This window comes from Amblyomma mixtum, chromosome 2 (assembly GCF_055824585.1).
Source record: "Amblyomma mixtum isolate Tamu chromosome 2, ASM5582458v1, whole genome shotgun sequence".
Lineage (NCBI taxonomy): Eukaryota > Metazoa > Arthropoda > Arachnida > Ixodida > Ixodidae > Amblyomma > Amblyomma mixtum.
The window spans coordinates 103,826,451-104,114,808 of record NC_143013.1 but is presented as its reverse complement, the minus strand read 5'-3'; the positions used below and the strand labels follow the sequence as shown (position 1 = coordinate 104,114,808).

The 288,358-nt window shown below is 46.0% G+C and overlaps 6 protein-coding genes across 7 annotated transcripts; 1 reads left to right on the top strand and 5 right to left on the bottom strand.

The window, feature by feature from the left end:
- Positions 1–6,389: 6,389 nt before the first annotated feature.
- Positions 6,390–18,672, bottom strand: LOC149360365 (acetylgalactosaminyl-O-glycosyl-glycoprotein beta-1,3-N-acetylglucosaminyltransferase-like). The gene is made up of 3 exons (XM_089569261.1): positions 18,150–18,672; positions 14,120–14,503; positions 6,390–6,880 (listed from the first exon to the last, which is right to left on the bottom strand). The coding sequence occupies exons 1-3, from the start codon at positions 18,494–18,496 to the stop codon at positions 6,394–6,396; spliced, it is 1,218 nt and encodes a 405-aa protein (XP_089425387.1). The 5' UTR covers positions 18,497–18,672; the 3' UTR covers positions 6,390–6,393.
- Positions 18,673–24,137: 5,465 nt separating this feature from the next.
- Positions 24,138–45,409, bottom strand: LOC149360364 (fatty-acid amide hydrolase 2-A-like). The gene is made up of 7 exons (XM_089572297.1): positions 45,062–45,409; positions 36,236–36,455; positions 32,334–32,543; positions 30,656–30,775; positions 29,685–29,836; positions 26,919–27,014; positions 24,138–25,129 (listed from the first exon to the last, which is right to left on the bottom strand). Exons 1-7 carry the CDS (start codon positions 45,248–45,250, stop codon positions 24,521–24,523), a joined length of 1,596 nt encoding a protein of 531 aa, XP_089428423.1. The 5' UTR covers positions 45,251–45,409; the 3' UTR covers positions 24,138–24,520.
- A 15,555-nt stretch (positions 45,410–60,964) lies between these two features.
- Positions 60,965–62,667, bottom strand: LOC149360363 (uncharacterized). The gene is made up of 3 exons (XM_089569260.1): positions 62,599–62,667; positions 61,758–62,181; positions 60,965–61,457 (listed from the first exon to the last, which is right to left on the bottom strand). The coding sequence occupies exons 1-3, from the start codon at positions 62,645–62,647 to the stop codon at positions 61,052–61,054; spliced, it is 879 nt and encodes a 292-aa protein (XP_089425386.1). The 5' UTR covers positions 62,648–62,667; the 3' UTR covers positions 60,965–61,051.
- A 10,488-nt stretch (positions 62,668–73,155) lies between these two features.
- On the top strand, positions 73,156–80,002 carry LOC149360362 (uncharacterized). The gene is made up of 3 exons (XM_089567844.1): positions 73,156–73,172; positions 74,012–74,347; positions 79,786–80,002. Exons 1-3 carry the CDS (start codon positions 73,156–73,158, stop codon positions 80,000–80,002), a joined length of 570 nt encoding a protein of 189 aa, XP_089423970.1.
- A 5,427-nt stretch (positions 80,003–85,429) lies between these two features.
- LOC149360361 (uncharacterized) lies at positions 85,430–206,970 on the bottom strand. Of its 2 annotated transcripts, XM_089572298.1 has the most exons (36): positions 205,966–206,970; positions 201,877–201,927; positions 200,117–200,368; positions 197,151–197,330; positions 193,468–193,671; positions 190,512–190,700; positions 189,819–189,854; positions 188,446–188,634; positions 184,513–184,695; positions 177,056–177,247; positions 176,425–176,633; positions 174,309–174,441; positions 168,513–168,629; positions 158,973–159,185; positions 157,649–157,852; positions 155,949–156,137; positions 150,327–150,517; positions 148,341–148,473; positions 147,055–147,165; positions 144,025–144,228; positions 140,784–140,926; positions 137,327–137,441; positions 134,631–134,822; positions 128,034–128,234; positions 127,056–127,129; positions 125,501–125,708; positions 120,800–121,032; positions 118,763–118,895; positions 111,210–111,320; positions 108,529–108,750; positions 107,566–107,717; positions 99,259–99,373; positions 97,224–97,406; positions 94,235–94,426; positions 91,853–91,926; positions 85,430–86,824 (listed from the first exon to the last, which is right to left on the bottom strand). In XM_089572298.1, exons 1-36 carry the CDS (start codon positions 206,000–206,002, stop codon positions 86,681–86,683), a joined length of 5,709 nt encoding a protein of 1,902 aa, XP_089428424.1. In that variant the 5' UTR covers positions 206,003–206,970; the 3' UTR covers positions 85,430–86,680. The 2 variants fall into 2 exon arrangements, with proteins under 2 accessions (XP_089428424.1, XP_089428425.1); XM_089572299.1 differs by lacking the exon at positions 97,224–97,406.
- Positions 206,971–220,030: 13,060 nt separating this feature from the next.
- On the bottom strand, positions 220,031–230,866 carry LOC149360360 (thiol S-methyltransferase TMT1A-like). The gene is made up of 3 exons (XM_089572296.1): positions 230,471–230,866; positions 221,695–221,844; positions 220,031–220,264 (listed from the first exon to the last, which is right to left on the bottom strand). The coding sequence occupies exons 1-3, from the start codon at positions 230,864–230,866 to the stop codon at positions 220,031–220,033; spliced, it is 780 nt and encodes a 259-aa protein (XP_089428422.1).
- Between the last annotated feature and the right edge of the window lie 57,492 nt (positions 230,867–288,358).

Genomic DNA, 288,358 nt, shown 5'->3' with positions numbered 1-288,358 from the left:
GCATGCTCGTTAATGCCATACGGCTACTAAATGAGAAAATAGATAAAATTTCCGAGGCAATTCATGAACTTGCGCAGCAGTTTAAGTAGTTGAAAAAGCCGCAACCGCTACTCAGACAAGCCACCCCGATGGCAATCCGCAAAGCAGGTGAACTCAGCGACTCTGCTGAAAATATCTCTGAAGAGATGAGCGTAGACCAAGTCAGGCATGCCAAACGAAAGCAGGATGAAACGATAACAATTGAGAGCCAAATTAAAAGGATAGTAGCAAAGGAAAATGAAAAAATGAAGAAGTCATTCGAAGAGCTCAAACAGCACGGGGCCATCCTCGGCGCTAGACTAGAGAACCTCGAGTCGGTAGTGTGCAGACAACTCGAACAGCTGACGAGGCACATCCAAGTCATAGGCCAGGCCTGTAACGTTACCATCCAAATTCATGGCCAATAGCACGTCGAAAATATGGCAATGGAACTGCCGCCATCTTGCCAGGAAACGATCGCTATTGCAACAGTACATCCTCAGCCAGGACTACCCGCCTTTAGCAATTGCAATGCAGGAGACGGGAGGGAACTGGAATATATCGGGATATAAGGGGTACGCTGCTAAGGATGGCAACGACACCAAGGTAGTAACGTATGTTAAAAGCAACATCGCGGTAATCCAACACGACATTGGAAACCAGGAGATGGAGACAGTATGCGTAGAAATTTTAACTGGAAAAAAGAATAGGGGTAGCATATTCCTTCTAAATATTTACAGCCCACCAAAAAAGATGAAAGTAAAATTTGGCCCCATATTCAGAAGGGCAGTTAAACTCGCAGGAAAAATCCCCTGATCATAATGGGCGATTTCAACGCCAGGCACCAGGAATGGGGTTACGTAAGCAACAACGCCAAGGGTCAAGCCCTACTGGATGATATAGTAGCAGCCAATTTCTACATGGCCAATGACATCTCCTGTCCCACGAGGACTGGTAACAGCGTCACAGCGGACACATCTCCCGACCTTACGCTATGTAGGAACGCTGGTATTGTGAAATGGCGGAACCGACTGGAAGATTTGGGTAGCGATCACTTTCTGCTGGAGCTCGAGCTCAGCAGAAAAGTCAGCGTGAAACCTACAACCTACAGGCAGGAGAATATTACGGATTGGTATAAATTCAGAGCAATCAGAGAACAACAGGAGCATAGCGACATAAGCTGTATCCAGAACTGGACGGCAACGCTGCTTGAGCATGTAGAAAGAGCAATTGAGGAGGTTCAGGTAGATGACTCCCAAGATAGAATGGACAGCAGGCTCTTCAGCATGTACAAAAGGAAGGAACAGCTAAATAACCAGCTGAAGCGCCAAAGGTGGAACAGAAACCTAAGGAGGGAAATAGCTAGACACAATACAGAATTAGTAAAGTATGCTCGACAGTTGGAATCTCAGAGATGGGATAATAGATGCGAGGAAATGGAGAAAAGTATGAGAAAATCCAGTACATGGCAGTTGCTCAAATTTCTTATAGACGCAACTAAATCTAAGACGGCTATGAGAACTGAGCAAATAAAAGCTAGGTATAAGTTTAATGGCACAGATGAGAAACTTATTGACACGCTCAAGTCACTGTATATTGCTCCCCATGGGGCCGCTCAATATGACGACTATAAGGGACGACCAAATGAGGAGTTGTATGCCCCCATATTAAGAGCCGAGGTCAGGATGCAACTGCTGAAGCTAAAACGAATGTCAGCCCCGGGGCTCGACAGAGTAGCTAACAGAATGTTGAGAAATCTGGATGAAGAATCAACAAATAGCCTCACTAGGTATCTCAACCAAGTGTGGAAAGCAGGCGCTGTCCCCGTAGAGTGGAAGAAGGCCAAGATCACGCTTATACACAAGCAGGGCAAACCTCCTAGTTTGGACAACCTCAGGCCGATCTCACTAACATCATGTGTAGGGAAACTGCTTGAGAAGGTCATCCTAATCAGACTGACCAAATACATGGAGGATAACGGCCTTTGGCCAGATGAAATGGTCGGATTTAGGCCTGGGCTCACCACCCAAGATACAATGCTAAGACTCTATGGATATATAGTAGATCAGCTGGACCTCGGCAAACTGAAGGCGATCTTAGGTATAGATGTTAAGAAAGCCTTTGACAATGTCAGCCATGACGCCATCCTTGATGGGCTAAATGAGATAGCTGTAGGAAAAAACACCTACAACTACATCCGATCGTTCCTAAGGGACAGGACTGCTATCATTACCTTTCAGGGCATCACATCCGATGAGTTCACCATGGGATGTAGAGGAACCCCACAAGGGGCTGTCCTCTCCCGATTTCTCTTTAATCTGGTAATGAGGGACCTTCCCCGCAAGCTTAGAGAGATAGAAGGCTTAAACATCAGCCTCTACGCAGATGATGTAAATGTCTGGCTAAAGAAAGGAGGCGAATCAGAAATGAAAGAAAAGCTACAGAAGGCAGCAGGAGGAGGAGGTGCAAAAAACGTTTGCCTAGTGATGGGAATCCCAGTTCGTACCAGCACATAGGTGTCGCCTGCTGGTGACAAGCGATAACGTCGGTAGAAGACCGCCGTTAAGTGATGCCATGCAAAAACTGCAGTATGGTTCAGGCGAGGGCGACGAGCAAATAAACAGCCGCCAGCCACGTCAGCAGCACGTCAGCTCAACTTCAACGAGAGTGAAAAACTCTCTCAACTAGTGGTGATTCTTTTCTTGAAGCTGGCACCAGAATAAATGACGAAGATATACGAAAAGCACAAACGACCATCATTAAGCGTTACTTCTCTCTGAATATCAGAGCAACAACAAGTAGAGCAACATGAGGTACGCATAAATAAATCAACTGAGGGGACGGTAACGTAAAAGGCAGTATGAGATTGTGCCGCATCACCACACAACGTTCCTTCCCGTATCGATCTCTGCACCGATTCTGTGCCAAGTGGACTGATAACGGATAGGCGGCAGCCCTAAGTGATTATCAAAATCCGTGGGCATAGAATAATGAGAAGCCCCAGCCGACCAAGCCTGTGCTACCAAATGTGCACTGTAACAGCACCATGAACCGCCTAAGCCAAATGCACTCCACGTCTATTTCAATCTCTTGGAGAAGACCTCGGAACTCCAGGTTGAAGTCAACACCGACCACGTCACAGAAGGTGAGTTGGGCAGCTTAATATTTTGCGTATCCCAGCACACTTCATCTCACAACCCTTTCGCGCACTCACGTCCAAACCGTCCTCACCATCTCACGCCGCTCAAACCCTTAGTAAAGTTCAGGTTCTTTTTCTTCATCGCACCAGGGGTGCCCCGCCAGAGACGGTTGGTTTATCTCGAAGACTGAAGCTTGATCTTCGCACCAGGGGTGCCCCGTCAGAGACGGTCACGCGATGAGTTGACACTCAGGGATAAAGGGAAACTTAGATTTATATACAGATATTTACAGCATATACAAGTTAAGGCCCTAGAGACATTAAACGGCACAAAGACACAAAACAACAAAAAGGTGGAACTGGCTAACACTAGGGGAGGCCCCTACTCGGCGTAGCCGAAGATGCATAGCATCTCACCTTAGCCCAGAAACCCGCTTCCAGCTCCGGGGCCCGGTTTTAAAGCCCTAAAGGCCCGGCCCACATTTGGTAGCTTCCAATCATGTTGCACTCTTAACATGATTGGCTCTTCAAGGGCATGTCCAGCCCTCCGGCTTCTACAAGGTAGACCACCCTCTCTACCACAAAATAAAATAAAAACAAACACATATATACATTCGTGCCAGCACGTTCGCGAATCAGTACCGCGGGGCGGGGGACACCCGTACTTCCCGGCGCATTCGCGAGCGGGCGCGTTCCGAGAAAGGAGACGCTTCGCTTTGAGCGCCCCCAGCCGCGTTCCGATGACGCCGCGTACACTAACGATCCCTTACATCCTTCATACACAGATTCACTGAAGCTAGTCTAAAGACCAACTAATGCAAGAGCTTACACGCCTTGATGAGCGTGTGAGATCGATAGAGGAGTTGAACAACGCGAGCCACCACCCATACAAAAAACAATCCGCAAAAAATTCCTCTTCCATCGTCTATTACTCGCATTCCAAAGCTTAGCCACATCCCATAAGGATGAGATTATGGAAGCCATGAGCAGATTTCACTAACAGCTGACTGAAAATGAGACAGTTAGCCACACGGAATTTCAGCAAATGGCTCTACAATCCACTTAGCTTCGCGTTGACATCCACAGCCACCGGGAAAACTAGAGTTCGACAAGTGTCACCTGGAGTAACTCTAGGCACATACAAGGTGTTTCAGACAAGACCAAGTATTTTTGCAAGGATCAGTCTTTTGAGGTTAAATTATGGCCTTTTCGGCATAGTATTATGGGTGTTGACGGACACCAGAAATCCGCTGAATCGTCTTAAGTATTCAGCTGGTTAGCTAAGTTTATTAATTAACTTTTCAACTATTAGAGCTAGGCGTCAAGTTGCAATTAGAGGTTTCCAGCTGGTCGTTATAATAGCTATATCAGTTTTTAGATTTTCGCAAAAGTGACTGTCCTCTGCGCTATGGCTCCACAAAATTTGGCTACATCATGCCAAAATACATGCACTCTCGAAAAGCATGCAGGCAAAGCAACCTTTTTCAATGCACGTAACTGGCAAAAATGTGAAATTCTGTCGAGCCACAGCGCCAAAGCTTACCAGAACGTGTCCCACTCCCTCGCTTCTTAGTTCCAAGCTTGGCCACAGCGGCTACGTGCGGACGCCAGAGGAAACGAGCTGTCAGCTGAAGTTTTTATTGAGCATTCGTCTTTCTCTGGAGGCGAAATTCTAGAGGCCCGTGTAATGTGCAATATCAGTGCACGTTAAAGAACCCCAGGTGGTTTAAATTTCCGGAGCCCTTCACTACAGCGTCCTTCATAGCCTGAGCTGCTTTGGGAGGTTAAACCCCATAAACCAAACCATTAGTCTATGTTTTTCTTTGTTTTTCGCCCCTCTATGCAAAAATGCAAAGCCGTTGAAAGAAAATGAAGGGAAAAAGGCGTGTCGCGTGGCAGCTAAGACAACGGCTGATTGGAACAGGAACCCCGCGCATGTCTGCTGCGCCGTTTGTGCCTTCACACTTGGCTATGGAGAACAGCCTAGCTCGATCCACCAGTCACGTCCGAACTCGGGCTTCGAAGTTAAGATGACAGCGAATGCGCCACAAACTCCGCGGCCATGCCACAACACCTCCACGACAGAAAGGCAACGCTCAGAAACGAGAAACACTGCCCCGAAAGCCAGCGGAGCTACAGTGGGATCGCGTTCACTAAAAGAGGCGGCAACCGCAAAGCTGGGAACATTTTATGCAGTACCGTCTCAATCTTGGAGTGCAGCCAAGCTTTCGCGACGCCCTTGGACAGTTGGCCGCCGAGGAAGCGTAAAAGAATGAAAAGGTTTTGCTTGGAATCAACGTTGCCCATTTTATCACCGTCCTGCGTGACAGTGCGAAAGAGAAGCGCCACGACACTACTGCATAAAAGTTTGTTGACTGATAATGCTCGGTGCCTATGTATGGCACCGAACATGGCGCAGTAAGCATGCATTGATACAGTGCGGTAAACGAGGTATACCACCGACTAGTACGCCAAATTTTAATGTGCGTTTCATCACTGCATATGGGCCATTTAATTTATCATTTTTTTCCTCTACCTCGAACAATACTCCAGCCTAGAAAGCATTGAGCGTTCTGCGCAATGTTTAGGAAGCCGCAGTCATAGCTGAGGCGGTGCCTGCTGTTTTCAGGTAGAGCGGCGCTACACACGTGAACACCATCACAGAAGGACGAAGCGGCTGTTTATTCTTCCCCAGGAGACCTAAAAAAATATATATGTCAGCGGCATGGGATAAGCTGCGCGTGCTAAATTCGTAGCGATTATCATGATGTCATGATGACTAAAGTACTCTTATGACCATTGGCATTTCTCAAAAGGAAAACAAATTATCACAGCACCGATGAGAAACGATTGGAAATGCGAGACAAAAAGAAAAAGTAGCCTGATTTCATCATTACAGCTCATGCCAACAATCAGAACGTAGTGAAATAAATATAGAGGCCTGAAATATTTTGCTACTATGACATCAATTTTCGCACACGTAAAATTTTGAAATTTGACCCATAGTACCGAGTCATGTTAGTTTCGATCTATGCATATTTTCTTTAATAAAACCAAATTTATTCCAGACAGTGGCAACGCACTGTCTGACTTTTGCACGTGATGTGACATGCGCGAAGTAAGTAAGTCGAGAGGTAGCAAATAAATATTCTTTTTATGCCTCCCTGGTGAACAAGATGTAACATTTTCGCTCTTGTTAACGCCAAGAGAGTCGTTAATTGGCAAGATACGCAAATTTAGTCATTGTCTTGGGACACCTCGTCACCGGGGGACGACGCGTTGCTGAATACACCTGGTGTCGTTTCCAAAACTGTTGGTGAAGCGTCTTCCGCTAAGCGTGTTTGCAGCAAATCCCAAATGGCTGACTGTCCCCGAAGTATTCTCGCCGAGAGACGCGCACCGCGGAGGAGCGCCGCATTGGAGCCATTGGAGCTGTGCGTCTCGTTCCAGATCGCAGTGTGCCAGGCCGCTCGGCGTGCGCTGGTTTGGCCGAAAGCGCCTTCCATGTGCGCGAGCATGTCGTCCCCTTGAATGGCCACTTCCATGCCTTCGGGTTCCCGAGGACCGGTGAAGCCCAGTGACTCGTGCGTCAGTTTCGCCGCCACCGCCAATTGTCCCGTTACGTAGAGGTCGTCGGTCGAATGAGCCGTGACTACTCGAGATGCCCGGATTATGTCCTCGGCTGTGGGAGTGTTCATGATCACAGTCCGGCCCGAACAGTACCTGTGTAAGAGTCATATGCAGGGAATTAATGATTGAACCGATTATTGAATAGATGAAAAGGTCGCGGCCTCAGTTCGTTGACTTTAAACAATCATACTAGACCACAGGCTAGGAAGACACAGAAACTTTGAGGATAAATAGCGTTGGACGCACTACGAGGAATTCGGGACCATACCCAGCAGTGCTGCTAAGCCTAGCGGACTTTCGTGAATTTTCTCAGATGATGCATCCTTTTGGGCGATCTTCGAGATCATTCAATGTTTTTACAATGGGAGTCGAGGGCAACAGTCAATATTGTAAGGAAGTTTAGAGATTGAAATTTGATTTCTCAAGAACGGAATGATCTGATCTCTCGTTTCCAGCGGAAGCGGATGGATGAGGTATTCAGAATTCGATTCCTCAAACTATTGTTCGCAGAACAAGGAAACACGTGTCCCAAACTGACATTTTCAGAACACATTCTTCCAATCTCATGCAGTAGGGTTAAAAGCCAACTTGTCCGCCGTTTGGCATGCGTTGCTTTGTGGCCACGTGGTGGGAACATGTACCGCCTTTCCCAAAAGTAACCGAGCAATAGGTTTTTGCTTCTCGACCGCATAACGGAGCCTTCAAGTCACCCCTAAAAGCCGAAAGGTATCAGAACATGAGGGCAAGGGCTCATCATACTTTACACAGAATCAGGGCTTAAGGGCTGCCATGAGTGCTTCGCTGCGCGGCTGAGAAACGAACCACCTTTGCCGGGTTACTTTTCGCAATGACTGCACATCCGAACTGCGAGGGCATGTCATTGAATCTCAACTGTTGCCGCACCTCCTTTTTTTTGGATCATGTCAGCGCGCTGTTATTGAATGTTGCAGTATGAGCCACCAGGCAGCAGCGAAGGGAACTAGAAGCGGTTGTTTTTGCATTTTTCGAAACGCAACGCGAACAAACGAGGACACATAATAAGGCAGAGGCAAGACACGAGTATCTGCCTTCTTCTGTGTCCTTGTTTTTTTGCGCTACGTTTCGAAAAATGCAAATGCTCCAACTCGCCCAGTTTAGCCTACTTGTGCAGAAGTGCATGGCCTGAACGCCTCGTAATGTATGACAGACCGTGCTGAAGTTAAACAAAAGTACCCACAAAAAACGAATTGACTAAATTACATGATGTCTAGGCTCCCAGCCGGCAGTCTTCCCTCAACGAGGGCAAAAACTGTCTCATTGCCGTCCTGGAGCTGCGCATCACTGGACCTAGAAATCCTGCATGCTCTGGTGGAACAGTTTTGTTGCGATAAGCGCATGCGCAATGGTTTTTCCAGTCTAAAACTTAGAGAGGCGCGAGTTTTGAAATTAATGTTTAATTTTATGAATGTAGTGTTTGTTTCTTCTTCTCAAAAATATAGCTTGTTTTATTATATCTCAATTAGTTCCCATATTATGGAAAATAACAGAAACACAATTAGCTGAATTCTTACGGGTCAAGACACCTTCCGCACTAAATGGTTTCGATTGAAATGGAGCCGTAGCCAAAGACGTGCCATGAAACTATGCTGATTTTACCGTTCTTGAAACATATCTTCATTTAAAAATTTTCAATTATATACTAGCAACCAAAATATGAAATATAGTTAGGTAATATTATGGCTCACAAAATTTTAAATGATTTACACAGACAAAAAAACAACATAGTTTCACACCTTAGTTATTTCTGCATCCAACGGTATAAGATGAATTGTAATTGAACGATAAAAACACAAAAGCTTCTGTAAGGAGAGTAATGATGGCAACAAACAAGAAGCTGAGAAAACCGCTTTTGAAGTGCGCGCGCCTGCCATTCGGCGGTCGTTGTGAGGCCCCCCACCGAAAAAAAAAACGGCAGTATGCGGACGTTCGAAAAACATTTCACAGCTGTGAGTTATACCAGGGGGTGGGGAAGAGACCAAGTTTTGCAACAAAACCAAGATGGTGGGCATCGGGGACGCGGTAATGGAAAGCGACGGGCGTAGAGTTCTTCCGCATCTCGGTTCGGAATCGCTGTTCCCGCTCTTCACAGGCGCAAAATATATACATTTTTTAGTAGTTAGAGTTCCAATTAGGCCTTGAAACTTATTAGGCAGGTACATTAGGCTGCATTGATCTCGAATATGTCATTTTTAGGAAATCAAAATTTTCGCACTTTTTTAATATTTCAAGACCCCCGTCTCCCCTTAAGAGAAAGCCTTGGAAGTCGCGTTCATTTCTCTGGAATGCACATCTGTTTGTGTGTAGCCGATACTATGGTCTGGAGGCCCTGATTTATTGTCAAATGCATTTGAAGACAAAGGTTGCGTGCGCACGTCATTTTGGAGTTATTTAAATCTTCTGGGTTTTCACAGAACTGAAATTTTCTACTGGGCTGAGCTAGTGCACTTGTTTATGCTGAATAAAATTGCATTGTATTGTTCTGTCAAAGTTTCAGGTTTCAAAATTATACACTCAGGTGAACTCCTCACGTAATCGAGTTCAGATTGTTTAAGCTACCCCGTGCATTGCTTCAAAGAAGACAATGAGCTGAATGCAAACTCGACTTACGAAGTGTTCTAGATGTCGTCTCGGTCATGTCAACGCATCTTTAAGTGCTCCACGTTTATTACATAGCACACACAATTAACTCAGTTCTAGCCCTTATATTTAGACAAAATTTTCGAAGAACTGTCCTGCGTTTGGTATGAGTGTTGGGCCTGCACGACAGGCTGTTACTTTGCCGAAGCCTTTTCGCCTTCGGCTTTTTCTTATCTGTCCCATTTCTCCTTCACCATTATATCCCCTCATCTGTTTCCCCCAGTGCAGGGTAGCAAACTGGGTTCATCTACCGGTTAACCTCCCCGACTTTCATCCTCATCCTCCTCAAATAACTTGCTTAAGAGCATTTAAGAAATGTTTACTTCAGTAGATTTAATTTAAAATAAAAATAATCTAAGGGCGCACTTAAGCTCCGCCACAACGGCATGATGCGATACCTTTAATGGTTTAGGTTTATTGGGGTTTAACGTCCCGAAGCAACTCAGGCTATGAGGGACGCCGTAGTGAAGGGCTCCGGAAATTTCGACCACCTGGGGTTCTTTAACGTGCACTGACATCGCACAGCACACGGGCCTCTGGAATTTCGCCTTCATCGAAATTCAGCCGCCGCGGCCGGGATCGAACCCGCGTCTTTCGGGTCAGCAGCCGAGCGCCGTAACCACTGAGACACCGCGGCTTTTTTTTTCTTTATTGCATTTTCACAACGGGTACAAAGAAGTAAAACTTGTCAGCAACACTTGCACTGACACGGCAGGTTAAAATTTTTAGAGTTCAACCAAGTCCTCCAACACATTTAACCAAGTTGGCTGATCAGGCAGTGCCTGATACACTTATGACACTTATGAGACGTATGACACCTTCAATGAAATGCTCGCGTGGAGATCTCGCAACTACTTCGGCATTGTTGAATTGTGTCCTTGTTTTCCATAAACTATGGAAGCCAAGGAGCATAATAGTGTCATAAGGGATGTCCTGTTTTCCTACCGGTAAGAACCTGATGCCATGCGGGTGCAGCGGTAAATCTTTCTTTAATGTGCTTTGAAGCACATCCCAGACACCGCGGCGGAGCGATACCTTTAATGGCTTAATTCGGTAATGCGTATATATGCGGTATCGGCAATTCTCCTTTTAATACTGGTAGATCGCTGGAGGTCCTCCTACTAGCCCTGTCACAGTGGTGCAGGGGTTAAGCGGTGTTCAACTGCCCTGCGATGGCAGGTGCTCCCAGAGGTGGGCCCTGTGCGGCCCTGGTTGCTCTTTCTGATGATTATTTTTGATAACTGGGAAATCAGGCCCATTTCGCATATCTGCAAACATGGTCAAGACATCAAAACGACTGCCTGGAATGCCTCACTAGCCAAATCCCTGAAGAGTACGTTAATAATTATTGAATCTTGGTGAACATTATTTCAAGCACCTTGTATGTCAGGAAAGTGGAAAATGAATGAAGCACCAGGCCGACGTGCAGAACTAAGTAGAGGCTCCTACCTCATTACAGACCCACCAATATTCGCAGGCGTCATACCGAGTGGATGAGGCATGTCTACTTACAAAAAAAAAAGCAGGATTAGCTAACATTGTATTGGTGAACGAAATCTGTCACTACATTTCCCGTAATGTCTGGTTTGCGTCGTGCCTACGATGACTCCTTTTTGAGTTTTGCATTTAATGTAACTTCCGTCACAGTTTGCATTTAAGGCGAAATTGCTTCTGCAATGAAATTCAATCTATTTCAGCAGGGTCTGTTGCAAGGGTAACTTGTTGGGTCGTTTCATTGTGGAATGTGCAGCACTGGCAGAGCACTGACATAGACGAAGAGAACACGCAGCAGCGCTGAACTTCATTTCGAGGAGGAGAATGGAGCTATTTTTGGGCACCCCGAAAGACTTGGGTTCAATCCCGGCAGCGGCAGTAGCATTTTGATGGGCGAAGAATTCCAGATGACCATGTACTTTAAGTGCACGTTAAAGACCCCAGGTGGTCGAATATACACAGCACTCCAATACGGCCTCCCTCATTGCCTAAGTCGCTTTGATGCTAAAATCTCATAGCCTTAAACTTCATAAACCATAAGGCAAAAAAAAACATTTTCCTAACATCATCATCATCATCACCATCAGCCTGACTACGCCCACTGCAGGGCAAAGGCCTCTCCCATGTCTCTCCAATTAACCCTGCTCCTCGCCAGCAGCGGCCACCATATTCCTGCAAGTTTCTTAATCTCATCCGCCCACCTAATTTTCTGCCGCCCCATGCTACACTTGCCTTCTCTTGGAATCCACTCCGTTACGCTTAAGGACCAGCGGTTATCTTCCCTTCGCATTACATGACCTGCCCAAGCCCACTTCTTCCTCTTGATTTCGACTAGGATATCATTAACGCGCGTTTGTTCTCTCACCCACTCCGCCCACTTCCGATCTCTTAACGTTACACCTATCATTTTTCTTTCCATAGCCCGCTGCGTTGTCCTTAACTTAAGCTTAACCCTCTTTGTTAGCCTCCACGTTTCTGCCGCATAGGTGAGTACCGGTAAGATACACCTGTTGTAAGACTTTTTCGTTGAGGGATATTGGTAAACTGCCATTCATGATCTGAGAGTGCCTGCTATATGCAGTCCACCCAATTCTTATTCTTCTAGTTATTTCCCTCTCATGATCCGGATAAGCTGTCACTATCTGCCCTAAATAGACATTATCTTACTACTTCCAGCACCTGGCACCTCGTGTGTTAAGACCAGGGGAGATAAGAATTCAGTAAATAGGGCTAACATGTTTTGAACGTCGAAAAGAAATGCATTGTCATTACAATTTAAATAGCAATATTTTAATGCAACGTCAGGTATTGCTCTCCTCGTGAGCGGCCTGTGCGTGGATGTGAATAAAAGAGCATAAAGTTGGAAACTTACGAGTTCCTAAAATATTTAGGTATCTGGAGGACCATGTAATCCTCTCAGACGGTCATGACAGTGCATATGTGCAGGAGGATCACTATGTGCTGGCCCTATTGACTGGATCTTTGTATGCGCTTGGTTTAAAGCATGAGGTAGCGAACAATAGCTCCACCAACTTCAACGGGCCTGAAGTTCAGCTCAATTGTGGGTCCCTCTCGTCGATGTTAATCGTGTGCCAACGCTGCACACTTAACAATGACTGATTAAATGTATCTATAACATGAGGAGGTGAAGTACGTCAGAATATTTATTGAATTCGTGCACCACCAGATAAATTCCGCCGGTGATGCATATAACTAATTTTTACTACGGCTACGCAAAGGTCACTTTTCACCGGTCATTCATTGCGTGCCCTGGCGTTTATCAAACAGAAGAGGTCTAAACGCAAGCGGTGTATGCAGAAGTGTGTGCAACACTAATCATGAGTTCGAAAGTGGAGGTGTTCATTATAGTCTATTTAATGGGGGTTTCTTTTTGCCAATTGAAACTTCTACCTGAAACCTAGCCCCCTAGCAAAGGTCTACCTTCAGCAACACTGAAAACCGCCGCTTATTTTCACTACTATCGAATGATTCGCACAATGACCAACTGTTTCACTCACACCAGGACACAAAAAGCAAGTGCCTTTAGAGGCAGGAAAATGTATTCAGGCTAGTTATGTTAGCACGCACGGCAACAATACGAGCTTTTGCTGCGTATTTCGTTTTAAACAAGGCACTGGAAAAAAAATTCAAACCGTTGAATGTTAGCGCGCTTACTTTAAGAATACAAAAGAAAATGTGCCGCCGCGGTGGCTCAGTGGTTATGGCGCTCGTCTGCTGATCCGAAAGACGCGGGTTCGATCCCGGCCGCGGCGGTTGAATTTCTTTGGAGGAGAAATTCTAGAGGCCCGTGTACTGTGCGATGTCAGTGCAGGTAAAAGAACCCCAGATGGTCGAAATTTCCGGAGCCCTCCACTACGGCGTCTCTCATAGCCTTAGTCGCTTTGGGACGTGAAGCCCCATAAACCAAACCAAAAGAAAAAGTATATCAATGGCTTTTCTTTTTTTGAAAATCTTTGTGATGCGATCGCATTTAGGCTGTCATCATGCAGTTTCCGCTTTCTTCGTAACGAAATTCCAGGATAGGTCGAGAGAAGCCAGGGGACCTTGTGACGTCATCACAACCTGTCCTAACGGGCCATACTAATTGGTCAAGAGAGGCAACGTGACTTTTATGACGTCATCACAACCTGCAAACTGTGGCAGGCGATAGGAGGATCCCAAAAATCCAAACAAAATCAAAAGAGCCCCGAAATATTAATTTTGGAAGGAGGTCCACCCCAGGAAATACATTAAGGGGAATTAGTTGGGATTATTGGGTGTATATGACAATTCAGTGGTAGGCACTCGAACACTCTAGAGATTGATGACTCATGCATTCCATATAAGAGCAATGGAACCGGTTCCAACCGGAATTTTGGCGGGAAAATCGCAAAATGACATTATACACTCATCGAACACATCATAGCAGGCAGTCTAAAGGCTATCGCACTTAGAGAATTCGCCTAAGAAGACCGTAAGTTTCATTTAATGATTTCGCTAGTACTTTATCTCTAAGCTCCAGCAGGTCAAGCCAGATGCCGAGCTGAGAAAGCGCTATACTTTAACTGCGCTCTGCAGCCAAGCTCGCCGTGAGCAGACAACAGAAAGCCTCCACTTAATCCCTAGTAGCCATGAGCGTTAAAAGTTAAAAGGTACGCGTACCCGTAGTCCGGTTTCCCCTCTAAGTCCAAGCTGTGTCCCGATTGAAGGCTGCGCCGAAGCAGTCGACTGTGTTCCTGGTGGGTGCAGTAGATCACTCTAACGGTCGGGTGCACGTTGTTCAGGTAACGGCGGAACAGGAACGGCTCCACCGCCACGTCGTCATCCAGCTTCACGACGTAGCGAATGCGTGGACAGTGCAGTGTCGCCCAGTTTAGTCCTGCTAAGAACTTTGCGTTCACGGCGGCGTACTCGTCGCTCATGTTAAGCCGAACCATGTCACCAATGGTAGTCGCCTCGAATTCCGTCCAGGCGTCGGTGGAGATGTCAGAGCCTACTGTCTCTTCAAGGCCCACGAGGAAGATGCCAGTCCAGTTGAAAAAGTGCCTGCCCAGAAAATACAGATAAAAGTGTGGCACCTTATATTGCTTGGATGCCGAATAAAACACTTCAAGATATAAGTGTGACAGCTTATATTGCGTGGGTGGTGACTAGAACACATGGTTCAAAATGTCTTCGTAACATACGGAAAGGTTAGGCACGTAGGACTGAAGAAATTCAAGGAATATTGCATTCGCCCTATTTACACAAGCAGGAAACTAAAAAGCAAGAATTTTTTTTTCCCAAGCGCTGTGCGACCGGCCACTGTACAACGACTTTATAAAACACCGTAATCAGCCTAAAAAACAAGGTATGTGTCTTCTGCGAAAATTTATTTTCCCAACAAATCGCTACATTGAGACAGCGTGAGCTCGACTATTACACAATCTGGTTAGCGGCTAGCTTTTGCCGCATGCGTCCAGGATACTTTTGATGATGGAATACAGCATACACCCCTATAGCCGCTCAATACTTACGCATCGGAGAGATTTCAAAATTTCTAGAATTTGTAAAAGCATTCAAGTTTGTCGAGAAGCTCGCACTACCCAGGATAATTATTTAATATTTGTGAGTCCTGATGTGAACACACAGTGCCTCTAAACTGCTTTTCAGACCTCAGTTGCATTCGTTTTTACCAGTTCCTCTCAAATGTAGTGATGTAAAAAAATCATCTCAAGCTAGCCTTTGCAGGCCAGATTCTTGTCAAACAAGCTAGCGAAAATGCTCACCAGTTACATACCAAACATCCTTTAAATTGCGGAGGTGTCCCCATTAACGATTTTCAGTGCGGATCTGCCAAGTCGAGATTCAGATACCTCTGTAGAGAATTTTTCGCATTGCATACATTTTAATTGACGCCACATTTGTGAAGATGCATTGGGCTGCAGAACTATGAACTGAGCGCCGGAATTATACGAACGCCTTTGAATCGCTCGAAGTGAATTATTACTCAACGTTCAGCGCTCGTGCTTGACTAGTCTATTAGCTTGTGATGGTTTTTTGTACTCTTGCTCTCCATTCGCTTTAACATTCCTGAAACTTGAACATCTTCACAAGCGTAATAAGTAACATTGCATCTAGTTGTAAAGGACTGTGAGCTGCTATGGTACGATCTTTAGGGTATCTGCGGGTCAATGATACAATGCAAAGTAACCATAACTACCCCCCGTGGAGAAGAAAGGGGTTGGCTGGCTAAAAGGAAATAAAAGGCGTCGTTATGGTCTCACTGCCGCGAATTCTGGTTGCTGCAAGGCATGAACGCAACTGCACCGAGGAAGGCTGGAAATTACCGCTGACGAAAATGGCGACAGCCACAGAACATGATTGAGAAATCAGCTTGACATGTCTGGCAGTACGCGCACTACGAAGTTATTCCGAGAGTAGAAAGGTTCGTAACATGATAGTCCCATGTGCCCAGCTTTCGATTTTTGCTTTCTTTTGAACTGCATCAAAATGAAGCTCCCAAGTTCTCAAGAAACCCAATCCGCTGTGTGAACTGCTATGAGTTTGCAGAACGTTTCAAATGGCGCATATCTGAAAATACTGACTCCGGTTACACTGACCACTAGAATGGCCCATCAGTGATCAACCACTCATTCCCCTCACTGGTGTTCTTTGGTTGCTACAATCCACCTTTAACTCGCCTGATACGATGAGTCTTAAGATCGGCTACTCTAGTGAACCGGTCGTGCTGTCATTAACTCCTGTAACACGAAAAGGTTCATTAACCGTTTCTTATGCAGATTTGGGAAAGCTACGTAAGTACACACTCGTTGCGTTGGGAAGTATATGCATTACTTGTGTACCCTCGTGGCTATGATAGAATATATAGCATGGTTGAGTTAATAAACATTGACTTTTTATTGTAAATTAACAGGCTTGATTCCACTCGTGGCCCCCGCAATTTGATAGTGGCTAAATGCAAACCCTCCGTTTCTGCAACTTTATAGATCGCGTTATATAACCCAATGTAGCTAAAACTCAAACTGTTCTGCAGACCTAAACCACGAAGTTCTTCGTAGCCTCCATTGTTGTTCTGAAGTCGTATAAAGCAATGCTTGATGAGCGGCAAGATGTCGCCAGTAATCAACAAAACCACGAAGACCATTCGGTGGTTTAGATATTTATCTTTGCTCCTGCGTCCCTAATACCAAGCCGAATCTTCTCAATAGCAGCCTCAAAAGTGGCGAGAAAGACCAAGTTCTTCATGGCTCGTTCGCACCAATTTCTTTTCCAGCTTTCCTAAACTTGAATTCAACTAGCGTAGCTGTCGCTGAATGCAGAACTAACGTCAATTCGTTTACAGCGTACTTTTGTAAACGAGACTGTCTTCGTGATTTTTACAGCCACGTGGTGCTTCTAATAATCGCCAATTACTATTGCAGCAATTCAAATGGCGTTTAGAACGTGACTAAATCATTGCACGTCTTGGTAGAGGACCCTGCTTGTTCAGTTTTGTGAATTAAAGCTATGCGTGGGTGTATAAAGCTTCTCCAGTACAAATAGGAGGTTACGAAAATATTTTTAAGGAAAGCGTAAAGATGCATGAATTGAAACGAGACAATGAGTCACTAACAACTGCCATTTTTGGACGTTGGCTGCGACACCATGGCCGGAAAATTCAAAAGGTGGATCTTGCTTTCCCTAAAAATAATTAATAAACATTTTGTGTAGTGCAGTTAGCGTGCTTATTTCTATTGTGTTAGAGGCTGTGGTATTCATGCCGTATTTTATTTAGCAATGTTCTCGTAGCCTGCCCCTCTTCCGAGATATTCGCGTCCTTTGAACTCAGACGTGGTATTTTCATGCGGAAAACAGTGAGAATCGCCGTGAAACTCCTCCCTGCTTGAAGCAGGGGTTGCAGGTAGTGCTTCTTTGATTTTAAGACCCAATAGTGGACAGGAAGCAGTTTCAAGCTTTACCCGTTCCTCTATACTATTGTTCGACGAATCACAACCATGCAGGAGCTTCATCACATGGGTTAAGAGATTCGCGCCCATCATCACCACCATGCAAACGTAGTTATGCCAGTTAAGCTGATGACAGTGTACATTTATTGTATACAGTGAATTAGAAGCTTGGCGGTAACAACTATATTATCGCTTCCTCTCGGTCCTTGCGTAAAACTTAGGTACAGAAAGCATTATTTGTATACTAGTATTTATTTCAGCCTATTTGAACACACTGTGTGTTTTAAAGCTCACTGACTGCCACATTTACAAGCATAATAAAGAGCCATATGTATGATGCAGGTGCACCACTGATTGGCATTTTATTAGTTAAGTTGATTACGAATCGCCAGACCTGATCATTATTTTCCATATTTCCTTCTTACGTAGGAGTCTCTGGTGGTACAATACTTTGTACAGAAATTTGCCCCCTTTCCACCTGCAAATAAATGTGATCTCATCCAGTCTTTTCTGCGCATCAACAACAGGGAACGAATGCAACCTCAGAAAAACAGTGAACTAGCACTGCACCGCCGAGGACAACTTTTCTTAGCCAACTTCGGCGCAACTTTTACTCGCAAGACGTAGACATCAACATGCCGTATTACTACGTGCATCCCAGCAGTATTGCAGGGGCTTTTCCTGAAATCTCAACGAATTCTTGGTGAACCTGCGCGGCAGTTATTGTTCCGAATTTCGCTCACCTGGCCCACTTGGACAGAAGCGTGTCCCGGAGAGCCGCCCGACTCTGCCATCCTTCGGGCATTGAGTGGAAGAGAAAGATGGTGTCCACGTCAGGTCGGCGCCGGCACTCAGAGCGAACTGCCCAGGCGGATCCCGTCTCCTCACCCAGGCCGCCGGTACCGCGTCTCACAAGCTCTAACGGCTCGATGTGCCTTCCCACGGTGGCCACTTCCGGTAGCAGAGCCTGTCTCCAGTACTCAGCAGGCCAGAACATCACGCCCCAGCCACCTATTACGAGAAGGGTGGCGCAGGCCAAGGCGAAGATAACCAGCAGGAGGCTGAAGAGCTTCCCGGTGCAAGTACGCATCCTTCTTTTGCTTCTGCTTCTTTCACTGTCATTCCGAAACACGCGGGAGGTGGTGCCCACGTCAGGTAGGCGCCTGCACTCGGAGCGGACTGCCCAGGCGGGTTGAGGAAGTGTCACACATTGAACCGTTGCAAGTAACTAGTACTTTACGCATAACCGAAAAAAGAAAACATAAAAGGCACGTACGGAGCGTAATTTTTCGTTCAAACCGAGCGCGAAACCTAGGAAGTCCGTAATGATATCAGCAAAACGAGATAAACAAAGGACGAAGAAGATTGTAGACCCCGTGGAGCTGGACCGGTTTGTTACAGGACCACCTAAGGTCCTTTCCTTTTCATATTCTCATTGCTACCGATGCCTCGCAGTATCGTGAAAAGGCAGGTGTGGGAATTTTTTCGCCTGCATTGGGATGGTCCTTTTCTCTCCGTCTCCCTGACTTCACTCCAATTTATCTGGCCGAATTATTAGCTGTCATTCTAGCCTTACGTAAATTAGATCCTGTCGTTTCCCAAGTCATGGTTATGACGGACTCTCTATCTATTTGCTTTTCGTTATCATCACCCTCTGAGTCTCGGGCATTACGCCTCTTTAAGCAGCTGATCCCGCTCCATCTAAATTCGGTGAGGTTGCTTTGGGTACCGGGTCATGTGGGCATTCAGTTAAATGAGGTTGCTGATTCATTAGCAAGGGCCTCTCTCTGTGGCCCAATAATTGCTGTCCTGCCAACCTGCGCATATACAGTTGCGGTGAGGTTTCGCAGTTACACAATATTTCACGAATTTTCAGCCTCGGCGCTTACTTCATCTCCTGAATATAAGCACCTTCTGCACCCTTGGAGCAGCAAAGACTGGAGTTCGCGCAGACTGGAGGTCTCTTTCACGCGTTTGCGATGCCGAGTTCCTCTGCTAAATTTCTACCTTCACAGATCTGGTCTGGCGGTTTCTCCACTGTGCCCATTTTTTGCCGAGCCTGAGAAAGTGGATCACTACCTGCTGTTCTGCCGCCGATTCTCTTCTTTGAGGAGGCGCCTATTAGAAATTCCGTTTCACCAGCTGGGTCTGCCTGTGACCACTGAGGTTGTTCTTTCCTTTGGCGCTACTTCGCTTGGACGAAGCAACAGGAGTGCGCGTTGTGCAGTTCCAAAATTTCTTCTAGAAACACAGCGACTCCCATGCTAATGTAAATTTTATTTATTTTTCTGTTTGTTTTCATTTTTCTGATTATAAAACAGTTCATTTATTATTATTAATATTATATTTTTTTATTTTATTTTATTTTATTTCATTTTTTTCTGTCTCTCTTTCAGTCAATACAAAATTGAACCATTCCATATGATGCATTCAAATTTGCACATAAAGCCGTCGTCCCATCTTCGATCTCCCAGCTAACAGGACCCCTTTCGTTGCGTCGTCCAATCTGTCAGCCTATACCCTATTAATACTCCTTTTCCTCTAAGGCTCCTAATCATTCCAACAGTTCACCGCCTGTGTCTTGGCCACTCCCCCGTAGTGGGTATGTGCCATTCTACTTGAGGCCAACCAACCAACCAGCTGAGCACCATTAAAGTTGCTTAGGAAATACAGCAACGCCCTCGGTGGGCTTGGTAGACGATGAGAACGACGACTAAGCTCTGCCGCAAAGTGAAGCTGACAAATGGAACTCCTGTTTATGTATGTCCTAGAACGTGTACAGCATATACAGACGCGTCGATAATAGACAAGAGCGGCAGACAAAGTAGCTACTAGCCCCACGCACGTAGAGCTAAACATACATAGTGAATACGTATCAGTCCACCCGGACCCTTTTGTCAGGGAGCCCTACGAAACCTGCGACGCGTAGAAGACATAATGACTTAGCGTCAAAAACAGATGCCCATGTTTGCGCAAACTCCTTACCGAGTACAAAAACTAAAAACAGTGACAATGACACTAAGTGTAAGGGAAGGGATACATGCAGTCAGTGAGCAATTAAAGGAACGTATACAGATACATTTGTCTCATAAATATGCTCAGATAGTGCACCAGAGGTCACACACCAGGTCCCGAACGCTAATTCATCCAGAGCAGCCTGCCTTTTGATGCCCGCTCCACTCTTCTCACCTTAACATCTTCTTGAAGGAAAAGTACACGTTCCCTGATTCTTCCGTGCACTTTCCCCCTAGCTCATAAATTAATGAGGCTGGAGGAAGTGTCAGAAGTATAAGGGCTTGCACGGCCCTTCCGCCGTCGGCGACGTGGCTATCGGGCTCTTAAGAAAACGCAAGGCCCACCACATGCCCGAAGTGTTCCCCGCTGGTTGCAATGGTGGATCTTCGCCTGCTTCCGTGGAGTTGTGCAGGGTCAAAGGCTTCAAGGTCATGAACATCACAGGAAGTGCTACTCACGGCCACAAGGGAAGAAGTTGTTGGTGAAAAATGATGACAGGAGGGCGCCACTTAGGTTCCTGCTTGTAAATATCTTACACGACTTTCTGTAGTACAAAGCTAGCCTCAATTTTGCCTTAGCTCAAGTGCTAAAGTTAAAAAAAAAGAAATCTTCAAAGATCTTTTCAAATTTACAGTATGCAACAAGTTATGAAAAGTGATGTATCAGCTGCACTACAGATGCACAAGGTAGAGACTAGTGGTTGCTAAGTTTTATTTCCGTTTGTTAATTTATGAAACACAGACAACGAGCCTCAAGCAGGCAGTCAGGTTTGCGCTTTTTCTTCGAGCGCTCGGTTTCAGCCTGGTAAAGTAGCCTGGTCCTATTTATGGCTGGAATAGAGCCGCGACATTTTCTTTGGCTGTTAATTTTATGCGAAAAGAGGTGATACAGCCTCTTGTTATTAAATATTGCTAAACAGAGAAGTTCCGGTATTATGTTGCATCCGCATTGCCCTAAGCTCACCACTGGCTTGCGGTGCTCGCTGGGGGACAACACTGTAAAATCGTACCTTACCGCTTACTGCTATTGCTACAGGGGGTTAAGAACACAACGGAACTGGTACGAAACTGACGTGCGCTCTTTCTAATGACTAAATTTCTTCACGGTGCCTTTGGTAAGCAAGAGTTATAGTTGCTGTCAAACAGCGGAGATGAATCAGTTCTATGTGATGATGGGTAGCCAGCAGTGTACTGGCAGACTCCAAGCGGTTGTCCCGGCTCGCGGATTCTCGGCTAGGCGTCAGCACAGTGTCTCATAGCGCCTTAAGTTCTTGCTGTTAATATGTGTTTAATTTCTCGCGGATGTGACGGCTATGCTTTTAGATCGCGCGTAAGCTCGAGTTTCAAGAAAAAGGCTGTTCCTCACGACTAATTTTTTCCAACACAAATTTTTCAGATATCATCATCATCCATAACTACATTCACTGCAAGAAAAAGGCCGCTTCCATATACATATAGTTCACCTTGTCTTGATTCAGCTGCAATTGCCTTGTCCCCGACATCTTCCTAATCCTAGCCGGACAGCCTGACTTTATGGCACCCCACTGCTAAGCTTTCCTTCCTTAGGAATCCTTCCGTAACCGTACGGATGTGTCGCTTTTCTTTCCTTCGCATTTTATACCCTAATAATTTCATCTCTTCTTCTCCATCTCAAAGAGGTACTATAATTCAAGTTCGTTCCTTGTCGCATTCTGCTTTCTTCTAGATGTCTAACGCTTCATCTGTTATCTTTCGTGCCACAGCTCATTGGGCTGTGACGAACTGAATTCCTAGCTTTATTGTTGGCCTCAAAATGTCCGTCCCATAAATGGGCGCTGGCAATATGAAACAGTTGTATACCCCATTCTTGAGAGAGACTGCTGAGCTGCTATACATTACTGAGGCGCAACTGCTAAGTTATTCTACTACCGTTGTGCGGATCAGGTCTTGATATCTGACCTGACTGGTTGTATTACCGTACCACTTCTAATGCTCCTGTTCATATAGTAAACTCCTGTGCCCGTCCGAGGCTATAGATCATTATTTCATATTTTTACGTAAAATATTTTAGAGCAACGCTTCTGCTTTGCCTCTCTAGGTCTTCCATCGTTCTTTGCAGTTAGTGATCTCAGTTCTCTAGCAACGCAATGCAATAGTGAAGCTCTGATCAAATAGAAATTTACCGTTAACTTTTATCCCCTACTTTTCCTCATCAAGATCTTTGAATACGTCCTGCAAACACACGGAGTGCAGTAGACGAGAGATCGTGTCTCCCTGCGTGGCTACCTACACAATTTGCGATTTTATCGCTTTTCCTATTGAGTAATATGGCGGCTCTTGCACACACTAGTCCCGCAGTGCCCGCATAACGTTTGAAGTCCTGACTGAGTCGAATGCTGTCTCGTAACTTGTGACTGTTATGCAGCACATGTAGCGGTAGGTTATATTATGCGCAATTATTTACCGTACTATTAATTGTGTGAATATGGTTCCTTATCCAGCAGCCCTTCCGAAAGCCAGCCTTGTCCTTATGTTTGACCGGGCAGTAAGCATTCTTAATGTTTGTGGCTGATAACCTTAGAAAATACATTACAAGCTCCGGACAATAGATCTGACTGATCTATTGTTTTGAAATCTTTGAAGTATTCGTTATAACCGATCAAGAGAATGTTAGAATTCTTTCAAGATTCCGGCACGGCTAAGGTTGAAAATCATTGCGTATACCGGCTGGCAAGCTTTCTAGCTAAATCTACGCACCCTTCTACACCAGTTCAAGACTTACCTGATCCTCATCAGCCGCTTTCCCGCTTCGCAACACATGTAAGGCTTTATTCACTTCCTTTTTTACTTGAAGGTGAGATCTCTAATTTCTCTACACTACTGCCTCCATTAGCTTCTTCACAATTTCGGCTATTGGATACATCTCTGTAGAATTCTTCGGCAACTTCAGCTATCTTGCTGACTGGCCACCCATGTAACGAAGATGTAATTTTTTCCCGTGAATTCGCATTCCGCAAAATTTCTTTCATGACTGTACGCACAAGTTTTCATAGATCACAATTGTTACCAGTTCTAAGTAGCGTGCTTCCTGTTCCATATCCAAAACAAAGCGCCGTATGTGCTATCTACATCAGGGCCACTAAATCGTGTGACGATGTAGCATCAGCCCAAGCCGCTCGGTGCCATGTCTACGCAGGAAAGACAAAAGTTCTACGTGACGAAATAAAACCGGTGGATCACCACTGGAATAATTTTGATTGCAGATTTTGAATGACCATTCAAATTACACAATATGTTTGCATAAAATCAATAATCTGAAAAATTACTCTTTGCGAGCCTAATTAACTAGTATTCCCAGTCCAAAACGCTAACGGGAGAGCAAAAAATACTAACGAAATATCAGTTCAATTGAGGAACAACAACATCACAACGATATATATGTTAAATAAAAGTGACCGCTAGAAGTGAATTACAATATGTAAATCTCCCGGAACTGTTCCGGACAAAATGCGTGTTCGCACTAGACGTATTCACGCAAACGGCAACCTATAATCTCAATAGCACGCTGCAAGTCTTGTGGAATGATCCAATTAAGGACCAGACCTGTGCGTATCTCTTCAATCATAGCATGGATAACCTGCGCTGTTTTTTTTTTATGCTGGCAAGGCTACTATAAAAACCGTCCCATAGCACTGACCAGACATGGCGCGCTTATTGTCATATAAACACAAAGGAGAAAACATTGGTGTTTTTTTTTATTGCAAACATCACTAACAGTCATAATAAAGCACTCACGATTGCTTTAATCTCAGGTTTTGGGATACTGCGCTGACGAGTTTCACTTGCCAGTTTTCAGTCAACCCTAACGCACCCTGTAAAAATCCCAACTCTACTTTTCCTTAGCAGTATACCAGTTGGCTTCCATTTATCTTGGAAACTTACATGAACAAAAAAAGATCGCCACTAAACACATACACATCTGGTAGTAGGATACAAAGCACATTCTGATGTGGGTAATGGAGGCCCATCGGATATGAGCAACGTTACTACGGCTGTCGTCGAGCATTCTTCCTTGAGCCCACTGCGGACGCTAATCGAAGCTTCACATAAAGACGACTCGCCTATACGCGCAATCGCTGTGTCGCTCTGGCGGGCTCCACCCAACCCCCGAACTTTCTCTCTATCTCCTTGGCGACCGCCAAGCAGAGTCGGTCATTTCCTCGGCTGGCCACCACCTGAACTCCTACAGGCAGCCCGTCGCTTGTGCGCAGGACTGGGCACGCACTGACCGGCACCTGCAGCACGTTGAAAACGCACGTGAAGTTGAAGCCGTCTGGAAAGAACAGGTCCTGGTGGTGGTACGCGGCAGGAGCAGTGGTCGCCGGCAGGATGAAGACGCCATCGTCTCCCAGCAGGGTTTCCAGGTAGTCTCGCAGGTGGTCCAGCGTGCCACGGAAGGCGGCGAGCACGCGCTCTGAGCTGAGACACGAAAGCGTAGACGCCCAGCAGAGTAAGATGGCGGCGGCGGTGTTGGGACACGTCCCGGTCAAGATTCGCAAGAGCTCGGTGGCGTGGTTCATTCCTTTGGAGCCCGGCCTGAACAAGTCGTACAGTGGCCGCGACTTGGACTCTTGGTAGGCAAGAATCCACTTGGGAATTCCGTAACGCAGTTCTGGAACTTCCAGCCGGCTGACTTCGACACCGTGGTCGTTGCGGATGAAGTCGACAACCTGAAGAGACATGATCCGTATCCAAGTACTGTAAATTTGTAGCAATGAGTTGCAGGCTCTATCTCTGAAAAATGCAACTGCTATTTTACGTCGATCATTTAGTGACTGCGAAAATGACAACCAAGCTAAAAGATGATCACGTGATGCTAAAAGTCTGTCTCAATGTGATACAAAGTCTCTTGTTTGAGTTAACGTTTGCAGAAAGGCAGAGAACAAATATCACAAAAGAAAGCTTTCTAAAATACGTAAGGCACCATCATTAATATGCACTACAACACAAGCTGAAGAATACAGTACTGCTACGAACAATTTACATGATTTGGGCTGGAACATGGTAGGAAGACTTTGCAAAACAAAATCTATTACAGGCCTTCGACTTATCTGAAGTTTAGAGTTTACGCTGCTACGTGCAAGTCATGGATATTACTAATCCGTGGCTCGAACCAGCACGAGTTACTTGCATCTGAATTCTGAGGTGGTAAATTTGATTTACAGAAGGTCTGTAATATTAATTTCGAGCCTGTGAGCCAGGGAACACAAAGTGGGTTAAAAGCGAAACACGCGATTTCCTACAACCTTCACTGCCAGCCAGATCGCGCAAAAAGGGAAGACGGCGAGAAAATAACACAACGTTCCATTGGCTAATTTCTTCTCGCAATAGACTCATTGAGTGGCGGATATTTGTTGAGTGCAGATCCCAAGAGAATAATGCTATGATGATGCGGGGCTCAATTTTTACTGATATATTATAGCCAACAGATTAGGGTAGCAATGGCCAAAGCCTACAAAATATCAAGAATTATTCCCAGAGTGAAGACATCAAGGGGAATTTTCCTCCCCTCCTTATTTCCTAGCTTGCCTTTCTTGCAGATGTAGCACCTAAAGCGTCGCTCAGTGTGGGCAAAGAAAAAAAAACCATGCGTAAATTCCTGTTAGGAGTTCGCTGTCTACTTGCAACAAAGTTTCCGCAGAGCCAAAAAGATTTCACTTTGCCTTTTAGTGCGTAGCCCCGCTTTCATGAGCAGAAAGCACGTTATGAACATTTTCAGGGACCTCTTCAAGACACGAGTTTAAAGCTCCTGTTCTATGAGGGTATATTTTTAAAGCGACTTTTGAAAAATAAGGGATAAGGCAAGGGTAATAGTGAAACTCTTTTCTTTTGTGACAAAATGATAAGTTATGAGAAAATTTCGCGAACGTTCTTGTTTCCTTTTTGATCAGGCTGTTTTCCAAATCTTAAATACATACGACCACCCCAAAATCATAGTGAAATATAATGGCCTCTGAGCCGGTTGGTGAGAGAAGATACTGTATACGCAGCATCACCTGTGCGATGCAGGTGACGCGGATTGTTTCGCTAGGCAAGGTATCCCTCAACCGACAAGCATCATTGCTTTTCAGATCACTTCGTCCACGTTAGGACTTCAAGCAGTGTTGCCGTTCGCCGAGCAGTCTGCCGACATATTTTGAAAAATTCACAAGGCTCTCTTATGGTACGCCTGCAAACAAAATCAGATCAACTATTTTAAACTAATTCCAATTTTCCTGCAATAGCTTGGGCTGCGAAATGCTCTTCAGAGTCTGCTAACAGGCACTCTTCCATGTGGTGTAAAAAAACTGCTAGGACCAAACGAGAGTTGCCGGTGTCCTGCGTCCCTTGCGCGATGCGCCCGCCCTCCAAGAAACGAGGCAATGCCGCAAGTAAATCCACATCGCCTCTATGCAGAAGGGCTTGTTTTATTCTTCTCATCTTAATGCAAATTCACACTGTTTTCAGGCACGTACTCACCTCCCTAACTGCTTTCCTGCACTCCCATTTGACGCGGCTCAACAAGAAACTTCCTTCGTCCTCCATGTAGAAAACTTTCAGGTTACGCAGTAGAACCTGAAAAAAAAAATGACACTAGCATCAAACAGCATTCGGTCCGTACAAAGATACCAAAATATTCCCGAGTAGGCACATTTAATTTTCCCCAGCACTCTGCTGAAAAACGCAACCGTTCCCCCTTGTTTAAGTAAGCCTGTCCAAAGAAAGCAGACCTCTGGAGGACACTCGACTAGAGCCGCCCTTTTCCTGTGATAGAGCAGAGTGCTTGTGTGCAGTATTGCCCATATTCCTTTAAACATCCACGCGCTTCTTCTGTAATGTTGATTTCCATAAATTTAGGTGTCCATTTACATTCGCTGAACGCTAGAGGACGGACTAAAGGTGAGAAAGTTTGATTACATGATCATATTCTTAGCTGTTCTGAAATGGACACTGTCCTGAAGCAAATAACTATTTGAGGTACTTGACCGATTCTACACCACATCCGGTTTCAGACATGCGCGTTGTAGTCTTTCCCAAAATAGGAATTATGCTAATACGAGCTACAGTCGACGCGTGAAGAGGTCAGTATCTTTTCCAGTGCGCGAAAACTAACCTCCCTTCAAGCGATACAAAGCTGGTGGTGATAATTAGTGGCAAGGCAGGTAGTCTGACTAAAGACGTAACGAATGATTGCTTTCAGGCACTCTACGGCTCATGTCTGATTATTCGTTGGCACGTGTTCGCAACGAAAGAGGTGTCAACATTTGCGCGTTGGATGCGGCGACATTTTAGGCCGAAACTTAGCACAATATCCCTTTAGTGATCGTTCAGCCAGCTTTCAAGAAACTTGGCAGTTCAAATTTTATAGTCGGCATGGAAGAGGACATAATGCTGTGTTCAGGTAGAGTAAACTTCTTGACTGTCAGAAACACTACCGAGGAGGCTGCAGTAAACGTCCCTTCATATTTCAGGACAAGTTTAGCATTTTATCATTCCCTCCACATGCAAACCTTCTGTCTGCTAGAATAAGGCAGTTGCGGAGTTCTTTTACGTTTAATTGAAGACACGCCTCATTTCTGAAATTCATTTACTCATTTTGTGGGAAAGGCACCGAAAATTTTAATCTCGTTTTTAAAAGTATAATTGTTTTGCTCCATGGTAAAAGTCCTTCGCGTGGTTAACAAGGAACGCGTTTTCATAACAGAACACTTGTGCGCTCGATACTTATTTCATGTTGTTTGTAATTACGGAGTTAGCACCGAAAAACTACAATAGTTCCACGTTAACCCTGCTGCAATTTCATAATAAAAAATTTCTTTTTGCCCCTTGTCACAGATTATTAACACTTATCATACTTATAAATTACCAGGATTGTGTACATGATCGTTTGCGCACCGTACTTTGCATTATTTACCTCTCCTGATCAGATTGGCTGGGTTAATATTTTCGACCATTTTGCACATTTTGCAGGGAAACAAAAAGCGCCAAACATTTTTAATGTTCAGGCATTTCCTAAAAAGCAAATATTCTTCAAAAGTAACGAATAATTTACATTACGGAATGAAGTTTAGGTTTGCAGTCTCGCAATGTGCTTGAGTGTTTAAACCGAAGAATAAATTTTGAGCCTTTTGACGAATGGTCATTCTCTCTACCATGTCTACATCTAGCAAGCGTGAAAGAAACTCTTGTGAGCACCCCATTAAAGCACGACACAACAGTGAAAACGTGCAGTTACTCAAAAGACAAAGGAAAGCTTAGTGTCAGCGTCGATAATGCATGCATACTAGAGGCTGAAACTTATGATTACTAGAATCTATTCGGGAAAAAAATATTGAGCTGAGCGCAAAACTCGTCCTGTGACTGAGATTCTGGAAACAGGCGGGCACAATGTAAGAGTGCAACTAAGGCTTCATTTACAGCTTTCATTGTACACAAGCATACATAGATATTCGCATCCAAGTTTTCATCTCAACCCGGGCTTCTAAGAAGGGGATGACAGTCAGGAACCTCCGCAATGGCGCTAAGTAGCTGTTGCATGTAGAGTGTTTCCCGCCTTCCTGGCTGAAAGTGAAAGCGGAACTGCCACATGCTTCCCTCGATGGTACAAGTCAATGACCGACGAAACACCACACGCACCAGTTCCGTAACAGCAAAGAGGCGCTTTGCACCTGTCCTATGTTTTGCCCGGCGATCTGTGGAAATCAGGCGGTGCATTTAAAAGCCCATATCTCGACGACCGGCGTGTTACATTTTAGCAAGTACAACACTCTAGGATAACAGAGCACAGTTGCTTGGGACAGTTGCTAGTCAGCGCCTTTCCCGTCGTGTTCTTTTCTTGTGTCCCTTTTCCTGCGCTGTTTTTTTTTTCTCAAGATGTACCAACTCGCTCAACTCGCCGTTTTACTCTAGGATAACGCGCGCCGTTAGGATTCAAATATCAGCACGAACACTTACAGCTATGTACGCCAAGTTATGCAATTGATTTTATTGCTTTTAGAAGAACAACAGCAAGCGTAGTGCTTTTTGTGCATCAGTGATATGCAGCCAGGCATACCTAGCTAGAAACATCGACATAATCCGCTACTAAGCGTTTGTTTTTAAAGCATGGCGAAAGCTGAATTTCGCACAGCCGTGAAATGGTGGGGTCGGGCCACACTTTGCTGATGCGTATGAGTTAAAGGACTCAGGGCGCGAAGAAATTGTGCAAGACCAGATTTTGCATCCATTGCGGAATTTAAGGCTCACCTGACTGTCCAAACGAAGTTCCGGGGCTTTCGGTCCAGCCATGACCCTAAGCATTAGCTCCATGTCCTCTGCATACCTACACATAGGTCCGGCTGTGTTGTACTTCACCATGGTGCCAACATCGGGAAGCAGACCATCGAGGGAAAGAGCACCTGAGAAAAATATCGGAAAGTTGTGAGCTTCGTGCATGCTCGCTCCTTCACGCACACACGCGCGCGCATTTTGGAAATTGTGCGAGGGCGGAAAGAGCAATAATCCGCAGCCACGGTCAAGTAGCCATTCTAGGGAGCATACGAAACTGCAGAGGCTTACGCAACACTTCGACGTGTCATACCCAGAACTGCTCTTCTGTCCTATCGGAACCGTCTCGCGTGTAGTGTATGACTGAGGTTATGAGAGCACGTATAATTACGATGGTTCACGCAAGCTCTGTCTCACGCTAAGATTTTCATTTTTACGAAGATTCTCAGCTAAACGCTGCCGTTCACTTTTCAAGGGATGCATTCTACGCTCTTCCATTCAGCTTGCAGTTTTAAACTGCGTGTGTTCAGTAAACACCTGCCATTATGTAGCGAGTAGGAACGTTTTGTGAAGTGTTTTATTTGTTTTCCGTTTCACACAAAAATTAAGCACTACCGTATCCACTGCGTGAAAACAATATTGCTTCTTGTGGTATATTCAAATGGCTGGTAGCTCAAGCGGCACAAGAATTTTTTCAGTGTATCACTACTGTATAAAACTGCGTGCAAGAACGCTACCAAAAAAAAACATAGTAACACCATGATTATGTTTTGTTCGCCTAAATTATGTTGCCGATAGCTTTGCCCGCATGCCTGGCAGCAAGCTTCCAGCCCATGAAGCTAAGATGTCCTGCGGTGCACATGAATAGGAAAGGTAAGCTATACCGATCGTTTTTATTGCATACTGTTGTTTCTAAGTTACTACAATTGGTAAACCTGCATCATTCTTACCAGCAGTCGGCTTGTGGCCAAAGATACCGCAGTAAGCACAGGGCAGCCTTATGCTTCCCGCGATGTCTGTGCCGATTCCGAGCACGGATCCACCCGCCGCTATGAGGCAACCTTCACCGCCTATCGAAAACAGTTGGATCCGAAATGAAGGAGCAAAATTCTACATGAAACATTCATGCACACAGCGCGATTCATAAAAAAAGCGCCATTGTCACCAATCTACGCACGCAAATCCGCTATAGTTTGTTAATGATGAATTGGCACTTAAGAACAACGAACACTGCATTGTTTTTTTTTATTGCTCTATTGGGGTGGCCACGCTGAAGTAATTTTTTTTTCAGAACTAGCTCACAGTTGTTAATGCAAGCTGCGGCCTTTCGCTCGTGGTCATATGATGGTGTTATTATTTACTACCTCAAAACATCGTTTTGGAACATATACACAACAATTGCCGCTGCTGCCAGAGATAGTTGTATCGCCAAGGACCTGTTAGGAAAATATCCGAGACTTTTTACAGCATGCCTTCGAAACCATGGTCGGACAGGTGTCATGAAGAGAGAAAAGTTCGCGCAGACAAAGAACACAAGCGCAGTACTATAGTAAACATGTAAACGGAACCCCTTGGTCACAAATGCTAATTAAGCTCCCCCCAAAAGCTCTAGCCTGCAAAAGTAGCTCCGACGAGTGACATTAAAAATTCGTGAATGCTAGACTGCACTGAAAAAAAAAAACGAAATTTCTGTCCCCGATGTAACGGAGGGCACCCTCTTGTTCCACCCTCCAGGTCCACCGAGTAGAAAAAGCTAACACGCAAAAAAAGAGGAAGCGTTTCATACCAGGGGAAAGCCCTGCTTGTGCGCGACATTTTTCAAACAAGTCTGACAGAGAGCGAGTTATACGAATAAAACCAGACCAAAGTCAGCAATTCTAAAGGCCAGCGTCACAAGTTTTGTGCACTTTGCGCACCAAGATCAGGTGCCGATATCTTATACCGTCATTCAAAAGGCCTTATGTATGGCCCTATTAATACGCACAACTTCCTGAGCTTTAATTGTGTTAGAAAATAGACGATTCTTCTAGCCTACGAGCCCTTCTGCCTTCGAACGACCATTTCTCCAGACAGCCAGAAGTTAATGTCGCAGGCAGGTGGCACTTGAAGTTTTAGAAGTTTTTTGTCACACGCCCCTAAAATGATAGAGTGTTGCAAGGTAAGGCCTGCCTTGAGAAATAACTTGTTTTCTAGGGCAGCAAAATGCTTCAGCGGCGCTAGTATCTGAACTCACAATGGCAATATCGAAGCGTTAGCATTGGAACTCCCATGTCTAAAGCGCTAGGTCGGAAGGTGGCATAGTTGAGAAAGGAAACATGAAGAGAGGTTGGTAAGCGACATGTGGCTTGATGGGGAGAAAGTGGAGACATGGTATGCACATTTTCTTCACTGGATTGGATCGGGAGAGTTAGGCGCTTAACACGGTGATTGACGGACTGGATCACGCCACCCGTGTGTATCGTGCGATCCCGTCAACGTGAGTCATTTCTCCCTTTTTTTTTTTTTTGGGGGGGGGGGGGGGGGTACACATACTCTAACGTGTTCTCGGCCGTATCAATCGCATTGATCGTTCGATATTTCTTTGCAGTTCCGCTAACACAAGCGTCCTAGTGAAACTTCTCCACGCACCGCTGCTGCCTCCAGGCACCCTGCAGGTGTCGTAGGGGTTCTTGGTGGCGCCGTCCAGCTTGTTCTCAGAGTCGAACCAGAGCAGCTGCTCGGGTACGTTGGTCATCGCCACTATGATGGCTCCGGCAGTGCGGAGCTTGGCCACCACCACGGCGTCCTGGTTGGCGCGGCGTCCTTTGCTGAAGGGAGACCCGACGTCGTAACGCATTCCTGCGCGTAGAAAATGCAGGCGACCACTCCTTAACAGACGTTTGCCTCCAATAAGTGGGCACCACCCTCATCATAATCTTCAATCGAGAGAGCATACTGTTGTGACGTTACTGCGGTACTGGCGGCACCCAACATGATACATATCTTTTCAGGGCGAGCTGAATTCTATCGCCACCAGAATGCTAAAAGTGTCGCACTATAGTGTTCAGAAGCGAACACTGCATCCTACCATCTTCTAACACTTCTAGCCGGCTGAAATAGTAACAAGAACACAGGAGCCGTGAAAAAAAATAGATTGTGGCTTGGCATGTAGCTCTCAAACAAGAGTCAAAATCTGTAGAAAATGATACACAGTCTTTTTTTCAGGCAAACTATGACTTATTGTCCCCATTTTACTGCTTCTCAAGGCTGTTCCCAGCTGAGCAAATTGGTGAGAGCCATGTGCAGTAAGCAGCCGTGAGAAACGAAACAGGAAAGGAGTGTTGGTGTTTCGCCAAGAACTCCCCAACTCCTGTGTGCGTATTGCTAGGTGTTGAGCGGACAAGAGAAGGGAAAAGAGGGGCTCATTGTGACGCATGAAGGAAGCCAACCAGAGGAGCTTGCGGGATGTAATATTTTAATTTGTGATGTTAATTATTGAGAGCCTAATAATGTAGTTATTGTATTGCTTAGAGATGGTTGATTAGAGAAGCAGAAGAAAAAACAACCACTTGCTGCAGGTGGGGTCCGAAACTACCACCTCCGAATTTCGCATCAGGTGCTCTATCAACTCAGCTACGGCGACGCGTGAAATGTTCTGCTTTCGGGTATATTTATGTGAAGTGCAAGTGAACCTTTAGAGTGGTCACTAGCACCACCCTTGTCCGTAGCGGTGGACCCAGCATGTCCAAAATTACCGCGAGTGCCACGTGAAACGATATTGAACAGTGAGGCGGATGATGTGCGATATTGCTCTTATTAGAGCAGAACGTTGGGCCAGTTGTTGTAGCGACATATTCAGGGAACCTTTGCGCAGAATAACACAAGACTGAAGGGAGAAACGCGTACACGCACACGAGCGCTCGTGTGTGTGTATGTGTTTCTCCCTTCAGTCTTGTGTTATTCTGCGCAAAGGTTTCCTGAATATATATTGCTCTTATGGTGGCTATGTCATCAAGATTGCCAGAACCAAGGCCGTCGTTAAGCTGTTGAGCGGAGAGGGAATTGAAAATAGGGACTTTTTTAAGGAAATATTTCCCTGTGAGGTCAATGTCCATATATTATTTCCTTCACAGGTGTGTGAGGAAACCAAGGTTTAATGGAATGTGTAAGACTGAACAAAGTCTCAGCTCGCTCGCGTGTAAAGCCGAGATCAGAAACATAAGAGCGACGCGTTAAGACTAAAGGCAACTATTACTCAAAATATACGAAAACGTCCACGATAAGTCCACGCACGTCCACGCACACAGTAGAAAACATAAGCACGATATACAGATATCACAAAAGTTGAAGTGCACGCATTTGACGCTTGCAAAACATCTTCCATGTTATGGTGAAGTAACAATAATTAAACGAATTCAGAAGCCGACCATACACATTAAGCATTAAAATTGAACAGAGGAAAAAAGAAGAAAATTAATTCGCGACCTTCAAATTCCATTGCATGAACTCAGTATGACCACACTTAGACGCCAGTATTATGAAGTCTTGCCATGCAACTAGACATTTCGCTTCAGCAATACTCCCTGTCTGTTTGAACGGTTTGAGCGGAAATTGCAGTGGACAACTTTAACTTTACTGAGGCTTGTTACTCGATGGTCACAAAGTGAACAAGTGAACAGGACTTGTCTTCGCCTAGGACGAAGAGAAGTCCACTTGTCGAAATGTTGGTAAGCACCCCGAGGTTTTCCCTGCCTTGTTCACTTTATAATTATCGAGAACCATCTGACCAACCTCTGTCTCCCATGGACCCTTGTTACTGAATGTTCGACTAATGACTGTTTTTCATACAAAATTCTGGATTTAGGGGTATCTCGTGGGGTATGTCTAAAACAATACCCGCGATCATTCCTATCATCCTGATGGACGTTTGTTTTTTGTTTATATTTACCCCCACAAACTGCTACAACCTCTATGACAGTCTGCGTCTAACAACTAGTACCAGAGTTGGAGCTATGAAAATTTCCTTCGGTAAAATAACCATGTCTCGGAGTTCAAAGTTGAAAGTGCTCTAGTCCTCGACCTTCTGACACATAGCAGTTGTGCCACGACCAAACGCAGACACTTCAGTGCATCTGTTGCGTGCAGTGAAGCTAGGCCGCAAAATTTCAGGAACTACCAACGCGAGCAACTAAAAAAACGCACTTCATTCGTGCTGTTCTATGCTTTGATACCAGATATTAATGAGAATGAATACAAGGAACGTAGTCACTTAAGAAACCTCCATGCACTCTTTTAGTTAGGTACTTTGTGAGCACCCACATGGCAGCAACCGTGACGTAGTGTGTATGGCATATCTACTTACAATCCTCGCCTATTATCGGGATCTCGGCAGAAGCATTTGTTTTTAGTTTCATTTACTTTGCAATAGCATTACGTGTATCAGGAGGCAGGTCCGGTGGATACACGCTACAAGGAAGGTAGCGTTGACACCAGCATGTTTATAGTCATTTTTTGCAAACCACGAGTAAAGCACACAAAAAATTACCACATACGAAGAGGATGAACGCAAGCATTAAAAGAAAGTGCGAGTGCGGGCAAGAGCAAGTGCGAGGTAGGCTAAGAACGCGCTCGAACGCAACAAAACACTCATTGCAATGAAAGACACTGTGCCCTTTCCAAAACAAACAGCAAAGTTTTCAATGTTTCTTTGTTTGGTCATGTCGCTCGGATATTGTGCACAGATAAGCAAATAAAGTCTATCCTGGAAAAGCGCCTTTTATGTAAATATTTACCTTGCTTCTCCTTCTTCGCAGAGTGGGAAATTAGCTCCAGTTTTTAGCAACTGAACTTTGCATAAGCTTCTATGACGTGCGTGCCAGTTGACAAGGTGGTATTGAGGGGCATCACTTTCTTCAGCGACCTATTAAGTGGATGTGGTCGCTACGAGGACCCTATTCCTTCAACCTTTTCTTTAGCATATATTTCTATCCACTCTCTTCTGCGTGCACCCGACAGTGATAGTGGCCCAGACGGGGCCAGTCAACAGGCCCTTGCACTTCCCTCCTCTTCCTTAAATCTCACCACTAGCAACCAGGTGACAAGAGTAGCAGTACGGTTGTCTCCCGTCGACGCAAGCGTCCTCAAGGCCGCGCTGCCACTACCCGTACTGGCACCTAAAAGTCGTGTGTTTGAATGCAAGAAACATGTATCTTACTGCGCGCCTTTATTTGCTACATTTTTTCTCCTGGTGTGGATAGAAGAATGGGCGAAAAAAAAACTGTGTAGAAGAAGAGGCGGAAACGTAGCCATTGAATGCATTACTGCGTTAACAACCAACTCTGATTAAGTTTACTGCTGGCGCGAATGCCGCAGGTCTCCGAAGCTACGGGCTAGTTACATCTGATGTATAATCGCATCAATAACCCAATTATTTTATCGCGGAAACTTCAAGGTCTTGAAGGCTCTTCTTGACTCCAGCGCCCTTTACGTAATCCGGTAGAGGGAAAAGTTTTCTGTTTACGCTCACAGTTCTCGCGCTGCACGGTGCCTACCTTTGACTGCGACCGAGTTCTTGGTGGTGATGGGCACACCCAGCAGCGGCTGCTCCTGCTCCAACTGCTGCGCCGTGCGGCTTCCGGAGGCCACGAGCCGGTCCGCCTCCTCGGCCTTGCGCAGGGCCTCTTCGAAGACGTCATCCACGACGGCGTTGAGCAAGGGCTGCAACTCCCGAATGCGGCCGATGTACGCTGTTACCAGGTCCACGCTCTTCAGCTGCGATGTTTGTGTGAATGCGAAGGATATTTATTAGTTTTTTTTTACACAGGCTCTCCCACATCACCATAAGATACTATTTCACAGTTGCACTTCGTAGAGTATGACATACTGCAGCATGAAGTTAAAGTTTCAAGACAAAGCGATGGAACAAAGCAGATTGGCACATTGTGAAGGAACATGTAAAGCAATCGAACTGGATTACATGTACAGCATAATTTGCCAACCTTTTCTTGGATGTACTCGCCAACTCTTCAATAACTCCCACCTTCATGAGTGCTGTTTGTAACGAGAAAAATATTTCGGTAAGTTTTCTTTACATGCGTTTCTATGCGTCGCGCTCATTCCCTGTATCCACACCGGGGTGTGACTCCCACGTAAACATATCGCGGTATTTTAAAAATACAACGACTTAGAAGTGGCATTTCATGCTTTCGGGTTCAGTTCTAGGATGTACTCGGCTCTTCCTCACGGGAGGGCGATATCACAGCTGCATTTTGAGTTAAAAAAACTGCTTTAACAGTTTTTGTTTATATCTATGCTCTGGGCATATTATAATAGCCCAAGCTTTTACCCCCAGCCGACTCCGGTTTCCACGAGTGCCCGCTATGTTTAGAAAAACGACGTTGGTCACTAAGATATCGGCCAGCAGCTCCTAGTAACCGTTCCAAAATGTTTTCACATCTGTTGTCAATCGTATTTCATGCTGACACATACTCTCGGCGTCGCAGCAGACGGCCAATTTTTACGACGTACTATGCAGGTGGTATTTGCGCAGTCGCTCAATGCCCGACGCCATGTCAGAGTGCTATAGCCTTCTGGTGCTGACTGACAGCCGCGGGATCGGATGGCGGCCGCGGTGACCCCACATCGATGAAAGAAAAACACGCAAGACGTCCTTGTCTGTGCAACCTCAGTGCCCGTTAAAGAACACAAGATTGCAGGAATTAATCGAGAGCCCTTCCCTACGGCGTCCCGCATTAGCTACGTACCACTTTGAGGCGCTAAACCCCACATACGATACCACTTCCTTACCGCCCATCCGCTTTCCTGCCGTAACCTAATAATGCCGCAGTAAAGTGAACTCACGAGCTTTTGGCAGAACGCCATACAACCTGCGTGTATCGCACTCATAGCCACTAAGCAACAGATGGTCGAGTGGCAACTGGTGCGGGAGATAAAATGGTGGGATTGGCTCTTTTGCAGCTGAGCTCTCTACTCAGCTGCATGTTACTTAAATGCTTAAAAAAAGTACCTGGTGGTTTAGCATTGCTAAGCGTCAAATATTGTGCGAAAGGGCACGTTTTGCAGGTGTCGTGCATGACTAACACGTACCTAAAAGCGCAATTGAGTTGTTCACAGTTCTAGGGAGCCAGTTCTTCTTCAACTTTTTCATCGTCAGTGCCAATTCACGCAATGTACGCCGGCGTTATATGCTTCAGTGCCACTTATCCGCAGTAGTGCTGTCAACACCAACACGTATCGCCCTAATTCTCTGTGTCTGCCGCAACTTTGTCGACGCCAACGAAAGCGGCACGCATCTGTCACTACCGCTACTTAGGTTAAAATAAAAATATTAGTCTTATAGTATTATTAGTTGATGAAGGAGACGATGTTCAGTGCACAGCGCGAGAGTGTGTTGAAGTTTAACACGAGTAGCGCTGGGCTGTGGCAATCCCCTAGTGCTCTCGCACAGTGTCCAGAGAAGGTGATCTGTTCACGCCGCCGCGGGTTAGAATTCCTGTAGGTGATATTTTTTATTTATTAATATTTGTTATCTGACACAAACAGAGAAAAATCCCAAGACCTTGCTCGGTGTTTACTGATCGGAAATTGTTTTCGTTTTTTAGCTCGAAAGCTCCACTTCCCGAGGTCAAACAGGATCACCGGTTTGTGCGATGCTTGACCTTGAGGGTGACCGTGGTCAAACAATATCTATATATAAATAAATAAAATAAATATTGCCGCGGTCGGGTTTTGAACCCCGGCGGTACGAACAGATAATCTTCGCTTGGCCACTGCACGAGAGCAGCCAATCGCGCCTCGTGTTAAGCTACAACACACACTCGCGCTGTGCGTTGCACATTGCCCTCTTCGTAGTAATATTATCAAACTAATGCTCGCGTTCTGAGCTATGTGGTGGTAGGGACAGAAATATGTGCGCTTGGCTTTAAAAATAGCTGTAAAAATGCGGCACTGGAGTACAGGCCACCAGCGTACAATGGGTAAATTGGCATTGACGATGAAAACGTTCAGGACGCCCATAAGTGCCTCCCTGGGGAACTGGACACCTCAATCGCGCTCTCGGGTACGTGTTGATGGTGTCCACCTGCAGAAAACTGCTTTCTCACAATATTTTCAGCTTAGCAATGTTGAACCACCAGTAATTTTTTTTTCTTTTTGCATATTACTTGCTGTGTCCAGTCAGATCCTGAAACATAATGTTTGGAGATTCTTCTCGTGCGTTTGTTGGTGTATGTTTCGCAGCTTGGAAGAGACACGAGCAGTCTTAGTCTAGCACTCTTTTGATTATCTTTATTTTGCATAGGAGCACGTGAATTGTGTCACCTTCAAGCGGAAGCAAAAGGAGACTAATTATTTACAACTTAAAATCTGATGCCCTTCTCTGATCAAGTTGGCGTAGGTATCGCAAATAAATTTGTACTTTATATTGCGTCGATTTTTTGGCTCCTATTAAAACTCGTCACTTTGATAATGCCGTCGAGTACTTCGCGACTACGTGATTCCTTATGGAATATAATCTCACCATAGGGATCCGCGCGTGACCAGTCGCCTCTGCAGCGGTTTGCTTGCTATAAAGGCCTGCGGTGGCGACATAATTTTTTATCGTGCCCGCCGACTGCATTGCAGTGCGTCAGGGTAGGAACTCCTGGCTATCTTACTCTCTGGTCTTGTCCCTTCGTCGTTTAGCGCTACGGAACCTCATGTGAATTACCCACTCTCCCGAACCACCACCGTTGCATCTAGGAGCTTTTCCACAGAATCCTATCGGTGCGTTCTGCAATTTTTTTTAATAAAACAAGGAATATGATGAGGAAAACTGACGACAGAGAGGGCAATTAGCAGCATGTTGACCGAGAACTGGAAGCTCTACAAGTGGGCATTAACAGTTTTCTTCATGCAACGTAATGTTTCCTGATGTCATATATTTTATTTGCATTTCGAACTAATGCAATATTTTCACACGAGTTACAACCGCACCCAAGCAGCGAGGAATGTTGTTATAAAGGGGACTAGTTTCGACCGCTTGAAGTTTTGTAACCTGCGCAAAAATGCCAGTGTGGAGGCGTTCTTCGCAGGGAACTGCAGCCGCTTGGGTACTGCTCTGTAGCAAAATCCTTCCGCAACAGCATACCATCTGCATTTCTTTGTACTTGCGGATCGACTGCCGTTGCAAAAAAAAAAAACGTTATGGCCGGGATTGCTTGTGCTGGCGCAGTAACTCACCTTGCATAGATTTATTCAAGTGTCTATGCATAAACCCAAGGCAGAAGCTTCGAATTCAAAGTTTCTTCCCATTTCGGCGCTGGAGAGTAATGCTTTCGACTGTGTGAGCACTTTTAAATAAGAGGGGCAGAGAACTTTCTGCTATTTCCTGAATTAAGGAAGAGCTCCTTAGCCGCAATAGCCTGTATTTTAACCTCGCGAGACTTCCCTCAAATGAAAGAAAATGTTAGCATCAAATAATCGGGAGAAATTTGAAAAACACTGATTCTCAACGCGAGTGACTTCTCATAGTTCCTTTTCTTTCTCGATATTCATTACGTGTGCCACAACTTTTGTGACCTCTTCTTTGCCGCAGCGAGCTGCAGTTTACTAGTTTGGTTTCGGTCATAGTGCTTAACGTCCCAGAGCGACACAGGCTATGAAGGACAGCGCAGTGGAGGGCTCCAGATAATCTCGAACCCCCCGGGTTTTTTCATGTGCACTGGCAACGCACAGTACACGGGCGTCTAGCATTTCGCCTCCATCGGAATGCGACTCCCGCGGGCAGGATTGAACTCGCGCCTTTCGGATCAGCAACCGAGCACCATACTGACTAAGCCAGCTCGGCGGCCGCAGCAGTTGGATAAGCCTCAAAAATTACAGCACAGACAATGGTCACAATGAGCAGGCGTAACAACACATGATCATCAAAACAGTAAGTTCCGACTCTCTTTGCTACGATCACTGCTAACACACTGGGTGTGCTCCTTAGTCATAAGTGAGCATAAACGTGTTCTGTTTGAAACAGGAAAACAAGTCTCTGGTTTCCTTTCAAGACTCGCTTCGAAAAGCCTGCCGAGAGATGGCCGCTCTTTGCCATCCGTGGCTGTGCGAAGGCCTTGTGTACGAAGAGCCAGATAAGCGAGAAGAGCAGCATCATTTCTGGCCATTTATTTTATTGTAGGGACTGGCGTTGGGGCTGCTTCACGAACAGAACAAACCGAAGGCCTTCCTCGCAGTGTTATCATATCGCAGTAGCTGAGCAAGTGGCGGCTCACAGTTTTCGTCTTGTTTACTTTGGAAAGCTGCGAGCAGACCAAAAGCAGGGTAGGCAACGAGGCATTTTAACGCGATAGTGTAGAAGGCCTCGTCAATCCGAAAGTCCGGTGTCGGTGTTGTCGGTCTCGGCGTTGTGAGCGAAAAATCGCGACCATGGATCTGGCAGGTGGTCCACCTAGGTCACGTGACCTTGCGGTGTCATTACAACCTGCCCACCGGATAGCGAGGAAATTGCTCACCATGGCAGACTGCAATGAAACTAATGATTTTTGACTTGGAAAGAGAAACCTGCCCAGCAAACCAAAAACCTCTCACAGACGTCTAGCTAGATGTCTCTGAGAGGTTTTTGGTTTGCTGGGTGGGTCGCACTAGGCCCACCGCTGGGAGCTCCTGCCATCGCAAGGCAGTGGCGGATCGCTTAACCGCTGCACCACAGCGCCGGGAGGGGTAGGTATGAAGACTACCATGGATCTATGAATGTAAAGTAGAGAATGACCTTCTCCTTATATGGGAATTAGCCAACAACGCGGCCGCGTTGCGTCCTAAGGGCGGGCCGATACAGTTGCGCAGTTGATATGGTGCTCGGCTGCTGACCCGAAAGACGTGGGTTCGATCCCGGCCGCGGGAGTCGCATTTCAATGCAGGCGGTCGAAATTATACCGGAAACGTCCAATACGGCACCTCTTTCTCCCTTTTCTTCTTTCACTCCCACCTTCCTTCCTTACCTTAAGCCGTAGTTCAGGTGTCCAGCGAGATGTATGAGACAGATATTGCGCCATTTCTTTTCCTCGAAAACCAATTTGCCAATTTGTTGAAGTGCTATATGGTGTACGTTGCGATGTCAGCGCTCGTTAAAGAACCCCCGCTGGTCGAAATTTCGGGAGCCCTCCACTACGGCATCCGTCATAGCTTTAGTTGCTTTGGGACTTTAAACCCCATAAACCAAACCAAGCCTTAAGGTGGAGCTGAAATGTCCTTTTCATTTTTTTTTTCACGCGCAATATTTAGTATCTTAGTATGCAGAAGTGCTCACACCTAGAGTGCGAAGCGTGTTCGAAGACACCGAAGCTTTGGCGACAGATACGGTAATGTGCTGAGTTGTAATACAATCGCAGCCGTGAACGGAATGAAGGAATGAGCAGATATCGGCAGCAAAAGCTGTAGGGGTCCGCCTTAAAGATAGACCACTGGGAGTCCTCATACCCCTCCTGACGCAGTGATGCAGCGGAGAAGCGATGTGCCCCTGCCGTGCGATGGCACGCGCCCCCAGCGGTGGGCCTTTTGGAGTCCAGGTTGCTCTTCCCGAGCGACCAATCGCTTACTGCCACCTGCCACGGTGGGCAGTTTCCTAACTATTCGGTGGGTAGAGTGTCATGACGCCACAAGGTCACGTGACCAAGGTGGCCTACCTTCCTCCTAGGTTGCTCTCCGGGTACCATTTGCCTGAGCCATGAGCGCCATTTTTCGCTTAGAGCGACGACACCGGAATTTCTGGTGAAGGCTACTGGGCTAAAGGATAGGAAGACCAACTAGAAACAGAGATATGCTAAAATCCTTTGACGAAATGATGCTACACCACCCTGATAACTATAATATATTCTTTACTTAAGGCGAATTCTGGCGAAAACTATTTCGGCGATAAAACAAAACATTTTTCATTTTTTTCATCAAGAAGCAAGCAGTTTATGTTTACGAATCAATGCTCGTCTCTGCAGCGCATACTGTGGGAACCTAAAGTGGTTCTCGTTAGTAGCTGTAATGCGAGCACGCAACATGAAAGCGTAGGATTTTAGTGGTACCGCGGGCTACCTATGCATGATTAGAAACCGAAGACTGAATTCCTGGGCCAAAGTACACGCGTGTGTAACGAGCCTTGTACTTTCCTCCAGGAAGCACGCTATGACAAATCTCCCAACCACGAGTTTCATTTCACGTTCAACAAGCTCAACAGATGAAACGAAGTTTAAGACACGAGTTTCTTCATCTCATAGGCTCGGCGTATGTTATCATAAACAAAATATTTCGCTCATTAGGCGCCTCATTTTCATGACATATGCCTGATCTAGATAAACCGAGTAACGTCTCTTTTTCCCGTATGCACGACGCGTTCGAGTAAGTGCTTGCAATAACTCAACGCCATCTGCAGAGTTGCTAGAGGCGGCCTGGCTAACCTGGCTGGGTAATTACACCAACCGAACAATGATCATATTTCTTGTCACTGCCTTCTGTTGTGTGGAGAGGCAATTTCTCTGCACCACTCAAGGTTGTTTGGCAGAGCTGCCATTGTCTAGGGAGAATAACCGGGAGCAAAGACCTGGCCGATTATGCGGAGAGAACGAGACAAAAACGCTCCTTCGCTGCCTGACGTAAAAAGGTCCCTGTAGACTTGTTTACAACTACCATGGTATTTTTTTTTGGCAAACACCGCCACTTACTACTGCTTTTCACTCCCTTTCCATATGAAAATGGATAGGAGTGCCAAATGTTTGCTTTAGTGGAGTGTATTTTCCCAACTTTCTTATCTTATCTATCCAAAAGCAGACAATAGAGAGCTAAGAGCGTTGAATCACAGTCTAGCAGAAATAACCAAAAACAACTTTCTTCATTTTTGCGTACAAATCATCCCTCCCAAGCCTTCTTGGTGCTAGGATGACTATCAGCTCTTCTTCGCGCGCCAAACGTTATTCCTGTTCTTAGAATATAAAAGAAAAAAAAAGCAAACGTCGCCAGCTCGGTTCGGTAATTATCTATTCCTCAAGATGCTGCTTGTTTGCGAAATACTTTTTGTAATACAGGAGTACTCCCTTATTACAAATCCACTCCACCTTGGGGGATTCCCATAAACATTTGACCGAAATACTTTCTGAAAAGCCTGGTATCCTCAGTTCTACTTTCGCTTTGTTTGCGTGGAGTGAGTGAAGACCGCACTATCGACCGCATTTTTCAGAATACTATCTGCGATCCATGCATGCTTAAATATCAAAACTTTGCATTTTCCTGATTGTCCTTCAGGCAAACTACACAAATTTTCGTTTTCAGAATAGCCAATTTAAATAATCTGGGCCCAATCGTTAATTCGAAATTGTGCAGTTCAGGCTCCATCGCGCGCCTCGGCCGATATGGGCTTTCTTACTGTGGCTAGCTACTATTTTCATCTGCAAGGATATCGCTAGGACGTTCAGCCTCATGAAAAAAAAAAGCACGCGACTGGTAACCAGTGCTCTGTGTACATAACGTTACACCCGCAGCCTTAGTGATAGCACACGCGATTAAAGCAGTGTGCTTCAGGTTGTCTCACGCACTAAGATAGTGAATTCTACGCTTCGAACGTCTGCCGATAGGGATCCTTGCAGCAAAGGAAAAACAAACGCTAGCCTTTTATCGGTTTAGGAATGGGCGAGTTTCTTCCTCAGTCCGCGAAAGTGATACTGATCATGACGGGCTTAAATAATGTAACACAATGGTGAGTACTCTTATTGCGAATGAAAAACGATAACCAGCGCATGTAATACGTATTTTTCTGTGAAAACACTGACAGCAAATGCAACTTCTTATTTTTTCGTTACCTGACGGCATACTCCGTCCTTTACACCTTATTTTCCAAGTGGACACAATGTAATAAAAATATTCTTTCTTAGTCATAACTAAGCCCGGTTCTCTATATATCAGGTGTCGAATATACTGGTGGGAAGATTTCGGTGCACCTTTTTTGCAGTTTTAGTAAAAGTCGAGAATTTTCGCAAATGGCGCGGTAAATCATCAGCTGAATTAAAATGTCAACTGAATTTACCTAAAGCTGGCTATGTATAGAAAGAACGGACTCCGGCCGAAACGTCGGTGGCTGCATGTATAATTAAGAATTGCTTCGCTTCTTAATTATATGTTATTGAGCTGCGTAACTCCTATTAGTCACTCCTGCTCACAAAATATAAATTAATTTTTTATCTGAATTTTTCCACCTTAGCGCAAAACTTAATGCTATAGTTTCAGGTCAAGCCGTCGGAGAATATACAGCAATTAAAGATAACCTCGAACGTGGCCAGGACTGCCTGCAGAGCACATTCACCCTAACCGCATAATATGAAAACTAGTCAACCCACCTTCCCTTCGCGGATGTCAGCTGCAAGTCGTGTGGCCGAACGCAGAAGCAGCTCGTTCTTGATGGGCGGTGCGCGCCGTGACTTGACCAGCCAGTATCGCAGCCAAAACAACAAGCGGACCGTGTTGCACCAGAAGAACACAAACGCCTCGAGGAAGAGGGCTTTCAGCCCTTCGCAGAAGCTGGCCATCTTTTCCCCGTCAACCCTGCGGCCGAGGCGTCTTGGATTTCTGCAGAAAAGACGCAAAAGCTAGAACAGAGCCTGCGGAACGGACGCAGCGCAAACCGGAATGCTTTCACTCCACAGCGGGCGTATACCGCGACTCTGGCGGTGGCGACACGCTGCTACTCGAAGGTTGCGGCGAGCGTGCCGCGTTTATCTCGCGGCAAAAATAGACAAGTGTTGTGGGAAGATAGCGCGCGGCGACTTCCTGCACAGTCCACGCGCTGTCGCTACGCGCGCATATCTGTCCGGCTCGCTGTTTTGCTTAACATTGTCGACCTTTTTGGCGGAAAGGACGATGCGGGCTCCTGGATATTTGAGACTGCGAATTTTGTATTGTCACGCTGTAGTGACGGTAGTCCAGCAGTCAGGAAGACAGTAACAAGGCTTGCAAACGAAGCTATTTATCTGGGCTGACTTGCGCCCGCAAAAGAACTGAATCACTCAGCGGCGGCGTAAGCAACAAACATGCTCGTCAGTCGTCGAACTACGAATGCCCGCCGCTCGCAGCATCGCTCAATTTAAAGCCGGCAAGGAAACTTCGAGATACTAAGTTAAGATCATCTACAGTAATCTGGAAACACCTAGATGCAGCTCTTCATGGCTGTAATCAATCGAGATTAGTGCGGTCGCTTCTCGCGTCACGAATAAAAATGATAACACCCCTTTCTTGCGGCCTTGCGCGAACGAACGGACACTACAGTGATACGTGGCAATATGTTATGTAGTGGGGTGTTCAACGTCCCGAATATGGATATCGGCTATGAAAAACAGCGTAGATGTCGGCTGCATAATAATTTCAACTACCTCGGGTTTGCTTAAGTGCACTGGTATCGGAACGGCATGCTACTCATTCAAGTGAGAGAAACCAGTGAAAATGGACGCAGGACCAGGAGAATACACACACAGACTGTCACTGCTATGCTGCCAATGAGAACGGCATCCGGCCCAGACGGTGTCGATGGGCGCGACCACAGGGCTGTGCCCCTGGCGATCCTCCGAGTTGTGCTAAACACTCATGCTACTGAGACACCTGCCAGTGTGTTTGAGGAATGCCCGAACCATCTTTGTGCCAAAAGTTGCCCGTGCGAAAGCGGCAACTGATCTTCGTCCGATCACAATAGCTTCGGTTATTGTGCGGATGTTTCACAAAATCCTAACATCAAGGATCTTTGGCACAGGTAGCCTTAGACCATAGCAAAGGGCGTCCCTTTCAGTAGATGGGTGTTGTGAAGAAACCCTCCTGCTTGTCACAAAGCTACATGAAGCAAAAAGGAAACATCAGCCGCTATACCAGGCTTCGAAGGACATTGCCAAGGCCTTCGGTAGCGTATGGTTTGGCGCAATACTAAGAGGCTTGGCTCGAAACGGCAGCATCAACGCACTAGTGGAGTACAGCAAGGAATTTTACGCAGCCTGTTTTGCAGTTTGAGGGGAAAGTGAGGTTGGTTCAGCCGACAAGGGGGGTACGCTAGGGGGATCCCCTGTAGCCGGGCCTATACAATCTGGTGTTGGATGAATGGCTGGCAGCAGACAACAGAGGAGTCCAATTTGAGTGTGGGCCGTGGAGTCTGGATGTCACGGCCTTCACTGATGAGATTGCCATCATGGCGTCAACGCCTGAGGGATTTCAAGAAAGGTTGGATAACCTCAGCCAATTCCACCAGGAAAGAGGATTGGAAGATTAATCCAGCGAAGAGCCTGGAAGTCAACTTACATCTATCCGGACACGACAAGAAGATTAAGATCAGGGATGACGTGCAATTTATCGTGGAGGTAGCTGTGATTCCAAACGAAAAGGCTATGAGTACATGGAAATACCTGGGCATTCATTATGCCCCGTTTGGACAAGAGCCCCTCAGTTACGAACGAAGTGACCGAGATTCTGGCAAGAGTAGCGGCTGCTCCACTGCGGCCGCAACAAAGATTGATAATTCTGAAATTCTATCTGTTACCAAGGCTTTTTATCGGTTAGTGCTGAGCCCGGTGACGGTAAGGTCTTTCGAGAAAATAGATAGACAAGTAATAAAAGCGCTCAGAGCATGGCTACACTTGCCACATGACATTCCACTGGGAATATTCTATGCCCCTATAAAGGAAGGAGGGCTAGGGCTTCAATGTCTCAGGACGTCAATACCGTCAATGCAACTTAGGAGGATGAAAAGGCTGGGCAAGCCTCATCACCCTGCATGCCGAACAGCGATCAACCTACCCCTGCTAGATGGAAGTATATATAACGTGCAGCAAATGTCAGCTTAACGGACAGCTGACACATCGTCAAAGTCGAAGGCAAAGAGTTATTGGAAATCAGTGCTCCATAACAGTGGGGATAGAAACGCACTGAAGGAAGCAAGCCCAGCCAAGCCTCCTCTCAGTAGATAGGGGAAGGCAGTAGATTGCTCAAAGGAAAGGAATTTACCAAGCTGCTGAAGATGAGAGTCAACGCAATGCCAAACCTTACAAGGATAAAATGGGAAGAGACCTGCCAAAGACCTGCAGGGCAAACTGCAGGAGCCAAGAGACATTAGGACATATTCTCCAATGATGCCCAAGAGCCCACAATGCCAGAACTAGATGCCATGATGATATAGTCAGATAGATGGCAAAATGACTAAAGTAGTTGAAATGGGAAGTTCAGGTAGAGCCTCATTACAGGACAAAAAGAGGCAAAAAGACCCCCAATCTGGTTTTCAGAAAGGAGGACCAGACAGTATTAGTGGATGCCCAGGTGGTGGGGCCCGAATCAGTCCGAATGATACCCGAAGGAAAAGGTCGACAAGTATTCCGATCAAGACCACTTCGACCAAATCTCTTCTGGTGAAGTCATAGTGACATCAGCAACCCAAACACTCCTAGGATGTTGGGCAAAGCCCAACGTTCACAGCCTGACGGCTCTGGGGCTCCCCGAAATGGATTTCAAGATAATGACTCTACGCTGCCTGCAAAGGAGCTGCAGAGCCTTCAGCATCCATCAAAAGATGACTGACGCAGCATGATGTAGTGACTGGGCGCCCAACTTGTCTCTGCTAATACTCTGAAAGCAGGAGACTAGGGGTGAAATTGCCCCATGAAAACAGTGTACATATCTTCGCGCCTATAGTGTCTTGTTGTATAGGTAGACACAAGAAAAACAAGAAAAACAAATTACTAAGCAAACTCGAGATTTGAGGGACAGATTCCTAAGTAGAATTAACTTCGAATTGCTGGGGCTAATCAGTTTTAACTTAACGAGATGCGCAAGATCAATATGTTGTGCTGAACTCATACGTATCTAGAGTTTTTGTTGAAGTTATATGATGTTACATAAACTTTGATACTCATTGACATTCAGCGCCTTGAAGTATTGATTTACCGATTTGTTTATTTATACAAATACTTCTAAAGGCGCTCTAGAAGAGGGTATTGCATAGCGCGGGGAGGGGGGGGGGGATGAAATATGCTGTTGTAAAAATTTTCAGGTATTTTACATAGAGAACCAATTGAAAAGCGCATAGCAAATATGCGAAAACGCAAATATTCAAAGTGTGGTCAAAATTCAGAGTTAAAAAAAATTTAACCAGGCAGAAACTGCAATTCCGAAAATTCAAACTCCAGAGTTTTCAAATACTATTTAGGGACAATCAATTGGATTGATGCGGTGCCAATGCGAGAGCTTTTTGCTTTCTCTAGCAAATGTATTCGATTACAATTTTTATTCCACTGTCTTTCTTTTACCTATCAATAGACGATATGCGAAATGCGCAGCGCCATCTCTCGGCGCTCCGAGAACTAAGTCCTCCATGTTGGTACGGTAGAGAAAACGAAACCGCTGCCCAGCGTTGGGTTAAAACTGCTGCGCTTCGTTTGAAAAGTAAAATGCCGATGCAGTGTTGCGCTACCCTCTCCACTGTGAAAAGACACTACGATGCGTGCCAGAACTAGGTGCGTTCCAGCTTTTCGCTTTTCTATTTTTTTACTCCGTCCCAACGTTTTAGTAACACAAAACGCCATGCGAGGTATCATGTGTCAGTACGCAGATCAGAGCGCAGCTTTCGCTTTCTGCGCTGATTTTTGACAAATCTCTCGAGGTGATTTGCGTTTTAATTAAGATAAGGACCACAGCCTTTGTTGTCTCTGATCAAAATTAGAAGCCGATTTCGTGCATTTATCAACTCTCCGGTCGGGTGTGAATATATATAGACGCATACTTGAACAACGTAATAGAGAAGGTAATTATTTTGAGTGGGCAAATCGCTCGTGCCGTGGCGAAATAAGTTCAATCGAAGAAGCATATGCCGATTACTGCTTAGTTTGCTACATGTTCAGTTAAGTTTTTCCCGTGTTCAATCAGTTTTAGAAGGGCGAGCAAACTCTCTGGACCATACGCATATGTTATGCGCGTTAAGGAGTTTTTGTGAAGCAGTACACCCTACGTATAAAAACTGAGGTGCGAATGTTTATTTCTTGAGGATTCCTATACCTTCGATATCTGCGGCGACGAAAATATAAAAAAAAAGAATCGAATAATATAGCTACTTTATTATGAAGGCGGGACGCATTTCTAAGCTAGAAAGTACTTGCAACAGTGTTCTGAAAACGCTTCAGGCCATCAGATTTTATTATCGTTGTGGCAAGCTCCAACAACTTGCTTCGCAACAAAGCCATTTGTCCAAGTTTAGGAGTAAGCTAATTAAGTTTCGGAAGCAACCGAACATGCTAATTTCGTCCCTGCACACACAGCTTGACCAGCGTATCGAGTCCGTGCATGCACCTACTGCTGTAGCATCTTTCTCTAATCAAGCCGCCGCGGTGGCTCAGTGCTTATGCGAAAAAAAAAGCTGCGTCTTTGCTTACAATATTTTGAATTATATGTGCATGCCTAGTTTCCTTTTGTTAATGTCGACTGACTGCGTCTTAAGCAGGACACGGTTTCAACGAATTGTGGCGAAAATCAACCGACGCTGGGCTCTGAAACGGTGATGTTGAAAACCGCGGATGCGCATTGCACATTACAGTAAAGGAATCGAATTACGCCGCTGGTCGAGGGTCTTGTGTGATTATACTGCAATGCACGAAGCTCCTGGCGTCGGCGCGAATGAAAGTTCGCACTGTCACAGAAGTTTGTCAAAACACGTGCGCACTCACCGCAAAATAACCGCTCGCTACCCTACCAGATGAATTCGCTTCCACCTGTGAATAAAATAGCCATGATAATGCGTGATGCTTGAACTGGTGCTTTAATGCGAGCATTAAAACGACAACAGCACATGGTCACGGTTCGACTTTCCAACCCACTTTCGAGTGCCGATTATTGCGATCATCAGCGCCAGACTTCAAGCGAAGCTGAGGACGCGGTAGGAGTAAGCTGGCGCTCACTGAAAGCACCTACATTTGGTCAAAGATCAGCTGTGAAAACAACGCAGCAGCTGAAGCTTGCCTGTTGAAATTCCACTCGCAAGAAGAAAGTACGCATAGCAAACGATGCACCAGCTCGACGAGCTCGACCGAGCCAAGATGGAAACCGGAAGTTGTGGGCGCGGTGTTGCCAGACCGCCAAGCAATTTCGCATATCGTCTATTGCAGCTCTGATTGTAATCCGGTTACGATTCAGTTTTTACTGTTATTTTGTTCTGTTTGCATCTGTGTACTGTTTTCGTCGTAGCGATAAGAGAACCAAATCGGCACAATTTTCAACTCTTGCTTTCTTATTGGAGGGCATAGAGAAGTCCGAATTAATGAAACGAGCAGCAGCCACACACATCACAGACGCTGCCAAACTGGTTATCAATAATAAACTGTTGGTCTCATAGCGGTGGCACTTTCACTAATACGAATCGCGTGAATCGTACTTCTGTCCGCAACGATCTCCATTGGCGACTCAGAGTCGACAGCAGATATAGTTGAGATCGTTGTGTAAGGTCAAAAATTAAGGTCAAAGGTCAAGGGCAAAGTATAAGGTCACAGCTCGAGGTCAAATGTGGTTAAGTGAACCACACATGGTTAGGTATATGGGCATAGCAAAACTAGCCATGACTTATCTAAATGTCCTTTCGAGGTCATTCCGAGGCTCATTGCGATATGCGCCCCAGCTACAGTAGTGTAGCTTTCGCTCCAAAGGCTAGATTTAGTGATAGCGGACGATGTATTGCTGCAACTGTCACTAATAGGCGCTCCGCTCAAACGTAAGACGCCTAGGAGTTACTCAAGGCAATAGTAAAAGCCTACTCCTTAGTGGAAAATTAATCCCGTGAGCAGCGCTTCCAGCTCAGCGGCTCTTCAATTCATTCTAGTGTAGGCTACCACGAGCTCCGGGTCGCTAAGTGGCGCGGCTGTAACGCTGCACTCCTTCTCTCAGCTATCGCATGAGAGAGGCAGACCGACCATCATGTATTCGACTACCATGGGAGACATGATGGTGAAATAAAGGTTATTCTGGTGTCATTAGATGTGAACACGAGGCAAGCGGCGAGGGATTGTAAAAGGCAGAGTTCTAGCGACAGATGAAAGAATCTTAGGCAAAGGTGAGAGACACAGAGAGAGCGCGCAATAGACTGCCATTGTTGCGCTCATGTGATGGCAAATGGTGCAGGATATGGCGCTAGTGCGAGTTGCGGCCATTCTACTGATATACAGGAAAATTGTGCTGCTTGCCCGCTCACACTATTTCTATTGAGGTTCAGTTCACTACATGTGTGTTCAGTACTATGGTACGCTCGCGGAAACTCAACAGTAGCAAAGCATTACCAGTCTGCACGCAAGTTTTGCACGTCGTCGCTGCCAGCTTGGCACACTCTGCCAATTAGCCAATTGAGATTGCCATCTTCGGTCGTCTTTCGCGCTGTTATAGTATGGCAAATTCGCGCTGCCCTCTTGCGTGCGATCGCTTAATCTGGACAGGCTAAAGAAAGTTTATCGGACGAAGCGCACAGCGGGCGACCTTCAGCTGTGCACTTTCGTAGGCATATACCGAAGAACGCATCATGTTGGGAAGGACGGTGGCTTGCTGTCGCGCGTTCTGTTCATATGCAAGAAAATTCTGGGCCCAGAAATACACGGGAGAAGTTAATTTGTAGGTTTGAAAGGCAGGAAGCACTCTGCAAGAAAAGTCAGCACTGCCAAACAAAGAAAGCCTTTGCAAACAATCGCTTTTAAGTTGCGATGTCATCTAATAACTGTACGACTACACGCTTCCCATTCTAAATAGTCGAACATTCCGTTCTCAGACAGCTCTGAACTACTAGAAACGAATAAGCTTTCCCGCAGCTTCCGTCTATATGAAAGATATCATCGTCCTCTACACGACTAATATGGCTAGGCACACCGCCCGACGTAACCCGCCTTTTACTTAAGGAGCCTGTTGGCCAGCAATTTTATGCCCAGTGGAATATTTCTGGGGTCACTTGTGGCTGACGCGGGTGATTACGAAATGCATGAATTATCCGTCTTGGTTTTCCTACCGCTTGATTCTGTTTCGTTCGAACGCATCACTGCACACAGTTATAAAACACCCAAACTCCCGCGCTGTTCTTTTTTGTGCACAGGAGCACATTTCTGCATCCCGGCCAGGCCACGACAGTAACTACCGTGGGGATAGCAGTACGGTCTGCTTATGTAGAGCGAACCCAATGGTCTAACGTATGGGCAGCTTTCGTCGACTTTTGTCTCAAATATCTGTCATATTAAGAAAATTTGCAAGCAAGAATAAAATCACGGTGCCAGCAAGTTCACCATGAATTTTTCTAAATAGGGATGTGGTCCTGACAAAAGCTGGTTTCGGGACTAGATTAGTATTTTCCAAATTGGACACGCATGATATGATGGTAACAATTCCTTCCTTTTTCCATAAACAACACAAGAGGGGCATCTGCTGGTCTGATCTCAGGGAGAAAAAAAAAAACCTTTGCCGATGCGTTATTGGCTTCTCCGCGACCACTTAAAGGTACCGGATAACCGGAAGTATCAGATGGCGAAAGTAACCTTTCGCCTGCGAGTATTCTTTGTGTCGTGTTTTACATTGTTCTGTGAGAGCACGTACGCCCTCTCGCACTCTGTCCAGACGCCGATGTTGAGAGCGATGCGATGTGATAAGAGGTATTGTGTCTGGCTACCAGTGAAAAAGAATGCAGCGGAAGACAGACACACCGATATCCACTGAGAGAGTGTGCACACTCACTCAAACTACTTTCGGTACTTCGTGTTGAATTGATTCGTGCAGCAGTGAGAACAAAACACCTTACTGTGTATTTCGCGAGCAGGAGCGTTTTGAAATGAGGAGGGTGGTTAAACTTTTATCGAGATGCACTTGTTATGCAGTGTGAGCACTTTATTGCATGTTATGCAGACTTCTGTTTTTTTTTTAAAGCGACAAGAGGGAGAATGCCATACCTTTTTTGGCGCTGCTGTTCTTTAAAAGCGGCAACGACTCAGAGAACTGATGAGCTGCTTAGCGCAGCCAGTAGGGGTAGACGAGATATTTCATTCCAAACGTGGCCCACAAAGGAGCCTTCAGAACATACGTAGAAAACGTTCGCCTATGCGGCAGTATATTTGGTTTCATGGAGTTTATCCTCCCAAAGCGACTCAACTATTCGGGAAGCCGTAGTGGAGGACTCTTGATAATTTCGACCACCTGGGACTCGTGAGTGAGGTCTGACATCGCACAGTGCACGGGCCTCTAGCATTTCGCCTCCATCGAATTGCGAACGCCGCGACCGGGATCGAACCCGCGTCTTCGGGTCAGCAGCTGAGCACCATAACCACACTGAGCCACCGCGGCGGCTTAATAAATTTATTTATTTGTTCAAAATACCTTAGAGCGCCCGAGGGCAATAGATAGGGAAGGCAGAATGGTATAGCAGAAATGTATTAAGCACTACGAGAGAACGCAAAATTCAAGGCAAGAATATGAAAATTACTGGTTATTATAGGCCGAAATTCACAAGAAAAATGTAAGAGTGCTGCAAGGGACATAGTAGATGGACAGGAGTAGTAAGATCACGATATTGCTCTGCTCATCCCTCAGTAGGAATGACCCCTTTAAAGGTCGTTTTCGCTAACGGCCACTTTTAAGTAAACCTCGAATAGCTTAAAAAACTGTTTTGCTGCAACATTTCTGAAGGTTTCTTTTTATTGTCGTTTTTCCAACATTTTTACATTTCAATCAGGTAAACAATGTCTGTTCCAGCGCACCATGTGCTCTGGAGAACACTATGTGGGCGGGCTTCCCTGAGAATTCAGGGAAGTATACGCGACTGCTTTTCAACGCAGAAGTGGCGCATCGGGGGGCGGACTGTCGCATGCGCATGCATCTGTGTAAGAGACTAGATCACTTGCTTCTGTGTGTCCGCACCAAGCCTTCATTTGCCATCCTTTTGCTGTCTGTGATGCTCTATCGTAACGACGTCCGGACTTCCTAAACGCTGCTTGTCTTCCCTAAATCAATCTCCAAGATTTGCCTCCTGTTTGGGAAATCAACATAAATGTATTCCTATAGCTCCACTGAATAGTTATTTTTTCCCTTTTCCTAGCGAGCGAATTTCAAACTTGATGCAATATATTACTTCCACCTGACGAGCTCACTATGCTCAAAAACTGGCGGCATGAATCCACTGATATGCACTCACCATGGCAGTGCAAAGATGAACTCGGACCGACGAGCGGCTTCGATTAGCGTCTGCGTGCGCCTTGCCACTGAAAGGATTACTGTACCAAATGTTCCAAGCGGAATTCATTTTTCCCGTGTCATGCTATTTGTTACTGTGAGAAAAGGGCTATAGGCCCTGTTTGACTTATTTCCTATAAATCCCCTCTTTCAATGGCATAGCTCGGCGCATGCAGCGCTAAACCACTCCTCCTTGAGTCCTGCCCATTTCGCATTCCCACCCCTTACATCGTTTCCGCGTGTATACATATAGACAGCACGGCGCACGGTTGCAGGGCCATTGACCGCGGCAGCTTCCGTTCTCTTTCGCTACGCATGCCAGCAGAAGAAGAGGCTTCAGAATATCGGCCCTTCTGTCAAAAAGTCAGGACTCGAAGGCTCGCTCTTTACAAACCACCGCGAGCATAGTACTCTAACCACAGTGTCGACGTGCTTTAAATGACATTGAGTGCGACGCCTTGGGCAAGCCACTGTGTTCTTGGCACTCGTAAATCTCGTGTTCGCCTAATGATAAGGTTGTGGACAGATGCACCATAAGGATAAGATGACGTGCGCCTTCTGACTGCATTTTCGGTCGCCTTCTTTTGGGGCCGTGAAAGGCAGTACCGCACATCAGGCAGCCACTGACTGTGTAACTGTTCCTTGCAGCGACTTGCGGTACGAAGTGATCTAAGCAAAGGAGCCCTCCCTTTGTAGTTACTACCGCTGTTCGCGTTAATTGGTCTGCAGGTTGGAAGTCACGGGATTGTTTTTTACGTCCTATGCTCCGTAATGAGTTTCGCCTAGCGTGCGCTAGCAAAACAGAAACGTCTACTCTACGTGAATCGGCCGTGTTTTTGGTATTGGCAGCCACAACAGTAGATTGCAATTACCAAAAAAGCGCTAAGTGCCTTCCATTTGCTTGTTAGTGCAACACTTCATCGCCTTTTCAAAACTGCCTTCCAGGTAGTTGAAAGGAGGGAGGAAAGTAGCCAGGGGTAATTTCTCGTATGCTAACCCACGCTTCATTATGTTCACTCCTGCCATCTTGTAAGCGCGAATTGAAAACCTTTCTTGATCTCCTGCACAGATTTCAGAGGAAGAACAAGCTGCATCGGCCGCTCTACGAGCGTCCCTAGTGAATTGGCTAAAGCAGTTACATGCTCCTCTGCTCCTTTGATGTATGGAGCCTTTTAGTTTTGTTGACGCAATGCCGTATTCCCGAAACTCGCCTCGTAGACTGAGACTCATTCTCATATGCTGAACTCCCGTAGAGCGAGCTCATTTAAACTTCACCGAACTCTCGAATCTCCGTTGAAACTCTCAACTGAATCTGGAACCACCTTTGCAGGCTGATCGTGTTCGAAACTGTTTTTGCCGACTAAACACAAGCAGCAGGGTATACAAGGCCGGAGGACGTGTGTGCCCATTTTTACCGGTGGAAGGCCGGCAGTGGGTTTCGAACCGACCATTTTCAGCACCCGAGGCGGGTGCCCAAGCCTCTAGGCCACGACTGCGCGGCCTGTATCAGGGCACCTGTATCAGGGTACCTCTATATTGACCAAGATTCAACGCTCGAAGAATCAATCCCACTCGTGTAGACTTCTGAGAGCCAAACATTTTTCTTCCGGGCAATACGAGGTGATAAAGGTCGACGTTGCGTCATCATGTTTGTGTTCCGTCCTTTCAAAGTCGTGCTGCCTTGTCACGATAGATAGCTTTAATTTTATCTGCTTTATTATGATTTAATTTGCATAGCTTTAATGACATGCTGGCAACCTGATTACGTGGTCGTGGGAGCATTATCATGCAATTGGTGAGAGGTGAGCGCAGACGGCAGGTTTCCGCCGGTAAATGTGATAAAAGATTAGGGGGCCACTTAAGCTCAGCATTTAAGGGTATGAAAGGATAGCGTTAATGGCGACCTTCAGTAGTTGTCCTTCACACACATTCACTGCTGTCTGTTAACATTGATGCACTTATCAACACATTTTTCACGTTCTTGCCTACCATACTGTTCAGGCACATAATTTTGATTTTCTATACACACACACATTGTCTAGTACTCAATGCACTGTAAACACAGCCACATGTGCACAGTGCAGCGCTCCATACGGACTGAGGCTCCACGTTGAGAAAACTTTACACTGCTCGCGCCATCTCTTGGGGAAGCGGCACATATCCCATCGCGGAGACATTATGATTGGCGCCACAAGCCGGCGCCACTACGCTACTTGAAACAAAGAGAATAAAAAACCGCCAATATGCACTTTGCTACTTGCCTAATTAACATTCACATAATTGGAACTACTCTAATTACACACCTACTTATTCGATTACACTCGTAATATATCTCCTTACGTGACAGATCACATAGCATATATATAAAACTCCACTTTTACCTGAACCCTAAATGCGCCCCTATTTTGCTTTGGGAAAAATGTCAATTACGAAAAAGATTCTAAGGAAGATTGCGATACACCTTTATGCGAAATTTGAGCGCAGCTCTGTAGTTGTCTCGGGTTCTGTAGGCTCATTGTTTTGCTTTGCTGCGTCGGCGGCACGTCTGTCGTCGATATTAGTTCAATAGTTGTGTGTTGACGGAGACGACGATGGGCAATGCACAGCGCACGAGAATGTGCATATTAGTCCGATAGCAGGATCAGTTGAAAAAGATGACGAGGTGCAATGCGCACTGTGAGTGTGTTTCAGTTTAACACGAGGCGTGCTCGGCTGCGGCGATAGCCTACGGCGTGCGAGACCGGAAGGCTAGTAGGTGGGCTCGTATTACACAGCCTGGTGTATTAGACAGTTTTAGCTGAGCGTTTTTACGGTCAGCGGAGAGGAGCGGGCGAGCGTAGACGCCACTGCGCATGCGCACGTCACTGGGCCGGACAGCGTTTTTGCGGAGCGAATCTTACGCCCGCTGGGAAGCCCTCTCCAGCGGAGCGATAGGCAGCACGCGAGCGTGCGTAAGAGCGCGGGGGCGTGTTTGGGTATCCAAGATGGCAGCCTCTTTTGTGCATATACAACGCAACATTTACCCAATCAATAACTAAAAACACAGAATCCACTTTTACTAAATAGTTTCAGCGCATTATTAGCTGGCTTAATTGATACTCTTTTCACTCTTTTCTATTTTTCACTCTAACTCGATTTTTGACCTATAGGTGGAGCAGCAGAGCAATTCGACTCTACTCCGCTCGAGAAGACGGGCGATCCGCACGGCTAAAACTCTTTTCTCTCGCGCGTCTCCGCTGGCGTATCCGCTCGCCCGCTCCGCCCCGCTGGCCGTAAAAACGCTCAGCTAAAACTGCCTGATATCATGGCATAAGTATACTCAGATTGTCAAAAAAAAAAACCGCGGCGATAGCCTAGTGCTCTCGTGCATTGGCCAGCGCCGACCCGTTCGGGGCGTCACAGGTTTGAATCCTAGTCGCGGCAACGTTTAGTTTTATTTATTTCTTAATCGTTTTGCTCGGGTGCACCGACGGCAGCCACACGGCACTATCCACGAACGGGCGCTTAAGAGCTGCTCTCTAAAACATGCCAAAGTTGCCTACCTGGCGACCCAAAAGTTATGGGTCTTAATTGGGACTAATATTTATATTAAGTTTTCTTACATAAAACCCATTAGTTTATCAAGTTAAGTCGTGTGGGACTGCTTCTTCTTCACCCCGATGCAGAATAGAGCCTGCAGTGCCGTAACGAAAATTGTTGAGAATGGGCGCTGTCCTACCGCGCTTCAGTGAACTATTATACGCACAGACCCGATTTTGTTCTGCGCGCTTGAGTGGTGATTTGTTACTTGCCTTTTTCTTGCACGAAAATGAATGGCGGCCATACTGGCAGATGCTTTAACGTAAGGTTCAGTGACTTCATTATGAGCCTTGGGAAGCACAGAAACGTTGTTCTTGTTAGCGGCTATTTATTTATAAAAATAAAAACGGCAAGAAAAGATGTTGCTAGCTGCTGCATCTGCCATCGAAACCTGAAGGACATGAGCTGCAGCTAGTGGGAATAAAAAGACAGCGAGAGGACAGGAAGAGGGAAAGAAAGGAGGAGACACTATTAAGCAAGGATAGGGGTAGGACGGCAATATACACTATGTACAAATACAGGATATACAAACAGAAATACGCGGTAAGGCGCGGAAACAAAATTATGCGAATTCGCAGGTACCAGCTATAGTATTTTCGCACGTGTACCTGTAGCGCGCAGATGTTTCGCCGTCGTTACTGAGGCGTTCGTCAGATTATGATAGGCTTTTTGTTGCTCAAGGAAAAGATTCCATGCGTCAGGCAGCCTTCAAGTTCCCTGCACGATAACGAAAGGGGCTTCTAGGAGCAAATTTGGGTCTGTTTATCTTGGCTGTTCGTCTGCCCACGCGATGCTTAGTGCCCCTTTTCTGTTCCTTCAATAAGAATTATCCCGGAAGTAAAAAGTAGTGGTTGGCAGTTAATGCTTTTTGGTTGCTTCAGCTGTTGCTCGTGTTCATTTTTCTAGTGCGCTGTCTTTCATCATACGTCCTGCTTCATTCCAAAAAGAATAATTATCGGTAATGTTTGGTTCTCTAAGGCCAGGCGCTGCGATACGCCTGTTGGACAGAATTTCACTTGCGACGGCACATTCGCAGCAGCATTTTTCCCGCATTTGAACACAACTGGGCTTCCGTGTTAGGGCACTGACCATTTTTGATGAAGGCTATCAAAAGTGACTTTTTAATGCCAAAGCATTTCTTGCCGCATCAGTGGCGTGTACAGGGTGTGTCAGCAGAGCGTGTGATCCGAGCGTGTCCGGACGAAAATGGCCATTGGAAAAAACAAATTCTGCGGAATTGCGGTTGGAACCCAGGCCCTCTGTGTGCCAGGCGGGCACTCAACGCATACGCCACAAAATGTTTTGTTTTTCCTTACTGCATGGAAATCAAACCTGCTCAGCTACCGAATGAAGGCAAGCATACGCCACGAAAAGTAATTGGTTCTAGCATGCTTAGACGGACACGAAGTGAACGCGTTTTGGTGTGTACGACAGTAAAGTGTGTTGGGGATGTGTACTGATGTTAGACAAGGGTGTCTTGCAAAAATAGTCACTGAAGGCTTCGAAGGGTCATGTGAGAAGTTTCACGGGACTAAAATTTCTTTCAAAAAGTTACTGGCGTTCAAACGCAAATGTTTTCGCAGTTCGCCGATACATCAAACTTCAGCGCTCTACGATTTTCCTCATCGCACTGCGGAATGATCAGACAATTTTTTTTTTATTTGTATCGTGGTACATGTAAAGCCGCTTCAATACTCAGCCGCAAATCATTGCTGTGTCGCTACTTGGCATTTAAGAGGAATTGCGACACATGTGACCGAAGATTGGAATAGCTTGCTTAGCAGAACGCGCGTAACATATTTCGTTAGCACTGCTTCAAGCACCAGCAAGACAAGCACGGTGAACAAGTTGCAATCGCTGAAAGGGCGTGGCATAAACGATTTCCAACGCCAGTGGACGCTTGCCGCTAAAAAGATTAGCGACTTTCTAATGGCAGCTATCAGTGTTTATAGTAACGCAGCAATGCGCAGTATCAAATATTTTAGACAAACCACACGTTTCCACCCCTGGGAGGATACACTGACACCGAGGAAACCACAATGCAAAATTTTGCGTTAATGACGACGGGGGCTTTGAATGGGGCGATGCAGACAATACAAAATAGTAACGACCCTTCTTGTAAGGTCTCACACGGATACTTTTTTTTTTCCAAATATGACCACCGGAGAAACAGGTCGTAAAAAAAAAAATGTCACTATCGCAGACAAAAAAATTGCCTAGAAAAAGCAGTAGTAAAACGGCGATCAACACCTCGAGTCCGCGGATACAAGAAACGCAATGGTGGCTTACTGTCGGCGTTAAATACATGTATACATCGCCTTAGCGTGCTTGCCTAGAATGCGCTCTCGATGGTATTTGACATGCATGTGAATTGCTGGAGCAACATAGCTCCGGCATAGCTGGCGCGGAATGAAGATGCGGAAAAAATAGGCAATGGTCATTAAAATATACTTTATTGCGGCGTGATAGTGTAAAAATGCGAATGAATCTGCACGGGTCACCGGGTGTTAAAACTTTGCGTGCAGAATTTCAAGCTAAAGACAACTAGGTCACTGGGACGTCTCTTTTGCGGCTGGGGTGGGCGTCGTAGGCGAAGATACTAGCGTCTTGAAGTCTTGAGCTGCGGCGAGGGTGACGAGATGCTGAACAATGGTCGTCAATGGAGGGAGAACCGTGGCGGATGAAAAAGGCGGCGGCGTAGATGTGCGAAGGTTATGCAGTGACGTAGTTATCCACGACGCAGTGGTCCTCTCGGAGGACTCGGTTACCGTCCTATTGGTGAAGCCGCTCAGAAGAGAGCCGATGTATCCATCAGGGCCACCCAAGATACCAACGATTGTAGAAAGGCTGTCGACCGAGGTGCGGTCGCACTCTCTGTAAAAGCGGGCGCAGTCACGATGGAGCCAACCGCTTGCCCATGCGCCGGCGTAGGTATCGGCGTCACTGGTGAGGTTTCTGGGGGAGAAAGTGGAAATGTTGCTAGGAAAGGGGTCATTCAGTAAATAGGGGATGAAAACATACCAGTAAATACCAGTACCAGCATGCGAAAGAAAATCATGATCCTATTATTGGTTCCGGTGTAACACGAGACGCTTGAATGTTCAGTGCCGGTTCTCAAAGCTTGTACAAGCGTAGCACTTACGTAGTAGTGTGTGGCTACAAAACCACAGTACCGGAAAGTGAAGAGGTAAATGTGCTGGCTGTATGCGATGAGCGCACCGAAGTTCGCTAGCTCTACCAGAATAAACGGCTCACCTGAAGTAGTTGTCGAACATTTCGACCTTAGGGACACCGTCGGACACGGATTTCGAGAGTTCGCAGACGAGGCGCCTGCGACACTGCTCCGTACCGCCAGTAACCGACTCCTCGGTCGAAGAGATGGCCTGGCGGACGACGCGGGCTACGCGGTCGATGCTGTTCTCGCTCGGGTCGGCTTCGTCGAATGAACGCATGCCCATCGGTCCCAGGCCGATGAGGCCGCCCAGTGGAGGGAAGAAGAAAGAGCCGACGAAGAGAACCAGGTAGGTGAAACCTGAGAGCAGGACCATGAAGACGCTCTTGCTGATGACAGGCGCCAGAAGCGGCATCAGTCCCAGGGTAAGGGGAAGCAGGCTGCCGAATGTGCGGCCGCTGTCCGAGTTCCGCGCTTCGGTGATGTCTGTTTTCGCTGATGCTCCATCTGCAAGGTGTCGCGAAATTGAGCAGTGTGCTAATGAGAGAACAGAATCGGCGTGCAAAGTGCACGTGAGAGTAATGCTGACAGAAAGGTTTAGAATTCGATAAAAGCAGATAGCACTACGAGCGGCACAGAACTGTTATAAATAGCATTATAGCCTTCCGCCGTCCGACGATCAACATGAACACAGCCACGGAAATTCGCAGGCAGTTCCAAAGCCACAACCCCAGTCCGTTTAAAAAGCAACTTAAGCGACCTACTAGAAAATGAAAATAACAGATGCGTAACGGACTCATGCATGGGTTTAAAAGACGCAGTAAGGTCTTTTGAAAGCAGTAGTTTCGTGCTGACACAGGGACCCACAACCTTACGAGGAGCCTGCAGTGTGCGGGACGCATAAGAAGCAGAACAAGATCGTACCTGCAGTAGCGGCTGCGCACAGAAGCAGAGTGTAGAAGAATGCTGCCATCGTGATTTCAGCGTACAAGACTCGCCCCGCGTCCAACGAAGTATGCGAACTACTCGAAGACAACGCTGGTTTTGTAGTGTCTTGGACGACAGTGGCGCACCATGCGTGAGTCACGGCGTAACTCAAAGATAAGAGGCGGGAACCGGTTGCCCGCAGTTGCTATCGAAAGGATGAATGTCACCCAAGTGAAAATGACGGCGGAAAAAAAAAAAGATCAGCCCAAAGTGAATGGTGAAGCGCTATCGGCACTACATTTTTGTATTTTGCTGCGACCGCATGTGGTTGTTAAATATTTTACGCCGCAGAGCTTGCTGTTAAGAACGATTCATTTATCTTTGTCTTTTTTCCTGTATCATTAGGTGACCAAGGATTACGAACGCCTTTATAGCGACTCCCTTGTTTACAGCAGGAAACAATATTCAGTGTGTAGTTAACGGACTGCTTTTCTATGCATGCACGCCAAGAAACTCGAGCAGCACATTTGCTAGACTTATCACCGACAACCCGTCTAGTCTACAGCGTTTACGTGAAGCCGGTGAAGTCATTGCCATACTCGACAAGCTTGAAATCCGTGTAAGTTGGTTTTGAGTATAATAAAATTCTACGCTCGATCAATTACGTTGTAGACAACAAAATGCGTCTCCTCTTTACGAAAAAGGCACTAGTGCAAGACAGATGAGCGCCGAACAATGAAATTTGATTTTTTGGCTTGTTTTACTTTTTTTGAGTATGTAAATTGCAACATAGAATTGCTCTAAGGAGCCCACGGCAATCATCAGGCCATAGTAGCGCAGAGTTCTATCCGCTTCAAGCACACTGCGCATCACACGCCGCCTCAAGGACTTTGAGCTTCGGAGTGGGTATAGAGGACACGGCAAGGACTCCTGATAGAGTGTTTAAGCATAAATACTGGCTTATTAAACAAGATAAGCCAACTTTATCATTCTGAACTATGCTAGATTATGCTACTGCGCATTTCTGCCTGCATATCGAAACGAACAGGGATGGTACTCGTGCCCGTAATGGCTGCTTCGAAGGACCACAAGTAAAAATTTTGCAACTTGGCAGAATAAGCTAATGGTCAAAGCCGAAAGACGCCGCAAAAAAAACTATTATCTGCTCACAGAGACACGACCTGTTTAAGCACATGTCCGGCGCATTCTAAAATCGCAAATTTGATGTATTTGAGTGGTATGCTTCAACAGCTGTTGATACCCTGCAAAGACTACGTAGAATCAACTGGCAGTGTTAACCAGCTCGTTATATGGTATCGCTGTACTTGCGCGCACACACACACACACACACGCACGCGCACGCACACACGCACGCACGCACGCATACGCACACACGCACGCGCGCGCAAACGCACACACACGCACGCACGCGCGCGCAAACGCACACACACGCACGCACGGACGCATACACACACGTGCGTGCGATAGGGGTCTTGTACTTGCTGCAATCGGAAGCAGAGTATAAATTTAATACGGATTCATTATCATCAGCCTGACACGACCACTGCAGGGCAAAGGCCTCTCCTATGTCCCTGCAATCAACCCTCTCCTTTGCAGACAGCGGCCGCCGTATTCCCGGAAACACCGTGATCTTATCTGCCCACCTTACTTGCTTCCGTCCCTTGCTACGCTTGCCTTCTCTTGGAATCCATTCTGTTGCCCTTAAGAACCAACCGTTATCTTGTCTTCCCATTGAATGCCCTGCCCAAGCCCATTCCTTCCGCTTTATTTCGACGGATGCCAATAACCCGTGTTTGTTCCCTCGCCCACTCTTCCACTTACGATCTCTTAACGTTACACCTTTCATTTTTCTTTCCATAGCTAGCTGCGTTGTTCTTAACATAACCTCAACCGTTTCTTCCCTTTATTTTTTTAGTTGTGTTATTGGTTTTCAGGGGAGTACCGGTAAGATACAGCTGTTTTATACTTTTCTCGTGAGAGATATTGGTAAGCTGCCATTCATGATCTGATATGCGCTCCACTCCGTTGTTATTCTAGTTATTTCCCTCTGATGATCGGGATCAGCTGTCACTATCTGCCATAAGTAGACGTATTCCCTTATCCTCTTTCTGCCCCTCGCTACCAATTGTGACCTTCTGTTCCCTTGCGAGACTGTTGAACATTACTGCCGTTTTATTCATTTTAATTTTAAGTCCTTATGTTCTGCTTTGCTTAACTGATTGGTCATGTTTTCCAGCTTATCACTTGAGTGCTTTAAGAAGGCGATGTGATTAGCGAATCGCTGATTGTTTAGGTATTCTCTATTAACTCGTATCCCCAACTGTTCCCAATTCAGGCCTCGGAGCACCTCCTGAAAAAAGGCGGTGAAAAGCATTGGCGAGATCGCGTCTCCCTCCGTTACACCCTTATTGGAATTCTATTCGTTTTTTTTAAAGATGCTAAAAACTTGCTCACATACAAATAACAAAATTGGATTGAGCAGCTGCAAATACACATGGAGGCAAGTATAGAACGAGATAGGAACTGTTAACTAATGAAGAAGGGACAGTTTACTCCCTACCGAGGCTTACTTAGTGTGTCGGTCTACGCACGTCCACTGACAGCTCAGTGAAAAAATCTCGCAAAGAGAAAGAATTTCCTTTGCTCCATTTCTGATAGAATAGTTCCGCACCCGCAGTAGTCGCGTAGACTTGAGCGAAAAAAAACAACTGCATGACCGCTGACAAAGTACCAGCTGGATTTGCTTTCACGGATTTGCTTTCACTCAGCTTCACGGCAGTCGCCCAGGAAATCGATAGCTGTCAAAGGTAAACAACATAGGTCTGCCCATGAGAGTATATATATTCTTAGTGCCAAAAAGATACCAATTTTCAATCATGTAGGCATGCCCAAGTCACTGATGGCATTCTCTGGCAGCCTCTTTCCTTGCAGGCGTGGGCGCAGTTCATAGACAGACGTCCGATAACCGAAGTGTCTTCTCTTTGTTCTGTTCAGCTCGGGTTTTGCAGACTGAACGCAACATTTAATCACACATTCCATGCTTCTAGGCTACATTCAATAATTCGTTCTGTGCACTTAGGCTTACTTTCGTGTACTTTCATTGCCTCATTTTCCTTAATGTACATGCCTCCAGTGCACTGTGCTTGCGGTGTGGGCAGATATAGTTTTTTGAAGCTTCCCTCACAGTCCTGCGAGCGACGCACGAAGGTGTGAAAGACATCTAAGTACGAAGAGGATATGAAATTTGTGGCGCAGTACAACCGTGGTTATCTATCCAGCATCAGACATGTGCACTTATTCCCGCTGGTGGTGGTCCTTTCTGCGTGGCCTTTCGATAGGCACCAGGAAAACGGAAACCTAACACAATGCGTCTGAGAGACGATTAGCGATGCGGAAGCAGCTACCTGTCCTAGCGAATTAATAAAAGGATTAGTGACACTTCTAAACCTCGTATCCCAGACCTTAAGTTAATCCGTGATGTTTTTTCCATAGAAAATTTCGTATTTGCCTGGCAGCACATACTGTAAGAAAATTCGAGAGCCGTTCTGCCAGTCGTTAAAACCGACCCGACCCCTAAAAATACCGTGCAATTATGTCTTCGAGCAGACTTTCTGCTTGCCCTGCTACTCTCGATAGCTCCTCATTAGAAGTTGTAAAGGTTGTTTAACTGAGAACACCTGTGTATGGATTAGCGCTTGTTGCTGAGAATATTTGAAAGGAAGTTTTTCAGAGCCTACTTGCTCATTGTATCCTCGTGATAGGCACTGCTTTCCAGTCCGCGGGCTCAGAGCGTATTCTTCTATTCACAAATACTGCTGCATAAGCTATGAACGTGTAGCGCCCGGCGACGCTATAAAGCGCAGGCGCTGAGATCTGCGTTCCCGCGACAAAAGAAAATAAAAGAACGACAGCGCGTGCTCGGAGCGCACGCCCGGCACGCGCAGTTCGGAACTAGAAGCCTGCCACGCTGGTCGTCTCTCTCTGGTGCTCCGCTGCGACCCCGCAAACCTCAACAGTGGTGACCTGGCGAACCGTGCCTTCTATCGCAGCGGCGTTCCAGCATGGCGTACTGGCAGCACCCAAGTTTCGACCCGCCGCTCCCGGCGTTCCGGCCTGCAGGCGTCGGCGGGTGGTTCGCCCAACTGGAGGCTGCGATGTACCTGAACGGCATCACCATCCAGCCGTTCAAACACGAAGTCCTTTGTGACTTCACTTCACTTCACTTTAATACCTTAAAGACCCTCGTTAGAGGGTATTACATAAGGGGTGGGGCACACAGAAATGAAAAACAGAATGACTAACAAATAAGTTGAAAGTTATACAAATATAAGATTATCACTGAGCAAGTACACGCGTGATTTCTTCGATGAACAATGATTGGCATGTGATAGCAGCAAGTTCTCGGGGAAGGCCGTTCCAGTCGTTCGCGGTCCGGGGGAAGAATGATGAAGAAAATGTAGTGGTGCGGGCGCGAGGTCGTGACACTTGCTGCTGATGGCCGGTGCGGAGGGAGATGCGTGGTGGTGGTGCGCAGATGTAAGGTTCCTGTCGTAGCTCAGAGTAAAAAAACTTGTGAAACAAACATAACGTTTGGCCGACCTCCTGCGTCGGCTCACCTACTCTGCTTTCGGCGGCCGGCCATACGATGAGCTGCGTGCGGCCGTCTTGGCGTACTTCGGCGCCTACTACGTTCCGCCGCCGCTCTACGACGCAGCGGACCCGTTTTCGCCGCCGCCAGCCTCTGGCCCTGCACCGGCCTCGCTCGCGCCCACGCAGCCTTCATCAGAACCCGGCCCGCCTCAGCAGCCCCTCGCCGCCTCGCCGCCACTCCCGTCCAGCGTCTCCAGCCCGGCTGTCTCTCTCGACGCCACACCAGGTGGGATCCGCACGAGCTCCGCCTCGCGTCCTGCTCCCACTACTATCCGACCCGCGTCTCTGGCTCTGCCTCCTTGCGCTTCAGTGGCGTTGTCGCCAGAGCCTCCTGCAGCCAAGGACGACTCTGCGGCAGCAGCCGTGCCGAGGCTTCCGGCATCCCCATCTACCTCGTCACTACCGCCAACAGCTCTGCAGACCTCTGCTGTGAGGGTGCCGCCGCCACCGCAGCATATGCCACATACCAGCCCCACTACCCTGGCGACCACACCGCCTGCCCAAGAGGCCCCACCCCAAGCCCTCAGTACGATCAACTGCTTCTCGGATTCTGACCCTGGCAGCTCGACACCGCTGCAGCAAGCGTCTGCTTTGGTGCCTGACTTGAGCCACCCTCGGCACCGAATGGTCGAGCTACCCACACCGAGTAGTGCAGCAACTGTCCAACCACCAGCTGTGCCTGTTGCTGTCAGCCAGCCGTCTGATGTAGCAGTCTCAGCTCCACGGCATGTCACTGCCACAACCTCCTGGCAGCCACCTACAGCCAACCGTGCCCACACGCGCATCAGCACTGGCCAGTCGCTCCGGACTGTCACTCCCGCTTCGCCCAAGCACCTGGCATTGAGCCCAGCAAGTTGCTCCGGCATCGTCACAGCTGTCGCCGCTATGTCGATGGTCGAAACACAGCTGCTGTCAGGCCACGGAGCCGTTTCGCCCACTCCAGCGCTTGTGCCGACGTCCTCGGCGCGCCGGATTCCCACCGACACCAGCTCCAACGTCCCCACACCGACGACACTTGTGTCCGCGGGCAGCACTACAGTCGGTGACGGCCCGACCATGGCCTCCCCTGCTCCCATGTCCGTTGTCAGCTCGGCACCCTGCATCATTCGCCCCTTGCGCAGCAGCCAGGCTCGTCCACCTGAGCCGGCGCACTCCACCCGACTGCTCTTCCCGGCCTCTTACCTGAACTTACCGGACCTTGTAGCGACCCCGTGGGGACACTGTTACTCTAGCTGCCTGCTTGCCTGCCGTGGCTACTCCATCTCTGCCCCGTCGGCCCGTACATTCCGACGTTCCGTCTAGGCGGGGGGCCCTGTAGCGCCCGGCGACGCTATAAAGCGCAGGCGCTGAGATCGGCGTTCCCGCGACAAAAGAAAATAAAGAACGACAGCGCGTGCTCGGAGCGCACGCCCGGCACGCGCAGTTCGGAACTAGAAGCCTGCCACGCTGGTCGTCTCTCTCTGGTGCTCCGCTGCGACCCCGCTAATACCTCAACAAACGCACACATCAGGCAATAATAGGGACCAGTGTAGGGTCAAGGGCGAAACCATGTTCAGGCCGAGGTCGAAAACGCACGCGCCCGGCGTTCTACGTATCTTGCAGCCACGAGTGCCTGTTGTCATTTTGCGCAGGTTGCATTCCGAGTAGGTCACGGACGTGGGTGGCGTGGCCGACAAGTGGAGCGACGTGGATGCCGCTTATCGCATAGGACAACTCAACAGCACAGACTACGTGCATTCGAGCTTAGCGAGGAAAATAAAGGCAGGCGTGAAGAGCAGAGCAGGTGGCGGCTGACGATAAGCGTGCACCGGTTTCATTTGGCCCCTTTGGAAGTCGGTCGTTGCAGTAGCAGCCGCTTAGGAACGATGCATGATTCGGGATAATTGATTCACTTTCGCTAGTCACGAAAGAACATGGGGCTGATGACAAATCGGTTTATTTTGGTTTATGGGGTTTAACGCCCCAAAGCGACTCGGGCTATTGGAGACACCGTAGTGAAGGGCTCCAGAAATTTGGACCCCAGGTGGTCGAAATTTCTGGAGCCCTTCGCTAATGCGTCTCTCATATCCTTAGTCGCTTTGGGACGTTAAACCCCATAAACCAGACCAAACCGATTTGTCATCAGCCCCATGTTCTTTCGTGACTACCTAAAGTGAATATTTTCACTTCGTGAATTCCTCTCGAGATTTTCTAGTGTTGGTGGCAAAGGCCGCCCACCGCTGACATGCGCTTGGTGTTTTTGCTAGCAAAACTGCGCCTTCGTCAAGTACCTTGAGGGCCTTTGGTCATACTTAATGAAGTTATCTGAACTAGCCTTACCTGTATTGGCGCATGAGCAGCAAAATATGGCACAGCAAGTGAGCTCAGGAAGCAGCTATATTCCAATCAGTGGCAGAGCACTCGAACTGCGGTAAGATAGAAACAGTGTTCGTGGCTGTAGGCATAATTTGTGCTGTAAGCTACACGCTTGGTTAGGACGCGGGAAAGCTACAGTTCGTTGTTTGCCAGCGTCAGTAACTAGTGGGCTAAAGCTGGCAAGAATATTTTATCGTGCATGCGCTTTCGTATGATCCGGCCATTACTTGTGTCTCAAAAAATGATACCGAATTCAGCAGCCGGCATCAAGCGTCACCAACAGATTGTGTTGCACATAGAAGCCCAAGTGTGTCGAAGCTCACATAAACTACATGGTGCGGCCCCCTGTAACAAGCCCGAAAGCGTTATTACCAACCTTACAGATGTAGCGAAATTAAGAGCGCATAGAGCACGCGAGAATCAGCGTATATCAAGACAGTTGAAAGTAGAGTACTAGAGAGGTTTTACCATGGCTGTGAAAGTTCCTATACCTTCCGTTGACCGCGCATTGTCGACTCCAGCACCAGCGCCTCCTTTATTTACTTTTATAGCGGTAAATTAACGCACGAAGGGGTATTAACCTCCGTGATAACAGAGGAGCGAAACACACGGGGGCGATGCGTGTCCGCATGACATATACTTCACGCGCATATTGGTCCAAAATCGGGCCCGCTAAGTGTGGTAGGAGGATGTGTTGTTTTCCTCCTGCTCTGCTGCTGACACGCTTTACTTTGCTTTTCGCGGCCTTTTCATTGTTGTTGTAGCATGCTAAAATTGGTCGTGCGGCTGGTCAAGAATGGTAATCGAAGCGCTGGGCTAATTTCGGTAGAGCAGAGATCATATTTTGATATTATCCTTCTCGTTAATTTCAGTAGGAAAGAGATTATAATTTCTTGTATCTTTAATTAACCCTGTCCTTTGCTAGCTGCGGCCAGCGTATACACGTAAACTTCTTAATCTCATCCGCCCACCTAAATTTCTGCCGGCCCCTGCAACGCTGGCCTTCTCTTGGAGTCTACTCCTTTATTCTTGCGCTGCCCAAACCAATTTCTTCCTCTTGATTTGGACTAGGGTGTCATTAACCCGTGTTTCTTCCTTCACCGACTCTTGTTTTGCTTTCGGTCCTGAATACGAAGTTTCAAAAGGGGAAAACGGAGGAAGTTGAAGCCTGTGGTCAATCTTTCATATTTATGGCTGTAGACGGCCATGCTAGCTGTGAAACCGCGGCTTCAACCCAACAGAACTCTTCCACCAGAGTTTATTAACTGACTAATCTGCTTTAAGCTTGTCTTAATGGAACATATTTTCCTTGATTGCGCTGATGCAGCGTTCTTGCGGAGCATTCCTTAGCGCACTGTCGACAATGACCTGCCATTAACACCGTTTAGCATACGCTCTTGCCAAGAAATGAAATGAAAAGCGTGCCACATGATTATTGGTGGCGACAGGCTTGAAGAGTATCTTTCAAATGAGGATGGCTGCCTGTTATGCTGACATTAATGCACGGTACATTTAACAGTATTGCACGTAGCGTATCATTCTCGTGCGTGGTGTGGTTACAAGTCAAAACGACCTTCTTCACTGGCGTATGGCATTGCATCAGTAAGCTTCTTTTAAGCTAGTTTAGCCTGACAAACAGGACTCGGAAGCTTAGTTTTTCCAGTGTGTGTAGTGTGCTACAATTGTGATTTTGTTTATTCTTGTCAAACTAGAGTAAAGAATCGCGGGCGCGTGAGTAGACTAGAGCGACTCTCCACGCTTCGAATACCACTGTAGCTCCAGCATGGATTGGCTCCGTATTACAGTTTTCACTCTAAAAAAAAAGGATACGAAGGTGCAGCGACCTCAGTCCAAAACGTACCTAATTTGCCTTGGCTTTGGATGATATGCCGTTAGCAGGGCGAAGAACCTATATGATTGTGAATGCAATGAAGGCGGAAGTTTTTTCATTGAGGACGTTGGTTTTGGAATCGTTTTTGCCGCAGATTCAGGATGATATTGAACTCAATTTGTCAAAAATTAGTGCTGTAACCAATTTAGGCCTAAAACTTCTTTTTTACTAGAACACAAGCCAAAAAAGTTATTCTCAACTATTGCATGTTTCATAGAAAATAGAAACCTAGTTAAAAATGTACACTCGAACATTGTGTACATAAGGTGTGCTGTTGTTGTCCCTCCTTTGCACCAGGAGCTGTTGCAAAGCGCAGGTTTTGAGCTTAAAACGCTTCAGATCCCCCTTAGATGTGTTTCATTATGAGAGCGAAAACACTTTTTAGTTTAATCCAAAATATTATGTTCACAATTTAAGGTTAAGCTCATCTTTATTCATCATAAAACATACAACTACATTGGTAAACAACACGTGTTACACTAGGAGGCCCCAGAATGATAACTGCCGGAGGGGCAGGGGTGGGGGGGGGGGGAATGTCCTAACAATAAGCACATTAGGAGGCAATACAAGGTGCAGAAAGCAGCGACAACATTATAACATTGATTAACTTTTTAAACTGCCAATAGCAAATGATCAGCGAAATGCAGTGATGATTAAGCTCTTATTAGTTCATTAGGCGTCAGTCAATGTGCTCACGAAATACTGCTTCATGAGAGACTGAAAGGAATGTAACGCACAAACACTTCCAAAGAGAAATCAAACCTAACTTCAATGTGATTGCCATCGCTTCCAAGGATTGGCGTAAAAAATATTTTTCGCAATACAGTTTCAGGTTGAAAAAATATTGCGCTGTACCGGCACTCATTCACAGGACTGCCGCTTGAGTGGAGTAGTAGCTTTAGAAAGTAAGCTTACCAAGCATCTTAACGGGTTGCAGGGCTAGCTGTACTCAATCAAAAACTCGTTGTTTTGGAACACTGAAACAGTCGTCCATCACTACTTCGTGCTTTTATACTGTACACCACCCGTGCAGAAATTGATTATTGTTTCCAAAATCAGCAACTTACTAAAGGTGCCAGAGAGATTTGTGTGATGTATTGTATTTCGGTCGACTTGTACCACTGATACTTTTATTATTGCGATCGTCATAAATTCAAGCTGCTCGTGGTATTCCTAGGTTCACTATTTACGTGAAAACGCAATTTGATATTATACTCAACTTTTCGTACCATACAAGCAATGCTTTTCAAGCTTCATGAAAAATTTTAATTTTATGATTTGCAACAAAGTTTATAGCGGCCCAAATTTTTTGCATGTGCTGGCTCGCACTGGAGGCTTGAAATCGAGTTCAGTGGCACGCAGCTTTCAACGAGGAACCAAGGCTGGATGAGAAACACCTGTCCCCTTTTCTATGTGCTGGGAAAAGCTCCAGAGAGATGAATGTACGCTTGTGCAACTAAGCATACTCCACGCTTTGCGTCGTCATTTTATTGATGTCGCAGACTTCCAAAGCGTAGTTAAGCACTGCCACGTTCGATTCATGACTTCCTTTTACCTGCGAAGTGACGACAGTTCGTAAATGCAGTCAATTTCGGTAAATGTGCTTGCTGTCTTCCTGTTGTCAGCGTCTTGTGCAAATGGACAATCAGGTAAGGTTTGTGATACTTGTTTTGAGAAAAAGCTTTATTACCTTGCTCTGTTCAATGGCTAGGCGCCCTCAAGTGTCCCGAGATTAGAACTTTGGCACTAGTAAACATCGCGCCAAATTTTTTGGTGCGTATTGAAAAGCTGAATCCTAAGTACCGCAGTTGCACAAAGCTTATTACGCGCAGCAGGGCTACAGTGCTGCTCTCTGCTCCATGCTAAGATGTCTGTTTAGAGATGTGGAGATTATTCCACACAATGAAAGTAATTTAGGGATTTGGAGAGTATGTCAAGCAAAAAAAGTAATGACGGCTCAGCAAAGCCTCTTCAAGCTCACCCCGCGCAGATCTGCGGCATGTAGGCACACCTCTATACCTTCATTACCTTGACTACAATGCGCATAATCTCATTAACAGCTCGATTGTTAAACTCAGTCTATTTTGCGTTCTCCAACGAGCGTTTGCGGTTTGAGCAAAGTTTGGACGGGTGCCGCACGGGTGAACAGGTGAATGAGTGGCGCGTATAAAAGCGAGAAATGTGCACTTAGGCCTTTTATCCGCGGTGAACAACGGGAAAATGGTGAACAATGTCTGGCACCTCCCATTGGTAGAAGCACAAAGCCTAAACACATGGTTTTACTTGTGTTGTAAAGAAGAAGGATGGACAGCTGGGCAAGTTTGTAATAATTCATCACGGGGGGTACAGCACGAAGAAGACGAAGGATATAAGCAAGAAGCGCTCGTGTAGTCTTCTTGCTTCGTCCTTCGTCTTCTTCGCGCTGCACTCCCCCATGATGAATTGTTACGTAACTTTTTTTTCATGGTGTCTTTCAGCTCGTAAATGCTGCAGTTCGGCCGACACGACCTCCGCAGTCGTGAAGCTGCTCCGACTCGCCATTCGGCTTTTAAAATTAGACCCGCTAACCCTGCCTGGCCAGTCGATAGAGATTCCCATCCTGGGCAGCATCGAACTACACAATGGGAGCATCACAGGTCTGGGAACCATACGGAGGACTGGAACCAACTCCTTCACTGTTGAGGACAAAGGCCTCAACGTAAACCTCGATATGGGAACGGGGCTCCTTGCTATCAACTTCACCACGACGCTCTCCTCGCCTTTAACCTCGCAGGATGTGTATATCTTAGTGGAGGTTCAGTGTACGAGGATCACAGTACAGATCACGGAGTGAGTTTTTGATAACAATTTTGTTGCTTGCTATGTTTGGTAGATTTTGTGACATGTGTGCGAAATGGGGTATCATGCACCGAAAGCAGGGTTGGAAATGTCATTTGTGATAACCTTCGGAACGTTTTAAACACGCTACCATTTTCCTTCAGGATTTTGCAGCAACGAAAGAAATGGTCGCCGATAAAGTATGTGTGCCAGTCAAACTGAAAAAAAAAAAGCGTTTACAGGTCTAATCTTACTCTGATATATGCAAAAAAATGGATTCCGAAAAACCTGCACGTAAAGCGATCTTTTGTGCAATGCATAGTGCAACCTATGTGCCGAAATGTCGCTGTTTGAGCAAAGAAAAAACGTAAAAGCTACCCCAGTCAAGGCCCGAAGCACGCTATGAGGGAGGAGATGTAGCATGCGCCATGAGAGGGACAAACAAAGAATGGCGCTGAACTCTTGCGGAGGGGGTTTCAATAGTGTGGGTCACAATGTAGCATGAGCCATGTACCTGGCTTGGCAGCGCGTTAGAAATTTGGCAGACTGCGGGAAAGCGAGCAAAATTATAACGCGCTTGAACTATTCGCTTCTTGAAATATTCTCTAAATGCGCTTTGGACGAATTCGCCAAGTTTTGAGCTCTCAGTGAAGAGACATGCTGAGAGTCTGCCACAAAAAAAAAAAACAAGCTTTGTTGATTGATTATTAAAGATTCAAGTGTTTGAAATGGGAGAATTGAGAGTATAAAATCTCACGCCTGAAAATTTGCGTTTCGAACGAAAGTAATAATATGTGAGCCGAGCACGTATTTTGCACTTTCTCAATTCTGGTGATGCTTGTCTGTTATTGACTCTAACGACTACCAGTATGAAAGCAGTGAACACGCCCTTGTTGGAATATTTTAACTGCGACATGTTTTTTCTTCATTGCACACGCTATTGAAAAAAATGTAGCTTTCTTAGCAACGTAAAATGAAGTTTTTTTGTTTCCTCTGGCCTGTGGGCAGATTATCATACCTTTAAAAAATGCCCAATTTTATTCGCTTCGGGTGTTTTAAATTTGAAACAAAAAGAATGCGTTAGAAGCTGGGAGCAAAACTCAAAACATCAGGCGACCTAATTCTCTAAATTACAGTCTTGGTCAAAAGTAACCAAGCCGCATGTTTTTCTTCTCAGTCGTATATTAAAGCTATTATGCGAGCTCTCACGCTATAAATCTCTGTATGATAAGAAGAATCCCTGTTCTCACCTTCAGAAAACTTGTTTATCTTTAAGGAAGCCGTGAGGGCTCTGTTATACGAATGAGAAGCAAACCATGCAGCCTGGTTACTTTTGACAAAGGCTGTACATAAGGCAAGAGCAGCCAGCTCTCAGCATTAATTGTTTAAAAGCCGTGTGGTTATAAAGATCTACACGACATTAAAAAATTGCAGCCAATATCCAAAGCTGGTAACTTGAGTTTATTTCCGGAAACGTTGGGCCCAATTTCTCGTGCTCCTAGCACTTGCGTCCTGAATGCTAGGAGGGACAGCAGTGTTGCAGTGCAGCGGCTTTCTGCTCGTGAGCATAGCTGCCTGGCCTCTGATGTCAGCTATTGCACGCGGAGGTCGAAATAGGCGATTGTGATTGAAAAAAAAATGCAATTGTTTACGCAGCTTTACTAGTTCTTTCCATCTTTCTCAGTTTATGAAACTGGTAAATCCAGGCTATGATAATGGAGCCGGGGAGTGACATGGGCTGCCAATTATCAAAGCTGAGGTTTCAGAAATCGCATGCAGCTCACGAAAAATAGGTCTGCTGAAAGTGAATAAAGGGCAATAAAATGAGCCTCCTTCATTTTAGGATTTATTTTGTTTTTAAATTCTGGGGTGAAAATCGGTAGGCATTTTCTGGGCTAAAATCTGAATACAAAGGGCGTCATTCAGAAAATTTCTCCATAATTCGTGGTTTCTGGGTTGTTTCTTTAGGAGAAGTCGATTACCTCGAAGGGGCATTTTTTGTGGGAGGCGTAAAATACCGTATTTATTTTTCATTATTTTCTTAAACAATAAGGGAACAGCATGTTTGCAGTAAAAAATTGTATCAGCGAAAGTGTTCTTTTTTTATCAATTATTGCAATATTTATTGACAAACACTGCCACCTCATGCGCAGCCCGTCCGCGTACGTGTAAGGCCTACCAGCTTTACTGTACCCTGTCGAACCTCTTTAACGTCACCGCGACCATTTAGGGGCAGAGCAGACTTGGAGCAAGACGTCGTTAACGCGCGTTGCGCGCGATAGAGTGTTTCCAATATTCTTTTCGCTTATCGCTTGTAAACCGTATTTTTCGAACTTATTCTACAATTAAGTGGCGTCCCGACAACAAGCAGATTTATAATCATAGGCTGAATGAAAACACTTCTCCGGAATAAACGCAACATATCCGCTATTTTGGTGCGCCTTCACCTTCAGATCGTGCACTCAATAATCAAGCCCAATAGAAGGCGCTTTTTCGAGTAGTAATCGGAGTTTCAAGAAATCTTTTCCGAGAGGAACAATACAGTAAAACCTGGTTTTACTCAGAAAGGAAGACTCTAAACATAATAGAGGGTTTCAGAAAGCGATTAAGGGGGGAAAATAAAAAGAAATCAGCATATTGTGCGGTACCTAAGGAACAAAACCTGCCCAGTAGGTTTCAGAAACAAAGAAGAGCAACCACTATAGCAAAGCGAAAGCGAGGGTATCGTGCTATCACCCTGATCTAACAACTAGACATCGCAGTTCTTCACACGAGCTGCAAGCATAGAGGAGGTTTGCACGTTGTTCTAGTCAATCATTGATTCCAACTTCTACTAATGCATCAAGGTGTACAGGAGGAAAAGGATAACGCCATTCTAAGACGGATGGAAGAGTTCCTAGGCCCATAACGCAGTGACAGTGGAAGCACGAGGGCACATTGAAATACTTACAGCCTTATGTAATGGAAGAAATCAACTTTAGCAACCTACTGGCAAGTGATCATACCTAAAGAAAATTCATTCAAGTCTTCTAAACTGCATAATACTCATCGTGTAAGAGGGTAGTATATTAGATTTACATTCAGGTAGTATTATGTTAGACAGATCAATTCCAAACGCGCTGGAATAGTTTTCAAGGCGTACCAAAATATTTATGAGAATATGACTCCGGCAGTTAGCACGGCAAGTTGAAATTTTCCAATATGCGGTCTCTGTTGCGGGGTTTGGCCGATCTGCGCAGAATAAGGCTGAGATCCACGAAAGGAGAGAGGATGCGTTTTATATACTAAAATTGTACTGGCTAGACAATATGTGGCGGTATGAATAGTGTTATCCGTTCAGCCTGAAATTTTTAAGAGGGGAGGCAGAATTTGAGTTATGTAAACTTGCAATTACTCTCAAGACTTTTCTGTGCATCTTCAACTTCCTGGTGAAAAATGTTTCAGTAGCTGTGGCTCACATTAACTAGCATTAATGCAAGGATTACGCCTATAAACCATTTTAAACCATGAGTTTCCTTCATTGAGGAATCAAATAACGGTGGTGTTTGAGCCTTCCACTTATACAGCTCTACTTCTACAATAAGATATTTACGTAATGATCCCGGAGGAGTCGGTGGCGGCTCCGCGCTGCTCTGACGTCACACGCTCCTCGCGCAGTTGGGGCTCTCCGGGGCTGCGCGAAATCGCTCACACCTAGGGTAGTGTTGCTTCCGCAACAAAACAGTTCTGTGGCTAACAGATAAATATCGTTCCTTCTCCATAAACTGACCGGATAGTGCAGAATGGACTATTTCGCGCCAACGTTGAATTCGAACTATTTGGAGAGTCGCGTTAAGGTAAGACAAGAGTATTCCGTCAATAATATGACTGAAACGCCACTCTCTTGGCTTCTTTTATGCTCATTTTTGAGCGGTTGGTATTTGTCTAAGCACCAAATATTTATAACACACTGTAAGCTTCCCTTTTAAATGAGTTTCTCGGTGGCTCAAATGGCATCACCTTGAAATGGAAGAGGACATCCGGAGTGATGAATGCGGTCTTCTTGTGATCTCTTCCATCGACCGCTGTTTGTCAGTAGTGTGTCGCGGGCGATCTGATGGGCCAGCTCATTGCCAGCAATCCCTGAATGCCCAGGGACCCAGCGGAGGAAAATGATGGAAGGCTGCAGTGCGGAGACCGCTCGTTCGACCTCCCGTTGGATAGAAGGGGTCAGGGTGCGCTTCTGTATGTGGTGTATAGCGGCTTGTGAGTCTGAATAGACTGTGTACACTTGGAGAGCGGGAAGGAGAGCAAATGACTGGAGGGCATGCGCAATGGCGAGGACCTCGAGGGACAATGCGTCTGGAGGGTGTAGATACGGCCCGCTGGTGTGGGTTTCAGGAGCGGGGAGGTGGGGATGGTACAGGGCGTAGCCGCAGGAACCTCCAGGAGCCACGAAGGAGGCATCCGTTTAGTCTACACCCTGGGTATCAAAGAGAGGGGAATGCTGCTGCGCGGCCGCATGACGACGGCCGGCGTGCAGGACGGGGGACATGTTGGTCGGGAGGGGAAGGATACGAAGATAGGGAGCGGGGGTGGGAATAGGAGAGGTAAACGGGGAGATTGGAATGGGCGAGATACCCGCTTGAGTCAATAACCCGTTAGTTATTACTCAAGCACACCCTTTAGGCAAAGCTTGCCAAAACGCTTATTCTCATCGCTAGAGTAAGCGCAAACGCGCTCTCACACGCGCGGTTGTTTCCTATTGTGCACAATGTCTTGACCGGCGTCTCTCATAGCCTCAGTCGCTTTGGGACGTTAAACCCCATAAACCAACCAACCATTTTTGCTTGGCAGTGTAGCGCGTCGCATAATGGCGTACACTGTAGCGTAATTACCCAAAAATATTTCGCAAAAAATGATAGTTTTTCAGCGCTCAGAAAAATTACAGCTCATAAATTTTATGCGTACAATTTCACATAAAATTATTCCATTCGGTCGGCTATACGAGCACCATTTTAGTACCATTGATTAGTGCAATTTGCTAGTGACAACAATTTTTTTTTTTACATGGCCTCTAACTGCGTTATTGGCTTATTCACTTCTGCCATCGGCAACAAACGAAATGCGATCAAGGCGATTGAGACAGGAACAGCAACATAACAAGCTCTTATGCGTTGGAGGCATATTACTAGCGCAGCGTAATTTCCTTTCGAAGCAGCGACGACCGTCTTTTGCAAGGATTAATCAAGCTTGATTTTATTTTCTATCTAGGAGGCAACAAGTCTGTGTTTTCGTGTCGACTCTCCAGTCCTCTTGTTCGCGTTTCGTACTTTGCTCATAAGACAAAATCTGTAAAATCAAGCTTATACCCTCAACTTGCTGCACATTGCAAAGGAGGTGTGAAACACGATCGCACTTGGGTGGTACCGCATCTTCGCTGACCAGCTTTGTTCGTTTGAATTTTTCAGAAACGACAACGGCAAGCTGGCTCTCAAATCATTCAAGATAAACACTATGCAAGACCTAGATGTCCGCTTGCAAGCCGTAAAATTGGCTGACCCCATCTTCAATGCATTTCTAAAGACAGCGACAACGATATTAAAAGGTTTTATCAAGAAAGCGCTAGAGGGTATTTTGCGCCAGGCCCTCGACTTCCTTGTCAATGCAATAAACGGTGTGCTGTGACCGGGTAGTGCTTCAAATGTCCCCTGCTTTGTCTTAATTCCGTTTGCTTATAAACACTGCATCACCACGCATCGTCCACATTCCAGCAGCCTTGAATATCACGATTATTGACTAACTCGGATATTCTTCATGCTACACAGCGCTGCGACAAACGCAAGCTCAAAACACAGCAGAGAGAAGTTACTTTGCAGACTTTCTGATAACAATAGAATCAAAGTAAAAGAATACCGCACGTGTGAAAAACTATAAGAAACTGAACTTTCCCCAATTACAGATGTGAAACCGCTAAGGCGGGGTTCTTAAAGATTTATCCTAAATCTGTTTTCTTTTCGAGCGCCTCTGCTATTTTTGCCTTCGTCTTGTCGGTACGTATATGTGAAATTTGTGCGTCTTCAAAAACTGTCGGCACTAGTTTAAATATGTATGGTAACAGCAAAAGAGGACGAAGACGCCGCGCCGCAAGAAAGGCACGAGAGCCAAGCCTGGCGCGAGCGCGGGAATGCGAGAACATGAAATAGGACAGTCATTCGGCAGTTTGCCGGAGAATCCTGTGCTCGTTTCTTCCTGTGCCATCCCACAGCGTAACATTTTTGATGGCAACGATGGGATCATGGCGCTCACCCGCTTCCACATTCAAGCCCCCGACGTGGAGGACAAGCGGAGTCCGCCACGAGCCGATGGTGCCGACGGCGAACGGCCGGTACGCTAGGCCTAGGCGCTCGGAGAAGCTCAGTCTTTCCCAGTAGCTGGACGGCGGTGCTGAGCGCCTCCTGGATCTACTCTCCCAGCGGCTGGATGCATGGGAGGCGCGGCTGGCTGCCCAAGCTGGGGAGGTGAGGCGCGACGTCCGTCGCCTACTGCCAGGCGACCTGAACACAGTAAGGCCTTTGGGCATCACCGCTGCCGCTTTCTCCGACTCTGCTATTTTGGGCCTGCGGTCTGGTGTGCTCGGCGCGGGTACTTCCTCGCCACAATATTCGTTGGAAGTTGTGAATTTACCCACGTTTGACGGCACTGTCCCGTGGGATTATTACCACATCCAGCTGGACGACAATGCGGCGGCGAGAGGTGGGAATGAGCAAACGAAGGCCAGGACGCTCGTCTCCAAACTGAGAGGCCGCGCGACAAACTGCCGCAAAACGTGCCGCACGACCATCTAGGCTTTTACACGGTTCTGACGGGCCTCCTAGCCGTGACTACGGTGCCTCAGGTCACCACCGAGTGCAGTACCACCGCCGGCGGGCCCGCTGAGCCCGGGGAGACATACCAGGACCTCGCCGCTGCTGTTAAGCGGCTGGCTCTGCAGTCGCGGCCGGGGGCGCCTCAGAACATAGTGTCCCTTATAGGCACCAAGGCGTTTGTGGATGTCATTCGGGATTCCGAGGTGCAACGCTTAGTCCGTTTTTGGGCGCCCTGATTCCATCCGGGCCGCCATGGCATTCCCGATCGAAACGGAAATGATTCTGCTGGCCACGCGGGGTTCGCCACCATCTGCAGGACGCAGCGCCCCGGTGCGGGCTCTTTGAACCGCAGCACCTACTGCGACCTCTACCCTACGGGTTCGCAGCGACCTCAGCGTAACCTGCTTCCTTTGCGGCCAGCGGGGACATTACGTGCGGGACTGTACCGGCCCTCCCAAGTCGGGAAACGATTTGGCGAAACTGTTTTTACTGTTTATTCACGTTCAAAACCACCGGCGCGTGGCTCTATAATTTGCTTGTGACGAGGGATGCGACCAGAATTTTTTTTTAATTATCGCAGCTAGGCGCGACTGTTTCCACTTTTTTTTTCAGGTTTTTGTACGTAATTTTGCGCCTTATATCGATGGTTCCTTGCCAGCTTTACATTCACCGCGGTCTAGAGCTCAATGGATTCCGTTTGACGACCGCCAAGCATGCTTGTTGCTATTACGGTCGCCGACCAATTAATTTCTTTGTAGGCAGGGTCCAGCCCAATGAAGAGTTTCTTTGGGGACCCTCTTCGCTGTCTTACTGACTATACGTCTGCCGTCACCATTATGTGCCCTCTGGTGTTGGTGTGGGTATACGCCATACGCTTCCTGCAAAAGCCGCATTAGAAGGCATACTTCATAAGACACCGAGACGTGAAGACTAACTACGAAACTCTAAGCAACCGCCGTCTACACAGGCTGTCGCCTGAGTTCGGAATCCTATCGGCGAGCACCCAACAATGGAAAGACGCATCGAGGCCCACCATGAGCCGTCCAATAGTGTGGACCCCAGTTATCCTGCGGCCGACCCGGGTATATTCAAGCATCAACAGCTCCTTTGTGAAGACCCTGAAGAGTGGCTCGATCATTTCAAGCGCCTGGTAACATTCAGCAGGTGGAAGGATGGTATGAAGCTCCGTTATGTTTTTTTTTTGTCCTAGACGAATGTCTTAAAACGTGTTACGATAAACCACGAAATATTCTTGGCAGCGTGGGATCTATTCAAGGGGACCTATAGTGAAGACGTCCGCGCGTGTCGCACGCAAGGAGGTGGCAGAGCTGCGCCTCGAACCACGCATCTAAAAGCTCAATGAGTCTGTCACAATGTATGATGAGGGACTAAAACCCTTCTTCCGGCGTGCGGACCCTGTGATCACGGAGGAAAAGTAAGTCTACAGGCGCGAGGCATCAAGCAGGTACTCTCTGTTGGCCCTGTTCGCAATCCTTAGAAATCTATCAATGAATTCATTCAAGAAGCATCCACTATAGAAAAGTCACTTGACACCGGAGCCCGACTACAACCACCCTGTCCAAGTCTCTGTGATCTACACAGAAACGACGCTTGCAAGCAGCGGGAACTTGCGGGAGGTTAAACATGAACTCGTTAGTGAAGGACTGCGCCGACTCTTGCCATCGCCAAAGCAGCCTCAGGAGGCGTCGCTCACAGCCGCCATCCATGAAGAAGTTCATCAGGCATTGGGCGTCCCTTAGGCGACTACTGTGACTTAAGAACCTCAAGACATGACGTGCGCCACCGCACACATAGCCAAATGCGTCCTGTCAGCCCCCGCTTAGAGCCCTTTGTGTCACCCAAACTATTGCAATGGCTTTCCGACCTTCCCATTTACAGCAAGCTGTGCTGAGGAAACCGTACCTCTGCGGGACCCTATATCAACGCCACCCACTATGATTCCAATGCGGAGAGCCCGCCAGCAATCTCCGATATTGGCCATAGAGTAGAACGGGCCTCCGGAGCTTCGCCTATGACGCACCACGACCACAATGCAACCAGTAACCGCGGGAGACGGAGGAAAACTTGTGTGATGGTGACGACACGCAGAACAATTCATCGAGGGCCCCTTCGTAGTCATGTTCGCTGTTTTCATCCACATGTCGCCGCAAAGCTGCGCAGTGACTACTCGAGGGTGGTCTCCTAGCCCCCGCAGGGCAAACTAAAACGGAAACCTTTGGAGATGAGGTTACTCAAGAGCGAAATGCCAAAGAACCTCCACCGATGCCGAGGCATTAAGACGCCACCCCCAATACGCCGAAGTCGCACATAACGACACGACCCGCCGAGCTTCAACTGGCTGCCGGCGATCTCACGGCAACGGCGTTAGTGGACACAGGGGTGGGTTATTCTCTCATCAGGGGACCGTTTTCAGCTCAGCTCTAGAAAGTGACGGCCGCGTGCGACGACCCACAAATCCGCACCGCTGTAGGCCACTTAGTTTCATCGTCCGGACAATACACCGCACCAGTGACGGTCAGTGGACATGCCAACCCTATGACCTGATAGTCCTGCAGTAAGGGTCCAGAGACGTGACCCTATGCATGGAGTTTGTGATCATCAAGAGATCACCGACCTTCAATACGCACCTTTCAGATTTTCGACGGAAGAAGCCTCACCTTCAAATACAACACCGGAGCATCCCGCCGCCTTTACTCTACGAAGTAGTCAGCGTTCCATCCCGGCCATGCATCATCGTGCCGGTGTGTGCCAGGATGGCCGAAAACACCGAGGGTATCAAGGGAAACACGCAGTTACTCTTAGACCGAGGACTCTCCGTCGCTCGAGATATCGCCCATTTCCGATGTGGTTTGGTTTAGGTTGGTTTATGGCGTTTAACGTCCCAAAGCGACTGAGGCTGTGAGAGACGCCGTAGTGAAGGGCTCCGGAAATTTCGACCACCTGGGGTTCTTCAACGTGCACTGACATCGCACAGTACACGGGCCTCGAATTTCTCCTCCAAAGAAATTCTAGCCGCCGCGGCCGGGATCGAACCCGCGTCTTTTGGGCCAGCAGCCGAGCCCCATAACCACTGAGCCACCGCGGCGGCGTTTCCGATGTGCATGATCTGAGGTGCTTGTGAGAAACTTCAGCGAACAATACCTACACCTGAACAGTGGCGCGACGATTGCTTTCCTAGACGAACTATCCGACAGTTGAGACGCCTTCGTTCTATCCGACCGATCTGCAGAAGGCTCGCCTAACCAAGACAACTCGCCCATCTTCGACAACAACCCAGCACTAACGCGGAAAAGACAAGGGCAGGTCCGCACTCTTCGTCCAAGGTACAGCGCGTGTTTTTGGTCGTTGATGAAAATCCGACAAACGCCCACTGCCAAACAACGCATTGTAACCGACGAATGCACCCCACCACTCCGACAAAACGCCAACAGTGTGCCGCGACGAGTATGCTAAGTCATCCAATACCAAGTGGAATACACCCATGTTTTCATTTTTTTACCTTCTGCCCTCGTCCTTTGACGCAATTTCTTGCCTTCCTCGAAAATGAACCAACTAGCCCGCAAGAACCTCCTACTAAACCATGTTTCTTTTAACCTGGACTCTATTATCTCTAGGCAACACAAGCTTGTGCCCGTGAGGTCGTATTCGTTTCTTTACTTCCTGTCCTCGTCTTTTGTTGCAATTTGTAGCCTTGCTTGAAAGACATGCATCGGGACGACGTCATCCAGCGGTCGAACAGCCCCTGGGCGACGCTGTTGGAAGATGGCACACTTCGGTTCTGCGTATACTACCTCCGCTTGAACATAAAGAATAACAAAGCCAAAGCGGCACTGATAATAAGCCCAATAATGGTTATGGATGGTTTTACTCTCATCCTTTCTAGGACTGGCTTGTGCCAATATATTTCCAATACTGGGCCAATAACCTGCGCTGCTTGGGAGTCTATCCCTCCCGCATCGGTGTCACACTGCACCGGCTCTGCAACACCAAATACTTTCCCATGGACCTAAATAGCGGATACTGGCAAATCAAGGTGTATGAAAGGAACCGTGACGAGACCACATTAATCACTCCCGACGGCCTCCGCGATGACGCTATTTTTACTTCCCTTGCAGGCGCAGTGCTTCTGCGTGGCACTTAAATACTTTATTCTCGGCATAAAAGATATAAATATGGATTGATTGTCTTCTATCAGCATATTAAAGTTAATCAGAGTCTCATCGAGCAAAGGGGCAAAATGGCAGTTTATTTATTGCCTCAAGGCTCCATTTTCGGACCGGACAGTATTGGAGAAATTCAGTACAATGCAGCTGTTGCTGAAAATGAAATAATATTGAGGGTTGTAGTTTGTAACCTCTCAGTTCATGTTAATTTCAAATTGTCATCTGTCATTTCTCGCTGCTTCCGCTGATGTAGGCCATGGAAAACGACGAAGTGCTGTTCTCAACAGGAGCACGCCCATAATGTCATCCGCTTGCATTCGTACAACCAAGATCATGCCGCTCTTGTGGACTGGCGCCAGCGTCGACGAATGAAGAAGCGCGGCGACGCATTACACACCCCTGGCGGGCTTACTGTGTGATGATTGTGCGACGAATCGCCGGGAAATGGTCCCTGTACATGGCCGGTTTTGTACGCGGCAACAACGCGGTGGCTTGTGCTGGACCCTCTCTACATCGGCCATGCTTGTACTTTGTGCCTTGCTTACCACCTCCTTTTTGTTCCATCTCGACGGACGTCTAGATCAAATTTAGCGTTACAGAATGCGCTCACGAGGAATATTTTACTATTGCTAGTATTGCCTTAAACTGAAAAAATTATGGAAGATGATTTCAGTGCTGCTGGTGCTACATATACAAACCGAGGTTGCAACATTTGAGTTTGTGCTTCTTCACTTTTTCTCACTGAAAAATGAAGGAGGATTCCGTTGTTGTTAAGCCTCCCGCTAGAAGAGAAAAGTAAAGCGCATGCCTAGTGTATAGCAGTAGCACGCATTACCGAAGGCGAAAAAGATATATGATCGGTATGAAACGTTGGTGTTCCGCTTTAAAAAGGCCATAATTCGAGAATGATGTTCTTGTGTTAAACAAAAAGTAAATCTATATCAAAAGCATTTAGATGTCCTTCAATTTGTCTTATATATAATGTGTTAGGAATTAGTGCCTATTCACACTAACAAAGAGGGTATGAAGAGCTGGCAGTGGGTTTTTATGAGCAGATTAATCAAAGAATGGCACTGCAACTGTATCTGGGTTGATTAGCGTATGAACGTTGTTAACTTCGTTTTGTACGTTGGCAATTAAAAATAGAAACACCCGCAGCTAAGCCCGAACATGTGCATTTTCTTGCCTTAGCACAATACGAAAATGACACATAGAAATAGAGATGAACTCTATAGACAAAGGGCATCCGCCTGATGTGCACCCGCGAATCGATCTCGAGGAGTCATTTCACGGCCCTGCGCAGACCGCGGCCGTCAGACGGTGCTGCCCACAGGTGAGGCTGCATTTATGGCTGCATTTTCCAGATGACTTCGTATCCAGGGCACATGAAGCGCTACGTCAGTGTAGAAGCTGAATGAGTTTTTCCTTGAGATGAAGCCCCGGGTGAGAACACCAATCTGTAAAGAGAAATTTAGCCTGATGATAAGTATCCTCGAATAAATAGATACATTGGGAGTCCTATTTAAGTGCCGCATATATAATACAGCTCAAGCACACAAAAGCGCATTAGGATTGCACGCTGCTGTTAGCACGAAGAGCCTAAGCTGAGTGGATCGTTTGCTTCCCGGAAGAGAGGCAGATCTGAATTACTTTGGATAAAACATGAAAAACAGCTATCGTGAGCACATTAGATTCATAGTTACATTTGACAGACTCATTTCAGCGCGGCAGGAACCGCTACCGTTAGGAAATGTGCAGTAATGTGTTAATTGTATTGTATCGCAGTGCTATAGGAGTACTAATCCAGGTAGCACAATGAAAACTGCGTATGTATACGCAGGTTATACAAAACGGCCGATATATACTGTGATCGCAGGCAACGTAAAGCGTGCCTAAAATAATCCAGACGTCGCGCGGATGAAGTTGTTTCCTCCTTTAGACTGCAGGTTTTTTATCGACTCACCATACTATACTTTCGTAATTTGTAATGTTGGTTTGTCAGCCTCACAAGTTAATGTACAAATATTAATTTCACTTTCAGGAAAAGAAATTCTCTACTCTTTTAATGCACTAATGTAGCTATACGCATCAACTTTATGGGAGAAGGCTTTTTGAGCTGGCGAACACATTTTTTGAGGGTTAAGTTTTTCCTGTGGCAGTACTAGCAAAACCCGCATAGTTTAACAATAGTACGACGTCACTGACCGTCTGCTGTGAAAGAGCCTGTGCCGGCGTTTGGGAATTGAAACATGTGTGTACGTACTGCTTCATAGGTGTGTATAAATTGATCTGGTGCAAAAATCACTTACTGGTTGCATTTGCATGTAAGCTTTTCTAAAGAAATTATTCAGTGTCACCAAGATTTCTGCATTATACAAAGCTCTGAATGCATAAGGCCGTACGGTGACGTCAATTAAGTGAAATACATGACTCAGCAGATCAGTAAACTTTTTTTCGCATCTATAGTTTGCAAGAAAATAACTGATGGAATTCAATGAAAACTATCACAATTCTGTCAGCCTCTCTAAATCTATTTACCGCAATTTCATCTCAGCGCATCACTTTTTATTATCCTGGCTGTACCACTGTGGAAATATTGGACGCGCAATTTGATTGCCGCAAGCTGCACATTACCATGGCCCGTCGCCCCCAAGGATACAACCTCAATTGCGCTAATTGGTACCCCACTTTGAGTACAATAGCCCATGAGCGAGTGTGTGCCGTCGGCGCGATTGGGCACGTGCTCTTAATGGTGATATTGTTTATGTAAAACAAACCCCAATGTCAGCTTACATAGGCTGTGGATGTTCCTGCGATCTTCGAATGTCTTTTTAGTGCGAAGTTTTGATTGCATCTGCCTCTAATTCGGACCAGATCATCAGTCCAACCTCAGTGCTCAAACTAAACATCTGAAGCTCAGCTTAACAATCGCAACAGGATCACAAAAGATCCACCCTGAGAATGAATAAACTAGAGCTGCTAGCGCACCCGAATAAGCGCGGCATTAGTAGAGTACTACGCCCCACACCGCCGTTTACAGAGCTTTCCAGATGATGTTTTATTACTTGCTTGCAGTAAGATAATTAAAAGGGTCAAAACGCATGAACCACAGGAACCTTCAAAAAAGAAATAAATAAATTCGTTGCTCTACCGTACATTCACCAGATGTGGTTTGGTTTACGTTGTGGTTTATGGGGTTTAACGTCCCAAAGCGACAAAGGGTATGAGAGACGCCGTAGTGGCCGTTTGAAGCAAGTAGGCAGCAGATATGGCATTGATGTTCTTTTTTCGGCACCAAGCAAGCTCGGCAAATTGTGCGCCATTGTATATAGAAGGGCCAGAGAAGAGGAAATGAAACGAAGAAAAACAAAAAAAGGTTGCCAGATTAGGCATGATCTGAGGTTTTTCCCTTGTGCTGAAGGGGTTGTGTATCAAATGCCGTTCACATGCGGGAAGACCTATATAGGTCAAACAGGAACGTGCTTGAAGACCCGCTTAATCGATGTCAAAATAAACTTCACTTCACTTCACAACACTTCTTTAAAAGGGGCTCCGTCGTCAAACCTGGCCTTGCATTACAGGAACTGTTTCCAGAGTAACCGACCTGATTCTTTTGAAAAATCATGCACCCCCATTTTTAATGAAACTAAGATCCTGTACAAGCACAAATATAAACTAACACGGGAAATCAGTGAAGCCTTTCATATCCAAAAAAACAGTGACTCGTGCGTGAGTATCCCCTCTGTAACAGTTCATGACTGTGAACTAAAGTATCTTGATCCAGGTGATTGATGTATCCTTGCAGCTTTTCGTGTTGCCATGAGCATGCGCTCTTGGTTGTCAATGGAGTATATACTGCGTGTTGTTACTAATAAAGCTTTCCGTTGATAGTCAGCGCTGGTCCTGTTGTCCTCTTTTCTTTGTCCTTCGTCTTAGCGCTGTTTTTCCAAGATCCAAGATACAGTTTATGCGGCTCAATAACACCTTCCCGTAATAGTACACAAATTCTCTTAATGACTGCATTATGTTGTCAAGAACCCTCTCTCATGCGCGAAAGCGGGGGAGCCGTTTCCAGAGAATTTGTGGTCGCGCCCTCTTTTGTTTCACGCTCCCGTGCATGCCGGTTAAGAGATGGCTATTAGATTATTTCAAACGCCACGCAGATTCAGTCGCGTCTCTCCGGCGGTTCGCAAAAATCTCCCTTACCCGCCCCCCCCTTAAATGGCAACTGACTACCCTCTGGCCAAAAATATTTTCTACCTCTCTGGTAGCGAGGCGTCGTCCCTGGAAGGTGCGGCCGCATATATTTTTTGAAAAGACTCATTAATAGCGTAGTAACAGCCATCGTAATCAAGCTACGTCGTTATGCTCCTCTCCTTCCGTTCCCTCTTCGAGATTTTTCTCGCTCGCGCCTCGTCGAGAAGGCTCCGCAAGAGAAAATCGCCCTTCCTCCTCCGATCTTAGCCGGAGGAGTGGTGTCTGGTGGAGTACGTCACATGTCTACGTCATGGCCCAGCCTTGAAAAGAATTCTTTTCTTGGTTTTTGCTACCCGGTGTAGTTGAGGGGGGGGGGGGGGGGGGGGGGGGAAGCGACGGGTATCCCAAAACCTTCTGTATTTTGCTCCTTGGGTCACCTCACGGTGTTTCGTCGCGTTTTTTTTCTTTGCCCTTCCTCTCCCCAGTTGCTTTGGTCGTGTACGTAGTCGTACGGAGCGAAGTCCACAATCCACCACAATCCACCACGAAACAGCGTCGTTGCATTTTCTCCGCACACTGAACAATCGAGAGGCGCGATCGGGTCGACCACCTAAACTTGCTAGCGAGCGCATCCTTTCATTTTCGTACAGCTGTTTGTCAACCCCAGTCAGCGAGCCACCTTTTCATTTCTTTTCTTTTTAGGCCTTTCCATGGTTTCACGACTGGAGGGTGGGAGTCGGTTTTGTTCGAAACACACGGTGAAGAGTGGACCCGGCAACCGCCCGTTTGACTTTTTCATGTGCGTTTATGTGTTATTTGTGTTTGAAGCTTTTCTCCGTTCCTAAGCTCATGTCGTTCAACGGAACCAAGTCGTAGGCAAGATGCACGAACTCTAAGCGGTGTGTGTGCGGAGCGGCCGAGTGTGCTAGCGAGGGAAAGGGTCTACTGCACACGGCTGGGCATACGCACAGAACAGGCCGAAGTACACATGAACAGGCACAAGTAACTAAAACCTTGTTTTGGGGGCTTACATAGAGGGGGGAAAACTGAGGAGGGAGCGCGCACGCAGAGGGCTCTCTCGTGGCGTGATCACGGCAGGGCGGGGGTGTTGTATTTTACTCAGAAGAGCGCAGTGTTCATTTCCTTGTTTTTATTTAGATAACTGATGTATACCGGAAATATCTAGCATATATTTTTTTTCGTGAAGCATTTGTTAAGCTTGGAATGCTTCTAGCTCCTATTCCCGGAACTTTCAGGTGAAGATTGGTTTGGTTTGGTTTATGGGGTTTAACGTCCCAAAGCGACTCCGGCTATGAGAGACGCCGTAGTGAAGGGCTCCGGAAATTTCGACTACCTGGGATTCTTTAACGTGCACTGACATCGCACAGTACACAGGCCTCTAGAATTTCTCCTCCAAAGAAATTCTAGCCGCCGCGGCCGGGATTGAACCCGCCTCTTTTGGGTCAGCAGCCGAGCACCGTAACCACCGAGCTACCGCGTCGGCTCAGGTGAAGATCGTCCTATAACTAAAACCTAAAGAGCAACTTCAAGCCGTACATACCACTGAATGTTCTGAACCTTTTCCTTCAGGATAGTTGCTTGCAGAAGAAAATTTACCACACTATAACCCTAATCGGAATTTTAGCCAGCTCCGACTGAAACGGAGCAGCTTCATGAAGGCATGTAAGGTTTGACTCTGTAGCCAAAGGTATACGTATATAAGTAGCTGCAGACTAAGCTCAGAAGGAATCTAGACACTTCGGTAGGGCAGATGAAAAGCGGGCCAACGCTATGGCGCATTGAGCAGCGAAAGCAACGAGAAGGCTGAGCGTGCTGCCGAGGAAATATAATAAAATTGAAAGAATGCGGCGGCTCCCAAAGCCTCAAAATCGGCAAAGGAAGGCGACCGCGCTATCCGGCTAATAAAACCTCCTGATCGCAGAATCTCCGCAAGCCGCTAAAGCTGCAAGGGCGACCATGCGCACTGCCCACCTCGAAGACCAGACGAGGGCGATAGGGTGTACATCCGGAGCATCTAGTTAGTCTGGACCAAACCCAATTGTGTTAACGACCTTCAGTTTTGCCTTCCAGAATACACTACGACTTTTCAGCAATGCATTTCTTGCTTACCACTGCTCTAGACAATAAGAAAAACAGCAAGTTTCTGGGCTGAATTTTAGTCAATCAACTGAAGAGCAGTCCGAATCCCGGCAGATTTAACTGTTGTTTAAAGGCCCTTGATTTGTATGTGTAAAAACAAAATGTTTTAACAAAAGCAATCACCACACCTGTCTCCAAGCAGTGTTTGTGCCGGGTTCTGCCTGCATCAGTGGACTGCCGCTGTCCGCTCTGGAGATTTTCTCTATAAAAAAAAGAATACATATGAAACATCACTACCTTCGGCTCGCAACGATCATAGCATACATGAGAATTCGAGGTTCCACGGGTTCGACACCACGGAGCTGGATGAGATAAAACTGCTGATTAACAGTCTTAAGCAGAGAGCTTCGATGGCAACGATATGAATATCGCGAAGTCTGTCAGGGCTATCACAAAGCCTGAAGATACAACCAAACATTCTAGCATACTGCCGCAAATGTGTAAAAACGCGCTGAGTCAGGTGCTCCGATTTCAAATAACATTTAAGCGTGTCAAAGGATGTTTCATTTCCTTGTGCGCTTCTTATTATGCACACTCCTTTTCAACAGTCCAGAAGAAAATGAAACAGATGGCGATATACCGTCTTTCCAATATCGCTTGCTGTCAGGGCGTAGTTTTTGCATACTATTTCGTTCTTTCTGTGTCCAGTAAAGAGCTTAGAGCAATGCTGCACATGAAAGCCGCACTGCACTCGTGTCCTTCTGAAGGCACCGCTCTGCACGAGGTGGTTGCGTTTTGTCGAGGAGTTTTTTATAAATTAATATTTGTTTATATCTATAAATATAGACGCTTAGACCTGGAATAGAACACATGACCTACAGTCAAACATATAAAGCAAATTTATAACTCATACTAAAAGCTTCTTGTTGTCACTTCTCTGTACTAAGCGCCAGTTCAGACAATTACTGTTGAAGATATCTGATGAGTCATGTGACACTTCTTCAACGTCGTAAGCATACCGACTGCATTCTTAGATCCAGTCAGTAACACCACAGCTAGCAAAACAGCCGAACACGGAAGAAAAAACGCAGATTCACGATCAAAAGTTGAATTTCTTTAGTTCCACTTCATCAAAACTAACTTAAAGACACCACATCGATTTTTACAAATACGATGAAGAAATCTTCCAAAACGCTGCACGTAAAATCTGAAATGTAGAGTTATTTTTTATTTTTGTAATATTCACAAATAGACTGAAGGCTAAATATCTTTCTCTAGAGCTCTTTGGGCTCTTAAAAACTGCCCGTCTGGGCAATCTGAAAAATAAACAATATACCTGGTGGTCTCGAACTCGTTGACGCCATTGATAGATAACACTTATTTAGATTCGAACTTATGATTACGTGCTGCACAGATGAACATGTATTTTATTTATATAGTAAGCATTTTACGGTGAGCTTATGGACTTTTCGTTAAAACAGAAAACACTCTTTTGAGGCCCTTCCACAGATGGTCTAGATAAATTAGTTAAAAGTTCTTTCTTCTTTCCAGACCAAAAAGCGAAAAACCACTACTCTAGTACGTTTGCTTTTTTTTCATTACAGTCTTTTACTTGAAGCAGTAGGAACTGTAAATTACTAGCCGCTAGTGTTTTTTTTTTCGTAATAGCAATGCGGACCACTTAATGGACAAATGAAGTGCAGAAGAAATTCCCCAGTGCACTGCGCATACGCTGTAGCACCGCCGATTATCGGAAAGAGTTTTGGTTTCCATTTATATGGTCTGTCACGTGAAAAAACGTCAGCGCACAAAAACCATCATCACTTTCACTCACATAACAAAGACTGCGCTGCTGTGTCGTGTAAGGCAAACCAACAACCGCAAGAAGCCGCGTGTGATCCAAGAGTAGACGGTTGAGCCGGTGCGTAACTATTCTGTGAGCGCACGTGATTGTGCAGGATGCGTGAACTTTCGTTGCAGGCCGTAGCCCGCGTAAACTCGCACTGATAAATTTGGCGGAAGAATCATGCGCTTATAAAATATTCGCAGAACACACGGGCCTATTTCCTTGTTACAGCATGATTGAATGGCTGACGGCTTGGCCCGAGCACTCCTTCCCGCGCCACTACACAGTACGTTGTCTTCTAGTCCGTCGCAATGTGGTACCAAAACTGAAGAATGAGGAACGGAACATCGCGTGCATTCAAGAGCACAATTTACAAACTACCTTTTCGAAAGGTACACGTTTTTCTCTACTCTCAGGAGGCTTGCGCTTCTTTCTATTCTTCGCCCATAAGCCATTCTTTCTTTCCCACCAACCCGTTTTGGCTATCGAGCCGTTTAGCTTTTTTTTTACAGAACATGCTTAATGTAAGGTTCCAAATCTCATTTCAGTCGCTCAACCAAATAAAATTCAAAGGCCAAACGCATTTGCACTCCAGACATTTACTTCCGCTCAGCGCAATCTACAGAAACTTAGGCATGGAATCTTTGCTTGAGAGAATAAAAGGTTGAAATAAAATTGCAAACCAAAATACTTCTTGATAAAGGCATATGTTTATCTTACTTACCATGCAGAGCCTTTGCACACATAATTCCTTTTGGGGACCACCATCGTCGATACTTGGCGTAGCAAAGAGATTCGGAGCCGACCATCACCGTGATTTGGGCGAGGTCAGAAGACTTCTCACCCTTGGTGTTGGTCAGACTCGAAGCAACAAGGAAGGCAGTCTTTCTCGGCTTGTAAAGTGACGACGGGACTCCTAGTAAAGTAAGCAGGCGTGAAATGTTGTTAGCTTCAATACATAAGCTCCGTGGTATGTTGCCAGGATGAACTGGTGAAGTGCCCTCACCAAACTCACCAAACTTTAAAGCAGTTTAAAGCGCGTTACCAAGATGCTTACTCACTGAAAACCTGATTTGACGTGTGAACTTTGTATATGCGTATATGCCTTGGAGTGGTTCTTCATATATATGGCTCCGTCAACATGAAGGCGACCTCATTTATACACATTTGCTACACAACCTTAAAAGTACGTTCTGATAAAAATGTGGTGTTAAGAACTGATGAAAACGAGAAATATAACTCAAAAAGACCCCAAAAGGCATATGGGACAGTATTCAAAAAATATTGACGGTAAATCTGGCAGCTATTTTAACACGCAGATGCAATAGCTATCCTTGTTCATACAGTGGTTTCTCGTGATGCTGCTGTTAAGAAACTGAAGCTCAAGCCTGCATAAAGGTTCAGTGTTTTATTAGCCCCGTCTACAACAGTGTGACCTGACGGGTGAGTTGGTTTGCATGACAGTGAAAACAACGCGAGATAAAGAAAACAAACCACGTTCTTGTGCGGTCGCGCTGTTTCTTCATAGGGCCGAAGTGACTACTTGCTGCATTAACATCAAAAACAAATTACCACTACTGGTGAACTTAAAAAGACTATATATCGTCTAAAAAGGAAACAGGCTCATGGAAACACAATGTCCGGATATCGTTGCATGGCGGAAATTCTCATCTCGAGATACGAAGGACGTGGAGCAAATGGAGTTGTCAGACAAGCCCGTGCCCTCGAATAAAAAAACAGCGTAAATCTTTGACGTCTGGGGCGACGAAATAAAAATGCTTATAGAAAACGACATCGTCCGACTCCAAAAGTGAACCGAATCTTAAACGCCTCTGAGCCACATGGCTTCATATTGCGCACTCTCTAGGGCACCTGCTTTTATCCCCCAGGCCTCTCGCAGTTGCTCTGGCCTAATTGGAGAACCCGTTTTTTCGCCCGCTCGCTAGTAAACGAGTGATGTTTGGGAAGACGGTTGTCCCTTGGTACACGGATTCCATCGACAGATGAAATTCGAAGCCACGTAACTGCCGCGCGCGTTTGACTTCAGAGAGATGATACTAGACCCTTTCAGACTAAGGGAAGAAACCACTTCAGAGTCCCCAATTAAATAGTCGGTATTAACGCTGCCGGCACGCGCACCAATGGCGGTTATAGTAGCGGTTCTCCTACTCAGCGGGGTCAGGTATGCGTCATTGATTGTGGTGCCATTAAGGCTAAGAAGAGAAAATAAAACTAAATTAATTATGGGGACGCATGTAACCTGAACTGTGATATGGGAGAGCATTCTATTTCACATTTGTCGCAGCTTCAGCTGCAACTTCTTTGTGTGTTTGCGTCAGTTTCTATGCAGCTACCGGTCCATCAACCATCATGTTCTCACTGCTAGGTGTAGCAGCAAATAAGCGCTATTGTTTGCGGCACCGACATTTGCAACCATGCAGAATCAGCTACCTCACTACCTGGTGGGCTGGTTGTTAGACGTCACAAGGCTGCCCAAACTCTCTCGACCAATCATTAATATAATTGCCACCTGCCACGTTGAGAAGGTTGCTCACAGTCCTAAGGCGAGGTTGTCACTGGTCACGATGGGCAGGTTATGATGACTTCACAAGGTCACGTCTCACTTCTCGACCAATCAGTGTGGCACATCAGGGCAGAATATGATTACCTCACGCGATCACATGCCTACCCTGAAAAATAAAAGTTCGTCATATCCAAAGGCGGATATTGCTCCAGACGTGAACTCTCATGATATCACATTAATATTTCGCATGCATGCAGTTCTTCAGCGCAGAGGAATATCGCTTCTCAAGACGTAGGCTGGCGGGAGCTATTTCTTCTCGAATTGCTCGGAAAGAGCAGCCTGGGTCCGACAAGCACCGTCGGTGGGTGTGTTTGAAAGAGCCACATGCCGATGTAGTGGCGCATCGCTTAACCGCCTCGCCACTCCGCCGGTAGTGGTTTGAAACCCGCCGTGATCGATCACTCTAACATATTTCGCGTAGCTGCGCCGGAATTCGAACGGATTGGCGAATCATATCGCACGTAATTTTTTTTTACCACTAATGACGACTAGTACTACTACTACGGCAACGACCACAATGGCTACGCGCTTTGCTCGGGAACTTTCACAATAGTTTCCAGCACTGTAATGAAACGCCTCCTGTTCCGTTCATTTGCTGCGGACGTGATGTTGGGAATAGCGCTAAAGTGAAAATGGTGGTAACGCTAGCAGCCCCCCCCCCCCCTCCACATCGAAGGATGCCGCCATGTTGCGCCAAAGGCAAAGGGGCTTTGCGGCACAAGCTATTCCTGAAAAATAGCTTTTACCCCTGCTGCAAACGCAAGGCACGCCTTAGGTTCTGCGCATATGTGTTAAGATCCGTCAATTGTTTCTCGTGGGCCCCACGTTCTGGGGCCCTTATTTCAGTAGTCTGCATGAAGGGCTGTCTATATGCAATGTGCTAGTCAGAGCGAATGCACTCAGCAATTAGCAAATATAAAATAAGTATGCATATACCCAGACTGACGAGGAACAGTTTTAAAATTCGAATGTAGTTGTTACTAATTTGTCCCACTCAAGTAAACAGCACGTATTTGAATTCATAGAATAAGTTCCACTGCAATATAGTCATATAAATGTTGTAATATTTATATTCATTTGCTTAAGTCTGTTACACGAGCAAAGACAGAAGACCTAAGCTTTACGTCACCTTGAGCAGGCGGTAGGCAAGCGGGAACAACCTCAGCCGTTTGTGTGAAATCCTCGTCGAGTTCCAAGAGGGCGATGTCGTGCACTTGGTCCCGATTGAGAATATAGCTCTCATGCAGCACCATACGCTTGACGGATGACTCCACTAGTCTGCTTCCATTATGGGCCTTTGCAGCTGCCGACTCTGGGAGCCAATAGTAGAGGACGCTCACGGTCATACATATATACTTAGGAAATTATTCGGCGTGTCGCAGATCGTTATGGCGCACTTGAAAAACACTTCGCAGAAAAGTGCTCTTTTAGTCCAACGGAAATGCTAGAGCCCATAGTCTTGATAGCTTGTGCATTCTGGGGTGTTTTTAAAAGCAGCCGCATGCCGCAGCCACAGCCAACTGTGCATGAAAGCATTGCGTATTTTCAGAAAAACGATTACTCAAGTGGACGAAAAAATGTCTGTTGTACGGTTTACACAGCGGTGCTCTCGTACGCGTTTTCCCGGAACACACTGCTGAACAAGGAAAAATGGCGTTCATAAACTTTTTGCGGTGATAACGAACTTAGTCGAAGTAATAAGTAGTGCAGTAGAAGTACTTTTAATTTCTTATCACCAGTTTCAGCATACTAATGAGTCTCGTTCCAGAATGGCAAAGCAAGCACCGAAAATGTTTTGATGTTCGCAAATGTTGAGTTTCTGAGACGTCTACTAAAGCAAATGCATCACATTTTTTTCGACAAGTTTTCTCTGGATAATGTATAAAATATTTTTCCAACCCCTCGAGAGAGTACATCGCGACATTTATAACGTCCGAAAGAGTAAAACAAGCCCTACATTAGAATCAATGGTCTATTAAAATGCCTTAAAATCACGCCACCTGGAAGCAGTTACAAGTAAAAAATGAGAGCGAAAAAAATCTGATAGGCCGCCCATTATATTCGTGTCATTTAATTAGAAATGTAAAACCGCAGTATACATTGTTTGGCAGTTTTAAAACAAAATTATTACGACCGAAGTTTCTAGTCGTTTCTTTCAAAAGAGACCTCATTTCTGCAACTGTTAAGGTCTTCTAATTTTTATATTATGTGTTAGGTTGAAGGGTAAAAATTACCTACTGGTGCAATAAAATGCTCCCTTGACGGATTTCAAGGAAAAATTGAATTAAAGCTATAATCAATCACATAGATTACCTTCTGAGGGCACCTGCCTGTGCTTGCCCATATTAATTATGGCAGCGCTTAGTTCTCTATTTTCAGGCTATCTCGAAGACAGTAAACGCAAATCGGAGTGCACTTGTAAATACTATATCCAACTGCTAAATACTAAAGAACTCTAAGGTGTTTCAATACAAAATAATAGCGCGCACAATGGTTAGTGTCATTACTGCGTCTAGCAACTACTTCAGGGCACCTGGCGACTAGGGCTGAATTGATGCTTAAACCTGAATCATTGCTGCCAAGGCACGTAGCGTGATAAGGCTGCGGCCGTCGCCGAATAGTCTGAGTGATCGGGATTCGAAGCTGCTCATTTTTCGATGGTGGTGGCTAGAATACCGCTCATGGATGAAGCTTTTTCTTCTAGATAACGTTACCATGATGGCGATACGACGCTCCAGTTGGCACCCCTCTGGCCGCTATTGAAGGAAGTGGCGCTCCCGTCTGTATTTACTGGACAAGGCTGCAGTGGTAAGTTTTCTAGCTGAGGCACAGTGCTGTACTATGCAGATCCACGACGAATTGAAACAGGTATTTTAGGCAATTGCAACTGCTGATTAACAACAGCACACGGTGAGAGGAAGCCTCAGAGTTTAATTTTCACAACCATGTGAATAAAGAATCGAGCAGCCAGATACGATGGAAAATGTACAGCAGTAGTAACGCCCGAATGAGGCGCTTGAAATTTATTCCTCGCGAACATTCGAGAAGTGCCACATTGAAAACGTACCTAATAGTAATTATCGGGGAGGTCACTCGCGCAGTTAGCGGCGCTTAATCAACGGTATGCATGCAAGGTTAGGAGTAGGAAATTAGTACTTCCTCACCTGCCCGTATCTCGAGGTCACCTGGTGTCACTGCTGTGCTGTTCAATAATGAGACTAAACAGCTGGCAGACGTCAGGACCCACCTATTCGCTACGAGACTTCCACCACAAGTTGCCTGAAAGAAGGAAGCAGAATTAATCGGCCATAATCTTTATTATTGTCCTACACTAGTTTTCATGAGCGCTTTGGCATTTTCCGCATTGATTCAGCAGTTTCAGGTGTAGTGACGTTGCATAGAGCTTAAGATCTATGAAGGAAGCTATTGTCGACACTTCCGCTTTTCTGAGTTTTACAGCGGAGGCTATCGATCTATATGTGACGTACGCTCGCAGTTTCGTGTCCGGTGTTGCAATAGAAAACTGCAGTTCATCCTAGCAGTCACGCCGAGAAGCACTCAACGAGAAGGAGCGCAGGTCTGTCTGATAAAGCCAGCTTGCGCACAAACGCTGCCGCACGTGCTTAGGAGTGGAAAGAAATAAAAAAAGCAATAAACACCCGGACCGCAATCCCAGGGGTGTAAACTATAACAACGGCTTTGGGGACCGCATGCCCCAGACCTCTCAACTAGCAGAAACATTACTGTTTCATTGGGTATGTCACGCATTATGCATGAGCTGATTCTTGCAAAAAGTCCGCAAGTTTTTTAGGTTTTTCTTTCTAAAATCTAATGCACCATATAAATGAGGTTTACTTTTGACACTATGCCAGTTAAGAGGTACAGAAAGGAATAAGAACAAGGCGAACGCAGACTCAACACACTGAACGTGGCTATTGAGTAAAACAAAGTGGGAAGGGTTTCATGCAGTTGAGCCAAGTAGTCGAGCGAAAAAGAGTTCATTCTCCATCTGGAGGGCACAATTCAGCTACGCCTAAACGGTGTGACGAGATGACTTTGGTGGGTGAAAGCCTAACGTTGGTGGGTGAAGAATTAACAAAAATCTTAACATTCATACCTAGCGGCGAGTTATTGTCGCAGTCGTGCATCGGTTAAGTAATGCGCCATTGCACTGGCAGGTGGCTGTTTATTATCAGAGCTACCGGAAGCGATTGGGCGATCCATGTTGCTATTCCTGAGCAAACTCTGGCGTCCAGTCATTAATTTAACTTCCACCTGCCACCTACCGCACATGGCTACCGCTGGCGCGAAGTTCCTCCGAACTAACTCGAACTTACTCGAGTAAATCGGGAGAGCTCGGGTTAATGCGGAGCACAAGACAATACAAAAGAATCTCGCCAGGGGTTGCACGTTTGGATTAGTGCTTTCGCACTAATTATAGAACGTAGCTGGGGGTAGCCACATCCCATGCCAACCCAATAGTGCGGCAGGTGAGGCTGTGTCGTGCGTGACGCCGTCCCTCCGCGACGAGTAAACGAGGCGAAGACTAAGGGGGCCGGGAGAGGGTGCGTTGCAGGAGGGACGGCGAACTTTTAGCCACAGTTATTGCGCCTTTTTATGCCTCAAAGGAATTATCACGCAAATTATCAAAGCGATTCCCACAGCTATTGCTGCGCAGTATAATACGTGCACCGTATTCCGTACGTATTCCGTGTTTATTCCGTACGTAGACTTCTTTATTTAAAGATGTATTCTGGGCGGACTAGGGAAAACGGAGCTGGCAGCCAAGTGAACGTCCTTCGCACGTTTTCAGCGTCGTCCACTTCTACTGCGGTTCCTCTTCTACAGCGGCGACGGCGGTTGGTGTGTGGAGCATGACAATATCCCCGGTGGCAAAGGAAGCTTGCCCTCGAGCCAGTCAGGTTTGCCGACGGTGGCAGCTTTTGAGACGAGCCCCATGGACTAATTGGGTAGTATTGTGAGAGCGGTGTCTGTCTGCGGTAACTTTGGCAAGGAGGTAGTCGACATACCTCAATCTACTCAGAATGACTAAGGAGCCAGAACACTTGAACAAAAACTTCTGGTACAGACCGAACTTGCGCAATGGCGTCCAAAGCCACACGAAATCTCCCGGAGCTTATGTGGTCCCAACGTGACGCTCGTCCTAGTGGTCTTTCGAGCGGAGTTGAGAAGAAAATTGCGCAAGCGAACCAGTCGTCGAGCTTCTTCAGCGTGACATAACAACTGATTGGTGGAAAGGCCTTCTTGCAGCGAGAAGGGGAAGCTATTGTCCAGAAAAAAGCGCCGCATCTGGACGTAAAGCAGGTTGAAAGGGGAATGAATACCCTATGACCTCATGCTTTGCCGTGTATGCGCAGGTCACGAATGGTAACACGGCATCACAGTTCCGGTGATCCGAAGCAACATACATAGCATGTTGGTGAGGGTGCGGTTTGTGCGCTGTAAGACCGTTCGTCTGGGAGCGGTAAGGCCTGGAGCGGCGGTAGCTTGAGCAGCACAGCCGAAGTAGCTCTTCGACGACGGCAATAAACTTCCTGCCACGGTCACTGATGATAACAAGGGGCGCACCATGGCAGCGAATAATAGAGTGCAGCATAAAACACGACACTTCACTTGCCTTTTTTCATACAAGCTCTGCAGTTTCCACGTATCGCGTGAAAAAAATCTGCATAGACTTATAACCCAGTGGCGCCGTTCTGAAGACTTGAGAAAGGGGCCGAGAAGTTCGACACCGACGTTTTCAAAGGGCGTGGATGGTGGCTTGACCGGCTGTAGAAGGCCTGCAGGACGAGCTGTGCGAGGTTCTAGACGTTGACAGAGGCCGCAGCCTGCGGCGTATTGTTGACTTGTCATAGGTTTGGCCTATAGAAGCGCTTAAGAAGTCTGTGCAGTGTACGGGAGTAACCAAGGTGACCCGAAGTGATGTCGTCGTCTGTGGCATGAAGCACTTCTTTTGAGGATATTTTCTGGGACAACGAGAAGCATGGAGGCCACACCGACCGAGTAGTTCTTCTTGTACAGGATTCCGTTTTGAACGATAATGGCGTACACGATGCTCCCGTATGAACAGCAGTAAGAAAATATCACAAAGCGAAGTGATTTTGTTTCTCGCGCCGAAAGGCCTGTTTATCTGGGAATGGTGGGGAGAGCGAAGCTCAACACCCATCGAAGTCCTCCTCCCTGCTAGATGTAGGTGGCAACGAATGGCGCGGCAATCAGTCGGCATCGCTGTAGCGGCGGCCACTTTTGTAGGCGACAGAAAAGTCGTGTTGCTGCAGGCGCAGAGGCCAACGCGACACATAACCAGACGGATGGGGCAGGCCTATCAGCCATCATAGAGAACGATCATCGGTCACGATTGTAAACGAACGCCCATACTTGTACGGGCGGAACTTGTGGACAGAAAAGACCACCGCCAGACGTTCCCAGACATACGCACTGACATAGGCAATAATGTGTTCGTTGCCAGTGTGAATCTGGACTAGCGCCAACACAAGGCCGACGTCACTGGCATCAGTGTGGACCTCTGTGGCAGCGGTAGGATGAAAGTGGCGCAAAAGGAATGCTGAGGTCAGAGCAAATTTCAACTGGTTGAAAGAAGAATCGCATTCGGGGGTCCACGCGAACTGCGAGTTCTTGTGCATAAGAGACGTGAGGGGCTGTGCAAGGTGCACAGAACCGGGAATAAAGTGGCGGAATTAAGACGACAGTCTGATGAAACTCCAAAGGTACTCAAGTAAAACTCAAGTACTCAAGGTACTCAAGTAAGCTGAACAAAAAGAGAAAATGAAACTCCGAAGGCCATTTAGGGTTTATGGTTTTTCAAAATCCGCAACTGTGGCGAGGCTTTACGCATCGGGGCTGATTCCGTCCTTATCCACGAGGAATAACGAGAGTTTGCCGGTCCCTGAAGAGGCAGTTATCACAATTTCAGATGAGTCCAGCCTTGCTGTTGCAGTTGATAACGATACCGAAGTGTTCATTGTCCTCTTGAAAGGTCTCGCCAAAGATTACTGCGTCATCCAAATGGCACATGCCCATGTCCATTTTAATCCACGGAGAATTGTATTCATGAAAAGCTCGAACGTCGGAGGTGCACTACAGAGCCTGAACGGCATGACGTTGAATTCAAAGAGGCCGTCGGGATTCAGGAACGTGGTTTTCTCTAGGTTGATGGGTGCATATATGTATTTGCCAATACCCAGGTCGTAGATCAACGCACGAAAAGTATGATGCCGAATGCAGACAACAAACAGCGTCATCAAAGTGTGGTAATAGGTACACGTCCTTATTTGTGACCGCATTCAAGCGACGATAATCGACAGAAAATCGCCAAGACTCCCGAATGACTCCTTTCTGCAGCATCTATTGAACCTTATCGTGAATGATTTTGCGCTCAGCCACCGAAACTCAGTACGTTTTCTGGCGAATGTGACTGGCATTCCCAGTATTAATTTTGTGTTCCATGCCAGAGAATTGGAGAGAGGAAGTAAATGCGGTCCGGATAAAGTCGAACACGTGGGCATGAAGCGCGCGAATGGCTTGCAATGCAAGCCGCTCGGTAGGGGGGAGTGACTTGTACATCTGTTGCCACTGAGCAGAATAGCCCCGGCGGCTCGGATACGGCTCGGGGGCAATCGGAAATGGCCGAGACAGTGTCGGTTACACAGTTATTAACACCCATGGTAAATTTTGTGGTAATAAAATTTATTTATCCAGAATTGCTTGGTATGCCGCTACGTTATGCTAGATACTATGAGTCCCAAAAGTAGTCATCTACGAATGCCAATCTGTTATCAGGAATTTAAGACTCTGCTAGTTAGCGGCCTAAGCCTTGCGGTCTATGCCGCAGCAATGGGAGATTATTTTTTTGGAACAAAAGGCGTATGTTTAACTAACTGAGGCTTATTAATGAATTTCAGTTGTAGATGACCTCCCGCACACGTGAAAAGAATCGGCGTCTCAATGCCTCACCTCACGGGTGGTCTAAAACTTTTCCAGGGCTAAACATTTGGCCTTTATGGGAACGAAAAAAATATAGAGCTCTTTTGAGGGACCAAAACACCATTATTCAAGAATTTGCTCCTCAAATTACTTGCTTCAGGGGCTTTAAATAGTACAGGGGTTGGGCCTGCCATTAGCAATGCCCTGGTTGTCGAATAAAGAGAAAGGTTATCGAGTAATAAAATTTTCACAACACGGTGCCCTATTTTACGCCTGCACTACTATAAGACAATGCATTTACAGGCACATGGTCGCTCCGCTCTAGCCGATTGTTTTAAAATTATACCATTGACATGAAAAACCTCTAAACTCAAACCTTCCCTAATGCTGTGTATTTCTATTACACAAAAATACAGCCGTAAGTTTATTTTACTAAAACAAGTGAACTGAACACCTCGCCTGAATTCAGAGTAACGTATCAAAGAACTAAGGAGACAGCCTTCCTCATGCTGGTCAGTCTCTTCAAGGGTGATACGATTCGGACGGTGCTCAACATCGAGACTGTTTCAGCGCGGTATTAAAACAGTTTTGGGAGGCCTCAAGTGGTAAATTTGTTTCGCCTACATAGTAAGCTTGGTCGTCTTTGCGTTAAAGTTCACATTTCCATTCAAACGCCGATTGTTCTCCGGCTTACACAATCGGCAACTCTTGAACTTCTTAACGAAGAATACTGGCTGTCCTCAAGAAATCCTTACGAACATTTGAGTATAAAATTTTTTCATGCTTTCCGCATGGTTACGCGCCAGAAAATCAATGGATGCATGCCCGCCTTTATAGTGTGCAGCGGCGCAACAAACAAAACAGGTTCGGTTATGGTGTGTGAGCTTAGGCAGCAATTCCTCGTTGAAAGCTTAGAAAAAAACTATTACGGTGTTAATTACACTTGTCAATATCCTTCGACGAAAAAAAGAAACGGGTCACGAACTCGTTTCTGGCGTACCAACGTGATCCCTGCGGCATACGCGCAAAACCAAAAGTTGCATACTGCACGCATTCGAAACAGTTCGCTCTTGTTCAGGTGCCGTTTACGTCACGGATAAAATTAGCAGTCTCTGGCATGCTGTTCAGACAAGTGCTGAAAGGAACGCCACCCATAATTTTTAGCCGCTCTCATAAGCGGACTTCGCGTAATAAGCGGTCGGCAATGCCCGAAATTCCTCATATGAATTTCCTTTGAATCCGCGCACATGAATTCCATCCCGCGCCGCAATTTATTTATTAATTTGTGCATTTATAAAGAGTTTTATTAAACACACCCTCAGGAACACTAGAAAAAAAATTGGAGGGTTAAGCTCCGCCTTAACGGTACGACGCGATAGCGTATTTCGTTAATTCCTATATATGCAGAAGGTCATTCTCTACTTTACGTTCACAGTTCCCTGGGAGTCCACATACCCCTCCTGGTGCAGTGGTGCAGCGGTTAAGTGATGCGACACTGCCATGCGTTGGCAGGTGCTCCCAGCGGTGGTCCTTGTGGGGCGCAGGTTGCTTTCCCCGAGCGAGCAATGATCAATATAACTGCCACCTGCCACGGTGGGCAGTTTTTTCACTATCCTGTGAGCAGGTTGGGACGATGCCGCAAGGTCACATGACCTAGGTGGCCCACCTTCCACCTAGGCCACTTTCTGAGGACCACCTGCTATAGCCATGATCGTGATTTATCGATTACAACATCAACCCCGGATTTTCTGGTGAACGGGGTCTCTAAAGCTATCATATAGAAAGGGGGAGGGGCGTGATAATTGATACACTAACAGTGAATACATGACATGAGACAACTGGTCTATTCAGAATGTATAGCTGCATATAATGTGTCAAAATCATTATTGAACGTAACCATACCAGGAAGGTATTTCCGGTGTTTAATATCTAAAAACAGAAATCATAAAATGAACTAGTTAGGCCTGCAAAACACTAAGTAGTTCTTTAATGAATGAGCAGTGCTCAGAGAAGCATGGCGAGTCTGTCCAAATAGGAAAGTAGAAGGGCTATTATACAGTTTGAAGACGTACTCAAGTAAAGAAACGCCTGTTTGGTGCTGAAGTGCTTGAAAGTTCAGAGCGTTCCGGAGAAGTGCAATATTGTCTCCCGTATAGTTTCATCGTACGAAACTCGTCGCATAATTCTGTAGTGCTTACAGTACTCGCGGTAAATAAACCTGACGGGGATTTCTAATGATGGAGACATGTTGTAACTGCCGTTGTACTAGAGTTTTGTACGCCACCTATCGAAGCACTGCCGACTTCAGTGCTTTGTACTTTGTACAGCATAAAAGCCTCGCTGGCGCGAACACCCGGCAATCGTCCTCCACCAGCCGCCTCTCTTCCCCTCCACTTGTGCAAGAGAGGAGAAAAGGCAGGACTATCAGTAACTTAGCATATGAAAATGAGTAACACTCACGCAGCAAAAAGAAATAAAAAATAACAATAGGTTCAAAAGCGCAATATAATTGAGAATAGAAACAGAAATATAACGGATTAGCCAGTCAAAGCAAAACACTATCCGGTTTCCTCGGCATCAAAACAATCAATCGCAGCTAAATAATTTGTCCTCAGCGATATAGCTACGAGAGCGGTAATGGATACTTTAGCTCCCCGGCTTCTCATTAAGGGGGTGTCTTTGTGGTTGGTTCGCTTCATCAAATGTTTTTCTTTCCGGCGATGGAGAACTGACACATGTATCGTACTCTGCGAATGCGGTCTGCGGGAACAGTTGTCATGATGATGACAATGAATTTTTATGGCGCAAGGGCGTGCGCGGCCGCCAATGAGCGCCTTGGCACAAAGTATTTTCGTTTTTGCTCAAGGTGGAGTCAAAGATCCATTCCCAAAACATTTCCCCCTGATTAAGCAGAGCACAAGGCCAGGGGAAGCTTGTACCCATTCTATCACCGGTGGATACGAGGCGTCACTGGGGATCGAACCCCACACCTGCCGCATGAGGACATGCCGCAAGTGCTAACCCTATCAGATCTCATGAAACCCATAGGACGAGATCGCTCGGGTAAGATCACATTAAAAGCAACACAAATAGTGGCTGCACCCCACGAGAAAGTGGTCTTACAGTTGGAGGCAGTCTTTGCTTGAACTTGTTTCCCACTTAGGTGAGCGTGAGATTGGTTGAATGACCGTTGAGAGAAATATTGTGAGACGTGAAAGGGAGTTACAAAACGCGAAGCTGCAGTGTCAACGAAGCAACGCGGACAGCGTGTTCAGCACGCCGAACTCGCCTTGTCTGCAGAAATGCATTTACTGAAACGCGGCAGTGGTAATAAAAACAGGTAAAGAAATTTAAATGCAATAACATACGCAAGTGGGAAGAAGCCGGTGGATGAACGTTGTCAGAAAAAAAAAAACAGGGAAAGCAAGCATGCAAAGTCGCCGGGACATTACATCGTGACGTCGAGAAGCGAAACTCTATTCCAATGAAGAATTTGAAATACGTACGCCCTCAGGTTCTTGGTTGCGGCTTATCTTGACCGTCCACGGCCACGGGGAAGCTCCAGAAGCGCCACCATTGAGGCTAGTGGGCGTCCGGTTGTCCGTATTTAATCCGGTAGGTGCACCATGATATGCACTGATGCCGCACGCCTCGTGGTCTGAGCAGAGAAGGTGTAACGGCGTGCACCGCTCGTATGAAGATACTATGGCGCACTAGACAGCACGGCTGCGCGAAACTGTAATAAACAACGTTCGGCTGAAGTCACCCATGGAGAGCTTCCCCTGCCTTCAGACATAGAGGGCATTCTCTGGGCATCGGTTTATGTAATCAATAAATTCTAGTACATCGTACACAATAAGTTTTGTAACTTCAGCGCGTAAGAAAAACTTTACAAAGAGCTTTCATATAGGGTCTCACGCCGCAGATCTATTTTTAAATGGTGTTTTTAATTAAAAAGTTGTAAGTCCTCTGTATTGAAATCTTGTTTGCTTTCATTAACCTGAATTCTATTGTAACCTGAATTCTATTCTATTGTCTCCACTGTATTCAACCACTTAAGAAAACAGGACCCGTGTCTGCACATGAACGGGGGAACAAATCACCTTCCTACTGAAGCCGATAAAATATCTATCCAACTGGTTCAACCTGCTGTTATTCTCGCATCGCAGTACGTCTCTGCGACGTTACATCGATGACTAAAGGCTTTAAAGCCAGGGAAGCTTTTCAGGTTGATAACCTTGAATACTAGGCAAAGCTCAATGCACCCGCATAAACTGAGAACAGTTACGTTGCAGAGCCTCAAGTTGTGCGGAAACCAGCATGCTCTGAAAATTCCGCCCATAGGATTTTGTCCCTAGTTCTAGACCAAGGAAACATGGTCCCTACATGCAGAGGTTTGTATTCAGTCCAATGACCAACGCATTTGAATAAAAAGGTAAGTGAACAAAAACTAATAAAATATTGCAAACCTTTCTCTCCATCGATGTTGCTTCTTGCAATGCCTAGAAGCTCTTGTAGCCCTTCACGGTCACGCAGATCAAACACATGTGCTTGGTACGGTGCCGAAACAACCTTCCGCAAATGCTTTGTCCTCGAGTGATTCGTGGCCTTAATAGCGAATATTTCGGCCCCGTGGCGGTACCGCATTTGGTCCGTCAGCCACGTAGCGCCATCAAGAATGTTGGCCTTGCCTGCACGATGGGGAAAACTCTGAAGTGTACATGGCGACCAAGTTTTTCTTTTCGGCATGATCAATACTACGTTCGCAGCGGCACCAGCTCCCAGCTCCGTTGCTGGTGTGAATTGGTTGATCCTACTTTTGATCGGATCAGGCGTCACGGAACTCACTCACTCACCCATTCAAAGGATGAATTACCGAGTGAATCGGTCGATCGGTAAATCACCGTACTGATGCTTGCGATTGACGTCGCAATTGTATTACGGCCAAATCACGTGGCAGCAATGGCTGAAGTAGTTGCCGTCGAGACGCATACAGATGCATTAAGGCCGCGACTGAGCTAGTCACGTCTTTCCGCGATTTGTTACGGTAAACGCAGCCGTACTGTGCGGCAGATGCGTTGTATATTGCTTTGGTCATATGCCCATTGTTTCAATTTCTGATATGGAAACGGATAAAAAGAAAGACTGTATGAATTTCCATTTTCAGTTCGCCTGTGCTAGGTTCACTTCCAATGTGAATGGCATATAACTCTTTCTTGGAGGCAAGCATTTTTTAAGGTAACAAATCGTGCACACTACGAAGCTAACCTTATTTTATTTTCTCTGAAGTCTTTATTTGGGGCGTTCCTAAGGCTAAGCTCACTTTTCAGGAGAAAAGAAATTGACCAAGAAAAAGAATGCTACTTATGCAGGTCAAAAACTTGTTTCAGTTGAGAGAAATACTTCAAATTATCCCGAGCCACAACAGCAAAGTTATGTCGTCTCGTGAAAGGCTGGCACTAAATGAGGACGTTTCAACGGACACTTTGTGGTTTCGAATAATGTTTTTTTTTTCTTTGGCAACTGTTACATTGCAGGACCGAAAAGCCACTAAGAAGGCTTATGAAAGCCATCATGTCAAGTGGAAGAAGTCTCAAGCTCATCCAGCGTGCGGGCCTTATAGGCGAACTATTGTCTTCCGAAGGCAACGACCAACTGTGGGCCACCCTGATGGCCCGCGTGACGATGGCGAAACAATATCTCGAAGTCCCCACGTGTGGAGACCTAGGTCCGGTCTCGTAAAAAACTGCCGGAAACTCAATAAAATTATAACTCACTCACTCCCTCACTCACTCGCGCACTCACTCACTCACTCACTCACTCACTCACTCACTCACTAAAAGAAAAATAATAAAGCATTAGGTACCAAGACACAAAATGCGTATAAATTAAAACACAGGTCTTACGGAATACGGCAGAAGCTCCTCTAAAGAATTGTATTGGTCAGAGAAACTCTCACGTCTTCCGTTTATTTTTTCTTGCGTCGTGAAAAGCTACAGAGGGCACGTCAGGTCCTTAGGTGTCGTGAATGCGAAAGCATGCACTGACCTAAAGGCCTGTGCCCCAAAACTCTTTACCCTAAAGCCTCTGACTTAAATGCTTTTGCACGTTGCCTTCAGGCATTTACCATTTGACATAAGGCGTTTACCATAAAGGTCTTTATCATTGAAAATGTCTTTAAAGACAATTATCATTATTTAGCTGCGTCAATTGCCATTCCAAAACTACCACTGTTGCTATCACTATAACTATCTCTAACTATTCCTGTCATACTACTGCCTCGTCCAGTGCATTTCCTTCATTCCTTATGGTCATCGATTGCAATCTTATAGTCTACTGCTGACGTCCAGCAATACCATGGTGACGTCATGAGCTCTTGGTAACACGTTTCTTGCTCAACACCGCTAGGTATTAGCGTTCCTGATGAGCCCTATAATACTTTACCATTAATAAATGCTCCTGGGGCCTGGTCAAACAAACTTACGTAGGCCGGGAACGCCAGGTTTGATAACTGTGGAGAACGTCCCACAAGCGACACGTGGGTGATCACGGGATCCAGATTAATTTAAACCATGTATGGTTCCTTACGTGCCCTGGCATCGCAGAGCACATGGGTGTTTATTTCACTTGCCTCGAAATACAGTCTCCCGGGCCAGGATCTAACCAGGGACTTGGAATCCGCAGCCAAGAGCCAAAGGCATTGAGCTATCGCGGTGCTTTAGGAAAGACCTGAGCTCTAGAATCTATTAAGGCTACAGATTACAAGGAAGGATCAAGTGAGGTTCACTTAGAAGTAGCCGAAATCCTTTGGGCGAGCGGGCCAAATGCGGCCTGAGGGCTGCAGGTGTTCGTGAACCCTGCTCCATAGCTACCATACTGAGGCTTTTTCCGTGAAAACGGAACAAAAAGTTTTTAGTATTTCTTCAAGACATACTTCGTTCATGTTTTGCGGGGTAAGGCTCAATTCCAGTTAGGAGTCGAGGAACGCCATCAGCAACGATTCAACGGCACGATTTCTCTGAACTTGCACCTGCCTCAGGAGGAAGATCAGAAAGAAATTTCCTGTTGCATCATATCGTTGTAGAAAACCTAATAAATCTGAAACATACTTTCTGTGACTGCCCTCAAACGAAATCAGGAATTCACTTACCGTCTATAAAAAGGAAGACAAGGAATCTTGGCTTCTTCCCAAGGCGCACTTCAGCCACGGAGATACTGCAATGCATCTTTAACAGAGCAGCGTTGACAAACGTCTTTCGCGCTGAAACAGCAATTTGAGCACGTTTTTAACTTCAGAGCGATACTGCTGCTTGTGCTGTGCACTGTACGGGACTGCAAAACGGATACTGCCCAGTTTTTAAGGCGAAAGCCTTTAATGCCTGATACTGTCGTGACCAAGGAATGCTAGCAAAATGTGACCGCGTTTCGGGGTCACTACTTAAAAAACAAGACTGTGTCGAAGCTGGGAATCGAACCAGGGCCTTTTGCATTTGAAGTGTAGACGCTACCACTCCGCCACGAAGGCTCAGGGTTGAAGCATGAATAAAGGCGCATCTAGCGAATGCATGAGTTTCATAAATAAAATGTAATATAAAAATAAAAATAAGAAAAAACGAAAACCTAAAAAAATAAGAGGAAACGAAAATATAAATAAATTATGAAAAAGTAAAAAAAAACAGTGCGCCAGGAAGCGCCTTCGCCTTGCAGCACTGTAGAGAGCCAAAGTGCCCCCTCATTTTTTTTGTTGCTCCCAGCATATTAGGTGCGCTGTTCCATCGATAGCGAGACGCACTCATCGGCTGGCCAGTCACCACGCACTTGCATGGCCGCTATATAGGTGCTTTTGATGGAAGAATTACGAACAGTACAGAGGTATGCGGATGACAAATTCTCAACAGCAAAGAATCCTGACAGGTAAGCTTAATATTACTTCTCCTTCAATCCATAAGTACTTTACAACGAGAAAGACAAATTATGACAGGGAACTCTCTTAAGAGCCTCTTTTCGCTAGGGCAAGCGCATTTGAGCACAGTTTCCTCGCTGAAATAAAATCCGATTAGAAGTCGCTTGCTGATTTTTTTTTTTCGCTCTCCTGATTTTAACAGGCTCAACAATATACTTGCTTCATTAGACATGCAATTACTTTTCTACGCTCGGAGGTTCAGTTTTCATAGATATTTTTCTTTGCTCTACGATATTTTCTATTTCACGCTGCTATATGTCGCATGCAGTGCGATGCATCATTTCACCTGATGTTGTGATTTGTGTTTTATGCATCTCCTGCTCGTGCCAACCGGGCCCGCAGTATTGTGAAAAAATATTAAAAGGTAAAAGAGGAATGCACGGACAAAGTTTAGACTGACAAAAAAAAACAACCTTCAGAGCTGTTTTTCGCTTCCGAACTACTTAAGTATTACCTATTTATGCTGCATTATCTCTTTCTACATTTAGTCAAGGACCACGTGTGCTAGAGGCCAGTCAAGACATCTCAACAGCAGTCCATGTAATGTGATTGTGATGATTAAAACGAAGAGAAACAAACATATATGCCAAGACGGCTCAGAAGTGGGTGTCCTGAGGAGGTCCTGCGCTCAACAAACGAAACGTAATGCTTAGAAGTGCAGAATATAAATTTCATTCAAAGCGGTTGCTAGGTTAAATGTCTGTGGGCCGTTCTTATGAGGCTTGTTAAGAAGACTATAAAGGTTTTGCAAACACCTTATACCACAATGGGCACAACCCGGAAAAAGGCGCAACAAGTTTTTTTCCCGTTCGGTCCTGCATTTATAGATTGAACGACAACTATAGGAAGCTGGCGGCATGAATCGGAGTGATGGCAGTGTTCTTTGCATGAGAGCTGACTAGTATATCTGCCTCAAGGTAAATGAAGAAAAGTGATACAAAACCAGCTGTGCAAAGTGCCACAGAAATCATAGTCTGCGCAATATCGGGATGTTGTCTTCTACGGTGCAGCATTGACATGTATCGAAAGGATACCAAGCAAACGAGACGACCTTCAAATGATTCTTCGAGTAAGTATGCATCATAAATGAGATAAGAGAACTCAGGTAACCCGCACTTGCAATTGCCGAAGGTGTGTCTGGAGTTTTCAACGACACTATAGAAATACCTGCACGAAGTGAAGGCGCTTGCAGTAGAAAATAACAGGAGCATGGGTGTCAGCTCTTCGCCCATAGCACTCATTGGCAAAGAGATGCCCCATCCCAAACACGTAGCCGAGTAGCACGCTTCGAAGGCTCTAAAGGAGCTCTACTGATAAAAAAGAAATATACTGGTAATTTTACCGATAAATATACTGAGTGCTTTCTAAATATACTCGTGCTAAATATAAATATACTGAATATAAATATATAAATATATATATATATATATATATATATATATATATATATATATATATATATATATATATATATATATATATATGTATACTTGTGCTTTCGACAAATAACACATAGGTGTCGATCACTCCAAAGAAAACCTTCAGCCGTTCGCTTAGCCTTGCGATGTGTGATTTCTGTGTTTCTGTGTGCACGTTCCTGCGTTCAGTATGTCCATTTGATGTCGATGCAGCCAGATTTCACCAGTAAAACCCGCAATTTCGTGGCAGTCTTAGCAAGGTTCCAGAGCAAGGAGCCTTGAACAACAGTTGAACAACCATCGCCATTTATTCGTCTTGGCTATAGGGATTAACGTGGGAGCGCTTTTCCTAACAGCGCTAAGCGTTATAGGCGACTTTCTTGACCAAAAGAGGTGTGACCGTCGCAGTCTAAACATGTCATGTCCGAAAAGCCTAGCTTGACATGCTGTCCAAAGTTTCCATTGTCATAATGAGAAGCAGAGTGGACCCTTAAAAGAACGTGACCTGGAAGGTAATGAGGTAATAAGGCAGCTACACACGAAAACATACCCACACGTCAGGCGACACCCCACATTGTACCAATCTCATGCTCGGCATGCGGGGAACACCCCACGCCGCATCACAATACATGGGCTTACAAAGCATGCAGGCCGCACCGAAAATCCCAAGCCCAAAACCTGAGCAGCGGGAAGGCGTGCTGCCCAGCTCAAGCCTAGACGTCCAACCACAGCTGCTTCAGCGGACGTTGCTAACAGCTAAGGCAATAAGAGCAGTTGGTTCGGGGAGCGCAAGGCTCTTAATCTAATGAAGTGGTTAGCACCGCCATCAACTTTGGTCTTTGTGAGCATTGCAGAAGCTCCTCTGATGGTAATGGTAGATTTTTATGGCGCAAGCGCGTCCAGAAGCTCCTCTCTTAGGTTCGTGGCTACCTGATTCATCAAATCATCAGCGCTCGTCCTGTTTGCTCTACATCCTCGTCTTTAGCGCTGTTTATTCTTTATGTCATAAAGTAATATTTCTGCAAAACCTGCCCTTTATTCTCTTCCCGTAAGCATAGAACCTATACATAACTTTCTATTGCCTTCTCTACTGTCTGTTTCTTTACATTCGCAATAAAATCACCCACAAGAGAAGGGCACTATGATTTACTTTATGCATTAACGATTCTAAATCATCATACCTGGTAGCTCTTGATAATTTCATCATCGGGACGGGATGTCGAAACATAAGGCTCCATTTCTCTGTATTTACGCATATTGCCACTCGCTAGACATCCCAAGGGGTTGTCCCAAAGGTCACGAGATAGGATTCTAACCTCCACAGCAGTCTTTCGATGGGGATAGACGAAAGTACCCCAGTCTGCTCAGTGACATCACTGGACAGCAGACAGCTCCTGCTGGTCACAAATTCCTGCTGTTTATAGAACCCTTGTATGGCCAGACGTCCCATTTACGGGGAGTGATGGTAGCGCTGCCACCACAGCAAAAGTATTCAAACTGTAGATGACACAGAAACACCGAGCGCTCCAGAGCATCTGCAATCACCATATAACCAACCACCCCAAACTCTGCCGCTCATGGAATTCGCTCTTGTAATTTAAACGCAGTGTCACGCCGCAGCTAGCGTGCGTCGTGGTAAAGTGTGAGGAGTGTCGCCGAAGGGGAGCAGGGGAATGCGCAGACAAAAGGAGAAGGACTTAAAACGGCGTAGCGTGCGAGGGTCGCGCTTCTCAGCCCAAGCGAGTGGGGAATGGTGGCTTCTAGGAAGTCGGTCCGAAACCCGAGACGACGACAGGACGGCTGGGGGGGGGGGGGACTGGCGTTGTTCTTGTTTTCGTTCTTGCTAGCTGGCCAGAGCGGCTAACAGTGGAGCGTGTGTTTTGAATGGTGTTTGTTTCCTTCTGTTGTAATAGCTTTTAGTTAGCCATGGCTGCTTACAGCGAGGTGTGTGTTTTATATTGTTTACTTGTCATTTGCCTTGTGACCTTTTACTTCTAAACGACGGCGGGAAAGTCGTCTATTGGCTAAAAAGTAAGTTTTGGCGGGAGGATTGTTTATTGGCGGAGGATGGAGTTTTGGCGCGAATGTGACGAGATGGGTGCGCGCGAAGGAGAGCGCCGAGGTTGGGTGTGTGGCAGCCGGACAGATCGGTCGTGTGTGGCCGGTGGTGGTCCAGGGGCCGAAAGCGTAGAGTTGGAGACGCGAGTTGAGCGGCGGCCGGACGGGTTGGCCGTGTGGTGGCCAGCGGTGGTCCGGAGTCGTGGAAGTTTTGAAGTTTTTATTTTTAGTTAAAGTGGAGAGGCCTAAATCACTCGGCATATGTAAATAAGTTGTATATACATTTGTAATAAATAATTTCTTGAAGAAAGCCTTCCAAGTGCCTCACCATCCGAAGACCAGCACACCTGTCTAAACTCACCAGTAGCGAAGCACGTCCCCAGGGTCACTCACGAGACCCGCCCTCTACGACTCCGCATCAACATCAAGGAGAACAACATCAACAACGACAGAGCAGAGAGGGAGAAAAGTCGTGACTGGCGCAGCCGACAGGATTCGCAAGGGACCGCTGCTTTGCGACGGGAACGAGGAAGAAAGAGGCAACTCAGGTTGAGAAGATGTCGATTTGGTGAGCTCACAAGGAACGTTTGCCCTTGGGTGGCGAAGAGAAGTCGAAAACCGGACGTCAAGAAAGAAGAAAGAAGGCACAAGAGACAGCAGACGGATCTTCGACGATCATCGCAGCTTCGACACCAGTGTAGGTGGGAAGAGGAATCGTGGACACCAACAGAGGAGAAAGCAGGACGGACTTAAATTGAAGGGGATTGAGAGTGCGGCGGCGTTTCGTAACGAGACTTGTGGCGTATCAGCGTGAAGTTCATTGTGAGAGAACTTTCGAACTTGGTTTGATTGACGATCTTTGAAGAGAAGGCAGCGAAAGAAAAAAGGTGAGCGAACAGCGCTGCTCTCAAACTTTGTGCTTTATGCTTACGGGGGGAAAGAGTAAACTACTGTCGCCAGAGATGGATAGTAGCACGACTGGGGGAATGAGCGTGCCAAGCACGGAAAGAGGCCAACCTGGAGCTATTATGCTAATGAGATTGGAAATTGAAAAGATGAGGTTAGAGAGGGCCAAAATTGAATACGAGATAGAGAAATTACGCAGACGAGGCACAGCTGATCTGTCAGAAGGGAAATCATTGGGGGCTGGCGTTCTGCGCATGAATACGGGCAGTGGTGAAGGATGTAGAAGAGAGGAGGTGGCTGGGGCGTTGCCACTTCACAGGGAAGAACACAGGGAGGTGAAGTATGCGTCATTTAAAGCACATACGACGGCACGCCAGTGTTACCGTTGTGGCCGACCAGGTCACCTGGCTAGAGAGTGTCGTGAAGCAGAAGTAACGAGCGGAAACAGAGATACAGGTGTTCGTAACGTTGCTACGGAGGGGCATTCTGCCGGCAGGGAAAGGGAGCAGGATAGGGGAAAGAACACCGCGTCGCCTTTCTGTTACCGCTGTAGCCGTTTAGGGCATATGGACGTGGAGTGCCAAGAGACAGAGGCAAGGAGAATTACCGCCACAGTGATAGAGGTGAACACTCATGACGCTGAGATTCTGAGGCAGGATCAGGAGCCAACAGCGAGCACTCAGCGGGCTGAGACACATCAGGTGGGCGATATTTCCCTCTGTTCGGGCGAATCGGTCATTTTGGCGCTACTGGATTCGGGCGCGGACGTCTCAGTCGTCAGGAGGTCACTGCTGCCGCAGGAAACGGCAGATACACAAGGCAAAGTGGCATTGAAGGGAGCCGTCGGGCACCAGAGTGAGGCTGAGCTCGCGTATGTGCCGCTGAGAGTCGATCGGGGGGGCTCACGCGTTGCCATATTGAGCACAGTGACAGAGGAGTTGGCGAGTGAGATTGACTGCTTGGTGACAGTGAATGACCATAATGAACTGGTCAAGCAGAAGCAACCCCTGAGCACGGAACATGAGAGCAGCGATGTTCGAGGCTCGCCTTGGTGGACTGTTGTTGTGGTTGCTTTCCTTTTTATTTGCATGCATGCTTTTTGTATCATTAACCTTCGCTTGAAACATGTAATCTTGTGGCGTATGGTGGGGTGTGTAGAAGTGTACCTTGCTTTCATGTACTTGGATGCCTGTATTCTTTTTTGGAGTGTATCTCAGGGTGTGTCTCGACGGGAAGATTTAGTGCTTTCTCGCACTAGAGAGAGAGGCGGCGGCTTGAGGCAGCCTAAAGGAGAAGCATGCTTTGTTCGGAACTGGCGAAAAAAAAAAAGGGTCGGGGAAAGAATTGAGAACAAGGGGGGAGGTGTCACGCCGCAGCTAGCGTGCGTCGTGGTAAAGTGTGAGGAGTGTCGCCGAAGGGGAGCAGGGGAATGCGCAGACAAAAGGAGAAGGACTTAAAACGGCGTAGCGTGCGAGGGTCGCGCTTCTCAGCCCAAGCGAGTGGGGAATGGTGGCTTCTAGGAAGTCGGTCCGAAACCCGAGACGACGACAGGACGGCTGGGGGGGGGGGGGGGGGGGGGACTGGCGTTGTTCTTGTTTTCGTTCTTGCTAGCTGGCCAGAGCGGCTAACAGTGGAGCGTGTGTTTTGAATGGTGTTTGTTTCCTTCTGTTGTAATAGCTTTTAGTTAGCCATGGCTGCTTACAGCGAGGTGTGTGTTTTATATTGTTTACTTGTCTTTTGCCTTGTGACCTTTTACTTCTAAACGACGGCGGGAAAGTCGTCTATTGGCTAAAAAGTAAGTTTTGGCGGGAGGATTGTTTATTGGCGGAGGATGGAGTTTTGGCGCGAATGTGACGAGATGGGTGCGCGCGAAGGAGAGCGCCGAGGTTGGGTGTGTGGCAGCCGGACAGATCGGTCGTGTGTGGCCGGTGGTGGTCCAGGGGCCGAAAGCGTAGAGTTGGAGACGCGAGTTGAGCGGCGGCCGGACGGGTTGGCCGTGTGGTGGCCAGCGGTGGTCCGGAGTCGTGGAAGTTTTGAAGTTTTTATTTTTAGTTAAAGTGGAGAGGCCTAAATCACTCGGCATATGTAAATAAGTTGTATATACATTTGTAATAAATAATTTCTTGAAGAAAGCCTTCCAAGTGCCTCACCATCCGAAGACCAGCACACCTGTCTAAACTCACCAGTAGCGAAGCACGTCCCCAGGGTCACTCACGAGACCCGCCCTCTACGACTCCGCATCAACATCAAGGAGAACAACATCAACAACGACAGAGCAGAGAGGGAGAAAAGTCGTGACTCGCAGCTTCATATTTTATGCAGCCACACTGAAAGTTGGTATATATCAAGCAAACTCACGCCTGTACTGAATTCCAGCAAGTTTGTCCAAGACCTCAGCAGTACTCGTTGATACCATGGGATCCACGACGAGCTTGGCGTTCCTATTGAAGACGATGGCTCCGACGCGGTTTCCATCCGTAGTCACGTTCACCTGATAGCGCGACAGAAATATCCGCTTTAGGGCTTTCTAACAGTGAAATAGCCGTGAAAGCTTCAGAGAACGTCAAAGATTTGTTACAGCCATTGCTCTAAAACGACTTTAAAGGGATATTAAAGCGTAATTCCAAGTCAAGCTAAACTGAGAGGTTAGCATCACTCGATAGTAAACATGTCATTTTTGCCAAAGACAACACTTTTCAAAGCCAGAGCTTCTATTTACCTCAAAGGTCCTAGTTTTAAAAGTTATTGGCGGGCTTCCTTGATACAGCTGGTATTTCCTGCTATAAAATTAATGCCGCATTTCAGTGTCACTCGCTACCAGGTTTGAAAAAAGCACCCAGCCAGCGATACTAATCTTAGCTACCTATCTCGTTCAGTTGTGCAGCCTCTCGGCCATTCTTTTTTATTTTTTTCGTACGTACGGGTGATGAAAAGTTGAAAAAGTTTGAATTGCAAAGGAAATGGCGCAGTAATTGTCTCACATCTCGGCGGACACCTGAAGCGCGCCGTAAGAAAAGGGAGGGAGGTGGGAGTGATAGAAGTCCGAAAGAGTTGCGGCAGTGGATTGCTCAGAATTAATTTCGACCACCTGGGGATCTTTAACGTGCACTGACATTGCACAGCACACGGGCGCTTTTGCGGTGCGATATCAGTGAAATTTAAACATCCCCATATCAAAGCGCTATTTTTTAATGTTCAAAGCCATTTGCCAAGTGGCGGCAGCCGAGAAACTAGAAGCGCTTGTCCTGAATTCCTGGTAATGGTAAGCGCACGTTTATGAAATAGAAAATGCAAGACATCAAACAAGTACCTCCATCGTCGCCTGTTTTCTTAACTAAACGATGAAGACGTGAATCCCTCCTTTTCCTACGCTAGCTGTCAAAACGATTCTACGCCGCCTCCGTGCTGAGCGGCGGCTGTTAGTGCCGAATATCCGCGATCTCTTGACCACCCGAGAAAGTAACCCGTTTCTCGTGTTGTATTCGTAGGCATCGGGTGCCGCGCGGACTTCAAAAAAGAAAAAGAAACTCTGCAAAAAGCGCTCAAATGTGCCTCATATGAAAACATCCTGCAGTTAATGACGCAGCGTCCTACGCGCGAGTGCAATAGTAACCGCCGCAGTTACATGTAGCCCCCAGCAGCGATGTGCTCCTCAGACGCGTTGCAGGAGGGACATCCATGCTTCCCAGGCGCGGTATCGGGATCAGCACACTCTGCGTATACGTGAGGCCGCAGGCAAAAGCTTGCAGCTTGTCTAACACAGAACAAAGGCTCAAGGGATGCTGACCACACAGGTGGCACACAAGATGCTGAAGCAGTGGGCAATACATGTGTAGCACCACAAAGCACTTCGGTTGTCCTCACTAGACAAAAAAAAAACAGTATCGTAAAGTCACGTTTGGCAGCAATATCGTAAGTAAATGCAACAACTGCAAATGCACAATATTGACTAGCTAGCGACGATAGCTCGCATTGTAAGTTGTGTAATCGTTATTTTTTATAAGGTAATCTCTGATTCTAGGCTTCATGCCCACCGCTACAAGGCATTTTTAAGCCCACAATTGCATCGACGTCATCTTTCACTTCACAAGTTTGAAAATCATTTCTCGCCTCTTCGAAATTTCTGAGCACCAAGTATCTACGCCAACTGCTGCAGAGGCAGCGTCAGCACAGCCTCATGAAGCTGAAAGGTAGAACTTTGCGGACAACAATATCTAGCTGCTGTTGTCGTAACGTTCCTTTCAGCGAACACAGCCTGCATTTCGTCTACATCTGTGAATATTACTGATTTTAAGGCTTATTGTCTGAAGTGTTATGTTCGTGTTTCCTTTGACGCTGACGGTGCACCTAGTCACACTCTGCTGGGTGAAATAGGTAATTTACTGCATCACTTACCTTTTCTGTTATGGCCTTAGCTAGGTTTACTCCCTTTCGGAAGTTTGAAGATCCTATCCTGGCCGACTGGTCAAATACGAAGTATACGATGGTCCTCGTGGTAGGGATGACCAGGTTGAGGCGTCTGGCCTTTTGAGCGCCTGGGGCCCCGTCCGGCTGTGTACGTATGACCTTGTTAAGCTTGCTAGCGTTCCTAGAGCGCTCGGCGTTAGGTGTAGAGTCGAGGCGAGTCTCTAGACACAAAAGGAGTGTCAAAAGGTAAAACGTTACATGGACGGTGAGTCATTGGATGCGACATTTCTGCGAATGGAGTTGGTTTTACTTTCGACGACTACTTTGATAGTTTTAATCTTATTAGTTTTTTGCTGTAATCTGAGCCTTCACACACGCGACAGATTTAATCTCGAAGGTGAAGGTGAGCGAAGACGGATAGATGAGACGTGTCGTTTTAGAACATGCTGGAGGACGGGAGGACGGGAGGAAAGGGGCTGGGGGTGGTGCTTCTGGAGGGCAGCTGGCTGTCCTCCTGCTGTTCGAATTCGATTCCGCAGTCAGTATTTCGTTCCTCTGCTTCATAGACTTTTAGGGCATGGAGGCCTTCTGGAGGTAGAAGGTGGCGGGGTTGAGGTGGGGAAGTGGATCGAGAGTCAGGGTGGGTGGGCAGCCCTTTAGCTAGAGAGCTGGTGAAGGGAAATGTCTAGTGCTTCTGGAAGAGGGTGGAGGTCTCACTTTCCGAGGCTACAGATCGACTCTGCCAGTTTCGTATGGTGACACTAAACTCAGCGACAGCTTTTCTTGGGAATGAAGCGAAGGCTACGAGGGCGGATTGTTCGTAAATTTTCATTACGCAAACTATTTCGGCGCCTCCACAGAAGGTTTGGCCGCCTGACGCGTTGCTCTATCCGCGGCAGCTCCACTGCGTTGCTGGAGTAGCTGTCGCCATCTATGGAAGGTTATTGTAACTAGCCATGCCTAGAAAACTTGTTGCAATAAAGAAAACTGGTTTTACCCTGGCTTTCAGCTTTAAAGTTGAAAATTTTGTTAGAAATCTGTTAAAATAATGAATCTTGAAAATCTTCTGAGTTTTAAGTGAAAACTCCAATATCTGCCAGTGGGGTTATATTGAGCTGCATGGAAAGAAAGAGCGTTTTGGCTCTGTAGCCTCCCCTCAACTGCCAAGAAATGTTGCCATGGAGTATGGTAATGCATATGCAGTAAGGAATGAAGAGCTACGTGGTCGACGAAAATATCACAAGTAGCACTGCAGTTTTGCAAAGTGCAATTATCGTCTGAATCCTCCCAATGCAAGGACTACAGTCGAGTTCACTTATAACGACCCTGACGGCCAGGAGCATTGTGGTCGTTGTACGCTGAGTTTGTATTAGATCAGCACAAGTGATATTTACTATTTTCTAAAAAAATTGTTATCCACGTAGTCTTCTCTACGAAAGTGATTTCCAAGCTCTCCATTGCAGGCATGTGCTCCTGGAAGAGGCCATTGCAGCCGACAACGTGCTTTAGGAACTATAGTGCATTACTAACTGCGAGTGAAGCATTCACGGCAAATAGCAGCAGGCGTTTTCTTAATTTCTCATTCTCGACCAAGTAGGAATGTGGCGCAAAGAAGCTAGGGCAGCGCAGGTGAGCACAGAGCAAGGCATACCACGTGACTGCTATTCTCAGCCCCTCATATCTCTGTAATTGCTTGATCCTGAAGATAACTCAATTTTCGCTAAGCAGCCTACGCAGGTATGAAAACCTGTACCACCAAAGTAAGAATCAACCATTCAGCTCTACATTGAATGACAGCAAATATTCAAATGTGCTTCATAAACCACTAAAACGCGCAAAAAGGAACTTCATTGAAAATTGTATCTTCGAAGCAGGTAACAACATCGAAAGACAGTGCTAATTTTAAATTCATTTCTTAATAAAGCATCTAGCAATGCAGGAATACCTTATGGCGGTATAGCATTCACCGGCATGCATTCACACTTTCTTTGCCGATTCACCTCAGATAGCAGCATCGACACATGTTCATAGTCGTCTCCACGTTCCACATTCGTTTTTCCTTCCGCATGCCTTATCATAAGAAGTGCGCGCATATATTCTTAATCTAAAACCTACTACTTGCGGCATCGATAACGCCCATATGCATCATATTACTGAAGTTATTGAACTGATCACCGATATCTTTACTCGGATAGTAATTTTAATTTTCAAGCTGGTTACCTTTCCAAGGAATTAAAACAGCAAAATTATCCCGCTATCTAAAAAGAACGAACAATACCCTTAAAACTAACTAAACGGCCATATTCATTCTTCTCTCCAACTGCTTCCACAAATTTAATCTATTTTCACCTAGGTAGTTTGGTTTTCGCCCAGGGTATTCTACTCACATGGCCTTAATAGCGCTTACTGTTAAATTCAAAGTGAAAATTGATCAAGGAAAACTAGTTGAATCCGTGTTTATAGACTTCACTATAGCATTCTACACCATTGATCTTGACATTCTTTTCAGCAAACTTCCTTCAAATGGCTTAACCAGCGCCGCCCTAGAAATACTCCGACGTTACCAACTGAACCGAGCAAGTAATGGCCATAGGATATGTTCATTTCGAATCAAAGATCGTTAATATAGGTGTTCCTCAAGTTCCCATACTCGGTCCTCTTCTATTTTTAATATTCACTGAAGATTTACCTTCATGCCTTTCTTCGTCACCAAAGTGTCTTTTGTACTCAGATGACACAACTGTGTTTACGTCTCACGATAGCATCAACGCATTAACTGACGCACTAAAGGAAGAATTACCTAATTTAAATATATAGTGCCAAAATATTAAGCTGGTAAATACACCTTCCAAGACTAAGTACACGGTTTTAGTTCGCGAAAAAAGAATCGAGACAACGTAACTAATTTTCATCAACTTTCAAGAAATTTGTCCCAGTGATCACTGTACGTTCCTTCGTGTAGAACTTGACACATTTTGGAAGTTGACTGTTCCTATTACACAAATTAAACGAAAGACTGCATATGGCTTACGTATTCTACAAACGCTCATAATTACTTCAGCACCTCTACGCCAGTAACGCTTTTTTATTATGCCTACATCCACAGTGATCTCAATTACTGTATTAGTTCTGAGGGCTTACGTATCAGATTCATCTATCTCCTCTTGAACACACACAAAATCAAGCTGTCCGATTCACGAAAATATTCATCATATTATTCATGTCACTCCACTTTTGAATGAACCACATATTCTTCCGATTAATTTGCTAATAAAATATAACTTGGGAATCACTGTAATTCGTTTCGTCTTTAATACAATTTGCTTTATATTATCGGTAAACCAGCCTGAAAAATTCTAATATCACGCTTTTTTCTCTACACAACAACTTTCTGCGACCAAAAGTACGCGCTAACTTCTCTTAATAGACTTAGATTTGCAGCAATTAAATACTGCAATGGCCAACCCTCCACCATTAATTGCTCACCGTTCATTACTTGATACAAACAGTCGTCTTTTTTTCTCTAACAAAGAACATCATTGTGTATCTTCTTGCGGGGATGCTATTCCTGTGTTTTTAAATGTTTTTATTGCTTTTTTATTCATTTCTTGTGGCAATACTGGTACCGCAGTTGTTTCGCTAATTTATGCGGGAGGTTTTCTCCTTTCTCAAAGAATAACCACATACTATGTGTTTGTTGCACCGCGAAATGTTATCAACTGATTAGAGTGAAGCATACCCGTGTCGGCTCAAAGGTCATCGAGGTATTGTTAAGAAACCTAACTTTTACTAGGGCATCTTCAGAACTACGGCTTTTTTTAATCTTTATCCTATAGATGAAAGGAATGCGTCAGTTGCTGCATTTGATGCTGCTAGCGCTAATGACCTAAATGATCCGCATGTAGAAGGGCGCGTGCTCTTCATCATGCTCATAGAGTAAACAACAAATACTTTCTAAGCCCCTAAGCATAAAGGCGAGAGTCTTACATTTTTTTGCCAACCCATGTAATAATAACTAACCGTCAAGAAGCGCATATCTAGTTGCCTGGGTCAGTGAACACGTAAATTACGCTTTCGGGTACGCGGCGGTGGTATATATCTGCAAAACCTGTACTTTCGCACAATATTTCGAGCTTAGCAACGCTAAACCAGTGAGCCATTTTTTCAGTTAGCTGCCGGCTGACCGAGCGCCGCCGGCACAAAGTATCACTCGCAGCAACCTGAAAATCTGTGGCGCACTTCATTTTTGTGTATCGAGTATCATTAAAATAGACGATATACCGATAATGCATTTTCGATGCCGATGCTGCGAAACTTTAATTTCTGGCAAGCGGTACCGAGTACCGATACACAAATTGAGTTGAAAAATACTATCGAAGGTATGTGTATCTTCGATAATGCCCATGACTGTTTTTTATCAAGGCACCCTGGCAATGGCATGAACTACTGCCATTTATGTCGCCTCTCTCCTAATTAATCCGAAATACCCAGCGCCTGCGAGATAATAAAACACGCATCATATCGGTCGACAGTATTAGTACTGGCTCAATTATTTCAACACAGAACTCCAAACGTTTCGTCCTATTGTCCTTCAAAGGTTTTCTTAGCGCTGAAATTTACCCTATTCGTTATGATGTGATGTATCATTCTCTCTTTTTATATGAAATAAAGAGTGCATTAGCACGATACCTGTGTGCAATATTCGTCCTGTGGCACTTCCTTCGAATTGCTTGTTGCTTAGAACTTCATCTTGTATTGGGTCAGTTTTGTCGGCTAGCACTGTACTGCCAGCACCAATGTGTTGCATGATCCAGGGCACATAGTATGACACCTTGGTGTAGTAGGTGTAGGAATTGTTTTCGCATCTGCCATGTGGTGCCCAGCTCACGATGCCAATCTGTAAACAGGTAGAGCCAACGTAATTAAGTCGCATTGTCACGCACCGTTTCTCCATGAAACCATAATAGCGTAATTCAATATTTAGCAACATTTGTCAAATGTTTAGGGGAACCCCCCAAGGTGGAATAGATTTGTAATATGGGAGTAGCAGCATTAAGAGCAGCAAAGGGAATAGCAAATTAGCAACATTGTTTACATTTTAAATGTCAGGCGTTATAAGAACCTGGAATACTGCGCATTGCTGACAGTTGTGTTGCGACTGGGAAAGACTTGGGAAAGTCTTTGCACTGCGCACGTCTGCCAGCTGCCTCTCTAGAAAAAGGCGATGATGGAGTGAGTTTTAATGTCGCTAGGAAAACAATGCCACACCCAAATTCATCAGTTCGCGAAGATTTTCAGAGTATGGGACACTTCACGTTCTCATGCCAAAAGTCCCCAGGTCACAAAGTTTCATTTTGTTTATGAATATTTTCGGCCCTGGGTGGCTCTAACATAAGCAGTAGCAAACTCATAAGTTAGGACTATAATAAATTGAACTAATGCGAAGAAGGGCAAGTTTTACGGCACAAGTACGTACACCATATAAACAACCAGAACTACTGCCTGAAATGCAATAAGTTTGGTCTCAAAGGTAGGTAGCAACCTGCACCGAAAAGAGAATGAAATTGTCCTGAAATGCAGCTTTGACATGGCAGGATAATGGGTTTAGGAATATCCTCGGGGGTTGCATAGGTAACTCACGCTTTCTAAACGGTAACATCTCATTAGCATCTACAAGATGGCAACCACTGACCACGAAGGACACCGTACATGTTTCATGAATAGTTTTGGAGCTGAAAATTTTGCCCACGTCCGAGGTCAAGGCGAATCCCAAGCCGAAACCACCCTTGTTCTAATCAAATATTTGGGGTCTCACATATATAACGTCGATGACTACAGGCGGCGGAGGGCTCACTAGTAGCTTCTAAAGTCGCACCGACGGATCATCACAGGAAGGCGCGTTAGGCGCGGCGGTGTTTCCCATACGCAAGCGTTTACAATAGACGTCTTCTGGCTGTCGAGCTTGATGTTAACAAAAATGCACTGCTATGCTGGATGAAAATGTGCGTCGGGCGTATTTGCAAGCGCTCTCCTCTTTTTTTCTGACCAGGCGCTTTTGGCAAACTGCTGGCGCCTTAGAGGTCTTAGAAGGAAACACCCAGCGTAGTACCATATGACTGGCTCATTGTCCGAAGTGCCTGTGGCTCTCAGCACGCTTGGGGCACTGATAAGTAAGTCTCAACAGAAGGCAAAAGTGCACGTTTGCTCAAGAGACCTTTTAAATCGCACATTGAAGGCGACCCACCTGCGTCCATACGGTCTCCTCACCGGGCACGCCTTTCATGAGCGGCCCGCCGCTGTCTCCTGCGCACGCTTCACCTAAGCAAAACAGAAAACACTCACAGACTCAGATGGTCAGACGACACGAACTGCGTAAGCGGAATGTACATTAAGGATGATCTTTTCCACTTGATGGTTTACCTTTATGCCGCACCCCATTGCCTGAAAGTTGCGCCAGCTTATTTAGCTTTACTTTGGCTAGCTTTGTCCACCTTAATAACTCTTTGATGCCAACGCACTGCTTAAAAGGGAGAAACTCTGCCATAATTTTGTGCGAAGCCTCGGAGTAACACGGGTAAGCTCGGATTAGTTAAGAGAAGAGCTGTGCAAGCTGCAACCAATGGGCGGAAGTACGGGTAAGTTCAGAGGAGCACCGCACCAGCTGTAACCAATGGGTTGGTTTATTCGGGTTTAACGTCCCAAAGCAACTCAGGCTATGAGGGATGCCGTAGTGAAGGGCTCCGGAAATTTCGACCACCTGAGGTCCTTTAACGTACACTGAGATCGCACAGTACTCAGGCCTCTAGAATTTCTCCTCCAAAGAAATTCAACCGCCGCGGCCGGGATCGAACCCGCGTCCTTCGGGTCAGCAGCCGAGCGCCATAACCACTGAGCCACTGCGGCGGCCATATATATATTCTTGTTTTCCTGTCTTCCCTACATGCTTTTTTTTTCAACGCTTCAAAAGTTTTCGGAGACCAAGACAGCTTATGGGGGAAAAATGACGAGAAAATGTCTAAGTTTTGTTCAAGAAAGTTTTGTAAAGTTAAGTTTATTTTAGTCCCTAGAACGCGCGGTGCACTTTTTTGAGCAGACTATACAGTGCCCTCGAAAAGAGCAGCCCAAATCTTTGTGCCAACTCTGTTCAAAGGAGAAGGGCGCAAACAAAACCACAAAGAAACGCTGTAAAACCGAGACAGAATGCAATGGCGCAGTCGCTTACCTTTTTCCGATTTGGCGCACATCATATACCGGGCGTAGTAGTGAGTGCCTTTTTTCGAACAGTCGGCTTTGAAGCCGATTTGCGTTTCAAGCTGTTTCAGATCATCAGATGGTGTCTTCGCACTTTTGTCTATAGCCCCCCAGCCAGCGACAATGGCTGTTTCGTTTGGCTTGTAGAAAGTCAAATCAGCTCTAAGATGTCCTGCAGTGAGAATTAACAGAAGGGGATGGTTATATGTCATACTTTCTCCAAATGTTTGCAGTCCACATGCGAGGCGTTTAAAGCAACTTATGCAGGGATGCAATCCAGGTGATTCTCCTTAGATGCAAAGTATTCTAAAGACGATTTACAGGGCGATAGTTAGGACGCCATCACATTTGGCAATGTGATTACGGCGCCATTTCTTGCCTTGAGGACCACTGCATTAGAAATGTTGTGGCGAAGGCGCACGCCTTATTGAATAGAAGCGAACTATATAGCTTCATCAATATCTGAAAAGTAAAATCCAAAAAAGGGTTGCCTTCATAATTTTACTGCTTGCAACAAGAGAAGGCAGTCTTGGAAAACGCGCAAAAAAGGAAATATCTCCAGGATGAGAATTTATGCAAAACGTTTCTTAAGTTTTAAGAGGAAATTGAACATATTTTTTAAAGCTGCAGTGCCAACCCAGACATCAACGTTGGCAAGATAAGAATCTCGAGGGTACTAGGGTTGAGGGAGGTCCTAGTTGATATGAAACAAGTATGTTTCGTATCGACGACGGGAAAGGCATACGGCGACGCCGATGGCCATGGTTTCGAATTTCTCCTACGTGCTCTGTGAGTGTACGCAGAGACATCGGCATCAGCTGTTCTCTTCACAACCGCTTCTCAAGTTTTGTTCCCCAATGAACAAGGCAGCACCCAAGGGATGCAGTCGCGGGTGGACCTGTTTGTCTTTGTGACTCCGGTTAGCAGCGCGACAGTTGTCGCGATTTCAGTCTTTTTACAGCGAGACCTGCTATATTTACGCTTCTGACGCCCAATCCAGGGACTTCAGGGTGTTTAATGATCTTTTCTTTAGGATTTCTCATGACCTGAGTTCTACAGGCAGTGCCGCAGGCGGCAGCGCGCAGATGCTGGTTTTACCTTTACGTTGCTTGCTCATTAAAATGCGGAGAAATGACTTCAATGTACTGTATAGTAATCTCACAAGAATCTCCTGTGCTGTTTTTAACATGATAGCGTAGGTGTCCAGTGTCTAAGAGAAGCCACCGTTGCGGTCGGCTGTGATCGAACAATCCGTGAAAAGATCCCCAGAGAAGCAACGTAGGTGGGCCACCTACGTTACCCTGTGACGTCTTAGCAACATGCCCGCCAGATTGTGACCGAACCGGCCATCATGGCAGGTGCAAGTTAATGATTGGTCACGAGAAGTTGTTCGGAAAAAGCAACCTTGGCATCACAAGCCCACACGTCACACGCCCGCCATTTAATGGCAGTGGCGCATCATTTAACCACAGCACAACTGCGTCAGGAGTGGTATAAGAAATCCCAGAGATAAAGCAGTATGAAGTAGATAATGACGAATGCCGCATGAACATTACTAACGAAGCCAATCGCACTCTTGGTTGCCTCCGTCGAAACTTGCGCCTAGTCTCTACATCCGTGAAAACACTTACTTATCTTACATTTATCAGACCTAAAATTGAATACGAATGCTCAATCTGGGATCCCCATCAGGCTAATCTTTATAACACCCTCGAAGCTGTCCAAAATCGCGCTGCCAGGTTTATTTTTCTCAAACTACTCCTATCATTCCAGTGTCACTGCACTCAAATCACGGGCTAATCTTACTAATCTTGAAAAGCGACGCTGCATCTTAAGGCTGTGCCTTTTTCACAAGTTCTACCATACGCCACTCAGTGTTTCAACAATCTTACCAGTTCACCGACAATTTAGCTGCACCAGCCATCCTAAAGCCGTCTATCTGCCCCCAGCACAGACCACAGCCCATCTTCGTTCCTTTATTGTTCCGACAGCTCGGGACTGGAACAAACTGCCTGTCGACGCTGTGCACCAATCCGACCCACATTCCTTCAAGACTGCCATTGAACCACTCTTCACTTGAACATTACGCCCATCCCTCATGTAATACCCCACACCAAGGGGCATTTGACGTACTAATAATAAATAAAAAAAATAAATAAAAATATATATGGGCATTAACCCACTAAGACTGTCGCGTCATACCCTAAGGCGGGGCTTTAGAGTCTGCTCCAGTTAGCTACCGCAATATGGGGTAACTGCGCCGCGTCTCACAGCAACCGGGCAATCGCCTGTGAGACAATCCGCCGATTGACTGGGCAATCGGCTGGCTAGCTCGCTCTGAGCCAAGCTAAGCCATCAGCTTTGCTTATCAGATCTTTTACTGTTTTCTGCTGTAACGAGAGCTGACGGAGCGTGTGGGCTTCGTTCCTTGAGGCTGGAGCTCACACTTTCAGCGCGGAACACGGGAGAGTTCTGCTACCGTCGCCTCAGGTTATTGGATCCTGGACTGCACCTCCGTCTTGCATGTGATGCAGCGCGTCGTGAAGCAACATTACTGTGTCGTGTATGGCTCGGCGTTGCCTTCACAAATAAGTACGCTTTCCGGATCGCGATGCCCGACAGCCCTTCTTGTGTAAACTATGCCTGTGAAGAGACAACCACTCATGCCTTATGCGAGGGCCCTGTCTTTGTGACCAAAAGAAATAAGCTGAGTTTTCCTCTAGACTGCCTTGATACTCGCCCTTTCACAGAGGCCAATATCCTCGGTCCGTGGCCACAACAGTCGACTGCCATCAAGGCTTAAAAGGCACTGTTTTGTTTTTTGAGAGAGACTGCCTTGATTGACAGATTGTGACTGTTTCCGGCTCCTCCTCTCTTCCCTCTTTAACCCCCTCATTTTCTTCCCCTGTGCAGGGTAGCCAACCGGAATCCTTTCTGGTTAACATCCCTGCCTTTCTCCTCTCTCTGTATCTATCTTCCTGTTGTTTTCTGCTTGTATTGCGGTTTTTCTCAAGCGTCTTGTGTGAGTGCGCTGGACTGTCGTTTTTCCCTCCATGCGCTTGTTCCCAGCTTATAAGCTAACCACAACTCGCATATTTATGTGTGGGATATATAAGAGGTCTTCCTAATTTCAAGGCAAACAAATTGAAGTGATCTCACAGAGCCTCACCTTGCCAAATTTAACGGACAGAATTTCTGGGCAGTTTCAAACGTCATTCAGTGTGCGGCTAGACGAACGGTGCGGTTTCTATGTAGCTTTTGTGTGAATGAGAATATTAAATATTAAATTCTTTTTGCCTAGAAATATTATTTCCATGCATAAAAATTATTCCGGTCACTGCTGGCTCAGACATATTTGTGTACTAATAACTCGAAATATATATTGCCAGCAGATGCCTAACACTTTGAGTGGTTTTACGATTGCTTTAGAGATTGTATAGCTATTTTTGAATAGCTATTTGCTAAATTTGAAATGTTATTCTTTTTTCCCTTTGTTTTTGTAAGGCAAACTTTTCGTGCTAACAGAGGAGGTATTTATATGAATCAAATAAAAGCTATAGCAGCAAACTTTCAAGCTCGGATTCTTCACGAGTCGGCGCTTGCGTACGTCTTTTTTTGCCGCGGCAGAAAGCAAGGTGGGCGGCTGAGATTAAGAAGTTTGAGAGGATAGGGTGGCCGCAGCTGGCACAGGACAAAGGAATATGAAAAACGCGTTTGTCCTGCAGTGGGCTTAGTAAGATTGATGATCATGACTATTTATGATAATGATGATGATATACTGTTCATCTCGTCACCAAGAGCAGATATAAGCCCGAAACTTTGGGCAGGAAACAAGCAGCAGATTTCCGGGATGCCAGATCCATGCTAGCCGTTTTCGTCTATTGGCCAAGTCCTCTGGATGCTCAGTGGTCCGCCACCTTCGTGAGAATTTATTCTTAGACCCGTCCAGAGCGCATGACTTCCCTCGCTGCTCTCGAGAAATTAGGAGCCGCCTCCAACAACCGCTTCTCTTCAAGTTGAACAGTGCAAAGACAGATCAAAAATGACAAAGACAGCAAATTGCACACGAAAGACAAGTTTCAGCAAAGGGCGTCAGTTTGCGTGAAATGGCTGAGTGATCTAAGACATCGAGAATCTAATTCAGGAGTGCATTTAAATGCTGCATTTCCTCCTTTCTTTGTCCGCATATGCTTGTTCCACTGTACGTCGACAGCATGCCAAAACTTGAGCAAATAAAACACAAGCGGAAAGGTATAGTTACGAGCAGAATTCAAGCCCACGCCTTTAGGTTGCCAGTATGCGTAGGTAATGGAAGCTCACCGGACATAAGCGCAAGAGCAAGGTATCGAGATAGTTGATACTGCATTCGGAAAGAAAACAGCACATAGAACGATCACCCGTTCATACTTGTCAATTTCGGGCATCTTTATTTTATTCTCCTTCGTGCCTTCGCGGTTGTAACGCTTTCACTTACCCTGTTGGCCACGTGCTTTATCGTTTTCACCTGTCTTTACCTCTTTTTACCCGACTTTTATACCTGTTACGACGTGCAAACTGTCAGATCTTATCGCTTTTATCTTCAGTTTTACGCCCCCTTCCGTATCCTATTTTCTTTCTAAGTTGACTAAACTGATTCTGGACGATTGCTCAGCATTCCACATTGTTTCATTCCTTCCTACGGCCTATTTATACGCGTTGTTCCGAAATAAAATTTCAATTGTAAGTCAGCGCTTGCGTGCGTCTTTTTGTTCCGTAACCTCATTCTAAGATCTGTTTTCTTTTGGTGCGTAGAGGCTGTTGCTGAGATCATAGGAGGAAGGAGGAGGAGAGTGCTGGAGCCTGTCGACTGGCTCCAACTGGGTCACTAACACTGCCACGTGCAGACAGATGGGAGTTGATGGAAATAAATGCACAGGAAAGGATTGATAGAATAGGCGCGCATCGAAACAACCACGTACACTTACGCGATCACGTCGGCTGAGCACCAAATACACCCTTCACAGGATTTCGAAGACCAAGAACTACATATGCAAATGCATACGTAGTTCTCGGTCTTCGAAGAAACAAAATATTCTCTCCATTGGAGAAACCCACTCATTATGAACAGTTAGATGAGATCACGTGTTAGCACATAACACTTTAATGTTCCACAGTGCTTGTAACTATCAGAACATGTGCAAATTTCGCGTAACTTGCCATTTATGCGAGTTCGTACACATAATCTATCAAAACATGAAATACAGCGGAGTACTTGCCCTATCGGATACTTTCTAAAACGAGTCCATTTCCACGCTTTAACTTACACACCTATGGGCCAAGATTTACCATTTGTATGCCCTGCAAAAGCTTTTAAAGCTGAAAATAAACTTCAGTTCTCTAATATAGGCTGTGTTGAGTACAACCAACCAAAATTTTGATAAGCAGAGTTTTGTTTAGTCGGCTCAACATACATTGGGTTCATGTTGGTTTCCAGTTCATTCAACAAAAGCTCAACAAGGCGTCAACTCAAGCTCAAAAGTCATTTCTGTAAGAATATGTTCCCGTGGACTCATTGTTTGAGGACCTGCAGGCCCGTCTGAGGCTCGTTACCACAAAGGCCCACTTAGGCCATAACTTTTTCATAAGACACAATAAGGTCTTCCATCCTATTCATTGGTCGGAGGTGGGCAATAAAGGGACTCCGGTTATAAAACACTACGCTGATAACCATAGGCTGCTGGAGTAATTTCGGAGTAAGCTCTTTATACATCTGTCTGTGCGCCATGATGCAATAACTGCAGCCTTTGATCAAATTTCTATACGACTAGCCTCTAAAGCGGAACTTCACATGTACTGTTGAGTTTGGGATGCCCCCCCCCCCCCCCCCCTCTGCCTGTGTGGATTAAGGCAGCTCGCGCTCCCCTCCTGCCTAAGTGGATTAAGGCAGCGACCTTCCAGGACCGTGGGACCACGGTGGCAGCGGCGAAAGTCAAAGACCGCCGAAGGCCGAAGATGCGGCGACGATGGCGGCGTTCCGTGGCCGAGTCGACCCTCGGGTCAACGAACAGAGTGGTGGTGTGCTGAGTGAAAGACAGCAGTGTTTACTTACGGAGCCTCTACCCTCTCCCATCAACCGAGCTGCGAAGGAGCGGGACAGCCAGCACCGCCCAGCCGTGGGTGGTACCCCCGGAGTCCACGTCTGCCCATGCGATTGGACGTCATTCTCCGAACTATATTCCCCAGACAGGGATCTGGGGAATCCGTGCGTTATTTAACGGGTGTTGTTTTGAGACTCCCGAGCACTCCTGTTGACTCCTAAAGAAGTTCCCTCACACTGAGAGTCCCTCTCAGTTGCTCTCTTATGTAAATAACGTAAATATTCCTGCATAAAGTTCTCTCCTTCTTTGTCTATCTCTTCATAACCCCGTCTCCCGCCTACCTCGTCCCTTCTCCGGCCCGACCACGTTCACCCGATCCTAATAGTACCACAACACGAATCTCAAGATGATAGCGTGGGCGCCGAACTGACAAAAAGAGCAGGTGGGGAATAATAAGTGCACCTCAGCAAACTGCTTCCTTTGAACCTCACCTCTGGCAGGCGGAAGGCAGATGGGGCGGATATACTTTTCATATGCAATATCTTCTTCGAGCTCTAGAAGAGCGATGTCATGTAGAAATCTCTTGGGGTTGTAGTGCTCGTGCACGACGATGCGCTTAACAGCAATTTTTTTTGACTGGATTTCGGTTCCTAAGCTTTCGTTTTCCTTCGTTGTCAGCAAACCTGGAAACACAGACCATATAGACGCATTCAAAAGATTACCTCGAGAGATTAACACAGCGACGCACTGCTACGCGACCTTAGCTGACCTCTGTTATTGTGCGCAAAATACCTCCGCACGTATTCCATACAAGACTACCGCTGTTTCTCTTTAAACTATTTTGCAATCAAGTGTGCTTTTCGTTAAAAATGTTGGCTTCCAAGGCTGTTATCGATATTTTTGAAGTAACCTTATAGCTCCTAGACATGCAAAGCCAACGCATGCTTAATGCACTGCGAATCGTCTTCTTTTTAGGTCTCTTTGGAATTACGTGGGTTAGAAGAATTCAGACATTTTCTATTCGCTCTGACCTACAATCATGCGCAAGACCGCGTGTCCACGCAGTCTGCGTGGCCGTCAAGAAAAGCTACTTGAGAACGCATGCTGAAAATGGAGCATTTTCTGTTCGCTCCGACCTACAATCATGCTCAAGACCGCGTTTTCACGCAGTCTGCGTGGCCGTTAAGAACAGCTACTTGAGAACGCATGCTGAAAATGGAGCATTTTCTGTTCGTTCCGACCTACAATCATACTCAAGACCGCGTGTTCACGCAGTCTGTGTGGCTGTCAAGAGCAGCTATTTGAGAAGGCATGCTGAAAATGGAGCATTTTCTGTTCGCTCCGACCTACAATCATACTCAAGACCGCGTGTTCACGCAGTCTGTGTGGCAGTCAAGAGCAGCTACTTGAGAAGGCATGCTGAAAATGGAGCATTTTCTGTTCACTCCGACCTACAATCATACTCAAGACCGCGTGTTCACGCAGTCTGTGTGGCCGTCAAGAACAGCTACTTGAGAACGCATGCTGAAAATGGAGCATTTTCTGTTCCCTCCGACTTACAATCATACTCAAGACCGTGCGTTCACGCAGTCTGTGAGGCCGTCAAGAACAGCTACTTGAGAACGCGTGCTGAAAATGGAGCATTTTCTGTTCGCTCCGATCTACAATCACACTCAGACCTCGTGTGCAGGGGAACCAAATCGCACCAAATGTAATGTTGATTTAACAGGGATGACTGAAAAAAGAAGAGCCGTGACACTGAAACAGAATGAAAGTTGCGATTGAGTGAAAAAATTTAAAAATATCACATAGATATATAGTCTACGCGTAGATAATTCAACAAAACTTCTGTTTGGGCTAGATAGCGCCTGTCCTGTGTGTATCCTCCTCTTGTGTGCGTTTTTCGTGCGCGCTTAAATTTCATTTCATTTCTACGCGTAGAGCCCGGCTTAAAATTACTTCTGGGCTGTAGTGAGCAATGCAGCAAAACTGCGCCAGCTTTGATATACGCGCATTGTCTGTCGTTCGAATAGGCCCGCAAGTATTGTCTAGGCGCCCATGGAGCCAACTTCGTGCTTATTCATTGTAAGGATGTATACTATCATGATTTTGGAAGCGCGTCTGTTTTTTCCCCGCAGCATAGGGCAAAATACAGCATTATGGGTTTTCAAAAGATTCGCTGTGCTTTCTTTCAGCTGGACGTTATCTGTTTTTTGAGCTTTTTGGCATGACGGCAGGAAATATTTCAGCAGTTTTATTTAGACCTGTCTTTAATAAAAGGTAGAAGACGATTTGAGTATTTGTGTCGCGTTTTACCCACTCTTCCCTATGTGCGTGTAAGGGCAGGTCATGTAGTTCTTGTGGTCATTTATTTGATTCACAGCGCTCACATGAACAGGCTCACAAATTGACATTCGGGCAGTCGTGCCGTTGGCAACTTCCCTAATGCACATTACTGGGAAAGGATAAAGTAAATTATTTAAAAACGAGTAAAAAATACAAAAAATATTCTACAGCTTTCCTAGATTTCAGAACCCCATAATCTTAGGATGTAAAAAATATTAGGCAGTTAATTTCCCGCTTTTAGTTCAAAGTGAATTTTTGCCAGACACTTAATCTTCTGAAAAGAATAACAGAAGAATTGCAATTCCACGACGCAGAAACTTCTGAGGTAGCTTTTCTCGGGTCGAGTGGCTAGATTGTTAAAGGATAGATTGAGAATAAACGTCGCAGCATCTCGTAATATTGCTTAATTTACTTTAATTATGCGACAACTTTTAAGGCCCTATGAGCTTTGTAGTACAGCGCTGTGCAAGAGCTATATTCTCGAAATTTCTCTACAAGCCTTGGCCACCGAGTGGGCCGCTCAGGTCGCCGCCAGCCATGGTTTGGTGGCCATCTAGCGCGGACCGTCTGCATCTGCATTTTTGGCGGAATAAATGTTTTCCAATCCAATCTAGCTCAATGTCCTCATTTTCGCCTCGTTTACGTTTTTTTAATGAGCTGGAATTTACTATTTGGTGTCCTTGAGCTTTTTTTTTTTTGCCGTGGGTCATAATGAAGCTAAAGACGGCTTTCTTGAGAAAGGTTCGCAAGATTAACAACGCGCAGGATGATTGCTGCCGTGGCGTAAAGAGAGATAGTACTTAACGCGGTGAAGTAATGAATGGCTTAATATTGAGCTTACCTGCTAAGAGGTGAACTTCCTCGGGAGCCAAATACGTTACCTCCGATTTAAGGTGCATGCAGTGCGCAGCTGTCAGCACCCAGTTCCTTGCTATTATGCTTCCGCCGCAGAGGCCCTATAATATAGACAAACCAACTAACCACACACTTCGATATAGGAGGTGAGGTCACGTGGAATTTTTTCCACTCTTTGTTGGCAGCCTAGTTGCTTCTAATAGAGAAGTGATATGCGCGGCAAGCGATAACCCACTGCTAACTTATGTTTTTTCAGGTTTGTTATTTGTTCTTAAATACAGGTTTGTGTGTACGAAGGGGGCGGAAACAGCAATGAAAACACGAGAACATAACTGAATCGAAAAAACTGCGACGAACTAAATAGAGGAAAATGCGAGACACAGAGCAAACATACAACTACATGAATTTAATTTATAGAAGTTTGCTTTGCATCATATACTCTCATTTTGGAGGAAAATAAGCATAAAAAGACAGCAACGCAAATGCTCCTCAAGGAAAACTTCGGTGCTATAACGCTCCAAACGGCGACCTGAAGACTTCATTTATATGAAGAAGTCCAATAGCCTTATAATTTTTACCATTGACCCAAACAGCTGTGTTCTCATATTAAAGAGTTCAAAGTGTGTTGTACCGGTGCTCGCAAAACTTTCATATGTAGCAGCATTAAAATACATAACACAGTACTGCAGTTTTTTTTTATTTGTGTCAGTTAGATTGCAATGATGTACAGTCGCCTTTAATGGTCGGGTTATTTCTAAGGGTTGGCCGTCCAGCTCGAACCGAAAAACAACGATAAAAGTGTGCCGAATTCATTTCTTGAAACACGGTTGTATGCGAAAAAATTACGAGGAACTTTAGCAGCTAAAGTGGTGAAAGGCGAAAGCCTGAGTACTGCATTCTGCTACGCGATTGTTTACTGCACATTTTGTTGGTGCATTAATTAACTGCCAATTAATGTCGCTTAAGCTTCGCCCTTAGGAGTGGAACGCGAAAGCGTGTTGTAGCACTGCCTCGGAGTCCAAGGAACGCCACCACCCGTTCGGCGCGATGCGTTGCCCTTTGAACGCAACGCTTTTTGAGGAAAAGAAATGGGGCTGTAATTCTCTGTCATCTCGGTGGACACCTGAGCCGCACCGTACAGGAAGGGATGAAGTGTAAGTGAAAGAAGAGGGGCCGTAATGAAGAAAATGAAAATTGTATTCGAGGAAAGGAAATTACGCAGTGACTGTCCCACATATCTCAGTAGACACTAGTCGAAAATTGTATTTGAGGAAAGGAAGTTGCGCAGTAACTGGCTCACATATTTCTGTGGACACCGGTCAAAATTCGTGCGCAGTGACGTCACGACAATTTGGACCAATCTGAAACGCGCACAAATGCGCCTTGCTCATCGGTAAATTGGTTTTTGAGGAAAGGAAATGTATCTGTCTCTCATATCTCGGTGGACACCTAAACCTCGCCGTAACGGGAAGGAAGAAAGATGGGAGTGAACGAAGACACCGTATTCACTAGACGCATCTTTGTTCATTCCAAACCATCCAGCTGGCATGGCGGAGTGGTAGCGTGCTCGACTCGCACTCCGGATACCGGGGTTCGATTCCCAAGCTCGGCCAATTTCCTACTCCGTTTTATTTATCTGGTCTGACTTGAAAAATTAATAAGGCTAATTGGTTAAGTAAGCAATTAACTACACTCAGTCCCACTTACTTGGAGCATCACTATACGATCCCTTTAATTGGTTGCATGGTTACTAGCCAAAGTACAATTGGCCCCGTTTGAAATTCGCGCACTGTGACGTCACGACCATTTCGACCAATTGAAAAGCGTGACATTTCTGTCGACAGCTCCTGCTTACAACGATGAGGCATTAAAGGCTTCCGCCTTAAAAGTAAGTTTTTCAGGGATGCATGCCACCGCTACATACCCAGATATCCACTACCAGTTAGAGTAGGTTCCAGGAAAAAAATGATAATAGTTCTGTCACTAGGAATCTGGTAAGACAACGATTTTGAAATTTATTGCCGTAAATCAGTATTTGTCAGTGTTAAACCGTTGATCCGCGAACCCACTATATTTTTTCGTCTCAGCTAAACGCTGTCGGTCAGCTTATAGTCCGCCTACTAAGGCTTATCACCGGCTCAGGACCGTCGCTTCATCAAGTATGTTTTCTTACTGCGTGCAATTACGCTGACAACAATGGAGCCGCAACCAGTACCAAAATGAAACTATGCATAAACGGAGCAGAAGTTTCGTATACTAGCTTCCTCGACGGTTAAGTGGCACTTACGTCGTTGCCGTAAGCACGCTGGCCATACGATGCTGGCCCATTTACGTTTTTGTCTCACGACCCCATAATTTTACATCGACGTTCTTACTTTTTACTGATACCGCGCAACTTCCTTTAGCAAGAATATAACTCTTAATACGACTATTTGTCTCTTAATAATAAATCCTGCGGCAATAATAAATAAAGTAAATTCTACGGAAGTTTTAACTACTCCACATGGACATCATACATTTATTCGAAAAGAAACGAAAATTCCTACACAGAAAATGGTGCTCGCCGAGAAAAACCGAAAGCTACATTCCGAAATAAACACGGCAAAATTTACGCCGAATTCCCCAAAAACAAAAACGGGAAAGTCCGTCCTTTAGTTGTGTCACTTCTCAGCAAAGGTTAGGGGTGCAATTAGCTATCATTATCTGTCACAATGCGATAGCACAGCGCCACTATATTACAGTTGCTTTACTTCCAATGTACCACGCGCTACATAAATTTAGTGGGCACATACGGCCCTCTTATCCGTACGCGAAGATTTTCGGAAGCGCGCAAGGACCCTGCGTATGGCTCCATGCAAACGGAGATCTTGGCACGACCGCACGTGGCCCAGTGCAGCTGCCGACAGCCGCCTCGTCTCCCATGAGCCCCGGATGATAACATGGTGCGGGACGGAAGATCCCTCTCAACCAATGAAAATTACGTTGCACAGGACAGGCTCTCTTTGCTATGAGGCTTATATTGCTACCGCAATAAAACAGTAGTCTCATGCTGAGTATGTTTTTCACTGACACATTAGCGTCACTTGGTAAAGCAGTTACTACTGGCTGGGTGAATGTTGCTGACTAATGAAAAATGCCGCAGTTTTTCCTCCAGCTTGCCGTTTTGATCAGTGTATTTCTGGTACAAGAGCACCGTACTGCTTGACGAGGTTTCCCTATTATGGATCGTAGTGTGAGTAACGATTGCATAGTAGATACACCGAGTGATACATCTGGTACAACGGAACCGAAACATAATCTGCACACACGAAATGAGGGAAGGCATAAGAAAAGAACAACGTTTGAAACGAGGACCGTAGCAGCGTTGAGTATAAGGGTGAACGCGTCTCCAGAGGACACAGTTCTTCCGCAAGGCATGGCCTGAAAAGCGAGAAAATTATTACCTTTTCGGGCAGATTTATCTTCACCATCCACGCCCATGAGGTAACCGCGCCTACTCCGCCATACACGAGACCCCGAGGAGCGTCGTCTTCATGTAGACCACTGCGCCAGTGGTGAAGGTTGCTGACGCCACACGTGCTGTAGTCTGCGGAAGAGACCGGTAAACACATCTCTAAAAAGGAGGATAGTGTAGATAGCGAATTAATCAACGAGTGATTCTACCTCCGGAACGAAATCGACGGTAGGATAAGAAGATTTCTTACCGCCTGCTTGTAGTGCAAGCAGGCGACGCTCAGCCCGTTGACTGCACCAACCATTTCTACCTACTTGTGCCCTTCTTTATAAAGAGTACAACGCGATCTCCGAAGGATGAAGTGGTCCAGGTCTATAAGCAGACGTAATGTCTACATCAGCATTCTTTACAATACGTCTCATATGCTAACAAACAATGAGAAATAAGATAAAATTCTATGCTTAAATTTGGAGCATAATGTTGAATTTAAAAGCTTCAGGTCAAGGCAGAAAGTGCTCGTAAGCACTTTTCGTAAAGTAAATTTCGCGTGGCCCTTTTTTCCAGCCTAAGATAAAGACCACAGAATCTAAAACTTATCGCCTAACTATTCGCGTCAGCAAATGTTCCGGGATGATCGCGGATGCTTTGTTTTATTAAAATCATAATGGTGCAGAAGCAGTACACTCCCGCCGCCGTGCAGTAATTTCGTGCAGTCCAACCTGGTTGTAACTGTGCTGCACCATCGACATTCATGCAAAACTAAGCGCTCGCACTCATCGTAGATCCTTCGTTCTCTCCTCGAACCTCTTACGGTGTCTGTGCGTAAGCAATTTTGTGCACTTGGGGCATATTTGCGAGTGATCATGCAGTATGAGCGCATAGTGGAGTCAAAATTTTTCTCTCTTGTGGGCTCTAAGCTTACAAAAAAAAGTTGACAGCCCGTCCGGCTACCCCCTATATAACACGAATTTCATGGACAGCTGTCAATTTGTCTGCACAGAACACCCCTGCCAAACCTATACCGGGAGCAGGAATTCAGGTTACAGAGCGGTAACAAGGCTATAACTTTTTTTCTTATCTTCAACATCGAAAGACAAAGACAGATGGCTGGCATTGCCTTCATAGATCTTTGCCGCTGGTACAGTGTTTACCAATACATAGTAACAGACCGCCTGTCTCCCTGCCTTCACAACTGACCAATTAACACTAATGCCGATCGTCAATTCGCATGCACACACCGCGTCAGCCTATTTTTTAACAGGATAGCTAAGCGGGCGAGTTGGTCATACATTATGCAAAAAACAGCGCGAACAAACGGGGACGAAGGGAAGAATACATAGAAAAAAGCGCTGACTCTCTACTAAAGTTTAATAAGCGTGTTTCCTGTGATTAAACTTTAGTTGAGAGTCAGCGCTTGTTCTTGTGTATTCTTCCTTTCGTCCCCGTTTGTTCGCGCTGTTTTTTTTCATAAAGTATTTTTTATTTATTAAGATAAAAAGTTGGCTATATTTAAAAGAAACTACCATGCACAAGAAAGATCGTGCTGAGATTAACTAGCGCTACTTCCGTCAAATGTCCCTCAGCAGTCAAGAAAATACGGCCTGACCCGATAAAAAACAATCAGACTTTGTGCCCAGGTTTCAGATTCCAATGGAGTGGAGGTTTTCGAGTTGGTCATTTGCTTTTATGTACGTATGGCCTTACTGGAAGTGGCGTTTATAGAAATCAAGCTCTTTATTTACTAGATGCGAACACCAACTTGATGTGACTGGAGGAGGGCATCGTGCAGGTGAACAATAAACGGCTAGAGCCTCTGCTTTCTTGTGCGCCAGTTGCCATTTCTGCAGCGATATTATATACGTATGGAAATATACTACCTCTTGGAGGAGGGCATCGTGCAGGTGAACAATAAACGGCTAGAGCCTCTGCTTTCTTGCGCGCCAGTTGCCATTTCTGCAGCGATTATATACGTATGGAAATATACTACTTCTTGTTTGGACCTGAGTATTTAAAAACAGTCTACGGTACTTTACGTTTCCTGGTGTATCGAAAATCTCCCGTATATTACGTGCCTTCAAGTCTGGTGCAAAAAGTGACGTCGGTGACTGCAGGACTCTCCCTCCATTTCGTTACGTTTTCTGAAAAATCTTAGCTCATCATGAGATTGTGTATTCCTCTGTACAAAAGGACCTCGTTCCTTGTCAACACACCTTAAAACGTGGTCCCTCTACTAGGGCATGAATGGCTGACGTATAGACAGTATTGAATGAGAACGATATGCTGCTTTATGTCAGCCAGAATACAATCGCGCGAGGCACCAATGCGAGGCGGGGCACAACTGGGATGCTCCTAATTGCCTTCGTCATCGGCGACAGGGACCGGCTGTGCTGCGTGAGACCGGACCTCTCGCGTGGCATAGAGCAAGGCGCCCCAGCAGTCTTCTGGAAGATTCAGCTTGTTGCTCTCTATTGTTGCATATGTAAGATCTTGAATGTATAAACAACTCGTTGCTGCTTGTCCCCTCGTTCTCTCAGATATTGTGCTTCCACTGTTGCTCGCCTGCGTACGTATATCGACGACTAATACTATTATGGAAGTCTTAATGGACAGACATCCTTAGGGTACAGAGTAACTAACGGCGGGCCCCAAGACTCTCTGGTCGTCCCCTTCATTTTTTTTACTAATGATGTTGCTGAGTTCATACAAAACTACTCTTTCCCCGTAGTCGCACGGCGTAATGTATATCTTGTAGAAATCAATCGGAAGGGAATTGGAAACTGCATGGAATACGTAAGTCAAGCCTCCGGAAGTGCTCCTACTTTGCGCCCTACACATACTGCAAAAGCAATAGAAAATTGTTGTATTTACCACCTCGAACCGAAACATGCGATATTAGAGGCGCCACAGTGGAGGGTTCCGAATTTATTTAGACTACCTAGGATTGTTTAACATGCACTGACTTCGTTCGAACAGCACGCGGTTTTTTTTATTTGTATTTCGCCTCCATGATAGTATGGACGCTGCTGGCGGGATCGAATCTGCGAAATTATTATCACCAGTCGAATGCCAGTCACTAAGCCACCACCACGGGCTAGTACATATATTTCATATTACAGTAATTCCGTATGTACAAATTACCTTGCCACGAGAATCCACCAAATTATAAAGGCCCATATAAAATCATGTCATAGGCATTCCAAGAAAGAAATCAGCTTGAAAGTATTACTTACCGATAGTGCTGTTGGCGACTTCGTCAGCAATCCAATGGAAGGCGTCGTAATCTTTAAGCACAAATAGGTGAGCAAGGGATGTGACGAGTTTATCGAGGCCTTTTTTTCGGGAGTTACCCATTATAGTGATGCAATAAATAGTGACTCCCTGGTTTTTCAACTCAGTGGCCAGGTTTTCTGTTCTACGTTGAATGGGTTCGTTACCTGCACAAAAGAAAAAAAGTGAAATGTTAGCCATTAACACAAACAATCAATATATTTCTTCTCGGGCCACTATGAACATTGTTCTACACAGACCTAGTCAACGGGCACTTATGGCTCAAGTGTATATTTAAGTTGTACTGGAGTGCCTAACAACTGAGTAGAATATCGGGCATCGCAGTTGGTAGAAAATGCTGAAAAAAAAACGATTTGGGGTAATGAAAGCCTCACGCAAAATGTGCAAGAAAACTTCACGGTGCTCTGTTCTTATCAAGAAATTTATTTTCTAGTTGAGGAGCCATCTTCATTAAAACATTTTTTTATTGCGTTCTACGACAATGACTTCAATTCTACACGTCGTACTTCGCGCAAGTATGTGTGGAAATTTTAGGCAATCAAAATGGACTAGTTTCCCAATACTTCGGCAGTAGAAGGTGGCTCGGGCAACAAGGTCCGTGAAAATCTTTATAGTTCATGCATTTAAAGCGTCACTAGCACCCATCCTGAGCGGGTGCGATTCGTTCGAACGCACTTAACATACCAGCGAGACCTGCCCAGTACATTTGCAGAACTAAAAGGGGCACAGGAACAGCGAAGTATCAATAACAACGAAACGAATTTGCATTTATACACGTCGTGATGTGAGTGTTAAGATAGAAAGGGTCGCACTTTCAGTAACGGCTTAAACTCCACGGCCAGGCATATAAAGACTAGGCAATACACGGATCATGTTCAAATAGTACAGTGCTCCTTGTGAGTAAGTGAACATTATGGGAGCATATTAATTTCTTGCTCTTGGATGGCAGGTTGAGGTGAAAGGACTAGAGCGCTGCAAAACACGGCCGACACAACGTCTGCATTGAAAGATGAACGGACGGACGAACGCACATGTGGAAAGACAGATATAAAGCGGCAATTCGAAATACAAAAATTGGAGGACACTAAAGCTCCTTTTTTTTTCAGGGTATGACGCGATAGCAGTTCCTCGTGTCCACACAGACACGGACACCGTTCTTTTTCACCAACACAATCATTATGTGAAGGACCACACGACATACATATAAAGCCCAGCTTTAACCAACCCGTATGAACGTGTCTTCGTGGGCTAGCGGCAGCGTCTCTAACTGGCAACCAAACGGTCAGGGGTGGCTGACGCCATCTATGGGTGTCTCTTGTAATCGACTAGTCCTAACTTTTTCGCCATGCAGATCTCAACGACGACATCGGCTTTTCTGCGACACGAAGCCTTTACACTGTGGCGTGAAAGTTTTGTAAAATTTATATTAATACAAAAATAGCACGCTACGGAGCAGTGTAAAAGGCTTCCTGTAAAAAGATACAAATGCTGAAAACTTACAAATCAAATTCCACTGTGAAGTGACTTCAGTAGCTACTGTAATCTAACTTCGTATCGGTATCTCATATATAGCTTGTATTTTTGGAATGTAGCATGTTTCATAATTCCCTGTATGATAAAGGTTAGGATTTCTTCGGAGGATAGATATCTCTTTCTTCAGTGACATAATGTGAGCTTAGATAAGTGTGAGCCATCTAAAAGTGTTAAAGTAGCCTGGATCCGCCCGATTGTGCGCATGCGTGTGAAGACTATAAATGTATACCTTGCATATATCAATAAATCAGTTGTTAATAGCGCTCCGTGTGTGTCGTTTCCTTCTTTGTGTTGGTCTGTTGCGCTGAACCAAGTTTCAACCACCTTCGCCAACGGGGTCTAATTATTAAGGTTTAGCGCCAACTTCATGTACGAAAACATGAACCTGAAATGCACGCTGCTCACACGACAGAGGCCAATCGCGTTTGAGCCCATTTTCATCATAACTCAGTATCATTGCCACAGCGTGCCGTCTTTCGAATCGACTTCGGATCTTGCACAGCTTGTTTTGTACTTCTAGCCCAGAAGCGCTGATAAACCGCAGTGGTAGAAGAGTAAATAACGCACCGCTGTTGCCGCGACGACATACGATATACGACATACGATTATGACATACGTTGAAGCTCACCAAAAATAAAAAAAACTGAAACGTGACCTATGCTCCTGAAAGAACGCCAACTATGTCGAGCACCGAATGTTGCCGCACTAACTCAAGTTACGTGTTCCCATCCGCTGCACTACTGACGCTCGCGCCGTTGGCTCCAGTGGTGGAGGCGCTTGATAGGAAAGCACCGCAGGAGGCGAATTCATTGCTAGTCTTCGTTTACAAACAACCAATTTCGCGCTTCAGTCAAGTGCTGAAAAGGCCCTGAAAGAATTGGAAAGTCAGGTAAATGTCATTAACATGAATTTCTTGCACGGCTTGTCCGTGAAATTCGTCTGAGCTCACCTTGCTATTTTTCCTCACACTGCTTAGAACTTGCAACACCTTGCCGTAAGCCTAGGAGCGCATATTTTAAGGATGAGGAGGAGGAGGATCACGGAATTTGAGGAATTAAAGTTCTCTGCACCTAATCGCTGCCGCACTGAAACCGCAATAGAGCTTGCTTCTATATTTCAAGAATTGATTTCATACCAAATATTTTTATATCACTATAAGCTCCTTTTAGGGGTTCAATAAATTTCCTAATAGGTCTCCAGTTTTGTTCCGCTTCTGTTGTACACGTTGGTACGCGAAGTGAACAACTGCTAGCAGGATTTTTAAACTTTGTATTACTGACTGACATTCGTAAGTCAAGCTATGTTTCTCTCATGCAGTGGAGTCAAGAGTCCCGTTTCGGCGTATAAGGCTCGAAACACTCCTTGGTAAAGGAGTGTATAAAATAGGAAATCAAATAGAGAAAGTGAAAACGTGTGCGGCGTGGGCTCAACAGACTTACCGTGGATCATAATGAAGGCAAAGAATTTAGCATCACCACTTGTGACATTTCGTACAGCTTGAACGCTTTCCTTAAGCTTCTGAAGGCCAGCATAAAGAGACGCGTAGCCACCTGAAAGAGAGACAACGCATCAATTTAAAAAGAGCCAATCCCATCAAACATGACATTCAAGTGGCATAGTGTCCTAGTAATAGGGGCGACATTTCCGGGCGAAGTTTTTTCCTCTGGCTGTCGCTTCATTTATCTAGGGTATTCATGACGGAGATGATTGCCTCAGTGGCACGTTTGGTACACTACATTGCCTCAAAAACGCTTTCAGAAATAAAAGAGCAGAAACACTACCCGCCTTTGGTGCAAGACGCTGCAAATTTTAGCCCGAGTGGCTCGCTCAACCTATATTAACCACGATGCTCTGAAGTATGAGGCAGTCAAGCGAACAGCTACTATTCAAGTTTCTTAGCACCTTGCACAGTGCGTCCTAGAGGTGACACATAAGAACGTTCGGCACGGCATTGTGATTTAGTGTTAAAAAGGCCGAGTGGCACCACCGAAGTGCATTTTCTGTCTTCCAGTGGCGAGCGCGCGAGAGTGAAAGGGCCACGGATCACCAACGGGCCTTCGCATATCGCCTGCTAGCGTATCTTCCTGGAATTCCCGAGAGGGTGCGTGTGTGGTTACCTTTGCCGTTGTGTAAGCTTCTCTCTCCTTAGAGTACGCTGAATGTTAAAACGTAACCTTTTGCACACTGCTTAGTAGATGACGGTGTATGTCCGCTCACACTAGAGTTACTGCGCAACACCCCGTTGCAGGAGGTCGTAACCCACTTCTTCGCGACTTTAATGAAGACATGCATTTTACGCCTCTATTTCTAATTCTCATGTCAGCGTCTGCTTGCGTACGGCTCAAAGCAGAGAGGCAGCGCGATCACTATGAAGCATCTTATGTCCGCAGGCAATTTGCAGTAAAACTCTTGCTAGCCCTACTTCACCTTCCATCTATTTACAAGCCCTACGTATGCATGCGTGCAGAAGGTCAGCTTTAGCACGGGTTATACTGAACAGTTTTCTCCTCACCGATGCCTGGCAACGTTGACAAATATACATGATTAACAGATACGCCTGAAGCTTAGTGAGAATGTCTACCACTCAACTCAGCAAGGAAGCCTGTGGCTTACCAAAATCATCGACCATGCACATTCAGATTCGTTAACTTGAGACTATTACGACACCATGATCTCTGACCCTAACTTTAGTTTGAAAGTGAGCTAATAACTACCGTGTGCTTACCAGTGTGACTGATACGCCCGAGCTGCTCCAGGGCAGTCTGAGCGTTGTTTCTTGCCAGGGGGTCCACAACAAGCTCTGCTTGTCTCGTGCAGAGAATGGCACCAACACGATGGGTGCCAGGCTGCGTTTTCAGCTGCCCGCGGAAAGGAAATACAGGAGTACATAATGGTTTCATATAACACGGGCTAGACGCTCAGATTAGTTCACTCACTGTTTGTACTGAAAAACTTTAACGCCAACCATGCAGCCGCCATACAAAGTAATTAGCAGTGCGAAAACAAAAACGCAAATTGTTTCTTTCCTAAGCGTACAAATTTGGCGTGAACAGTTTCTAAAGCTTAAAGGAGGCACTGATAATCGTTTCTTTTATATTTAAAGCAGAAAAATGAAGCCCTTGCAAGCACGTGTGATGTTCATTTTAGCCTTCTTTGCGCTGCAGTCCAAAGTGGCGTGTGCGGTAGCCCTAACAAAAGCTGAATGTTTCAGACGAGCGACAGCGTAGAAGCGTGGCAACATGGTACAGCATCTTAACATTTTATCTTACGCTACTGGTTCACCTTGAAACCAGCATTACTTGCAGTTGCGCTAATTAGTCTTATGACGAGGTAATTGCAATGGCTTCGTCAAATGAATACATGATTAACTCGTTCCGCGGTGGGGCTGGCCACCCACGACGTCTGTTGTATGTCCACTTAAGCTGATAATTAATTCGTTTCCGAGAAGAGTCCAACAGCTTCGTCAATTTTCATAGCAGCATTGATTGGTTTCGTTAATTATGGTTTAACAACCCAAAGAGACTCAGGCTATGAGGGACGCATTGGGAAATTACTCCGGAAATTTCGACCACCTGGGGTTCTCTAACGTGCACTGACATGGCAGCTGAGTACACGGGCCTCTAGAATTTTGCCTCCTTCGAAATTCGGCCACCGCAGCCGGGATCGAACCCGCGTCTTTCCGGAAAGCAGCCGGGCGCCGTAGCCACTGTGCCATCGTGGGAGGGCGCAACAGCATTGAAAAATACAATACAGCGAGCTGCACAAGCGAGCGCTGCTTTCCGGAAGCACACTTTGTATAGTCACCCCAAGCTGAAAAGTCAATTACAGAGATGAAGATAGCCGCTAGTGTGGAAAAGGCACTTGGGGATTAGTTGTTATTTAGTGCGATTGAAACGGTGTGCAACTAGCTAGCCCCAACATGGTTTTGATACCCTTGCGTATGCGTGTAGAAGTCTGCTGGTGCATGTTTACTGGACTCAAAATTTTCAAGCTGAATTGGAGAGCATTTCTAGTACAGAAAAGAGAGCCACACTATGTCAGTGCACCCAGGGATCTAAAAACAATATACCGTGGGCTTTAGAGTATAAAGGTTCTATGTTATAATTCCGTAGAAAAGTTCCAAATAGCTGAAAAAAAATGGCTGAGGCTTAACTTGGTTAAGCCTGGAGAATGCGAAGCATCATCGTGTCGCGTAATTTGGAGGCGCACAACCACAGCGACGGCGCGAGGTGGGCCCCCGTTTCTCCACTGCCGTGACGTCATCGTGTCACGTGGTGTGGCATCATCGTGTCACGTGATTTGGAGACGCACAACCACAGCGACGGCGCGAGGTGGGCCCCGTTTCTCCACTGTCGTGACGTCATCGTGTCACGTGGTGTGACGTCATGTATCACGTGATTTGGAGGCGCACAATCACAGCGACGGCGCGAGGTGGGCCCCCGTTTCTCCACTGTCGTGACGTCATCGTGTCACGTGGTGTGACGTCATGTATCACGTGATTTGGAGGCGCACAACCACAGCGACGGCGCGAGGTGGGCCCCCGTTTCTCTACTGTCGTGACGTCATCGTGTCACGTCGTGTGACGTCATGTATCACGTGATTTGGAGGCGCACAACCACGCTGAAGGGCTGAAGCGGTAGCTAAAGTAGTATGCTTCACATAAAACAACATCACAACGAGATGGAAAGATCACACATAGGGATCAGCATACCTTGCGGGTGATGACCTTTGACAACCTCAAGCTTTTGCGGAAACCTTCCTGGTTAACATTCTTGGACGAATCGAGAAGGAAGTACATGTAATAGCCGTCGTCAGCTGTGTCTGTGGCTTCGATCTCCGCTTCAAGGCAGCTTGGTTCCGACACCATGGCTGCCTCTTCGCTTCTGGAGCTGTTCTGTTCACCTGCCGAAAAAGTCCATTATTAACGTCCTTCATAATGAGGATGCCCTGCTTCAGCCACTGTCTCGGAGGCCAGGAAAAGGTCCCAGATATACCCCAGCTATGCTCTGTGTCTTATGTTTTTAATCCAGCCTTCTATGCTTGAAAGCGTCTGGCATTTAAATGCTTAAAAAAGTGATCCCTACACTCTTCAAACTGCGTGGAAATGTCGCTGGAAGATTCCTTCGCACCTGTAGCAAGAACGATTGTTTTAATGTTCGCGAGTTCTCTTTGTTTTACTGAAGCAGCACGCTCTCTATTACTGTAAGTATACGGTTAACGAGGCGGTCGTGCGACTAACTACAATTTTTTTATTTTCCTCGTTGTTGCCTCAACATCGATGTAGGTAAAATAACTATAAATTCATTACCGCGCAGAAGCGCCGATTTTTATGACTATTAAGCGTTGAAGGTGGTGACTGTGGACAGAATTCCTTAGCGCATAAACTAGTTTTTGCTTGAACTTTCATCAATTCAAGGGTGAAATTTTACAAGGGAAAACGCTTATTATGTTTCTATTAACAGAACGACACTGATATATGGAGGTACATGCGACACGTTATATATGATGTTGGAGACTGATGTAAACAACGCACATTTTCCTTTTCTTTTTATTCCGCCGAGCGGAGCTTGTATGGTTGGATATATATCTTATTCTTATGATCACCGTTCGTGAACTATTGCACCTTTTACGCAATTGGACATCATTTGAGTGCTTTGGTTTTCTGGGATTTAACATCCCAAATCGAATCTATGGCGGTAGCCTTTGTGGAGAGCTCCGGATAATTTCGACTACCTGGAGCTCTTCACTCTTCAACGCACACTAACATTGCACAGCACACGGGCCTCTAGCATATTGCCTCCATCTAAATACGAGCGCCGCGGCCGCGATCGAACCCGTGTCTTTGAGATCAGCACAACCGTTATCAATTGTCAAGATATTTCGAGAGTAGGTAGGCTGTACCAACTCCAGGCAAAGAAACAAAGCGCCCAATGAAGACAGGAAATGTGTGCATGCTGCTAAAGCTTGCCTTCGCCGGTCGTCATAGGAATCAGTAACGAACAAGAATGTTCAGCTAGCCTACAATTTTGAATCTATTCGCCTGAAGCTATCGGATACAGCATTCCTTAAGAATAGTTTTATGAGTTTGATATGCATGTGGCCCGCATTCATGAACGGGAACTTACGAACAGGAATGCTATAGGGAGCAAATGTCACTTGCTCCACTGCGTATAAGAGAGATTCCGGGGTTGATGAATTTCGTTCACGAAAATGGCTTCCGGTGACTATGTAGGCTATTTTTAGGCGAATGAAGGAAAATATGTTTCTTCAAGTCGCAGCTTTTCCCACGTTTGTTCCTGATGATAACAGGCGTATATTTGCACTTCCGTTGGCTATAACTTATCGATTGGCCAGTTGTTCGAGCGCAACAGAAAAAAAAAACATCGTTGCAGAACCGCAATACAACGCAGACACAATAATGGAATAACAACGAAATAAAGCTTCCTTTCCCGCGGTAGTAATATTCTAAATCGAACAGCAGCACAAAATAAATAAATAAAAACAATTAAAAATCCCCTGTATCCCATGGTTTCTGTGGCTGTTGGCTTCTCTTATATTTATAACGAGCCCCTCAATCCCTTTCCCTTGTTTGCTTAATTGCTTAGCGAGGGCCTCGGTTCTGGCAGCCTTGACGCCATAGGAAGCATGAGAGGGTTCTCACAGAGCTTCCACCCTCGCCGTTCAATGACGCGCTCTACGTCACATCAGCGGTAACTCAGGGCGTGCTACGTCCGCCGCAAAGAACGTGGGTGGCGCTGATGAACACTCTAAAGGTTATGTTATTTGTAAAAATAAATACCCCCGAAAGCAGAAGATTTGACAGCCGTCGCCGTAGCTCAGCGGTAGAGCACCAGACGCGTAATTCGGAGGTCGTGGGTTCGGATCCCACCGGCGGCATGTGGTTTTTTTTCTTCTGCTTTTCTAATCAATTAGCTTTAAGCGATAACATATTCAGTAATATTCTAAATCGAACAGCAGCACAAAATAAATAAATAAAAGCGACTAAAAATCCCCTTTGTCCCATGGTTTCTGTGGCTTCTCTCATATTTATAACAAAGGGGAAAAAAGGAAAAAGAGCGGCAAGGAAATTAGTCTTCTAAGTGTAGGGTAGCCAACTGGGCATCGCCTGGTTAACCTCCCTGCCTTTCCGTCCTTTTCTCTCTCTCTCTCTCTCTCTCATATTTATAACGAGCCCCTTAATCCCTTTCCCACATATATATATATATATATATATATATATATATATATATATATATATATATATATATATATATATATATATATATAGCACAATAAGATAAACGTACTTGGTTGCTAGTTTGAATAAGATGCGACATTGAGAAACGCTTCTTTTAAGTAAACGTTTATTGGGAGTCGACGTTTCGGACAGAGCCTGTCCTTTTTCAAGACTGAAGTTACATGGTTCTTGCTTCTCTTCTTAAAGGGTCTTCATCTGTACAGGTTTTCGACACATGAGCCAAAACAAGCCGACGATGCAGAAGGAAGAACGGCTCAGGGAAGAGAAAAAAAAAGAAAAAATTAACAAACGGGACAGGGAGCGGGGAGGGTAAATGTCGTCGCCCGCCACCCACGTATGCGGTCGCGGGGAGAAAAGAAAAAAAAGGAGAAAAGGGGAGAAAACAAAAGAAGAGCGGGAGGGGAGAATGGACGGAGAACTGAGTCCTAACACAGCGGACAGCTAGCACAGTGTATGGAGACAAACAGTGGCCGACGCACAGCATAGATTTGAGATCCACTCAGATGTTGTCCACTTAAACGAGTAAACAAGATACAATGGAGCAAAAGGGCGGGGAAAAAACTTCCGCCATGTGCAACTTCTTTAAGAGCGTACGTTGTTGGGCTAGTCGGTCAATCATAGTGAATACAAGGGGGGGTACTGCGCACAAAAAGACAAGGACAAGAAGATAACACAACAAGCGCAGACTCGCGACTAACTTTATTTGAAAACACGATACTCCTTTTATAGTTTCAAACTGTCACATCACACACATGTGGAAACCAAAAACCTTTCTTCATTCTGATACAGTTTGATAGACGGGTCACTTACGCAATCTTTATCCTTCTGTTTGATACAGAACGCCTCCGCCAACTCACGCGCCACCTGGTCACGGCTCCTCCTCAAAACTTTTGTATCTGTCAGCAAAGGCAGGCAAGGGTTATTGCGCGTAGCATCCCGGATCCCGTAGCATCCCGTAGCATCCCGGCGCATGCCCGGATGCTACGCGCAATAACCCTTGCCTGCCTTTGCTGACAGATACAAAAGTCTTGAGGAGGAGCCGTGACCAGGTGGCGCGTGAGTTGGCGGAGGCGTTCTGTATCAAACAGAAGGATAAAGATTGCGTAAGTGACCCGTCTATCAAACTGTATCAGAATGAAGAAAGGTTTTTGGTTTCCACATGTGTGTGATGTGACAGTTTGAAACTATAAAAGGAGTATCGTGTTTTCAAATAAAGTTAGTCGCGAGTCTGCGCTTGTTGTGTTATCTTCTTGTCCTTGTCTTTTTGTGCGCAGTACCCCCCCTTGTATTCACTGCAACTTCTTTGGCAGGATGAGTCACGGTGGGCAGAGTGGAATTTAACGAGACACACGTGGAGTGTAGATGAGCTCACCTGCACACACCCACAGAAGCAACAAAAAAAAGGAAAAGAAAAGGCCGGAAACGGAGGCGACTTTGGGGAAGAATCGTCGCGTGGGGCCACTATGAATGGCGGGAGTGCTAAGCACTCCCGCCATTCATAAACCAAACCCCATAAACCAAACCAAACCTATATATATTGCCTCGAGTAGCCTCTTCGAAAGGGGGCTTGGTGCTTCGGTTGGCTGAAGTTTAAGGTTCATTCGATTCGATAAGTGGCTATCTCAGTAACTACTTTACAAAAAACGCGCAGTGAGGTGATTGGTGTGTAATTTTTGAAACCGTTCATGACCCATTGCTTTCGAACCCAGATGATGTTAGTGTTGTAGTCCGGTAGAGTGGCTGCCAGGAGACACTGCATATACACAGCGGCAAGTCTATCTCGCGCAATGTTCCCACCGTCCTTCAACAAAACTGCAGTAGCCTGATCCTAACCAGCCACTGTTTTCTCTTTGCACTCCATGTAAGGCTTTCTTTCGTTCTAGCGACGCTCTGTAGGCACTTACAAGCGCTGTGACACGGTTCTCTAGACGCAAGCAAGAAAGGTTCCTGATCTATCTGAAAAACTTTATTACTCTTACATAATAGGGAGGAAGTTTGGGGAGTCCCGGAAAGCGCCACCTCTCGCAACCACTAGGTGCGCTCCTCAGTACAGCAGCCCATTGGCGACCGCCACGGCTCGGGCGCGCTCGACCACGGCCTTCTGGCTCACCAGGTAGGAGCAGCCAAGCAGGGCTGCCTTCTAGTCCTCCCGGGTGGGGTTGGGGTTTGCGGCGAGGTTGGAGGTTAACTTACATGCCCATATCATGCGGAAGATGTCCGAAGACTTTTCCGCACAGTACGCGCACTTTCCTGTATATGCAGGATCAAAGTGCTTTAAAACTGCCGGGCACAGCAGTGTTTTCGTGTAAAGACGGAGGAGTGTGCGTTCCTCCGTCTCTGTAAAGCCCTTACAGGGCCTAGGATAAATTGCATGGCCGGATTGGTATAACGGAGTAATTTGACGAAAAGTGAGGGCAGGATTGGGTTCAGGATCCCTTTCGCAAGGGTCTGAAGGCGTTGCCCGGAAAGTGATCGCGCAGGTGGCGGCATCTGCCGTTTCAATGCCTTTGAAGCCCATGTGAGTAGGAGCCCCGAGGTAGTCGCTATTTTGAAGGATGCGATGAGCAAAGAAAGGAATGTATCCCTGTTGAATATTTATACAGGCCCCTCTCTAGTTGGTAATGATGACTCGCGAGTCCTGGTCTGCGGCGGCTAGCGCAATGGCGACCTCCTCCGCATTTGTTATGTCTTGAGCTCGGAACGTTAGGCCGTTCACCACGACGTTTCGGTGGACGGCTGCGGCCGTATACCACCCCCCGTGGTGAGGGCCGGAGGCGTCCACATAGAAGATTCCGCGTTTGTTTCCATAGTGGCGGGTCAGTGCCTCCGCCCGCGCAAGGCGCCGGCCACTGTGGTCGTCACGTGTCATGTTGGCCGGAAGAGGATGCACGAACAGGGCGTATCTCCAGACTTCGAGGATGCGTATAACATAGCAGAATGCAAGACCCATGAGAGGTAGTCGAATTGAAAGAGCTGCGATCAAACGTCAAAAGGCTCATTAGGTAGAAGTAGCTATTCAGCAGCAGCCACAAAAACAAGTCCGATTCAAGTATGAATGATTGGGGAGGTACTCACTGATACAGGAAGGTGGCTGGTCGTCCCACTGTCCATCTTCATCGCAAAATAAGTGATCCGGGCCGTTTATACGGAATCCAGGATCGCAAGTGACTTCAGCAATATCGCCAGGCGAGAAAAAATTTCCGCTAGAGCGGTTCCCGAACACTTGGCCGTGTGGCACTTGGAAATAGCTGCAGGCTCCTTTTCCTACACATTGGTTTAAGCATATGAATACAAAATACAATTTAAGGTAAAAACAAACAAGAAAGGTATCCTATGGGTTCGTATTTCAACAGCGTCGAATGAATGAAATGAGACGCAATTTCCCCTGTCATTTAAAAGGTTATTCATACGAGACGGAAGCGTTGTACCTAAAGATCTCACTCAATCTTTCCCTCTCTCTTCTTTCACTCCCACCTTCCTCCCTTCCCTTACGGCGCGGTTCCGGTGTCCGCCGAGATATGTGAGACAGATACTGCGCCATTTCCTTCCCTGAAAAACCAACCAAACCAAACCAATGCATATTTATGGAAAGAAATATATTTGGAATTTTATATTACCACATGAATAGTGTGAGTTCTTGCTCTATAATCAAATAAGTAAATATCCTTCATCCCTCCCCCCCACCAGTAATCAATTCTGCCCATTCGCATTTCTTTTTTGTTTGTCTTGCTCTCTCTCCAAAGCATGCATTGAGTATTCGCTATTAAGTTAGGATGCCCCACGGGTTTCAGGAACATGGTAATATTGTTTTTTTGCCAACACTTGATAAAAAATCGGCGTACGAAACAGATGAAACGCCGCTCACAGTCTGCCTTATTTTGTGGAGGCAACTTCGGCCTTAGACGGCGCTTTTTCTGACTTGTCCTTGTTTTGTTTCATGACCATTTAAAATAGTCGCTAGAAAGGCGGAGATGTTCTCTCGCAATTTTCTAGCGAAAAAGACCATCGGATATTCGTAAGGATCACAAATTATATGTGCATGTGAATACTTATGCAAACCTCATTAGAGGCCGTTAGCATGACGCACCAGTTCGTTTTCGAGATATCTTATGAGAGATATATTCGTTACAGATTATACATATGAATTATTTTGAGACCACAGTTTTTTACATTTAGCGGCACTGGTGAAAAGCAATATGCACATCTCCACCCGTAAATTCCCCAATATCTCCCAGCACGTCTGACAGAGTGTTCGTACGTCCCAAACATTTTAAATGTGGTGTTTAAATTCTACGTTACTCAACGCCTTAACTGTTAATACAGCTGTCCCACTGAATTATAGAGAGCACTGCCTGCAGTTCCTTTGTAATTTTAGTTATTTCACATGTTTCGTTATGCCAAACGTTCATTTTCCATGTCTAATTTTATTCCGCAGTTCTTCTCTATACCTGCTCCACTACCGGTTCTAATTGTGGAATACATGTCCGCCACCAGTAACGATGGACAGAAAGTAATGCATACTTCTAAGTCCGAAATTTTGTCATTCATACATTTCAGTTTATACAGTTTGGGAGCAGAGGTCTAGCCAAAATAATCGCCACGTACCGTTGGCCTGTGAAATTTTCTCCATCTTTGCTGTAGATTACGCAAAATGTTTTGCTCACATCTTGAAAGTATAAGAGCCTTTTCTGTGAACATCTTTCCCACGCAAATCGCATCTGCGGCGAGCAGACTTTACCTAAAACATTGCTGGCCCGTGGAAGCCGCGGACTTACGCTTGCACTGAGGCTTGGGATGTGTCCATGTTCCGTCAGAAAGGCAGTGGGATAACGGGTAGCCCACCAGTTCGAAGTCCTCGTTGCAGCCGTAGACAACCTCTGTCTCTGGTAGGCAGCACTCGTACTCTTGGTACGGCTGGTTTCTTCGTGTAATAAGACGTCTGCCATTTATGACATGGCCGGGATCTTGGCAGTGTTTTTCTACGGTGAGGAAAATCCAACAGTGTTCAAAAGGAAAAGGCCACCCAGGTACTTTCATCAACTCCCTTCAGAGAAAGCGCCGTTTAGATGAAGATATAGGCTTCCAGATGGTGCACCCTAGATGCTGTTGTTACCACTCATATCCTGACCAAGATGTATCTCAGTTCGATATGCGAAAAAGTTAGCTCTGGATTGGGCGGTCTGAACAAAGAAAAATCTTTAATACCCAACAATTCAAGACAAGGAAATTTTTAACGAGAAGGAGTTTTTAAACACACCTTTTTATATATAAGAAGGTTTAACTACAACAATTAATATATCTACAAATCTCCCGTAAGCAGGCTTGCATTATTTTGCTATTAAAGTTTTTGCTATCAACAAAAACATGCCCGACAGATTTCCACTAGCAGTCATAACTGCTCGATGCTAGCACTGGAAAATGTTTAAACGAAAGATCTTGCTAGGCGTCGGAAAAATGGACCACCACCTTCAATATTTCCATAACAGTAGTTTGCAATATTCCAACATACAAAAAATTGCTCCAGAATGCTAGACATGTTCGCTGCAAGTACCAGAGAAATCAAGTAGAGTACGGGTAAATATGGCTTTTACTCTTATTTCCTTATTTTTCGATATACTGAGGTTGGTCTTGTCTGCAGAACAAGAAATCTGCCAGTCGGAAAGTAAAACATCTACTTTAGCACAATATCCTACCCATGTAGCAGCCAACTTGCGTTCATGTAGTTCCCACCTAAGCAGTCGGGGCTGAAGCACTGTATAGAATACCTCATCGGTCCATTTTCGGAAGCGTTTGGGAAACCGAAAATTTTTCTCATCCTGTCCAACCCGTCTCTCATACTGGTTGCGTGCCGTGATCGAATGACTACGTCGATCCAAAACTAAATCTATGAAGGAGCTTGGAGTGTCCTGCTTCGTGTCTATTAAATCGCTGTTTTTGTAAAGAACTGCCTTCCTCCGCGGTTTTTGTTTATTATTCGGATGATTCACTGCGATTCTTTATATGTGAGCTTATAAACAGCAATGAACACAACCAAACCTCCACAACTTGCCAAGCCTCCTCACAGATGTCTGAGCTGTCAGATAACCGCGGGTGACTTACCAACAGTGTCCTTAGTAACAGAATCGGTTAGCCACTGGAGCCCGTCGTAGTCTTTCAGCATGAAGAGGTGGTTCTGCACATACGGAGAAACCAGCTTCCCGAGTTTCATGCTCTCTGAGCCACCCCTGATTCCAATACAATAAATATCTACTCCGTTGAGAATGTGAATTGCTTCGGCCAGCTGAACAGTATTGTCGCTGATATGCGTGCTTGCTGCAAAACAAGAAAATATCCACAATTAATTTCGTCCACAAGTCCAGCAATCACAGCTACGGTACTAAAAATGTGTGCTATTGGCGGCAAAAGTCCCAAGGACGCACGAATTAAGACATGCTGGGGCTGCAGCAATGTTCGAAACGATCACCTGATCTCACTAGCATATATTAGAGAAGCCAAGCACAATTTCAACCTCCACAAGTGGGATTTGAAAGCCCCAGCCGATCCCCAAACTCTGCTCTTTGCGTGCTGCTCGTTTGTCCTCGTGACATTTAGGCTGGATAGTTTGCCGGAAGGGACTTACATTGTTTGTAACTTTAGCTCATTCCTTCTATCCTAACTGTTTAAAATGTGGTTGGGTTAAACACCGTCTTGCTGCTCATAGCAGTGTACCCGAGAGCGACACTAATATGCATGGCTGGCGGCTTTTCGCGGAGACGCGAGAATGCGCTTGACCGCGGCGGCAGTAGCTGATAAGATGTTTGATATATACACCCCTGCGCAAAAAGGCTGATCATGCGAGCCAGCACTGCCAGCGCTTTCTTACGATGCAGCGACTGTTTTTGATATGCATAGGGTGAGTGATAAAATATGTTACGCAGCTAGTTCACACACTTCTCTTAGACAAACCTTTATGCACAGAAAACTCGCAATCATCCACACTCGCGTGGTCTCTGCACTTTTGCGTACGCCTGTACGTACTAATTAGGGTACAAGAGACCGATGAACTGAGCAGCGCACACGACAATGCGCTTGTAATGTGCGTCCTTCTGTGCACGCCATGCAGCAAACAAACAATAAAGTCCCTGTAGATCCTGGTCCAAGCACCCCTACGGACCCAAAAAGACAACAAAGCCATATAGGGTGTTTCACCTAAGACTTTCTGCAAATTTTAAAAATAAGCTATTTGAATTATATGCGCGCTTTTTCTGGCATAGCATTGTCAGTGGTGTAGTACATCATAATGCAGCTAAGACGTGCTAACTAGCAGGCTTGTTAACCAATATTTAATAGTTAACAGCACTATGTGACATTGACTCCATTGAAGAAATAGAAGATTGACGCCATCTAACTTATTTGCTTTGTGTTTCGAATTTTCTTTCAGTGTTTTATTTTGTATATTCATTTTGCACTGTATTGCCCATCCTGCTAGGGCCCAGAAGGGCCTGCAGTATTCTGTAAATAAATAAATAAATAAATAAACTATTACTGTTGGGCTCCTTAATTATTGAGGGGCATGTAGCCCACCGTAAATAATATCCATATCCGTTTTTAGAATTTCGAGAACGCGATTATCCTCGGCGCTGTGACCCAACAAATTTTGGCTATTTCGACGAGTAAGGTTCACTGGAGATGTTGCTTTGCCTGCAAGCTTCTCAAACCGCATGTATTTTGGCGCCATGTCGGCGAAATTTGTTGGGCCATTGCGCCGAGGATAATCGCGTTCTCGAAATTCTAAAAACGTATACGGACATTACTTACGGTGGGCTGCATGCCTCTCAATAATTAAGGAGCCCAACGGTAATAGTTTAAAAGTTAACTATTAAATATTGGTTAACAAGCCTGCTAGTTAGCACGTCTTAGCTGCATTATGATGTGCTACACCATTGACAATGCTATGCCAGAAAAAGCGTGCATCTAATTCAAATAGCTTATTTTTAAAAATTGCAGAAAGTCTTAGGTGAAACACCCGGTATATATACACATGCGATACGCCCTCGTCGCGCCGCACAACGCCAGAAATAGCTTTTATAAACCCAAATACCCGGAGCAGCGTCATCAAGATTCTCTGGAATCACTGCTTCTCGGTCTGGAACCAGATTTTGTGGGAATAACTGAAATATGACTAACAGGCGATATATCTGACGCTTAAATAACCCCACTAGATTACATAATCATTCGAAAAGACAGACCAACACGAGGTGGAGGCTGGCCATTCTTAAAAGAAAGGGTATTCATTTCGTGAATATGCCAGGAGTTGAAGGTGTCGAGGCAGTGTTATGCAAACGAATTCTCGGGTCACTCACTTTCATTGCGGGGTGCATTTATCGTAGTCCCGCATGAGACGGCGATCCCTTGCACAACCTCTTTAGCTACATGCAGCGCCATGTAAACGGGTCGCGATTGATGTTACTAGGAGACCTAAATCTGCCTGAAATTGACCTGCTCGGCCAGGATATGGCCTTCTGCATGCGTCGAAGTACTTTACGATGTAATGCTCTATTTTAACCTTAGTCAGGTTGTTTCAGAGGCTACACGTGTTAAGAAAACTTCATCGAACATCCTAGACCTGATACTTTTTAAAGACCACTTTTCTTCGGCGGAAACAAAACTGTAATCATGAACGCCATAACAGATCACAGACTAAGACTTTGTACATTGCCAGCTCATATGACCGCAATATCTATCCTTTCAAAAACTACATGATTTCAATAACGCCGATGATACTAGCATACTAAAGGATCTTTTAGAATTTTTTTCTGTTCAGCAGCTAACAAATGATGCAGCTGCAGACTATGAAACACTGCAGTATAAATTCAAGAGCATGGTATTTTACTGCATCCGTCACTATGTACCAACCAACACACACAAAAAAATAATCTCAGGAACCCTTGCATAACGCGCGATATAATTCATGCAGTACGAAGAGTAAAGCGCTAACGGAAAAGAGTGAAACATGAACCAAATAGCAAAATCATTCTTTCTACTGCCATAAAGGAAATCAAAGCGAAAATATCTGTAGCTAAGAATGATTACCTCGCTAATACTCTTCCTAGCTTCTTAAAACATTCTCCCAGAAAGTTCTGAGATTGCATAAACCCTAATCCGCGCGAAAATAACCAAGCTTCCCAAGAACTAACCTTGAATTTGCGACCACCTAAATGAATACTTCCAATCAGTTTTCACAGTCGATGACGACGACCTCCCTGCCGTAGACCAATATGACGAAAACTTGGAAAACTTCACAATTACGGAGACCAGAATCTTGAACTTCTTGCTAACTTTGGATATTAAGAAAGGCTTAAGCCCTGACGACATACCAGATATCTTTCTTAAGAGGTATGCAGAACTTAAGAGGTATTTGTATCAAGAGGTATTTGTATTTGTATTAAGAGGTATTTTCTTAAGAGGTATTTGCACGTTATATTTAACAAATCACTACAAACTGGAACTTTACCTAATAAATGGAAAATAGTAAAGGAATTTCCTTACACAAATCAAGCAGTAAAATGAACGTTTCCAACTTTTGTCCCATCTCTCTAACCTGTGTACCCTGTAAACTTCTTGAACATATAAATACATTCAAGAAGCATGTACAGCTGGGCGAATGGGTAATAATTCATTGTGGGTGGTACAGCGCCAGCTAGACGAAGGAAAAAAGCAAGAAGACAACACAGACGAGCGCTGACTCGCAACAAACTTTTTTGAGAGGATCAAACATTTAGTAGTAGTAGTAGTAGTAGTAGTAGTAAAAGACTTTTATTCGACCAAAATTTATAGGCCGAGCATTTCGACCGCCTGGGCGACCAGAAGCCGCTGTTCTTCTTCCCCTTCAGCGCCAAGCCAGTCGAGCCAGGTGGTGATGGATAGAGAGGGTGGGGGGAAGGAACCCGACTGCTGAGCAGCCGGGCAATAGAAGAGGCAATGGGCCAGGTCCGCATAGATACAGGGGCAGTTGGGACAGGAAGGGTCCGATCGATAGCGATAGAGGAAGAGGCGGGACGGGGTGATAACTGCATTCATCTGAATGTGCCGAAGAAGGCGAGACTCCGGCACCGTGAGTGATGGATGAGGGGGAGGGTAAAGGCGTTTGTCGAGGCGGAGCTCAAGGTAGACCTCTTTTATGGTGCGGCGAAGGGTGAGTCTCCCACCGTCCTCCGAGGGCTTGGGCCAGGGGATCAACGGTGCCCGGAAAAGTGTGTCGCGGGCGAGCTGATGGGCCAGCTCATTGCCGTCAATCCCTGAATGCCCAGGGACCCAGCGGAGGAAAACGATGGAAGGCTGCAGTGCGGAGACCGCTCGTTCGACCTCCTGTTGGAGAGAAGGGGTCAGGGTGCGTTTCTGTATGTGGTGTATAGCGGCTTGTGAGTCTGAATAGACTGTACTGTTGGAGAGAGGGAAGGAGGGCAAATGACTGGAGGGCATGCGCAATGGCGAGAACCTCGAGGGACAATGCGTCTGGAGGGTGTAGATACGGCCCACTGGTGTGGGTTTCAGGAGCAGGGAGGTGTGGATGGTACAGGGCGTAGCCGCAGGAACCTCGAGGGGCCACGAAAGAGGCATCCGTGTAAGCTACACCCTGGGTATCAAAGAGAGGGGAATGGTGCTGCGCGGCCGCATGATGACGTCCGGCGTGCAGGACGGGGGACATGTTGGTCGGGAGGGGAAGGATACGAAGATTGGGGGCGGGGGTGGGAATAGGAGAGGTAAACGGGGAGATTGGAATGGGCGAGATACCCGCTTGAGTCAATAACCACTGACCCTGACGGGTAAGGGAAAGCCGGGCAAGCTGCGAGTCACGATGGAGACTGAGAAGAGAACGAAGAGGATGGAAGAGGCCTGTGGCAAAGAGCTTAGTGGTAGAGGTAGTGATAGGGAGGTTGAGAGCTGCCTTGTAGAGGCCCACAAGGGCAGTCTCGAGAGCGTTAAGTTGAGTCTGAGTGAAGGAAGCGTAGGGTGCAAAGTACAAGACCTTGTTGAGGGCCAGCGCGTGGGCAACTCGGCACGCGTGAGCCTCGTGGAGACCTGAGCGTCGAGTGACCACGCGCCGCAGGAGGTGAGCTACAGAGTGGCAGGTGGTGACAGCGCGGTGGAGGGCTTGCACATTCTTAGTCGCATGCAAAGGGAAGCCAAGAACTTTGCACTGTGTGACGACAGGAATGGGAGAGCCAGAAAGGTGGAGAGAGACGAAGGTGCTGTTCTCTCTCCTACCCTTTTCAATCTCGCTATGGCCCCTCTCGCCTCCCAGCTAGCTGAAATTCCCGACCTGCATCATATATTTTACGCCGATGACATCACACTCTGGTGTTCATCTGGCTCTCCCGGTCACGTACAGGACACCCTGCAAAGTGGCCTAGATCTCATCGACTCCTTTCTCACCACCGCTGGCCTCTCTCCTGCTCCTGAGAAATCCGAGCTTCTCCTTCTCAACCATTCCTCCTACCAGCGCTCACACATTTATACTTGAATATCACGTGGTACAACAGAGCATCGAGCACTCTGACAACCAAATTACGAAAGTAGAACTATCGCCACTAATCTGACGTGTCGCTAAGTCCAATCAAAAGCCTACTCCTTCCCACCCCAGCTGACTCATCATCATCAGCCTTACTACGCCCACTGCAGAGCAAAGGCCTCTCCCATGTCTCTCCAATTAACCCTTAACCAACAACCGACAACCTGGAAGGCTAACTGACACACTCTGACAGATTCTTTCTGGTGAAATGTGCTGCCATTATTTGCCTGGTCGTCTTATCCCGGGGCGGAGCAAACTCTTCGTTTTTGTAACCAAGGGGCGGCACTTCTTCTTTTATTCTTTCCAGCAATAGCGACAGTGATCTCTTAGGTGAGAATATCTGGAATCTAAAAGTGAACTGAGGTGTTCACTCAAGCGAATGTTAATGCATTGACTGGTTGGATTTATGTGGACCTTATTGCATGATAGTGGAAGTTCATAAACTACTGAGCAAGCGCAGTGCACCAACCTTGACCTGTTTAAAATCTGGAGTTTAAATAGACTAGCTTCTATCACCTTTCCATGGTGGTTTCTAATGCCACGGCAGAGCCCACTCAACTTATTTGGCCCCAAAAAAAATGACATCAACATCAAACCTTCGCGCCACATTTTTTAGATTATGTGCTACTTTAGGTATGTATAGAATAACCGCCATTTTATTGCGAGTTAGCGCTCGTCTGTGTTGCCTTCTGGCTTCTTATCCGTCGTCTAGTTCACGCTGTGCCACTATGTGGATGCCTCCGGCCCCCACCATGGGGGATGGTACACGGCCGGAGTCGTCCACGAATCCAAAACAGTGAACAGCCTTACTTTCCGAGCCCGTGACATAACACACGCGGACACATTGCGTTCGCTGCATCTGATTCCAATTCAAAAACAATTATTTCCGACTCGCGAGGGACCTTTCGGAACGTCGAGCAGGGCTGGGTACCGCACCTAGCCTACCACATTCTCCAAAACAGCGTCTACACCGGGGACCACGCTCACCTGCGTATCGTTTCGGCTCCTGCTCACATGGGCCTTGAGGGAAATGAGGCAGCTGACGCCGCCGCCCGCGCGCTCTCTCACCGGACATTCCCCTCCGACTCCGACGATCAGGAACTAGAATTCACTCCCGCTTACTCCTTCAAAGGCATTGCTTTATTTTATCAATCCGGCCATGATCTTTATCCCCGCCCGTGTAAAGGTCTCTCAAAGGCGAAGGAGCGGCTTCTGCTTCGCCTGTATACAAATACTTTGCTGTGCCCGGCAGCTCTCAAACACTTCAACCCTTCTTTCTCTGGCAGCTGTCCGCACTGTGCGGAGAAGTCTTCGGACATCTACCACATGGTGTGGGCCTGCCCCTCCAACCCTGCTATCCTCCTCACCCCAACCCAACGCGGGAGGACTGGGAGGCGACCCTGTTCGGCTGCTCTGACCTGCAGGCCCAACGGGCCTTGGTCGCGCGAGCCCGAGCAGCGGCCGACGCCACTAGGGTCGCGAACTAGGGACCTCCACCTAGTACTTGTGAGGTCTGGCCCCCTCTGGGTCAGCTCATACCTCACCTCCTGAAGTGTATCTGTAAATAAATGTTTTCCAGAACCACCACCCACACTGAACATATAATCCTCGGGCAGATAACAACGGTGCTTCAACGCAAGCACATTTTTTCGCCCTTCCAGCATGGATTTCAAAAAGGAATCTCAACAGTCACTCAGCTACTTGAACTAATACATGACATATCCTTCTGCATAGATTACCAGAAAGAAGTCGACCTCATATTTATAGATATTTCAAAAGCTTTCGACCGGGTATCGCACAAAAAAAATTTCCACAAGCTATTGTCAACCGGATAAAATGTATTGTCAACCGGATAAAAACTCCCTGACTAACCGATCACAGTTCGTAGTTAATAACACTGAGGTTTCTCCAAAAGTACCGGTCACGTCCTGCGTTCCCCAGAGGTCTCTTCTGGCTCCTATCCTATTTGTAATTTTCATGAATTATCTGGAGTCCTGCATGGATGTACACCTTGGACTTTTTGCCACTGACTGTGTATTATATCGTCAAACAAACTTTTTTGAAGACAATTTAACACTGAATAACTCCTTGGAGACCATGTGAAAATGGTGCACTGACTGGCAAATGTTACTTAACGTAAAAAAAAAATTTGCTGCATTAAGAATAAGGAAAAAAAGAAAACGTTCAAGATTTCCAATATAGTATCAGTAACATCCTACTGGCTGCAGTCCATGAATATAAATATCTTCGAGCGGCGCTAACAGAAGACTCAAGGTTGGACTCCCATTTAAACTGCATCACATCTAGCGCCCTAAAATGACTACTATTCTTTAAATGACACCTTCGACAAACACCATCTGATTCAGAATTACTGGCCTACAACACGTTCATCAGATTCACCCTAGAGTACGCTAACATAACTTTGTTTCAGTTTACTAAAGAACAAAGAACACATACACCAACTTGAGCAGGTGCAAAAGGAAGGCAGTGAGATTAATCTTAAATAAACAAAAATTAACAGGTTCTCCTACTGAGCTACATAAGAGCGCTGACATTCTAACCCTTGAAAGCAGAGCTAAATTAGTGCGGTCGAAATTCATGCATCAGCCAATTCAGAGCAGATAAACATAGATACTTCGAGGTGCATTAGTTATGATAGAACAAGGACCACACTCACCAAATGACAATTTTCCTATTTCCCACGATCCATAAGAGAATAGAAAAGCCTAGATCTATTATGTATTAACAGTACATCAATTGATAGCTTTACTTGATTGCTTGTGAATCATTTATGAGAAACATCATTACAAAAACCTTGACATTGTTATTTTTTTTCATCAGAGTTCTTTTTTGTCATCTAGATGTCTTTTTTTTCGAAATGTATACATAAAATGAATATAAGTATTTGTAGACCCATTTTTGCTTTTCGCGTTTTATTACACTGTTATCCAAACGGCTACAAGTTGCTGTTAAACTAACATGTCGCCAAACCTGGCTCATTCTATTGTATTCTATTGTACTTGACAATCTTATGTGTCCTTCCTGCAATAATTCCGGATGGGATTGACGGTGTGTGTAAATAAATAAATGAGTAAATAAAAGAAAGAGACTAGTCACGCACCCAGAACCTCTTTGCTTACTGATGCGCAGAAGGCAGTTAAAGCACCAGGATATCCGTAGTGAGCTGGCGCAAAGAGGCGGGGGGGGGGGGGGGGGGGGTGTAGATTGCTCTCGTGACATAAAGACAAAATGAATAAACTCAACAAAATGCAGTGACGCGAGCTTCACATACCTGCCTACCATAAACAAGGCCTAAATAATATGCCTGCCTTAATGGGAAACGTCTTTGTTGTCAGATTCTGAGGAAAGCGCTCGACAAATTTGATGTGGCCTAGTAGGTTTAACAATCGCCCTTCTACTTTTCCAGCGTACGTAATCCGCGTACGTACTTCTCGTCTAATCTACGGAACATTCGACTTCTCACAGCGTGGTGCAGAATGTCCAATGTGTACCGAGGCGCCTGTAATCGAGAGAAGAAAAGCGGCGACGAGCTACGAGGCGTCTCTAACAGGGACCGCAGTGGTAGCGGTGAATGCTCAAAACATAGCAAAACCGTGGCGAAAGTGGGTATTTCTGTCCATCGGGCCTTGGCCCCTTTGTTTGAAGTGAGATCGTGCGGTGTTTTATGATGCAGTGGTCGGATATCAAGTTATGATGGACTGTTGTGTTCCTATGGTGTTCTGCCTGCACTAGAAAAGGACAACTTCTTTGCTCGCGAAAGGGTGCGCAGAAAAAAATGCGGGAATCTCAGGTCAGGCCAGACGGCTTAAAATCAACAGACATTTCTGAAGTATTCCAGGTAAGACCTGTTAAGTTTTACACGTTTAAGCTTGAGCGATATGTGGCGTCAAACATCCCCTGGAAAGCGTAATTCAAGATAGCCGCTAGTATCGGTACACGTCGTCTTCAATTTAAAAAAGAACGTCTCCAATGAAGACACCAATGAAATGCAGATGGTAATTGCGGGGGTACCGCTGGCGCGTAAAGTGCAACTTCAGCCGACACAAGAAACAAGGTGACAAGTTTACCTCCCGTAACAAGGAAAACGGTGAATGTGGCCTTTCGGTGACGAAATCTTCGAAGGATGGCAATGTCTCTCCTGAGCTTCTGGAGGTTGGTGTTCATAGAAAAGTGGGCGCCCGAAGCTGTGAGGAAAAAAATATGATGTTGCAGTGAAGAAAAAGCACTTCTCTCTCGTTGTCCGTTCATGGCGAGTTTCCAGCGGCAAACAGAACATGAACTATAGATCGATCGAGATACACTCGCGAAAATTTTTAATGAGGCCTCAAACATACTGACATATATACATTCAAAGCAGTGTCGGCATGCTCAATGGATATCACAATCTGAGCTCACTAAACAGCAAGTGAAAGGTGCGAAGCACTACATCCGATAAAGAAAGAACACTGATGGCCCACTGTCTTGCTTGCGCATTGTCTCGCGCATTTTAATCAGTTGTAATGGATACCTTAAGTTCCCGCGTTAATCTGTTCCTAATTTTGCCTTTAATACTTTCTTTGAAATATCGATACTTTAACGTAGAGACCGAGCAGTGCGCAAGTAAAGGCACGCCATCAATATTTACGCTTCATCCAATGTTCATTTGAACACCCTATGATGGACTAGAATTCGGGTAAAGGGATTACTACTGCACATCCACCCAAGCACAGCCATACAATGAAACAGGAAATTTATAAGCCATACAGAAACTTCGCAGTTGAAGAAAAATTGGTTGTAGTGTGGGGTTCGTACCCGGGACCAACGCCTCACCTAGGAAGTCACTCTGCCATTTGAGCTAACGGGGACGGCAAGCATAGGGCAGGGCGTGAGCGGACAAATTAACAACTTGGTGTAAGAACAGTGTTTGTCCAGTACTGAGGGGAATCCTTCAGAGTGGAGAAGATTTGCAATAACGAGATAATTACACAACAGAACCCATCTAAGCACTTTCATACGACTACAGAGGAAAGCCGTACAGCTTCCACAAAGAATTAGTAGATAAAAAAAAAATTCAGGAGTGCGCTTTGTTGACCTAAGGTGCGGTAAGGCGGAAGCCTTAACCGCTATCACCAAGTCTACACAACCCCTTCTTGTACCCTCTGCCACCACCCCAAAGCCACATTCGACCATGTCCTTTTCCTCTGGCCGGCGGATCCTCCCCCGCGGGGCCTGGAGCACATTACCACTTGGGAGGCATGGGAGACCCTACTGCGCTCCGAGGACCCGGCCAAGCAAGCCATTGCCGCAGGTCGGGCTGCCAGCGTCATGAGCCTCCGGGACATGAACGTTTGAGTGCTGTGGGGCCGTGCGGGGGCCCAAGTAGCTACATGTCCCAAATTCCTTAGTTTCAAATAAAGTTTTCACCACCACCACCTGCCAGGGAAGCCACAGAACGCCATCGCCCGTTCGGCTCTACGCCTTGCTCGTCGCTAAATTGGTTTTTGAGGAAAGGCAATGCATCTGTCTCGCATATCTCGGTAGACACCTGAACCTCGCCGTAACGGGAAGGGAAGAAGATGGGAGTGAACGAAGACACCGTGTACACTAGACGCGCCTTTGTTCATTCCAAACCATCGAGCTGGCATGGTGGAGTGGTTTGTGTGCTCGTCTCGCACTCCGGAAACCCTGGTTCGATTCCGTAACTCGACCAATTTTCTACTCGGTTTTATTTATTTATCTGGTCTGTCTAGAAAGGTTAATTAGGCAACTTGGTTAATTAAGCATTAAACTAACTTCTGTCCCACTTACTTGGAGCATCACTTTACCATCCCGTTAATTGGTTGCATGGTCACTAGCCAAAGTACAATGCGCCCCGTTTGAAATTCGCGCACAGTTAGGTCACGACCATTTCGACCAATTGAAAATCATGACATTTCTGTCGACCGATGAGGCATTAAAGGCTTCTGCCTTAATTAGCAGGGCTTCAACTAAGGTTGAACCGTGTTAGGCGCACGAAAGCAGGGTTTGGCTTGGTACTTATCATTCATTTGTCTTTGCTTTGCTCTAAGTTCGGCTTTGGATAAGCTGTAGGATACACCTACACTAGGCCATGTGTTTAGATATAGATCAATTTTTATTGCTAATATATGAGGTACCTTTAGCGGGCTGTTGCTCAGTTTCGATCATGACGCGCTTTGCTTGGTCGTCGGCAGGTCTGGCGACGATATACTCAGATTAAGCTGTAATCAAGGTTAAGCTGATCTTCAGTGTTCGCGCCGCAGATGGAACTTGATGAAAACGATTTTCAATGCACAGCGCGAGAGTGTGCTGCAGTTTTACACGAGGCGTGTTCGGCTGCGGCGACAGCATAGTGCACTCGGGCAGTGGCCGGCGAACCTGATTTGTTCGCTCCGCCGATGGTTCGCACCCATGTCGCGGCATGGGCCAAGGTATGCATGGGCTAAGGCCACCCTGATGGTCAAGGTTCATACGAATTCGATGAACCGTTTAAACCTCGTGAAGTAGTGCTTGCGCACTTGAATACGGGCCCTGGGTTCAAACCCGGGACCAGCGCTTCATCTGAGCTGTCGCTCTACAAACTTAACCGGAAGGGCTAGCATATTGAACTCGAATAGACCATTACTCGAAGATTCTTGGGGACCTGTGGACCTTTCCAGTGTCACCATATGGCGGCGCCTACATGTAACTAATTAGTAATTCTTGGCTTCTTACGAATCTACTCCGTATTGGGGTTTTTCTTATTTATTTCACCAATACCGATCACACTTGCAGTGGTCGTTCAACTTGCTCTTGCCCTACCATATACTAGCCGTCCCCGTTGGCTCAGTTGGTAAAGCGGCTGCCCCTGCGAGACGGAGGTCAGGAGTTCGAACCCGGGACCAGGACAAATATTCCTTCAATCACGAGGTTTCAGTGCAAGCTGCATGGCTTTTCGTAATTGCCATATTTCTACGGTTAGCGGGATGCTAATTAATAGTTACACATCTATTTTTTTACATTTAACGCATGATCCCTCAATCCCTTTATAACATAGTGGCCTGGACGTTCGACCAGGGGCTTTCCAGGAGACATAATATTAAGTTGCGCAACTAAAGAGAAGTAAAACTGAGCATATTTACCGCACCGCCTACAGTTCCAAAAGACACGAAGTTCTCACTCATCCCCTCTCCACAACAGCTGACATAAGGTTCATTTGCTTCATGTCGCAGCCCTACGTAGCAGACACGCGAAATACACGGGTATGTGCTCAATATTTATTCTGTGTCACGATCACAACCAGGAAGGCATATTCAGGCGGATCTCTTGAAACCATTGGAACAATAGGGTACGAAATTACGCTCCCTACCACAGCCCTCTTTTGAATCCAAAATCTGGGCCTTGCAAATTTTTTTTCGTATCAGGCACACGAATGTGTTGGCCATCTCAGAAGTGTACTAAATATCTCTGCATACCCACAGTACTCCAAAACGTGTGTGTAACCTAGATGAACTCCACTGTGGTTGTTCGTAGGCTGGATACGTCGTCACACTAGTATCGCAGGCAACCAGCTGGCTCATCAGCTAACCCGATAAATTCACATCTGGGCGCCTAGGATGCCGTTTCAAAGCAGCCGTCATGCGACGAAGCGCTCGGCCAAATAAGAAATTAGTATCCGCTAATAGAAATTTTAGAAAGCTACCTACTCCTGCAGGTCCATAAGCTGTCGACCACACTGGCCGGAATACTTCATGTGGTCGACAGCTTATGCACATGTCAGTGCACGTTAAAGAACCCCAGGTGGTCGAAATCTCCGGAGCCCTTCACTACGGCGTCCGTCGTAGCCTGAGTTGCTTTAGGACATTGAACCCCCGATAAACCAAACCAATACTTCATGAAGTGCGAACTGATTACGCATTCTCCCATATTATGCGCAGCATTAGAAAATATCAGAAAATGTTTCCGTCGCGTTGACGGAGTTCTCAGCAACCGCGGCCTGCCACCTGCCACGGTTGACAGGCGGCAAAGTAGAGAGAAGGAATTCCCTTCTCCATCTGTAGACGAGAGGAGGGAGATGCCGCAAGGTGGCTGGCTACCGCGGGAGGGGGAGGATGAGGAGGAAAGTGAACTGATTAGAGGACCTGAGATAGAGTAGCGCGCACGTGCCGGATGCCAAACTTCCGCTGAAGCGCTCATGTGCGAGCTTTTACCGACAGTTAAACGGCGCTGTGCGAAGCTTATGAGTCGAAGCATCAAAGCCGTGCGGCGAGCCGAACAGCAACGCCTTCGGAAAGCGCATTCATGAGAGACGGGATATCCTGCTCGCGAGGGGAAAACAAGTAGAAGCGCACAAGTCCAAAGGAGTGCAGAGAAGTGTAAGTGCACAGAAATGCTGGATGTAAAAAAAAATGTATGTGATGTGTCGTCACACAACGGGGAATGAAAGTCGGTCGGATCGGCCTTTGATCACCAGTCGATTTTATTATGCGAAAGCGTCGAAACCTCACCGAAGCAGCAAGCCGCCGGTGACCGTCCGGCGTCGACCAGAAAAATTTTGATCGGATGGCGGGCAGTGACATCATCACTGGCATCACCACGCCGGAACATGCCTATTGACTCTAGGAAACTGATGTCACCAGACCGGAAGTAACGTCATCAAACTATAGGTTTGCCTTTGTGAGGCCTCCGCCTGCCAACCATAGCAGGTGGCGTACAGTTGCAGCTCGGTAAGAGTAACCTTGCTGTCGCAAGCCTCACCAGTCACTCATCAGGCCACAACTGGTTCGAATGTTATCGCACTGCCAACACATTATGGGCTTAGGTGTCCATATGCTTTGTTCCTGTATCTCCCGACGTCTGACATTTTATTCCAACAGACCAGAAACACAAGCAACCAGGTTACGTTGCTTACTCGCAATTGCCAGCTAAGTCCAGCACCCTCCTTCTCCTCATAACCTCCTCCCTTTCTTGGTGCGCTTGCCCTGCATCAGATCAGCGGAACATGCTGGGGCCGGCCCAGGATTTTTACACTACTAGTGTTAATGGCTCCTTTGTAGGTTAAGCGGCGTCGGTTGTGTTGTTGTCAAATCACGTAATGACTCTCATATTATGTGACCACAAACTGATCACATAATTAAGAAACTTCTTTGTTCTGAGAATCCATACGTGATCACTCTCTTGATCTGTTCCATGCTTGGGGTTGGTTTTCCGAATCACGGTATCATTGCTAACGTTATCTCTCTATTGTCTCTGATTGAAAATACACGACAAGCCGTTCCCCAAGATACTAAATACAAAATTGAACGCACAGATATGAGCATTGTCTCAATACAATGCACACTTTGCTGCAATTCGAAAAAAAATAACAAAACCTTTACATTTAATCACAGAAATTGTCCACAACAGCTTTGCTGTAATAACGCATGCCGTAGTATTGCAATTGTCCTGTGATTTTTTTAACTTCACAAGTGCCATGCTCTAAATGATATGTTTTTACTTTGTCCAGCAATCAGGGGGAAGCTACCGCTTGCCTCTGGTGTTCTGTCTGTCTGTCCTCCACCCTACCGGCGCTAAACGTTTCAAAGAGATTCTTAACTAGCTTTATCATGGCCATTGATAGTGTAATCCATGTCATACGCTTTCGTCTCTACAGGTACTGGCGGATGTAAACTAAACATTTTATGTCCTTATAATGCTGCGGGCGATCTACCTATTCGAAATTATGATGTATGGCACGTACAGGCTTGAAGTGATCGCTGGTTCGGTTTCATAAGGGCACATAGTGCTCCTTGATTTCGAAGAGAATAGAAGTCATTACACGCAGAACAGAGTAATGCTCCCAGCTTGTATAAGTTTCAACATGCGCTTGCGGCATGCACAGTACTCACGATTGTAGGCGGCGCTTTCCATCTCTTCTAGCTCAATTTCGGCGCTGCTGCAGTTCGTGGGGTTGATGACCAGCTTCGCTTGTCCGGTAAGAGCGAAGGCTCCCATGCGACGGCCACCATTCAATATTTTTACCTGCTTGTGCAGCACAAAGGAAGGCATTACATTGCGTCAATGTTTACAAGTGGTCAATGAGCACCAGGTTGTGACAGTGTGACTCTTAGCGTATTTGTTTGATCCCAGAAGGTTCCACGTCAGGACAACATTTGAGGTATGCGTATGGATGCGGCAGTAGGGGACGAAAGGAAAAAGAAGAGAAAAGAAAACAAGATTACACTTATTGCATCATACTGCTAAACTTCAAATTAATGTTTACTGTTTTGAACTGAGTAAATAAACACTTGCTCATACTGAGATCATACTCGATAACGATGTGATCGTTCAAGGCAATAAATTAGACTGCTTTCTACAAGTCTTCATAATAAAGGACCACGTGATCTTCCCTGGAGCCAAGATAAAACGTGTAGTTTAGATACTGAAAATCCAAACGGCTTCGGAACGAAAACCAGCTCCTCCACTAACTGTTGCTGCAAGGGCCATAGTACGCAGAAGCCTGACTGATAGAGTGACAATCTTTCTTACCCATTGTTTCTCCTCTCTTAATATTACAATTTATTCATTAATGGCCTTCTGCTCCTCTAGTTTCTTCCGTTCCCTCTTCAAACATAGGCTAATTCAAGATTTTACCATCCTGTAGTCGCTAGATCGCACATTCTCGAGGACGTCTACATTGTGGACGATATCATGTTGAACGCATAGTATGAATTCTGTTGCATTTTTAGTGTCACCATTGGGGCTCTGCCGTGTCCACTTCCTGTTCTATCGTTTGCGGAAGAAGGTATTGATCTGTAAATTACAAAACTCTACTAATAATGCCGCTGCTATTCTTTGAGCCAATGCTCCAGTCGCCTACTGCCTGGTCTGAAGCCTGCTTTTTCCCTAACTCTGCACTGAAGTCGTCCACGTGCACAGTGTACTATATTTTTCTTTTCCTCAATGCCGATGCCATGTCTTCATAGACGCTTTCGACAATCTAGTCATCATGGTTGGATGCAGACGCTTAGGACTGTACCACCTTCAGTTTTCACCTCTTATTAATCATAATAGCGATAATTGCCATCCTCTCGTAAATGCTATAGGATTCCTCTATGTTGCGAGCTATATCCTCATTGATGAATGATAAGGAATCCAACAAAAAGTTCTCGTCTTTCCGCTAATCCACGACGCCATAGGACGTGCCCGCCTTTAGCACTACCCCGAAAGTGAGCGCATGAAGTTTCCATGAATTTCTTCAATATTATTCAGGTGTGTAATTACGTATATACGACAGCGTGCTGTGCTATACAATCATGCCCGCGACAGCTTGCTGCGAGTCTCGAACACGACCTCGACTCTAAAAATGAAAGTAACACATCTCAGTTTGCAGACGGATGGAACCAACTCCTCAGAAGGCCAGACAAGAGCATCCAACTTTCATTATTACAGCGCAAAGACGGCACAGAACAAGAAGGGGACAAACAGCGCTGTTTGTCCCCTGTGCCGTCTTTCTGTGCCGTCTTTGCGCTGTAATAATGAATGTAGGTAACCAACTCGCCCAAAATGTTGTATTATGGAGCATCCAACTGGCACTCATTTCGTGGGCCCAGGAAGTCGCCCCCACCTGGGGGCCACACCAAGCCCACCTGCCCTAAATCCCGCCAATCTATGGCAATAAAGTTGTTTCTCTCTCTCTCTCTCTCTCTCTCTGCAGAAGAAAATAGCCTCGCTGCGACCTTTTCTATGCGATGTTTTGTTCAGGAACGCCACAAGAAAAAAAAGCATAATTCTTTTGGGCTTATTATCGAATCGAGTCCCTACCTAGCGTTCGTGTTGTTCGTTTCTTCTTCATGTGTCCTCGTCCCCTGCTGCGCTAGCCTCGCTGTGAATACGCACCAACAAGCCCAAAAAGCAACGACGTTGCCCTACCTTAGGTAGCCACATGCCAAATAGAACATTGTTTTTTTGGTGACTTATGTTACCGTGCGCAAATGTACTTAGGACAAGAACAAGCTCACTTACCTTTCTTGTGATGGCCGTAGCAAAGGCCATCCCCATGCGAAAGGCCTTATCATTAAACATCCGGGGAGCATCCAGGAGGAAGTACAGGAAGTGGTTTGGCCTTGCAGAGTAGTGCGACTGCAGTCTTGTAGTTGACGTCCCAAATACTTTGCGAAGCATTTCAACAAGCATCGCTAGAACCTCATGTGCTTTATCGAAGTAGTACTTGTCTGTTGAACAAGAGATACAAAATAACGCTTATCAGCTTATTCTATGCTGAGTTCATAGATACCTGTATCCTTGTTCTACTTTACAGAAACCCTTATCATTGCAAAAAAGCTAAAGATTTCCAGAAAAAATATTTGAACCAAGATCCTTTTCTTCAAATCAATATTCCTCCAGGGGCTGCTTTGACCACAGTCTTCGTTTTGATTAGCGAAGAACTTTATCCAAGAAGTACACATTCTTTGTAGACAACAGTAGGCAACACGGTCTGATTCGAACTCGACAAGCGGCTCGTTTCTTCTCTTCAGTCCGTGTTGTCCAGAGCATCAGTACCTTCCATGATTCTAGTTTTTTGGTTAGAGAAAGTTCAGCGTAAACATTAAAAGTTGGCTCCAGGGTCGTAGACAGATATATTTTTAGCACTTACTGACGCATATTGGCGGTCGTGCTGACATTTGGCCTGATGGCAGGCAACGGATGACAGCACTTCCTCGCATGGTGTAGTCACTGTTGCAGGCAAACAGGATTTCGTCACTTGTGCCCGTTTGACGCACCGCGACACCATTGTCTGGAAGGCCTTGATCCAAGCACGTACCAGGTAGGCTGGTCTCGAGCACTGCTGGAAAGGAGATATATCTCGCTGCGGAGGTTGTCGTTGCGACGCCGCGCGCTACAAACCGCACGTCATTCTCTCAGAGCTGGGCTCAGCGCCATTCCAAACAGTAAAGTTGCATTCTGCGTTATATAATGAACGTTCCCTAGCAACGCTCTCGATCAACAGCAAGGCGATAAAGTTCCAGAAGACACAGATCTCCAGAAGGCCTAAAGACGCTGGAGAGTGTTTTGTGATTTTTTATTCTTTCTTATTCTATATCCGCTGTTTACCAAAATCAGCACTGCCATTTTCACCAGCGTGCCTTAGATTAGAAAACTTCAGTGGAATCGATTGGAACGTGGCATGAAATTAGGTATATCGCATGGAGTTGTAAGTAAGCGCTGGCGATGGGACGCGAGACAGTTTGAAACCAAACGCGGTGATGGCGATGGCCTGCGGACTAAAAGCATCTGCAAATACTGGTCCGCAATTGGTCGAACTTCTCCACCAACTTACTGCCATTAATACAGGCGTACATATTAAGATTAGAGGGCTTGCTATCACGAGCCATTAGAAGCTGGTCGCGTGGAAGGGCTTCGTACATGCAAAATGCAAGTTATTGTTCCTGAACAAACGGGCTGCTGAATAAGGATAACTGTAAGGAAACTCTGCGCACACGTTAGAATGACGCTTCCTTAAAGGGAACTCCGAAGGCTCTTGCAGAAGGAGGCATCGCAACTCCAGTAGGATTTTGCATTCTGGCTGCTCTAATCCGTCTTCAGTACTGATGATACAAAATTTCCGCTCCAGAATTCATGTAGTGGCCATGGTATGGAAGAAATGGCGACGCTTCAGGCTCTTACTAACAACCTCTTTATAGTGAGCACCAAATGGATAAGCCATGGCTGATATTTTCGTGAAGATGTTCAGTACACGAACGCAAATTTCCTCTAGGTTTCCAAATATTTTTTAGAGGACCCTTCGTTTTTTTTTTAATGCATTGACGCCAATGGTTTGGGCATTGATAATCTCCGCAGAGAAGATATAGCTTCGTCGCAACGGTGGTGGCTCCTGGTGATTCATTTCACTCAACAAAGACAATGAATGCAGATTGGCTATTTGAAAGACATTCTGCTGCTTTTTGAATTGTCTGGAGTTCCTAGCTTCGCCAGTCTACGCGGCGTCAGAGTCGCGGCAAGGGACCTGATACACCACGTAGGAGAAATTTAAGTGTTCGAGGAGGAGTTTCGCTTCTCTAGCTTGCCACCTGCTGTCTTCGCTAGTACGGAGGTAAGTCAATCATCCAGGCATAGCAATCTCCTAAATTTCATGGCGTTGGCTTCCTCAGCGACGAAGAGTACGGTATGCTCTGTGCAAAGTAAGCTATATGTGATGCACGTAAAAGTGAATGGCCATAAAGAATGCCATTTATTTCCCGCGAAAAAAAAAGAATATCTCTGTTTATTGCAACCAAAGAGCATGACTACCAATATATCCAAGCTATTAATGACCCAGCAGAACTTTTTGCTGGGCTAGTTGGTCCATTCTGACATTGGTGAAAACAGCGCGAAAGAAGAAGCCCGAAGGCGAAACGAGGAAGTGACAGGAAAGAGCGCTGATGACCCCTCTAATGACCCCTCTGAAGACATAGGTTATCCAAATGCAGTCTTTATAGTTTCCACATAAGCCGGTGACGACGGCAATAATGTTACGGAAATAAAACAGGTGTTCCGACTTGACTTGAAAATACCATTGGGCCACATTTTTCAACCATCTTTATCATATGGCTTCACCCGCCGTTAAAGAAGTTGCTCTAGCATTTCTACGTTTAAAATAAGAAAAACAGTTTCACCTGGCAACTGCAACAATATGCGCTGTAAATACATGGTACATTAGCACATTATCGCTTCTCAGATTTACTCCCTCCTTGAACACAACACCTTTTTTATATCTAACCAGGACGGCTTCTGGTAAAAGATTTTCACGTAAAACGTAATTCCTACTACTACCGACTGACTTACGTCGAAGCATGAAAGGAAAACTAGAGAATTTCGTCTTTAGATTAAGCTGAAGGTGAGACCGCATTCACGGCTGCCATGTCTGCTCCAAATTTTCTTTCGATTTTGGAATTTTTTTGTGTTGTAAAGGCATCGTAACTCATTTCTGTGCTTCCTCCAACTGCTCACTAGGGGTAACGATTATTCTTCAATTTCGTTTGCAAGGTGTTTTTTCCTGACAAACAACCTTGGTCTTTATTACATCACCCCGCCTGTGACTGCTTCCTGCCGGCTGCATCATTTACCACTGACTTAATTCCACCGACGAGCATGCTCCCTAAAATGGTCATAGCTTCCCTTCGAGTTGGTGTAATAAATGGCGAGTGACCCTGAACAGCTGCCAGTCCAGCGTATCACAAATTAAGAGCTTGAAATCCCTCTGCAGTCAGTAGAAATTCTTTGGTTCATAGGTATTCCAATTTTATGCCCATTTAATAACCTTACAAAACCCACCCACATTTCTCAGCTATCGAAAGAGCTTCGTGTATTTGAAGCCGGCTGCGTATAAAGCGCTGCCTCGAGAATTCCATGACGGAAGTATTTTTTGTATGTGCCATCCTGCTTTGAAATTTTTTTCCAGGTGTTATGAAGAGCATTTCTGGCCACGAACCATTCGGAGATCAAATGAGCAAGCCTTTTTTTAGTAAACGCAGTATGTTGTTGCATTTATTTTGCTAGAAATTATACAGCTCGTTTGCTCGAAAAGCCGTCCGTGTAGTAGTCGGCACCGCGCGTCGGATATAATCTGGGGCTGTGCAAAAAAAATCGTGTCATGAAAATTTGGGGTTCTAGTGATTGATGACTGATTTGTGTGTGATAGGCGATGACAAGTTAGTGCAACCATTCTCGTAATTTGACTAATTAAAGAAATAAAAACATGAAAAAATTTAAAAAAGAGGTTCAAAGGTATCAAAATTCTCAAATGCTTGATGTTGCTAATTAACAAAATTTACAGTGTGTGACTGATCAGTTAACTAACTGAAGCAATTGAAAAATGAAAAATGCGTTCAAAGTCGTCAAACTGCTCAGAATGAAAAGCCTAACCGACTACGCTATCACGTGATACCCTTAAGGCGGAGCTTAAGTTCCTCTCCAATTTTATTTTTTAAACATCTGTTATGGTGATTTCTTTTAATTTTCGGGAACTTCGTGCACATTCAATTTCGAGATCTATCTTCCTTTGCTTAGTGTCTCTAGCAGGCGAAATGCTTTCTTATTTTTGTACACCGATTTTTTTTCCCACTTTCTATCTTGCTACTCATGGCGGTTTACTCGTTAACCGGTATATTCATGCCTCCATAGGACTTTCTTTGCAATTTTCTTAGACGCAGTCTAAAACGGGGCCGACGACTTGAGAAGGGCGTTAATCTCTTGAGCAATAGACAAAAACAAAAATTGTACTAGACAATAACGCTTTGCCTTGTAGTTGCCTCAATTTTTTCTCGCAGCATTCTTTGTATTTTTTGAAGTTATTTCGTTTACAAATTACTTTCTCAGCTCCTCTTACTCAACACCAATTGAAGCCCTCAACACTTACGGGATAATGAATAAATGAATAAATAAAACGTTCACGCTTCTGGCAACGCGTGTAACAAATATTAAAGCATTATTAATCACGATGTGGATGCGCCCAGACATACACTGATACCTCACCGTGAAAAATTGCAGAAAAGTAATAAGCAGTACCTCAACGGTACATATCAGCACATATCAGTATGCATATCAGTATACATATCAGTATGCACTTCATAGTAACGTCCTCTTTCAGCGGACCTGGAAGCCAAACAGAGATTCACTCGGTGATGCCTGCTGAAATCCAGCTTGTAACGAGATTCACGATCTTGGCTACGTTTTTCTAGCAAGTAGGATCCCTCCAAGACAAGCGTTATAAAAGCGAAACAGCCACCGTCCTTGGAATATTACCCATCAATCACAGCAGTCGCTTCAAGAGTGCACACATACGCTTTTTATGGTTTTCTACTAAACACTGAATCCTGCAAACAGCTTTTTCGGCGACAACAGTTTTACGGAGCCGGCCCTGAGCAGAGCTTCAGTGGAACACGGCAACCCAGCTGACATAACACGCGAGCGGTAGCACTTCCAAAGGTAGGCTCGAAAAAAAAAAGTTGCGGTGGTTACTTACGGCTTCACAGCTCTGTGAAGGCGGAGCATTCTTTCACCTAAAGACCTTTACGCTAAAGACCTTAAGCATAAATGCATTTGGCCTAAAGCCTCTGAGAAAAGCCTTCCCCATAAAGGCTTTTACCTTAATGGCACGTGTATATAGCTCTCTGTAGCGCCTCTTTTATGTCGAGCGTTACGGCGCGAGCGCATGGAGCGCACAGAAGAACGCGCGGCCAGCAATAGCCGCCGCGTCCAACAGAAGCGCAGTCAGGCCGAATTAAACAGCGGGAACGCGCGACGCTGGGGGAGTCTCGCCGATGCTGTAGCGCTCGCCGCATCGTCTATGCCGCCGTATTGCAGTTCGCTTACTAAGCGTGTTGCCTTCTTTGTTTCTCCGGTCACCAGTATATTCCTCGTTATATAAGGTAGAGGTGCGGGGTGCAAGAAGAATACTACGGCCTCCAACAGCAAGTCATGAAGGAACGAGCCCTCACCGACACCCCTACCGTGCAACGACAAAGACACCGCCTACAAGGACTCCTCCCGGAGTTCGGACGTCATCCTGGGATGACGACGGCTCGGACAACCGGTACCAGCAGAATGGAGCAAGCTGCGACGTCGTCCCAAGTAGTTCTTCAGCCGCCTCCATTCCACGGTACTATTTACGAGGACGAGGAAGAATGCACTGACCAGTTCGAAAGGGTAGCGGCGCTAGGCCGACCAGCAGAACAGAGATATGTTTTCTTATTTCTACTGTATGCGGCGCGTACCTGGTGCGAGAACCGCGGAGCTTCTCTGCCTACCTAGAATCCATTTAAATAGCAGATTGTATCGACATGTTCATGCTACAGCCCCGCCTCAAATATCCCAACTAATCCGCGCTTTTCGTTGAGGAGATGAGGCGTCTCTTCCCTACAAACAGACCCTGGCACGGACGAAGAAAAGAGGGTGCGTCTGCTGCTACACCAGGCTCCACTCCAACAAAGTGCGGCGTGCGGCACACGCGCGATCAGAGTCCTCTCTGGCGGATAAACTAGTGCCGAGAATCTTTGTATTATTTGTTTGTTCATTCTACAAAGCATTCTTCTTCAGCCTGGAGAGCGAGCTCTCGATATTGAAGAATATTTGGCAGCTAACGTTGCAAACCGGTCTTTTCCTCGGTCACCGTCCGCCCGGTGAGACGCATCTCCTAGAAGTGAGGAGGAAGAGGACGTAGAAGAGGAAAGAGGAATAATAAGAGGATCTTACACCCTATCCGCCCATAGCAGGTTGCCCAGTCTCTGAAGGCGAAACTGAGGACAGCCTTCTTCGGAGCTTTGGCCGTTGGGCTCTTATGTTGCTGTCGAACGGGCCGAAGATCCTCCACTCAGTGAAGCTATGACTCATCAATAGCTCGTGGTACCGACGCAATCATACGAGGTTCCTCAGACTCGCCTACCAGACGCACAAACTCCCTGACCTGGCGCTCTCCAGACTCGCCAACCAGAGACTCCCCGTGCTCGCCGTCGAGCTGCTCCTCAGAACCAACCAGGCGCTTCCAGGTTTTTACATCATGACACGCCCAACGCACCCCTCCACAATGTACCCGCGATTCGACGCCTCGGCTCACCCGGACCTCGAAGTCCGAAACTTCAACATTTCTACACATATCTACCGAAGGCCACAGTGCCAACGCTCTCGTGAAGACTGGCGCCGACTACTCCGTCCTGAGCAGCCGACTGGCCTTCAAGCTCAAAAACGTAACCACATCGTGCGACGGCCCACGTCGTGGGACGGCCATGCACGTCGAGGGTGGTGGTTCAGGGACTCAGATACCTCCCCACATTCGCCTTTTTTGCAAAACACGCCCACGACGCCATCTCCGGAATGGCATTTCCAACATGCAACGCTACCATCATTGATCTTCAGACCACATCAGTCAGCTTCTCTGCCGCACGATCTCTACAACCTAACGCGAGCCCCAAGCTAGGACTGGGGCAGCACTTGCTGGCCGAACGTTTTTCTGTGCGTTTCATCGCTCGCGTCGCCACCTTCGACATCGCGTCGCCACCTTCGCCACCTTATTGCCACCTTTGACAGAACGCACGTGGCAATAAAGTCGTTACCCTGGAGGCATTTTACTAGATGACTTTTACACAGACACGACGCATGAGCGCTTTGTAGAAGAGATGTGCGACTTCAGCCTACATCCTACAGCCTACATAAGCAACAATGCGAAGCCTTTTACGCTCAAGTGTTGCGCGACACATGGAACTGATAGTGCACACTTAGGCGAGGCCATGACCGTACTTGTGTGTTGTCAAAAGCAATAAAGAAAGAATTTGAAAAAATTGGCAGTGGTTTAGCTCTGGTTAAACTGGAGGATTGCGAAAGCAACGAGGAGGGAGACAGAGAGGGGCGATGGAGAGAGCGCGACAGCGGCAGCGTCCCCGGCACGCTAGCTAAGCGCCGCTACTGCGCATGCGCAACTGGCGAGCGCGGCGGCGGCACCTCTGAGTCATCCGCGCAGTGACGGCGGCGGCACGCCAGCTGTGCGCCTAGTGACGTCACTACCACTCGCGCATGCGCTTGCTCAGCTCCGCGAAATGGCTCGGCGACTCGCGTAGTGTTGCTTTCGCCACAAAAACACCACCGGTATCATTCTGTGTTCTTGCCACAGCACAGCACGCTTGTTTTTACTGCAGCTGTTCTGCACTGTGTATGCAAAAAACTTAAAAAGTAGCGCAGCACAGAGCGCAGTAAGCCATGCTCTGGGCGGAAATTGATGCGCTACGCAATGAGAATTATTCCTGTACTTGTCTTTTTTTTCCTCGGCTTAAATCTTCCGTTTTCTTAATTAAAGAAAAATTCGTCCATGTTGGGATTCGAACACGGGGCCACCGGGGCAGTGTGCAAATATCCGAGCTAACATGGACGGATAGCATGTGGTAACTACGAAATTTTTGCGAAAGCCTGTATAGCTCTCCTTTTTGACAGTATGAATATGCTTCAATGGATTCCAATCAGTATTTACTCTGTTATTACTAATATACTCTACTTTCACGCATTCCATAAACATTTTACCTGACAGCATTCTATTTGCAAAGCATCACCCACTCATTCGCTTACCGCTAGGCTCGCAGCGCGGAGTCGTGCCGTCCCACTGGCCGTCTTCAGAGCATCGCCTCTCGTCTGATCCAATCAGGTGGTAGCCGTCAAAGCAGCCAAAGCGTGTGACAGTGCCAAATGCAGTCGAGTTGTCGCTGGTCATCCAGCCATCCCTTGGGGGAGTCAATATCCCGCAGAGGATTTCTGCGAAAACAGCAGAGGCAAAATATACCTTCCTCTTTTAAGTCGTCCTTAGTCAATCTTACTTTTCAGCATGTATCACCTTACACGCAAAACATAACTCTGCCTACGTCTTCGCGGTCACTTCTGCCCTTCATGTTTGGGATTTGTGGTAAGTGCACGGCCGCATTCAACTATACAGCAGTATTCAGGCTTCCAAAATTAAGGTCGCAATTACTGCGCAAGTGGAAATGAGGTTCAAGTAAAATACTGCAGGCATCGAAAACGCATGAAATAAAAAAAGACTTACTCAACATATGGGGTATAAAAATGTACACAAGCCAGTCCACACAAGAGGAAATAGTTGTTACGGTTTAAATATTATAGTGGCTTTCCTGTCGCAGCGCTGTACATTAGATTTTTCATTCCAGTGTTTTAATTTATTTATTTATTTATTTATTTATTTATTTATTTATTTATTTATTTATTTATTTATTTATTTATTTATTTATTTATTCAAATACCTCACGGGCTCCGACTGGAGTATTATGTGAGGGGGTTACATAACTGGGGTGGGAAAAAGAAGCAAGTAGAACATGGTTACTTTTAACATCGTTATACAAATAATACGCAATAATAAAAATAATAAGCAATGATAATAATAAGTTTTTTTGCACTGGTCGGTAAATGTTCTTCCAAGACACTTGCCCATGGCAGAAGGAAACGCTTTTGTTTGGCTTAGATTTTGTTCGATAATTTTATTCAATTTCAACTGCCTGAAAAATAGCAAATCGGCGTTATTTGCACATCACGTGACATTGATTAATTTCATTAAGGAGACCCTCCTTCTGGGACCATGCAAGTCATGGCCGCACTGTTCTCATTTCTTTGCTCTTTGTGCTTGTCAACCGGCACAGTATAAAAGGTTCAACACGCGCTAGTTGGCATGATCTTGTGTTTGTTCTGCATGGCATTGAACATTATACATAATGCGATGGCACGCTTAATCATGGTTGCTCCAAGGCCGGCAAACTCTCGCCTTCTGCAAATCCTGTTGTTTATTTGATCCCAACAAATTGCGGCCGCTAGTATGTGCTCTGGCCGCAAAAACCGTTCTGATCCTGACACAGTGATCAAAAGTAGCATAGAGAAAGTTACGTCACGCGGTACAAGGCAGCCTGGAAATTGAATCTATAGGCTGCGGGTATGTTTCTATAATTAGATCCGTTGATTAAATTTTAAACGCGAGTATTTCACCGGTCGGAATGGCATAGGTATAAAGTACGAAGCTGAGAGAAAGTCGGCGAAAAACTTCATGCATGCAGCTTAACTAGTGCTGTGTTTCGGTCCCTCTTCCACACAGAGCTTCACAACAGGGATCCAGTACAGCACCACTACAGCTTGCAGACATTGCACAAATTACGAATCGGTTGTGAACAAAACACATCTCGGTAAAAGAAGCTGCCTGAAGATTTGAGAAATATATAAAGTATATGCATAAAATAATTTTTAGAAAGCAGGAAAAATTTTTGTACCGTAACTTTGAGCTTGTTGAAAATTCCGTACAGGCCAGACTAATTTCTACAAAATACATTGTTGGGGCAAGATTATGGGTGTGTCAAAATCCGTTAGCCGCACACTACCTAAATAAGCGATATTCTTTGATTCCGAGAATGTCTTGCTAATGTAATGCGTGTTAAGCTCACAGATCTTGAAAAGTTCAGTGTTTATAGAAACAGAGAAATGTGTTAGCATGGTAGGACTGCAGTCGAATTACTTGAACCACGTGCTAAGTTTTTTTGCTTTAAAACTGATATTTCCTTATACTACCGATGTTTATTGAACCTCTGGTTAGACTATTTGGAAGGTTTCGTATGTTGATATAGACAATCGGGAGCTCAACACCGACAATCGGGAACCTTCTGCGTTAAAATAACAGCTTACCGACTTACGATCTCTACTGTTTGTCAGTTAACAAAACTAAAGCCTAGAAGCAAACAATACCACTGATTAGGCTTTGTTCTGCAGAACGGAAGAGATCCACTTAATGCTCTTCGGTTTTTTACGTTTTCAGTGAAGACAACATGGCGGCTACGAGTCATGCTCTTCCGTTTAACTTTTAACTACCTCTAATTCATTCGTTTCACTAGCAGAAAAATCTTTCTATGTAGAAGCCTGCATTTCTTTTCCGAGCCCTGCCCTGCTAGGAACACGTGAAGATGTGATATTGGTGCCTGCTAACCACAAGCAGCATGAAGCTGAGAAACTTATTGCTGAAGGAAATCCACAACATACAGTATATGATGGGTTGGATTCCACCGCAAGGCAGTGGTGAGTTGGGCTAATAGCCCATTTGCCCAGCAGACACAAAGAACTAGCCAAGTTAATGTTATATTATTAGGTAGTTATAAAATAACAGCTTAAAGACTTACGACCTCAACTGTTCTTTCACCGAACATCAGAATTTACAAACCTAAAACTAAAAGCAAACAATACCCCTGATTAGGCTTTGTCCTGTACAACGAAAGAGATCCACTTGGTTTTTTTACGTTGTCAGTGAAGACAACATGGCGGTTACGAGTCATGCCCTTCCATTTAACTTTAGAGGAATACAAAAATTGCAACACACCTGAAAGTAGCATAAAATGCAAGACAACTATATTACATGGAATACAATAGTCGCGTTAACCTGAGCGCACCTCTTAAACGAGCAGCTTATTGACCATGGCAGCTAAATACGGAGTCTATTGCGACTGTAAGGCAATGGAGTGTGCATCGACGACGAAATTAGCATCAGCTGTTACACGCACTTAATTGAACACAAAAAGGATCCGTGTAACAGCAATAAAGGGCCTCGAAACGCCGAAAAGCTGCAATTTCAGTTAAAGAGTCGTATCGCGTGAGCCTCCCGCCACAGCGTTGATGCTTTTTTTTTTTGCTTTTGAAACACAGACGGACTAGGCCATAGGTGGTAAGCGTTCATGAGGTCCTCCCGTGACAATGTTTACCGCGATGCATGGGCAGGTGGGGGTGTGAGATTTGTACATGTTTCTCGAGCCTTCTTTCTGAGCGCAAATTACCAATTCCTGATAAAACAGAAAGCAAAAGTTATCAAATTAGAGTGCTTTGTAGCTTCTAAGTGAGGCCGTGGGGCTAAGTTATCTCTGAAATTGCAGTCAATCACAATCTGCTAACCCGTCAATTGAACAACGTAACAATTGCTGTAAGTCGTCTACGGCTCCTTCGTGGGAGTAGAGTTGCGCTAGCTGGCGCTTCTTTTCAAGCATGTTAAGAAAAAAACGCGCTGACTCTTATCTAGGATCACTAGTTTACATTTGGCTCTTCTTAGACACATTACACACGTCAGTGCGCTATGTGCGGCACGTAGAACACACATGTAGGTTCGTCCAGTTTTTTTTTCTTTTCCAGATGCGTGTAAGCCATCTGCGTGTAAGCGTGTTCGATGCGTGTAAGCGTGTTCGACGACTGCGAGGGTTAGGTTCGCTCCACTGTTCTTCAAAATCCGTCTACGAGTCCGGCGCTGCCACCGCACCACCGAGCACTACCAAGAACAGTGCCGCCACTCATAAACCGCTATCTTAACCCCGCGTTACGTAACCAGCATATATTTATTTCATGGATCAAGTTGCATCAGGCGCTGTATAAAATGTATTACGGAAAAAAATGAGAGTGAAAATAATGTCACTCTTACGCACTCTCATCCTTCACGACAGTGCAAGATCTGCTGGCTAAGAAGAGTCCAGAGATGCTTACTTTCGCAAATCGGCGCAGGCGGAAACCAGTTACCACTCGTGCAGGTTGAGCACAGGGTTCCTCGTAACACGTAGCCTGTTTCGCACTTGAAATGGATGGTGGTGGCTTCGCGAAAGCTGACATCTCTTTCGGCTTCAAATTCTTCCACGTGCAGGTGCGGCCCTGGCTCGAAACGTGCGCAGTTGTATTCTGCGCCAAAACGGTAAGGGAGTATAAAAAAAAATAAGATCCAAATTACGAATCCCTGTTGGTAAGTCCATGCAGCAAACTATAGCTTCGGAAACATGCTTTTTATGAACGGGTAAGGATGCTGCGTGAGCTGCTTTGTGAGCTATAAAGGATATCCGAGTGTGTTAGACGCAGTTATGCACCAAGTTAGAATATATAAGTAGCCGTTGAATGCTTTTTATGGTGTGGCTAGTTGATGCAACCGCGCGAGCACGGTCGTAACAGGGAAACAAAATTGTTGGAAAATTACCGCTTTTTGTGGAATTCTTCGAAGGATTTATGACCAGTACTGCCACAAAATGTTTCGCTAAACTTTAATGCGCAGCAACTAATCAACGAATCAGAAGGGATGATGAAAAATTAGTGCCTTCGGAAAGTTAATATAAGTGCCACGTCATATTATTTAACTGTCGCAATAAGAAGGAAGTTCATAAGATGCAGTTATTCATTCCATCAATTAAGAGGAGCACTGTCTATTACAAATTCTACCCACACAATGCTGCTTTCTGTCGCTAAAGCCTTTTTCTGTTAGTTGTTACATCACTGTTGAAGCCTTACAATGGAGAGGGCAATGAAAAATTACGTTTACTGTCAAAGAGTTTGTAGGTTAGTAATGGTTTGCTTTTAAACATTTATTTTGATTTAGAATACCTTAAAAACTCATCGCCAACCACGTTTATATTTGGGTTGCAGGCTGCATACTGACATTCCCGACAAATCTACGCTACGAATAGCGCAAGCTACAAACATGTCTTGTCACCTCTGACCTGTGATTTGAATTTCCTGAATCTGGCTTTAAAAGCATAAACCTTTTACACACCTGCGATGGGCCGTAATCACTGACTTATCAAACGGTAACTAGGCAACGTTATTACGAACGCTATTGTGGACATTTTCTTCCCGAGGAATTTCTCTCAAAAGAATTGTGTTCGGTAATACTTCTTACCAAATTCGAAGGAGGACTGCTACGTACATACCTCAGGCAAAAATTCATTCTTGTGGCAGAACGGGACCAAGGAAAACATGCATTTTCACAAACCAACACAGCAATGCTTCTAAGTTGCGTAAACCGCTTTTTCAAGCTGGCAATAAACACAGGCGTAACTCACCGTTGCGCTAGTGCAGTGACTAATTTTGATACATACCCTTCAAGCAATCGTCGATATTTTTCGCGGCACAATCTGCAAAAAAAAAAAAAAACAGGTAACCGAGGTTTCAAAGCTCGGAAAGTGCGGATTCTACGGGAAAAATGAAGTTCACTTCTAATCGACCTAACTTTCAACTGCGACATAATATTTTAGCGCCGAATTAAAAGATGAGAGTTAACGGCCTCAACCGCCTTCCTACACGATTCGATTAAGATGACAAGTTTTAACAAGGTACACTGGCAACTTTATGTGTAAAACCGGAAAAGAACACAAAATGCAAAGATGTGCCGGGGTGAACTGACGTTTTATTTTTATGTGTAAAATATTTAGTAATGATAGGGTATATGATGCACTGAGGAGTGCTGAGAGAAACATTTTGCTCATAGCTACTTTCCAAATAATTGTTAACATTTAACACACCGGCTCCTAAGATTACAAAGTATATGTGTGGTGGGAGTGCTATGCAATCAATAGAAGGTCTGAATTCCTCTCGTGAAAAAGAGTTAGAAGCCTTTACAATAAAGCCTAATTTGGCGGCCCAAGGTTGACCACGCGCACAAGAGTGTCCTTCAAATCCTTGCGTAAATACGTGTTTGATACCTTCCTATGTTGTTCAAGCCATTCTGAAGCTATTTTTGTTGGGACACACATGGAGTGGAATTCCTTTCTTACAGTAGACGAGACACTCACCGCTGCAGTTGGGCACCACGCCTATCCACTTGCCGTCGTCCCCGCAGGTGAGCTCTCCTGGGTCGTTCACTTGTAAGCCAGCCTCGCATGCGACCAGGGCACGGTCACCAGGCAGAAAAGAGTCGCCACCAGACCGATCACCGTACACCCAGCCTCCAGGGACCACGATTTCGTCGCAGGTTATTTTAGCTGCGTCAAAGATACTGGAATGTTTGAGCTCTCTAAAGGCTGCAGAAACTACCTTCATGCAAGCGTTCCGCGCTGACGCCACTTCCACAATCAGCGTTTTAAAGCGAAAATCTTACTGGCCCCGTTAGACGAAATTCCGTCGATGACTGTCGTGGTTGAGGCCGATAGATAGCCCCAAAAAAGATGGCGTCGCAACAGCCGTCGTCTAGCCACTGAAGGAACCTCCACGTGGCGCCACTTTTCTCAAGTTTTGAATCAAATTTATAACACAACTGCTTGTGATACAGCGTTCCTGGTGCTGTCATACGATTTCTCGTTGCATATATCATACGTATGCCAGTTAAATTGGGGGCTAGCTTGCGGCAGGGATTTCAGCCGACTAAAAATAAACACACGATGTGCACCCAGTTGTTGGTGAACTAAGTCATCTCTCTCTATTCCAGCATGATCAGGCATCCAACACAGGGTGATTGTAATGCTCGGATTGCTCTGATAGGAATCTGCTAGAATGTCATGTAGGTGGGTTTCCAGTAGCCGGCGTTGCATACTGCGGATGGCTTTGGAGGAGCCAAAATCGCACACTTTTACTCTAACCTCCCCGATCACTGAGCAAGGAACAAGAACATGTCCTTTGCAAAGTTCAAACTAATGCTCTCCTCACCCCACTAATGCTCTACAACTTCGGATGGCGTAGACATAGCTCACCGTACCAACTGTCCAAACATCAAGGCAGGCACAGAGAAAAAAAGCTCTACTCATGTACCCTCCCTCTACTTCCTGGAATGCTTGGCTTCACTCGTGCTCGATTGATTATAAGCAGGCCTTGGCGGTGCAAGCGCTCTTCTTCACTGGTCCTTTGGGCTGGCCTCAAACAAAATTTTTGTCCTCCTCCTCCTCCAATTGTATGCCTTCGCCGGCTTTCGTATCAAAATTGCGACGCAACCGCCCTTCGTAGAGCGATCCGGTTAGTGGAATACAAATTGTCGTTGCACATCGCATACGGCTCTTAGTCAAATTTCAGACTCGATCGTGGCCGTGATTCCGACCGGTGACATATGTACCTGGAATGGTATGCCTTTCCCCGACTTTCGTTCAACAATTGTGACGCAACTGTTTGTCGTGCGGTGTTCATGGTGGTGTCATACCATTTCCCGCTGAATGTAGTTAGAGGGTAGCTGGCGGCAGAGATTCCAACCGACGACATGTAAACTTACGATGAGACAATCATGCTTTTCGCGTACACAGCACGTATTTTTTTTAATCTCTCTCTGTCTCTTGGCAACGGAAAATAGCCCATTATTTATAATGTGTGCCCTGTTAGCGATATGCCAGGTGAACCTTCTACTATCCTGAATGGTTCTGCATTGCTCTTGTGTCTCTGGCCTCCCTGACAATGAAAGTAGATTATTTTTTTTTTTACCTTCTAGAAATTATCTTACCTTTCTCAGCCCTCGATACAAGGCAAATGCACGGGATGTGAAGATAGGGCACTGAACATCAAGTGCAAGCCTAAGGCTCGCCAAGGTAAATGGTAAAGTGGTGCGTATTTTCTATTTTTGTGCGTCGAAAGCAAACCTAAACATCAATCGTTGCAGCAAGCGAAAATTTCTGGCAGTTAGAGCAAGCACTGCTACACAAGCACATTAAAATGCAACTGGCCAAATGGTTGCCATCTGCAATGAGTTTCCTGAAAAAATAGTTACATCATGATCATACATTTGATGCGCAATTCTATAAAAGCAGTTGGATTTACCCTCGGTGAGTACTTTGACGCTTATAGTACGTTGCTGGATGCGTATACTCCAAGTCCAGGCTTCACACACGCATCAGACTTTATCTGAAGAGTGAAGCTTGACAGAAGTGGTTCGAAGGTGATGGTAGAGAAAGGAGAGGGGGGGGGGAGGGGGAAGGGCAGCCGTATAACTAGAAGGGTTGGGGTAGCGTTGTGGAACATGGTACCTTTGAATGCCAGCTAGGTTTCCCACTGGGCGTTTCGATTAAATTTCTCCGTCACTTTTTTTTCCGTCGCTGCCTGGGGTACACGCTGTCTGGAGGATGAAGTTAGGCGGGCTGCTGATGGGGTTCATTTCTGGAGGGCAGAGCTTGGCGGGTTGATGGGAGGGTAGTGAGCGGATGGCGCTTTTCGATGCTGAAGGTAGGCGGGTGGGGGTCAGTGGATCGAGGGTTGCAGTGGGGGTGGGCATCCCCCTAGCTAACGGCCGTTGGGGAAGTGAGTTGTGTGTGGTGCTTCTTTATTATGGATATGGAGGGTGCCGGCTCCTCGCTTGACCCGGTAGCTTCCCTTCGATAGACATAAAAATCCCCGAAAGTTGTAGATGCATTACTTTCGCAGGAAAGTGTCTCTTGATCCCGTTTGGCTGTTTGGACAATCAAGCTGCTGCATGCTTTGAGTCGCACCTCTCAGATGCGTGGAGCATGCACGAGGGTATAAGCTGGCTTCTAGTGTCTCGATGCGCTGTGAAAACGCAGGTAAAAGACATCCTCAAAGAGATCGCGAAAAATTATTTGTGCCACGGGGAGATTTCAGTCATGATAAACTTGATCAGTCATTTAAACCGCACGTGTAAGTTTGGCAGAAAAAAACTGAGGCGTAGGCGCACTCGAACCAAAACAGAGAAAAAACAATAAAAAAACTAATGTATGGCCTAAACACACCAATATTTCTGTTTCTGTGGTAGAACTTTTCAAGCCTCTGTGTGTAAAGCCACGCATTGCAGCAATGTTCAGACCCATTGGGCGTACTTACGCATGCATTCCGGCGGAGACGAGGACCACTTCCCGTCAGAGCTGCACGTGATCACCTCCTGGCCAACCTTGGTGTAGTTTTCCAAGCATTCGTACTCGATCCGGCTCAGTGGCGGACAGCAAACTTCATCCTTGAAAGGATGGCCCAGCCACAGCACACGGCGATTAGAGTTTTCAACGTGACCAGGGTCCTCGCAGTAGCTGTCTACGATAGAAAAATTAACCCGCAAATGAATACTTCATACACCAAGTTTGCTAACTGTTATTAAACATTCATACTATTCATATCTAAGCATGGCTCATGTAACGCGCGGAGTAAACATTCCACGGAGGATATGAAAAGACGAATAGTTTCGTGATGTTTACATTTTTTTCTAGCCCACAGAATTCTGAATGTCTTTAGAAAATAATGGCGAATTAGCGTGGCGGGGCGAAATTCGAATTAGGTGCGATAGCAATTCGGTTTTAGTTCGAAGCTAGATTTTCAAGGTCAAGAAAGTTTCAAAATAAGATCGGTGAAATCGGACTTAAGCTCTGCTTTAAGAGTATGACACGATAGCTTGAACTGGCTAATGTCCATATATGCGGTGGTCATTCTCATTTTAAATTCATGCATTGCTGGAAGTCCTCATACCACTCCTGGCGCCGAGATCCAGTGATGCTGTGCGAGGGCAGGTGCTGCCACGGTAGGGCTTTTGAGACCTAGGTTGTTGTTGTTGTTGTTGTTGTTGTTGTTGTTGTTGTTGTTGTTGTTGTTGTTGTTGTTGTTGTTGTTGTTGTTGTTGTTGTTGTTGTTGTTGTTGTTGTTGTTGTTGTTGTTGTTGTTGTTGTTGTTGTTGTTGTTGTTGTTGTTAGGATTTGAAAACATGGCACATACCCACACTTGGGGTTCGGCCAAGAATAGGGAGGTAAACGTTCGACCTAGGTTGTTATTCCCGAGCTCCCGCTCGCGACCAGTCCTAAACTCCTTCCTCTTCAGAGAAAGAAACGCAAGATAAGAAACAGATAAAGAAACAGACTTTGGACCCTATTTTCATCTCGAATAGCGCAGGCTCAAATGTTCGTGCTGTATTTTGTTAAGACCAGGCAGCACCCCGCAACAAGCTCCTGGTGATTGTGTACTTTCGCTTCTAGGGGCCGGCGGGAGAACACGAATGCATTGTTAACTGAGCTTCCTCACTGATGAAGTCTGCTCGGTTTAGGAATTGGCATCACCATATCGTATACTCAACTGCAGATCTGGTTGCTTGGTAAGACTGAAGGGATGAATAGCAGTTTCCTAAGTCGGAACAGTATTGTCTTTCTGGAGCACCTGGCGTAACATTTTGAGAACCTAATCACGTAGTTACCGCCTTTCATGCTGCTGTCAGCGTAAAATAAATTGGTCGAGAACGTCAAACAGGAAGAGCGAACCCCTGCTTGGCCGCGAGAGTAAGGAAGGAAAATTTTGCTATGTTTCCTCACGTCCACGCGATCACACCGGTTAGAAGGATGTCGGTGCGGAATTTCATTGCAACGTCACTTTTTTACATTGCAACATGTGTGTAAGGAAATCGAAGGATGAGAAAACAAAAACACTACAGAAAATCTTTTTTACTTCCTCTTCAGGACACATCTCTCATCAGCACACAAGTGCGCATCTTTCGATGCATACATCTAATAAACTCCTTACTCCTGCCCGCTCTTTTCTCTACCGTATCCCAGACTCATTCGTATGACCCCAAGTGTCCGGAACCCTACTCTAATTTAAAATATTCCCTTTTCTTCTGCTCTATTGCCATTCAGTCCTCACATTTTCCATATCATTTTTCTCCAATGTGGTGGGCTTGGCTAGCCTCGGACTAGCTGACGGATTAGTTGGCTTTGATGAATTTGATTCATGACATCCTCGACGCTAAATACTGCGTCGCAATAAAGTTTTTTCTCTCTCTCTCTACCTCGCTCTCACAAAAAAAAATCAAGTTTTAAGTGTGCGGTCCTGCATGAAACCAAGTACGCTCTAAATACGAAAGCTAAAAATCTAAGCTCTACTTTAGCGCACTCCCTTTAAAGGGCAGGATGCGCTTTTCAGGTCCTAGGGCAGATTGTCATCACTAAAAGTTGGCAACGGAAACAAATCAACTCTTCTAAACTTACTAAGTTCTAGCAGTTAGAGAGATTTTAGCAGAAGTTTCATTTTCCACTATTTGGCAACCTCTAGACTTCCGGCGCCGCGTTAAACTCCTCCTCAGAATCCAAACTGCTTCAACTTAATATGCTTCGCAGTGGTAATATAGTTCCACTTCCAGGAGTAAGTGTTTCGTATGTTTAGTAACCAAAATCTACTACGGAAACTCGGCAGCAAACCCTTCCCCTAGAACGGAGTGCGTTAAAGCACAGCTTAATCCGCTTTTTACTACCATATAGTCTTATTCGTGCTTTGAGTGTGTGTTCTTTGCGATATAGCAGTCATGCACCGTATTTCGCCGAAATGATATTCTTGTGCTCTCTAAAGGAGTGCTAATGGCGAACTACTCATCGCTTTCTAAGCTTCTGTGCTCTGATTTAGCTGTACAGCGAGCATCCTGTGGCTTCGCTAGAGAGTTCAGGAACACGCTTGGGTTGTCCTGGTATCAAGGACTATGCCAGCTGAAGCTCAATGTGAACTACCATGTCTCATGAGCCAGTGATGGTGCCCTCACTATCACCTGATGTCAAGCAACTCTGCTTTACAGACTCTCGTGCGTCATGTTCTTGTATCGATGAGATCAACGCCATAGCTAAACTCTGGAAGAGAACAGCAACGGTTTTCGTTCAAGTCAACATCGGCTGATTTGACATTACGCATCAGCCACTTAACGGCATGGCGTTCATTTGAAGCCTTCAGTGCCAGTTACCATGGCATCGTTGAAATGTATTCAGGGTTGGTGTTTTTTACATTGTTAAGCCAAAACGTCGCGTAAACTTTCGATTTTCCAGTTGCCATATATGTGCTGCTGAGTTCCTTTTTGAAATTTTTTGATCTTATCTATATCACTGGCCGGGCACTCAGCGTTCGACACTTTCGTATTCGCAAATGAAAGGCAAATGGATACGCCAAGAACCTACAAAACGCACGCTTTTCTTTTTTCTTTTCTCTCCACTCACCTTCTCTTGTGCCACCGAACGGAGTTGCGTACCCCAACTTGAGAACATTGTCCTCATCAACAGCAGCAAAGAATGCGTCACGGGGGAAATTATTGAATCTCAAAGAATCACAAGATGAGGGAAAGCTTTTTAAACACCCTTTTCATTTCTCTCTTTGTTAAAAATCTGATTTTTTGCTCATGTGCATTGCACATAAGTGCACCGAACAGCATATATGTTCATGTAAATCACCCAAAACAACACAGTACGAAGGCTGCGCTCCTCTTCGTTCCTTCTTACTCAGCCTTTCTTTTTTTTTAACTGCAGTCAATTGTTTTCACATACGTACCAAATTACCCAGTTCGATACATTAAAAGAAGAATACACGCGTAGGAAACAGCTCTCACAGAAAAAAAGTTAAACAAGGGCATCGAAGACAATGCGAATTTGAATGCTAATTCTCATTATGATGATTTTCATGAATAAGGCATTTAGGCGCACAACTACTAAAATTCACCGCATTTCTCATGGTTATAATTGGGTCATGGCCGTGGGATAACGTTCGCAACTCCTGCTCACCATGGCAGCTGGGTATTGGGTCGCTCCAGGTGCCGTTCGGTAGACAGGTGGCGAAAGTGGCGCCAGACAGCTGGAAGCGCTTCTCGTCAGAACAGTAGAAGGTCACCTCGTCGAAAGGCTCACAACACTGGCCCCTGTAGCCGCCTCCTTCGATGACTGGCGTAGCGCAGTTCTGAAACGCTGTTTTAAATTTGGGTTGTCAGGTACAGTGAGTGGGTTTAGGCCTCCCTATCAATCTCTTGATAACAAGATGGAAATGACCGAATTTTCTTCCTTTTGAACTGAACTCCTGTTCGCTCGATCAGCTAGAGAACCCGCATGTGGACTGACAGCTACGAAAAGTTTTTGGTACCTTCTTCTGACTACATAAGCTCATACAATATTTCGAACTTCGTTAAAATGGCATGTTGCTTCCAACGTACCGTCGGACAATCAGCCCGCAGTGCTTGCTCAACTTTCCTTTCAGGTGCCGTTCGGCTTCGACGCGGACCTGTACCAATGTTAGACACTTCCGACCATTTTGCAGCCAATAAGCAGCATTAATCAGTCTATCAAAACAATGTACACCGATGCAAAGTGAGCACACGGGCAGTCTCGTTTTTATAGATCACTGCATCATAGAGACAGCATGTGCTCTTTTGAACCAGCCTGCCAGCCTTCAGTTTAAAAGCTTTAGCACTTGTAGCCAGGTTATACACTACACTGTCAATTATGCATCCGAAACTGCCAGTTCAAATTTCGGCTGCCTATTCTGTATTAATGCCACTTCCTCTGACGACACCATACACAGAAGGTGGAGAGGCTTCCTAGCTGTCAAATTGATTTCACTCCGTGTGCGAAGTGTAACAAACCCATATTTTACATCTGTAGATGCAAGATTCCCCAGCCGAAGCTACCGGTAGATAATTGTGTTTAGGAACTTGCGATCCCAAGAGTACAAGCAATTCTTTCATTCCTTTCCCAGATATCATAATGAAGACTGTTCGTGCGTCGTGAGGGTGTCAGTTCGTTTCGACGAAGAAATATTCTCCGAAGACAAAAGCAAATGCGGCTTAACAAAGAAGATCTGTTATGCAGTTCTGTTCATCTGTTTCCTGCGAATGGTTAGCGATTTCAGAAACTTATAAAAGTTGGAAGCAGCCGCACCAATTAGTAAGCACACTGTATGACCATTTTTATCGGCAGTTTGGGCGACACTATGTCAGCGTCAAAGGTGAAAACATTGTCAACGAAATGATCATAGAGTATACACCATGACAATACAAAAAAAGGTAGAGGGGGGGGGGGGGGGGGGCTCCCCCCTTAACCCTTGTATGTTTTGTTTTCTCTAGTCGAGAACCCCATCTTCCTGCCCTCTCTTTGCCGGGGAAAACCTTGGGAATGCAAAGCAAGCTGTCTGAGTCAACTACTTCTATTTTGCTATTGAACAGCTAACCCCGCGGTTCCTTCCTGAGAGTTTTGAGTTTACTTAGCAGGCAGTGCCGACTCTCGGCGAATGCTTCATCAAAGTTATGCGCACAAATATTTGGTTCAACAATGATGAATAAAAGTGCCTTAATGTAGACTTAAATATATGTTCTCCATTTTACTCGATTTTTGCGAACTGCGAGTGGAAGTGGCCACGTAAACCTCAAGCGAACTATCGTTAGAGAACTTTACAGCCACAAGAGAAACTTCGATAATCTCCTTTATAATCATCATAAAGAGACGAAACGAATGATATTGAATTTAGTCTACGGAGAAGCACCCTGCAAAAGGAATCAACCACACCATAAAATTTGCTGATTCCTATATTGCAGGTGTGTTGCTCAGGCATATGTTGGAAGGAATTTCGCTCTCGCAGAAAGCATGTGCTCAGCACATTCAATAGCAACAGTAAGATATTTTTCTCTGGAGATGGCTGCTCTGCTTGCCAGAAACTTGTATACCTTTTACGCGATTCTTGCCATTATTATACGCCTTCGCCCTTCTCGTTCTGCACGCAGTATCAAGTTCGTAGGTGGGGCATATCACACAGTATATAGAGGTAGACCACGCAGAATATTGTCACGTTGGTAATCAGCGGCTGAGGGTCCACAGCGGGTCAACAGACGTGCGCTTCCAGATCACTTTGATGATGATGATGATGATGTCCTCGGGCTGAATGGTCACTTTCACACACACACTTCCTCTTCTTCTTGAGAGGCGCTTCCGTCTGCACGAGCGCTGGCGTCAATATTTCATAAATTAAATATTGCTCTCTAAACTCGTCAACAGACTACCTAGAGCAGCTTTTCATGCGGGAGTAGTACCGACAAAAAAACGAGATAAATCCTCATTTTGTGCCCTTCATTCCCTCCGCTTCCCCTCTTAGTTCTCGTATGGTCAGTATGAACGCGTAGCGCTTCGGCCAACCTTGACCAATGGCCAAGCTAACCTGAAATTCCCGAAGGACGGCGAAAAGAACATTAGGATTCGTACGACGACGGTAACGTTGAACAATAACAAGTCAAGCGTTGGCAAAGGAACGCTACCTACGTCTCACTTCGAGTGAAATAACTCTGTGGTGATGCAACTTGTGCACGCACACTGCAAAGGGAGCTATGCAAGCATGTGCAGTAAAAATTTTTTACAATAGCCGAAAGCGCTTAGTCCTCAGAAAATTTTTTCGGAAAAACAACTTTTGCTAATACATTCTTCGAGCTCAGGAATTATGTGTTTCTCTCGTATTTTATGTGCAACTATTTGTCCTGTGCCTTGCACTTCCTTTTCCCAATGAAATACCAACCAGTCTGTGAGCTCGCTCGAAAAAAAGTAGTAACAGGAGTGTGCATATTTTAATTCAAAGAAGCACAAAAGCCCATATGCATCCAGACATTTCTCAAGCAGGAAATAGCTGAAGCAAAACTTCGTAAGTTTACCTCCGTACCTACTTATTAATTCGTACCTCAGCAGTACCTAGATTCACTTTAAAGATGTCAACTCACGTTGGCAAATGGGTTTCTGCTCCGGTATCCAGGCGTCACTTCCGTTTGATAATGTACTGCAGCAAAGTTGGGGAGGCCCGCTTAGCCAGAAGTCGTCGTCGCAGTAGTAGACCGCCGTACCCTGCTCCTCAAACCTGATGAAGCTTCCGTTGGTCAGGTCAGGCGGAGGCACAGAACAAGGTCGGGCAGCGAGTACTCGCACCGCGCATGTCAGCGTCATCGCCATGGTTATGCTTAGCCGCGTTAGGTTCACTGCACGAAAGAAGCCGCTCCTATTAAACTTCAGTGCACAGGCGTCCCCAAACCAGTATCATCATCATCATCATCATCAGCTTGACTACACCCACTGGTGTCTTCTAAATCTCTCCAATGAACCCTATCTTTTACAAACTGCAGCCACCGTATCACCGAAAACTTCTTAATCTCATCCGCCCACCTAACTTTTTTGCCGCCCCCTGCTACGCTTGCCTTCTCTTGTAATCCACTCCGTTACCGTTAAGGACCAGCGGTTATCCTGCCATCGCAGGATAACCTTCTTCCTCTTGATTTAGACTAGGATGCCATTAATCCTCATTTGTTCCTTCACACTCTGTTCGCTTCCGGTCTCTTAACGTTACATCTATCATTTTCCTTTCCATAGCTCGCTGCGTTCCCCTTAACTTAAGCCAAACCCTTTTCGCTAGCCTCCTGTAATGAACTATTACTAATTGTTTGCTGCGCTTTGCTAATATGAACACCTCAAAATTAGTAATTTCGCACTTAGAATACAGCTTATAAGATTACATCTCATCCTCATCCTCTTTGAATGGCTTACGTTAAAGAAATTGAACATTCATTTGAGAGAACACCCGACCATGGAGACAAGCGACAAAAAACAGCAGCGCCCTCTTTGCTGCGTTTCCTCTCGTCTAGGCGGGGTTAGATTCCAGTGATTTTCAGGCGACAAGGCGATGGTTGCTAGAAAAAGTTGCTGACCTTGCTGAAAAAAGTTGTATGATGCAATAAACTCATACCGTTTGTCATACAAAAAGCATAGAATTATCATACAAATCACAGAAAATTATCATACAAATGTCATACATTCCTGTGAAATCCTATAGTCATCATAGAGATGTCATAGAATATCATAGAAATTTTACGACATTATATGATGAAGCCTCTACGAGGTTAGTGCACCACAGAACTTTTTTTTCAGTGGCTATAAACTGCACTGTGCGGAATGGCCGAATCGCATGATACCGCATGCGGACATCCGTGCTGTGTTGTGTCACAGGCACAGTGTGTGACGGTGCCTGCCGATGGCGTCGCCAGCTCTCATGGCCAGTCTTGCCGCCTTGTTACACCGTTTATAGTGAAAATCTAGACAAGCACAGTGGTGTTTAATGGCTAGAATTATGAGCATTCTAATAATCTGCGGCCGCCGCGGTGGTTCAGTGGTTATGGTGCTGGGCTGCTGACCCGAAAGACGCAGGTTCGATCCCGGCCGCGGCAGCTAGAATTTCTCTGGAGGAGAAATTCTAGAGGCCCGTGTACTGTGCGATGTCAGTGCACGTTAAAGAACCCCAGGCGGTCGAAATTTCCGGAGCCCTCCACTACGGCGTCTCTCGTAGCCTTAGTCGCTTTGGGACGTTAAACCCCATAAACCAAACCAAACCATCTAATAATCTGCGGCAGGCTTAAATGGTGGTCTGGACCTAATTCGGGCCACTTAAATGCAGTAAAGATTGATAATGTACGGCAATGTAGTGTCGTCCGCTTACGTTCGTAGCCTCCGGACACGAAAAGAGCCAAGGTCAGCAAGGCATTGATGACTGAAAAAGCAGAAAAATATGCATATGTAAACCCGACAAGGGCTGCGGAATACAAGAACCACTGGTTGTTAGTGAAGCCTCTCCACAAACTGTCGTGGAATGGTTATGTGTTGCCAAGATGCACTGTCAGTGCACTGATTCTGTAAAACAATGACATAAGCCTTCTCAAAATTAAGCGCAATCGTGTCAAAAGCAATGGTTGGATCAAAAGCTTCTCTTAAGTAGTTAATGATCGGTGCGCCTACTTAGGCGGGCCTAATGGAAAGCGCTGTTGATTTCCCTGAAATAGAACACCAGATAATTCAAATTTTGCTGTTCGAAAGGAAAAACCATTTAAACGTGCTGTGTCTTCGCTACTTCCCGCTTCTTGCGCTGTAGCTGTGCTAATCGCGAACCAACTGGACCCATAGTTTGTTTTGCTTCAAAAAGTTAAATGTAGTTTTTATCAGTTCTATAGTGATGAAATGATGTACGCTTCAAAAACTGAAGCGCTGGCTTCGAATAGTTGGTTCATGTGTGTGGGGGTAGTCATTTATCAGTGCAATGAGTAAATAGGCTTTTCCTTTTGGTCTTAAGTTTGCTGAGGACATAAACGAGGTTGTGGCAGGACGAGAGCTTAAAATAGTGTAATACCCAGCTCCTCATAAGTAATATCGCTCACAGAAGCTTATAGGGTACGTATTCTAGGAATAAAGCTATTGTAGAGCTGCCTCGTCAACTAGCCACGTGGTGATGTTACCAGATTGAGAAGCATGTTCGTTCCCACATATCTTCACAAGTTTCAGGCGGTTGGCTGGCGTAATAGCTTCGAATTAAATTTTTCCCGCACAACCGAGTACTGTACACTTTGTACCCGATAAAACATAAACGAGTAATCATTATATTGGAGAAATGTTTCTTCAGAGTGAGAAAAAAAGCTAAAACTCTTTCAAGGAGCAAGAGCTTACCATTAGTTTTCCTGACGCATGTCCAGTATAAAATGCCAGTCCGTAAACGTTATTGAAAATTTCATTCCAGATTACTAGCTTTAAGACCGAGGGGATTAATTAATTAATTTGTTTATTTATTTCACTACCCTCAGGGTCAGAGGGCATTACAGAGGGGAGTGGGTTACACAGGAAAGTTAAACAAAAATACTGCTGTAAATACATATAAAAATTAGATATTAATCAAGCTCACGGAAAAAAGGTACAACAGGTTACGTCAAAACATTTAACAAATTAACAGCGAATATCGCAGAATAAAAACAACAACAAAAAACATCAGCATACAAGAAAAACAAAACAAGAGATATCACATTCAAAAATCAGTAACATGCGCGCGTATAGAACAAGTGGGCCAACCGTTTTAAAAAACATTGACTGCATCTTGAAATTGACTAAAAAAATGTTCAGTATCTGCTAGGAAAATCAAAGAATGTAGTTGGTTTGCATAATACGTTGTATAATTGGTCCAGTTTACATCGGCATCGGAGATGACTCTATGGAAACTGAGACTATACACAATAGTTATGTCAAGTCAGAAATTGAAAGTGATTTTAAAATTAAATGATTGGAGAAACGGAGAAACCCAGAGCCACTCGCCTGCCCGTGAAGTAAGCAAACAGGCATCCACGTGCACCAGCCATAAGTATGATATTTGGCTTGCGTTATGGAATTTCCCGCACTGAGCAGAAAAACTGATTAAATTTTGCTACAAGCTCAGCAGCGGTAAACAGTTTTCCGCCTTTAGACATTTGTACTAAGAACGTTACACTGCAGTTTAGGTTAACGACCTGCCAAAATTTTGAAGAATTGTTTTCTAACATATGTGAAAGGTACTTGCTATGAAACTTGCCCTGCGCCGCTCCAGTTTCAGTTTCATATGGTGACCGTTTAGCTCTTGCCTATAATCGTTTTTTTTATTTTTCCATAGTTTAACGCTCCTCGTGAACCGCGTGCTTTCTGTGGGTCTGGCGATGGTGACTTTAGGCACATGCGTATAGATTAGCAAAGTTACTTCATCATGAATTAAACACAGTTTTCATCTACGTCCCGTGTACAGAAGGAACAAAAACTTTGGCAGAGATTACTGATAATTCGTTTAGGTGTATGTCAGCAACTGCTCTGGCGTAGACAAATATGACTTTGATTGCTTTTCCTGCCTTATTTCTTGTTACCATGAGATCGCATTGCAAAATTTGCAATAAATGACACTATCTAACACGTTTATAGATGACGGGTCTGTATGCGTTGTCAGCGCAAGATCTGAGAGGGAATCACCACGCGTGCGCATAGAAATCATTTCGCGCAAGCAGGCACAAAAGCGCTCTTTTTTCGACGGCCAGTATCGAGACTTTTTCAATGGCCAGTTGTAGTACGACACTGTGTTTGAGGTACAATTACCTTCCATTTAGCTTATATCCATAAAGAGGCACTCTTGACGCAAAAACCGCTCAACAAATCACACTTTTCCCGATTTTTGAAACCGACACTGAATTAATTATTTACTTAAATGTAGGAAGCAGAACATAATGCTTTAGAATCCTTTCATGCCAACTATAACCATCAAAGGCTAAACATTCACTGGGCAAGCAGAATCAAGATATGTGCGGGTATGTACGAGACCAACACTGAGCATATTACGTGGACAAAATTTCAGATATTCAACCTTGGTCCAGTTGAACTCGGAGAGAACTCATCCGACGAATTGGCACGTAATCCCTCGGACAAGTGGCAGCAGTGCATTGAGCCATAAATGTTCAGGCTTTAAGGCTTTAAAACCTAAACAAATGTAACTAAATTTTTTCTGTAGAAATAAAGCGTATATTTTATTTAAAAAGCGAAGTGGTGCTGCTCTTTAAAATATTTCGTCAAGCGTGTGGAGCATATTGTTATTAGGGACATTTTTTCTACTCTCATTAATACTGATCAATGCGCAGATGGAGGTAGAATCAATAGAACAGTTCACGCTTCAAAACTTGAGTAACATCAGCTGGTTACCTTAAGGGTGGTTGTTTTGACCATTGAGAGATTTCTCTCCGAAGCCAGTCATAAGAATAACAGCACCGCATGATATTCCTAGTTTTTCGCTATCTGTATTGTTCGGTCGAGAAGACGGACAGAAGTACGGTAAACTAAGCGCGTATTGAAACATCGCTTTCACGAGGACACCTAAGGGCACAAGCTACCTACAGAGTCGCACGAAAAAACCATGCTCGGAAGCAAGAGCAAAAACTGAGGCATTGCTTGCAGTCCTTGCCGTCAAAAAAAAAACAATGAAAAGACGTAACGAAAAGCGCAGTACGATGCACCTAGGCATGGAGCATGCCTCGCAAAAAAAAAAGAATTTCACTATAGTCTGTGACACGACGCGCATCGAACTACTAAATGCTTGCCATGCATTTAAGCGGCCAGTTTTAATGAAGTGAACACCCTAATTTCAGTTTACTATCATGATAAACATTTCTCCTCAACATCATATGTCACACTTTCGTGCTTTTTATACGCGGAGTGGTTGCATATACGGCTTCTGTTTCTATTGCATTATCCTGCACGTACGGGTTATGAAGGTGACTGTTAAAGCTTGTGATCCCGCTGACCACTTTGACGCTTCCGTACGGTGTTGTCGATAGGCAAGTTCAATTTATTTTTATGAAAACACATTTCGTGCATGTGCCTTAACCTCAAGGCAGTGTCTGCATATTAAAATGAGCCACATTCTTATGTACAAAACAGGCGCATTGAAAGCGAGAACTGTAGCATTATGACGTGTTAGTTTCCCTTCGCAGAAGTGTTCTGTTCATGAGTGCAATCACTTCACGATCACAAACATTTATTAGTAGGCAAAACCTTATACGAACTGTTTTAGCACTAATTTAGAGCTTGGGACAACCTCTCTACACGTTGGTGCATTTGGAACCGAAACTTTCGTCTCAGAACAGAAGTAGTCAAACGTTACCATACTTTATGCTCTGCGCCGCGTCTCCAAAGCGGAAAATCTAACTTCTTTTTTAACTTTTAATCAGGAAGTATAAATATTGAGAAAGTATAAACTCACCGTGCCGCTCTGTATTCCAAGTGCTTTTAGCCACCATGGTCAAAGGAAGTTCACTTCAGCTGCTTGTAGCCGCGGCGTGCCAGAACGGCAAGTGTCGCGGCGCAACATTATCGCCTCTCGACGAGCGTGTCTTGCCGAGGAGGACGGTGATAAACGCTTCAAATTACAGAAGTGGCGGCAACTGTGAGCCTAAGGAGTCAACTTTGGCCCGTTCCTGATAGAAGCCGTGCACTTATGTGTAGAGCACCGAACTCTAGCGCTTGCAAAGCAGACTTGAAACTCATCTGGTTGAGATGTTTCCTTTCACATCCGGCCTTAATTCTCGACTTCCAGTGTACGAAGCTCATACAAGCTCATACATAAACAATAGTAGGATGAAAGAGATTCTTTATACGAACGTAGGGAACGAAGCTCATAAAATCTGTTGTTCGCTAGTGATTAATATCCGCGAAAAGCAGCATTGCCGCTAAGGAAGGAAAAGCAACATGTAAAGGCGGTTTAAACCAGCAACTACATTCACCTTTCTGGCCTCAAAAGTCTATAAAGCATAAACACCGTCATTGAACCAGTGTCTTGTGGGAATAGTGCACTGAAAATGCCTTGTGAGTTCCAAGAAAAAAAAATGTACCACTGAAAACTATACCTATTTCTGTCAAATTTAAATCATATTTGCACTATCTGGTCGCATGAATCACTTATCGAAGGAGAGTCCACATTTTGAGAGAGGCAAAATTAAAAAAAGCTTGTGTTCTTGATGTCACTTGTAAATTAATGAACCCCATCCTGAGTCCTTCACTTCCGAATCTCCCATAGGGCATCTACAATATCTTTGGGACGTTAAAGGCCACTTAACCAAATATAACAATCGCTGCATATAAATCTGATGAGGTAGAACAATAAACAGCCACACACACTTTAGCCACACCCACGAATCTCATATTCACGAAAGCGTTTCAGCAGTAACTTCGCGAAGTTCGCAGTTAAAAACGTACGTTGTTGGGCTAGTCGGTCAATCATGGTGAATACAAGGGGGGTACTGCGCACAAAAAGACAAGGACAAGAAGATAACACAACAAGCGCTTGTTGTGTTATCTTCTTGTCCTTGTCTTTTTGTGCGCAGTACCCCCCTTGTATTCGCAGTTAACGTAAACAAAATTTTTCCTTGCTCGTGTTCTTTCTTTTCGTGATTCTTGTTTGTCTCCTGGTGGACCAAGATGTGGTCATACGCTTTAAGAAACCGATCAGAACTGGACGCATGTTGTTGATAGCGAAGCTCATTTAAGTTAAGGACGCAGTAGGTCGGTCGGCTTCCAGCCAACGCCAGCTCAATGTATTTTCCACGCCCACCTGTTTTACATTACCCACATGACACATATTATTATTATTATTATTATTATTATTATTATTATTATTATTATTATTATTATTTGTCAAGCTAAAGGTGCCACACGGCATAAAACGTGATGTCAGTAACGAACGCTAGGAAACGTTACAAAAGATCATGAAATACGACTGTGTATAAAAATCTCCATAAACTACGGGCGCAAATGTTCTTGTCAACGACAAGTGAAAATTCGAGCCAGTGTTTAAAGGCAGACCTGCCTTTTGAAGAACACGAGCACGCACCAGCGAAGTTCCTGGGCATGTCCACAGTAGGGGGTGCACAGTGGTGTCAGAAGCGGGTGCTTTGCAGTGAGGGCATTTTTCCGGCGAAGGAAATTCGCCACTGGAATTTTTCGCCACTGGTTGCGAACTACAGGCTTAAGGGCCACTCCGACCCGCAGCCGGCTCAGAGAGACCTCCTCCACCCGTGCTAGGTGGAGGGAAGGGGGTAGGTACAAGATCACGCGTAGGCCGCCTGATGGACACTGAATATGTTAAATGTGTCAGAAGTGGACCTGGTGGCAAGGAGGGAGTGGGAGTTTGTGGGACGTCTTTTAAATGAGATAGCATGTCAGCTGCGATGTTATCGCCATCTGTGCGAGCTTGAAACCAGTGGATGAGTACAGGCACCGGGTAAGAATGACAAGCCGCATGTATGGCCTGGGAAACCCGAAGGGTACCATAGACTTTTTTTATATGCTTCAAAGCTTCTTGTGAATGAGTAAATAGGTGCACCTGGTATAAGGACAGAAACAGTGCAGAAACACTGCCAAAAGCAGCCTAATTCTTGTCTTCGAGATGCAACAGTGTTGCACAGTTTGGCTGAGTTGAAAGAGCTGAAATCAACGATAAGAACGACATAAAGAGGCAGGCCCTATCTCTCTTGGTTGTTGAGGAAAGTGCACCGAGGAAGAGATAAAAAAAAATTTATTATATGAAAGGAATACGGGGCACGCCCCTAGGTCCTCATACGACCGTACTGCACTCAAGTGTTTATGTTCCTAAGGTCCATAACACTGGCATCCCGGCCGGTAGCGATCATCTGCACGGCCAGGTCCTCCAAGCGTAGCAGTGTCTCCCAGTCCTCCCATGTCTTGAGGTTCCGTAGGCCACGCTGGGGAGGGTCCTCCGGGCAGAGGGTGAGGATGGGGAGGGAAGAGGCGAAAGGTTCTGTGCATAGGGCGCAAGAGGGAGTTGGGAAGGTGGGATGATAGTGCGCTATGGTAAGGGGTGAGAAGAGAGTGTGTGTCTGAAGTCTGTAGTCTGCGTTAGTGTGTTGCGTGTTTGTTATCTAGGGAGGTATGGGGCCGGCGGCAGAGCTGGTGCGAGGCTCTGTAGGCCTGCGTCAGCTCACTGAATGAGTACATGCGCTCCTTCGTGAATCTCCGATCCGAGGCCACCTGAACCCGCTTAAAGAACCTCGGGCTAAAAGGTTGGCGGCCTCGTTTCCGGGTTTCCCGGAGTGCGTAGGCTCCTTTATCAGCTACACTTGGCGGGGAGGGGGTTTATCGGGCGTGCCCAGTACGCCAAAAGGAAAAGTGTACCGACAGAATCCCTAAAATACATGGGAAAGATAGGGCTTACCCTGTCCCCTAAAGCGCGCACTCACCGCGTCTCTAGCGGTTAAGCAGCCCATTCATTTACGAAAAAATTGGGTTAGTCAAGCCAGGAGAAGGCTGGCATAAGATGGCTCCCTGAGGAGCAGTTTTTGTTCTCATTCCCACGAACAATACTCCTTTCGCATGAATGTATTCAATGGCAGTTCAGTTCAGCTTAGTTGAGCGGTTATCACGGTTATCACAAATCTTGCATAAAATTGTGCTTCAATGAAATAACGTGTGGATCGTTGCTTAAAGATAAAAATAATAAAAATGATCAGTTTTTATTCTGTACGTTGCCGGCACGTTGCATTCTCAGGTCATTGAGAGGGTAAACTGACTTTCGCGAAGCGTGTCGTGCAGCTGCAGCCTGCTACCTTACAATCGATTGGAAACTGAACTGTCGTTTAACCTAACGTCAGTTGAAACTGCCCGCGTAACAACGGTATATCCCGTGCCTGAATAGCACGAGCAGAGATCTGACGGCGAAGTTTCCGCGCAGAAGAAAGTGACAACTTTGATTGCAACCTGAAGTAAACAACAGCGACCAGAAAAGAGTTTGAAGAGGGACACGTACACTCTGTGTACTCCTCAACAACGACAGCTAGCGTGGAGCAGCAACGGAAGCGCTATAGTTAAACGCCTATATTTTCTCCAACAGCGAAAGCCTTTAAAACAGGCAAAATAAAAGTAGTTAAAAAGATAATTATGCCCTGTATTTACCAAAGGCTAGTCATTCATGCTACCATTAAAAATAAAGGGTATTCTCTTTAAATGATGACGCTATTGACATTTCACGACTGCGCCGAAAACTATAGTTCTTAGATTTGGCAAAACAAATGGGCGAATGCGTTTCCATTAAAACATCAGTGACCCAAATTAACTCATCCTGCTACTAAAACGTTGCCAGTGCGAATATCCATAAGAATTATTTAGTCGGAGAGAAGGTAAACAAATGTCCTGCTTGTGTTTGTAACCTTTTTTGAAACGTCACGTATAGTGGCTAAGGTAACGATTTCTTAATCATCCGTGAGGCCAACGTTTACGCAACTCTCGCCGAAATATTGAAATAACACTTTATTACCACAGCTATTAAATGTGTGAGAGAACACCCTCCCGTCATCACTCTGTAAAGAGCACATAACAACAAAGTCGTTAAAAGCACAGTTACAACAGAACGTACAAGTACTACACTTTATTTGTTTTTAACTGCCGGACTTCCGCAAACTGTTGTTATGAGGCTAAAAACAAAAAAGAACAAAGGAGGAGTACTGCCACATCTTATGAAACCTAAAAGAAGTTTCCAATTTCTTTATGCTGTGTAAAAGGTTCTACCATAGGTATCCACTGCGGCACAAACACAAATTAATTCTTCTAGTTTTTCAACAAAAATCTGGGATACTCTCTCGGAAATACATCTCCTTGCTTCCGGATCACAATGTAAACCGGCCAAGTGGAAACGTCCTAAACAGTGGAGGCTAGTATGTATAATTAAGCCAGTTATGAATCCTTCGTCATTATCGCTAAATTTCGAATACCAACTGAATCCAAAGCAAACATTTTGTAACCTTCTTCTCTGTAGAACACCCCAAAAGTGCACCCTCTCGCAGGAATGTAAAGAAAAACGTGATGCATAGTTTCAGGTTCCTTAAATATTAGGCAATAGGATCCCAGTGCATGCAAAAGCCCTGTTGCTCTGAGAATGTCTTGACAGGCTGCTTTCCAGTGCTTAGCTTAAATAAAAAGAACTTCGTGCCCGGCGGAACCTGTATTCTGTTGAATCCATTTACGACATCCTGACCTCAGCCACCTGTGTGCAAGTAGCTGCTCAAATGGGCCGCTAAAATGCTATCGGACACATCTCTGTATAATGCTTCCCTTTTCGTGAAAAGAGGATGACCTTTAGAGCACAGAACTATCAAAAAACGCACACTGACAAAAGCCGAAAATAGGCCCTAGACTGGATTCCAAGAGAATGCAAGTGTAGTAGGGGGCGGTTAGGTGGGCGGAGAGATTACAAAGTTTGCGGGGATACGGTGGCCGCAATTGGCGAAGGACAGGGTTAATTGGAGAGACACGGGAGAGGCCTTTGCCCTGCAGTGGGCGTAGTGAGGCTGATGATGATGATGATGGTGATATATAATAAAAATTCGCTTCAGTGCATATTTCCCAATATGCTGTCTGTGCAAAAAATCTGAACACTATTTGCGGCTTTTGCACAATTAGCCGCGAACACTGTGGTACTGGCATCAGGTACTACAGAATACCAGTAGAAAAATTGCCCGATGGTTAGCAAGCCTGTGAACGCGGGATCCTTCGACTGCAGTCTGTTGAATCCACTCCGCAGCGCCTCGGCTACCGTGACTTGGAAGCGAGGTATTCTCAGGACTGCCGGTTTGCCTCCGCGTTTCCCTCGCTGCTACACACAGAGCGTTTCACGACTCCGAAAGCGCTGGTCGGCGCGTGAGGTTCAGTTTGCACTGCTGTGCACAAAGGTTTAGGTTTAGGTTTATTGGTGTTTAACGTCCAAAAGCGACTTAGGCTATGAGAAACGCCGTAGTGGAGGGCTCCGGAAATTTCGACCACCCGGGGGTTCTTTAACGTGCACTGACATCGCACAGCACACGGGCCTCTAGAATTTGGCCTTCAAGAAATTCAGCCGCCGCGGCAGGGATCGAACCCGCGTCTTTCGGGTCAGCAGCCGAGCGCCGTAACCACCGAGCCACCGCGGCGGGGCTGTGCACAAAGGTCCCCTCGGATCTGGGCTTGGCGAGCTCGGCGGCGCTCCGCCGCTCAGCTTTCTTCAACAGCTTCTCTCGCACTCCTACGCCAATTCCATCAAAGCCAAAGCCCCAGTAGTGAGGAACATGCAACATTGAAAACAAATTACACAGGGCGGCCCGAGCAGCCGGCCCAATATTGGAAACTTATTGGCAAAGGCCAGCCTTACAAACAACCGGTGTGAAACCATCCATTTTTAATATTGGGCCGATTACCTGTCCTGCTTGGCTTATCAAACTTATACTGCTTCAGCAGTATGTTTGATAAGGATTAGCTTGTATTTAGGATAGTTGCCGGGCCAGCTGGTACATGATAGCACCGAAAAACAGCGCGCTTACACGGGACAGAGAAAGAAGACACGAGCACACATGGGGTTCTGTGTGTGCGGTGCGTGTCTTCTTATCATCATCATCATCATTTATTTGACCTTTAAAGGCACCTGGGGGCGGTATTACATAAGGGGGGGGGGAGTACCTTCAACATGAATCACATTGGTGAGGGAAAAATAATTAAAAAAAAGAACAAACAAAAGAACACACACACACAACAAAAGCATAAAGAGAAATAAAGTCACGAAAGGGAAATGAAACAATTTATACAGCAAGATAACACATCAGACATTCTTTAAACCTTACTGGATCGCATTCAATGACGACAGATTCTTTCCTGAGTAGCTCTATGCTCTGTATCACGCAATACAAATAAAATCTTTGCCTGAAGGTTCAACTAAATAGTACTTTTCTGTCCCGTGTAAGCGCGCTGTTTTTCGGTGAGTAGCTTGTGTTCAGAGCTTACCTTGAGTACGTAATTTTTAACGTGATAAATGTGATACTGTTGTCAGCGTGTAGTTACTCATAAGCACAAAGTTGGTATACGTATAATTTTGTGCGAGTAAGAGTTGGACACAGAATGTAGAGCGTTACACCAAAAAGGTTCTATTTGCTTAATAAGCTATGTAGGACCAGGATCCCTGCAAGAGGCCAGGACATACGCTAATGGAACGTGCGCTGCTTAAATATAGACTTCCCCTAAAGCCAGGAAATATTTCTGTCCCACTATTTGATAAAGATGTGTGCACGGCCTTCTTAATAGTAACGTATTCTACATGTTTATTTGGCCTAAGATATGAAGAAAAAATAATTGAAAAGTAGTCAACGTTATGAGCTAATCATAAATGCCCCGCATTAAAATATCCTCTAACATGTCATTATGGTATGAACAGTGATCCGTAGTAAAAGCAGTATCGTAATTTTACACCATGCAACAAGACGTCAAGTGAGGTTTTGTTGTGATACTAATATTGAAGCTCATATGGCGTTTTTTGGTATTTTATTTTTTGGTACGCATTGTTAATATGTTCATGTATTATTGTGCTTTGTTCATACAATTTTTCGCCATCTCTATATGCGGTTTCTTTTCAACGCCTTGTATCACCTCTTCCTGTGTATCTTTTTCTATTTACTCAATGCGTGTTGTGTGTCTTTTCTTCCCAAGCACCCCAGTACTTATTTGGTGCTGTTGTTTACATGCTATTTACCATACGTCACTTTTCATCTAAGGTCACATTTGAGTTTAGGATTTTCAGACCCCACTTTTTTTATGATTTAGATGGCTGTATGATCTAATACGTTCGTAGTAAATGGAAATCAAACTGCTGAATTATCTTGATATCACTCAGCCTTCGACCAAATCAAACACAACCAACATGCGCTTACCACAGACAAGTAATAATTTTAAAAAACGAAGGCTGAAAAACGATTATTGGTCATTTTATAGCCATCATCACGAGCTTTCTCGAAGTCTTCATTTGGGGGGGGGGGGGGGAGAGGAGGGGTGGATCGAATTCCCGTCACCCGCACTTGCCACCCGTTCGACTTACAATAAATACGTGTTACAAAATGATGCTGCCAATCATTCAGAGGAAAGAGAGACTTGGAGTCCATTTTCCCTAGCAGCTGCACAGCAAAGAACCATTTTTCCTAAATGTACTTTTTTTTGCCGCATGCAAATCCATCAACTGCGCGTCTCGGGCCCTGATAGCCGCCTACTATCAGCAGTGTGAATAAAATTTTAATGCATCAAGGAAACTGCTGACAAAAGCAACGGCTGTGAAGTCATTTTTTTTTTTTGCCCGATTTAGATTACAGCTCCCTTAGAACTCGCGCAAGAGGTTCGTTTATAGCCTGCCGCGCTGTGCGCCGGTTGAAGAATACGAATGAGTTAATCAATGCGCTTACGCAATTCTTCCCCCTGCACTTCGCGCACGCGGAAACCGGCGCCAGAAATATCGTGCGTGTGCTGAATTACGGCAGTGTAGAAAGTGGCGCAGCACACGTTTGTCGCTTGCGTGCCCTCAGCAGCGGCATTGAGATATCGAGTGTCTTACTTTCGCACACGCCCGCTCCAAACATCTCGACTATCCTCGGCGACATCAGCTCAATTTCCTGGCTTCCCTGATCCATTTTCAAGCTTCTTATCAGAGTCAGTGCGTAGCTAGCTGTCCGCAGCAATGATTAGGCCTGCTGATGTTGTCGGGCCTGTTCTGAAGACGCCTGCATTCGAACTGGATGCAATAAAAAACTCAGCTCAACGCAGGTGTCCTTCTCTTGAATTGGGGTAGATAAACGACACCGTCGCCTCCCGTTTCCTTGTCCCTTCCGCGTCATTGATGGTTTGCTACGCGTGGAGAGCCCCCCGCTCTTGTTCGCTGGTTCGTCTTCCCGCATCGCATTCTTCCACGTTTCCGGACGGAGAAGAACAAGCTTGACAGCCACGTGCATCGTGGGTCACGACATTCAGCCAAACTTCAGTTGACCACCAAAGGACGCGTGAATTCGCCCTCTCCTAGAGGCAGGCGTCAGTTTGTTAGGTGGCTAGGCGACGTTCACCAGTGAGCAGTGTCACGTAATCTTTTGGTATGTCTTAGTTTCTCCCCTAGGAAACTAAGGACTTTCCTAGACTGTCAGAATCGTATAGATATCGTATCCAGCCTGTATACGGACGTCCCGCTTGCATTTTTGTGGTGTAAATAATATTTTGTCAGGATTTCACACCTTCAGGCTGGCTCTTCGGCGAGCACCTCCCATTTTCTGAGTCTCAATGGCCCTACGTCTCGCCCTGTTCATCGCTGTATACTCTTGAGTCAACTCTCGCAGCAGGCATAAAGCAACACTTGGGATTTAGTCGCACTGTAAAAGGATACCGTAAAATGACATTACAGGTGCACTAGTGAAACATATATTCGAAGCGACATTTTTGCTAGTTAAGAAACCTCATCTCCTCTCACTCTGACGTCCTTCTCCTCTTGTGCTGGTGAGAGGCACTCACCCCCCTCCATATCACTCGCAGTGAAAAATCATTTCATCCGTATGGCTCGTGACAAAAAAAACAAACAATTACATCCTACTTTGGCGCCGTGAATTCGTGTGCACGTTGTATTTTTGCAGCAAACCCACTAGGTAAGAAAGAATCGCATTATGTTGCCCTACGGAGATCAATGACTGAAGGCAATGCTCGTTCACGCAGACGACGGAGCGCACGTGGTAAACCTCGTCAGAGCACCCGTGCTTGTAAACTTGGCGCTGTAGTACATTACAGATGGTACGCTGTTTGAAAGTTGTTGGGACTGGGTGTCCGAGCCAGGAAACGGTCGAGGCGACGGTGAGTAAAAGGACGTTTATGTACAGTATGTACAAGGGCTTTTACATGATACAAGGGTCATGAGCACCACGGGCAGGCACACAGAAGAAGGGCGGCCCCGGCGGCGAGCGTAGCTCCGGCGTGATGTCTCTTCTGCTGCCCGTCTGCTGCTCGGGTTCAGCGCGGCTCCGTTTTTATAGCCGCTGGTAACGGTTACGGCAGCCAGCCGTTCAAATCCTCCAATCACTGACCACCGTTCAAATTAGACCAATGGTCGAGAGCCGGCGAGCGTCGGAGGAATTCGCACCGACGGAGAGGAGGAGAGGAGGAAGGGTCCGTGTCGGCGCCGCGGCGGCGGGATGAGTCACGCTGCATGTCGCGACTTGTCCGAGAAAGTCTGGGCCTGTTTTGAGCGTCGGCGAGCGCGCAGCGCTTGTTTAGACAGGCCCGCCAGCGAAATGTGGGCGCCGGCACGACAAAGTACAGGCGTACTTTCATTGCTCTTAAAACGATAGCCAGTTTCATTGAGAGCACGAAACAACCATGCGCTGGCATTTGGCAAGGAAATCAGAGCTTTACTATTTCTCACGGGGCCTTTGTTAACCATTTATTTCTTCTTGCCCTCCAGGCGAGGTATTTCCGCTAGCTATTTTTATGGATTCAGCATTCTTGATATTGGACGAGGAAAGAGTACTCGTAATGCGTCATTTTGACTCTGACTAGCAGCGGTCCTTGCCGAATTGGCAACGCACCCAACAGTCTGGGAAAAGACCATTGAAGCGGGGTGTGTCCTATCCCCTGTAGTTACGCTGTTCTCTGCTCACTACACTTCAATATTACTAACTTCTCTACACCTTGTACGACACTGGGAACTGAGCACAACATGAACTCTATTTCACACTACAGTCGCAAATGTCAGCCGTCGTCAAGCGCAACATATTCATCACATGGGAAAAGTGAGGCCTTTCACAGAGAGACGCCAAAATCACGTTACCGTAAAAGATGCTCGTGAAGTTTAGCGACCGTGTTAGCACGTGAGTGTGAGGCTCATTTCAGAGCTTCTAAAAAATGTTTGTTTTTGGTTTTGTTTTTTGGGCGCTTAACGTCTCAAAACGACTCAGGCTATTAGGAACGCGGTAACCCCCCCCACCCCCCCCCCCCCCACACACACACATGAGAAATATTCAAAATATTAAAATTATGTGTGCCGCTCTTGGTGCTAAAAAACGGCCTTAAAATTAATTTTTAGCAAGAGGAGTCGAATTGCTCTTACGCGCGTTAAACTATTCAGCGCTAATCTGCTGCTTCACAGAAACGGTGGAGATGAATGCTTTTAACTGTGCTCTTATCTCCTCTCACAAAAGTTTGCCCGTTTCATGCTTTGTGCTGCTGCTTAACGGGAAGCTCGGGTAATATTCAGCGCTCAGGTGTGTATACCATTGTTGTATACCATATACCATATACACTGCACACAGGCCTGCCTGCACGCAAGCCACTTTGAGCGTTTCGATCTCTCCCTGTCCTCCTTATCAGAAGCACCGAAAGAAGGCGCGACAGGAGGGGCTTTTGCTCTCCCATTAACCCCTTTTTTTTTCCCTGCTCTGTCGTCGTATAACCCCAGACGCGGTTTCCGCTCTGAAGCGACAACGCCCTCGCCTAAGCGATAACTAACAACTGAGGTTTATTGTATTTGAAGAAATAGAGTGCGCAGAAATGACGAGCACAGGAAGAAAAAAAGATGCCCAAGCTTAGCTTGGTTAAGCCAAGAATGCGTTGCATATTGCGCGGTCTTTTTGCGCGAGGTATTGCTTGGCGGCGCTCAATTTACTCAGCAGCTTTTCCTCCGTGACGTATGGATGGATGTATGGATGGATGGATGGATGGATGGATGGATGGATGGATGGATGGATGGATGGATGGATGGATGGATGGATGGATGGATGGATGGATGGATGGATGGATGGATGGATGGATGGATGGATGGATGGATGGATGGATGGATGGATGGATGGATGGATGGATGGATGGATGGATGGATGGATGGATGGATGGATGGATGGATGGATGGATGGATGGATGGATGGATGGATGGATGGATGGATGGATGGATGGATGGATGGATGGATGGATGGATGGATGGATGGATGGATGGATGGATGGATGGATGGATGGATGGATGGATGGATGGATGGATGGATGGATGGATGGATGGATGGATGGATGGATGGATGGATGGATGGATGGATGGATGGATGGATGGATGGATGGATGGATGGATGGATGGATGGATGGATGGATGGATGGATGGATGGATGGATGGATGGATGGATGGATGGATGGATGGATGGATGGATGGATGGATGGATGGATGGATGGATGGATGGATGGATGGATGGATGGATGGATGGATGGATGGATGGATGGATGGATGGATGGATGGATGGATGGATGGATGGATGGATAGGAGCGCCCCCTTTGAAACGGGGCGGTGGCAACCGCCACCATGCTCAGCCGTTCTTTTTTTTCCTGTTCTTTTTTTCTTGTTTCTTGTTTTTGTTTGTTTTTTTATATTTTAAGTGGTTTGGTGACGTCACTAAACCACGTGACGTCACGTCACGTGGTTTGCTGGCTGCCCGGCAGCGCCCAAGGGCTGAACTGAGTGATTGCAATATGCTACGCATAAAAATGGAGAAAAAATGGAGTCAGTGTCTTTCATTGTCATGCGTTCTCCGCTGCTCTTTCCTCTTTCTCGTTCTCTTTTGCTCTTTTGTCTCCATCACACGAGCTCTTCTCAGGTCAGCGCCTGCATGCGCTTGTACTGTCCACATTTATCTTCTCCAGTGTGAAAGCTTTTGTGTCTTTGGATGGCTCGCTGCTCGCATAAAATGTCTATAACTATGCTGGAACGCTGTACAGCACTCATGCATTCCGGCCATGGGGTAATCTGGGCGTAGCACGGAGTGGACTGCTAACTTTATTCTCTTCAACACCGCCATGCACAGCGGATTGCGACAACATAAAGGCTTACTTATCCCAGATTAACTTTCCTCTTGTCCCTCCATTGTGACTGCTCGTAATGGGTGATAATTTTATTTGTTTTTCTTCGCTACTGCTGTGGAAGCAGGAGGGTACAGAAAAAACAGACCAGTAGAAAAATAGCAGATATATGCAAATGTGAAACGCGGGGACACCGAATATAAAGCACGTTACATAAAAATGACCTTAACAAATAATAAAATGGCATTGGAATTCATTTTAACTCATTTTATTGAAAAAGGTGTGAACTTAAGGTTCTCCACTATAACGTACTTCCGGGAAATAAAGCTGTACTAAGTGTATCACTTTTAGAGAAAATCAGGGGCAGCCATTATTGCTGGGCATGTCTAGTTCTCCCAGTAATTTGAGATTTCATTCATTTTGTCAAGTTTATTTTTATTTTTTCCAGAAAGACCATTGTCGACAAAAGATGAAGCTTCTGATTATGCTTAGAAATTCCATAGCCTAACCAACCAACTAAAGTGCGTGTGTTATGTTGCATCATTAGCAGGGACGTCATATTTCTGTTTGCCATGAATAAACACGTTGCCTCTCAACGAACGCGCTCTATAGCTGAACAATATTTTCAGGCTGGGTGGGTTCTATGCAAGGGAGCATTTTCACACCTCGCCGTAACGCAGCTGTTGACCGCTAGAAGCTTGGTAATCGCAGGCGGAGTTGACAGCTTCGTCTGTTTAGTTTATATCGGGAAGCTACTGAGTTCCCTCTTGTAATTTTAATGTCGCTATTGATGCCTTTCTTCAAAGAAATTTTCGTTAGCTTTGACTGGAGTTTGTGTTTCAGCTTCGCAGGGTTTTTGGACGACGTCCAACTGGAACTCATGACAACGCGAGCTAAAATAGTTTCAAGCCTAAAATTATCGCAGCATAAAATTTACTCTTAATAAGCAGCTGAAATGCCTAACAGGTGGATGAGATGTTAATTCCCTGCAGAATAGCTGTCAAGGATCCGGAGCTGGCTGAAAAACCAACAGGTTTGAGCAGACTTGTCTGAAGAAATTGGGCTCTAAGTGAGAGCAGCCGGTACATAAACGGGAATCACTGCACGCACAAGTATTCTCAAAGAATTCATACTTGCGGCCTTGGTGCACTGAAGAAAACCCATTATAACCAACGTTTTCTCTCTGCATTTCAGCGTTTTTTGCCCGGTAGATAACCGAATTGAAAGCATTTCAGCCACTTCACATCTAGCGGTACCCAGAAGGCTTTTCCAATCAAGAACTGCTTATAATTTTGAGATTCGCTAAGAATGGTAAGGTTTGTGGGCAAATCGGCATTTAACCTCATGACAGTTTTTTCTCCGTATTCTGCTTTAAAAAATAAGTATTAGATGTCTAGATTAAAGCTAATTGACATTCGAGGGTAGTTCGGCACTTTGTAATTAGCCGCGCACGAAATACTTTACATCAAGCAAGGGTGCTGCGGTATATAGGCGTGTAAGTTACGCTTAAGGTGAAAGGTGACACCCAAAACAAAACCTGCTCTAGTGACGTATTTGGCGTTTTGCAGGAAAAATAAGTTTCATTCAGGCGTCTGTTTGAGGAGTATGTATATTGATGATATTTATTCACATAGACAGATTGAGTGCGCTGCACTCTTTGGCTCGTGTTACGCCACCGCAAAGCCGTACATCTGGCGGGAGATGACGCTGGGGAGTTCTACTTGCGCTTCCTTCATGTGGACCTCAGCGAATCCGGCGTTCTTGATGACTTCACCGGACGTCCTGTTTGGACAGCATCCGCAGAAACTGTACCACCATATGGGTGCGATGAGGTCCTGCAGGAATCTTCCTATGGTTCCCTTGGGCTGAGCCACGTGCTCCATGAACAGCAGCCGGCCTCCCTGCAGGTGAAGAGCCATTACACGCAGCCCCTCTTGTACAACCAAATTTATCACTTTCGGTGCATGTAAAGTAAAGGTCAGTTTTGTGAAAGTTCGGTTCACTTTCAGTTGAATTTGATTGTAATTTGTTTGCTTGCAACTTTAGTCGTGACGAAAGCAATAGGGAATGTGACAGAAAATGATTCATCACATGGGTGTCATGCTTCAATTTGTATTTTTTTTTAACTCAAATGCTCTATCATGCCCGTTCATTCAGCAGCTTCGGAGCTGGTCCGCCAACGCCCAGAAGAACGCTACTACCGCCGATTCCCGTAGCCTGAGGGCATCGAAACTCTAATTCTCTTTTTACATGAAATTACGCGTCGGCAGGACATGTTTTTACTCGTCGGCGGCCATAAAATCTCCTTTTTGCCGAGTACTAAAATAGCGGTACGGGCATGCTTGTGCAAGTGAATGGTCGCATACTCATGCTTATTCAAATACCTGCAGGTGGGACGGGTTATGAAATTAAGTGGTAGCATGGGCGTTTTTCCGACAGTCAGCGTGAGGTCATCCACACGATTTGCGCATCAGCAAGTTGCGATCAATCACAAAATGTCAAATGATTTGAAAACGAAATGGACCTTTACAAAAAAAGTTCGTCAGCTCCACTATTGCGCAGGCTTTTCAAGAAAGTGGGGAGGACGTGTTCTTTAAGCGTCATTTGACCTGTGTTCGAAATGACAAGGCTGAAAAGATAGGCCCGAAGCCTTTTTAGGTGACAAAAATTATTGAAGTCAAAAATGTACCTTGCGTTTGCTTTTCATATCGTAAGGATATATCTTGCTAATGTTGTATAAGAAAAGATGCACCTTGTCTGTGCCAACACTGCGTTAAATACGGCATTAAATACAAGTAAGGCTGACCAGGAAAGCCGCAGAAGATGATGCAGTAGGCATGGTCTCTTTTTATAAGGTCCTTTCCATAACATACTGCTCAGCTTCCCTGGGCCTCACCAACTTGCGCCATCTTTTGGCCGCCAGTAGCGCACACCACGTAAGTCAATGGTGGTGTTCTAAAATCGTTAACTGACAAAACTAGAGAGTTCAGAGAGATTGCGGGAACATGGTGTTTGCCATGGCCGACTATTCCTCCTGGATGCAAAACATGGCCCATAAAATACTTCTTTGCTCACTACAACTATTTTCTAGGCCTTAGAGAATCAATGGGATGTACCGAAAATCCGAAATTACCGCTGTGATTTGGAGTGTTTAGTCCCACTCGGCACTTGGTGGCAAGCGTGGATGCTAATAAAGGCTTTTTCTAATATCCTGGGCTTGCGGAGTCGCTGCACTCCATCAAAAGATATAAATGCAGATTACGAATGACAAGCACGTCTTCAGTTAAAGAAAGGAAGGACTGCTAGGTGTCCGCGTGCATCTGCTGCCTACCTTCACCAGGACCCGCTTGCACTCCTGCAGAACCTTCTCTGGACAGCTGACTGAAGACAGGAGGTGTGACGTAAGAACGACGTCAAAGTGGCCATCGGGAATTTGGTGCATATTCTCGCCGTAGCCGACAATGTTGCGCTTCAACTGCACCTGTGTGGAAGAGGACATGGGGAATATGAGACGAACTAGCACATTCAAAAGGATACATTTAAAACCAACGACAATGTACTCTGTGGCCGCTGGGACAAGGCTATTGTCACTGCTAGGGACATGACAACACATTATGTTATCCCTGGTGAGCTTTCAAAATAGGCCGGTAGGCAAGAAGACAGGTTGCAACGCTGCACGCAACATGCTGTTTCCTGGTTGTTTGTTTTTCTACCACAACAACTGCACTGCCAGATTTCTTGTGGTTTACAACGCCTCATTATTTGCCACAAGAGGACACTGCAGTAGCGCGTGCGCAAGCTAGAGCGATGATGCATGACGGCGCCCATGTTCAGTAAGAAGCTCAGTAAGCATCACTTTTAGGAGGGAGAGGCCCTTTTCGAAACAATTTTGTCTATGGCAACACCTTGCTCCTGTAGAATTAATAAACGGCACCACGCCCTGTCATCACGCTTCAACCGCACAAAACTACCGCTAGAAATAAAATATCAGTGGCAGTGCGGCCGCATTCTTCTTCCACTCGTCAATTTATTCCATTTCAGGTTCTGTCACAGTCATCATCCTATTTCAATTTTAAGTCAGTTGTCTTTCAGTCCTCAATCAATTCCAATTCTGATTCCATTCCGAAGTCGACTAACTACTCAAAATGTGCCGCATTGTTAGATCGCGGCGAGTCTTCGAACCACTACCGGCGTAGTGGCGCAGTGGTTAAGCGGTGCACCACAGCACTCCCAGGCCACTATCCCAAGCACAGCCACTGGAGCAGCTTTTCGGAGCCAGATTGCTCTTCACGAGTACTGCGAGAAGGAATAGCTTATTTAGGTTTGGTTTATTGGGGTTTAACGTCCCAAAGCGACTCAGGCTATGAAGGACGCCGTAGTGAAGGTCTCCGGAAATTTCGACCACCTGGGATAACTCCTGCAAGCCTCATTTCTGCACGCATAGTTACTCGGGAGGCTGTATAATTCGCCCGTACTCCTGCTGCTGTCTGAGTCATTTTCTTCTCAGTCATTTTCATTTTTGCTGAGTCATTCTTCCTCCAGCCGTTTCCCTCCTCTCTCCTACAAGTGGGGAGGGGAGAGGAGAATGGCCGGAGGTGGGGGGTTAGTTTACAGGTGTCATAATTGGAGAGGCAAATCTCCATAAACACTACCTAGTAGGTGCAGGCCTCACACACACTCCTACGCCGCCGGGCAATTCTCGCCTTCACGGCCGTCTTTATGTTACCGCATTAGAAAAAATTCAGGGGAGCACTTTGTTCACCTAAAGTTTGGTTTGGTTTATTGGGGTTTAACGTCCCAAAGCGACTGAGGCTATGAGAGACGCTGTAGTGAAGGGTTCCGGAAATTTCGACCACCTGGGGTTTTTTAACGTGCACTGACATCGCACAGCACACGGGCCTCTAGAATTTCGCCTTCAAGAAATTCAGCCGCCGCGGCCGGGATCGAACCCGCATTCTTCGGGTCAGCAGCCGAGCGCCGTAACCACTGAGCCAACGCGGCGGAGTGTTGATTGTTGACCTAAAGTGCGGTGAGGAGAAAGCCTTTAGCGCTGTGTTGCTGCCTGAGTCACTGGTGTGTGGTTAAGGTGTTAGTGAAATACACTATTGTTTGTGAATCTTAAATGCTGGAGACACTGGAGGGCGTTTTGGAGGCATCCGTCTGATTCGACGCCTTTCTGCAAAGGCTCTCCAGCGTCCTAGGCAAGGAGAAGTACATATGCGTTGGCAGGAAGTAGCGTAGCCATTAGCACGCTCGGCTGCGGAGCGGAAGGATGGTCGTTCGAATCCCATAGTGTTCAAGGATTTTTTTTCTGGTCTGACTAGAAAAAGCGTGACACCTCTGCTGACAACATTCTGCTGACAACCACCTGTCGACAACGATGAGTCATTAAAGACTTTTGCCCTAAAAATAAAGGCAACAGTCAGTTATGCCTGTGTCGCTTCCCATGGGCACATTAGCCGCAGTTCCAAGAGAAACGTGTTACGCAAGTAGAAAGATATAAGGAAATCAGAATTTCGGACGCCTAACAATAAGACATGGGGCGTAGCTCGTTTGAGTGAAGAATCTATTTCAACACTCTGAAGCAAATCCGTCTGCCTAGGATCATTTTCTTTCGTTTTTGTGCTCGGCTTAAAACATAGCTATAACGTTGTGTTCATTGAACGCCTTAGAAATAAAGAAAGCGTGGAGCTGACTTTATTTGCATCACACAGAAGTGCTTAAAAGGGGAGCTGTAGGACGGAAAGCTGGGCGAGTTGGTTTTCAATTGTACTAGCCATACTGGCACAGCGCGAAAGACAGACACAAGGAACACAAACAGGTGACGTTTGTAAGATGCACACTCAAAAATTAATTCTTGTGTCGGAGACACCATCTGCAAGAACGCAATCTCATTCTTGTGAAGGTTAATCGAACGTTTTGCCACGCGATCTGATCTATAAAGGCAGTCCTTTCTGAATAAACAATTCAAGTTGTTAATCAACGTCGTGTTGTCCCGCCTTCCCTTGTGTCTGTCTTTCGCGCTGTGCCACTATGGCTAGTGCAATTAAAAGGAGATGGTTTGGTTTATTAGTGTTTAACGCCCCAAAACGGCTCTGACTGTGAGGGACGCCGTGGTGAAGGTCTCCGGAAATTTCGACCACCTGGGGTTCTTTAACGTGCGCTGACACCGCACATAGAATTTCGCCTTCATCGAAATTCAGCCGCCGCCGCCGGGATCGAACCCGCGTCTTTCAGGTCAGCAGCCGAGCGCCGTAACCACAGAGCCACCGCGGCGGGTGCTTAAAAGGAGAATAATGGCTCATCGTCAAAGGTTGTCAAGTTTGTACAGAGTAAAAGACGCTAGACATGCTCTCCAAAAACAATTAGCCAGTAACTATCACCAATAATGCTTCCTTGCTTATTCTCTGCTCGACAGGTCCTCTTCAACCGTAAGAACATATTAATGTTGGCTCAGACGACTAATCCTGAGCAGCCTCGGTTTAGTACCGCACTCCTAGTGTCAAATGGAGGCCAAAACGTACGGAGGAAAATGCACGTTTTTTTTTTTCAATGCATCGGTATAGCTTCAGCGCAACCATTACTTTTACGCTGGCGTGGCGGTGCGTATATATTGAGGGATATATATTATACACCTCACAATATATAATTGATGAAAGCCATTAGTGAGTTTTACATTAGTGAAAAAATCAAATTATCGATGTGATCCAAGCGTTGCTGTGAGGGATAGCAGTAGAGTCCACCTGGCGTTTGCGTCTCTATTAGACAAGCGTCTTGCTGCTTTGATTTGCTTTCACCACGAGTGTGAGGTATCGGAAGGCTTCTCAGCGTTTGTGGTTGGGTGGATGCGCGAGCCGTCTGGAGGGTGAATGCAGGTGGCTTGAGACCTTTCGAAAACGGAGGTTGGTAGGCGAAGGAGAGGGGGGGGGGGTTCACTCGTAGATGGGAGATGCTCATTTACCGGTAGGTGCCCTGCTAGAAGAGGCACCTCTCGAGCCCGAAGGATGCCCGGAAGTTGGAGGTGTCACACAGACAGGCAGACAAAATGGGCAAGCACCGCCGCGACCGTGCTACCGAGAGTGAAGACTGCGCTTACCTCCTCTGGACCTCTCTCAGTCTTAACTACTGTGATTGGCCGCCATGCTTCCTTCTCTCCATCTTTACCCCTTCCCCGTCCCCTTTCCCTCATTAAAATTCCTTTCTCTCATCTCACCACTTTTCTAACTGGCCACCGCGTTTCCTCCTCTCCCTTTGACTTCCCCCAATTACTTTGTTTGACCATTCTCCTCTCCACTCTCTCACTTTCTCTCCAAAAACAACTCATTGCCATCATACAACCCAAGACGGACAGACATTGCGAAGGCGGCAGTTGTAATGCTAACGCATTAAGCACAAAGCATTGAGTAGACACTACCGACGCAGACTTTGTCATTTGTCCTATCGCTCTCTGCTTTTGGTCTCAATGTATCAATGACGCCTCGAGGCTGATCATATTTTTTAAAGTGAACTCCTATTGTACACCCCGATTCAAAATAGTTGCTCCGAACTTAGCATTGCAATCTCCCATTTAGGACGGCTTATCAGTTGAAGTGTGATTAGCCTCATTACACTTACTTTTCGCACTAAGCTATGAGAGTGACAATTAGAGCCTAATACTCTTAGTTGGAATAAACATATTGACTTCATAACGTGTAACGCTTTTTGTAAACTGTTTTTCTTGGGACGGGCATTGCGATTGTCTACCCCATCTGTACGCCTACTTGCTTACAAATGTATTGTTCTGCCTACCTTAGATTATGCTTCTATCATTTGGGACCCGTTCACGCAAACTAACATGTATAAATTAGAGAAGGTTCAAAAGAGGGCGGCACGATACATATATAACAATTACCGACGTACATCAGTAACACATCTTTTAATCCAAGCTGGCCTTCCGACAATATCGGAGCGAAATCGTTGTGCACGACTTAAATTTATGTATCAGTTAATCAAGCGACACTACAGATTGGAACTCACCGATTTGCTTGTTTTTTCGTCCGGTTATGCGACGCGACAATAACACTAGCTAACATTAACTCCTTATCGCGTTCGAAATAACTGCTTTAAATACTCATTCCTTCCACGAACTATTTCCGATTGGAATAACCTTACTAACACTGAAGTGCTGCAGCCGTCGCTGACGTTGTTCTCGCAACATATCACCTAGATTTTATTGCATTTGCTATTTCACTGTTCAGTTGTATATGTTTAATTGTTGCATTCCCAACGGTGCAGAAGAGCTTCAACTTGCACTGTTACTTTTTGTTTACTTTTGCCTGTTTTGTTCAACTGCTTAATTTGTATCCCCACCCTGCTAAAATCCAAACTACGGGTTTTCAGTATCAATAAATAGATAAATAAAATAAATAAATAATTCGAAAAAGTGCCTGAAGATGACCTGAAAACTTTTATAGTGAACTTTTCTAGTTCAGATATATAATATACACGAAATATGCACTCCCTGCTTTACTTTCGCTTATTACTCAACTACTGAGCGTTGAACACTAATTAAATTGTGCAACGCAATTAAGTTTGTTTATTTCAATGAAAGGAGGTACGGCTGCCAAATTTAACACAAATATGGATCATACGAAAGTAATAAATCCGAGAATAACGCAAAAGAAATACAGTTAGCGAAAGTAAAACAGCCAGAGTGTGGAGTCGCCAAGAGTTTGTTTAAAGGATGACACCGAAGTGAGTGAATGACAGAATGAAAGGAAAGGGCATTGCTTAATGGAAACGAACTGTTCGTAAATGCGTTGATAATCAGATAATCAGAAATTAGGTGGGCGGATGAGACGAAGAAGTTTGCGGGGATACGGTGGCCGTAGCCAGCAAAGGACAGGGTTAATTCGAGACACATGAGAGAGGCTTTTGACCTGCAGTGGGTGTAGTCAGGCTGATGATGATAATGAATTGGATAAAGAGAATTACAACACTGTTACGAGTGTGTCAAGCGAAAGTTCGATCGTTAGCTCTATAGTGCGACACCAAAAGAAGCCGGGCGCCGCGCAACGGAACGTTTGTACTCAGCCTTTTCCCACAGTGGTGTTCGAACCAATTACCTTCCGCAGCCTTACACACAGGCACCCAAGGCACTAGTCCACACTTTCCCAACAATGGAGAGAGGTATTTTCATCTTCCATTTTGCTACGTGACAGCTGAGGCAGGTGGTGGTGCGGACGCCGGCGACGAGAACGGTACAAAACTGAGGAAAGAGCTAAAATAGCTAAGGATCTAAAACGCGTATGTTCAAGCTTTTGATGTCCTGCAGTCCTTCTTTTAGGGTTCAGTTGGTAGAATACCAGCATTGTTGTTTAAAAGTCTTTATATTCTACGGATTCTCGCGGTCAAATTTCCCAATCGCGGTTAGCGGCCTGTCGTGCGGCCAGGGCACTTTTATTTTTCTTTCTTTTTATAAGTCCTTTCTAACATATGTCGCTTGAGCTGAGCTGCATAATTCCCATGCAGTTACGAAGCCAATGACGTGCAACGGTTACTGAACCGGTGATAAACTGGCACTATGATGCTCGCTTAAATAAGAGTCGTCTACAGCATTTTAAGCCGGTACCGGAAAGGCGCTTTCTGTTGCCGATTACAGCGGATGGTCAGGGGTTTAATGGCACTTGGGATACTTAGTATTCCACGCATCAATCAAGGAAGGTGGAAATTCGGGGCATTAGCTGGCACTGCCGCAGCTCGGTGGCTTTGTTGTTGGGCTTGTGAGCCAAAGGTAGCAGAGATCGAGTCCTGGCCGCGGCAGCCGCATTTTGAAGGGGGGGAGACAAATATGTTCGTGTGCACTTCGGTGACCCCCCCCCCCCCCCCCCCCCTAGTGGTCTATGCTAATCCAGAGTCCTCCACTGCGGCGTCCCTCCTGCTCAATGGATTGCTTCGGGACGTTAAACTCCACATGCGACATACTATGCAAGTGTAAACCGCAGCGGGTCTTAGTAAAAACTACACGCTAAGATTTTCGAGCTAGACAGTAGCATATGGCTTTGTGTAATCCGTCAAGTTAAAGAACTCCTCTTGCCTCCATAGTATACTGTTTCCCTCTATATATCTTCTTTTGACTGCATAAAATACTATCTTGTCTGGTTCTAGTCTAAACAAATATTTCTCCTTAGTCGAAATCAGAATGTCCCGCATCACTCATTCCTTACTTGCACTAGGAACCGGCTTCGAAGCTGCAATCATTTTATGGCTGAAAATTCTGGCGAGAACTGAGAATGCGAAATAGAAATATTTGGGGCCATGTGCATTTCGTTTGAACAAAAATCGCACTTCGACTCACTCACTGCCGATTACTACCGAGCGCCTGTCTGTCGAACATCTGTCCAAGTGGAAGAGAAATTGCAACTCCGTAGCTCACTCTATCTCTCTCTCGTGCGCGCTAAGGCTGGCTTCCTTGGCTATAGTATAAAGGTCTTGACGCAAAAAGGAAACGGCACTGTCGTCCGTTCTTCGCGTCGTCTTCTTGGCGCTATTTCTACTAGCTGGATCGACACCAGTGCGTACAAATATCCATCGGTATTTAGGCGCTGAAGTAGCGGCCTAGAAAACGCTTGCATTCGTTCTACTGAACGCGAATCACTGTGCACGACTTGTTAAGGTCGGAGATCAAGTAAGCCCAGCACCGAATTTCTGTTAACCGCAGCAACCATAAAAGCGAGGGGGCGCAAAAATAATGTTAAAGATCGGAAGCATTTTCATTATAGTTTGCGATAAAATTTACATCAAACTTTCTGACATGCACTTCCACAGTACTACATAACGCAGTGATATCACATAGTCAAAGCGTCCAGCTTTGCGAGCACAGCGAATGGAAGGGCACTGGAAGACGTCACGAGCGCTAATGACGATCACAGTGGACGTCATGTGGCTTTTCTCTTCACTGGCTGAGGAAACGAGAATCTGGAAACCGCCGCACAGTAAGGACATTTCAGCCAATCCTAACCTCCTTGGCATCGCGGTGCTGTGTAACCAAGATGAACTCTCTTAGGCTATAGAAATCCACCGGCTGGATTCGCACGTCTGGGGGCTGCTCATTGCTTTGTCGTAGTTATATCACGATTTTGTCTTCAGCTATCAGAGTGAGGCCGGAGCTCTAGCGGCAGAACTTGGACCTGATAGTTGCGTTAACTAAGCTCTTTTGCTTTGCCTTATCAAGCGTTCTTTTATGTCTCTCCTCTCCTGTGGGAGACGGCTCGAGCTCGTTCGGTGCACTTCAGTGGTCGCTGCAGAGTCATTCAATAACTTTATGTTTTTGTTTTTTTGGTTAGGAAAGATCACCTAAATTGTAACATATAAATATACCCCTCTTGTTCAGCGCCCACTGTGTCACTAAAAGCAGCAAGCAGCCGTCCGAGCAGCTTGCTCTGCAACCCTGCCATGAATGTGGCAAGTGCATTATAGAAGCGACAGCTTAATCTATGATCACAGAAGAACCAGCGCAAAAGAACAACGGACAAGAATAAAGTAGGACGACACGGAAAGCTCTTCTGTCCGTGTCGTCTTCCTTCAGTTTTGTCCGTTGTCCTTTTGCGCTGGTTCTTCTGAGGTCATGGTTTACCAATTAGCCCAACAACAAGTGTAGCTTAATGAAGTCGAGGAAGAATTAGAGGGAAATTACGTAGTGCGTTTCTTACACTAAAAAAAAATCAGCCTCAAACATTCGTACATTACAAAATCTATAGCACACTGTCATCGGGTTGGCTTTAGGTGCGCACACCTTAGACCAGGGGCAACATGTTCCTATACCTCTTCCCATTATTGACCCTCTTCTTTGCCTTCCCTCTAGAACCGGCCTAAGGGTTCCCCCAGAGCAAGACAGTTTTTGAAACTTTACATCCCTTATGATCTTTTCCTCGGCTTCATTGGTGTCTTCTGTGCATAACAAATTGGAGCTGCCTCTAATATGAAAGCTTGAACCTAATTCACGCGGCGCGACCACTCTCCGCAACACAAAAGAGACCAGCGGACAGAGCTGCTCGTCTACACGGCAGAAATCGTGAAAAATTTCCTTTTTGAATTTAGTAAAGCTGTGAGTAAAAAAAAGAGCCAACCTTTGAATTCTTCTTTATCGCCTCCAGTAAGCCACTGTGGAACTGCGCGTTGGGGTCGATGTTCCAATACTCGATCTTCCGTCGCACAAAAGGGAAGTTCACTCCCAGTCCTGCACCGATCTCCAGCACGCGGACGGCGCCCTGCGACCGCAATTTGGCGTCGTGAGACTCGACGTCATCCAGCGCTGCCATCATGGCGCGACGGCTTTCATCGAAGGCGTCATTCCACGGAAACAACGCTTCCGAGATGGATAGTATGCGCACGAAGAACCACTGGCGCGCGCGAACGCTCACCCAAAGCGGTATGGGAAGCAATGCGGTGACACTAAGTATTGCTGCGAGGGCAAAATGTGTCGCTATACGACGCATAACTGCCGGCAGTGATGCGATATTCATTCTTAGCTTGCTAACTTGTGAACTCAGTAAGGTCTTCATAATGGAGCGCTGCTTCGCCGATAGCACCAAGGCGGCGGCGGGGAGATCCTTTAATCTGAACTCGGCAGGCGGAAAAAAATGAGGGGAAAAGGAAATGTAGCATCGTCTATTGCTTTGACGCCCACAGTGTCCTTGCTTGAGATTCAGCGAGTTGTTTTCACTTTCACTGGCATTCCAGGATGTACTGATACTGACGACCAATGGGGAAAGCACACTGCTCGCAGGGTGGCGAACTTCAGCCATCTCCTCTCTCTTTCGGAGTCACGCCTGTTGGTGTGGGTTCATGGTTATCATAAAAACAAGAAGCCTTTCTGGTTCGAAACGGTCAAATGACGTTCAAGACACACGCGCTGTCAGAAGAAAAAAACGCTGTATTCTCGGAGACTCATTTTTTACCTGTAGAAGCGTAGCTTGTTGGACCAATTGGTGCACGGTACTGGGGAGGGAAGCCACAGAACAGGACGCGTACAAAAGAGAAGGCCTTCACACGGGCGAAGCTGGAGACACAACTGAAAATTTTTACTTGATCAAGAACCGAGCAGAACAGGGTGCATATGCGACTGAGCAGGCAATGCAGACAAAAAAAAAGCCAGAAAAGTGGAAAGGTCAATGAACAAAAATACTGCTACAGTCGAACCCCGCAGTCTCCACGTACCTTGTACGTGGAGACTATATTCCTATCATGAATTGGTATGGGACATAGTCACCACGTGCAAGACAGCAGTATTTTTATCACTAACCTTTCAAGTTCTTTCTGCCCTTTGTTATAAGCGTTGCCTGCTCAGTCGCATATGCGCCCTGCTCTGCTCGTTTCTTGATCAAGTAAAAATTTTCCGTTGTGTCTCCACGACGCTGGAGACACAACTGAATTTTTTTACTTTTTAGCCCCTGCTACGTTTGCCTTCTCTTGGAATCCACTCCGTTTTAAAGACCAGCGGTTATCTTGCCTTCGCATTACATGCCCTGCCCAAGCCCACTTCTTCCTCTTGATTTCAACTAGGATATCATTAACGCGCGTTTGTTCTCCCACCCACTCCGCTCGCTTCCGATCTCTTAACGTTACACCTATCATTTTTCTTTCCATAGCTCGCTGCGTTGTCCTTAACTTAAGCTGAACCCTCTCTGTTAGCCTCCACGTTTCTTCCCCATAGGTGAGTACCGGTAAGATACACCTGTTGTATACTTTTATCTTGAGGAATATTGGTAAACTGCCATTCAAGATCTGAGATAACCTGCAATATGCGCTCCACCCCATTCTTATTCTTCTAGTTATTTCCCTCTCATGATCTGGATCAGCTGTCACTACCTGCCCAAAATAGACATATTCTCCTACTACTTCCAGCACCTGGCTACCAAATGCGAACTGCTGTTCCCTTGCTAAGCTGTTGAACTTTGGTTTTCTGCATGTTAATTTTTAGCCCCACCGTTCTGCTCTGCCTGTCCAATTCATTGATCATGCTTTGCAGTTCATGTCCTGAATGACTTAGCAAGGCAATGTCATCAGCGAATCGCAAATTACTTATATATTCTCTATTAACTCTTATCCCCAACTGTTCCCATTTCAGGCCCCAGAATACCTCCTTCAAACAGGCAGTGAATAGCATGGGCGAGATCGTGTCTCCCTGCCTGACACCTTTCCTTATTGGAATTTTATTGTTGACTTTATGGAGAACTATGGTAGCTGTGCAATCGTTATAAATATCTTCCAATATTTTCACATAACACTCTTCTACACCCTGATTTCGCAATGCCTGCATGACTGCTGAGGTTTCTACTGAGTCGAATGCTTTCTCGTAATAAATGAACGCAATATATAGGGGCTGGTTATATTCTCCGCATTTCTCTATCACCTTATTGATTGCGTGAATATGGTCCATTGTCGAGTATCCCTTACGAAAGCCTGCCTGGTCATTTGGTTTATTGAAGTCCAAGGTTGTCCTGACCCTATTAGCGATTACCTTAGTAAATACCTTGTAGGCGACAGACAGTAAGCTAATCGGTCTGTAATTCTTCAAGTCCTTGGCGTCTCCTTTCTTATGAATTAAGATAATGTTAGCGTTTTTCCAAGCTCTAGGTACGCTCGAGGTTACAAGGCATTGCGTATACAATGTGGCTAGTTTTTCGGGCACAATCTCTCCTACATCCTTCAACAAATCTGCTGTTATCTGATCCTCACCAGTTGTTTTCCCTCTCTGCATTGCTCCCAAGGCTTTCTTTACTTCCTCCTTCGTTACTGGCGGGATGTCCCATTGCTGTGTTCCAATTCCTCTCTCAGTAGCATTCTGATTGCAATCGCTACTGTAGAGATTTGTGTAAAATTCTTCGGCTACTTTAGCAGGGGGCGGCAGAAAGTTAGGTAGGCGGATGAGATTAAGAAATTTGCGGGAAATGGTGGCCACGGCTGGCGCAGGACCGGGTTAATTGGAGAGACATGGGAGAGGCCTTTGCCCTGCATTGGGCGTAGTCAGGCTGATGATGATGATTATGATGATGAACATCCCAAAGCGACTCAGGCTATGAGGGACGCCGTTGTGAAGAGCTCCGGAAATTTCCAGCACCTGGGATTCTTTAACGAGCACGGACACCACAGTACACGGGTCTCTAGAATTTCGCCTCCATCGAAATTCGACCGCCACGGCACTGATCAATCCGGCGCCTATAGGGTCAGGAGCCGAGCACCGTTATCACAAGGGCCCGAAAATTTAGGCACTAAAGAACCCCGGAATAGGCAGGCATCTAGGTTCTAAAAAATATTGAAATAGGCGTTATAACGCCAAAATAGGCACTTTTAATAAAACTGTTTATTAGTACAAGCTTTATCAGTCATGCACGGAGCGCATGCAGTCCTCAATTGAAGCACGGCACAATAAAGCTCATTTTCAGGTTTTCGAACTTCAAGCTCCTTCGGTTTTCGCTAAGCACAGCTTTGTACTTTGAAAAGCTTCTTTCGGCATCACGTGAAGTTAGTGGCGCGAACCTAAAACATGAGAGGTCATAGGGGCTCTGTCCTTCAGGTGATGTGGCCGTATCGTCTCTGCGTAGGAGGTCTCTGATTTTGGAAATGGTTTCTAGGCCTTTATTTTTCTCTCCCAATTGTTGCATCTTCGTAGAAGCAGTAGCGCCCTTTCCTTCCAGTCACCTAAGTGCTGCGTCTACTTCTTCGACTGCCGTCAATGATTCGTCTGTTGAGAGTCCAGCCTTTTCCAACTCTGTCATCCTTTCCGTCAATGCTGATAAGTTTGCACTGATGTATGTCATGTCTCTTTCCAAACTCGCCGCTTAGAACACAGCTCTTGCTTTGATCAAGCGCAAGGCGTCATCCTTGATTTTTAAGAAACACGTGTTTTGTGCTAGATAGTAACGCGTCCTCTTGGGGAAAAGAAAGCGGGACACATTCGGCGACAAGATGCAGTGCATCAACAACGCAGGTCAGATGAACCATCTTGTTGTATAAAAGCGTCAGTTCCTTTCCTGCCTTGCACAAGTAGGATGCCTCATCCATGACGAACAAAAGTACCTTCTCATAATGAAGATTTCCTCGCCATAGAAATTCTAGAGAAGAAGTAAAAAAACGCGCTATCGTCGAATGGCTCATTTTCAAGAACATCTGCTTTGAGCAGGATTGCTCATCCGGCTTTCTCTGGGCTCAATGTTCCAACGATGAAGTTGTCCACATACTGTCCGATAGCTTCCGTGGTTTCGTCTACTGCCACCTAAATGTAGTTGTCCCCAATTTTATCTCTAATTTTGGCGAGAGTATCCTCGTAGCAGTCTTTCACGTATCTCTTACGAAGCGTTGATTCATCTGTAACATGCTGCTTGGTGTCCTTATCCAGAGAGATCCGAAGATCACTGTTGGTTAGTTTCCAAAACCCAGTATCTGTCGCCAAAAATGCTTGACACAACTCTTTGGTAAATGATGATTACCTTGCTGTCGAACTACCGCTGAAGGCCACTGCCAGTAGGAGCTGCGACGTCCCCTCTTCAGTTCACTTCTGGTTTGCAATATGCTTGCTGGTAGCGACGTGTAGTGCTTCATGGCATCGCTTCTCACTGGATACTGAAGTTTCGCACGCTTTGCAGAATAAGCACCATTCCATCAGTTGAAAAAACATCTCTAAATTGTGAAACTGACTGCATGCCTGCAACGAGCGCCTCTCGATGCCTTTTCTTCCGGCATGTGAGTACGAAATGAAAGGGAGAGAGCTGACGAAGCAAAGGTTGTGAGCCCGCTCAAGTCATTGTCGCGTGTTCTGGAAGCGGCAGGCAAAGAAGTGGCCAATCTCTCCGGAGTGATAGGCGGCCGAGGATCGACCGAGCGACGAATGAGCAGTGAGCGCGAGAGCGTGCGAATCCTGTGCACGTTGAGGCGATGGTTCCCGGCTGGACGGCGCCAGTTTGGATGTCAGGTTGCACTCAAAGAGGTTATACGACCTCTTTGGTAGCGCCAGCCACCAGTTACACTTCGAAAAAAAAACGTTTTGCGAGACCCGAGCCTTTTGTGCGTCCATCGGCGCGCGCCTTTCACCATACTTATACAGATGTTCCAAAAACGAAAAATGGTACCGAGGACTGAAATGCCGGATTTAGGCATTTATAGGCAGCAAACGCGGTTGAATAGGCAGTGTTTCCTGAAAAATGACAGAAAGGCAGGGAAGTGCGAAAATCCCCCGTTTAGGCATTTATAGGCATGTTTAGGCAAATGCCTAAAGTTCCGGGCCCTAGTGATAACAAAACCTAAGCAGTGAGACGTAACAAGCTAAACGATAAAGATGTAACCGTGAAGATAACCAAGATAAACAATAAGGTTAACCGTACCTTTCGCTACGCACATCCAGGCATAATTGAGTTAAGCCACAGCCTATTTTCTCGCTTTCTCTCTCTCGACGTATTAGTGAATTGAAACCACTGTCAACGTGAAAAACAACGAAACAAGGAGCGATGTCGCATACGGTGGAAAAATTAAGATCTCAGGCATGCTATTCAATTAGGAGGAAAAAGGGTAAAATACAAGAGACGCCCTCGAAGTGCGACTAGTCACAATGCGGCCCGCAAGGCCGGCCAAGGCGATAGGGCTTGAAAAGCAATGCTGAATGGCTCAAGAAAAGTAACAATCCATTGAAAAGAAGGATTAAGACTTATGCACCCATATAAAGCACTCACCCAAAAGCGAAAAGCGATTAAGTCATGGACAGGAACAGGCTAGGCAATGTGGAGAATCGGCGGTCTTCTAGACTAACGGGATGGATGCGAAAAGTAGGTAAAGATGGCGGAGGCAAAGAGTCAGCTGAGCAGGTAAGATTACGAAGTTTGTAGATTTTAAGCCGCCGATGTCGGGCACAAGGATTGTGACAAGTTGAGAGTGTTTTTTTCAAGGCTGAAGCTAACTCGGTTGATCTGAGGGCGATGTTTATATATTTTTTATTGATTGATTGATACTACTGCCACAAGATTGAGTTTTCCAACGGGGGACATACAGTATTCAAGTTACATGTGCAGTATTCAGGAATAGAAAACAAATGCCACAAGTGGTTATTAAAATAGCAAAACAGATCACCAATAAACAAAAAACTGCTGCCATGCCAAATTAACTGGAACTTAGCATTTTAAGTGAATAAATAAGTACTAACCACAAAGAGCATCGAGGCTATAATATTGCTTAATTCAAAACAAGGTGGTACTCAGGAACGCAGCACAAAAGAAAAGGGGTTCCGCCTTCATTTGTCAAACAACGGCAACAGCTAAGAAAGCGACCTGACCTGGAAACATTCATTAGACCTGATTCACTAATCACGTCAATGCAGGATGTCTTCGAGAAACGTTATCTTATCTTCGATGCATTTTAATCTCAAAGGAGCGTTGTATATGGATACCGCCATTAACCGGCGGAAACGCGTGTTCTTTACAAACTGGCCCAAGTGCACCGTAACCTTCTAGCTTCACAAATCTACTCAGATTTGTCAGTCAATAGTGATGCAGGCCAGCTATCTACACATGACGTAATAGCGGTTTCGCCGATTCCCTGGAGCCGACCAGGCGCCTCCAGAAGCAGTACTGAAGTACTTAATAACAACTGCTTTCGTTAAAAATCAGCTTCAAATTTTCTGGCTCAAGCTCTTTCAAACTGCTAATCGTCACTTCGCAAAAGTCGGAAAATTTGTACAGTTTTCTGCACAAAAATCACGCAGTGAATATGCTGTGCAAAAACATTTTTGAAACTCTCTTTCAGAATGACAAATACCATAACGGGAGTAAATTTCAGGTTCTTCTTCTTCTTCTTTGCACCAGAGGTGCCCCGCCAGAGACGGGTTGGTTTCAACTCGAAGACTGAAGCTCTTCGCACCAGGGGTGCCCGTCAGAGACGGCCTTGTGTTCAGTTGAGACGCAGGGATAAAAAAAGGCAATAACTGGAGATTTATATACGAATATGTACAATAGATACAAGTTAAGGCACTAGACACATTAAGCAGCAAAAAGGACAAACCAAACAACAAAAAGGTGGATCTGGCTAATACTAGGGGAGGCCCCTACTCGGCGTTGCCGAAGATGCGTTGCATCTCACCTTAGCTCAGAACCCTGCTACCAGCTCCGGGGCCCGGTTTTAAAGACCTAAAGGCCCGGCCCACATTTCGTAGCAACCAATCATGTTACACTCCTCACATGATTGGTTTACCGAGAGCATGGCCAGCCCTCCAGCTTCCGTAGGGCAAAACGCCCTTTCCATTGCACAATAATGAAAAACAAAGACAAATACACTTTCGCGCCAGCACGTGCGCGAAACGGTACCGCGGGGCGGTGGACACCCGTAGTTCCCGGCGCGTTCGCGAGCGCTGCGTTCCGAGAAAGGAGACACTTCGCTTTGAGCGCTCCCAGCCGCGTTCCAATGACCCCGCGAACGCTACCGATACCTTACAACGGGAATATCTAATCTTCCGCAACTTTCGCATTTTCTGAAATAAAATGCCTTCGTAAATGCATTCTGGACACATTGATTATGCTGCAAGTTATTGAATTTTTATAGACTGAGAAATTGTTTCTTACAAATTTGCATGTGTGTTGCATTAACTTGCAGCTACTATAACTATTATTTCGTTCCGACTGCTTCCTGAGCACAAGGCACATCAGACGTTCTATGAAGGTGAACGATTTGTTTTGTTTGGTGTCACACAATACAGCAGCTGAGAGTGTGTCGGTACATTCGTTTAATATGTTGAACAAGCACAGCAAAACACGTTATACTCCGATAGCTCTGATACTGGAAAGTAGTATTGGCCCGGAAGCGTATTCAAAAATTTATACTTCGTCGCGCAGTCGAACAGTACATCACAATATTGGTTATCACTTTTTGGACTTGTTCCACAACAAATAAGCATATTACAAGGTTGCAAAAGCAGTATCCTTCGTGCAGATAAGTGTTGCTGATTATGTTTTAAGGCGGAAGCCTTTAATGCCTCGTCGTTGTAAGCAGAAGTTGTCGACAGAAATGTCACGCTTTTCAATTGGTAGAAACGGTCGTGACATCACAGTGCGCGAATTTCAAACGGGGCCAATTGTACTTCAGCTAGCAACCATGCAACAAATTAAAGGGATCGTATAGTGATGCTCGAAGCAAGTGGGTCTGAGTTTAGTTAATTGCTTAATTACCCAGTTGGCCTAATTAACCTTTCTAGTCGGGCCAGATAAATAAATAAAACCGATAGGAAATTCGTCGAGCTCGGCAATCGAACCCCGGTCTCCGAAGTGCGAGAAAAGCATGCTAACCACTCCGCCATGCCAGCTCGATGGTTGGAATGAACAAAGGCGCGTCTAGTGAATACGGTGTCTTGGTTCACTCTCATCTTCCTCCCTTCCCGTTACGGCGAGGTTTAGGTGTTCACCGAGATATGCGAAACAGATACGTTTCCTTTCCTCAAAAACCAATTTACCGACGAGCAAGGTGTAGAACCGAACGGGCAATGGCGTTCTGTGGACTCCCTGGGAGCGTTGCAAGACGCTTTCGCGTTCCACTCTTAGAGGCGAAGCTTAACGTTTTAACCACACATCAGTGACACAAGCAGCAACACGGTGCTTAAGGCTTTCGCCTCACCGCACTTTAGGTCAACAAAGTGCCCTCCTGAATTTTATGTTTTACACTCCTATTGAACTGGAAGCGCTTAACGATGCGTCCTCGAGGTAAAACTATATTTTTTTATTCTGCCCGCGTGTGCACCTCGAATGCCAATTAACCGTTTGCAACCAGAACGGCATTTTCTGACTGCGCCAACCCTGGATCTACCAAGATAGGCGTTGTTTCGAGGAGAACAGAAGGTAGCTACGGTTTCCCACCCTGCCTCCAATGTATTTTCCCAGTGGGACATCAGTATCGAACAGTGACACGACCCCGAATGCCAATGAAAGTGAAAACAACGCCGGAATCTCAAGGACTCTGTGCTGAGGTGTGTATGCGAGTCCACCAGTTTTCCTTTAGCTCTTACTTTTTTCCGCAGTCGACCTCAGAATAATGCAACACCCTCCCTTCACATTTGTGGTATCGGCAATGTGGCGTGCCTTTATTCAGGCCTCCTTGAGCTCAGAAACTGACAGGCTAAGAATGGACCATGCAGAACAGTTGCTAATTCTTCGGCGCATAGCAGCTAATTTTGCTGTGGCAGTAATTCTCGGTATTACCCTTTCTCATTCCATACCGATTCGGGTGAGCGTCCGCGCGTGTCAGTTGCTCTTCGTGCACATACTAGCCATCTCGGCATTGTTGTGGCCGTGGCAGGACGTCTTCGATGAAACCCAACGAGCCTTGGTGACTGCTCTGGACGACGTAGATTCTCACGGCACGAATTTGCGCTCAAGGGTGCCGTTCGCGTGCTACAGATAATAGACGCGGGTCTCGGACCCAACTGTCCGTTCATTCGACGAAGGATCAAGTACTGTAACTTCGACCTCAGTGCACAGCTACACAGTGGATTACTGGAGCCAATAAATAATCCCAATAGTTGCTCTGTTTTGATGAGATAGCATTAGAATTGTCGTCATCCTAGAATCCTGCCGACTTCTACGAAAAAAATCGCTGATTGGAAGAGAAAGGTAACGTTATCTTGTGGCGTCACCACAACCTGCCCTGATGAGCCACCCTGATTGGGCGAGAGAGGTCAAGTGAACTTTTGACGTCATCCTAACCTGCCCATCATAACAGGTGGCAACCTGCTGCGATGGGCAAACGCCTCTCTTTTTCTTTAAAATGCTCAAGAACTAATTCCCGCTAACAATTTAGTCACCTGCCTTCAGTGACACTTTAAGTATCATGAATTTAAGAAGTTTTACTTACAATCCCCTCCGTTTAGCCACCCCTGCAGAAAACATTCAGACTTTCTGCTCTCATTTTTCAACATATTTGAATTTTTGTTTTCAGTTTCCGTGTTTTAATTTCATAACTGCTATTTTTAATTAAAGTCCTACTTCTGTATTCGATTTTTTTCTAACTCTGCGCCACATGCATTTGTTTAAGTATAAAAATTATGCCACTAGTTACTTGTGCTAACTTTAACCAGCTTCGAACTGGATTCTATGTTTCTCTTGCTCCACTGAAAATTTATAAATGGTTTCTTACATTTTTCAACATGAAGTCCCCAAGGGAGCCTAATTTCGGGAGCTCCTATTTTATGCTTTCAGTTTTGTGTTTTTTAAATCATTGATAAAAGCCTAAGTCATAAACGTATAGTGAGATTATTCAAGGACATCGTTTTGCTTACCATATTGATTAATTCTGAATTATATATACACGCTATGCTTTAATGACATCAAATTAAAATATAGATGCAACACACAAAAATCTACCCGATAAACTCAAAACTTCTGCTGGTGTAATAACGAAAAATATCACTAGTATAAGTCAATACACATTTTAAATGCACGTTGTTCACTATGGTGCCATAATTTTAAACTTGCACAGAAGTCTTGATCCCGTCTTTTAATATCTCCAGCATTTAATCCTTTGGGTTTTGCCCAGCACCGATATAGTGTAATTCTTCCTTAACGACCTTTCTTTGGCATATTTCGTGTTCTAATTGGAAACAATGCTTGTATTTGTAAAGCGCTCAAAAATTGAGAAAAGCCAAGCAGTAAAAACGCTTCACTCATGTACTTACTACTGCCCAGGATCTTTAGGCACAACGGCAAAAATATATGTATACAGAATAATACAGAAGTTGCATAACTAACAATATCCATTACTTTGGGACAAGCACATTAAAGGCGTCTTTAATAACCGACAGCCAAGAGTTTGCATTTCATTCCATCCCACTCGTGACCCCTCTAGCCCTCTGCCATTCGGTAGTCCTGGTCGCAAAATTTGTGGACCATCTATCAGTTATCAATCTACAGTAAAATGAAGTTAATTATTACTCGAAGGCAGAAAAAATTGGCAGTGGTTTAGCTCTGGTCAAACTTGGAGGATTGCAAAAGCAACGAGGAGAGAGAGAGGCGATGGAGAGCGCGCGGCAGCGGAGGTGGTCCCGGCACGCTAGCTCTGCGCCGCTACTGCGCATGCGCAACTGGCGAGTACGGCGGTGGCGCCTCTTAGTCACCCCAGCAGCGACGGCGACGGCGCGCCAGCTGTGCGCCGTGTGACGTCACTGCTCCTCGCGCATGCGCAGTATGGCCTTTCGTCAGTCTGCGAAATGGCTCGGCGACCCGCGTAGTGTTGCTTTCGCAACAAAATTCTTCGAAATACGCGGAGTTATCTATTAATAAATTGAGCGCGAGAGGAGCGATAGCCCGACGCAGTGCATTGCGCAGATAACCGCACTGGAGCAGTGTTAGCGCACTCTATGCTTTTAGCTAAGCCTATGCAGCCAGTCGAACCTATAGCCATCAGTGGAGCGAAGCCGTGTTGTCTTTTTGACGCCTCAGCATCAGAACCGCCATCTCGCCAAACACCATTCGCCGGCCTCTGAAGCCTCGGTGCTGAGGAGCAGCTGGCGGAGGATGGAACGGAGGAGAGAACCTTCCAGCAAGACTTCCAGCAGGCCTTTGTTTGAGCTGGTTGGTTGCAGCGAGACATACTGGGCATGAACGTGAACTGGCACTAGTCCTACATCGTATGTGTTGTACTCGCCATCTTCGCTTCCTCTCGCCTGTTCGCTTCGACGCACAATACGGCAAGTGGGAGAGGAGAGAAAGCGGTGCGTCAGCGGTGCCGCGGCGGAAAGGACACTGGAGAGGATGGAGCGCGGCAGTGGGTTAACGTAAAGGAGGAGCCCGCAGTCCTCACTTAGCGGTCGTCAGTTGTCTTACGCTGTTAGAAATGGTCTCACGTCTGCGCAGGGGTACGTCTGCTTCGTGTCTTGCCATGGATGCTGCGAAGTGTAATGCTAGCACATACAGGCGCATTTTGTTTCGCTGGAAAGCGGGCTGTCCTGCGGTGTTGCAAAGGGCGAAAACTGAAGGCGCGGTAAGATGGACGAACTCGCTGGGATAGAATTTCGGTGTCTTGCACAGTCAAAGCACATCCGTCGTCTACGTCGCCAGTTAGCAACTGCTTCCCAGCCAGGCGGGATGTAAGTGGACTCAACTAACCCATGATGTAGCTGCTCTAGCACTAGTAAAATGTCTCTATCGTTGTGCTCATGGACGGCTCCCAACCGGAATGTAGCCCATGAGCTGTGCGTGAGAATGAGGTCCCGAAGAGGGATACGCTCTCTCCCATCTTCAGGACCTTGAACCTATAGGGCAGTCCCTATATGCCTACTCTCACGAATGAGTCATGCCAGATGAGGACTAAACAGCACAAGGATAATGAATAATCAGAGAGTTATGTAAAATATACGCGTGGTTCTCCCTGTGCATTTGTGGTAGCCCCGACAACAACGATTTCGCGTTATCCGAGAGCGTGTAGCTCATCATGGAATTTGGTCAGAGAGCCTATATACAGCAATTTCATAGTTATGGAGCCGGCTGATGCCACTAGTTAAACCTGGACCTAGTTAAACCTGGAGCTCTCTATGAAACAACCGCGCGCGTTTATAAGCACAGCTTGGCGGAGTTTCTCATCTTGTAACGTCGGCATTTTATCGAAATTGTTTCGAAGAAATTACAATACTACTCTACACTAGCATGCAACGTGCACGATTGTCGCAGTTTGTTGGATTTCCAGTGCTAGCATGCACACAGCTGAGAATGTCCCTAATATAAGTGAATATCGCTCTAACGGCTTTTAACGCGATAGTGATAAAGGCCCTGTTCTTCAGAAAATCCTGCGTTGTTGGCGACGGCCTTATGAGCGAAAAATCGCGGCCATGGCCCTGGCAGGTGGTCCCCAGAGAGCAACTTAGGAGGCGGGGGAAGGCACCTAGGTCATGTCACCTTGCGGCGACCCCACAGCCCACGCACTGGATAGTGAGCAAACTGCCAACCGTGGCAATTAAATTAATGATTGGTGGTTCAAGAAGAGCTACCTTGGCCGCACAAGCCCCCCACTGAGAGTATCTGTCATCGCAGGGCAGTGGCGTCTCGCTTAACCGCTGCACCACTGTGAAAGGAGTGATATAAGGGCTCCCAGGGATCTATGAATGTAAAGTAGAGAATGTCCTCCTGCATATAATATAATATTCCTTCTATTTCCATCAAAAATGAGGGAGGCGAGGCGTATATATATATATATATATATATATATATATATATATATATATATATATATATATATATATATATATATATATATGATAAAGTATAGAATGTACTGCTCCTAGAATACAAAAAGGAAAAAAATATTCGATTTGCACGCACCAAAAGTATACACTTGTTAACAAATTTATAAGTAAGGTATGTATACTGTAACAAAGGTGTGTACAATATCAGACAAGGAAACATTGAACACTGTAAATACACTACAAAGAACAATGTAATGGTAAAAAGGAGTGCACAAATGTAATACCGCGACATAAAGGCGACATTGGTTGAGAGTTCATGTTTAAGAAAGCATTCACAAATGTATGCATTCATGACAAGTGAATTAGGCACAGTAATAAGTATGGGCATTACCCCAATACGCGATTGCGTCATACCCTTAAGACGGAGCTTAAGTGTCCCCTCCAGTTTTAGAACACGGTACGTACAGAAATAACTGCAGTGGCAAGTGGAAATAAACGAGGCGAAGATGCATATCAACGAAAATCTCTCTTTTTGTTATTTGCTTCAACAGTAATTTTAGACAAGCAGCATCGTGCTTGTGCCTGTAAGAATTCGACACAAATTGTACAGCTTTACACTGAACAGATTCGAGGTTTTTGGTAAGCACTCTGGAGCCAAGGTCTTAGAAAAATGCCTTAATACACGAATGGGGAACCTGCACTGGTGAAATGCAAGCTTTCTTTAAATGCCATAGGGCATTCTCGACTGTTAACTGTACAAAGGTAAATTTAGCGGCAGCTTTGCTGGTAGCATTCAATATCAGATTTGAATAAAAATATTGTCAAGGCAGTACATTTCACTTAATTTTTATTTTACCATAGGTCTGGATGGGTTTCTGGCCTAATAGCTGTAAATCTCAGCTTCACATGGCCCCGAAAACCGCTACAAGGCAGTGTCGACATAATATAGCACAACAAAACAATGCAAGTTGGCAAAATAATGGACACTATGATGCAATAACTTTGCAGAGCCGTTGAAAAAGACGTAGCCTTAGTTTTCATAATAGCAGAAATATTACCAACAATGCATTAGTCACACATATTTTTAAAAAATTGCAGACTTATACAATCACAACAGACGCACACGACTGCATTAAAACAGGAAGAAAATCAACTATCAAGCTAACATGTATGAAAAAACTAAATTTTTTTCACATTTGAGAAGAATTCTCGCAACTGCTTAAATGTACATATTTCTGCATATTGAAGCTAGTTGAGTAAGTATGGAAGGTTGTGCTGTAGCGACTGAAGTTTATAGTTTGTGCGGAAATTCGGAGTTAACCAGACGTGGAGTCTGTACTGCGGGTCCGTATAAGTGTTTTTTTTTTGGCTGTACGACTTCCTACATGAACTAAGAAATATTTCTGCTCAGCAGTCGAGAAGAAGAACGAACATGAAATATGGAAGTCATGTGTGTGATCAGCTCTGCTTATATTGTAAAAAGGAAAAAATTTTGAGTTGACTGCAAGAATGGAACATTCGCAATATGACTAAGAATTTCTTTTGTACGACAAGTACTTTTTGTGAGAGTTTTCTGATGTGGTAAGCCAGATAAGACTGTAATAATTTTGAGTTAGAGGAAAATAGTACATGATAAATTTGCAGCTTTACCATTGAAGGGAGCGGAGTTCGACATCGAGAGAGTACTCCATCCAGTTGTCGCTTGGTTTTTTACAGCCCTGTTGACTTGCGAATCTCAACTAAGATGCCAGGAAATAATTCCAAGTATCTTGTGCTCTTGTACTAATAAATTTCTTCCCCAGCATATTTGATAACGATTAAATTTGAATGGTTTGTTCCTTCCCCGAAAAGTTGTTCTTTATTTTTTTCTTGCGAAAGCAACACTACGCGAGTCGCCGAGCCATTTTGCGGAGCTGACGAAAGGCAATACTGCGCATGCGCGAGGAGCAGTGACGTCACACGGCTCACAGCTGGCGCGCCACCGCCGTCGCTGCGCGGGTGACTCAGAGGTGCCGCCGCCGCGCTCGCCAGTTGCGCTTGCGCAGTAGTGGCGCATAGCTAGCGTGCCGGGGCCGCCGCCGCTGCCGCGCGCTCTCAATCGCCTCTCTCTCTCTTCTCGTTGCTTTCGCAATCCTCCAGGTTTAACCAGAGATAAACCACTGCAAGTTTTTTTTTTGCATTAACTCTGTTTATTCAACTCGGACCAAGCAAGAAGCCGTGGAAGTATTTCAGCTCAGCCAACCAGCTTAAAATACGCCCTTTCGATCTAAGTATCCTCTACTACAAAACTATGGAATGAGTGATCCAACCCATATTACCGTAGTATCATCATCCCACACCTTTAACGTAATCTGACGTGTTTTCTTTACCAAACTAATATTTGATTTTTCATTACCTTTTTTAGCGGTTACTTCGTTTGTTAAAGTGCATTGCATACATTCCTAATTATTTTCAGGTCCTCATGTGACTTTTTGCGCCTTTCTTGCATTTTCATATTTAACGCATCGTAATCTTTTTGTATTCGTTTTTTGGTGTTGATTCAATGCTGCTCTTTTTTCATTTTCTTCCACACACTAGGCTTTTTTTTTACTTTTGTAGTTTATATACTATTTGTTCCTACGTTACAGCTAAGGGGCGGTCCCATTTCAGTCTGTGGCTCTGGGACACTAGCTTCATATCTCTTGAATGTCTGTATGATGGCATTGCATATTCTGATAGAGTAGTACTGAAACGAGTAGATTACGATTATATTAGTGCGCTTTCAACCGAATGGATCTTGATTACATTAAGTATGTTATTCAATTTATCATTTGTGGCACCATGAAGGGATGCGAGCAGTATCTCAGGGCAGCCAAGCGGCTTTTTCCTGGTTTGCCTTATACCCTATATCATGAAATACAAAGAAACATTTTAACCACAGCCAGAACCAAACGTTGCTTTACCAATGAAGCTTAACGAGCCGACCTCGGACATTAAGAACAGCTTGAAAAACAATGGCTAACTAACTAATGTAGGTCAGATTATAGCCAGCATCGCGAACTTCCTCAAAGTCCTTTGGCGCTTAAGCGATCGTCACCCACCCTCGCCACTCCTCCGACCTATTATGCATGCGTGTTAAACACACTAGCACTTATCTGGCCAAAAGAAAGATTTGAACTGCAAAGACGTTTCCTCCCATTTCTACTTTGCTCCAAACGTTGTGCGCATAAGCATCAGCATAAAAACTACTTCTCCGGGACATAAAGATCCGGCAACTGCGAGAATAATGACTTCATAGCCGGCTGCTCTCAGCAGCAATGACAACAATGTGGCGCATTGCACCGTACTCTTGGATGGGTGCATGCACCTCCTGTGCGTGACCATCGCACTTGTTGACCAAAACAGTAGCCGAAAACTCCTTGAATTCGATTTAGATTGCAGCTTGCGTAAAAATTACGCAAGGGGCAAGTTTGTACCTTGCCACGCTGTACACAGTATTAGAACCGGTTACTCGGTAGGCATACGCAGTTCCTTTCTCTGCAGTCCATGTACGCGGAAACCAGCGCGAACACTTGTGCGTGTGCTGAATGTCTGCAGTTCACAAATACACGTACGACAGGGTCGTGTCATGCGAGCCATGCACAGCCTGCATTCAGTGTGTTTGTTCTCTGTGTACGCCCGCGCCAAGCATGTCGAATGCCAACGGTGACGTCAACTAGATAGCCTGGCTTGTCTGAACAATTTACAAGCCTGTTACCACAGGTATCGAATTGCTGTTGCTTTGTTGAAGAGGGGATTATGGCTCTCTCTTTTGCTGCCCTCTGCGGAGATCACTGCTCAGGGCCGCCAGGGGTGCTCTTGATGAGGGGCGTCATCTCTGGCAAAAAACAGAAACTGGGAATACCCACTGCGCATTTTCTGCTTTCGTCTGCGCATTTCCTCTTCTTCCTTGCATGTGCAGAGGTCTCGCGCTGCATCTGCCGCGCCCAGCGATGTACCACCTCCAGTGCGGCTTCAAAAGTCTTCCAGCTTGACAGCGACTTAAGAAAGCAAACTTTAAGAAAGGTGAAAAGCTCGGTAATCACTTGTAATCTTTGGAGCAGACGGTTCACAACGACGAAGCACGACTCAGCGGCAAATGCGTTTCACAAGTCCATGAGCGCATCGTTTACGACGTATACCTCAAGGTAAAACTCATTTTGGTTGCATACCCATAATACCAAACCAACCGCCGCGGTGGCTCAGTGGTTACAGTGCTCGGCTGCTGACTCGAAAGACGTGAGTTCGATCCCGGCCACGGCGGTCGAATTTCGATAGAGGCGAAATTCTAGAGGCCCGTGTGCTGTGCGATGTCAGTGCACGCTAAAGAACCCCAGGTGCTCAAAATCTCCGGAGCCCTTCACTACGACCTCCCTCATAGCCTGAGTCGCTTTGGGACGTTAAACCCCATAAACCCAACCAAACCAAACCAAAATACCAAACGATCTATATAAGCACTGCGAAGCGAAGCGGCACACTCGATCGATGTTCTCCGTGGTCGAATATTAGGCGTAATCGTGTAATCGCGTGCTGTCGGGGACGAAAGTTTTCGCACTCAACACAGCACTTGAGATTCATGATTTGTTGCGCAGCACACAGCTCCAACGCTGTAAACAAATCTACTCACTAGTCTGCATACAAGGACGCTGCGTGCTGGACTGAAGTGATGGCCGCACGTAAATGCTACTGGGGTTCAGCTTGCTGAATTGAAATCCCAGCACACGACAGTCGAAAGCGCATTGCTGTGCATTGCTTCACCCCAGTACTGCATTAGTCAGCGAGGTACAAGCAACAAGAGATAAGACATCACAGGTGGTTGATGTTACCACAGTGTAACCACAAAACATTGATTTAAACAGTTTTGAAGTTTCAGAACGGTTAAATGTTGGTATTGCGATGGTTAAAACCAGTAACTAAACTGCAACGTTAAACATCCGCAAATTGTGCCTAGTCTGACAACGGCACCGCGTCAAGTAGTGGGATACAAGCAACATGACATAAGGCATGCTACCGGTTGTTGGTGTTATCACTGTGTAACCATAAAGCATTCATTTAAACAGTTCCGAAGTTTCACAACAGTTGAGCGTTGAAGTCTTCCAACAACCTTATTAAAGAAGCAACCTTCGGATAGAGATCGTGCTGCTTTTTCTTCGCGTGCTCTGCCTTTGTTTGCTTGCCAGGATTCATACCTACAATGGTCCTGAAGCAAGGAGAGACCATCGTTACACTTCATACATTGTAAAGGTGTATATTAATTGCCTTTAAAAAATAATGAAACACTGCAAAAAGATTGCTCTCACTACAAAAAATAGATGCAAGCCGCATTTCACTTTCACTACGTACAGCAATGAATATATGCATCAACCTTTAGCGGTCAGTACAAAACCAAAGGCTCAAAGCCAAAATGAAATTTTCCTAATTGACTATTTTGATAGGACAGTAAGAAGCCTAGTGTTTTGTTGCTTGCATTAAAACTGCTCACTGAACACGATCCCCGGGTGTTAAAGATTAACTGCAAACAACTCCATGCGATTTGTCCTTCTGAATAAAAATCTGTTTTGTGGCACTCTCCGAATTTTTTCATGTTCTGTGAGAGCAAAAGATCCATTTATTGCCGAGAAATTTGAGTTTAAAATTTAGCTTAAGGCCTATACGATCCACACTCATAAATGTGTCAATACACTATAGTCTTCTTTTAAAATGAGCCAGTGATGGCTTGTATTTGGTTTCTTTCTATTTTATAGCTTACAAAACCACCATTTCGGTGCCTCTGCAATCAGACCAAAGTAATCTATCAATCACGGTAAAGTTTAATTTGTCCCCAAAGTCCTTTCAAACCAAAGAAAGATATTTTTGAAACCACAGTGGAAAATTTATTTATCGAAAAAAATAAGCTGAATCATCAGATGCCCATTTTGGGTTGTACGAAAGCAAAGCTCTAAGCAAAATATTTTTCAGCTGAGTATTAAGTTTCGAGGATGTACGTGTTTTGTCCTTGCAAATTTCCACTATTCTAGGTTGGTTATAGAAATTTAGTGAAGCAGGAATTAGCTCAGCAAAAGCTTTCTTGTATTACTGATGCTCTACTAGTGAAACACAAATTTAAAATCACCTCCTGTGCTGCGCAGAAGGCTGTTGTGTGAATGTAACAACGTTATCCTGTCTCATACAGCTGCTACTTATATGCTGGTTGTTTCACCGAAGATGTTATACAATTTTTAAAAATAGGCTTTTTGAGTTACAGGGGAGCTGTTTTTCGCCATATCATTGCTGGCGGCGTAGCACATCAGAATACAGCTTACACATGCTAACTGTAAGGCTGGTGAACAAATATGCAGTGAACTTTTTATCTATTCCTGTTAGCTTGCTTATTTCCCGAGAGGCAGGTAGCCCACCATAAATAATTCTGAAAACGCCGTTACCCTTGGTGCTGTGGGCAAACACATTTTCGCTACATCACGCAGAATATATGCGCTTTCGAGAAGCCTGCTGTAAAAGCAGCCCCTTTAACGCATCTAACTCGTCGAAATAGCCAAGATTTCTTGGGTCACAGATCCGATGGATGCTGCGTTTTCGAAAGTTTAGTCCCTGATATGGATATTACCTACGGTGGGCTGCAATCCACTCAATAAAGAAACTAGCTTCCATGTCTTGTAATCTGATGTTCTCTACCGCGGACAATGCTATTCTGTGAAAAAGCGCTCTTCTAGCTTAAAGATCCTATTTTTTTTTAAGTGCAGAACATCTTAGGTCAAATATCAGGTATGCACTGAGTGGTCTCTGACCAGTAGCGCAAGAGGACAGGGACCAGCAAATGAGTAGACACACACAGCGCTAACTTTCAACAACTTTAATGGAAACTATGCACAACAATTTATACATGCAGCACTGCCGTTAAATCTCAAGATATGCGATAATCAGCACAAACGTACGTAGGCAATCTCTTTTTCGAAAGTCTGACAAAAGGTGTGCCTTAGACGAGTACCTCCTAATCTGGCTATCTTTTCTGCTTGGATGATCACACGAGTGCGCCTGTACTTGCTTTTCCCCACTAAAAAACACTTATCGAGGAAAGGCCTGCAATTGTTTCATCCTTTACAATTCTTTACTAGTTCTTAGTCTTCTTCGTTCTTAGTCTTTATACTTTTCTTTCGTTCTTTCGTTCTTAGTCTTACTACAGTATTTACTAGTTCTTAGCCTTCTTCGGGCCTCTGCCCATCCGCTCAAATGAAATGCGACTGCCAAGGCCAGGACTGAACCCTCATCGTTCGAGTCAGCAGTGGAGCACTTAGGCTTTCTGACATCCCAAAGCGACTAAGGCTCTCAGAGACGCCGTAGCGAAGGGATCCGGAAATTTCGACCACCTAGGAGTCTTTAATGTGCACTGAAATCGCAGAGTGCATGGGCCTCCAGAATTTCGCCTCCATCGAAACTCGACCGCCGCGGCCGGGATCGAACCCGCGTCTTTCGGGTCAGCAGCCGAGCGCCATAACCACTGAGCCACCCTGGAGGCTAAAGGAAAGAGTTTTTAATAAACAAGATGACTTGACCGAACACATTATTTCTAATGCGACAACTGGGGCTTGTTGGTATTCTGTAGCTGTAGTACAAATACTTAGTATTACAATCATAACACAAGACACGACTGGACGAAGCGCAATATCAACTGAATTTTATTATGCGAAATGGGACATATCAAGGAAACGGAAACCATGAAGGAGCTTGCGTGAGATACTTGTCTTGCGTAAACGGCATCACCCGATTTCGAAGAAAAGCCATCTTCGTGGCCGATAGCACTATTGAAGGCGTGCTGACGCAACCTTCGCTACAATTAAGTTCTGAGTAAAAAACATGTGGGCTCGCCATGCGCTCAGGCAGAATCAGCAGAGAAATAACTGAAGCTTTCCTGTTTGGCGCCTGCGTGACTCTCATCCTGATGCGTCTGCGTGCTGGCCTTTGTTTCTGTTAGTGTTTTTATCTTTTTCCATTTGTCTGCGTTTTTTTGAATAAACGCCCAGTTGCGAGTAAGCGCTATTGTTGTTTTGTCTATGATATGAATGAAATGCGGGTCGTTCATTCAGAGCTTGTCGAACTGAATCTTAAAGGGGCACCGCGGTGATTTCTTCAGTACCCGTTATTATCATTAAATAGATTCATCATGCTTTCCAGAGACCAGAGCAAAAAGAATTATTGAAATCGGAGCATGCAAACGAAAGTTATTCCACTCTGAAAATTCGAAATGAAATGCTCAGACGAAAACGCATTTCACTCACCCATTTCACTCACCCAGTACCGAGATTGGGCGCTACCAATCAGAACCGCGCCTAGCGCACACGCAGCGGAAGCGTGCATGCAGTTGTTGCTTTGTCGGGGCTGTAGACAGCCGCGCATTTTGACGGCGTCTTTCTCCCGTGTACGCGACGCCGTTGTCAGGGCAGGGGGACTAACGACAAAGGAAGCTCCCCGAAGTTTCTTTTTTAGTCGGACTGGAAGGCTGTCAGCGGTAGCCCCCCTCCCCCCCCCCCCCCCCCCCCCCCCCCAAACTTGACTCCCGTCTCCTGCTCCTGTCCGGCCTTTCTCTTCACAATTTCGGGCAAGGTGTGTCGACTGGCTTTTTTTTCGCTGCCGTCTTGGTATGGTCACGGCCGGTCTCGACGCGCGCGCTTTCTGGTCTGAGCCAACGTTTTTTGAACAGCGCTGGCCGCCACGAAGGTTTGAAGCGGAATGGAAAGTGTTGCCACTAGCTGAATTCTTGTTAGTTTTCGTTCGCTTTCCCTGCTTCTTTCCAGTTTTTTGTGGCATGCGAAAAGCTTTCAGTACCCAGACACATAATATTTTGGATCAATTTCGTAAGTATAAAGGAACAATATGCAAACTGGACGCCCAACCAATGAGAAAGTCAGCGCCCTATCTAGATGCCACCTGATTTCCGCTGCCGCAAATGGCCGCCGCGTTGCGACACCATCGGCTCGAAACAAGCATTTCTAGCGAAGATTAAAATATCAAATATTATTATTTCGGCGATCTCATTGCGCGTTCAGGACTCACAATATCCCTTACTCTGCATACAAATAATAAAGAACCCATGCATTATGTACGTCGCAGGGTACCTATAAAAGTAGTGCTTCTTTTTTGGGCGTAAGAATAAAGCTTACTTCGGGCCATTCGCATATGTTTTGAATAATCCTCGAATTGCATAAAAGGTATTTTTGAGCTTTGGTCTCGCCGGTAAAATCCTTAATTTCTCCTTAAAACGGGCAAGTTTGGCCTTTATCGGGCGATTTTTCTCTTGTAACGCCCCATGCTGCCTGCCGGTTCAATGTCAAAAGAGTTTCCTGTTAGGTCAAGCTTCTCCAAGCAAAAAGAAACTTGGCCCACGTTTCACCACTATAATCCTTAATTCCAAAAAAAAAAGCAAATTGTAGCGGCGAAGGCGATTCTCTGCGTCATCGTACTTGTCAGTAAGAACCTTAATTTCCGTGGAAAATTTTTCTACGTTCCTTATTAAAGTTCCAGAAGAATTCGCGTCGTTCGGTTGATTAAGCTCGACAATTTTTTCTAGTGCGCCACCCCGAGAAGACAAGCCGCAACCATGCCTTCAATATCGTTTTGTGCGGCGGGGATGGCCCAAAACACCGTTTCAAATCCGTGGCAAAGAAGAACGGCTAAAGAAATAACTAAAAATAAAAAATACGAGATCAACATAATCTGATGTTCTACTTGCATCTTCGCGAATAAAACTAAAATTAAAATATACAACATATACCAGCGACCATTTCTTGGACGACACATTAGTTTGAAAATCGAGTGCATTTTTTTTTATAACCTATGGCCACAAATCGCGTACTCCACAAGCCGAAGTTTTCTCGCTTTTATTCACTCGAATTTTGCGGCAAGAATATCAGCAAGCAAAGCAAAATTTTTGCACCTTTAATTTTTCTGCAGAAAACCAAAGTAATGTTCAACAGCCTAGCAAGGGAACAGCAGTTCGCAATTGGTAGCGAGGTGCTGGAAGTAGTAAGAGAATATGTCTACTTACGGCAGGTAGTGACCGGAGATCCGGATCATGAGAGGGAAATAACTAGAAGAATAAGAATGGGGTGGAGCGCATATAGCAGGTTTTCTCAGATCATGAATGGTGGCTTACCAATATCCCTGAAGAGAAAAGTCTTACAACAGGTGTATCCTACCGGTACTCACCTATGGGGCAGAAACACGGAGGCTAACAAAGAGGGTTCAGCTTAAGTTAAGAACAACGCAGCGAGCTATGGAAAGGCAAATGATAGGTGTAACGTTAAGAGATCGGAAACTGGCACAGTGGGTGAAGGAACAAGAGCGAGTTAATGACATTCTAGTCGAAATCAAGAGGAAGAAATGGGCTTGGGCAGGGCATGTAATGCGAAGGCAAGATAGCCGCTGGTCCTTAAGGGTAACGGAAGGGATTCCAAGAGAAAGCAAGCGTAGCAGGGGACGGCAGAAAGTTAGGTGGGCGGATGAGATTAAGAAGTTTGCGGGGATACAGTGGCGGCTACTGACAAAGGACAGGGTTAGTTGGAGAGACACAGGAGAGGCCTTTGCCCTGCAGTGGGTGTAGTCAGGCTGATGATGATGATGATGATGATGAATTTTTCCGCGCACTATAGTGCTATTTCGTGATCCTCACAAGTGATCCTCTGCTGCGCGCTTGTTTGCAAGACGAGGCGAGTAGGCGCCCGTGTTCACACCGAGCGCGCACAGTGAGCTTGACTGAATGCTTCAGTTTTCCCTCCGGCAGTTTCAAAAGTTTCGCTATCAGCCACTGCCTGGCATCTGTTCTCACCGTGCGAGCACTCTTTGTATTCGCCACCGTGCGCTTCTGAGCAAAATATAATTTCGGTTTTGTCGATCCGGATTTACTCGTGTTTCTTATCGGATCACGCAGACGTCATGTCCGCTACATGTATACACAGCAGTGAGGAACCGGTGGTGAAGACGCTTTGGTGCGCCCGCTATATTTCGAAAGGTTTGGTTTGGTTTATGGTGTTTAACGTCCCAAAGCGACTAAGGCTACAAGAGACGCCGTAGTGGAGGGCTCCGGAAATTTCGACCTCCTGGGGTTCTTTAACGTGCACTGACATCATTCGCTCCTAATGCAACGCAAGATTTATTTGCAATTTGGTTCTTAGCAAGTGCAATTTGATGCTCCAAACTACTTGGGGAGACTCGTAGTCTTTAGATCTATAGCCTTTAGTGGCAACTAAAGCGGTTCGTTCACTCAAGATTTCCCCAAACCCTTGGGCGATTCATTTTCCCTGCCCTTTTCGATAGCAGTACAAACCCGCAACAAGTCTTCCAAAAGACAACATAAAGCGCATCATTTATTCCGGTGAAAATGCGCGTTCCTCACCTAGTGCGCAAAAAACCACAGGCCATCAGTGAGTCCGCTGGCGCCTGTTAAATGCGGCTTCCATTAGTGCACATTCTGCTCATGAATTAAACAATATGGCAATCGGTAAGCTCCAAAGGCTGACCACCTTGGAGCTGTAGAGAATTTAAGCCCCAAGAATAAGCAATCGCTCAAGTATTTTCACTTTCCCACTTTCGTTCGCTAGTGTCCTTCTTTCAGAATACAAGAAAGGATGTATCTGCTTGGACAGTCTAGGTTGTGCTCTCATCGCTGTCCGTTTTAAGGCGACAGGTACACATTTGCCCCAATAGGCTCAGTGCATTTTAAGGCGAAAGCATTTAGTGCCTCATCGTTGTCGACAGCAGGCTGTCAGCAGAAGCTTGTCGAGGTGTCACGCTTTTGACGGGTGTCCACCGAGATATGTGGACAGTTACTGCGTAATTTCTTTTTCTCAAATACAATTTTCATTTCCTTCATTACGGCCCCTCTTTCTTCTTTCACTCCCACTTCCCTTCCTGTGCGGTGCGGTTCGGGTGCCCACCGAGATGACAGAGAATTACTGCGCCATTTCCTTTCCTCAAAAAGCGTTGCATTAAATGGGCAAGGCCTCGCGCCGAACGGGTGGTGCCATTCCGTGGACCCCCTGGCAGCGCTAAACACGCTGTAGCGTTCCACTCCTAAGGCGAAGCGTCATTAATTAGCAGTTAATTACAATTTAGTCATTCATCAGTAATTAGTCGTTCATTATTAATTTGTAATTCTTTAGTAATTAGTCATTAATTATGTGTGACGTCATCCAGTGGTGACGTCACCAGTGCCACATAGTGAGTCAAAGTGGTGCGGAAAAAGCTTCCGTCCATACTCACTTTAGACAGCCAAAGTGCCCTCTAAAATTTTTCGCCTTGATCATAGCCCGGGCAGCGTGTTTCCATTGAAATTACAAATGTAAACTTGAGTCGTCCATATTTACGAGGGCTGTATTAAATATACTGGCATATCCCGAAAGAAACGGGTTCGATCCCGGCCGCGGCGGCTGAATTTCGATGAAGGCGAAATTCTAGAGGCTCGTGTACTGTGCGATGTCAGTGCACGTTAAAGGACCCCAGGTGATCGAAATTTCCGGAGCCCTTCACTACGACGTCCCTCATAGCCTGAGTTGCTTTGGGACGTTAAACACTAATAAACCAAACACAACCTATACTGGCATATGTGCGCAATACAAACTATATTTTTTACAACCCTATACGTCCGTGGTCATCAAGCGCAACATGGTTGTCATATAGGAAAAGTGAAGCCATCCACAGAGAGGGTAACTACAAACCACTTTGTAGCGGCAGTTTCGGTCTCTATCGGCGTCAGTTCACGAGTGCACATTCACGTCAGGGTCGACCTGCCAACCTGGGTTACCACATTTTGGTAACGTGCGCGTCGCACACAAGCACTGGTTGTTCTTGTCAACAACCACTGGGTTCGACCACGTAACAATAACTGGGGGGTAAGTGCACCTCGACGTCGCTCCATTCGGGTGCAAATTCCGGAAATGATTCAAAATCTTATTGAAATATCTTCCACTCAACGCCAGCGACTGAAACTTGCTACAAGGCACCTCCTTACACGCACAAAACAAATCATTTTATTGGTTTGCGTTCGAAAATTGGTGTGTGTACCCCCTTTAAGACACTGGATAGTTCAACGGAGACGAAGGAGACACTCTAGGCTTAGCTTTTAGCGCTTGTAAGACAGGTGCAATGATATTCAATGACACCGCTGGTCAGGTTATTCCAACAAACGGCCATCATGTTCTTAGGCTGGCAGACAACAAATACATTGGCACATCGGTCAATGATGGCTTGATATACACGGAAAAACAGGAACACCAAATTACAAAGCGAATTAGAAGGCTAAAAGATTCCGCTATAATGAAGTATAGGTCATTATGGAGGTACAAAAGGCATGGTGTTCTGAGCTATGTGGAAAGAAATAAGGGTTCGAAGAATTACTTTTAGGAATGCAGTTTGGCGCCTAATTGGCAGATGTGTTTTAGAATTAGGTGTGGGGAAAAATCATAACTGAGGCAGTATGGGGGGCACAGGCCGGGCAACGCTTTAAGCGAGGGAAGGGCACCGCGAAATATTATATGAAGAACGCCAGACGAAATTCGAAAACTGTGGTACTTAAGAACGTGTTTAAAACAGGCGTTCACTCACGGTAGCGGAAATGGACTTTAGAGTTAACCGAATAGCATGCAGGATACCACAATGAAGTAGTGGAGTTTCAAACGCCATAACAGAAAGGAAGATGATGAGAACTGGGTTCATTCAATAGGAGAAAGCCGACTGCGGATCTGAAACTAAACTGGAAAAAGCAAGTAAGGAATGAATCGTCAGTGAGTACTCAGGAGCCGGGAATGAATCGTCTGTGAGTACTCAGGAGGCGGCGTCCTGATGTTTGAAACAAGATTAGAGTGTACTGGAACGCGAAGCTACAAAAAGGGATTTAACCAGGATGATGACACATCTGCAGTGCATTGTAATATCCAGACGCATCTGAGCATATTAAGCAAGAAGGTGGCTGTGTTCATCTAGGTGCCGGCGCATGCACAGTCACTGTCCCCGATGCCATGAGGTTTAGCGATAATGTAATGAGAGTGTATCTGCAGTAGACGTTAGTTACAAAGCGGCTAGAGCATTTGTGGCTTCAAAGCAAGGCAGTTCCCTAAAAATACAAGTCCAGGATTCAGAACGGGTACAGCCTTGAAGCCTATAAAATTTGTATTTGTGTTTAAGTTTGACAGATTGGGCAAATAAATATAAAACTGTACCTATTATGAACGCATACGCCACCACTGCCACTTGAAAAGGACGTGCTGTACCGCTGCGAGAACGTAGTCGTGACGTCACTCATCCGCTCGGTGCTTCGGATGAGAAGGTGGGCCGCCAGAGCTACTATATCCGGAATGGCTTCGCGAATGTGGCTGCGCACGCGAGTGTAAGCGCAGACATCGAGATGCGGAGTTGCGCGCCCGTGAAACGAGGGAAACCTTCTGCGGCAAGAAGAGGGGCGTGGACCTGCGACGCCGAAGTGAAACAACGGTGTGTCTGATGCCTCGTACACAGGAAAGCCGTTATGCTTTGCGTGTTCCGTCTGTGACTGACTCTGGAAGATAAGAATGTCAGTGGCAGTAGTTCGCTAGACACCCAGCTTATACATCATGTTAAGGCGAGATTAGGCAAGCAGATGCGGAAGAATTTTTTTATCACCTCGCAGTTTTAGTCCCTGCAATCAGATCTCACTTCGTAGACTCTGCCATAAGTTCGCGCAACTGGGGTATTCGCTATCAAAAGGTTATTCGAAAGGTTTAATCTAATTTGCGTTCTCATCGACCATTTCTCTAAATAGAGAAATTACTTTTGCCTCCCTGCCTTCTAGTCTTTTCACACTTTGGAATCGTAGTGACACCCTAAAATGCCATTGTGCAAAGAACATATCACACGTATTTATTTATTTATTTATTTATTTATTTATTTATTTATTTATTTATTTATTTTACCCTCATGGCCTGGAGCACTGCCGAGGGGAGTGGATGATTGGAACAATAAAATACAAAAAAAAAGAGAACGCGAAGAAGACAAGTCAATGATCGACACTGTCGGCTAATGCAGCTTGAAAATGAGGAATGTCTTCAATGCTGACAATCGATGCGGGAAGGTGGTTCCTGTCTTTGGATGTTCGGGGAATGAAGGAGTCGCTGCATGTTTTTGCCCTGAATGGTGAAATTCGAACCTTGTTTTCGTGGTCCATTCGAAATGAGATATACGAAGGGGAAGGGATGAGTGCGCTAGGAATCTCGAAAAAAATATGAAAAAATAAGCAAATGCGAAAAAATTTCTCACGAAAATCAAGTCAAGGTAGGTTTGACATGCGTTTTATTGATGATATACCAGCAGTACGATGATATTTATGCAGTATGAAACGAACGGAGTATTCTTAACAAGCCCCAGGTTAGCAGGTTAGCATAACCGGGGTCCCAAATTGCTGCAGTGTATTCTAGTTTGCTACGCATGAGTGTCTTGTACAGGAGGACTGAGCTGGGGACAGAAGAAAAATCACGTCGAAGATAACTAAGCATGCGATTAGCATTGAAGCGATTAGCATTGAATGTGAAGGGACCCAATAAGATCAGAATAGATTTTGATGCCGTGATAACGAAAGGAAGTGACAGAATCGGGAGCACTGTTATTTACGTAATAGAGGCTAGGACTGGAGGAACTTCTAGACATGCGTAAGGCTTTAGATTTAGATGTGTTAAGATGCATTTTCCACAAATAACATCTGTTATTATTAGCATCCATATCATGTTGCAAGGCGTTAGCATCATCCGAGCTGTTACTTACACGAAAGAAAACCCATTTATCAGCTAACAAATGGATGTTAGAGGACGCGCAGTTGGGTAGGTCATTAATGTATGTTAACAAGAACAAAGGACCTAACACAGAGCCCTGTGGCACACCGATGCCGACGGAACATAATGAGGAGTTCCGACTTTTCGTTGATACAAACTGGGAACGGTTTAAAAAAAAAATTTCAAGCCAAAGTAGAAGGTAAGCTTCAAGATTTAGTTTGGCTAGCTTGAAGAGGCGAATCGATGACATACTTTTATGCAGTCAGCTAGTAAGCCTTTATCAATGATAATAGAAAGATTGTGAGTGAACGATACTATTTCTTTCACATGAAATAAATTTTCGGAAACCATGCTGGGCGTTGTTGTAGAACGAGTAAGTTTCCAGAAAGTTAGCGACATGGGAGTACAGGATGTGTTCTAGTAATTTGCAGAGGATACTGGTCAATGATATCCAGCAGTAAATAATAGGTGAATTTTTGATACGTGATTTGTGGACCGGAACCACCTTCCAGGGTTTCCTGTCAGCAGAAGAGTGAAGGAGTCGATCGGGACTGTTGCAAAATCTTGCAAAGCATAAGTGACTAGTAGGTCCGGGTGCTTTTCAAAAATTTCTATAATTAGGTCAGTGCCGGGGCTAGATGCGTTTTAAGGTTGTGAATTAATTTCATAATACCACTAGGATCAATGTAGACGGGGTCCATCATCGGGTACGCGTATGACTGAGAGGGTGGTAATGCTGTAATAAGACAAAGATCAAACTCATTACTGAAGGCTTTGTTAAATACCTCTCGGTATTCTCCATCCGGTATAGGTAATCCTTCAGGATCTGTTAAGTGAATGCAGTCGACTTTCCTTGGGTAAACTGTGTGCCAGAATTTTCGCGGATCATTAGTAAGCATGGAGGGTAGGGTGTTGTTGAGAAAATTACTTTTCGCGTTCTTGAGTGCGGTTACGTATGCGTTTTGGCTGCCGTAAAGGCTCTCCATCGGGCATCTGAAGGGGACCGTGAAGCGTTACGAAACCTGTTTTTTTTTTTGTTAGGCAATATATTTAGGTGAGGGTTATACCGAGGTGCGTTTGAGTTGCAAGAGATGTTTCGTAAGGGAATGTGCTCATCGATTCGTTGTTCGACTGTGGTAGTGAAGATGTTGGAATTATTTTCTAGTGAGCGGTCTTCGAAACCATCCAGGAAGACGTCATGGAATAGAGACAGCTCGTTGTTATTAGCCTCGAAATTAGCTTTGTTCTAGTCCCTGGTCACTTTATTTCTTCTGTTAGTTTCAAAGGGTGGAGCATTGATCACAAAATGAATAGCTAAATGGTCACTTATCCCGGAAATGTATATTACATGCGGGGCGAGATCGGGGCGAGATGTTAGTACTAAATCCAAGGTGTTAGCGGTAGCTTCGGTTAACCCAGTAGGTTGTGCAACTAAATGAGAGACGAAAAAACTGAATAGATATTCAAAAATCATTACTAGCAGAGGAGAGCGGATTAAGAATAGGCGGATCAGAAGACCAGGAAATGTTCGGGAAGTTAGGCACCGAGTAAGAAAATATCAGCATTAGGATGTGGGAAGCAGGCGCTGTTAATAGCATCGTGCGACCGTTCGCAGAACTTTGATATGAAATTCGGGGGGCCCTAACATAGACCAAGGGTTATTTCACGATACTGTAATTCGACGCAAGCCCAGAAGATTTCAAAGTTAGTGTCAATGTGGATCAGATATGACCGCCTCTTTTGCGTTTCATGCGGTCGCAACAGAAAATAGAAAGGTGCGATAAATCACTTCTCACTTCACTGTCATAAATGTTACAATGAAGCCATGTTTCGGTCAGCGCGATGAAGTCAGCTTTAATAAAAAAAGGCAAAGAGTCGCACTTGTTAACGCTTCTTACGTATGCAAGCAGTAGCCATCGCGCTTATCGTAGAAATACGTGACCACAAGTAAAACTTACAATTGACAAGTATCTCCTATTTATATCCACTCACACATCATCTGTCATCGTCCCGACCACCCATACATATTAAGTACGCATATGATCCCCGGCTAGGCAGAACGCACGGCCAATTCTCGACCAAGGCGTTTCCATTTCCATTAACAGAACATACAGGGCTGATCGTGCTGAGGTTTCAAAATGTCTTGCGTTCAACTAACTAAGGCCAAAGCACTCCAATTCTACAAAAAGACCCTAGCAGGTGGTGAACGGGGTAAGCGAGACAGCTGGGCTAGAAAATTTCTGTTCAGACCCGGCCTCTGTCTCTGTTCACTGCGCATTAATACTCATGCTCGGAATTAATCACCGTCTGTTGTAATGTTCACTTCCGGAAAGTCCATGGCGATTTCGGTGTAAGCCTCTGGAGGAACTCTCGGTGCAGCACGCGACGGCGTCAAAGCCGTGGGTGGCCGCCCGATGTCCACCCTGTGGTCCTCCGCCCTGGTGGTGTCGTTGTGCGCCCCCTGTTCGCTGGCGGCGATTATCCAGACAAACACAACGAGCGTAACGAGGAAGAGCATGCACACGTAGACCGACAGGAACGGCTGCACCGAGGTGCGTCCGAATTCCAGCTCACTCGTCTTCTCACCCCACTGCGGCTTCCAGAGGTGAGGAGAGGCCGGCTTGGGCGCAGGAGCTTCCTGAAGCGGCTCCACTCGCTGGCTAGCCGCATTGCCTCCCACTGCTGCCGCCGGTGACTTGGATCCTGCCGAGGCCTTAGCGGGGGATGCCGAAGGCCGCGCGGACTTTGCTCCTGGGGAGGCTTCCACCAAAGATGCCTTCCTTGAAGTATGCACGGACTTGGTTCCTGGGGAGACCTTCGCCAGGGATGCCTTCCTGGACGGCTGCGCCGAAGTTCCCTTCTTGGATGGCATTTTAAACCAGGGCATCATTGTTGTCGTTGTTGTTGTTGTAGCTTTTGCTGGGCAAAGCTATTACTACTAACGTCTTCTTCTTCTTCCTCAGCTGCTTGTTCAAACATGTTGCTCGTGCCATAGCGCTGGAGTTCACGCCAGGAAGATAACGATGCTCTTCCGTACAAGTGGAAAAGGCGGTGGGTGATGCTTATTTGAAAAACAGAATGAAGGCATACTAGGCCACAGGTTCTAAACAAGGATGAGATCTATGATATAGATTGAACGCGAATGTCTTGCCGGGCTATTAGGGTCAAAGCCTTATATGGTTGATTATCAAGGAAGCCAGGCATCATTGTCGGTGTCCATCAGTGGTCCAGAAAACCTCCCAATGACGTGCTCAGCAAAGAAAAAAAATTCTTTCAAATGTGCGGGCAATTGAACCAAGAACCTACAGATTGCGTGGAAGCACGCAACCCACAGGAAACAAAACCGCTTCTTTTTTTTTTTTGAGATGGCATTTATTACAGTGAAAATATGTTCTATTTACAAGAACTACTTGCAAATCTTTCAGAAAACGCCCCGAAATATATTTCTAAAACAAAAAGAAACAGAACAGTGAATGGAAGATAAGACTGAGCACATCACCAAGAGGGAGTGCCACTCCGCTTTAGCGGTGGTTGTAAACTTAGCCAATAAAGGTGAACCCACTGTACGCGTTGCCTTACGGCTACATACTAATGTGTAGGTGTGCCATTAGAAAGGAAGGAAAAATATTAATAAAAATTATTGCTTTGGTCTTCAAAGCACGTAAGTAGTCTTAAGCGCCCTCCCTAAATTTGACAACACGAAATAAGAAGTCTTCGAAATGGCGCTTCATGCTGCATGTGGAATCGGGCTTCCCTTTCGCCCATTGTTCATTTTCTGTTGCATAGAATCTCATCTTCTTTGCTCTCTGTCTATCCCTGCCTGATTGTTGCACTGTAGATGACAAGTATCCAGCTGTGCAGGATGTTAGTGCACTGAACAATTCCAACTGTTCATATTGATACTGTGGGATATATATTGGACACTGTGAGATGATCGCTTGGTAGCTTGTAGAAAAGAGCATGTTCAGCTGTGAATTCTGTTTCTTGATTTCCACTTGCAAGAACACTGAATGACGATGCGTTGTGTTGACGGTACTGAGCGAAATAATTCTTTAAAAATTCTTGTGTACATGGTGACGCAGTGCCGCGATCAACGTACACTTCCCAGTGCTTTAAGTTCTAAAAGATGACGCAAAGGGCTTGCGTGCTTTCATATCTAGTGATTTTAACTGTGCCTATAGCTTACGTCTGTATTAATGTTAGGGATATTTTGGAAAAAACTTTAGTCCGATCTCTTGCAAACGCGACCGGTCTTTCACCGTTTACGCACCTTATATGTCACGGGGCTCTGGAAACTGACCTCTTATACTGTCTTATTGTCGTTGTTAAGAGAGAAGAGGATTGCGTGCCATATGCCATGGTCTGCTTCATTTGCAGAATCTCGATGCTGAGATACTAATTGTATTGGTGCGTAAGACCCAGAGCAACCTTTAATGACAACACGTGTTTCATTGACATCTTCCTGGATAATACCTAGGATGTAGCACTTGCCTGAATGTTTCCTTTGCCAACAAGGTCCCTAGTCGTATTTGCCCTTTCTATGATACCTTGTCTTGCTAGCTCATTGTGTGAGCGTTGGATTATATGCTTCATTCGGTCTAGTCATCTTTTGGTCCTACTAGTCAAATGTCTATCCTCCATATGTTCTGAAAGGCAAGCCTGATGCTACTTGGACAGTGCATCACTATTTACAGCAGTCATGCCATTTATGCGCAGCTGGCGACTAGCTCATCGTACTCAGCACGTGTAGATTTTAAAACCTGTCTCGTGGGTAAGTTCATCGTCCTCTTGTTGCGTCACTATTCTGAGGCTGAGATGTGCGCTGTGATTTCCTAATAACAAATACTGAGTTTTTGTAAACATAGCCACTGATGAGCTTTCTTTTATACAAGCAGACTATCAACCCAATCCTATCTTAAGCCATTGCTCTCACGTGTATGAATATTTGGGCATGTTAGTATGTTAACGCCTTCTAATTCATCATGATACACGAGGTCAGGACGAAGGAAAAATACTGCACAAGAACTCAGTCTAAAAATATTGTTGTAGACAGCACTCCTCGTGTCTGTTTTTCGTCTTTGCCTCGTGCGTCGCGGTGATCATACTGACGACTGGTGTTTTTTTTTTCCGTCGCCAAGCCACACGTGTCTGTGACATTATAATTTTGTTGTGTAAGTATGATCGACTATTTAGTTGTCCCCTCAACACGAAGGTGGCGCAGGCTCCACACCACAACACCCGAAGTGGCCGAATACAAATATATCAATGCATGTCTAAACGAAGGAGCAATCTATACAGAAAAGCATGAACAGTGTGTTAGGGCCAAAAAGCGTGGAGATTCCAATATAATGAAACATAGGGCATTATGGGAATACAACAAATATGAAATACTGAGTGGTATCTGGCAATGAATAATGATGTCGGGGCTTACTTTCAAGAATCCGGTTTTGTGTCTAAGGGCTGAAGTGGAGTCGAAATTATTGAAATAAATCAGAGCTGTTCGAAGATTAGCACTAGGTTCTCACGGCAAAACTACAAAGGAGGCAGTATGGGGTATATGAGCTGGGCATCGTTCGAATCACGGGAAGTTCAGAGCAAAATATTATGTCAGGAACGAGACAGGAAATTGCACGTAAAAGGTAGGCAGCTAAGATATCTAAAAGCTGATATAGAAGAGAATTGGCTCACAATGGCAGAAAAAGGACTAGGAAACTAACCAGTAAGTATGCAGGACATATGGACGGAGAAGTAAAGAGCTTTAAACCGCAAGTAAGAAACGCAGAAGGCAAAAACTGGATTAGTTAAATTGAAAAAAAAAAAACAGAGTGTGGAGCTGTACCGAAATGGGGAAAGGTAGATCAGGAAGGAACCGTTCTATGATAACTCAAGACACAGTGCACAAGCCTTTGAAGCTTTGAAGCCGCGACACTGTCTCTACAAAACGCGAGACACAGCCACACACTCACAGAAGTGAATTTCCGAGGCTTTCTAGCTCTCGCGGATGTCCAGGGATTCCCTGAACAATGTCGTGGTAGAATGTCCTAATGATCAGTATCACCAAGAGTGGGAAAAAAACATAAACATGGTGGCACAGAAAATTCAACTTATTTCCACGTTCGAAGTAAGGACCTTCTCTTGCGGAGCTTCTCTTGATTCTCCTTGTTCTCAGCTTCAAAACTCAATGCTAGAGCACGTAGATGCAATATTTAGGTTAATTGTTCTTTTCTGAAGAGACTCAAATGACATATTCGTGAGTGTACTACGTGCCACTGTCATTATAACAATCCCTCGTGGCTCAACTTCGTCTAGTACGTCTCGCTGACGAAAAAAAGTAAGATAAACCACCTTTTTTATGTATAAAGTGCGGAGAACCTTATCTCGCAACAGATGGCAATATAAAGGTGCAAGCTGTCGTAGTATGTCGAAAAAAAATATTCTTTCAGTGTTCATCTTGAACAACGCGTTGCATTAAATCTGTCAACTCATCTATTCAAAAAAAAAAATCTCTGCCTCTCCCGTAACCGAGAGTAGAGTAAGCATGAAATAAATGTTTACGGGCCTAATGTCATCTCGGTGGACACCCGAACCGCACCGTACAGGAAGGGAGGAACGCCACCACCCGTTCAGCGCGATGCCTTGCCATTTGAACGCAAGGTTTTTTGAGGAAAGGAAATGGCGCAGTAATTCTCTGCCATCTCGGTGGACACCCGAACCGCACCGTAATGGAGGGGAGGAACGCCACCACCCGGTCGGCGCGATGCCTTGCCCTTTGAACGCAGCGCTTCTCCCCCGGGCCCCTGTGCGCCTGCGCGGCTTTGCTTCGATGCGCGAAGCCCCTAAGAGATCAAGTATGACAACGAAGTGTATCGTGGCATTTATGTGCTTTTTGCACGCGTTATTAGAAATCGGAAATTATAATTCCGTGCATTATCAAACGCACAGCGACTGATATCTTGATAAACATTGAGAAGGCATGGGCAGCAGTTATTTTTTGTGACTCCTTTGGAGACCAACCGGCGCTTGCATGCCGGTCGCGTAGGAGGGCTTAGAGAGTCTCGTTAAGTCTCGTACGGTGCCCGGATGTTCTCGTTTCAGAGCCCGGATGAGTGGATTTCAGTGCCCGCATGATGGCTCTCGGTCTCGGCGTGACGTCACCACACTGCCGACAACGGGGGCTAAAAGCATTTCATGCTTAAAAAAAATACTTCACAGATGTAGGTCTGGGTGGGATAGGAGCTTAATTTAATTTAGAAAGAGCGCCAATCAAAGGATGGTCGCCCAGCTGTTCGGCGTGACGTCACAACACCTGTTGCGCTCCTGGCGGACAGCGCGAGAGTTAGGCCGCCGGTGGTGGCACCGCTACTACTCGCAGACGGCGCGAGATGGTCTCCCAGCTCTTCGGCGTGACGTCACAACACCTGTTGCGCTCCTGGCGGACAGCGCGAGAGAGGCCGCCGGTGGTGGCACCGCCCATAGAGTTTCTTACTATTACCTAGAGGGAAAGCTGGCAGCCTGTCTATGGGAGTTTGCATGGAGACCCCTCGAGACCGCTTCAGCCACCATGGGCGCTCAAAGCATCATGGGGCGGTGAGCTACTTGTTGCGGAACTTCAACTTTTGGCCAAAAAATAATGCAAGAATAAGCGCTATTCGATAATCAAGAATGTCCTAACATTCAATATCTTGTCTAATGATTGCAACAAACGAGCAGAAAAGCATTTAAGTGCAAAGTTCGCCCAAAATAAGGCATGGCTAGCTCTCCTATTGGCCCAGTAATGAACACTACAAAAACTATATTTCGTAATTAACAGGCGCACTTTTAAAAGTAAATATGTTTTAAAAAAAAATGTTGTTGCTTAAACACTATAAGAGGTTTTTAATGGCATTCTATAAAAGTAAAACCTTTTATTGGCGTCGTGTGTCGTCGCGTTTTCACTACTATGGGTTTTGCACACTGCGTTCGCGCGAAAGTCGTCTGCGCACACACGAACAGCGTTTTCGGAATGAAAAGTCTTAGTAGTGCCACTCCGTGCTTCCCAAAAACTACGACTGTCTCGCAACAAGTAGCTCACCGCCCCATGATGCTTTGGGCGTCCATGGTGGCTGAAGTGCAGCGCCGCCAGCTTTCCCTCTAGGTAATAGTAAGAAACTCTATGGGCACCGCCACTACTCGCAGACGGCGCGAGATGGTCGCCCAGCTCTTCGGCGTGACATCACACAGAGGTCATGCGAAAGGTCAATGGCGGCACCGCCACGGCACGGCAAAGGCTTGAAAGTGTAAGTAGTATTGCTTTCGCAATAAAAACGCTTTCGCGCCGTGGCCACCATCTCAACCTTGCGAATGGAATAACCAATTGTGTCGGCGCGCGCCACGAGACACGTTCTGTGGTTCCTGGTGCACGCGCTTTCCTTCTGTCGAGCAGGCTAATGGGCAGCAGAAAATGTTCAGCAGAAAATGCAGAAAATGAAATTGCCGAGTATCTGAGTTTCTTCAGATGGTGAAAAAATACGAATAGAGGGTATTGTAGTGTGCCTTCTTTCTCTCTTTTGGGGAGAACCTCATGCAGTGAATCCTGACATTGTCCGTACAATACCTGTCGGGACCAGAGTCGCCCACCGTTACGTCTCGCTTTACAGCGTGTAGTTCGTTTGGGGACGCAAAAAACTTTGTCCCAGGTGAGCTCAAGTATCTCCTATTGTAGACTGCTGCGCAGCAATTAATGTGTGAGAACAGATTGCCGCGAATACAAAGAAAGAAGGAAGAATACGACGCACACTCGGGCTGTTTCGTCTCATTTCTGCGGATCGAGCAGGCGCGCGTGCGCTTCCCAACCGATCTCCCCTTTCCGCCGCGAGGGGCCCTCGGGTCGCGCCGGAGTTACTCTTGCATGGTGCCTACACGATCGGTACATTAACCGTGTGGCCCGCCCTCTAATTTGAGTAGGGCGTGTGGCCCTCTCCCAAATGTACATAGTGAAAAAAAGACAACTTCACATCCAAAATCGGACATTCTGGGATTAGACCACAGAGTGATCGGCCCCCTGGGTTACGTGCAACGCCCCACACCTCCACTTTATTACGCAAACTCTCTCCCCTACGAAATAAAAAGCAAAAACGTAAACACACAGCAAAACACTTCCATGGGTGCATCGGTTTCCCCAGGACCCGTGACCCTGGCGTCACTCAGAATTTGGATAGTTGTCGGGCCGAACGCGAGCCGCCACTGCCGCGAACAACAAACGGAAGCGCTTAACCCTTTAGAAAATTCATCGCCATCTGGTGTGTGGTGCGCAAACCGCGGTGCCTCCGCCATTGCTTGGGCATACGCCTGCCGGTATGCGCTCGGGCCAGATTGAAAAGTACGGCTCCCGGCGAAGCCACAACAAGCGCAATTTTCTTGTTTCTTTGTCCTAGCCATGTTCCTTGACATTGGCTCTCTGCTCCAAGCTATAGTCGCGATGCCGGCATGTTGCTGTGTGCCTTTCTGCAGCCAGCGCGGCGAAGAGACGCGCACGGAAACAAGCTTTGTTTCCAGAGCACGGAGCGCATGGAGTAGCTGCATGCTTCTTTCTTCTCGTCCGTGACCTGTTTGTTTTCACATTAAAGTAAATGATAGAAGTATTGAAAGAACAGCGAAAAGTTCCTTCTACCGTGTAGCCGCTCCGATGTATAGTGAGCACAAAAAAGGTGCCACCTTCGGCGCACTCGAGGACATGCATTCCGATGCTGGCGACTATTTCGGCGCGCCACAAAATCAAAACGTAGCTCAAACGCGCTTGTTTTGGATTTTCAAGCATCCACGTCCATTCATTGAGAGTTCCGTGTGCGCGAAAAAGAGCCCGACGATGCGGCGCGGCGAGGAGCGCCGTCGTTCTCTCCGTTGCGAACATGCAGCAAACGACGGCGACATAGGCGGAGTGCAGCAGCAGCAGCTGTGTGTTTTCGTTCGGTCAGTGCCTGTGCACTCTGGCTAAAGCAGGAGACGCATGTCCGGCAACACGTCCGGCGCGCCGCTCCGGTCACCGCTTCCGAACTGCCACACCACAGCAAGCAGGGACACACGGAGCGGCAAGCAACCGGTGTCGCACTTCGCCGCAGCGCAGCAGTGCCTGAGCGCTGCTTGGCTTGGTGTACAAATATTGCAAGAAAACACGGCATCGCCTTGTTATCAGAAAGACTGCCAGCTATACTCGAGTGGCGACAAAGCATGCCTGCTGATGTTGCGAGCTTTCGGCAGCAGCACCGCTCGCGGGCGCTCTGGGCGACGAGCTCTGCAGTCGAGCCGGATCCCAGCGTCGGGCCAGCGGCAGCTGCGAGGCGGTTCTCGCAACAAATTCGCTCGTACCACAGTTGCCACTTTTACCAGCAACTCGGTATTGACAAATGACCCAGAAAAATGATGTATTTTCTCATTTCCCTATCCCAGGGTTTATTATTTACGTCGAGAACACTCATTAGCTCGTTTTTATGACTCCAGGCTGGCCGGCCGGCAGGCTCGGCTTACTTCACGTTCGCACAAGAAAATACAAAACAGCCATGCTAACAAAAAGGATGCTTCCTAGATTCTAGCAACGACAGCATGCCTGTGCTATAGTGGAGCTTTCGGCATTGACACCGCTTGCGGTAACGCCGGGCGACGAACTGCTCGCTGGTCACCGACTGCCCTAGTAGTCGCTAGACCTAGATGGTGAACAGCTACAACGCGACTGATTTCGCACCGACGGCTAGCGCACCGGCACTGCTGATCGAGCGCCCATATCCGGATCCACACGCATTTCGCCCTGCAGTGCGCCTGCTCGTAGTCGAGTCCGGTCCAAGTGTTGTTAGCTCTCCTTTATCGACAGTAGATTCGACCTTCAGGGTGACACGGCAACGCGCACTGTCGACGGATCGCAGTAATAACGGCTTGTAGCTTCGCTGAGAGGTGCGGCCGGACAATAGGAGTCCAAAAGCCTTTCCGAAAATCCGCCCGGGATGACAGTCAGGTCCCTCGACCACTGCAAATTTTCCGCCTGTCGACGGATCGCAGTAATACCGGCTTGTAGCTTCGCTGAGAGGTGCGGCCGGACAATAGGAGTCCAAAAGCCTTTCCGAAAATCCGCCCGGGATGACAGTCAGGCCCCTCGACCACTGCAAATTTTCCGCCATCGCTTTCACAAACGCAACCAGACATGCCACAAGGTGGAAACTAGAGCAACGGCTGTGCAGAGCGCTATAGCTGCGCGTCTTCCAGCCAAAGGTGCCCAAAATATGGCGCATGGCGCCGACAGAAGTTGCTGATGATGATGCCTGCTGAGTTGCCAGACTGAATTTTCTAAAGGGTCTATTCCCGCGGACTGCTGACCTAGCAAGCGCCTCCCGGAGTCCGATGGGTGGCATAGCTCAATGGGCCGTCACTGTCTTTTCCCTATGCAAGCCCGTTCCTTGAGCTGTTGACGTTCAAGATTCTGAGCATTGGCGCCATTACCGAACACCAGCTATCCGCCATATCGCCTACAACTCCCTTTTATCGGTCCCCGTCAATAGTGAGCGCCTGACCCAATTTCGTCTGGCGGGGTTTCCTCTCCAAAAGAGCTGCCGAACTTCCGAATAATACGCTCATAGCTTAGTTGCGCCGCGTCTGGTGTCCGTCAAGACGGGGTGGGGCTGTCGACGTGCGGTAATCTGTCGGTTCAAGAGCTCTTACCGCTCCTTCCACATCTGGCGCGAAGACGTTCTGGAGGGCGACAAAACGAACCCCGCGACGCTGCTACTCGAGCCTTTACGGCACCCGCGTTGTTCCCGGAAAGGGGGATATTCTTCTGTCTCGGGCGAGCGGCCGCTCCCCCACTACGCCACTGCCTCCATTGAGTGCTTCTCGCCGCTTCCCGGCGAAGGGCCTCAGGAGTTCCGCAGCAGCGGGACACAGGAGAAAGAAGTCCGGACGGTCGTAATGATCCCGCGCGCATCCACCGATCTGTTTGTGACCAACCGCTCAACGGCGAAGCTGACTTCTCTTAGCCGCAAGGAGCATGAAAGGGGAGGAATGCTCATAGTGCATGCTCACTCTCTACACAGGCAATCGTGTGTCTGTCTAGAGACCACGTCTCTCCCCGTGTATCTATCCAGACCACGTGTGTCTGTCCAGAAACCAAACCAAACCTATTCTGCACCAGAGGAAACTCTTTGGCAGGCCGAAAAGTTCTTATACGAAGCGATGGTGTGTAGGTATAGTACTGCCTCGCGTGCCAGATAATGGGCTTACGAATTTCGCTGCTGCACAGTTCTCCACCGGGTTTGAAAAACAAAACTTAGCCTGTCGTTGGAATTGCACAACCAGGCCTGGTGTGCGGCTTGATCTCGGTTATTACACAAAGCATCCATTCAAGGACGGCCATATGGCTACAAAAGCAAAAATTCGATTCGGGTTGTTATTCCAAATACCAATCAGGTGTACAAGCACTGTGCGCTTTTTTTTCATTGTTTCGCCTAGTTTTGCATTGTTCCTCTAGGTAATGATTTGTTATTGCTTGGTTTGGTTTGGTTTATTTATTTATTTATTTATTTATTTATTTATTTATTTATTTATTTATTTATTTCACATACTTTCAGGGCCCGAAGGCATTACAGAAAGGAGTGGTACAACAAAAAAAAATACAGTGCATAGTTATACAAAACAAGTTATATGATGGCAGAAAACACAGTTTTCTTGAAGTTCTCAACATCGGTAATGGCAGCGATGGAGGGAGGAAGGTCGTTCCAGTCAACGCTGGTTTTAGGAATAAAAGAATCATGACACAATTTGGTTCTCGAAAATGGAACTCCGACTTTAAATATATGATCGGAACGGGATGAAATGTATGAAGGGCTCGAAAAAAGATGATCCTTTAACAGGGGGTTATGGTGATACAGTCTGTGGAAAAGACATAGTCGAAAACACTTCCGGCGCGAAGAAAGGTCTGGTAAGGCAAGTGTGTTTTTCATAGAAGTAATGCTGGCGTAACGGGAATAGTTAGTTAAGATGAAACGTGCTGCACGATTTTGAATGGATTCTAGTGTGTTTATCAGTGTGATTATATTAGGATCCCAAACTGCAGATGCATATTCTAACTTTGGTCGTACAAATGTTTTATAAAGGGTTAGTTTTATCGGCAGAGGCGCGGTAGAGAAATTTCGGCGCAAGTATCCAAGAGTCCTGTTGGCGTTATTTGCGACATGTTCGACGTGTCTATGCCATGATAAGTTACGTGAGATATGAACACCTAGGTATTTGTAGGAGTTAACTGATTCAAGTGGAATGTCGTGAAGAACATAAGTACGCTTGTTATCAGTGATGTTAGTGCGACGTGACACATGCATCGTTTTACATTTATTAGCGTTTAGTCGCATGCACCACTTATCACACCAGTTAGATACGCTTGTGAGATCATCCTGAAAATAAATAGAATCAGTTTGGTTAGATATTTTGTGATAGATGACGCAGTCGTCTGCGAAAAGCCTGATAGAAGAATGAGAAATGCATTCAGGAATATCGTTAATGTAAATTAGGAAGAGAAGAGGTCCCAGTACCGACCCTTGTGGTACACCGGATGTCACAGAGGTGTGAGAGGAGGAACAGCCGTTAGCAGAGACATATTGAGTTCGATTCGATAAGAAGCTTTTAATCCAGTTCAGTACGTTAGGGTCAATGTTAAGCATGCCAAGCTTAAGAATTAGGAGATCGTGGGAAACAGTATCAAAAGCTTTCGCGAAGTCCAAAAACACATCAATGTCTACATCAATGTTCAAGTCAGTGTAAGCAATAAGGTCATTAGTAAAACATAAAAGCTGTGTTTCACATGAAAATGTCTTCCTGAAACCGTGTTGTTCTGCTGAAAAGAAGGAATTAGACTCAAGGAAATCAATCAGATGAGAGTATATGATATGCTCCAAAATTTTACATGGTATACTTGTGAGTGATATAGGACGATAGTTATCGGGAGAATGAGTGTTACCTGATTTTGGTACTGGAACAACCTTGCCAACCCTCCAATCGCCTGGAAGTACTGAGGAACAGAGTGACTGAGAAAAAAGCATGAGGTTTAACGTCCCAAAGCGACTTAGGCTATGGGAGACGCCGTAGTCTAGGGCTCCGGAAATTTCGATCGCCTGGGGTTCTCTAACGTGCACTGACATCGCACAGTGCACGGGCATCTAGAATTTCTCCTCCAAAGAAATTCAACCACCGCGGCCGGGATCGAACCCGCGTCTTTCGGGTCAGCAGCCGAGCACCATAACTACTGAGCCACCGCGGCAGCCTCAATGGTATGAATGGAGCGCATTAGATACATGCTACAATATTTATTGCACTAGTTCTATGCATGCATAACACTCATGCCTGCCGCTGTGCAGAAAATCCGGCGTCGGCGGCTATGTTAGCGGAAAGCAGATGGCCACCTACGTCACCTGATCTTGTGACGTCATCTCAACTTGCCCACCATGGCAGGCGTCAGACACCTGTTAACTGCATAAAAACCGCATTCTCGGGGGGAAACAGATGCAAATTACACACTGCAACCATTATTATTAAATATATACACGCGGTTTCCCACAACCCAGTGGACAGATTGCCACCGGTCAAGCAGCCTTCATACAAAGATCGGCTAAATCGGTGAGTGCGGGCCGAACTGCTAGAGCACTAAAAATAACTACGAAATTTCTCTGGAAGCCGAATAGCGTACCTCGACAATCGCTGGGCTGTGCTTGTGTAATTACTTCCTTATTGCTAATCTAATCCACCTCGAGGGATTTACCTAAACGCTGGAACCAAGAGACTGTTTATACACCAATCAGCTATCTCACGAAGGAGAATATGAGAAGACAATCTGGTTGATTGTGTAGGTGAACCCTAATCGACTTTTTCCGGAAACCACGTCACGCGAGTAGCAAGCGTTCCACTCAGCTGGGAATTTTAATAGCGTCATTTAATGATGTGCACTAAAGATTAGCTTACGAGGTATATTTACCTTTGAGATGTAATAGAGTAATATGGAACAAGGAATTGGGAAATCGGATAACTAGGAAGTGCTTCCGTGTGCTCGAAAATAAAGCAGCCTACGCAACAGAGATATGTTATATAGATTTGTGCGGATATTACAGGAAAGGGACGGAGGAGGCGTCGTATATCATGGAAATCAACTGCCACTCTCTATATGCAGTGCAGCATGACCTCAACTGTGCCGAAGCTACAAAAATATGCTAAAACCATGCTGTTTTTAAAAAAGGTTGACTGTCAAATAATTAAAAATAAATCTATTTCCTGATTAAATTTCTGTCCCTTCCTTACCAGGTATGGCCGAAGGCAATCGCTCCAAAAATCAAGAAAACCTTCCACTTCAATACTCCACGACCACTAGACCCAATACTGCATGATATTCGCACCAATAGGTGATATAGAAATGTTAACAATGCCAGCATTTGCGTGCGCAGCATACTTAGATCACGCACAACAAAAAATTGCTCGCAGTTTAGCCTTACTGACGCAGTAATATTCTGCGAAAGAAGAGTTTTGCAGGTGGACACCAAAGTCACGTATACATGCAGTGCCTGGAAGCGCGATTGTAAGCGCGTTTCGTTTTCTTTCGTGACTTGCCCATAAATGGAAGCTGATGAAGACAACGTGCAAGGCACATTGCGAGAGTGTTACAGTTGCCCATTAGGCGCGGCGGCGGCGATAGCGTAGTGCTGTCCTGCACTGGCCAGTGAAGCTCATCTGTACGCGCCGCCACGAACAATATTTATTTCATTTCTCCAAGTTGGCCAAGGTCACCCTTTTTCCAACACTCGTTTATTTCTCGCCATATCCTGCATCACGTGACTTACTTCAGAGGCTTCATCACGCAATCTCATTTTCCAGGTTAGGAAGTCAATAGCACTTTCTGACTAAATATACTGTAGCCTATCTCCTCGGTGCGAGTGTACACAACCATGATATAAACTGCAGGAAAAAGATTGCTTATTTTAACATGGCTCATAGATGCCTGAAGGTATCCACCTGTGGAGCCGTGTAGGTTGGGAGGGTAGGTGATATGTGGTGGAAACTTCTAAGGGGCTCTCACACACGCACGCACGCACGCACGCGCGCACACACGCACACACACACACACACACACACACACACACACAAACTCACACACACACAAGCGCGCTCGTGCACAAACCTACGCACACAGTCATACACCAGAGATATTGGGCCGAAATGTGCCTAGTATAATGCACTTTAGATGCTTAGTTCTTGTATGTTTGTATGCGTCGTGGGTCTGCTACACGATGCCTAGTACGACATCGTGCCTTCTAAGTGTTACTTCAGCCTTTTCAAAATGACTACAGCTTACAGCGAAGGAATTCTGCCACCTAGAATTCTATACAGATTGTAATATATTTGGATTTCCGTCAGAATTCCCGGAGTACATTGCGCTTGCTTCCTACGGTGCGGGATTGAAAATGTCCCTGCCACGTCTTCGTGCAGTCCGAAGTAACACACTCTCCTTCACTCAAAGCTGGAGATCTAATTAACGCATGCGTCCGTGCCATGACAAGTCGCCTAACATGGTGTTTGTGGCACGCCGAATATCAATAGTCTCAGGGCTCGTGACCGCTTTGATGTCGGTGATGTCTGGTGCAAGCTGCGTAAAAGAGCAGCTTGAAACGAAGCAGAATTGTGACGCTTGGGCGGGCGCTCCTTTTGCGCCGGAAGAAGGTTCAACTCTATTGCTAGTCTGAGAACAGAGTGGAGAATTGGTTGTTGAAGGTAGTCAGTTTTGCTACATGTTACACTCAATATTTCTGACCAGATCATCTTCGAAATGGTTTTTAAATCAAGTCGCTCACTTTTGATTTAAAAGTTTGTTGGTTGGTGCTAACACGATGATGATATTTGTACGAAAACTTCTGTAGAGGTTACCAAATGTTTTTTATTTACTCATAATTTTCCTCACATCGTTCTCATTCTGAAAATGCATTCTTTGATTGATTGCAGAATTGTAGTAAAGCAACAAAATACCGAACACAAAAAAAAAGGAGGCGTCAGGGAAGCTTTACCTCAATGCACGCAAGTATTACGGGACCACGGGTATATCAGATGCCTGGAGGTCGCCTCGTATTAGCGCATACGAGATTTCCATACGCAAACGCTAATTAGCTCCCCGTCACCGTCATCACTCTGCTCAATGTCAGAGTTCATTTCGGATTCAGCTACTGTGCCACTCTAACACGTGGATGAAAAAAGGCTTAATTCCGGCACGTGTCGAGAAAACTCGTGGATAGGTTCTTCCTGCCTTAAACGTAATTCTCTCTTATATGTCGCAGTACTGTCGCAGTACTGTTTATGATAAGGAAAAATTTGCACGCAGCAAAGCGTTTCGGAATCCAAATGCGTTTCTAATCTTATGGTTCCCATCCCACACGTGTGCACTCGAAGTGATAGACTATAGTTTTGCTTTTATGATAGCTACTTTCCTCGCAGAATAATTATACCGTAAAGATTGATTACGCGCGATCGTGTTTAAAAAAAAGAACACAAAAGAAAATCAGCGCAAAATAACGTCAACTCTCCTCTCTTCGAATCTGTGCCATGCGCATCCAACGACTGAAAAGCCATTAAGTGGTGAGTGTGACATTATTTATCTGTTTTCAGATCCAGTGGGCATATTCACCCGACTTTGCTCATTTCTTGGGGCCTCGTGTCGGATAGAGGGATAGCAAAACAAACAGGACACTTTAAATCCAAATGGGTGAAAGAAATGTCAAAAGCGCGGCACGTTTGCACTGCGCCTATGCACTGATTAAGTATGCACCGAAATACGCAAAAAAAAACCTTAATTCACGGCACGATTTACATATCTTTAGAAACACTTCCTTCGGCAACATGAGAAACTACACGTAGTCGGCGGTTTTCGCATTGAAATAAACATGCACGTCTGTTGCAGGCTCAGTTTTTGGTTCGGTTCGAACTCGGGTTCAAGCTTTTAGGGTTCAGTTCCATGTTCGGCTCGGGAGCGACAGTTCATTGTGGTTCGAATCGGTTCGAACTGCTTCAAACAGTTTCAGAATCAAAAAAAAAATGAATGTTGGTGACTGGGAGTGCGCCCAAGTCTGTACGAAGCTCCTGGGTTGAGTACACACACGACCAATAGGGTAGCAGTAGTGAACGAGTCCGCAAAGCTCGGCGGGAGGGCTTTCGAGCCTTCGGATGACCAAACTATGGTGGCTAGAAGGATAGGTGTCAGCATCGTCGCGGTCGCGCCGTGTTCGGAGGCGTGCTGGTGTTTCATGCCGCCGCGAGGCGGCGCGCACGTCGCCACCGAGATCCGTCGAGAGCACCCGCCGACCGCCGTCACCGCACGTTTCGTCGCCTACAGACAGGTACGGGCGCGTGTTCTCGCAACGTCTGTGGTGTGCCGGTTTGAATTTGTTTGGGATCGCTACGTACCGACGTGGCCATGCCACAGTGATGTCTAAACCTCATCTCCTGCCTGTCTGTGAAAAGGTTAAATATGATCGACTGTGAGCAGCACAAAGTCGAAGTGACGAATCAAATCATTCGCTTCTTCACACTAACAAGGATGCATTTTCTTGTTGCTGGAGAAAATGCGTCCAACCGAAAAAAAAGGAGAGAAAAGATGAATTCTTGAAATTGAGACGTACTACTTAACTTTCATAAAGTTATCACAGCCAACAAGGTTTTCTTTTTTCATGTTATTGTACATTGCCCACATTGTGTCGTCTGCTGTGACTTTTTAGTAATGCCTTATTCACTGTGTTACGAAGGTCCCATTAGCAAATTTGATGTCACAATCTGGCTGTGTTTGACAAAGATAGAAATCAATTTTCGTAAACTGGTTTATGACTACACCTGTGTTTGCCAATCAAATCTCAATGCCATGTGTGTTTGCCCATTTTAGCATTGCATATTGACATCTTTTTACTTGCCTTATTTACTTCCTTTAGCCTAGTTTTTGTATAACTTGCAGTTCTCCTCTACACTGATGCATATTTTCTGTTCATTTTTTTTATGGTGTTTTTACGTTCAATTGTAAGAGTGTGTCAAAATAAATGCCTTGCTTATAAAGCTTGTACGAAATGGACCGTGCGTTTCGATGTGCGAGTCATCAAAATAAAGCGTTCAATTATGGTTGCTGATGCTTCTACTTGAATTGAGATGTCATGGAGAACACTGCGGCATCAAAGCGAGAACTGCGCGGACGTTATTTTGGTGACAAGCTCACGGCAAGTCATTTGAATCGCCATCATCCAGCGCTTCGAAGTGCCAAGTTCAAACATAATTTTCAGTGTCAATACACGCTTTGCTGCGAGCCATCAGAAAAGTGTGGCAACTAGCCTCTTTTGTAATCTGCACGGTATCGTGAAATAGCTGCAACGAAAAGCGGGTGCTACGCGCCCGCCGCGCGCGCGCGCGCCCGCGGGGGGAGTCTCGGAGCCGACAGCAGCGCCGCCGCATCTGGATGAATTCTCGCTCCCACTCCGGCGCGCCGATGCGAACACCTCTCCTTCTAGCCACCATAACCAAACCTAAATTGGCAGAAGAGCAGTCTTTGGTGTGATGGTCCATGGACTGGCCCTCTCCTACTCCTGGTACGGCTGGCGGAAACTCTTTTGCTGACCGAAAACTTCTTATACGCAGCGATGATGTGGAGATAGAGCATCTGCCACGTGTGCCAGAGGACCAGGGTATGAATTCCGGTCCTGCATATTTCTGCTCCGGGTTTGAAAAAAGCCTTCGGCAGTAGGTGGAATTGCATAACCAGGCCAGGTGTGCGCCCTGATCTCTGATCAGAACCGACAGCGCACTCCCTCACCAGATCCGGATTTGGCAACCCTGGTGTAGTACTGGCCAGCACCTTGTATATGAATAAAAATGGCTGAGGCTTAACTTGGTTAAGCCTGGAGAATGCGAAGCATCATCGTGTCGCGTAATTTGGAGGCGCACAACCACAGCGACGGCGCGAGGTGGGCCCCCGTTTCTCCACTGCCGTGACGTCATCGTGTCACGTGGTGTGACGTCATGTATCACGTGATTTGGAGGCGCACAACCACAGCGACGGCGCGAGGTGGGCCCCCGTTTCTCTACTGTCGTGACGTCATCGTGTCACGTGATGTGACGTCATGTATCACGTGATTTGGAGGCGCATAACCACGGTGAAGGGCTGAAGTGGTAGCTAAAGTAGTATGCTTCGCATAAAACCAATTAGCCTTCGGCCCTGAGTCTCCAGCGGCTGCGGAGCAACGGACGAAGCCGGTGGTCAGACCTGTGACGCAGCGAAGGGTGCTTAGAATATCTGGCTCCGGACAGACCGCCTTTGGAAACTGAACCTGGCAGCGTTTAACGGTAGAACCTTATCCAGTGAGGATAACTTATCAGTGCTCTTCGAGGGTCTAGCGCATATTTAATGAGGTGTCATGGGGCTTAGTGAGATTAAGAGGACAAATAAGGCGTATACAAGTATACTAAGGGGAGGGCACGTACTCTGTTATCATGGATTAGCAGACAGACGAGAACTGGGTGTGGGATTTTTCCTTAATCAGGATATAGCTGGCAACATAGAGGAGTTCTGTAGTGTTAACGAGGTGGTGGCAGGTATCGTAGTTAGGCGTCTTTAGAGGTAAACTTGGAGGCTAACGAAAAAGGTTCAGCTTTCGAAACTTTTACCAGCGCTGCAACAGGGGACAGGGAACAAAAAGAGACGGACGGACAAGCGCTGGAACAAGAAGAGACGGACCCTGTTTCTTGTTCCCTGTAACCTGTTGCAGCGCTGGTAAAAGTTTTCCACATGAACCAACTAGCTCGAATCTCCGTGTTATTGAAGGTTCAGCGTAGGTTAAGACAACGCAGCGAGCTATGGAAAGAAAAATTATATGTGTAACGTTAAGAGATCGGAAGCGGGCAGAGTGGGTGAGGGAACTTACTCTGGTTGAGGACATTCTCGTCGAAATCAAGAGGAAGAAATGGACTAGGTCAGGGTATGTAAAGCGAAAGCAAAATAACCGCTTGACATTAAGGGTGACGAAGTGGATTCCAAGGGAAGGAAAGCGTCGCAGGGGCGGGAGCGGGGGCGCACGGCGCTCCGGTGGAGCAGGTCGGGCGTGTGATCGTCGATGTGAAGCACTTGGCAAAGCCTTCTCCACGGAGTTTGTTCTCGCAGACAGCCCTATTTGTCCGGTGGTCCTCGGGTGCGGGTGGTTCCAGAAAGTGCGGATCGTCCTCAGTTTGGCGACAGCAAAGCCACAGGGGAACCAAACTTTCGGTGCGTAGAAAGCTGGGCTAGTTGGTTGTAAGTACAATTGTGAGACACTCCAGACACGGACGAAGGTAGACGAGACAGGACGAACGGCCCGAGACAGGACGCCGGTATTCGTCCTGTCTCGTCTACCTTCGTCCGTGTCTTTTTTAGCCGTTGGAATGACTCTCTGTGCGCTGGGTTGGCTTCGCCGACTTTCCAACCTCGGTGTGGCCTGTGCCAGTAGCTGGTATCGGCGACCAAGCGTGCTTCTGTGTTCCGAAGTTACCTCGCGACGAAGTGTACACGTCGCGTCCAGCCGTGCGACGTGACCCCCGTCACTGCAGCGTCCACCGTGGCTCTATCACCGTGCGCGCCGACTTTGGTGCGAGCTAAGCTTGAGAGCCCGGTCACCGCGGACGTGCTTTCGAACCCGTCCGGTGCTCTGCTCCATCTCGCGAGATGACCTCCCCCTGGAGCATCCTGCCTGTGCTCGAAGGAGACCTATTTCTGCTCAACAACGGCCGCGTACCTTCCGTGCTGACTCCCGGCGCACAACTGGACACAACGTCAGTTTTGAGTCCTGGCTCCGCGGTCTCGTCCCTGATTCACCACTCTGCGGCGCCGGCGGTTCTACTGTGTGAAGCGTTAAAATTTGGACTCCACCTGACCTGCGCTGAGCTCGCCTCTTTGAAGGCCTTGCTGCTCGAGCACCGCAGTTGCTTTGCGCTCAGCACCGGTGAACTCGGGTGCACTTCTTGGGTTCAACACCGGATCGACACCGACGGCCGCGGTCCCATTCGACACCACTCTCGTCGGGTAGCGCCACCCGAACCGCGGGTCATCCAGCAGCACATGCACGATATGCTTGACCAGGGCATCATTTCCCCGTCTTGTAGTCCATGGCCCTCTCCTGTCGTCCTTGTATGCAAAAAGGATTGGTCACTCCGCTTCTGCGTCGATTATCACAATCTAAGCCCTGTTACCTACCTCGCCGCGTATCCGCTGCCTGGCCTCGACGACGCGCTGGACGACCTGAAGGGGGCCCGCTATTTTTCCACCTTGGATCTGCTCTCGGGCTACTGGCAGGTGCCCGTTCACCCCGACGACGCGGAAAAGACTGCATTTGTGACGCCCGACGGCCTCTACCAGTTTAACCGCATGCCCTTCAGTTTCTCGAATGCATCGGCCACTTTCCAGCGCCTCATGGATGCGTTTTGGGCCATATGAAGTGGACGATGGCGTTGGTCTGCCTAGACGACGTAATTGTCTACGCGGCTACGTTTGACAAACACCAGCGCCGCCTCAAACTTGTCCTCGAGGCCCTTACCTCTGCTGGGCTCCGCTTGAAACCGAAAAAAAAATGTTTCTTCGCTTTCGCGGAAGTGACGTACTTGGGTCACGTTGTGAACCGGCATGGCATTCGTCCCGATCCGTCAAAGCTGCAGGCGCTCACGGCTTACGAAGATCCCATCGCTCCCCAGGAGCTGAAAAATTTCCTTGCATTCGCCTCCAATTTGTCACTTCATTCGAAATTTTGCCACGCGAAGCGCTTCGCTGACCACCCTGCTGAAGAAAAATGCCACGTGGAGCTGGACAGTGGACCAACAGCTCGCGTTCCTGGATGCCAAACATTCCCTCCTCGAACCTATTACGTTGACCCATTTCGATTTGTTTATTTGTTTATTTGATACTTCAAAGGCTCCTGGTATGGGACATCACATTAGGGATGGGCATGGCAGTTAAACAACAATGGTCTTGATAGAGTTCTTAAAATGGATGGCGTTGATATGATGCACGGCGTCCTGTGGTAGATTATTCCAGTCCCGGGATGACATGACGACAAAAGATCGAGAATGAGAGGTAGTTCTTGCGGTGGGGGCGTAGACGGCCTTATGGTGTTTAATATGACTACAGAGGCGATAAGCAGGTGATATGACTGATTCTCCTAAAGATGAATGATGAAACATATGAGAAAGGTACAAGTGAAAAATGTTTCGTCGCGTTTCAAGGATGGGTAAGTTGGCTCTAGATTTTAAAGCAGACACACTAGTGAGTGTAGCATGAATAATCAGAGTAAATGAAGCGGATAGCATGATTTTGTATTTTATCTAAGCTTGAACAGAGGTTAGACTGGTGAGGATCCTATATTGCTGAAATGTATTCTAGTTTAGGACGGACAAAAGTTACGAATGCTAATAATTTGATAGACGCGGTGGCAAATCGTAGATTGCGCACTAAAGTGCTCCATACATGCAATTCAAACGCACATCACACAACATTCACTTGATATACCACATAATTCATGCAGTACATAACCACTTACACCAATAACCATAAGCGATAATAAAGCATCAAAACGAGGAACAATGAAAAACTAGGCGAAACCATGCAAAAAAAGAAAAGCCACACAGTGCTTACGCGCCTAATTCATATTTGCCCTATCAACCCGAATCGACGGTCATTTTTTACTTTTATATTCATATGGCTGCCCCTGAATAGACGCTATGTGTAATAACTCCCTCATTAAAATTGGCCTGTTTGCGCCAATTACTCCAAAGGTTCTCAGAAACTCTCTGATCCCTCGGAAGCTTTGATTAACGAAAGCTTGTGGGTAAATTCTAAATGTTTTAATTATCCCTTTGTGGTACTTTTTCTAGATTACCTTATTTATTATGAACCACACACAAACGAAAAAGAGGCAACGATCTTCTCAAATTCACCAAATTACCAACACCTCGCCTTTCGAAAAGGTTTGGTTTGGTTTATGGGGGTTTAACGTCCCAAAGCGACTGAGGCTATGAGAGACGCCGTAGTGAAGGGCTCCGGAAATTTCGACCACCTGGGGTTCTTTAACGTGCACTGACATCGCACAGTACACGGGCCTCTAGAATTTCTCCTCCAAAGAAATTCCAGCCGCCGCGGCCGGGATCGAACCCGCGTCTTTCGGGTCAGCAGCCGAGCACCATAACCGCTGAGCCACCGCGGCGGCCCTTTCGAAAAGAAACGGTATCCCTTGTTGGCTGTTTAGAGGAAATGTCCCCTTCTGGCGCGGATCGCACCGTTTTCTGTCCACCCTTTCATTCCAATCATACACAACAAACCGTTCTTCCGTGAAGGCAGGGCGCACGAGGAAGCTAAATCGCAACAAGAAATAAGAAAGTGCTACTAAACTTTGAAATACACGAATATAACAGTAATCCAAAAATTGTTTTAGTTTACTTGAATGCGTGGCACTCGTCTTAGATTTTTCCACCTTTCGCCGCGAACAGTACAGTCGAGCAAGTCGAGTCGAAACTTTGAACATAAAAAAAAATAGCCTTTTCTAGTTTACATACCGAGGTCACAGAGAAAAAGCATTCCAAGTTTTCATTAGATGATTTATCATCATCATGAGCCTAACTAGATCCACTGCAAGGCGAATGCCAATCCCGTGTCTGCAATTAACCCCGTCCTTTTTGCCACCTGCGGCCACAGTATAACCGCCCCCACTTCCGCCCTCTGCTAAGCTCGCGCTCTCTTGGATTCCACTTCGTCACCCTCAATGTCAAGCGGTTATTTTGCTTACTGTTTACATACGATGCCCAAGTCCATTTCTTCCCCTAGGTTTCGACGAGAATGTCGTCAACCCGCGTCTGTTCCCTCACCCACTCTGCCCACTTCCGGTTTCTTAACGTTATACATATAATTTTTCTCTCCATAGCTCTCTGCGTTGTCCTTAACTTACGCTGATTTTTTTTTCGTTGGCCTTCACGTTTACCTCTTATTAAGCCTAATTACAATACCTGCAACCCCCTCGTTAACACTGTAGAACTCCTTTATGTTGCCAGCTATATCCTGATTGACGAAGAATCCCACACCTAGTTCTCGTCTGTTTGCTAATCCATGATCGCCCCTTAGTATTTTTAAGGCGAAAGCCTTTAATGCCTCATACTGTCGTGACCAAGACGTGTTGGCAAATTTGTCCGCGTTTCAGATTGGTCGAAATGGTCGTGACGTCACTGCGCGCGAATTTTGACCGGTGTCCACCGAAATATGTGAGACAGTTATTGCGCAATTTCCTTTCCTGAAATACAATTTTCGGCTAGTGTCCACCGAGATATGTGAGGAAGTTACTGCGTAATTTCCTTTCCTCAAATACAATTTTCATTTTGTTCATTATGGTCCTTCTTTCTCTTTCTTCTTTCACTCCACTTCCTCCCTTCCTGTACGGTGCGGTTCAGGTGTCCAGCCTGATGACAGAGAATTACAACGCCGTTTCCTTTCCTCAAAAAGCGTTGCGTTCAAAGGGCAACGCATCGCGCCGAACGGGTGGTGGCGTTCCGTGGACTCCCTGGCAGCGCTACAACACGCTGTTGCGTTCCACTCCTAAAGGCAAAGATTAAGCGTCATTAATTGGCACTTAATTAATGCACCGACAGAATGTGAAGTGAACAATCGCGTAGCAGAATGCAGCACTCAAGCTTTCGCCTTTCACCACTTTGGCCGCTAAAGTTCCTCGTAATTTTGTATACGCCTCATCTGACCTCTTAATCTCACTAAGGCCCATGACATCCCATTTAATATGCGCTAGATCCTTGAAGAGCACTGCTAAGTTATCCTCACTGGTTAAGGTTCTAGCGGTAAACGCTGCCAGATTCAGGTTCAGTGTCAGTGCCAGGTTCAGTTTTTGTATTGCGGTCCTCTGGCACGCGAGGCAGTACTATATCTACACACCATCGCTGTGTATAAGAAGTTTTCCGTCGTCCAGAGAGTTGCCTTCCAGCCGTATACGGAGTAGGCAAGGGCGAGTCCACCTTCGAAGGGCGAGTCCCTATAATGGTGGACCCTCATACCAAAGAATGATCTTGTACCACTTCAGGTTTGGTCATCCTAGGGCTCGAAAGCCCTCCCATCGAGCTTTGCGCACTGGTTCACTACTGCTGCCCCGTTCGTCTGGCGTGTGCCCAACCTAGGAGATTCGGATAGACGGAGTCGCACTCCCAGTCATCAACATTCATAAAGTTTTTTTTTTTGGTTCCGAAACTGTTTGAAGTGGTTCGAAAATGAAATGTCGCTTCCGAGCCGAACACGGAACTGAACCCTAAAAGCGTGAACCCGAACCCGAACCGAAACCAAAAACTGAACTAGCAACAAATGTGCATGTTTATTTCGATGGGAAAAGTACTGACCGTGTGCAGTTTCCCATGCTGCCAAAAGAAGTGTTTCTAAAAAATCTCTGCCTCTCCCGTAAACGAGAGTAGAGTAAGCATGAAATGTTTACGGGCCTAATGTCATCTCGGTGGACACCCGAACCGCACCGTACAGGAAGGGAGGAACGCCACCACCCGTTCAGCGCGATGCCTTGCCATTTGAAGGACGCGCCTCAGCAGTCGGGAAGAGCGGACGTGTCTCACGTCGGCTCCGCCGAATTTTATGATCCTTTCCCGAAGCATTTGCCGAAGCGCTGCGACACCATCTGGCTACACTTCCAGAACAACGAGGAGACCACCCACCCTTGTTCAGGTGGGACCGTTTTCTCAAATCCTTCGAGAATTTGAAGACCAAGCGGATCGCGCGAGTTGCTAAGCCTAACAGTTAGGCCACGACTCAGCTGCCCGCCGCGGCTCCGCGGGCAAATTCTGCCGCAAACCATGACGACCCTGATGGGATACGACCCGGAGGGGATGCAGATTGTCACCATGCCGCAGGCGAAAACCCCAGTTTTCGACAAGGTTACGGAGGCGATTATCCAACGCAAGATAGAAGAGTGGGAACGCGCATCAGCCCGTGACAACCACTCGGCACGGCAAAAAGGTCGAACGCCAGATGGACGCGTCACCGCGGCAGGGGATACGCCGCTGCAGCAGACGCCCCGCACGCAAGTCAAGCGTTGGAAGCCTCCTCCGCAGCCGCGTCTGGACAAGCAAGATGCAGTGATCATAATCAAACCTAAAGGAACGCTGGATCTCAGCAAATTCAGGGGAAGCAACGCGGTCGGAAACGCCTTGCACATTGCTGCTGGCGTCGACAAGGGCTCAGCCGAGCTCAGCGTTTGGCCCATATGGGAACAGAACATCATCGTCGTCGGGGTGCGAGACGCCCAAATAATCAGAAAGATCCTGGCAATTCACGAAATTCAGCTTGGGGACAAGGCACAGGCAGTGTACTCCTACCTCCGCCCCTCCGACGACACTTGCAAAGGAGTAATACAAGTGGACCCGAGGGTTTCCAACGAAGACATCACGAACGCGCTTCGCTCCCCGGACGCACCAGTGGTGAGCGTGAGAAAATTAGGTTCCTCCAACGTGGCGGCCATCACGTTTGAAGGAAGAAAGGTTCCGTTTCACGTCTTCTACTATGGTGAAGCGGTTCCAGTACGCCTATACAAGAAAACAACGCCAGCCTGCGCACTGTGCGGGAAACTTGGACACCGGGCGGATGTTTGCCCTTGCCCTTCGAAGTCAAGATGTCCGCAGTGCGGTCAGCAAGATGTTCCAGAATCCCACGACTGCCAACCCAAGTGCACGGTGTGCGAAGGTCCACATCCCATGGGGTCGAATCAGTGCAAGTACAAGTACCGAACATCACAAAAAACCAAGCCCAAGACAGGAGAATTCAACCACCGGTCAAGATCCAGGCTTCGGAACCGGTCCGGCAGCAGAGGTCCATCGAGCAGCGGGGACCGACTGACCCACCAGGACCAGTCCAGCAACAACTCAGCACCACCCGGCTCACGCTCTTCAAGCAATGGACCTGGGACTACCGATAATGTGTCGCACAACAACGGCAGTCGTCCAGCCGAGAAGACAACAGGACCCCATAACAAGGAGCAGCGCAACGGCAGCAAGGTGAGCTGGGCAGATGTAGCTGCCTCCTCCCCCGAAGCGTTGGCTTACAAACGACTTAAAGCAGAGATTGAACAACTAAAATCAGAAAATAGCACATTGAAACAGCAGTTAGTCATCGCAGTCAATCCAAACAACACATTACCTCCATCGACGCAACAGGCATGTCCGATGGAAGAAGATAGGGCAGAGCTACACCCTCCGTCTCCACACCAGTTAGATGCTGGCACCCCCGAGAGGCAAGCAACTACACCAGACGCACCCCACCAGGCACCAACTCCGCAGGCACCACCATCGCAGGCACTAAAGCAGCAATATACAGAGCACCCCCAAACCCAGGAACGCATCACTCGCTTGGAAAAAACAATTCAAGACCTCATTGAAAATAAATTACAAATTATGATCGAAACGACAATCAAAAGTATGTTCGAATCAGTTATTAAACCCATGATGGAAAACCTCGAACCAGTTTTAATAAGGATGCAATCGCAGGAGATCAGAATTGACCGCAAACTTCAGGAATTATCAGATGGTTCTCACAACAGAGGCAGAAAGCTGCAGGGTAAAATGGGAACTCGTCGTCTGCCAAGCACTCAGCCAGATCTACAACCTGAGGGCGCACCACATGATGAGGCACAAGTTTCTAGTGTTCAGCATGGCTCCACAACGTAGACATAAACTTACTATCCTACAGTGGAACTGCAGGGGACTAAAACGGAAGAGGGAAACATTACAGCAATACATAGACTCTCATCCCGATACGCCGCAAATAATAGCCCTGCAAGAAGTGAATATGGAGGCTAAGATCAGAGGATACTCAACACATCAAACAAATCCCTCGACATGCATCTTGGTCCACAAATCATGCACGGCAATAACTGTAGACCTTAATCTAGACAGCGACATTGAATATACCTTCATAAAAA

What these genes read in the sequence shown, in the direction of transcription:
- LOC149360362 (XM_089567844.1), top strand. An exon ending in ATCACAGTACAGATCACGGA is followed by an intron (nt 74,348 to 79,785) that starts GTGAGTTTTTGA and finishes TGAATTTTTCAG; the next exon opens with AAACGACAACGGCAAGCTGG.
- LOC149360363 (XM_089569260.1), bottom strand. Translation starts at nt 62,647, where the DNA reads ATGGCAGCATTCTTCTACACTCTGCTTCTGTGCGCAGCCGCTACTGCA. An exon ending in GTGCGCAGCCGCTACTGCAG is followed by an intron (nt 62,182 to 62,598) that starts GTACGATCTTGT and finishes GACACCTTGCAG; the next exon opens with ATGGAGCATCAGCGAAAACA. An exon ending in ATGTTCGACAACTACTTCAG is followed by an intron (nt 61,458 to 61,757) that starts GTGAGCCGTTTA and finishes TTTCTCCCCCAG; the next exon opens with AAACCTCACCAGTGACGCCG.
- LOC149360365 (XM_089569261.1), bottom strand. Translation starts at nt 18,496, where the DNA reads ATGCGTACTTGCACCGGGAAGCTCTTCAGCCTCCTGCTGGTTATCTTC. An exon ending in CTTCTGTCCAAGTGGGCCAG is followed by an intron (nt 14,504 to 18,149) that starts GTGAGCGAAATT and finishes TTTTCTGGGCAG; the next exon opens with GCACTTTTTCAACTGGACTG. An exon ending in GAGGGGAAACCGGACTACGG is followed by an intron (nt 6,881 to 14,119) that starts GTACGCGTACCT and finishes ACTCTTACACAG; the next exon opens with GTACTGTTCGGGCCGGACTG.
- LOC149360361 (XM_089572298.1), bottom strand. Translation starts at nt 206,002, where the DNA reads ATGGTGGCTAAAAGCACTTGGAATACAGAGCGGCACG. An exon ending in GTCTCCGCCGGAATGCATGC is followed by an intron (nt 190,701 to 193,467) that starts GTAAGTACGCCC and finishes TCTTTGACGCAG; the next exon opens with CTAAAATAACCTGCGACGAA. An exon ending in ACGACCGCCAATATGCGTCA is followed by an intron (nt 176,634 to 177,055) that starts GTAAGTGCTAAA and finishes CTTGTTCAACAG; the next exon opens with ACAAGTACTACTTCGATAAA.
- LOC149360360 (XM_089572296.1), bottom strand. Translation starts at nt 230,866, where the DNA reads ATGAATATCGCATCACTGCCGGCAGTTATGCGTCGTATAGCGACACAT. An exon ending in CGATAAAGAAGAATTCAAAG is followed by an intron (nt 221,845 to 230,470) that starts GTTGGCTCTTTT and finishes TCTTCCACACAG; the next exon opens with GTGCAGTTGAAGCGCAACAT. An exon ending in GCAAGCGGGTCCTGGTGAAG is followed by an intron (nt 220,265 to 221,694) that starts GTAGGCAGCAGA and finishes CTTCACCTGCAG; the next exon opens with GGAGGCCGGCTGCTGTTCAT.
- LOC149360364 (XM_089572297.1), bottom strand. Translation starts at nt 45,250, where the DNA reads ATGGCCAGCTTCTGCGAAGGGCTGAAAGCCCTCTTCCTCGAGGCGTTT. An exon ending in CTGACATCCGCGAAGGGAAG is followed by an intron (nt 36,456 to 45,061) that starts GTGGGTTGACTA and finishes CAAACATCGCAG; the next exon opens with CTGAAGAGCGTGGACCTGGT. An exon ending in GGTGCCTGGAGGCAGCAGCG is followed by an intron (nt 30,776 to 32,333) that starts GTGCGTGGAGAA and finishes TGTTTTCGATAG; the next exon opens with GCGGTGAAGGTTGCCTCATA.